Source organism: Apteryx mantelli, chromosome 21 (assembly GCF_036417845.1).
Source record: "Apteryx mantelli isolate bAptMan1 chromosome 21, bAptMan1.hap1, whole genome shotgun sequence".
NCBI classification, from domain to species: Eukaryota; Metazoa; Chordata; class Aves; order Apterygiformes; family Apterygidae; genus Apteryx; species Apteryx mantelli.
In genome coordinates, this window is record NC_089998.1 from 7,903,799 (window position 1) to 8,192,156 (window position 288,358).

Consider the following 288,358-nt stretch of genomic DNA (forward strand, 5'->3'; position numbering starts at 1 on the left):
GGGCTTGCTGCATCTCCGTGTGACACCGAGGACCGCAGCGGTCCCTCGTGGGACTTGCCCAGCGGCAAGCAGTGAGCCGGGTCCTGCCCGGTGGCACCTGCAGTCACCTTGGTGCTGGCGTTGCGCGTGGAGAACCCCTGCCTCAGCACCATCCGTTTCGCCTCCGACCAAGCGGGTGGAAAATGCTGCGCCAAGGGGCGTCCGGAGCGCGCGCCGGGAGCCGCGGGGGGGGCACGCCGGGCCTGCCGCCGCCTCGCCGCTTGGGAATGCGGCTCAAGCTTTCGTCGTGCGAGGGCTCGGGGTTGCGGTTCAATGTGGTTGCTGAGATATCTCGGTTTCAAGATGTCAGTGGGATTTAAATTTATTTATTTTAAGAAATGGAAATTAAGTTACAGATGTGAAGGCTGAGTATAAGGAACGATTGTGTTACTTTGGGATCAGTATGGGAGCAGCCAGGGCAGAGCGTGTGTGCGTGTGTGTGGTGTTTTTTTTTTTTTCTTTTTTGGATCAAGTAGTAAATTGTGGGTTTTGTACCTTGAGCTTAAAACACAGCGATGCTGCCCTCAGCAGAAAATGTCGCTCCTTGCCTTCCTCCCTGCTGCCTTGCCTCCCCCTGGGCTCTCGTGTCTGAGCCGTTCTGAAATCGCGGATGCATCGGACTCCCCTGCCTCAAGAGCTTGGGATACTTGGGCTTATCGATACCGATGCAAATCGGGATATTTTGGGGCAGACCACGGTGTATCCCAAGTCCCATTTGCTAGCTTTCCTCTGCAGGGAGCAGTGCTGGGAGGTTTTTTATGACAGCTGAGATTCTGGCACGATCACGCAACCGAGCTGCGACGTGGAAAACACCGGATGTGAGACGGCAAGAGGTGGCCGACACCGGCAGTGTCGCCGCGTCGCGTATCGGTGCGACTCGTCTGGCTGCTGCCCCAACAGCATCCAAGCACCTCGCGGTCTCCTGGCCCCGTCCGCACGGAGGATGCGGCCGCGGACCTGAAACACAGCCGGAGAGGGGTTCGCTGGATGTCGCCCGAGAAGCCGGCGCAGCGCGAGGATCTGCGCCGTGCCGCAATGCCGGCAGCCCTGCGCGCACCCCTCGGGATGCTCGGGACGGCTGCGTGGTCCCACGTGGCTGGTGGCCCCGCAAGGGTCCGGATGGGATGCGAAGGTCGGGGAGGGCGCGCGTGGCCCCGGCTGGGATGACCTTCCGGATGTCCCCCCGGTGCCGAGGGCAGCACCGAGCCCGCGCCAGCTCCGTCCGTCCTTGCTTTCGGATGCCGGTGCCAAAGGCGGCGTGGCAGCTCCGGAGGGCCACATTCCTCCCGCGGGAGCGAGCGGGAGTTCCCGGCGGGTAGCCAGTTGGTGTGATTTGACCCTGGCTATTTTGGGAAAGGCAGCCCGGGCTGGAGAGGGGGAGACCTGACTCCTCGTCCGGCTGAGCCGGGACGGAGAGGAAACCACCCGCGCAGCTAAAAGCCCACGGAGGACGGCGCCTGGCAGGCAGGGAACGGCTGCGGCGTCCCGACGGTGAGCGCCGAGGGACTCTGGCGGCCCTGCGGCACGGAGCGGGCCGTCCTGGACGAACGGTGGCCCTGAACGCGAGCCTGCCTGAGCTGGGGGAAGCGTTTCGGGAAGTTTTTGATGAGAGCCCATGGTCTATAAATACCCAAGGATAAGTCATCGCGCCGCTTCCGATGCTTGCGCTGTTAGCGCCAGCCGCCCGGCGGGAAGCGCCGCTGCGGGTCTGATGTGGTCTCTGGTGCTTCCAAGAAGCCGGGGAGGTCTCGCGAGCGGCACGATGAGTCTGCTGCCATTAGAAATAAACTCGGGCCTGTGCTGGGAGCCGAAGGCAGGGATTGCTCCTGCAGCCGTGTGGCTGGAAAGCAACGTTCTTTCTGCTTACCTTTGACAAATAAATAAATTAAAAAAAACCCTCTCTCTCTCTATATATATATATAGTATTTTTTTTTTTTTTTAGAGGAACTGAATTGCTGTGCAGCACCTCAACTGCAACAAGGACTCCGCTGAGCCTGTAAATGAGGTTGCAGCAGGGGCTGTGATCTGCTTCAGAGGTCCTGGGAGCCCGCAGGTTTTTCTTTTCCCCAGCTCGTGCTGAGCGTCCGTTGCGCTCGACAGGGCTGCCTTGTGCAGCAAGGTCCTGCTCAGCATGCGCGGGGGGCTGGGGGGGGGCAGGCTCCGGCGCTTCAACGTTAGCTGGGGATATTAATATGTTTTACTACCTAAAGGCTAGATGGAAAGCTAGCCATCTGCCCTGCCTCGGGGGGCGGTCGTGTGTCTTTGCACCGCTCCAGGAAAGCAGAACTGGTTGCATTGCGGTCTCATTAAACTGACTGAAAAAAGAGGTTTCTGGTTCACAGGAAATTATTTCTTCTTTTCTTTTAATTTGGCTTTTAGTCTGGGTCAGACTAAAATCGAATGGTAGTTCTTGCTTTGCTTTTGGGTATGCTCCCAATGAGCTCGAAGGTCCTGCACCTTGAGACTGCCTGGTAAAACTGATGCTCTTGTTGTACTTGCTGCTAATATCCCCCGTGTCGAGCTGGAGGGTTGCTGCCCGCGCTCCCTGCTGCGGGAAAATGCACCTGAACCCCTGGCAGGGTTTCTCTGGAAGGGTATTTTATTTGATTAAAGCTTGTCAATCTGGAAATGTTTTGAAGAAAGCCCTCTGGACTGGGAGTAATCAAATCTCTCATGTGTTTTGGCAGAACTTTTTTTTTAATGCAATAGGAAACTTTTAGTCGGCTCCAGTCTCGGTTCCTCTGCTGGCCTTGTCTTCTGGAGGAGGCGAGTGACTTCTCCTCCGGCAGGTCTCTTGCTTCTCCTCTTGCCTTTCCCTTCCCCTTTCCCTGCTTGTTTGCAGCTGGGGATGCTGGAGAAGTGAAACGACCTTGGTCTTCCTAGAGCGAGAGCAAAGCCCGTCCCACCACTGACGGGCTCCTGTAGCCGAGCGGCTCTGTGACAATCTCACCGTCATCAGTTGTTTTCACCACGTTTTTGAAAAGGCAGCAAAAAGCGACGGGGGCGCTTGGTTCACGCGGCTTTTCTGCATCGCGCAGAGCTGCCTGCGGAGAAGAGACCGTCCAAACACGCGGCCGTGGCGCGGCTCTGCGGGGAGGGTTGATCTCCCCAAAGCCAGGCTATTGTTCGGAGGCCGGATTCCTCTTCTGGTTGATGCTCTCCTGGATGTTCCCGTGCAAAATGCCTCCCGGCGTTCGTCACGTGAAATGCCGCAGGGCGGTGGCACGAGAGGGTCTGCCAGCCCTCGTGCTCGCGGGTGGCTCCACTGACCCCCCCCCCCTTTGGTTCTGGGTTTTTTGTGTGTGGTTCCCCCTTGCGCCAGAGAAGGGGCAGTAGGTGGATTTGGGGTCTCTGCTCTCTGTTTCGTACACATGTGGCTCCTATTTTGGAGCAGGCATAACGAGGAACCTCCCAGGAGCTGCATGAGCTTATGCTAAGTCTTGGTTTAGCCCTGTGCTTAGCGTTGGGTTTTTCTGAACACCTGCTCTATGAATTAAAATTTGCCTTGTAAATGTAAACAATTCAAAGCCTGAGCATGAAAGACGAGCGTTTGCTTTTCCCCTGGAAAAAGAGCAAAAAAAAAGCAAAACCTCCGTAAGGCTTTTCCTCTTCTCTTGACGCGGGCCAGGGTTGAAACCAGTGGGAAGTCCAAGTCGATTTTTTTACCGTTTTTAAATCACTTGCCCCTTGTCCTTATAAATATGCCAGCAGAAGCATGACAAGGCAAGCATCTCAGCTATTTATAGCTCGCGCTGCTCCGCAAGCCTGCTGGAAAATCAGCTAGTTAAATGGCACTGCAGCCTCGCAGCAGAAGCCTTAATGACACAGGCATTTTACATATGTGTGTGTGTGTGTGTACACATGTATGCATGTATTTAATTTCTTCAGCGTGCCCCGGCGCTTCGTGGCAAGCCTTCACCCCCAGCAGGTATTACCGTCTCCTCCGGGTCTCCCAGCACCGCTCCTGCCTGCGCTGCCCCGCGTGCCGCCGTCGCGCTCGTGCTGGGCTTCCCGCAGCAGAAATATTTCTCTCCAGCAGAAGAGGAGGAGCGATGGCCTCGTTTTCGGGAGGCGAGGAGGCATCAGCTCCTCTGGTGACCCTGCGTCTCGCCGGGTCCCGCTGTCTCCATCCCGCTTCTGCGGACAGACCCGGCAAAGATGGGAGGTGCTGAGCTTCCAGGCTGCCCGAAAGGGGTTGAGGTTTAATTCCCTAGTGGGAGCAAAGGGGTTGAGATTTAATCTCCAAGTAGGAGCATCCAGGCCCCCGGATGGGCTGTTTCTGCTCAGACAGGGCTGCTTCAACGCTGGCCACCAGCGGTCCCTGGAACGGACTGGTACCCGTGGAGATGCAGCTCCCATGCGGGGTCAGGCATCCCACTGCCCCTCTGCTCCTCGGGGCGGTTATTACCAGACTGGATATCCAGGTGGTCACAGTGATACTCCCCAACCTTCTCAAATCTCCTTTTTTTTTTTTTTTTTTTTTGGAGCTACATTAACTCTTCATTTCCTCTTTCTTGCCATGGCATCACCTCTGCATAATTAACAGGCTGCCTCTAACCTTTACTCGTTTAACTGGTCATGCTACTTCTCAAATGAATCTGCTTTATCCCTGGCAAATTAAACTGCAGCCGTTTTCGGGCAGCTTTACTCTCTTTTGATTGACTGGCTGCCTGTATTAACTGATAGCGCTGCTTGGGCTGCTTTGATCCGGTGTTATTTATGGAAATGATGGCATATAACTCTGCGTGGCTGATTAATGCTGCATGTATCTTTAATGTGCTGGTTCTCCTGTTTGATCTGTGCTAAATGATTATCCTCTGATGTGTTCCTGGGTTCATTCTGGTTATTTATGGAAAGCATATTGGAATGGACTGTTTGTTTGGCGGCTTTTTTCCCACCAGCGGTCTAGTCTTGCCATGTTTTTACCTTTCACAGGCCCTTTTTCCAAGTACCGCTCTACCGCTATCACATGGAGCATTTATATTTTATTGCCATTAATTTGAGCGTTTCATAGGTGGCATTACTCTAAACTTGTGGTTGCGTGCTTGCTTGAAGGTCTGGGGAGATAGAGGCTGGAAAAGTAGTTTTTCTCTCCGCTGGCTCGTTTTCAGCATAAACGCGAGGGCTGTCCCCAAAACGCTGCCCGTGTGCAACGGGCGCAGGGCACACCTAGTTTGGGCGCCCCGTGCTCGATAAATAACAGCTTTGCAAGGATGCTGGGAAGCGCTTTCATGAAAAGTGCAATAGAAATGCAAAGCGATGGCAGGAACGCCAAGTTGGAAACCTTTATATGAGGCTTTTTTATTCTTCCTCTGAACCAGGCTTGTTGTCAAGAGCAGCAAAATATATATCCTTCTGAAAAAGATCTTTTTTTTTTCCTTCCTAAATGGAATTTTCCATTGAAAGCAGTTTAAACTTGACATTTTCTTCCCACCAAATTCTTCAAAGCTTCTCATCCCATGAAAAATGTCAATAACTTGTTTTCCTCCTGCCCTTTATTTCAAAGTATATATACGTATGTATATGTATAAATACATATATATTTTTCTTTAGGCCCAGACTTCCTGTGGGATAGCAAATCCATTTTTCTCTCAGCTATAACTCTTACCTTTTGTCACCGGGAACAAAGAAAACATTATAGGCTGCTTTTTCTGGTGGTCCTCCCCTGCCCCAGAACGGAGGCTCATGGAAACCCTGCAAAGAAAGGGGGGAAGTCGGGAGGGATGCCTTGCCACGGCGTCGGAGAGGGCTTCGGGGGCAGGATTTGGGGGTATGATTCCAAAAAGAAAAAAGAAAAAAGAAAAAGAAAAAAAAAAAAAAAAAAAAAAAGACTCCCCCAAACCGATGGGTTCCCCCTTCCGAGCGCGGCTTGCCGGCACGATGCCTGCGTCACGGGGCAAAGGAACGCGAGCGTCCCTCCACGCCTCTGCGGCGCTGTTGATTTGCGGCGCCTCGGCGTACGAGGAAAGGGGCCAAAGTGCGCGGCGTAACGCCGAGCCGCCGGGAAGCCCCGGTGAGGGGCTGCGCTCCCGCGGCCCTCCCCGGATCCGCCGCCGGAGAGGCGAGGGGAGCCGGGCCGAGGCGGCGCGGGGAGCCCGGCGCGTGGAGCGATGGGCGGCGACCGCACTCCGGGTTCTTTATCGGCACAAAGGAGTTATTCAGAGCGACGGGAGCGCGCAGACCTGTTGGCTCTTGTCCGGGCCGGAGTCTTGCTCGCTTTGTTCTGACGTATTGGGTGTCTTCCCCGCGCTCGCCCTGCTACTAGCAGCAGCCCCTGCTTCCGGCGCCTTTCTCCATCATCTTCTCAGCTGGCTTTTTCCCGGCCCCCCCCTTTGTGATGCTGTTTTTTTCTCTTAATTTTTATTTTTTATTTTCTTTATTTTTATTTTTTGAGAGGAGGCCTTTCGTTTTGGGCTTTTCTGGGAGGGTTTGCCTTGTTTTTCTCGGCACGGTTGCTTGGATGAAGTTCCCGTGGTGCCAGCGCCCAGTGGCTTTGCCTTTCCCCCCCCGGGAGCCCTCTCGGTTCCCGCGGGGTGGCCTCACTCCAGCACCCTCGCGCCTCTCCTCTTCCCGCGGTGCCGTCCCCAGCAGGCGGGGTGTCCCGTCCCGCCGTGGGAGCCTGGGGGCCGGCGGGGCTGCGCCTTGCACGGTGTCGCCTCCGCGATATTTCCAGCCGGCTCCGGGGACCAGCTGGGGAGGTGGAGCTGGGTTTCTCTGACGAGTTTCAGGGCCTGATAAAGCGAAGTGACGTAGAAAACTAAATACCTGTTATCAGAGAAAAGCAAGCCAAGCACGCACCTGCCTCCAGCGTCTCCCCCCTCCTCCCTCCAAGGGCAGGCTGCGCGCCCGGAGCGCGGCTCCCTGTGAAACGCGTTTTATTACCACCGTGCTTGCTTTGGCTTGGATGCATTGCTGAGAAATCCAAGCTCGACTCCAGATAAACAGTTGTCCGGACTTAACTATCTTACTCTGAGCATTTTTCTTCCTCCTGGAAGTTTATCCGAAGTTGTCAACAATGTGCCGTGCGGCGTTCGTTATCGCCCAAGCCCTGCGGTTGCATCCTCTGCTCCTTTTCACATCTCGGTCGCTTCTTTTGGGGGATCTCTTCTGGGAGACTCTTCCGTTTAAAATGAAAAATAAACGAGTCATTGAAACGCTTCTTAAGGGCCAGTGAGATGCAGGCTCAAGTGCTGGCTTCCCTGCAGAAGGAGCCCGGCTTTGGGGTCAAACAGAGCGAATATCCCACAGTCCACAGGATTGTGGACCGGAGAATCGGTCCTTTTCTCTCTGCTTTCCTCCACCCACCGCTCCACATGGGCCCTTTTAGCCTGAAACCACTGGCCCAAAACCTCCTTCAGGGCTCCCTTGTGTGCGTACGTGAGCTAGGTGGTCCTGGCCTTAGAGCCAACAGCTCTCCCCTAAATACACGGAGCACTAGGTAATATATTAAATAATGGGTGACGTTGGCCAGATCAAGCTAGTGTCTGTGTCTGGCCAAGGTTGCATTGAGTCCCTGCAGCTCCCCTAGGTTTGGCTGGGATTTTGGATGCTCCGTCCCGCTGTGGATCAGGCTCGAGTGCTGGTTTCCGGAGAGGTTGCTGGTTCCCCAGCAGAGCCGGTGCAAGAGGAAACGTCGTGGTTGCCTCATCCGTCATTTGGAGGACGCTCCGTCCTCTTCCGGTCCCCCCCTGCAGGGCTGTTGCAATGCTAAAGTGCTCATTATAAAGCCCTCAAAAATTGGGAAATGGTCAGGATGGAAATGTAAACAAGCCTCTTAGGGCTGACCCGTTGGCTTCAAAGGAAGCTCTGTGGTTTTGAGCACCTCCTTGCTTTAGGATCCCCTGTTTATGCCAATTCAGAACTGAACTGAGCTGGCTTCCACCGAGGAGGGCGATTCTCCCCGGCAGCGCAGCCCCGTTGCTGTGCCTGGGTAGCGCGGTGCTGATTTACACCAGCCCGTGCTGAGGGTGCCACAAAGCATCTCCTTCTCACCTTGAGCTACCGAGCTTCAGCGCCCTGGCATGAGACTATCTTGGTGGCTATGGGCCGAGTTGTCCCCTTGGTGCTGAGCTTTAGCAGATTTGCGTCCGTTTGTCCCACGTCTGGATGTGGTCAGTAATGCAAGGAGGCCAGAAAATCTGGGAGGAGCGAGCACCCCTGCGTTTCATCTGTGCTTCTTGGGATGGTTCAGAAGGGACAACTGATGGCTCCTCAAGCAGAGGGGACAAACGCTCGGTGGGGGGCCTGACACCATGGGGAGGGAGGGATGGGGTGCTCGAGAGTCCGCCATCTCGGAGCATGGCATATACTGCTGTGTGATAGCTTGATCGTTTTTGTCTCAGTGCTTAGGTGGGTTTTTTGGCACTTTCTGGACAGCTCGGATGCAGCCCTGCAATGGATGGCCTGGTGTTTACTGTGCAGGTTTTGGGGACTTGGCTTGGGCTTTAAGTCACAGCATTTATTTGTGGTTGCTGAACTGGCTGTTTAATGAAAACATTTTCCTTTTGAAGGCGAACTATTGCTAGAAATAAATACAAGCAATAATTCCTGGTCGAGGCAGTAACCAGGACTGAACGTAGTTACGGCGTCCATCAGCATCAGTAGCAGCCGCAGTGACTAAGGAGAGAAATTAAAAGCCGATGAGCAGTCCTGATAGAAGTCATTAATCGGCTGCAGGGCTCCGGGGTTTGAAGCGGAGGTACGCAGGAGGCAGGGGCCCTTCGCTCCTGCTCGCCGGGCGAGAGCCGCGGGAGACACCGGGGGCGGAAACCTGCCTCTGCCCTCCCGCTTCGGGTGCACGCGGGGCATTTGTCCCGACTTTGTGCCTTCTCTGCAGTTGATGGAGAAAAGTTTGCAACATAGCCTAGGTGCTCTGAGAGACCCCCTGCAGCCGCCGCCTCTGCAAATGCAAAGGTTCATCCCCGCGTCCTTAGGCAACGGGTCTCTAGAAGAAGACAGTGGATCTGCTGCTGCGGCTCCCCATTTTCAGTGACAAGCGAAGGTCTTCTCCATCCCAGCGTGTTGCGTGGGTTGTTTTGTTTTTCCCCCCGTGGTGTACCCAGGCCCGTATTGGTTCCCTCTTTGAACCTCAACACTTCTTCCTCGGATCGGTCGGCTTTCGTCTCCCAGCAGCACGGCGGCTCAGGCCTGGCGGTGCTGGAGGAAAGCAAAGGCTTGGCAGCTCCTGGAGCAGGGAATGAAAATTGCCAAATGCGAATCGGGAGTAGCTGCCCAGCTGGGCGCCATGCGAAGCGCGGCAGGGCAGGCACAAAGCTTGCATTATAAACCAGAGGCGTGAGTTACAGAGCAGGAAACCGCCTCTATCCCGGCTCCTCAGCGTTTTCCTTGTGCTATCCCGGCAGCTCTTCGTGCTTGCAGCGCATTATAACTTGTAACTCTTTGTCTGGCAAGGGTAAGTCCAAATTAGCCTGTAGCATTATGTCATCATACCCTTGAAACCAGACCCAAATGGCAAAACCTGCCTGAAACCAGTTCTGATTACTCATGCTTCTTGCTATCCCTGTCCCCCCGGTGGAATTTCTGCTATGGTAATTCCACTTATTGAGCAATAAGACAAAACACCTTTATTGAACTTGGAAGTAAGCTTGCAAGCAATAGCAGAACAAGGACTCACTCGCTTGGGACCATCGAAATATTTTCTTTGCTCTTCAGAAGTCTCCTCTCCCTTGCTCTGCGCTGCCTTTAAAGTGAGTGAGATCCCCCTCCCTCCCTCTGCCCGGCCTTAAAGCAAACGAGAGATGAAGAAAGACACTTTGCTGTTTTGCTGTGAGGAGCAAACCCCTGCATTTAAATATGGCAAACGAACCCCGCGATGTCGTGACTTCACTTGTCTCCGAGCTTTAAAATGCAATGAGCTGAGATGGATGGGGGTCTTAAATCGGGCTCTGTAAAGCGCTTTTTTATTAACACTTTCAGTAACAGTTTATTAACACTAGGGATAAAGGAAGCCTTTGTTACAGGATCAGGCCCCTTCCTCCTCCAGCAAAGGAGCCGAAGCTTGAAAGGAAATGCCCTAGGCACCTGCTGGAGATACTGATGAAAGTTTTCATTCCAGATTTTCTCCACAGCCTTAAACATAAAATAGCCTAACCCCCCCCCCCAAAAGCAAATGGTCTGTCCTCCCCTTTTTCCTTAAGAAAGCAAAAGCAGGCACAAGCTCACTTTGTGAAAAAAGGGAGGGGAAAAAAACCCAACCCCAAAGCCCTTGCTCTGCTGCTGCAGAAGGCATCAGTTTATGCTAAAAAAGTGCCCGCTCCCAAATGCATATAAACCCTTTCAGCAATTTTCTCTCGAAAGTGCCTAAGGAAACTGCGCAGCCACTTGCTCTCGCAGTCGTTAGCCTTTGTTCATCGTAACCGCTGTCAAGCAAGCGCTGCCGAGACTTACTGGGATAAATCCCCGGGGCTTTCGTCTCCAAAGGGGAGCGCTGCGGCGGGCAGCACCAGCGCGGGGCCGGCGGCGGAAACGGGCTCACCGACGCGCGTGTGTCTGCCCGGAGGACGATGCTGGCCCGCACCCAGCGGCCTCCCTGGAAAAGGGAGAAAAATCTAGTCCAAAATCTTGGCTTTGGCCGCTCCCACGGTGACGGGAGGGAGGGTGTTTTGAAGCCGATGTGGGAGGCATGACCAAGACGGTAGCACCGTGCCGGCTCTCCTTGGGAAGACCATGGAGTTGCATTGGCTGAACTTAACCCTGGGGATTTCACAGGGGAAGGTGGTCCTCCGTGGCCCTGTGGGATAGCAGTGACTCTGAATTTCGGGGGTCTTCGGAGTCAGAACCGTGGCTGGCTGTTTGCAAGTGGTGCCCGCCCTTGCAGAGACCTAAACCGCTCGATCCATCTTCCGATTCTCAGGGATGCCCAAAAATCTTGCTTTGAACCTGCGCCTTGCCTTGAGAGTTACTAGAGCATTTCCAAATTTTGCTTGGAGAAAAACCTGGGCACGCTGTTTGCACTGCCCCGAAAGGTGAAGGCCTTTTTCCAGAGGTCTTATTCCCCCCCCGCAAAATCGGCAGCCCGGCGGTGGCAGCAGTCCTAAAGAGCGGCTGCTGCTCTCGGGGGACGCGCAGCCCTTTCCCGAGCCTCGCTGACAGCTCGCTGGGGGAAGACGTGGTTCCCAGTGTTTCCACGTTGAATTGTGCATTGATTGCAACGTCGTGCCGTTGCTTTTAGCTTCTCCATGGTTTTGTTCTGTGCTTCCTCCCGGTGCAAGAAGGACTGCTTGAAACAGGAGAGAAAGGCAAAAAGATGACTTTTTACCGTGCTGTGGCTCGTATCCACCCTGCAGTGGGCTGAGCTTTTGTGATGATACCCAATGTCAATGATAAGGGAAAGTCACTCAGGAACTGGCTGAATGGCAGAGCTCAGAGGGTTGTGATCAGCGGCGCAGAGTCTAGTTGGAGGCCTGTAGCTAGCGGTGTCCCCCAGGGGTCAGTCCTGGGTCCAGTCTTGTTCAACTTCTTCATCAATGACCTGGATGAAGGCACAGAGTGCACCCTCAGCAAGTCTGCTGCTGAAACTAAACTGGGAGGAGTGGCCGATACACCAGAGGGCTGTGCTGCCATTCAGAGAGACCTGGACAGGCTGGAGAGGTGGGCAGAGAGGAACCTCCTGAAGTTCAACAAGGGCAAGTGCAGGGTCCTGCACCTGGGGAGGAATAACCCCATGCAGCAGTACAGGTTGGGGGTTGACCTGCTGGAAAGCAGCTCTGCGGAGAAGGACCTGGGAGTGCTGGTGGACACCAAGTTAAGCATGAGGCAGCAATGTGCCCTTGTGGCCAAGAAGGCCAATGGTATCCTGGGCTGCATCAGAAAGAGTGTTGCCAGCAGGTCGAGGGAGGTGATCCTCCCCCTCTCCTCAGCCCTGGTGAGGCCACATCTGGAGTACTGCGTCCAGTTCTGGGCTCCCCAGTACAAGAGGGATGTGGCACTACTGGAGCAAGTCCAGCGAAGGGCCACAAAGATGACTAGGGGACTGGAGCATCTCTCTTATGAGGAAAGGCTGAGAGAGCTGGGCCTGTTTAGCTTGGAGAAGAGAAGGCTGAGAGGAGATCTTATCAATGTGTACAAGTATCTGAAGGGAGGGTGTCGAGAGGATGGGACCAGACTCTTTTCAGTGGTGCCCAGCGACAGGACGCGAGGCAACGGGCACAAACTGAAACACAGACAATTCCATCTGAACATGAGGAAATACTTTTTCACTGTGAGCGTGACAGAGCACTGGAACAGGTTGCCCAGAGAGGTGGTGGAGTCTCCTTCTCTGGAGATATTCAAAACGCGCCTGGACGCGATCCTGTGCAATGTGCTCTAGGTGACCGTGCTTGAGCAGGGGGGTTGGACTAGATGATCTCCAGAGGTCCCTTCCAACCTCAACCATTCTGTGATTCTGTGGAGGCATTTAAGTTGTTACGATTCCCACCTGCTCACCTCCTGTTGGTACAGGTTTAAGCCATGACAAGTGACTGTGTATAATTTATTATGATTTCTGTACTAAGAGGAAGAATTGTTTTACAGCAGCTTGAACTTGGCTGCTCTTTTCTTCTCAACACACCTGTGGACCTGGGGCAGAGACAGCCCAGGGACAGCAAAAAGGGCTTTTCTGCAGCTGCCCAGCGCTCTCGGCGTGGGTAGCTTAGTGGGCACCGAGGTGAGCTGGGTCTGACGTGGTCTGGAGGGAGCAGGCATCCCCTGGGAGTCGCCGAGGGTCTCATCCTTTCCTGCTAAAGCTGAATTTGCCTTTGCAAGCGTCAGGAGTTAATGGTAGTGACTCGGTAGAAGAGGAGCTACTGCATCTGCAGGTGATGTGAGCATTCGAGGTCCGGAGCGGGAAAGACTCCCAGAGGCTCTGTGCCTTGCAGCAGTGTATTTCAGTTTTAAGCAAACTTAATTGTAGCAGACAAATGTGCAGGCAGAGAGCAGCTCCTGTAGCAAGCCAGATTATTTCCTGGCAAGCTGGACAAAGTACCCGGTCTGTAGACTGCATGTGTTTCCGTGAGAGGGAATAAATGGGTTAACGGTGAAAATGTTGGGAAACGGGCTCCTTCCGGAGTCCAGGATTAGTGTGCGACTCTGGCAGATCACTGAAACTTTGGGTTTGATTTGTCAGAGCTGCGAGGCACAGCTGAAGTGAGTAGGGACAAGGAGAGGGCTTGGGCAAATAAAATTGGAAGCTGTGTTTGATAGCTTGTGCATTTAACCTATTAGTGCTTTTATTCCCTCATTACGAGTGGTGGGTGCTTTCCCGGCGAGCAGGGCCTTGTCAGTGAAGTTCATTGATCGCTGCCGTGCCCCAGCAGCCCAAGGTGGACGGCAGTGGTGGCAAACAGCCAATGAATATTGCATTTGTGCAAAAAAGCTCTTGGGCAAAAAGGAGGATGCAAGCCCTAGCTTCATTAGTGGAGCAAAGGAGACCCCTTTTTGCCCAGGGTTTCCCGTGGGGTTTTGGTATGAAAGAAGAAGAAAGCCACTTTGCCCTTCTTCACTCATAATTTGTAACCATCGTAGTGATGAAGGCATGGAGAACACAGGTTTTTCTGATAATGCCTTCCTTGATTACTGTGTATTTAAGGTATCTAATGGCCATGATTTGCATCTTATTGGAATTCATTGCAAGGAAGTTCTTATTTATTAATTCAAGCAAGGAGAAATCACGTATGTTTTTTAACCTCCATGCATGCAGCTCTCCCTTCAGTGGGGATGGTGTCCTAATGTGTCTTGATATTCATCAGGTGATGTTCAGAGCTGATAAAATGAAGGGAAATAACGTGATAAATGTGAGTCAGACCAGGATTTGTCCACTGACCTCAGCGGAGCAGGTATGCTCGTGCTGGGTTTTCAGGTATGCTCGTGCTGGATCTAGGAGGTGTGCAAGCAAAGGCAGAAGTGTCCAGCTAGAGTTTGCAGTGTGCCTTAAGTGTTGAGTGCAGTTTGTCCAATTGTAACACTGTGTTATTTAAAGTGGACTTATTTACAGTGATTGCTGCTTAAAAAAAAAAAAGCCTCATCTGATTATGATTTTGGGGCGGATGAGAGAACTCAAAGCTGCCCTAAACAGCATCAGGTGAGATCTGACATTGTTACAAACTTGCCTCTTCAGTTGATCTGTCCTCCACTTCCATTAACTGACGTATTTCAGCTCTATCTGTTGCTGCTTTTGGGCTCGTTCTGTCTTGGTGCCATAAACTTCTGCGAAACAAATCTAGGAGATGGATGCTTTCAGCGGGTCATTAATTTACAACTCTGATGCTGGGTGAAAAGAGGGCCTTAGGACTATTTAACTTGGAAACTTCCTCTGCCTTGCTTGTGCATGCATGTATGCATGCAGCCATGCCAACCTATAAATCTGTCGGATTTACAGCCCACATCAAATTGAGAAAAAGGCTGCCATCTTTTGACCTCAGTTGGTTGGTTTCAAAAAGAAATCCCGGGTCTCGTTGGTTAAGTTTCTTTCAGTGGCAGAAATCCTGGTGTAGAAAAGGCTGTTGTGTAGAGGGATTTGGACAAGCCACTTGTGCTAAAGTGATCCGATAAGAGATTCCATCATTTTCTTGGACAAATCTGCTGGAGAAGGAGCAAGCTGGCAGCCTGTGGACCACGGATGAACTCAGAGACCGGGAGCCAGTGGGCATGAAAGGGCTCTTCATCCTGTGGAGTGACATCATCTCCTCTTCCCTCCCCACCAAAGCAATGATCTGTGGTTGAGCTAATATTAAACTTGCCAAACGAGGGTGAGATTTGAGCAGCAACTTCCCATGAGTGGCAGAAGATGTCCCAGCTAGCGGATGAGGCTTGAAATGATGAAAGGGAGCTGAGAACAAAGACAGACAATGCAGCCTTAGTTTTTTTTTCTATTTCTACTTAAGTGGTCAGAAGTCATGTGTCCTGGTTCTTGTGTGGCCACCTGCATGAAGATTCATCTCTGAACACCTCTTGGCAGTGGGAAGGTCTTATCCTCTCCAGGAATAATCTATAGCAGGACTAGCTGTGATGGTTGCAGAAGTTACCATTGCCCATTCTCCATTTTGCTGAAGGTTCCTGTCTTTCAGCAGGAGACATGTGCCTGCATGTTGCACTTCCTTTGGAATAAGGCTGGTGGCTAAACCCACCTTCATCAGTGGGCAGCTGATATATGGTAACTTGTTAAGCTGCTTCTAACAAGCCAGAGCCCTCGGGAGGCTCAGCTGAAATCATCTCAATGTTTTGCACGAGGCTGTACCTACATAAATATTGTCTGAGTTGTTTACAACAATTTTGTGCTAGAAGAAGGCTAAAGGACAAAGCTTTATCATGTAGATAAGAATGCATCAATGGGACTTTCGGCAGTTGCAGTTGCAAACGTTTTCATGATTTTTCAGCCGTTAGCATATTTGGGCACAAAGGATAATGTGGCCTGACAAATGCTGAGCTGAACTTTCTGATTTATTTGACTGGAGAGATCAGACTGGGGCTTGCGCGTTTTCTTTTGTATTGACTGAAGATGGGTGTTACAGAGTTGGTTTCCATTTTCCTGTAATCGCAGGACTCCTGCTTGTACCACCAGCCTTCTGGCTTTTGCAGCAGTGCCATTTCCGCCCCCCGCCCCCCCGTTCCCCCTTTGCTTTCATATTTCCTTTCATTTCTGGTTAGCTTGCTCATGTTCAGCTGTTTCATCGCACACCGGTCTCCTTTCAGTGGTACTGGCTGCAATCCCAGAGAAGCTCATTGCGCCAGCTTGTTCTTGGTGACCCTCTTTGGTGGAGCTGGGAGTTTGTGCCTGCGTGCACCTGAAAGGCGGATCGCCGACCTGCACCTGGGGCAGCTAATCCTAGGGAAAGGGGATTTGGGGAGGCTTAAACCTGCTGACCTGGGAGGTTGCTGCTTCCTGACCTTGGGACTCTGCAAAAGGTGTCAGGGGGAGTGCTGATACTGTAGAGGTGTGAATTGCTCAGGAGACACATCTGCGTCGGCTTATTTTGGGGAGAGGGCTGTGCAGATTTTTTTTCTGCTATAGTGTCTGTTCTGAGCCGGGGAGCTGTGGCTGCAGGCTGAGGTTGAGGGTATTTGACAGGCGGTGCCTCTGACAGCAGCTGCTGTAAATGTGTGTTGTCAAGTGCACTTGGAATAGGAAGTTTTGCTTTACTTCTAGCACGGCAATTTCTAATAGGGGACACAACCGTTACTTGAACTACAGGCTGTGCCGTGTCCTCACCAAGATGTCACGCACAGGAGTTCGTAGCTTGTCAGCTAAGCGAGGAAGACGTACTGTTCATTTTCTTTACCTAACTTATGGTGATTCAGCGTCTTCTCCACTGGGGAAGTCATGACACGTCAGCAGATCCTGGAGCTGCAGGCAGGCGCCTCTCACGAGGTTTGGGCATGCACTGCAGAGAAACATCTAAAAACTTGTGGGTTTTGAAAACTGAGCGAGGAGCCAGGTATGTCCGGTGGACCAGGGATGAACCTACTTGTGCATGGCTCTTTCCCTATCTTGATGTCCCCTTCCCATTTTCTCTCAGCATGACCACTAACTACTGTGGGACTCGAACTGCTTTATACCATGTTGAAGGAAAAAAATTGGATTAATTCTTTTAATAAGGCCTTTTTGGGCATATAGCTTCCCATGTTAGCTTTCTGTTTAAAAATCTAATGTCATCATAGTGGCTTGGCTTCTGCATTACTGTCCTACTTGAAATGTAAACATAAGTGGGTAGATTTTTCCCCTGTCTTACGCTCCAGCCATTTCTAGGCAAAAATTAAGGCAAGAGTGATTTCTCCTTGACAGGCTAATTTATCCTTGCCAGCTCCCCTGATAGAGCAGGTTCGATAACTGGGAGGGCCTGGTTCTCGTGATTTCCCTCGTTTGTAGAAGTAGGAGCAAATCCTCTAAAGTGACTGGAATGAGAATGATGGAGGCCTGGTAGTTGCAGCAGACTCAGGGTCCAGCGTTTATCAGGCTATTAGAAGTCCACAGTACTCAATGCCCTGCAGGGACACCTGAACCACTTAGGGTTATCTTTGCCGGGAAAGCATTTGCTCTTTTGAGATCAGTATGGAGAAGATGGCAGATGAGTGGGAGTTAATAGCTCAATTCCTAGGCTGCTTTTGGGTTCCCGAGGTGGTGTGCACGTAAACGCTGAGCTCTTGGCTTCCTCTCCTTCGTCCCTCAAATCAGCTGGAGCACGGCTTGGGCTTGAGACCTGACGAATGTAGGAGACCTTTCATGCTGTGCTTCTCCGGGCTAGTTAAAAGAGGATCTGAGACTGCCCAGTGATCCAAGGAATTTGGGGAGATCTGTCCTGGCTCAAGACAAGAACCTGCTCCTTCATTGCTGACATTCGCCCATATGAAGGTTATAGCAATTGAGTTGCCTGAGAGATGCCAGCCTGACAGCTTCAGAGACCCGTGGCTTCCCTGAGCCATGGAGTGAATACAGCCTAACTTCCCTGTCTAATCCTATTAATGTACAAAAATCCTGGCCTGCAGGCACCATCCTCTGGAGATGCCTGCATTGCAGTTGTGCTTTTAGGGCTAGAAGTGGCAGTGAAGGCAAAGTAACTTGGGTTTTAGCTCAATTGCAAGCCTGCGTAGGAGCCTGGAGTTGAACTGGAAGAGCTAATTGGAGTTAAAACCCAACACGCTTCCTTTGCCAAGACAAGTCAGGTACTAGCAGTGGCTATGGTCTTATTAGCCAGCCTGGGTGAAGAGCAGGCCTTTCTTTGAAGCATCTGGAAGCTGTAAAAGGGGGTTCCCCCTATGTGCTAGCTAATCCCCTAGGCACTTGGCTGGGTTGGCAGTAGATGCGCTTGCTGTGCTTTGTATGAGGTGTTTATCTTTGCCTGGGAATTGGACCCATCATGATTATTTTGGAATATGAGACTAGAAGGGATCCCTCAAGGTCGTGTGTCCAGTTTCTGCATGTTCCCAGGTAACCACATCACATAATCCTGTTCATAAGTGTCTGTCTTCCTTTTAAAGCTGTCTGCGTGTCTTTTCTCCTGTAATCTTTTGGGAAGGCTGTTCTACCACTTCATTCTTCAGCTGGTTTAGAAATCCCTCTTCAGTTCCCAGCCTGAAGCTTTTATCCCGGGCTTACCTATTGCACATCCTCCCCTGCCCCATGGATGTCCCCCTGGCCCCTCGTTTCCCAAGGGTGGTGGGAATGGATGGCAGACAGGTTCCTGGCTGAGATGATCTTACTCCTATTTGGAGCCCCAGAAGTCATCTCTCTGCTCCCTCACAGTTACCTTAAACACATAGTGACTCCTTTCGGAGTTTATTGGGGCTAGATTGCAGCCAGGAGCCTGAAAACCAATGTTAAATTGTATTGGTGTAACTGCAGTGGCAGCGTAGAAGTGGGTCAATTTGGCCCCTAATTTCTGCCATTTGTTGACATGCAAGAAGTTCAGCTGCGCCAACTTCTGCTGCTTTTCGGCGATGGGCCTTGAGTTTGGAGGCTGCAGAGGGACCCGCACGTCAGCGGGGACCTCCTGGGCGATCTGCTGCAATCTACACTCACCCCCAGCTCCGGCTCTCCTTTAGTTTGGACCCGAATCGTCCTTTGCAGGGTTCGCCCCAGTCTCTAATTATTCCAAATATTAATCTTGAATATTCCTGAAGTGTTTTGAGCAAAGTGTTGGCATTGTCCCTAACGGGGGTATGCAGTACCAGTTAGAGAAGGCCTTGGTGGAATGCCCACAACTTCATTACATCTGTACATACCCCTTCCCGGTTGACCATTTATTTGTTGTAAGATGGAAGAAGGAGAAAGAAGGGTGTTTTGAACAATTTTCTTCTTTTTCTTTGACTCATCTCCTAACTCATGTTTTTTGCTGTCTATTTATGCAACAGAACGTTATAGCCCAAACACAAATGATTGAAAGGATCGTTCTTGCTCTAGGTTATTCTTTGTAGCTCATTTAAAGTCTCTGTATAAATTAACGCAGTCATTCATTAGCTGCAACTCCCCAAAGCACTGAGCAAAGTTTGTGATTTTAATTACTTTTTGCAGGGATCTAAGCGCGCAGAGACTTCAACAGATGATTATAGTTCATATTATTCATGTAATTTTTTGAATCCCTTTCTCTGCTAGGACGTGGTGGATAGATACTAAAATTGAAATATGCTAATAAATCCTCAGCCCCGTTCCATGCGAGGCATCTTGATCTTCTATCAGAAGAATTTTGCTGACAAAATGATTAAATTTCCTGAGAGGTGGTGGAGAAATGTTTGGAAGGAGGGTTTGAATTTCCAGGGGGCAGCAAGTTTGGGGCTGCTGCGTGCTGTTTTGGCAGGTATTTGCCAATGTTGCATTTCATCTTGTTTATCTCTAAACTTGGAGAGTTTGGTTAGCGATGTCACACGCTGGGTGGCTGAAGTACAGAGATTTTTTTTAAATAGAAACACACAGAATATTTATGTGGTTGCCGACGCTTGTGAAAATATTAGTGGGGGAAAATATAACCAACTAAAGTAAAATGCCAGCAAACTATTTCTGAATTTACAGGACTGGTTCCATTTCTGACTGTTGCTGTTTCAATCCTGGAGCGTTTGTGGTCTATTTTAAATTACTGTAGCTCCTTGCGCTGTAAACGTTTTGGGGCCACGTTCTTCTTTATACTACGGCTGCTGCGGTGCAAGAGCCCCAGCAGGTTTGTCTGCTCGGGGACGTTTCCTGTTGCGTGGGGACAACTCATCTGCTACAGCCACGCGATCCCCCCCGCACGGTCCTCTGCGTTACCGGCCGGTCCGTATTCACTACCGGACCGCTTCTGCTTTTCCAACGCTTCCGCATCCACCCGGCGGGTGTCCGCAAACATGGAGGAAACGTGGAGAAGTGACCTGCTCTTGGCCGAGCTGGAGTTTGGCTGGGACGCCGGGACTGGCAGCTTTACGCTAGTGAAAAGTGCTCCTGTGATTTCCGGTGACCTGGAGAGTTGGGCCCTTGACTCCATATTTCTCTTCAAGTGATAAAAAACAGATTTATCTGATTTAATTTTCCTGAACAAACGTGTTTAATCTTTTAACGGTATTACAAACAATGTATTAGCCCCGAGAAGTCCTTGTCTGCTCTCCCCCGTTGACCCATGCAATCCTTTTAAGGAACAACACAAGTGATTTCTGTAAAGCTCTTAACATTAATGTGAATGATGTTGTTCTCTTTACCATCAAGTGCCTGACTCGGGTGCCCTGAGTTTCACGTAGTCAATAACAAAGCAAGTGCAAAATAGCAGAAGACTCTTATTAGATACAGATTTTTTTTTTCTCCCCCCTTTGGTACTCAGAGGTCCTTTTTCTACCACTTGGGCATTGCACTGTTGGCTCAAGTGAGAGTAAATTACAGGCCTAAGCACATTAATGCGCCTTTATAATGCAAAAGATGTGACTATTATTTCGTACTGAGCGTCGGTTAGATGCATATGAATGCCAGGATTTGGCTGCACGCCTCTCCCTCTTGAAGAAGTTGCAGTGCATCAGCGAATCGCTGGTACCATCCTTGCAGAAGCTCTTAGACCCATGGCAGATATTAGGTAATATCAGTTAGCTCAGCTCCCTGGGAAAGAGAGCTAAAATAGCTTGTATCGTTTCATATTCGGTGAAAGCTAATAGCTGTGGATCAAGCTGATGCGTGGTAACTTGCTGCAGATGTTTGGGCTGAATATGGCCGGAGCGAAGGCATGTTGCCTGGAACGGCTGGAGGCAGAAGCAGCTTTATACTGGAAGGAAAAGGAATAAAAATGACTCCTAGAAATGAGCAGTCCCTGCTCTGCAGTTTGCTCTATCTGTTTGGTAGCACCCGGCTACGCTGGGTCTCAAAGCTGAATGCCGCAAGTCCAGGGTGAGACCCAAATGGAAGCGGTGGTGCCAGAGACGTGGAAGGGAACGGCGGGAGCTCAGTGAATAAATCTAGAAACGCTGGGTTAAATAGGACCTTCTCTTCCAATGGACCACGATGTTTGCATGTTCACAATGTTCACAGCTGCTCTCGTTATCTGGGATCTCATGCTGGGACGGCACCATCCTGACCCGCGTCCCCTTCCCTAGCGGGAGGTTCAGCACACCAGCAACTCATGTTAAGGGGATTAAATATCTTCTAGGAGGGTAAGAAAAAGCCTGTTCAGAGGCGAGGGGGAAGGAACGGTGCTGCAGCACAGCTGCGTCTTTGGCCGTAATAAGGAAAAATCCCCAATGGAAATAGCAGTGTTTGTTTCAAGGGGGACGTGCGTGTGCCGTGGGAAGGACTGGAGCAGAAATGCCACCGAGCTGGCGAGATGATCGACGCTGCCAGGCTGGTCGCGGCCAAGCCTCGTGTCCCCTTTCCAGGACCGGCCGGCAGAAGATGCTCAGGGACTAGCCAAGGCAGGGCAGAGGACGGCTGCTGGCCGCAGCCGCTGCAGCCGGCTGTTCGGGGACTTTGCGAGCAGGAAGTTTCAACCCGATCACTGAGTTTAATAGTTACCAACGGACCTATCCTCCGCGAGCTTATCCAGCCCTCCTTTGAACCACGTGCATTTTTGGCTTGCGGAGCATCCCCTGACGATTGAGTTCCACAATTTAATTATAAGGGGAAAGGAAACGGCCTTGGATGGGGGTTTAAACCGGCTGCCTGATCCTTTTATTTGTGTTGCCTGGAGGGGGATGAGAGAGGGGAGCAAGGGGAGAGAAGGTAGGGCTTGAACTCGATGCGCGGAGAAGGTGCAGTAAATGAACACTGAAATGGAGCCTTCCCAGGGACGGGATGCGTCGCGTGCGGCATGTGCTTGATCCTTTCCACGCAAATGAATGGCAGTTTGCGTTAGTGCTGTTTTACACTTCAACGCTGGTGTAAAGTGAGACTACGTTGGTGTAAACCCAAGCGTTCGGTCATCAAAAAGTGACTGCCCGCAGCGCTCGGGCTGCCCGCTGAGCTGTGTGCGTGCAGGGGAGGGACCGAGGCGCGTCTGGCTCTGTCTCTGCCAAGGAAAGCCAAGAAATGCCCCAATCCTGGCATCGTCACCCCTATTTTAAATCCAGCAGGATTTTTCCTTTGGCAGGTGCCTGGGCATCGGAGCGGTGAGGTTGGTGCTAGGCTCTGGGTTCAAGCAGCTCCCGCCAGACTTTTGGCTTCCCTGGTATCTCGCAGCTTGCTGCTTCACCTGCATGGTCTTTTAACAAAAAAAAGAGCATTTCAAGCTTTAGGTATCGGCTCCCAATGAGCAGACGCTTTTGTTCAGGATTTAAGCTGTTCTAGAATGTCCCCAGCAAATATGTTTTTGACATGGGCATCGTCATGGGTTTCATAGTGATTTCTTCTTTTTGCCTTTTGCAAATTTTTTCAGCCACTTTTTTATTCTTTTTATTTTATTTTTATTCTCGAATGAGCCATTTTCTAGGCACTTTGAACTGTGGGCTGTGCTATTAGCATGTTCGCAAGCCCTTGCTGGAAGCAAAACTCATCTCGGGTGTGTTTGCCTGGGCTTTCGGCTTCAGAGACGCTCCTAGGTCAACCCTGCAAGCGCCTTTGTGCGGCAGAAGAGGACTTTTTCCCTCGTCCGGTGCTAGACGTGACCCCGAGTGGGTGACGGGGCTGTGTCACGGCTCGTGGGACGTGATGGGTGCAGGTCCGTCCCGGGCAAGACACAGACAGCTGGATGCTCGGGACTGGCGGTTCCCGTGCGCGGGAGCACGGTGGGGACTGGCACGCTGACACCCGGCGCCGCGGCACGGACAGGCTCTCGCTGGGCGTCCCCGCGACACCGAAAACAGCAGCCTTGTGAATCTTCGCAGATTCTTAATTGTATTGGTGCTGCTAAGTGGAATTTTTTATAGTCTTCCAGCATTGGCATGTATCCAAAATAATAAAAAATAGGAGTTACAACCGTTCTCTGCTTTATTAATAACTTATGGCTTTTGCATAATAATTATTCAATTCAGGGTTGGTGCAAGCTGAAATTGCTCATTAAATCTGTGCCTTCCTTCCAGCGGTACCCGAAGCAGCGGCGCCCTTCCTCCAGCGCGTCGCGAACCCTTTCGGTTGCTCCACCTTCCTCTAAAGAGCCAGCAGTGAAAACCGAACCCTCTTCTTGGTTGAAGGAGTAACGCGTCGGATGGGTGAGCGCTTGTGTAGTGCCGCCTTATCCAGGGGTCTCCAGATGTCGTCGGGCTGTTAATTAATTAGAGCCTGACGACGCCTTCGTGAGCAAAGGTGGTGGTTTTTATCACTCACGGATAAGTGCTCTGAGCTGCCGTGCGATGCTTTGGGGACGGCACGCAGGGAATCTCCGTGTTTCACAGCTGGGGAAGCGGGGGCACGGGGGCGAGCTGCCTCGCCAAGGCCGGCGCGGGCGCAGCACCCGGCGGAGGTGCCGGCGGTCCGGTCCCTGCGTCCCTCTAGTTCTGAGAAGCTGATTAACGGCAACTTTTTAGGCGTGAATTTACCTGCAGAGGTGGGGGTCTCGACTGGGTGGATTTTATTCCCGTGGCCCCTCGTTCGCGCCGTGGGGTGGAGCTGAGCGGTCCCCTCCGCTCGGTGCGGCGGATGGGGAAACTGAGGCAGAGGGAGGGGAAGCAGCTATAGCAAGCCAGGGAGGAGCAGGCTGGTGCCACAGCCCCGAGGGAGCATCGCCTTGGCATGATCCCAACCCAAATACGAGACCTTGGAGCTGAGGCTTGGAGCAGAGGCTGAGCATCCCCGTGCTGGGCAGCTCCTGGGTTCCCTCTCTCCCGGCATCAGGACCGTGGCTTTGATGCCCTGGTCTCTTCCACCCTTGTTCGCTCCTTTAAGTTTACAAAACCTCCTGCTAAGGTGTTTTTGAAGGTTACCTTGAAAAGCAACACACTCGCTTGACAAAAACGGAATAAAGGCTCCGAGTACCCGGGGTCTGGCTGGAAGCCAGGATCGCGTTCCCGCAGCTTTCTCTAGTCCTCATCTTCTCGGATGTGTTCCCGGGCGCCTGAGGTGGTGCTTCCTTACGGCTTCCCTTTTCTGGCTGTGGAACGTTCTCGCCTTCTCCAGCCCAGCTCTGCCACGAGGACCACAACAGGATTTTTCAAATTCAGCCTTAGGTTTGCGCAGTCTGGTGCATCATTGCGTCAAGCCTCCGCCACCGAACCAGCCAGCGGATGCCGGCGCTGCTGTCAGCTTGCATCTCGCTTCCCAGCCCCGGGGGCTTTAGGGCGTCTTGGCGAGACGGCGGCACGAGCTGTGCCGGGGCGGCAGGCCGGGGGACGGAGCTTTTGGGAGACCTCCGTGGCAGTAGCATGGTTTGGTGGGCTTCCCGACTGCTGCTGCTCCCTGAACGGGAGCCGAAACAGGCTCTATGGCAGCTCCCGCTGCCTCTCGGCGCAGAAGCAGCCTCTGTCCTTGCTGCCGAGACAGCTGGAGCCGTGGCTCCGCCAGCCGGGCAGCAAAGCGCTCCTTTTGCCCAGGGTATTCTGGATTATTGCAGTATTTCTCGCTCTGCCTGCTCCACAGAGCTCGGGGCGCGCGTGCACAGCGTTGCGTTTGGCTGTCCCAATCCGCTTTTGAGCCGGCTTCGTGGCAAAGCCCCGCAAACGGCAAAGCCCAGGGAAGGACTGCAGCGTTGCTGAGGTCAACCCGTGGCCGGATGCTTTCGGAGAGGCGATTTAGGCCCTCCGATAGAGGGTGGAAGAAATGCAAGGCCTTTGCCAGTGCCTGCAGCCCCTCTTCTATGACTCTCTATTTTCTTCCTTGCCAGGGCTAGTTTTTTCTGAAGGTTTGGTGTTTCAGTTTTGAGACCCAAAATCCGTTGTTCTCACGCCATCAGCATAGCGTCTTTGGGGGCACCGCTCCCTCTCCCTCGTGCAAGCACGGCCCCAAGCCCAGGTTCAGCCGCCCGCCGCGGCACGGCCCCATGGCACCGAAGGGCTTTCGGGTTTGGGGGCGGACGAGGTTATTCGTTATTGCTGCTGCCGGCCGGACCTGGCCTCCAAGCACTTGAGATTGTTGGCACTGCTGTAATGCTTTTTGCTTAAGTCGAGATTTCGGGGACTAATTGCACCGAACGAGCGTAACTTGTTTTGATGCATGTTTTAAAAAGCTAAAAAGCAGGGGCTGCTTTCCCCCGGCGAGTTTGCGTTGACAGAAGCCCGAGCGCCCGGATCGATAAGGGTCCGCGAGGGTAATTGAGACGGGAGCTGGGTTTATTAAGTGAGTGGATAATTGCAAGTCTCTAGGTGTTTGTGCTATTTGCTGGGGTGAATCGAAGAACATACAGGCCCGGTTCAGGCTGCGGTTTCGCCGGTGCGTAGGAACTGGTGCTCCCCGCTCTGATTCGCGTTAGAAGAGAACAAAGGCAAAAAGCGAAAGCACCCACGACGTTTAACAGCAAGGGGTCCTTCTCGGGAGAGGTGCTGGCGAGGCAGCTCCCGCTGCATCTGCACGGTCCCTTTTGGGGAAGAGGGGGCTCCTTCGTTCCTTGTTGATATAAATTATTTTTTACCTCCATTTAATGCTTATTCAGCCACTGGGTTTTAAATGAGCTGCAATCCAGGCATCTGCTTAAGTCCGTTCTGGACCAGAAAAGCGTTGGACTGGGGCACAAGTGTGCAATAGAGATGTTAAATAATGTTAAATACTAGTGCTGAAGTGGAGCGTTAGTGTTGGGTCCTCGTGAAATGATTTGAGCTTTGTTCAGGTTTTCTGGGGTGGGGGCCCGGCCTCTTGCCCCTTCCGTGTCGTGCCCCGAATACTCCCTTTTCCCAGTGAATATTATATAACAGCAGTCGCGTACAGGCCCTGAGGATTTACGTGCTATTTCTGAAAATAACCCTTGTTTATAACTCACCCTTGGCAGAAAAATACTTTAAATTATTGAAGCACCAAGCATTCTGCAAGGAAACAAATGGAGATGAAACTCCCGTCAGATACAAATTGCTGGGCAGAGATCTCTCTTCTTCTGTACGTTTTCATTCTTTCAAGTGTTATCGGGAATAATGCACGGGGGCACTGGGAATTCGTAACTGGGGAGCTCGATCAGAAGATTCGTTCCTCTTTTAAAAAAAGAAAGAAAAAAAAAAGGGATGCTCAGCGCCTTTCAGTTTTGCCACCTGTTGCTGGTTTTATCTTAATATTACCAGTTATTATTTGTCTAGCTACATGACTCCAGGAGCTGACAACTTATGGAGTTATGCCCACAATCTTCTAGCTCAGTTTTGGAGAGAGGTTTGAGGTGCAAACTATGGGGGTGCAAACCATGGGGGGTGCAAACCCCAGGCTACTCCATTTATTTATTTATTTATTTACCAATCATTTCAATATATTAAAGCGAGCCCGCGCGGGGCGGCAGCGCTCCGGAGCGGAGCCCGGGAGCTTGACCTCGGCTTTTCCTCTTGCAGGCTCTCCGTGCAACTGCAGCGCGGCCGGCAGCGCCAGCGGCAGCGAGTGCGACGGCGCGACGGGCCGGTGCGCCTGCCGCCAGGGCTACGCGGGGCCGCGGTGCGAGAGCTGCGCCGAGGGCTACCACCCCGACGGCGAGCTGTGCCGGCCCTGCGGCTGCAGCCCCACCGGCTCCCTGGATTCCCGCTGCGACACGTGAGTACGGCGGCGCGCGGGGCCGCGCGGTTCGGGCGGGCTTTTCGGGGATGGAGGATGCGCGGCGGGCACGACTGCGTCTTGTCGTCTGGTGCTGGCATTTAAAAAGAAAGCCCAAAAAAAAAAAGCCCCCAAAAAAAAAGCAGGAAGGAAGCTGGCCTTATAAAAATTCATGAAGCATGTTCTTCCTCTCTTTCAAGAGCCGGATTATAAAAATATCCGTAGCCGTGGCAAAAGACCCAGCAGCCCACAAGGGAGTTAACTCTCGTTTCTTACTTGTACGTAAGCAGAAGCTCTCTGTTAATGCCTTGTGCCTCCATTAGTCCCTGTCGGACGCGATTTCCTTCGGGCTTTTAGCTTAGGGAGGGATGCACGGGGGTTTTTCAGAGGGTTTTTTCCAAAGGGATATTCATCGCACCAAGGACAGGCGAAGCTTCGTGGTTCGCCTTTGCCGAGTGTTGTGGAAGAAGCAGCTGCCTGACGGGAACGTCGGGCTCCTGCCTCGCCGGGTGTTTCAGGTATAGAAAAATATGTCTGGAAGCATCCGAATTTGCCACAGGGTAGGAAAATCTGCGTTTGGCCAGATCTAATCCAAAGATCTCATCTGGCATGTTGGCCAGAAAGGCAGATTGGGCGAATTTGATCTTTGAAGGCAGGGAGTGGGGAGAGGGGCTCCCGGCGTGCCCGGGTTAACAGAAGGGACATGTTCTTGGTCCAAGCCTGAGTCGTCAGAGAGAGCTGGAGAAATGGTGTCTCCCCACATCTGATTGTGTGGAACGAGCCGAGAAACGTCTTTGGAAACTTTGAGTGAGATGCTCCGAGTCGTGAAGGAGATCCAGGGGGAGTTTGCCTACTTAAATTGCACCCCGTGTGCCTGTGTGCATCTAGACCCTGAAGACGGGAAGGGACTCCTCTAGCTTTTCCTCTCCTGGCAGCACCATTTTACATCTTGGAGGAAGCGGGAAGCTATGGATCATCAGGCATTTCGAAGAGGGAGCGCAGCAAAATTGGGAGAAAGCTTTGGGCAGGAGGAGAGAAGGGGAACGGGGCTCCCAGAGCGCTGCTCTCTATTTCCACAGCCTGAAACAACCTCTAGGGATTTAAAGAGGGGGAAAAACTAGGTCAGTCGTCTGTGCTGCAGAACCGGGGGCATCGGCATTGCTCCGAGCGAGGCAGATGGGCCGCCTCGTGCCGGGCGGCGCGCGCGAGAAATGAGGTGGGAAGCGCAACCCAGCGGGGCAAACGCGCTCGTCGTTTCGCCGGCGTTGGAGCGGGGTGGCTTCGGCTCGCGGCGGGACCGCGCTGGCCCCCTCTGCCGTTACCTGCGCTGGGATGGGCGAGGAGCGGGATCCGGGACCGGCGTGCCAGGTTGGGCTGCTGCAGTCTTGGAGCTTTGGTGTTGTTCCTGCAGCAGTAGGGGCTGGTCAAAAACAGCGTTTAAAAAAAAAAAAAAGAGTGAGTTAAAAGAAAAAAAATCTCGAGTTAAATAAGAAGTAGCTAGAAGCCTGGGGCAGGGACCGGTGCCGTGAATGCGGCAGGCGCCAGAGGGAACCTCGCGGGAGCAGGGGGACGATCGATGTGATGATCTCCAGGGCGAGGAATGCATCTCGCCTGGAGCGCTCGCGGCACCCAGCACCGTGCAGTCCCCGCCGGAGATGAGGCATGCGAGCATTGCCCGACGCCAGCAAACAATTTCTATTTTGCTTACATTAAAAATACCTTAAGCTGTATTTTTTTTTTTCCTTTTCTTTTTAAAGCACCAACCAAACATTTACTTGCACAACTTAATTCCTGCGCGCTGGCTTGGGGAGAAAAGTCACTGCTATTCGGAAGAGTCTCGGAGTAAAACAGTAGCGTAATTTTTGGACTCGAACCAGCTTGGACAGCGGCTGGTTGGAGGGCCGGCCGGCCCGAGGGCTGAGCTCTCGGGCAGACAAAGCGTGCCTGCTGCGCTGCAGCCAGCTTGCACGGGCTTTTGTAAGAGCTGCTTTTTAAAGCGCCACCACGTCATGGTTATTAGTATTATTTCTAAGCAAACTCCGTATCAGTGTGCCATCTGACGAGCCAAATCCACGGATTATTAGCTAGACCTCGGATGCAGACCATCAAATAAAAACTTAAAAAAAAACAACCCAAAAACAACAAAAAAATCCCTTTCCTGAGGCGGAGAGTTGATTCTCGGAGTGAACATTGACCTGACGTGCTGTCAGCGCGAATGGGCTCCGCAGCCGCTAATCAAAGGTCTCGTTTATTTTTTATTTATTTATTTTTTCTTTGATTGTCTGGGGAGATCAGCGCAGCGTCCCCTCCGGCGCGGCAGGTGGCTTTGCTGTTTGGTGGAGCGGCTAGCTGGGGTGACCCTCGGCGGATGGCGAACCGCGCTTCGTTCGGACGCCGGCTCGCCGCTGCGCTGGGCTGCAGCCGGCTGCCGCGCGCGGCCGGGTGCAGGATCGGCCTGTGCAGGGAGCGCTGGAGAATTTTGGAGCGGGGGAGTGTGTTGTCCGGGTTGCAAGAAAGCATGGAAACCCCGGATGAAACCAAGTTTAGTGCACTGTACAGAGGTGTGCTAAAGATAGCCAGACTGGATGCGTTCATAGTCCAGAGAGGAAGGGAGGAGAAAAGTGAGGTATGAAGTGACTTGGCCAAGGTCACATGAGGGCTGTGACTCACATGCTGCGGTGCACAGGCTGCAGCTGGCAAGCTATTATTTTTCATTTTTTATCTTTTTCCTTTTTTTTCCCGCCGTTTTTGTGAGCAGGATCCTCTGCTCGAGCCCTCCCCTGGCGCGGCAGCTCCCCGGGCTCCCGGGGAGGCGCGGGACGGGAGCGAAGGGGTGCGCTGGGGCGGGTGTTAGCGATAAGCCTTCTCCTGCTGCTCCTCCAGCTCCAGCAACCTGCTGCCCAAACAAGAAGCGGGTGCGAGGAGCTCGCTGTTGAAGCGTACCTCTTATATTGAAATAATTTGCCGGTGCCCCCCGTCCTCTGGCCCATTAAAGATGGAGGATTGTGCACAGGAATAGCCAGACGGGAAAGCGGCGGTGTGCAATACGTTCCTGGTCAGGAGGAGATTTCCAGGGACCCTTCCAATGTTGCCATCCCCGCGGGAAATTTTGGTTTAGCCAACCTGGGTTCACCATCTAAACGGGGTTGGATTTCTTTTTTTTTTTTCAGTTCCCTTAAAGTAGCCCGACATTAAATACATAATATGCTTTGTCACTAACAGAAGCACACCTGGGTTAAAGCAGGGACTACAGATTAAGCAGGGTAAGTTGCTCCATCCGCCCGTGCCTCAGTTTCCCCGTAAGGAGATGGGCGGTAGGGAGCCGATGTGTGGAGGCACCGTTGGTTTTGGTTCGTGTCCTGTGGTCAAACGCCCTGTCGAAGCGGCCCGGGCAGGTCAGAGACCCGACCTGCCGTGGGCATCGGGCAGGTTGAAGCCACGTGGTGCAGAACGTGGCGGGTTGCTGCAGTCGGAAAGCGCAGTTGCATTAAGGGGAAGCTTTTCTTGGGGCTCCCCCAGCCTGGGCAGGAAGGGTCCCCCGGGCGCTCGAGGTGGCGACCGTAGATGGGACGCCCCACGTTCCTTCTGCCTCGTGGAGGTTATCTGGGGGGAGAAGTTCTCATTTTGCATCCAGCAAACCTTCGTTTTTTTGTCATTACAGACTGTCATTACGCTTTTGAAATCTCTTTTCTGGGTGGGAGCTGTGTTTCCGCCCTGCTCTGGTTTAGATCCAGCGGATCCCGTTTGGCTCCAGTAGATCGCACCGGGCCCTGCTCGCCTGAGGAGGTCAGGCCTGGGCAGCCCAGCTCCCCCCGGGCTGCTTTAAAAGCCCAAACGCTTTTCCTCCTGTCTCGGAAGGGCAGCGCTCGTTTTTGCAGGTTGGTTGAGGCAAGCGGTGGCTCGTCACCTCCAAGCAGCGCCCGGCCGGCGTCACTCTGCGGAGGACGGCATGGTTTTGTGGTGGAAGTCGTTACACGTGGACATCACAAAAGCAGTCGAACACCCTGCTGGAGCGTATTTTTCTGCCTGCCTTAACTCTGTGCAAGTCTCCTCTGTTTTATCCTCTCCTCTCCTTCGCAGCCGATTAGCTGCCCGTCGCTCTTGCCCCGCGAGCGGGTCGGGGTTGCACCTGCCTCCCTGGGGAGCCGCGGGAGCAGGCGGCCGCCTGGGCGCAGCAGCGGTCGGAGGGAGACGGCGATCGTCTCCCCGCCGATAACGGTGGCTTCACCCCCAGGGGATGCAGCTCCGGGCTGCAGCGGGGCCCCGGGGTTGGGGGGGGGATGGGGACGGGGACGGGGCCGCAGGGGCGACCGCGCTGGCCGGACACCGCGGCCCTTTGACATTTGCAGAATGGCCCTTCAGAGCCGCCGAGCGTCGCAGCTCCGTGGCGGGACGCCGTCTCCGCAGACCGCGTCCCCCGGCACACAGCGAGGAATGCGCCGCACAATGGCCCAATGTCCGCGGCGATAAAGCCGCGCTTCTTCTGCCCGCCACAGAAGCCGCTCGCGCTGGGGCGGCCTCGTGGGCGTAGCGCTTCTCCCGCCGCCCGCCCGGCCCGGCCCGGCCCGCGGGAAGGGCTGTTAAATTAGCGCCGCTTGGAAAGCGCTTTGGCTTCCAGCGGCTTTAGGGGGAGCGAGGCTGTGACACCGAACCATGTGCTGTGCACTTTTCCTGCTCGGTATTTCCCCACGTGTTAATGTTCGAATTAATGGGCATAGAAGGGGGGAAAAGAAAAAATCAAGGCATGGGTTATGATGGTTCTCGCGCGGCTCGGTTTGCTTGCGGTGAGCGTTAACGGTGCTGGTTTTCCATGAAAATGTCTTGGAGCGTTTAGTTTTCGAACGGTAACTTTTCTACGGGTGGTTTGAACTTGCCCAGAAAATGTAACAGAGACGTTTCCCCCAGCTACCGGCTCCTGTCAGACATCAGAGAAAAGCTGCACAAAAGGAGTCTTGCTCTCTAGAAAAACGAACCATTTTTAGCGACATCTCTTTAAAATCCTCCTAAGCTTTTGCAGCATCCTTTTGTCTTATTCCATCAAAGTGTGACAAAGCCTTTTCATAAGCGTTGTTTTACAGCTGTTCCTGGTTCAGTAAGGCATTTTCTCCTCATTCATGCGGAGCGCTGTCATTGCTGTTAATTGTACATGTTACAGGAACACCTCCGGGCCCTGCTCTGACGAAGGACGTGCGCGTCTTTAGTAAGAGGTTTGCAGTCACCGCTGGCGAGGCAGCGGCTGCGAGGGCAAAGGCACGCAGGCCGCTGGAGCTCGAGACGCCCACCGGCTTTAGAGAGCAGCCCTCGCTTTCCTCCTTTTGCAGCGTGGGGTCCGTGGCGCTCTCCTTGCTCACTAGTCGTGTGGAGCTGTCCTTCCAAAAGCCAAGGAGGTTTGATGAAAATCATCACCTTTGGCCAAAATGTTTTTTTTTTTTTTTCCCCAATCCCTCCTTTTCTTACTCTGTGCAAAATCTTGCCAATCTTGTACAAAAAGGGGATGGGGGAAAGCCTGGTGCTGGATCATTTTGGCCAGCTCTGGCTTGATCAGGCAGCCCCTGTCCCATCAACGGCAGCTGGGCATCCAAGTTCTTCTGGCAGCTGGGAGAACACTCAAAATGAGTTTCTTCCTTCCTTCCTCCTTGAAGGAAAAAAAAAAAAAAAGAAAAAAAAAGAAAAGAAGAAAAGAAGAAAATAAGCCATTAGAGCTTGCTAAAGGTTTTCTGTTACACCATTATACCATGCACAGCATGCCTCCAAACAGCCCTTAAGCCTATGGTCTTCCATCTTCCCATCCATCTTGTGTCTGTCATGTCCCCTCTAACTTAGGGATGTTTCTGCAGAGCCGGACTGGAGACCCATAGCATTGCTCCGGAGATACAACTGCACCTTGTGCTCTGGCTCAACCAGACAGGTATTTTAATGCTATTTTTTTTTCTTGCACCGGAGCCTCCAGTTCCTGTGCTGCTGGGTGCTGAGCGGTGCAGCTGAGGCTCCAGGCAGAGCCCATCATGTCGGTGTTTCCTTTCCTGCCCATCAGACCTGGCAGAAAATTATCCGCGTGATGCTCTGCAGCTTCAGGCCAGGGACGAGGCAGGATTGCGGAGGTGTTACCTGTTCTTCATGCTCTGCTCCTGCGAGATTTCCAAGTCGGGTTGTTAAGACCAACTGCAATCCTCCTGCTTAACGGTAGCAAGAGTAATGCACGGACGGGGGTTCTCAGTCGTCTCCCCCTAACTTTTGTAGCTGCAGTTCTGCACTCCCATGGAAAATCCGACTGCGGGGAATGTTTTGTTGCCATTCGTGACATGAATCGTTTTGAGAACCACGACATTTCCAGCATCCTATGGCTGTTTCCCCTTTGGTGGAATAAAAGGTGGCTGTAGGGGGTGGAAGTGAAATCAGGCTGGCTTTTACAGATCTGTTTGGGGGTGTAGGGTGCTCCCCCCAAGTGTTGCATTTACAAACCCCCGCAGTGCCTGTTTTCCTGGTGTTTGACTCCTTTATCCCTCCCCATCCCTTAAGGATGGTCCACTTGCCCGTTTATGTTCCTCTGCTTCTCCTGCCCTGTCTTCTCCGTGGAGGTCCCTTGCTGTCCCCCAGCACATCCCGAAAACCCCTTCCCCATGCCCAGGATTGTGTGGGATACCCTAGTGCACAGCTGACTCCGTGCCCTGGCTTTGGAGTGCTGCCTAGCGGCCGGATCCTGCCTGCTGGCAGGTGCTGCCTGTCCTGGGCTGCTGGCTGGAGGCAGCGAGAAGGCATCTCCAAGGGTATCACGTGAAGCCCAAGGGCAGAGTCCTGCCAGGCAAGCGGATCCCTGAGCTCTTTTGGGGCCTTTGGGGTCCCAAAACTGTCCTGTAGCCCTCCCTGTGGAAGGGTGTAGATGAATCGGATCTGAGCCTCGAGCATGGTCTGCCTCTATCCCAGCAGGCTGCTTAATTGCTGCCTGGTCCTTCTGCCAGCATCTCTCTTCCTGTTGGTTTTTTTAGTCATTAGGAAACGTATATAAAGTTGATGGATGACGTGATGGTGCTATTCACTACCTACATGGTCTTAAAAGTAAGTATATTCATAAAATGTAATAGAAACCAAGGCTGGCAGCAGACTTCTGTTACCAGAAGCTTGTTTTTGTCCCAACACATCCTCCGTCAGTTCTTGTGCGAGAGCTAAAAATTGGCTGGCTCCAGCGGAGTTAATAATCATCTGAAATGGAGTTGAGCAATTGATGCTGCTGCATCAAAATGTTTCCCTCCTCCCTTCCCCCCCCACCTCCCCCAAAAAAGAAATTCCTGGCTTATACTCAAAATGCAGTTCAGTTCTCGCTCTGCAAGTATTAAACTGTGGGTCTTTTCTTTCAAGTTTCTGGATTTTTATGGGCACAATCGGTCTGTTAACAGGACTTTTTTTTGTGGTTTCAATGCATTTATATCATTGACCTTTGCTTTAAAAAGTGTCTGACAGTCTTTACTGGACTGGAGCTATGAAAAGGGATGTTGTAAGGGGGCTTATTTCTATAGAAGCAGTGACCACAGGCAAAGCTTTATATTTGCTGAGTGATTTAATTCTTGCACATGCAGAACTTGGCTCTGTGCCATATGTAACATGTTGAGAAAAGGTCTGCTTGAGAGGCATTAAAACCAAACTTTCCAAAACCGTTTTTTTTTTAATAGCTTTCTTTCCTGTTATTTTTAAGCTAACAAGTAAAATCAAGAGACATTGCCCCAAAGTGCTGCCTTGAATTCTAGCAGAGTCACTGGGGAAATAAGCCTCTTTTTTTAAAACCAAAGTGGGAGTCTGGATGGAAGGATGCCAGCTGGGAAGAGCGGGAGGGTGTCATTAAAATTAAGGCTTGATCGAGAGCACAAGGGAGATTAAAAGGGGGCACCCGGACTCCGGGGAGGAAGCCTGGGAGGGTGAAGGTTGCACAGCCTTAATGCCTGCTCCTGTCAACTCCTGCTCGTGGGACATTCCCCAAAGATGTTTTCAGTCTAAATATTCGCCGCGGGCAGAATTGCATTCCTCACCTGAGGCTTTTTGTAGTGCCCCAAGTTTGCACTCTGGAAATATCCACTCTCCCTAAGAGCATCAGCTCCAAGTGTGCCGGGATTAGTTGTTTTTCCCTTCTTAGCTCTGTCCATCTCCTGCTTACCGGAATATCTGTCCCCTGCTCCATCTTTCAAATGCTGGCCAGTAGTGGTCAGGAGCAAACAAAAACCGACTTTTGTTTGCTCTAGTTTTAAACACTATGACAGCATTTTGATTACTGTTAGGTCTTGTGAAAAGCTTTTTTGAGAGTCAAGCGTATTGAGCTGCTTAACAGCATCCCTTTAAATTCTGCGTCTGCCTGCTGCAATTCCTGATAATGGTCTGGAGAGCAATGAAACATCATCTTTCTTTCTTCCTTGTAATCAGTCCTTAAAATATGTCTGAAATTCTTATTCTGAATGTATTTAATTGCATAGGCTCTTGGGCAAAGTTTTGTATTTTGGTGTGCCTTTGAGTATTTCCTCTTTCTTTGGCAAACAAGCGAACAACAGAAATACTAAATTATGCTGATTTTTAACAGAAGCAATCTCTTTCCCCAAACATTGCAAACTATTGCATTTTAATTAAAAACAACACATAAACAGCGCGTCAAGCCATTTGGAGCCTCAGCCTCTATTAGTTTTAATCAACAGATTTTTCCAGGAGCTTTCGGAAGCAAATGGTGCCTTGCACGCTCTTCGCCGGGAGGAGCGGCGCCGAACCACGGACTGTCGCCGCTGCGGGCGCGCCGAACGCTGAAATACTGAATTAAAAAAGCGCGTGAGGTTAGGCTGGGCTGGTGGGTGCTCGCCGGGGTGAGCCGGGGGGCCGTCGCCCTGCCTGTCTCGCCGCCGTCTCCCTGGCTGGTCGGTCGTCCAGGGTAGGTGGCCCGGGGGGGAAAGCGGGGTGTTTTCTAGGGAAGTGCTGGAGGGTTGATGGCAAAGAGTGTTTTATCCGTCCCCGTGATTTCTCTGAGATTTAGGCCTAAATACTGCTCGTGTTTATAGCTCCTTAGGAGAGCGATAGGCTCCTAAGCCTCTGCAGAGAGGCTGGCATGGAAAGCCAAGGGCATCCTTGGCTTCTTGCAGACTCCTGGTGTTTGATCGTGTCAGCTAACGTGAATACGCGCGGTGTGAACGTTGCCGAGCTCCACCGCGGCGCAGGCAGGCTCGGCGGCACCTGAGCCGCTGCGCCAGCTCCCGGGAGAGCCGCGGCCGGCCGGGAAAGCAGGTGGCAGGCTGGAAATCGTCCGCTCGCCCGAAAAATTGGGAGGTGCCGCTCAGCGCCGCGCCAGAGGCGAGGTGGTTCTCCACGCAGCTGCTCTTCCGTCGTTCAGGCGTCCGAGCCTCCCGCGGGGCCCTGCGACCGCCGCAGGTGCTCGCGGGACCTGGAGCTGGGCAGGGCTGTCGGGAGTAGCTGCCAAGGGCTGGAGGATGGCGGTGGCTTCAGGCCACGGCTTTCGGAAGCGCCTGGCGCTTTCTGCTGCCCAGCTGGTTTTTGAGGGACAGCGGCTCAGCCCCCCACGATTCCCCGTCGCTTTTGGGGAATCGTCGCCCGCGTGTTGCACGTCGCGCTCCCGGCAAACGGTTCCCTCCCCGGAGAGTGAGACCGAAGCAGCAACCGCAGGTTTTTACTTTGGATGCCGCAGAGCACGCTCCCGTTTCATCGTGTGTTTTTCTCTGTGCAGAGATGGGAAATGCCAGTGTAAAGTTGGTGTGACGGACCTGAAGTGCGACCGGTGCAGTGATGGATACTACAGGTTTAACGACGCCACCTGCGAGCCGTGCCAGTGCAATAACCGGTCCCAAATCTGCGATGCGGTAACAGGTAACAACCTCCCCGCTCGTGACTTTGGTGGGGGCAAACTTTGCCCGTCTCCCCCCGTCTCTGGTTTCTGCCGGTTTCCTTCAGCAGACCTCCGCTCCCGCCCTGTTTATCCACAGCTCTGTGCCTCGAGTGCTCCAAATCGTTGCCTTCGAGACGTAAGATAAAAAGCAGGGCAAGGCTGGGGCTAGTCCTCTTCTCAATCAAGTCAGCAGAGGCTTCGTTACTGAGTTTGCAGGTGGTGGCGCTGAGCCCTCGCCCTACGGCGGCTCTCGGAGATGAGTGCGCCGTTGTTCTCTGCCCTTGCCCAAACCCACAACACGGCTCTTAAGGAGCTTTTGTTTAGCTGCTGTTTACCTGGAAACATGTACCATGCTGGCGCAGCTGTAAGGTGACTGCTGTTGCCACAGACAACACGATCAGTGCTGGGGAAAACCTGCGGTCCCTCATTAACGTTCCCCAATCTCTACAAATTTGCCTCATTCGATTCGTTGAACGTTTCTTCGACTGGTTTTCGCTCGCGCAGACGTTGAGGGAGCGCAAACGTCGAAGCGCCCGTGCTTGAATAGCTCACGGGAAGGCAGGGAGAAAAGAAAATTGCTTTCCCATCTCCGCTGATGGGAGAAACCCCGGAGGAGCGATGTTAGGTGACTGCCTGGCCCATCCCCACTTAGCGACAAAACTCGCACTTTAAAATTCAAATTCTCATCAAAGCGTAGAGGGTGAAATGCAATTCTGTAATATTTTATCCAGGAGCTTAGAAAGAAGTAATAACTTCAAAAAATTTGCAGGCTATTTTCATGCCTGGAAAAGAGGCAGAGCTAATCACATATGGTGTTTCTGGGCAAGTTCTGCACTAGCGTGTGCCGCCTCGCTGCCTGTGCGTTTGCAGCAGCGGCACGGGGGGCCGCGGCGGAGATTTTGCCCAGCAAATGTCCTGGTCCTGCCCGGCAGGGCACGTTTCTGTGGACATCTGGGGAAGCAGCAGACGCCAAAACTGCACTCCTCGAGGATGAAGTATTGCATTTATTCCTGTGCTGAACTCGAAGTATGTGCTCATTTCCCACTAATATCAAAGGAGATAAGATTGTGCCTAAAGCTATGTACACAGCAACTGTTTGGTTGATTTGGAGCTGGGTGTGTGGGTTTTTGTGAAGGTGTAAGATAATCTGCTCTTCCCTTTTCTCCCTCAATCTTCCTCCCTCTCTTGAGAAAATACCAGCCAAGAGCTTGCCTCCGCGATGGGGCCCTTCAGGCAGCCCTTCTGCTGGGACTGTCCAGCGCCGGCTGTGGCATCGCGAAACAAACCCCTTTCCAGTTAATGACCTATTGTTGATTTGAGAAAAATCCTTTTTTTTTCCCCCCCTCCACCCTTTTCCTCCATCTGTTTTGTTGCTGCCAGAAAAAAACAAAAAAAAACCCCAAACCAGAGAACAGTCAATAAAAACTAGATCTGACGTCTAATAAGCAGCACAGGGCTCTCGGCCTGATCTGGAGACCGCGCTGTGTGTGACCTCTCCAGGCTCGTACCGACTGTGCCGTCTTTGTCAGATTTTCAAGGTTTCTTCTGCATCACTGCTGTACTTTGGGCTCCCTCTGGCGGCTTCGTGACCATCTCTGCCTGACCTCCCTCAGCTGTAGCTGCGTCCGGGAGGAATAGTTAAAATCACTGGGCTGGAAACTGGGCAGCCAGGAGCTTCCCAGGCAATAGCGCTCCCTTCTCCTCCCGTACCCGGCGTCGTATCCGTGCAGGAAGCACGGGCGCCTCTGCCTAGCTGGGGTACCACGAGGTTTCATCGTTCCCGAGGGCATTATTGGGATGGGAAGTGCTATTAATTATTAAGGCTTTCCACAGCGATACCTGATTCAAGCCCGGAGCATGCTGTGCACGGCCGAGCGGCTTGCTGACTCACTGGAAACGCAGCCATTTGCAGGGCTGGGGTGGACGGATGCAAGCAATTTCCGCTGATGGGAGAGACGGTGGTCCTGAAATGATCGGGACTGCACGGAAGAGCGCAGGTGTGATTCCAAATTTACATCTGCAGAGCATGATTAAGAGGCCCTTAGCGCTGAGCAGGCACGTTGGCTCTCCCCGAGCGCGTCAGTCCGGGGCCTCCCGGCGAAGTAGCTGATAGAAGATTGCAATTTGAGAAACGGAGGCTGGAAGATAATTTTTTCCCTGCAACACGGCCCTCTCTGCCCCAAAACTACCAGCTCATGTCTGACGGGCTGTTGAGGGAAGAGCAAACGGTGCGTGGGAGCTGAAGCCGTGCACGTGTCCTCGGTCACCCTCTGCACGGGGGAACCAGCAGCCTCCCAGAAGCTGCCACCGCCGCCGCCAGGGTTTTCTGTCTTCCGTTGGCGCGAGGGTCGGCGGCGAGGACGTGCCAGGCTTGTTCAGCTGCAGAGTCACCGCCGTGAAAAGACGAGTGGGAGCTCTGCAGCGTGGTGGATGCGCCTGGTGTTCAACCTGTTCCGGCATTAAGAAGGAAATCTGCTGTGTTTAGTTAACAGTCTCAGCATTAACCCGGTTCAGGATTTTATACGTGTGGTTAATGTTGAATGAGACTTTTCCACGCTCCGTAGGACTGCCAGCTTAGCTCTGCGAATCTCCTCTCTGGGCTTCTGAGTGCAGTAAATAAACTGCTCTGTGCCACCCTGGTTTGTTATAAGGTGGCTGTTGCCTTTCCAGAGTCTTGTACTTGGGATTTAATCAAATAAGCTTCCCTCAGGTCACCGCCACCTCGGCGAGAAGGCGGCTGAATTACAGGATGTTCCTCTTGATGGATGAGCTTTTGGTAGAGGCTGCGTTTCTATAACTGGGAAGATTTTTCTTTCTTTGTTCGCAGTAATATCAAAATGCAATTTAGAGGGCCATTAGGACGCAGCCTCTGCTAAGACACAGCCCGTCAGTTTTCTGATTCAGGGGCTTCCCTCGGAAGGGGATGTGGCTCACGGGAACCCCCATTTCTCCTCTGTTTCTCCGGGAAGGTCAGTAAATGCTGCTGGCCTGTGCCTGCAGCAAATGTCTCTCCTGCGATGGGTGTAGCGGAGCTGGAGCTGTGCTGTGTGGGATGGAGCCGTCTGCCCCCAGAGCAGCACGGTGACATTTATCTCCCCCTGAACACCAGATCTGTGGTGTAGGAGTAGGTTGCCCACAAAAAGGGACAGAGTATTTTTACTGCTTGCGTGCTAGTGTGGTTATAAGCTATTCCCCAAACTGTGCTGATTGCCTTTAGGAAGGAGCTCTGCTTTCTCTTTATTTTGAAAACTGCTCAGTCTTGCTCTGGCGGAGGGGTCAAGGCTGCAGCATAGCGTGGTGGGAAGCCTCCGTGGAGCGGAAGTAGCTGCTTCAGCGACACGTGCTGCACCGCTAGGACGGACGCAGGGGAGGAACTAGGACTTGCCCGTGTGCCCCTGGGGTGATCCTTGTGGGGTTCAGTCCATCGTCCTGCCTGCTCGCCATCAGTGTTTCAAAGGCGTAAATTGGAAGGAACGCTCTTTGGGTGGGGAATTTGAAGGAATCGGGATCCCCTTTCACCAGCACAAATACGAACTAGAGCTCTTTTATTTGAAGACAGTTTAATGTTGATAATATGTGTTTACCTGTGCTGCCCTTTAAAGTGATGAGCTGCGGGTAGTGCTGCTGGGGCCACCTACTTTTTCACGTTACATGTGCATGGGGAGGTGGGGAGCGACCATCAGAAGGTCATAAGAGGCCAGGACTGTGGCCAGCATTGCATCTTAGCCGGGGGCTATCCAAAATCACCAGTGAACTCTGCTAATTGAGAGCACTGCAGGTGTATTCTTGCTCCAAATGTTCTGCTCCAGTTACTGCTGCCGAATGGACTGCTTGTGCTCCGTGTCCTCTTCCCTAGGCACCTGCCTGAATTGCCAGGAAAACACCCAGGGAAAGCACTGCGAGCAGTGCAAGGAGGGCTTCTACAGCAGCGCCCGTCCTGGCCCGGCCTGCCGTCACTGCCCGTGTTCAACTGTAGCATCTACCGGCACCTGCCAAATAAGTAAGGCTTTCGTTTTGGTTTAATTCTTCACCTAATTAAAGTAGCTCTTTTCAACGCGTTTCAAAAGTAAATTCTGTTCAGAGTGGGTCATTCCAGTGAGTCAATCTGCAGTCCGTGAATCTGCCTTTCATGGGCACTGGGGTATCTCACTGGAAGCAACGCATGCCACGAGGAGCATATGCATTTGTAATTTGTAGTGTTTTACTGGTGCTTGCGTTGGTGCTAGTGAGAGGAGCCATGCAGTGGAGAGCAGTGGAAGTGCCTCGCTAAAGGCTGTGGCTGCTTGCTGAGGCAGATCTGTCACCTTTGCAAAACTTTTGCAAAGGCAGATGCTGGGCTGCAGGCAGCCTGGCTGGGCTTGGGGCAACCAGGAGATTCAGGAGATGCCCAACAGCTCCGTGTGGCCTTTCATGCCTCTGTGAGCCCTGCTCTGAACATCTGCACAGGACTCAAACAGGGATCCATCCCATCTTCCAGCTATATTTTGATATAACCAAGAGGAGAAATTGTATCTGGAATAAACATATGTAAGATTTTTTTTTGATAATCTCTTGATCAGTTTTGCAGTTGAGCCTTCTCTGGCTTCATATAATCCATAAAGTTTTTGTAGGTTGCTGACATCCCTGATACAGTTCCAGCTGTTTGCTAAAACTGGCTGTTTGAGATAGAAATGTTCCGGAATCATAATCCGTTTGCCTAGCAACGTGCTAAGCCTGCTCTGTGATGCTGGTACTGGGAATTAGAAACCTCCAAACCTTTTTTTTCCCTAGAAACGGAAAATACTGCAGTTTAAAAATCTGTACTTTCGGATTAATCTTTTAGCTTGATTAATACCCTGTGGTGGCTGATTTTGTCATACTGACTTATGGTCAGGTTCCACAGAGCAAATCCTGCGGTGGTTTTTTTTCTGCAAGGGGCTCCGGCAGGTAACCGTTGTGTTTTCCATGGTGTTTAGGACCCGGTGACGCTGCCCCGACGTGTGACAAATGCAAAGCTGGGTACACGGGCCCCAACTGCAACCAGTGCGACAACGGCTACTACAACTCGGACAGCATCTGCGTGAGATGTCAATGCAATGGGAATGTGGACCCGGCCCAGTCGCCCAGGGTGTGCGAGCCGGACAGCGGGGAGTGCATCGGCTGCCTCTACCACACTGCCGGCTTCCACTGCGAGGAGTGTCAGGAGGGCTACAGCAGGGACCCCGAGGGAACCAACTGCACCAAGAAAGGTAAAACGCTCTTCAAACCCATGTCGGAGCTTGCTGCGCGGATCAGATGGGCACAAGCTGCCTGGAGGCTGGGGAAGGAATGTGGTTAACTGTTTGAGGAGCATTTAGCAGTTGAAGGTGAAGCAGCTTTCAATTCTGCCAAGGTAAATGGAGAGACTTAGTCCTCCGAAAGGGCCAGTTCAAGATGGTGCTCAGGAAAGACTTCCCCGTAGGCAATTTCTTATACTTGTAAAGCTTTGTCTTCTCTTACCAGAAGCTGAGCGTGGCCTACATTGAAATGAGCAGCAGCGATACTTCTGACATGCTGTTTGCCCTTGGCGAATACCTCTTGACAGACAGTTTCTTATACAGGTCAAGACAGTGCACTGTGGAGAAATCTCCACTGTCTTGACATGGGAAAGTACCTGGGAAACGTCCTTTCTTTCGGAGAACTTTTCCATGTTGGCACAAACAGGTTTTGTATTCATTTGGCCTGCGGTACAGGAAGCAAAACTAGACCATAATGACATGTTGGTGCCTTCTGGCCTTGAAATCTGTGACTGAGAGATTCAGCTCAGTACCTACCCTGCTTCCCAAACTGTGGCAGGCAACTCTGGGGAATGAGCTAAAAAATAAAAAGTATTTGCTATAATTTTAAATGTAGGTTTTCAGATTTCCATTGCTTGATATATTTGTTCTCTTAGTGCCCAGTGAATTGTACTTATTGACGAGTCCATTCAATAGCACTGTTTAGCTCCCTAGAAAGGATGTTTTTAATAACGTATGTCACTTCTCATAGTGTGCAAGCAATAACCAGCTACTCGGAACAAGCTTAGGTATTCTCATTTTTGCTTTCTAAATAGGGGAGCCAAAGCTCAGAGAGGTGAGATGCAAACTCGTGCAGCAAGTCAGCACCAGAACCTGCTCTGGGGGTCACTCATCAGTCTTCAAGCCACATCTGAGACATGGCATGTAGGATTCTCAGATGCAAGCTCGCTCTGACACTTAGAGAGTCTAATGTATAGCAGGTTGACTCATAGTAAAATGGGAGAAAATAGAAAATAGGTCTTACATTGTCACTTCACTGGTTATCAGGAAGTTGTTCCACAAGGTGGATCTCCAGCTCCATGCATAGAAACATTGTGGACATTGCTATGTATTAGGTAAGAGAACACAGAGTTCAGGAAAGTACCTGGGCCCAAATTCATCCTTGTCACCAACAGAGATTTAATTCAGATCTTCCATTAGGAGCTAATGTGGTTTTCACTCCCATGCTGCTCTCTGGAGGTGTAATCAGAGTCCTTCTCTGTGCAGGGAGATGTTCAATATAAAAAAGTTGAATGCTTATTAGCTGTAACTTTACAGTTACAGGGCTGGAAATGGCATTTTTGCTTTGGCTCATCCATTACCTCCCTCTGCACAGCTCTGTCTGAGCGAAGAACTATACGACCTTGCTCCATTAAAATCCATATGCACAACTTTGCTTGTATGCTTGCAGTTTTCACCACTTGTTTTATCTTAATGACATTGTTACAGCCATTTTCTGATATGGGAAAAGACTCTCTCCTCTTTCACAGGGACTGGGACATGTGCTCCTCTAGATTTCTTGTTTCCTTGACACCTGCTTTTTCTCTTTCTTATTAAGCAATTAGAAAGACTTTCAGTTTCTTTCCAGTTTCTTACATGTGGTTGGTCTAAAAATTTAGATGCTGCTGGTACTATATATTAGCTAATTTTAGGTTAAGATTTTCATAAACCACTAGTGCATTTGAGTAGCCTAGTTCTGAGTGGCTTCTAGAGTGAGATCATTACCAGATCTGCAGATGGAAATGTTAGGGTTTAAGACTCCACTAAGTAGTAGCGGTTCATAAAAGAAAGCATGTTTTGTATAGCCCAGGCAAAGTTAAAGCCAACCTCAAGTATCCACAGGGATTGTTTAGGGTCAAAGCTGACCAAGATTTTGATGCTTTCAAAGCTGGTTGACAGAATACTGAACAGACATGCAGCATGACCCGGTTGGATGGTATTCCCACCCCAATGGTGAGGCATAACGGAGATGGACTTAGTGTTGCAGCGTGGCGCTGTGCCGCCCAGCAGAGCATTGCAGCCTTCCCCGAGTGCTGCTGTGTGGCTGCTGGAGGTAGCCTGGCTCCTACCAGTGCTCATTCGTTACATGAGATATAAGAAGTGATGCAGAGACTCAGTTTTAATCAAGCAGCTGGAGATGAGGCTCATGTCAAAGCTGCCAAAGCAAGCCATTGAAGGAACAGCTGCTGCACTCAAGGAGCTGTTCTGGGACATCTGGAGAGCTGGCAGAGCTCTGGTGAGAAGCAATAGGCATCGTTGTATCATGGCACAAAAGCGATGGTCCGCAGTCAGGATGCGGCACTGGTTCCCTATGACGCTATGCTCCGTTCCAGGAAATGTTTTCACCCTTGTTCCCCTTGCCAGAACTTTGCTGATGCTGACTCATAAATAAAGCCCAGAACAGTCCTGTTTCCTTGCTGGTGAATCAGGCATTGTCTCTGTTCTTTTTTTTTCTAATTATAGCTACTGGTAGGGTTTGCCAGGAATTCAGTACTGATGAAGGAATTTGGAAAGAATGACTGAATTCCTCATGCCCTTCTCCAAGAGTGATATCCAGGAATCTCTTGCTCCTGTCATGTTGCTTCCTACTGTTAAATTCTGCCTGTTATCACACAGAGAAACGCCTTCTGGCACTCAGCATCCTGAGTATCCTTATCAACCTAATTCAGGACATGCAGAGAAAAGAGAAGTTGCTCCAGGGAGGGACTCAGAGCAGGAGCCTTAATTAGGTGTGTGACACCTCCTCCGGAGAAGTCACTTTCTCCATTGCCTGAACTAGGAACCCAACAGCCCAAAGCTAACGTGCGTGAGTTCCCCCTGAGGGCTTGTGGCAAGAGGCAGCTGAATATTCACAGCTCCTGTTGCCATTGGAGATGCAACTGTGCAAAATGAATCCTTCAGAAGTGACTCTCTTCTTTGGTCATAATTAGCAGAAGTTTTCTCCAGGAGAGCTGGATCGATACAGCATGGCACCATCAACTGTAACTGCTACAGCTGTAGGTGGGTCTAAAATGAAGGTGCATTTCTGATAGCAGAACGAGAAATGGAAGATAGTGGGAAAGGTGGTATAGAGAGTTGTGTGGAGCAATGGGTGTCAAGTACATATTGGTCAATTGTAGATTCAACTTCTAGAGGGCTCCTGCTGCATTAAATTGCGAATCTAAAATAGATCAGGTTATTCCTGTGAAGAAAACACTGTATTATAAGTGCATATTTGAAAATATCCAGCTTTCTGAGGCCTAGAGCTCAACAGGTTTGAAGAAGGGTTAGTCATTTTGCACTCATAAAGAGTATTAAAAGTCACATAATGATGCTTTGGAAACACATGGGTTCACATGGGTTAACTAGTTGCTGACTCCTAGATCTGAGAAGGGAGTTATCCCATGTCTGCTGGAAGAGAGGGAGATTCTTGGTTATACTGTGGTGGGGAACAGGTTGCTGAAGAAAGAGCTGGTGATGCAGTCTGGCAGTTTCGATGTTCTCGTCCCTTGTGTGCAGATGTGTACCATCGGCTGAAACCAAAACAGGATCCAATCTACCTTCTGCTGTTTTCAAATGTTCCATGAGAAAGAACAACCATAGTCTTTTTTGCTGTGATGCAGCTACCTTCTGCCTCTGGTTATGCAGACTTGGGGTTTCCGTGAGTTTTGTGCATGACTTCATTCGAAAGCAGAACTGGGATTATTTTGCCCTTCTTTCTACAGCAGTGTAAATTTTGAAAGCCAGTAATAAACACTGTGATGGCAGAATGCTAATGGCTCATTGTTCATAACTTGACTTTTGATCTTATCGTACAAGTAAGGCAGAAACAATCCTGTGTTGTGACTGTAAATCCTATGTCTAACGCAGTGTGAAAGGTGTAAGCTCCTGGTGTCGCAGTACCCTCCTGGCCTGACTGTGCAGCCCATGTGGACAACAAGCGAAGCCCTGGCTTCATTAGACTCAAAGTCCAAACTCTTGCTGAGCTTGTGGAGCCCAGTTTTCATGTACTGAATAGGAGCTGGACTGGGTGACTTGCATTCATCATGAGCTCATGTATGCATCTCTGAACCTTGGCTAGTGCACCTATCCACCCATCACCAGATTTTGGATAATACACTTACCTGTCCATCACTAGGTTTTCACAGGAACTCTGCAGTCAGTGAGCACTTAGCCTGCAGAATTATCTTGAAAAAAAAAAAAAGGCTAACTATTTTTTTTAATTATTTTGAAAAAATTCCACCTTTAACAGCGTAGGCTTAATTGCCATAATAACTGAGATATAAATGCCAAATCTCATATTTCTGTGTTTGGTTCCAGCTCATTGTATTTTTTATTGATCATGATGTTTGTTTGTTTATTTTGTAGAAGTCACTCTTGGCCCAGAAACAACAGAGTTTAGAACCTCTGCTCCGAATGCCAGCAGGGCAACGTCATTTTCAACTGCAGTGATAAACAGTACGTTGTCACCAACAACTATACAGACTATATTTCCTATAAGTTCCTCTGACAATAGCACTTCTGCTTTTGCAGATGTTTCATGGACTCAGTTTAACATAATTATTTTGACAGTTATCATCATAGTCGTTGTCCTACTAATGGGCTTTGTGGGAGCTGTCTACATGTACCGTGAGTATCAAAACAGAAAACTTAACGCTCCTTTTTGGACCATTGAACTCAAAGAGGACAACATCAGTTTCAGCAGTTACCACGACAGCATACCCAACGCTGATGTTTCAGGCCTGTTGGAAGACGATGGGAACGAAGTTGCACCGAACGGACAGCTAACGCTGACAACTCCCATGCATAATTATAAAGCTTAAAAGAAGAAGCAATCCAGCTGTTCCAAAGTTGGCTTAAAAAAATTGCAGGGCTTGTTGAAGGGGTATCAGGATCCGTGCCAAGGCTCCAAGCAAAGGAATTTGCTCTTCAGATACTCTTACGCTGGGCATGCTGTAGCTTGCAGGTGAACAGAAAAAAAAAAAAGTGTAGTACATCCGAATTTCAGGTAATGTGGTGAAATGTGTTCGGTTTCTTGTTCTCCGTAAAGACCCATAGAATTCACTGTTGCTAAGGATTTAAAATTATGCTGATCTTAAAATATATTTTTTTATGACGAGGTGGTGGGGTGGAGAAAGCAATACCCCATGATTAATCAGAAGCTACTTGACTTCCAGCCAACCTAACACTTATGCCTGCATCCTTTATTTTGAGAAGTAGCTTGTGATTTCACGGTGGATTTTCAGGAAATAGACTTTTGTAAAGACTTCATATTAGTTCCTGATATGAACTTGCTTGAAAAGGGAGGGGGGAGGAAGGGAAATCATTGTTCACTGTACTACCAAGAGGCAAGTAGAGGAGTAAGTTACACACTTGAACAAAAGTCACCATTATCAGTTTCCACTGAGCTGGGAAACAGGAAAAAAATACCATGAAAATAATGGAGTTAGGGAGGCGGCTATGCTTTTCCCTTTCTGAGTACTTTTACAGGGTGATGATGCTATGAAAACGTAGGAATCCATTTTTTTCTAGTAGGGGTTGATGAACTTGTATAGTTTCTGTGCAAGGGAAGACGACAAGACATCTCAGGGTTGCCATGTAAAAATAAAAGCTAGGCTTAATATCCTACCCTGATAGAAATGGTGTGTTCTGTATATAGAATGTAATATATCTTCTTGGAATTGTATTTGTAATTATTTGTAAAAAAGACAAACAACCAAAAAAACCCAACAACAAAATCATGACCCCCTCCAACTCCTTATTCCCCAAGTCATATTTTATCATCTAGATTTTAATTGTACAGCGGTTAGTGGCATTGTTTAAAAAGAAAAAATGAGGATTGTTTAAAATACTGTAAATTAGATGGCAATATTGTTGGAGCTGGGACTCTGGCAAACACCCACTGCTTGAAGCTCTTCTTCTTGTCTCACTGAATAATTTTCTTTTTTAGAGAAAATGTGAGTGCTCCCTACTTGCATCTGTCAACTTTCCCCATTCCTTTAAATACACAGTAAATAGCCAGTCTCGCCATGATGAGGCCCTACTAGGTGTCCAACAATCGGATGTACTGTTCTGTTGTTTGCTTTTAAATCCTAAAAAAAAAATGCAGATACGCTGTCATGAATGCATTCTTATTGAGGTCCTGATCTTGATACCCGGGCTTTTCCGAAGCGGCTGCTCCTGACACGAGTGAATGTCATTGCCATCTCTTCTGCGCTTACACGGTGACGGGGAGACTTGCCGGAGGGCTGAGTGTGGCCTCGTGGCCTCCCTTGGAGGCAAAAATTTTTGCAAAGGCAAAAATCTCCTGCATTTTGGTGGAACTGGGGTTTCAGAGCACAGCTTGCAGGAGCCGATCTGCGCTTTCAGATTTCTAAGCTTAAAAGCTAAAAGTGCGTGGATGCTGTCAGGAAATTTATGCTTAAAAGTTCATGTAGCACAAGACAGTGTGGTGGGAAATCAGCTGTCAAAAAACCATACCGGGGACTATAGGTTTTACGAAATCCCCTGGCTTTTGTGGGAGGCTGGTGGACTGTTAGCAAAGGGAGAACAGCTAAAGGCAGCACAGCACAAGGGAGGGTGCTCCTGGGCCGCGGGGCGCCTTGCTGGCACCCGGCGCCTGCGTGGGGCCTCGAGGAGGGTGCCGTGTCCTCCCTGTGCTGGGGAGCTGCCAGGGCGGCACAGTCTCGGAGAGTCAGTCCCATGAAAATCATATCGTTACACTTAAGCAGGGTGTGAAACACATACTTTGCCTAACTCATGACCAACTTCTGTGTTGCTCTGTGTGTTGGTGCTTTGCAAGCGATTAATGCTGAGGATAAATGAAGTACCTGCTAAAGGTCAGCAGGAGCTGACTGATGCATCCTCAGAGCCAGGCACAAGTAAATATTTCTCAAGTGGAAGATGAGAAATGGTAGGAAGAATGTGGCGATTATTTATTTGCTTTCCAGTGCTGCGTGGAGGCATTTCTTATGATTGGAGACTTTGGGGGAAAGGGGAATAAGTGCTGTAAACACAGGCAAAAGATACCATTTCTGCCTCAAAGAAGTTGCTGCCTGATTTAAAGAGGAGGCACAGCAAGTAAGAAGGAAAATAGCCGAGGAAAGGCAAGGGAGACGGTGAGAGCAGGATGTAATATTGCATATAGGCCTGAGCCAGATGCTATTAGACCCAGTGGAAAGATTCCCATTGCTTGCTATGGGCCTGGGTTGGCCCCATGGTATGGTCCCATGGTTGTAGGTAATTAATTGGGCTGAAGTCATTCAGAGCAATGTTAGTTATAAAATGGGGGAGGAATGGAGGAGAGAATCGGGATATTGCTATTCCTTGAGTTACTCATCAAGCTTTCAAAGAGCAGACTGATGACAATATAGCAAATTTCCTAAAAATTGTAATTGTTTGGCAGTGTTCGTTTAGTGATACACGTGCACTGGGTCCCTCCATGGGGCAAGGAAGGGTAATTTAGAAACTGTTAGCTTCAGGGGATAATGCTAGTGGGAAAAGTGAAGGACAGATTGTTCACTCTGTTTCCAAAATACTTTAGTAGGGCTTTTTATCTCTGCAACAATACACTTCCTCAAATTTTGGAAAGACTGTAGGCTACTTTGTAACAGGAATAGGCTTGGATTCTCTCACTGCGGAAACGTTGACTCTCTGCAAAACTGGAGCGTGAGTTCAGATGCTGAGCCCTCCTGTTCCATGCTTAAAGCAGAAAGGGACGTTCTCGCATCTGGGCTGCTTCTGAACTATAACCTCCAAATTATTGCAAACGCTTCATGTTTGAGCCCTGGATTTGAAAAGAGGAGGAGGCCAGGATGTCTTACAGTCAGTCTGCAAGGGAGGGTGATAAGGCCATGCTGTTGTCAACTGGTTGCGCATCTGGATGGAGGAATCAATGATGGAAAGCTCAGACAGGCCCAGGTGCCCAGATTGCCCTGATCTGCACAGCAGAGGAAAGTGCAGGATGTTCTTTAGCAGGCACTGGAGCTATTGCAAAGATATTGCACTGGGACAATCCTTCTCAGCTGGCAGAATGACTCAGCCGGAAAAGCACAAGCATCTCCAGCCAACCAGGCCTTTTGCTTAAAGAACACTTGCAAAAGGAGATGAATGCCTCAGCAAAGAAAGAATAAACAGCTGTATGTTTGACCTTGTCTGGTGATCTGAGATTAAACCCTGCTTGCTCCTTCCATCATTCATGCAGCCATCCCCTGGGCATCGCAGGAAGTGAGGAAGAAGCTGAACTAGTTATATGTCCTGATCAGCTTAGGCTGGCATCGCACTTTGGGGTGTGGAGCCAGGGTACCAAAGGCTGTGGCTGTTCCGCCAGGACCGCTGACCTGCCACGTGTTATAACTTGTCGTGAAGCTTCCCAGATGCTGAGGTTTGCCCCATGCCAGGCTGGGATACGCATGGGTAAAGCGGAAGCAGGCTTGCAGAGCTCCACTGGGGCCCATCTCGGAAACTATCAAGAGAAGGGGAAGACACCTAGGTCACTCGTAGGGCTGATGTGGCAATACTGATAGCTTTCCTGAAAGGGCCACCACACATCACCTTCTGAAAGGGCATACTGCTGTCTGGCTGGAGCAATGTGGCTGTCCTGGGGTAAGGCACTCGATGGCAGGGCACCGTAGCTGTAGAGCATAGAGAAAGTACGATAAGGTAGGTTAGGGCTGGATGAGGGTGGGAAACCAGCCTGCAAGGCACGATCCTTAGGGTCGTGGGAGCTGTGCAGACCCAGCTGGTCTGGATGGGGTGAGTTAAGTTCCACAGTCAAATAACTGAAGGCAAGAGGATAATGGATAAAGGGCAAAAAGCAATGATGTGGCAAAGGCATGGGGCAGCCTGGCTGGCTCACAACTAAGGAGAGCATTTGGTAAGCACAAAGTGCAACAGACATGCAAAAATATGATTGGGTTCATGTGAATAGATGATTTTAAATCTTACGAACCACTGTAGCTAGAAATAACCGTGTGGAGCACTGGCCCTGGGGAGTTGTCGTGAGATGTCATCCATTGGAATGGTAATTCCCTTGGATCAGACTGAACAAACTTAGCACATTGGACGCTATTTATGAAATAGGAAGGGATGCGTTCAGCATCCTTCGGGCATCCTGGGCCAGTTAACCACTGATATACAGCATTTTTATCCCAAATGTTACATGCAGTGTATATGTGGCAGAAAGTTTCTGCAGTCTCCTTTAAATAAAGGATATAAAACTGAATCCTAAAAATAATTTCTCTTTAAAGTGAAGTTTTAAAATGAGCTCCCACAGGACTCTGCTATTTATGTGTCAGAGGAATAGATTAAAATAAGAAAAATGTGGGCCTTAAAATCGTACTTGCTCCCAATTGAAACCCATCAGTCTTACTACACATCCAAATAAGGCGTCTCCTAAGCATATGCTATGCTTACAAATGCATTTCTAAAAAAAAGTGTATGATTTGAATATATGTCAGAATTTATACAGAAGAATGTTATTTAAAATGAATAAAAATAAATGTATATAATTTGTATCTATGCCACATGGATTTTTGTGTTTGTTTTTTTGTTCGTTAAAGTTCAGTAGAAGTCTGTGCATTAATAGCAATCAGAGCTGGATTGAGACCTAAAGCATTGAATCTGAACTCATCCCAGTAATGACATTTGTTCCAAGAGAATTATTCCCTCATTATACCCATGTACGTGAGATGAGAACCATGGCCTAGAAATGTTTTTTAACATCAGCTATTCATTAGTACAGCTTACATTCTGTGTCAGATAATCCATCTCAAAAATGAGCCCTATGATCTCTTGTGTCTGCTTATTAACCATTCCAGCTTTCAGCTAGTTTCAGCAGTATGTTTGGTAGCTAGACAGTCAATGGGTTTTTTCCCATTATTGTGTGTAATATTCACATAGACATATTTTGTCAGAGATGTATGCAATCATTAAAAACGAAACCTACAGAGCAAAGCTCGAAAGTGGAAAGGGATATTGTATTGTATTTTTCTTCATGACCACAATTGGTCTTTCAAAGGAAATTTATGTTCATCAGATCCTCTGAAATCCATATCTGTGGCATCAGTCGTTTTGAAAGTTATGGTAACATCTACCTCTGAAAAAATTTGCATTTCTTTCTCACTTGTCAGGGTTAGGAGGTTAATTTGAATTCTTGGTGCAGAAGTAAATTCCAAATGCTAAGGTTTCTTTCCTGCTGAATGTTACGTGTAACTCTTTTGGCTCCTATAAGCAAAGCGCTTAAAGACAGGTAAGTCAGCATAAATAAAGCGGGTGCTAAAACTAAGCATTTTGTAAAAGCAAGGGCCACACTAGTGAAATTCCAGGGTTTTTTTGAGACCCGATTTGCATTAGCAGAGCAGTTTGACAGTATATCACTTCCATTAGGAGGAATTTTGCTCTGAACTGTAACAGGAGCAGGCGGTTTCTGAATCAGGCCCCAGCACAGGGACTAGAGGACAGGACAGCAAGGAGGACCCAGGCTTGGCAGATTGTGAGAACCATCCTCCTAGTGCCACCGTCACGCTTCAGCCCCAGCGGAGCAGGCAGCGGGCTTCCATCGCCCTGCCTGGCAGGTTGGGGTCAGCTCATCCATACCACCGCACACACCACGAGTATTTCTTTCCTAGGCCCCCTTTAGCATTTTGTCTCTGACGTGGTAAGGATCTCAGGCTGCCTTGTAAAGAGCCACTCCAGTATGGCTTGCTGGTACGAGGATTTAGCATAATCTCCCCGAATATATCACTAATTAAGATAAGGTTAAACAACAGTAATCTGATTATCAGAAGGCAAGTTGTTAACTGCTTCAAAACAGTATGTTTCCCTACCCTTCCCGCCCCTCACAGCTCCTTGGTGCTGCTGTAGGTTTTAACAAACTGGGCTGTGGGGTAGGACGTGGAAGTTTTCAATCGTGTGTGTATATGTATGTGTGGTTTACAGATATATGTATGTGTGGTTTACAGATGTATGTATACACACACACAAATGTGTGTGTGTGTGTATATTATATATACATATATATTTACACATATATATAAGCCTTTGGTCCAGCAGACAGCCATTTCACAAAGCGATGAACTCCACAGCGAGGGTCCGGCTGCTTTCCTTTAGGTAGCACGTTGGGACTTGCTGCCTGGCTCTGCAGAGACAGAGATGCTGTACCAGCCCATAGCCTACAGTAAATAATTTGCGCTGTACTTACGGCTGCCTGATGCTGATTTAATGGCACGCGTCAAATATGTAATACCTTACAGGAACACTAACCAATAACGAACTGGTATCCTCCTTTCACTAAGTGGACGGTCACTCTTTTTAAGAAGGTCTCCTTTGTAAACATGTGAAGTCACAAGCTTCTGTCTCAGCCTGGCTGATCAGATCCTGGCACCATATGGCAGACCTGATTTTGGAAACTTAATTTCAGCTCGGCAGAAGGTGAGGCCACTGCAAAAGGGGGCTCAGTCACACGAGGTGACAAATGTCTGTCAGAGGCCATGGGGAAGTTGAAGGGACTGAGCATCTCTTAGGCCCCAAATGCAAAGCATCAGACATGTCCAGCTAGACAGGAGAAGAGATTAAGAGCTTAGCTGTACTAAGTAGTGCCTGGTGTTTCCTTTCAATTTAGGACACTACCAGCTGCTCCATCATGCTCTTGTACACATTAAATTGAAAGACGGAAGTAGGGCTGGGAAGCCCATGGTGACCATACATATCTAGTGGTTGCAAACCACAGCCCAATGCCTGCCACCACCCATCTGTGGCATTTTATAGGCCTCCAACCTTCATCTCTTTTGAATAAAGATTAGAGCCATGTTGCAGGTACGCAGAGAGAATGGAGTTAACAGGACAATATGACAATTCGGAATAACAAAGTTGTAAAATTACCTTGGTCCATGGTCACATGCCAGCCCTTATCAGTGGCCTGTTTCTTGGCCAGGTAAGAACTCCCTTGAGATATCCCAGACAACGACTGTGAATGAAATCTGACACACACAGTCCTGAAAGGGAAACCGGATCTAACGCTCAAACACCTGGTCAATCCTGCGTGTGTGAGCCAGGCAATTGTCTCCCTCCGAAATGGAGCTTCTTTATGTTACAGGTAACACTGAGAATAAGAAACTGAAAGCATGTACTTATTATTAATGCTCAGAGCGGTGGGAGGTAGTGGTAGCAGTGTGGATTTTCCTGCTCTTTATTTGGTTGGCCCGGCAGAAGCAGAAGAATCCATGTCCTTTTTGCTGAGGATCAGCTGTGTTCTCTGCACAATGCCCTGGTGTTTGGGTTGTAAACACTGCAGAAGAGGATCTCCATCCCGCACAAAGTTTCAAATAATGAATTAAAAAGATGGGGATATGTGTCACATTTTGAAAAGCAAAGCAAACCCTGGGTCTGGTGTTCCACCTACTTGTTCTGTGCAGTTACAGCTTATACCACATTAGGGGCATGTTGCCATATGCGAGTGACTGACAGAAAGTGCTCTCCACTAAACGAAAGGTCAGAGATAGTAATATGTATTAGGGCATATGGAAAAATTGGAGAAATGATGACAGTATTTAATCTAGCATTTTTGAATGTCAGTGTTCTGAAATGTTCAAATGTCAACATGGGAAAATATTTGCAATATCTTTTGAAAAAGGCAGGAGTGTTGCAATAGTTGTGGCTATTTTTATTTTTACTAATCAAACTGCTTCAATACATGACAGATTCTGACAGCAGTTGGTTGCTGTGATTTTTACCCTTGCCAGTTAAAAATAATAGTGAATAAAATTTGAGACTAAAGCATAAGTATTTTTTTCTTAGTCTTTAATATTAATGTAATCTGGATTACTGCTTTACAACATTTATTTTACTAATCAGTAGTGCTTCTGCTAATCTCTTGGCACCTTTCTTTGTTTTTTCATACATATCTCCCAATATTTGCTTTACCCTTTTCTTTTCATTCTTTAGAAATGTGACTTCATTTAGTACTGATGAGTTCTCTGATATCTCTTATTTCTCAGTGCATTCACTTGATTGGCTTAAGCTTCTAATAAAGCCTTATCTTTTAAAAAAGTAAAAATAACCTGACTTCTTTTAACTGAGATGCTTTCTTATGTCTATATTTTCACCTTTGACAAGCACTATCTTATTCCATTTATGGCTATGTTGCAATAATAATTGGTTTTCTATTCTACTTTTGATGTATATCTTGGCTATCTTTGCCATTTCCACTGACTTGTACGCCTCTCTTGCATGAAATATTAGCTAGTGGTGTCCATTTGCCTCTCCCCACCTTATCTATCATCCCTCATTTGTTAGTGAGACCGTTGCAGGCCCGGATCAGCCTGCAGCGTGCACCGCCAGGTGTTGGATTTCCATACTTGCACCTTGAACGTGCAGCGTTAGGGCGCAGGAGCTGCATCCCCTGGCTCCACGTCCCAGAGTCCCTGCAGCGAGGGATCCCAAGCACCATCCCGTGGCGGGGGGGTCTCTCACAGACTAACGGTGGGTTTTGTTCTTCCCTCCCCAGGGGACACAACGGGGTCCGATCCTGCATCAGCGCTCTGCGCTCCGACGTGAGTGGGCTCCTGGGGGAGGGGATCTGTCCTGCCCCTGCCTTGGTGCTGGCTTGCCACCCCCCGCGCCCCTCGGACGAGCCCCAGCCCCCTTCCCTCCACCCCTGTGCTCGCCCCCCCCTTCCCTCTGCCCCTGCTTCCCAGAGGGCCTGATGTTGGCTTGACCCCAGTCGAGGACATGGAAACAATTAGCTCAAGTGGATCCGCCTGGCCTGGCAGGAGCCTGGGGCCCAGCCGAGCCCGACAAAAGCCTCTTCCCAAACTCCTGGTTTTTGGAACAGGGCCTGAAACCACCCCAGGGGAAGGTGGGGAGGCCCGTTTCCCTCACTATCACCCAGGCCATCGCCCCCATGCAGCACTGTCCCTCGTCCCCTTGAGCTACTCAGAGCCAGGGGGTGACGCGAGGGCAGCAGTGCTCGGGGGCAGGAGGCGCTTGCCCTAAGCTGGGGTCATCCGGGTGCCCTGCCACTCGCCCCATCGAGGCCTCGTGACAGCCGCGGCACGGAGGCTGGCAGCGCCGCTGACCCCGCAGCGCCGGGCAGCCGCCACCTCCTGCGCCGCCTCCTGCTGCGGAGGGACAGGAGAGCGGCAGGGGGATGCGTCAATGCTGCCCCTTTGTGCGCAGCTCCGAGAGCCTTCATAAAAACCGCAGACCCTGGCGAGGGGGTACACAACTCCGAAATTCAGGGTCTTTAGGCACCGCAAGAGCCGCTCCACGCCCGCTAGGGGCCGCTCACACGCAGCCCTCAGCGTCCTCCGCTCAGACCTAGGGGCGCGCCCAGGCTGCCCTCAGCAAAGATGGCAGCTGCTTCGTCCCCTCCCTGTCTTGCTTTGAAAAAGATGGCGGCCCTCGACAGCGCTGCTGCTTCCCTCACTCAAGATGGCGCCCGACCTTTTTTTTTCCTCCGCTTTGCCCAGCTGGCAATTGCCACGGTCCTCCGCCCCACTCTGCCCTCAGCCAACATGGCGGCTGCCAGCGCGACCTCGGCCGGTACCCGTAGTAAAGATGGCGGCGCCCCCTCAACTTCCATTGTGCCCGCGCCGTGCGCTCCGCCGCGGTAGCTTCAGCGGCTTCATCTCCGTCGACGTAAAGATGGCGGAAGCGGTTGCGGCCGTTTGAATTCCAACGGAGCCGCCAAAGCCGCGCACAAAAGAGCCGCGGCCCCCGGCGGTGGCTGTTCGCGGGGCTCGCGGCGCTGCCATGGACTCGCCGCCGGGGGAGGACCTCACGCTGCCCGTGGCGCTGGAGGGCAGGTAGGCGGGCAGGGTCCGCGAGCGCGGCGGGGGTGGCGGCTGGGGGCCGGGGGGTCGTCGCGGGCGCTGAGGTGAGGTGAGGCGAGGCGAGGCGCGGCGCCAGGCCCGCCGCTCCCCTCCGCGGGTGCGGGCCGAGCCGACGGGGATGGCGGCTGCTCTCCTCAGCCTCCCTCTCCTCAGCGATGTCTCCCCTTCCCCAGCGTCAGCATTTCCCAGCTGCCAGACGTCTCCCGAGGTGACCCCCAGCCTGGCCCGGCCGGCAGCGGAGGTAAGGCCGGAGAGCAAGCGCCTTGGCGCGGGGCCCCACGCCGAGGTAGGGGGCGGCGAGGCGCGGGCACGGGGGGCCGCGGGCCGTCAGGCTCTGTGGGCGCGGAGAGCTTGGCCAGAAACTTCATTGTAGCGCAGCCGGGCTCGTTGTGGCGCCGTCGAAGCCCAGTGAAAGGCTCCTTCCGTGTTTCTAGAAAAAATTCCCTCCCGCAACTTGCCTTTTCTGAGTTGCTCGTTGTTTCGTGAAACGCCAAATGTTGCAGCCGTGGTCTTGGGCGTGAAAAGCTCTGCAGGCAAAAAGAGTCAAATGCACTGTCCCATCTGGGAAAAATGTTATGGGTTAACAAAACATTACTGCTCTGAACAGGAGGTTCAGATCTGTAATTGTTCTAAGAAATCTTGCTTAAAAAAAGGTAGAAAGTATCTTTTAAGTGAGGCAGCTTTCTGTAAGTTGTGTCTTCTTAAGACTATAAAACGCCAGCAGCTGCTGCAATTGCTATTGTACAGTGTGTTGTCTGCGGTCATTAAGTTTGTGAATCTTGTAAGATGATCAGCAGTTTTGTGGATTATGTGCTACAATACTCAAAATATCCAGTAAGGCAATATTGTTTTTTCATATAGTGCCTAATCCTAGGGAAATTGCATGCCATGTATCATTAGGCTTTCCAGTTTCAATTCAGTTATAAGGAGTTGCTCCCTTTCTATCTAAGTGGCTAAGCTAGTACCCATTACCCTAACTTTTTGCTTATTCTTTCAATAAGAAGCCTTCCTGTCTAATTTACTGATCCCTGTTAAATGGGGACTGTAATTCAGTTTGTTTTTCTATATGATGACCATATAATTATGCTCCTCTTCAGGTTTGGAAGAAAATAACTTGGAGCAGTTATTTTAAAGTAAAATGGTTGAATGGTATTATTCTGAAAGCTACTATTAGTCTGGCTAACTGCACTGTGTTCTGTTATGTACATTTCTGAGGGGTATGTCTTTGATTTCTTTTTATTTATGCATTTATCTAGCAAATAACTCTGCAGACTTCATTGTCTAGAAGAAGTAGGTAGTACAAACTAGGGGGCCATTTGGATATGCTTCCCAGGAAGACCCACTTGTTCATGAAAGCAAGCAAATAAAAGAAACATACCAAGGCCGCAACATAGCGTGACTATATTCTGCTTGTGCTCAAGGAATGCTGTCTTGTGAGACTGATTGGAGCTTCAAGATTTAAAAACCACCTGATGGCATTCTTTGGCATATTTTAAAGACTGATTTACATTATCGCGTAACAATTTAGAAAGTACTTTAAAGGAAATATTTTCTTTAGAATGAGGGTCAGTCTGAGACCTCACCTTCTTTATATTTTGAGATGTGAATACAACGTGTTTATGCAATCTTGTTATTCTAAGTTGACTCTCACAGAAGCTTTGAATGGGAATAGTTATGTACTCCTATTAAATGTAGCTGTTACAGAACAGGTGCGTAAACAGAAGAAATTTTTAGTACATATATATTCAGAAGGGATTACATTTCATGAATATAGATACTGGTAACTTCTTCTGTCCATGGTTTCCCTGAGTCTAAGGTGGAGGCCTGTCCTGTGGCCACTAAGATACAGAGTGGTTTGAACTGCTTTCAAATAGTTTATTGAGACTTCATTCTAAAATGAGAGTCCCTTGGAGTTGCTCTGATGACTTGTCTCTAAAAACTGAACCTTGTATGGCTTAATTTCAGTGTATCCCTTGGTTTAAAAGGATGATGTTGAGATTTGAGAGTTTATTTGATAGCCAAGTTATTGTGATTACAGAGAAATCTAGACACTATGTAGTACCACTAACACACAAAGTAAACAAGGGGCAAAAAATGCCTGCCTGCCTTCCCAAAAGGTGTTGTATTTTTGTGTTTAGATTAAAGTAAGCCTTTGCTGCTTCCAAACTGAAGCCTAGCTTAGATTCCTCTGTCTGAATTCATTCTGTCTTCTCAAATGCCTAGTGTTACCAGATGTGGCAGAAGATACAGTCTCACCAACCAGAGCTCGGACCATGAAGGACTATGAAAATGTGAGTAGACTTCTAACATAAGATTCCATGATAGAATCATGGTGATGGTATGTCTAGTGTGCTGACTGAAGTGCTGACTTTCTGGGTCAGGTTCTTAGTTGTTTCAATAAGTATAGATCTGTTGAAGGTGTGATCAGCTAGCCACCTGTGTTTGAATCTCCTTTTTTCAAGTATTGCTTCCAAAAATGGAGACAAGTTTTTGTTGTTGAGACTAAACTGCTGCTCTTAAGCTGTGGAATGGAAATCGACACCCTCTATGCAAAACTGCATGTAACCACTAGAAAAACAAGAATTTGATTTGCAAGTCTGCAATTGATTCCTTTTATTTTAAGGAAATATCAAGATTATCTTCATTTAGGCTAGTGGAGGATTTGCCTTTTTAATTAATTGACTGCTCTATAATTCCTTTTATATCTGTTATTGTTTTGTATTTGTTCACAAGTGTTTGGAATGCTTTTGTTATAAAGGTCTAGTATCTTATTCATTATAACACAGTTCTGTAGATAAGATTAGGTTTGGAGCATACTAGAATATAGACAAAAACATTAGACATTTCTTAAATACCAGCTGTACTGGTTATTTCAATTGAATGAACTATTTAAGTAATAAACCAATTGTTTCTTACTGCTGAATAATGATTTGTTTGGGTTATGGCTGTGTTACAGAACAAATAGTCTGTAAAGAGTTTTAAATTGTTTAAATCAAATCCTATTGTTTGCTTTCTCCTCTAAAGTTTCCTCAGTTGAAAATCTCTTGGAGAAGGCTTCTTTACTTTAGGTAGTGGCTGTGGCTTGCTATCTGTTTAGGATATATTCAAGTGTCTGCAGGTTTTACTGTGGTTCTATAGCTGCTGTTAAATTTTGCAGGGTTATGTATGAAATAACATTCCATTCTAAATTTTTTTTCTTCCAGTTTCTTGTAGCCTTCTTATATCCCTCTGAGGAGAAAGTTATGTTCTTCATTTAGAATTTAAAGCTTGTTTTGGAAAGCTTTGGTGAAGGATGTTTTTGCGGACGCTACCTATTTCACTTTCTCTTTTGTCTTCGTGTATTGGATGGGGGTAAAATGACATGCCTTGGTATTATTATGTGCCTGAGATCTTGACTATGACATGTGCCAAAGACCTCAGTGTAGAATATGCATTCTGCAAGTGGTTTAATATCTACAGTACCTATTTTCATAGGGAAAAAGCTGTAGAAGGGAGGAGAAAATCCATTGTGGTTCATTCTTTCTGATGAAGGAGTTTGTTTTCCTTTTGGAATAAGCATAAGATTTTATGCCTTGTCTTTGACCTCTGGTCTAGAGGCTATACTGTTGAGGTATGCTGGAGATGAGTGCTAGTCAGCCTGGGCCTCTGTACTGACTTAGAGAAGAAGGAGGTCCCCCCACAGACCTCTGTTTTTTTCTGGTATGTGCAAACTCCTTCTTGCATCAAAGCTGTAGCATTTCTCATGGGCTTCTATAACTCTTCTGAGTCTTTAAGATTCAGTTTGCTGGTAGCTGGAAGGCTAAACCTGGGAAAGGGAGCATTCAGTAGTAGCTCTTTTGGATTCACATAGTAAAGCTGTTCTTATCCTATGTTAAAACAGTCTGAATAGTGCTTTAGAAGAAGGTAAAGGTTGTAGGTAATTCCTGCTTGGAGATGGCATGTTCTATACTACTGCATGAGTTTGCTGTTCTTTGTGGCTGTTATATATATGGGACATAAGAAGGAAATAATAACAAGAGTGGGCTCCTCACCTTGCAGCTCAGAAGAGTGTGATGTAATGACCCTTGAATGATATAGTGGGTAGATCCATGTAAAAAAAAGTTCCTTTTATGTTTTTATGGTGAACTTGCTGAGCTAGATAATATTAGAAGTGTAGATTTTATTATTTTTCCTGTTGCCAGAAAGCAGGATGCATTATAAATACCATGTGCAGTTAGAAATGTGATTACACGAGCAAAATGAAAGACATCTGTAACTGAGGACTTTGTCATGGTTTCTTAGATGCTTTTGAACAAAAGGACAAATGGTATCCAGTCGGGGAACCTAAGTGATACTTGTGGGTTTTCTTTTTTTCTTGTCTCCCCAAACCCACTTAATTACAGTTTTGCAATCTTTTAAAATGGCCTCTGCTGGCAAGCAAAAACTGTGTTGTACTGTGAAACCACAGCCTCTGCTGACAGATGCCATTTTGCATAAAAGTGACTATGCAGACATGGAAAGGAACTAAATTGATCTAGACAAGTGGTATTTGCTACCATGCAGTGGTGTGGAATTTTCTGTGTGGAGAGTACTTGCATTGTTCTGGTTTTTAAGAGGTCTCTGCTGTTTCTCTTCAATATTTTCTTCCCCCCTGTTTTTTAATACAGAAACCAAAATGTGAAAAGGAGTTAAGACTGAGCTTTTAAATGCAGAAGTCAAGAGGATTGTCATTAAAATTTTTCTGCAGTGTTAACTTGTTCCCTTTTTACACATTGTCTTTTATTAAGCTATAACTTTAAACTGTAGTCTGCCTGAATTAACTTTGCTCTGAGACACCGAATGTCGGAGAATACATTTGTTTCACTTCTTGGTTTAGCAGTATGTTTTGTTTGCGCTTTGAAAATAGTACCCTTAAGCTCTCTGGTTTAATTCTATTGCCACTGAAATATGTGGAAATAGAATTAAGGTAATGATGTGTTGTTATGAGACTGTTTTTCCTTTTAACTGAGAAACATATTCAAGGTGTGAAGACTGACTAGAAGTTCAGCTCGTATGACTTTGGAGTATGATTTGAAATGATCGTTGCCAGCTTAAAAGATAAGCTCTGTGGCCTGTTCTCACTAGTTGAGCGTAGTCGTGCTGAACTCAGCAGGACACAGCAGAATAAGATGTACAGGATCTAGCCCTTGGGGGTTCAATGTTGCGACCTTATCTCATTAAGAAAACTTTAATTCTTAGACTTATTCCAAATAAGGATTTGGGTTTTGAGCAACATCCTGCACTGTGCTCTGACTTGTATCAGAGTTGCATTAACTTAATGCTTGCATCCATTTGAATATTCTGCACAAGCTGTTCCAGTTTAACTAAGCTAGTGTGATACTGTGTTTTAAGCAGTTACAACTTGGACAGATCAAGTTTATATCCACTAATCTTTGATCATCCAATTGGAATTGTAGGGAAATAATGATAAAATAATGGATTAAATATATGCATTGCTACTGCTTCGAAAGACAGGCTGTGTCAAGATGTGAGAATAGGCCACAAGCTTGTGTGTACCTGAAAATATGCAGGTCTTAGGTTGATCTTTACTTGTGTGAATAATGATGAGACTGCTTGCTGAGCAAAGCTTGTTTAAACTGAGGAATCGCCTGCAGATGTGGGTTCTGAGTGCAGTTACAGAAAATAGTTTTCTGTGGTTTTCCCATGCCGAGTACTTTAAAATTTGTATTGCTAATAACTTTTGCAAGTGGTGCCATGCTGCTGTTCTGGAAAAGCTACATAAATATTTTATTAGTAGCTCTCTAACATATTAGATTTCCTTTTGCTGAAGGCGTCTGGCAGGGGACACTAGTTTTATTTGAATGAATGTTTTACACTTAGTCTCTTAAAAATTTTAGAAGGAAATTCTTTAATGAAATCATCAACTACGTTGCTGCTTCTACTTGGAAGGTTAAAAATCATATGTCTTGAAGGACAGATGTACAAGAAGCAATTTTTTTCCAGAGAATTGCACTATAAAATGTGGGATGGAGCAAAGGTTTTATTGGTGCTGAATTGGGTTCACATGCCTTACAGGCTGCCTTTTTCTGCCATGAATAATGCTACTGTCCAAAGCTTTGCCAAGAAAATGTTTGTTTCAAGGTATCTTCTTGTATTTTGTTCAAGTTGTATCTTTTAGAAGAAATAACTACTCTAGTATTGCAAACCAAGAGGTATAAAGTCTTGGATTCTTTGTGTCAAGTCAGATACCCTTAGTACTTAGAGAAGGAATATACTAAAGAGCATTGTCCATGCAAGAGCATGCTGACAAGCTATTACATATTTTTTAATATTATTGTAGTTGTTTGACTTAAGTGCTAGAGTCTCAGAGTTTGGCAGGCCTAAAAATAAACGTAATTAACCACACAATTAACATGTGCACACACTTAAATATAATTATATGCATATAATATATATTTAAAAGCATGTATGTGTATATATCTTATATAAATAAGGTGTGTGTGTGTGTCTATATCTTTTTAAAGAATATATTCAGGATGGTTAGGCTAGAATGTGATTTCTACTTCAAGAGAAGAATGGAGATGGAAAAACTGTGTTATGTCTGGGGTGCTAGAGGAAAAGTAAGTTCTGGGATGTGTACTGACATTGGAGCAGATGATATAAACCTGTTCAAGGGCTTAGTGTCCCCCAGGGAAATGTAAATATTCTGTCTTGAAGGGAAGAATGCTCCTTTTTGGCCTGAGTGTCGTAGGCTGTTATTATTAAGAGCTTCACAATTGGGATTTTTTTTTAGAGTCCAATGGCTGGTTGAATTCTAATCTTTGTGTTTGTCTTGCACTGTGAAGACCAAAAACAAATATGGCAGCAGTTTTCAGTGGTTATTCTACTTGGCTTGAAAAACAAGATGTAGTTTGCTTTTTTTCCTCTTTTTTTTTTCTTATTTTACAGCAAATCACTGATCTGAAAAAAGAGAACTTCAACCTGAAACTTCGTATATATTTTTTGGAGGAGCGAATGCAGCAGAAGTTTGATGGCCCCACTGAAGAAATCTACAAAATCGTATGCATTTAGAATAATATAATAGAAGGCTTTTTTAAGCATTTGTTCTATGTGAAAGTTACCTGTTTTACTCAACTTTTATTGGAGTATTTTTGGCATTGGAAATTTTAGTATAATTTTATTTTATTCCAACCTAATCCTTCTCAGTAATAAGGGAATTAAAATAATCTGTATGACACGTGGAAAGATCAGGTTAGAGTTCTCAGTAAAAATGCCGTGTTAGTGTCCATAGCTGTGGGACAGGTTAAGAGATGTTACGTTTCAAGTACGTGGTTATGAATCTTTTGAGCTGTGCTACTGAAATCATATATGAAATGGGGAGTAGAAGAAGCAGCATGTTCCCTTCTGAGTTGAGTACGTAGTGATTCTGCTTGCTGTTATTGGGGAGCTTGGTTTACTCCTCTATTCTTTCATGGGTTTATCAGATGTCATTAAAGCTACTTGGAGGTTGCGTGGTTAGCTGCTTGACCTCTGACTGTTCACTGAGGGGGTCCACTTCATTCTAGCTGTTCTTGAAAGGTGTTTCACCACTTTTATGGCTGCCTGTTGATTAAAGTAGTAGATCTTCCAGTCCCTGTGGAGCTGGCATTGTTTTGATTGCATATAGATAAAGCTGTATTAGGGTTGAGTCTAGCTGCCAGTTTTATTGTTCTGAATTGAAAGAATGCAGGTTCCTACAGGATTTGGGAAGTTGTTATTTTTTTTTTTTTATGTCAGGTTGTAGAACCAACTGGTGTTTTTTAAGTTGGAAGAAAGATTTGAGTCTGGTGTCCTTGTTATTTCAGGTTTATAGGTGGTGAGAAGCATTTCTTAGGCCTTTTGGTGGCCTCTGCATCCTATAAGGGAAAAGAAGTCCCTTACTAATCCAGCAGTATGTTATATTAGTAACAGATGCTGCACATGTCTCTCTTCAGTTTCCCATATTAGGATGAAAACTTAACTCTCTTGATGATTGCCACAGTAGTTAAGTATATAGATCGATGCTCAGTTAGGTCATGGTTTCAACTAAATATTGCTAGTTGGTCTTCTGTCTTGGTCCTCCATGCTGGTGTCTTCTAATTTCTAATATACTGAAAAGTTGTCTGTCAACTTGTGGACCAGGTACTACTTTGTACAATGTGTGCCAAAGTTATGAGTAGTCTTCCCAGGCTATGACAAAACCAGTTTAAAACTTAATAACCTTGGTAACTGGTTTTTGATAGTCAAGTTTAAAAAAAGAAAGAAAAACAAATCCTGTAGCTCAAAGAAAAAATCAAGCACACAAGCTCTAGAAACTCCAAATCGTTTCGTACTGCTTCCCACTATAACTAAGTGTGTGTGTGTGTTTGGGGATTTCTATTGCTTGAATACAACAGTCCTAAAAGCTCTTTGAGATTCTCGAAAGTTTTGAACCTTCCAAGATATTTCCTTTAAAAACTAAAAATCACTTTAACCCTTCCTTCCTGCACCCTGCTGTGCTCCCCCCCAAAGACCCACCCTTTTAATTTGGTTGTCCAAGCAAAAGGTAACCTATATACTGCAGTAACTTTTGAGTATGGTGACTTCTGAATTGTCTTCAGGCAATTTCATTTTTGTATTTTAGAATATTGAGCTGAAAGTTGAGATAGAAAGTCTGAAGCGTGACCTGCAGGAGAGAGAGAAACTACTCATCAAAGCATCGTAAGTACCAGTATATTTCTAAGTGTCAGTTATTGCAGTCTCTTACTTGAGACTTCCAAGATCTTTCTTCTAAATGAGTTTTTTTTTCCTGGTGCTTTAAGACTGTGAGGGTCCCAAAGTAATATTTTAGAGGATTTTATCTAAAGTTGCTTCATTCAGTTGGCGTTTAGTCTCAATACACAGTGATGTTATGTAGTTACATCAGCCAGTGTGACTTTGATATGATATCCTTCATTACATGGTATTTTTCAGGTAAATCAATGTGGCTGTCTAGTTGGGAATGGGTTAACATTCCTGTTCTTGTAGAAGTTAAGCTAAGATCTCAATTGTCTCAACAGATGGACTTTTTTACTGAATTGGAAAGATGGGACACAAAACCCTGTTAACAATAGGGGCTGTAAGAGTAGTTCAGAACTAATCTAGAATGAATCGCATAAGTGCATTCATTTTTATATAATACTAGGAACACAGTTAAAAACCCTGTTTTTCCTGTGAGAGCCTTTTTTTTCTAAACTGGTGTTACTTATTTAAAAATTGTGTAGTGCTGCATTGTCTTATGGTATGAGCAAGATGGAATATGGTCTGTGGAGGGCCTGCATGCCTGTGGGGCTGACAATTGTCCATTAATCTGTTTCCTCATAGATGTCTGCTTCAAAACGAGTCTAAGCTGGCAATGACTGATAGCCACTGACTGCTGCATGGGTCTCTGTTTCGATGGATTTTTCTTTGTGTGACCTACCTCACAAGGCACTGAGTTGTTACTAATTAGTCTTTTTCTCAGTAGTCTAGAGAAGTGTAGTTTCAAGTGGATCCTGAGGACCAAATTAACTTTTGTTTGGTCTCTCCAGGTAGCTGTCAGTGTATTGACAGGCTTTGTAGGGAACCTTCCACTGCTGAAAGTTCATAATACGAAGCAAAATTAAGGGGGAGATTACAAACAACTCTTTGCTTTGTAAGGAAATACTCTTTCTTAAAGGAATTAACAGTTACTGAACATGCAGTTGGAGAGGTCTCAGGAGCTTCATATCTTCTGTTTATTTCAGTGCTGCTGTCTGGAGAAAATACAACTTTACCAAAGGCTTGATACTGTATTTCAAAGCTTTAAAAATATGAAGGAAATACTGCAATTACTTCTTTTTCATTACATGTAAAAGGTGCTTGCTTATCCACTGCGACAAGGCTTGTGTGTGGAACTCTCATCGCTTTATATCAAGCGGAGGCTATACTCCAACAATTGCTATATAACCTGTAGATGTTTGTATTTAATCCTATAGTGACATGCGAGTACAGATAAAGCGGAAGCCATTTGCTTGTGTGTAATCTATCAGACTTTCACACTTCAAATGTTTCCTGCTCTGATATGTAAAGTGCTTTTTGGGTGAGCATAAAAAATGTTTCATCATTACCTTTTCTCCAGAGTGGGAACATATAAGAATGAACAGTAGTATTTTTCTGGTAGACATTTTTGTTTAAATGCTGGATTTCTACCTATATTATGGTCTTTCAGTAAGGCAGTTGAAAGTCTGGCCCAGGGCGGTGATGCTGAAATACAGCGTGTGAAAGAAGAGGCACAAAAGAAGGTACAAGAAGTGGAAGAAGTCCTGACTAGCAGAATAAACCTTCTGGAAGAGGCAAGTGTCTAAAACTGAAAGAGAAATTAGAAAGCATTATTTTTTGTATTGTGGCTGAGATTTGATACCATGATCTGCCTATAAGTTATTCCAGAGTTGTTTCAGCTTTCCTGGAAAAATAGTCAGTACAAAAAAAAAAAAATACATTGAAAGGGAAAATGTTAATTGCTCTAGAAATCTCGAATATGAGAGGATAGCTGGTCTTCAGCAAATTTGTACATTTTTGGTGTCTAGGTACGTGCAGCACAATTCTTTGATTCCTGAATTTTGATCAGGAGGCTATATTTCTAGAACTATAATACCTTCTATTGAGCGGGAGAGGGGCTTGATTCTGAACGTTTCCGCTGATAGTCTCAGCTTCCAAAGTAGCTGAAACCACTCTGTAAGAACTCCTGCCACTTCCTATCTTTCATAGGGGACCTCAGTATCCCAGTATAAATCTGAGATTCTGTGGCTTATGCTCATGGGCTTACTATAGGCCTGTTTCGGAGGATATTTTTTAACAATGTTTTCTTGAATTCCTTGTCTGTGGCTTAGATAGTTCTCATTTGGTTGTGGAAAGACACAATGAGGAAAAGTCTTTTCTCCATATGAATAATGTGCTTCCTCAGAAGCAAGAAGTCCAGTTTCATTTAGAGAACAAGTTTGCTATTGAACGGCCTGTGCTGGAAATACTCGTTCTGGAAATATATAAGCTAATGATTATTTTGTGTCATTGACTGTGTACATTTATCTGTAAGTAAGGGACTTAACTGTGTTTGTGGAAGAAGAGAAATAGTGCAAGGAGGTATGTTCCAATATTTGCTTTCCCACCTCTAAAGAATGAATTCATCATGGAAGATGATGGTACAAATCTCATGATGCTATTTTGTCAGGATGATTTAGTGGTATTCCTAAAGCAGTGAGCCCTCAGAGAGAGAGGGGGCAAAATCTCCATGAGCTTTTCTTCAGTTGGATAGGATTAGGATTTCTCAAGCATTCCCTGTGCTATTGGGTAGGCACAGAAGATCCTGAACTGCTTACTTGGATACCAAAACAGTGAGTTGGACTGGTGTTTCCCAGATCTGACTGGTAGAAGGGAAAATAATCTAATCTCAGGGTGGTATTGGTATTCTCTGTTTCCTGAAGATAATGTTGGCCTCAAGTGAATTTTCTTGTAAATGTAAACACTGCAAAGTAGTATTAGTTGCTTGTTTACATAGAGCCATATAAATATACAGATCCAGGGAACATAAAGATTACTTTTCTTTAGGAGCTTTTCATTCAAAGATAAATGCAGACAGAACAGCCCTTTAGGAGAGGGAGGGAGTGGTGAAATTTAGTAATAAAGGACTTTTTATCTCCCGCTGCCCCACTGAGATTTTTAAGATAGACTTGAAGGAGAGAGGGAGTTACCTGTTAGGCTAAAAGGAGGCTTTTAGGTCATAGAAGGCAAAATTCACTGAGCACAGCAAGGAAGCTTACAATATGAAAATGAAGGTCTGAAATTTTATGTAGTGTATGAGGCTTTTGGTGTTCCCTGTCTCCATGATTGAGGTCCCTTGAAGAGCTTGACCAGAATATCTGGGTGTTACCTCTGTTTCCATTGCTGTTCAGGAGGGAACGGTGGGATAGAGCCAGACACAGAGTTCAGAAGCATTTGCAAAGGGCTTGAAATACTTAAAGTTGCTAAATTAAACATACCAACCTATGTTTGGTAGAGGATTTCAATATGTGAAAAATTTTGTGACCTCTTTATTCTTATAAGCATTAGGATTATCTGTTTTGATTACAGAATCTTAAAGCTGCCCAAGAGGAGGTGGAAAAAGCCGTTGCAGTGACAACAAAGGAGCAAGTTCTGAGAATGGCGGCTGAGCAGAAACTTGCTTCGCTTACAAATACACATCCAAAGGATCTAGATGTGATTATGGGAGCTGAGAAGGACAGGTCAGAACTCTTGCTGGTGATGGTTTTTAACCAGTGGAAATTGTTTACTGTTTAAAAAAATTCTCAGAGTCAATGTTAATACTGGTTTTAAGGGTTTGATCCTATCCTCAGATACATGAGTGAATATTACTGGGTATCTGATCCAATCAACTGTTAAATAAACACAGCAATCAGCTTACAAGCTGTGTGTTAGCAGAATCATCTTTCATTGTGGTCTGAAAGCATGAAAGAATCTGTATGCACGTGACATGAGCATGTGCTGCTTTAAAACATATTTGTAGCTTCACTGACTTTTCTTCTAGCTGCTTTTTGAGCCATTGCTGAGTAGAAATTACAACTCTTACATTAGTTTTCATTTAATACTTTCATAGTGTTCACATACTATTCAGTTCCAGTGATGCATCTGTTGATAAATCTAAATGGGAAGAGAAAGAGAACGTGCAGTAGTTCAGGCTTCGTGGTTTTGATTGCCCTTTACAAAACACTGACTTTGCGTTGTTTGGCAGGTAGCTGAAAAGGGGCTTGAGTTGTTCAGTAATGTCAAGTGGGGGAAAATGCCCACAGTTAAACCTCAATTTCAGAGGGTTGACTCTTAGATATTTAGGGTAAAATGCATGTCTGGTTAGCAATCCAGTAAAGCTTAGTTATTTCAGGGGTGTTAGCCTAGAAGAGAGATGAAAAGATGCAATTAAGATTGTTATGATTCCTTAAACTTTGGGGTATTCTTTCCTGTTGTTGCGTGAATCCTACAGTTATGCAGTGTATGGTTAACTGCATAATTGGTCTATCCAGGTAAAAGAAAATTACATTGGTCTGAGGCTTTGATTTCATAGTTTTTATTTTGGGGTAGGACCAAAGATAAGTTTGCAGTGTTTTCCAGACAGTTTTTATAAAAGCATACAGATTGGTAATTGCAAATCTGAACTCCTCAGCAGCATAAAATTATGAAATTGTAACTAGTTTTGATACTGTACCTTAAGTGACACCATAGTAATTACAACCTCCTCCAAGGTCAGCTCCCTCCCTTCCACTTTACCTTTTCTATCTGTTAAACTCATGTACATGATGGCAGTTGCTCTCCTGATTGACTTGAGCTTGGGAGGAATGCATTATAAAACCTGTTCCTTTCGGAGGTACTTAAGTTCCAGCTCTGTAGTCTGTGTGAAAACAGTGCTTAAAGTGTGGAAAGAAATTGTTGGTACTGGATCACTAGAGTGAAGGCTGAGTCCAAGAACATCTCTTCTTTTTTTGGTGATCCTGTGTTGGCAGGACTTTTTGTAATTACATGCTGATAGGTCAATGTAAAGATTTTCAGGACTAGAAAACCAGAGTGCTAATGGAAGAAGAGAATACTTGACTCCTTGAAGTGAACAGAATATTAGTGCGCACTGAACACTTGAACTTGTTTGGGAATAGCACGTTTGGAATTTACATTGTCAATAAAGACACTTTCACCACCTAGGCTACAAAATACCAAGAGAATCACAGCTGGCATCTAATGCTAGAAAGTTTTCAAGTCCATTGGGTCTCTCAGGAAACTTGAGCATTGTGATTTGGGTGCCAAGATGAGTATGACCAAGCAATGACCAAGTTTCTTTGTGTGTGTGGTTTTATTTTGTATATGTGAGACACTGGAAGGCTACTTTAGCGTACAAATATAAGTGAAAGTAAGTACTTGAGGGACACTGATGGCACGTTAAGGATAGTGTTGCATGTGCTAGGAAGTGGAACATATTGATAACCGTCATTATTTTTAGTTATACTGTGCTTTCTGTAGTATGAAAAAAACCTTGAGTGTTTACTTTTGAAATGGTACTGGAGGAGAACAAAAATGAGCACCTTGCAGATAGCTCAACCTTATTTGTTGCTTGAAGTTATGGCACCTTTTTTCCTTTCTTTGGAGGGAGAAGGGGTTGTTGTTGAAAGTAATTCCCGAAATCAAACAAGTTTTGTCTGGAGTCTCTGCTTAGGAAAGTTGCCTGTAGGATTTATTGCAATGACTGGAGGGTAGTAATAGTGGTAGATGATGCAAGATTAATATTAAAAATCTTACAATTTTAGACTTATAGAGCAACTGAATCTGTCTTTGAAAAATAAAGAAGCTATAATTCAACACCTTGAAGAAGAAAAGTCTCAGAGTGGATCTTATGATGGGAACTTACCAGCAGAAAAAATCAGAGAACTTACCATTGCTTTGAGGCATGAAAAAGATAGTGAGATAGAGGTGAGATAACTGACTGAACAGTTATACATTATAAATTTCATGTGGCCTGGATTTTAAAGGTCTTGTGCACGACAGTATATAAGTGACTTAAGCCAATTTTTTAAATATCTTTCTTTATGGTTATCCTTTCTCCATTCCATTAATATGCATTGGTTATATTGTGGTTAGGCTGTTGATATTCATCCTTATTATCCATGCTTATCATTCTTTCATTGACAAGTCATGTTTTTCATTGACTTTACACCTCTTTTATTATAGATACTGTGCAGTTGTTCTAGTGATGTTTATGTAAAAAAATGCTAGATGTTAATAGAGCATTTAAAGATGACATAGCTTCTGTAGAAGAGAAGAATGTAATTTGAGAGTTTATTTTTAAAAAGTCTTCCCACTGTTATAGTCTGGAGAAAAGCTTTGGTAAGAGAAGCAGGCATAACAAATTCTCATGGAAAAGTCAAGGTATAACCTCTGTAGTCTACAGAAGGTGCTGTCTAAGAGTCAGCCTCTTATTTTAATTATTGTTTGCCCCCTTTAATGCTTAATGAGGTACCTTTGTGCTTAGAGTGAATTTACTTGGTGGTAACAACTGTTTGTGTGTGTATTTTTTCTTTTTTTTTCTTATAGGCAATCAGAATGGAGCTTAAAAATGAGCGAAATTCCTTTGAAAAAAAGATTCAGGTAAGTTCTGGTCTTGTTTTTGTTCCTCAACCACTTAGAGCATGTGTTGGGATCTCTTCTATTGTGCATTCATAGATACAGAGAGGCCTTGGCTCAAAAAGGAGCAGAGTCATCCTTCGGTAAATCCTTTGTTAGATGATGAGAAAGCTCATCTTATTTTGAAACAATTTGCACTGAAGTTGACAGGCATTGTTATCAAATATTTAAGCTGTATGGCTGATACTCATGGCCAGCCCATGAGATTAAGCTTCTTTTACTATATTCCAGGCACATCTTTAAGAAGATGATTCACATTTTGGGACTATATATTAGTAATTTGAGTAAAAAGATACAAGAACTCTGAGACAAAATGCTTATTAATGTGCAGTTACAGTATCTCTTAGTAGGAAGTTAATGCAACTTTCACGTAATCTAATTTAGTCTCTTCAAGAAGAGCTACGAGAGAGAGAAAATGAGCTTGCTGTTGAAAAGAAAAATGGCTTGAAAAGGGATAAAACCATTCAAGGGCTAACTGTTGCGTTAAAAGGAAAGGAAAAAGAGGTATGGTGACTATGAACTTGCTTTGCAGAACTATCGTGTGTGTGTGTTAGGGGCTGACTGATCCCACTGACTGTTAGGAGGCTTCTAATAGGTCCTGAATCACTGTTGTCATACAGCTGTAAGCAGATCTGTGGAAAACTGTCACATTTGTTATCTAGAGCTTTGAGTCTTGGACTGTGGGGGAAGAAAAAGATGCTGAACTGATACGTTCTCCCTTAAGAACTTGGAGAATGTCTTCGGTTGCACACTTTTTCATTGGCTCTGAACATCACTTAAAAGGTATGAGAAGTATTTCACGTCGTTGAGTAAGTGGAGCTGGCATATAAAGTAAGCTACAATAGGAGAGGTCAACTTCAAATTGAGATTTTGTGGAATAGTGGGAAATTCTTAGTCTATTGAGTGTTGTGTGATATGTGTAGGATTAACAGTTTCTTATACAAGACTTAGTATGATGTATCTAGTGTTTTTGTTCTTTAAAGTATGTTTTGTGGAGTTGGATAAAAGGATAATGAGACATGATAGCTATTACAAAATCATCATCCCTTGGAAATAACTCTTTCTACATAGGATTCATTTTACTTTATTTAAAGAATGAAGAACTTAGTTCTGAAATTGAGGATTTAAATGTTTCGTTGGCAAAGGCAAGAGAGGCAACTCACAAAGCACACATCCAAAAATTCAAGGTAAGAAATGAGCAATTAAATGTGGCTTTCTCCTTTCTCTCCCTCCCTTCTCCATAATTCCACACAGGAAGTATTGTTCTGTATCACTGAAAGTGAAGGAATGGAAATTATTTTAATATGTTGTTTAAAATAGCTAATTGTTCTTATGAAATGAGTTGCCTAGAACAATTCTGTTTAAATGATGGAGCATTAAAATGACAGATTTCTTATGTTTCTCAAATTTTTTTCTCCTGTAGCAACTGAGATTTAAGGGAGAAATGTATAAATGCAAATTAAGGAAAAAAATGTGACAAAGATACTGAAATAGTTGCTGAGTTGATATTGAGCTTACTTTGTTAGCCTGAGAACACTTTGGTTTCTCTTCTGTAAATGTGGTAACAGCACACACTCTTCTGTATTAGTGGAGTTGAATTGGATATATGAGACTTGTTTTGAATTTTTTTGTGTGTAATAAATGCGAAACATCTGTTTATAAAGTAGTGGAGCATTTGTAAAAATGTGATTTAGTAATGCTTTCATGTGTGCAGGGGAGAAAGGACTTTATGATAGTAATTTATGCATTCTAAAGGTCTTAATATGTAAGATGGGAGAAGATGAGAATTTGACTTTAAAACAGACCACATAATGGCTCTTCTAATGTTTGCAGACTTGTCTTGAACTCAGATCTAGTAAAAGTGGATTTTCAGCTTTAACTAAAATAACACTGATCAAATACACTGACTTTTCTGTTACGGTGTTTGTTCATTCACTTGGTCTCTTAGCTCAGCAGAAATGGAAGAGGCTAATATGCTTGCTTCCAAGGTACACTGGCCTAAAGCTTTGACTGCACTGTGTTTTGGATTTCAGAGTTTAATGAAATAGTAGTGTTCCATTCTTATAAATGGCAGTTGAAAAAATGGAGATGCCCTGTTTCACTTCACACCAAATTTTACTGTACTTTATTAAGAAAAGCGTACCCTATATCACACACGGGCCAAAATTACTTGAAAAAGAATCTCTTTGCAGCTTCATACCAAGGAAGTCCTGCTTATTGAAATATTACCCAATCATTATAACCCTTTCATTTTTATGCAAGTTCGATTATTTTGGAAAGTGCTATATTAAAGAGTCTGCAACTAATCCTTCCTATCCATAGAAACTGTATTGCATGTTGGATAACACAGCAAACATTTCTCCTCGTTACTCTGCTAATTAGCTTCAGCTTTGAGCTGAAGATGGTTCTCTTTATGTGAGTAGATCAGGCTGCCTAGCTCACTACTTGCATTATCTATGTTGTAAGCACCAAGGAGAAGGCCAGCCACAACACAGAGGTGAACAGAAGTAGCCCTTGCTTTTTTCTATATGAAATATGCTTATGACTTAGTAGCTACTTGACCTAGTCTGGATTCAAACTGACTCAAAAGAAAAGACCTTAATATATTAGCATTGGTTCCCATGGCTCATAAAATGGTCTCACTTTCACTGCAGGCTCCTTTGCAGACCAGCCTTTATGTAACTTAGTTACCTAAAACTCTGTTATTGTACCCAGGATGTCGCTGAAGGCTTTTGGTTACACTGGAAATTCTCTCAGCTGACTAATATAACATTTCCTGTGTCATTTGGGTAACTGTCATTTCACTGTATTTTTACACCTTAGTGCCTTAGGTACTGAAAAGGGTGAAATGGGACAGGGTGGGTGGGGAAGCAGACAGATGTAAAGACTTCCAGCCTGTATGAAGTACCTCTGTAGACCTTGGATGCTGCTTTCTGTTTTAGGGTGCTGAGGATTATCAAGCTCTCTTGATGGAAAAAGAAACCCTCCTAGCTGAGCTGCGTTCAGAAAACCTTATAAAGGATACTGAGAACCGTAAACTACAGAAGAGGATTAAAAGGACGGATCAAGAGCTAAATGACTTGAATTTAGAAAGAGAGAAGATGGAAAGGGAGCTGGATGAAGCACAATTACAGAAGAGCAGAAGTGACAAAACCATTAATGTTATTATCATTTTTTTCTTTTATTTCATAAAGTTAAAAGATAATTGATCCTATTTCTAGTATGTCCTCTTTTAACAAATTTAACTTCTTTAATTTGAATGCTTTCTGGAAAGGTAAATACATTTGCCTAGAATCAGTGTTCAAAAGAATGTGGCCAAGGAGATTGAAGAAAATTTTGACATGTGGTCTGCACACACAAATGACTTAACTAAAGGATTATCAAAATGAGATTTACTTTAATCCTAGATAAAATCATTAGTGTGTATAAGTGGTAAATGGTAAACATTGGTTTCAGTTTTCCTGATAGTAGAGCCTAACATGCATGATAATGTGTATTTTATAATTCTACTGTATCTGTCAGGTTACATGTCTGTAAGTTGTCTTAAATTGCACTATGCTAATTTAACTCTTTTTCTTTTCAGTTCTAATGCAGTACAAGAGTGAGGAGTTCATTGTTACGACCCTAAGCCAAACTTCTGCATGCTTTTTGCTATCATAACTTGGTCACTGTGAAGGCTGTGTGTTTAATAGCAATTTCTGCTTGCAAAATCTCAAAAGCACAGGATTAGTTGATCACAATTTACCAAAAATGATGTGCTGTATCTCTTCATTAATTTGTTTGCTTCATATTCCGTTTAGGGTTTTCACCTTGCTGTAGATACCTAGACAAGCACACTTGCTTCCAGCAAGCACAGCTTGTGCAACAAAGTGAAAGATCAGGTTTCCTCTTTCACTTTCTGAGACAAGGTTACAGCTCCTGCTGAGTGCTTGGCATAAAACATGCTTCTTGCTTGTATGTCTTGTCACATGTGTGTGGTTTCCGCCCCACCCCTTAAATCTTCTCAAAACCGCTTGCATTAGGGCAGATTATACATTTCCGCAAAACAGCATCTGTGGAAGGAGTGGACTCCTGTCTGCTTGCAAAGGCTGCCACCCTTAGCTAGGAACTAGCCGGGAGCTATATTAAATAATGTAAAAGATTAAATGGGCTTGTATCCCTTCAGTGAATGTTTTGCTCCAATTAAAAAGGGGCCTCAATAAAGCAGGTATGCGTGAAAATTTCTGTCACTGCAATATCAGTTAAACCCAGTAGAGGGATCTCTTTACCTACAAACAAGTTTCCCTCAACCCCTGCTCCCCCCTCCCCTTAAAAAAAATAAAAAATAGTTATTTAACTAACAGTTCTGGTTGGTTGTCAACTGTGGTTAGGCTGCTGTCACAAAATCTTTGCTCTGCTTTGAAATTTTTTCTGGGTGTTGAGGTTAAGGGGAGAAAGAACAGATAGCTCCTGTCAGTAAAACAGCTACAAAGAACGTATTTTATTGATTTAAAGTATTTTTATCTTTAACTGTCTTCTCTATTAAGAACCTTTTTTTCCCCTTTCAGGGGAGCTAGAATATACATGTGTATAGGAAAAGCAGGAAAAATAGGTTTGAGTAGGGCTTTGCCAAGGGATTCAAAGTTACTTGCATTGCAGAAGCCTATTTGACTCTATTATGTCCAAGTTTTTCATGTAAATGACTAGTTCCTCGGGGAAAAGCATTCCTGCCAAAAGATGAGCAGTCTTACAGAAATTATATCCCTAACCTATTTCCTACTCCTTGCAGAACAGCTGCTTCAATTTCAGAGTTGCAAGTACATTTCGATATAGCAACATTTGCCTGTGAAATGTTGCCCATTAAGTAGTAGATGTGTGGGAGTAAAAAATATGCTATGGTATTTTGCTCTTTGACAAATAGAAAACCTCTGCAGTGCTCTGATGCAACCTCTTTATGAGACAGCCTTCAAAATTCTGTTCTACTTATGTTTTCAGGCACCTCTTTATCAGTGTATCTATTTTGTTAGAATAAAGCTGACTAATGTACCTGATCTTTAGAAATTTCTGCCTATATCTGTAATGAACATGTCCTAGGTGTCTTCCCTCACTTAGAAGGACATTGTTAATGACATCTCATAGATAGGTATATAAAAAATTTGAGACCAAAATTACTATTTGAAAACAAACTTCGAGATCCAGAAAAAGTACAGCTGCTGTGCTGTGAACCTGTCTTGTCTGGAGCAGGACTGGGCACCACAGTCCTGGAGTGGCAGAAGGCTAAACTAAGTTACTTAAGACTGTTGCAGAGGAGCTGTTCATCCAAATCACTACCCATGCTGAAGTATTATGAATCTCCTGGAACAACAGGAATAGATGTTCTTGGTCTAGTGCCCCTGCCCAGGGATGGGTGGGTGCCCTGCCTTAAAAAGCAAAAACTCTTTCTCTCTGTCCTGTACTTTCTAGAAGCTGTTGTTAAACAGTAGTTCAGCATCATTTGGCTCTGGATGGTTTTGTACTTTGAAACAACAAACTTAGGGCATACATTCTTACATACAGCTGAGGAGGAATAAGCATCCTTAATGCTGCTTGCATCCACCATATTGCTGTGTCTATAAGAGATTTCTTAAGTGAAACTTGAGATCAAAGAATGTGTTCAAATTCAGTTGATTACATACTTTTAGTAACTCTTCTCTATCAAGGCATAAATGTAGACAATTAAAGTGTACTTACTAGGTATTCATATTTGATCAGTTGGTTGGGGAAATGCAGAAAAACTCATTAGGCAGAATTTATTACTTAGTCTTCCTACTCGTAGTTTAGCCTGAGAGGGAGGTTTTGGAACTTCATGCCTTAATTATTCACCAACCTGTTTTCCATCTGACAAGGAGGGGGAGGCATCTGCTCCAATCTTCTGCATTATAGTGCTTCACATTCATTTTTCTTAGTTCAACTATCATTAATCATAGGAAAGTCTCTTGGGAGAAAGGTTGGCAGAAAGAATTGCAAAGTTTATGCTCTGAGAACTGTAGGTACTATATTTTGCTTGCAACTCAATGTATAGAAAGCAATAGTTTTTCTCCCAGACAATTTGAATGGTCAATAAGTTCAAGCAACCTGCTACAGTGATGGATAGTTTTGTGTGTTACAGAATTCTGGCTCACACAAAGAAAATAATTATCAGTTTCAACACTAGCTTGTTTTGGCAAGGATTTGGGGAACTTTAGGGGCAGAAGTAGTAGAAGCAAAGTATCTGCAAAATGCAAGTCTCTCGCAGGCTCTCTGACATTGTCTGAATTCATATGCTTTGTCAGTCCAGTTTGTCCCCTAAACCCAACCGTAATGTTTGTGCTGCTTAAAGGCAGAAGCATAGTCTCTGTACTTGACAGGCAGTGCACACTAAGAAGTGCTATTATTTTACATCTAGACCTGTTCTGAGATTAGGTAATAGGGGGTGCAGGGCTGTTACTGCAGTGATCTCTTTTCTAGGTATATGTGCCTACATCTTTGCTTCTCAAGGCTGTTTATGGCTTTCATAAAGAGAAGCCACAGAGTATTGGTCACTTGAAATTATAGGACAGATCACAAGTGGTTCTTGAAAGTCTAGTTACCTACTAATAGGTGATGGATTCACTGAAAGCCTCTCAGAGAAGTAAAAGTATCAAAACATAATGTAAAAATAAAAAGCGTGAAAATCGTAACACTGCAGTTGGTCTTTCAGTTCCAGTTCAAGCGCTGTATGTGAATAGACTTGATGTGACCCACTAGAAGAGCTCTGTAACTTGAAGCCCAAAGCCTTTGCAGTTATCAGATCTTATGCTATCTCCTAAAGGAGTTGCTCTACACTGAAGTCTGTATTTATAGTTAGTAACTGGGTAGAAATAGAAATACATTTGAGAGTGTGTATATATGGACAAAATTTGGGTCTGATTCTGCAGTTCTTCAGTTTTCTTAGGCAAGCAAATAGTCCTACTGATTATTTAAAAAAAAAAAAAAAGACCTTTATTAGTTTGCAGAACTGAGGGTCAAAGCTTATTTGTTCTTTGAAATTGAATAACATTTGATGGTGTTTTTGGGAGCTGTCACTGTTTTCTTAGCTGAATCCTGATAACAAAGCTAAAATTAAGAAAATAAACAAGAAGGTAGTATAAACAACAATTTGTATTTAACGTGCAAAATGAACAGAAGTAAAACACTGAATAGTTAAATAGTATTAGAATTTGATGTGAACCTGCATGAAGCAAAGCAATTAAGAAAAGGACATAAAACAGTTTGTAAAGAGATTGCAATTAAAGTGTCACTAATAGTATTTCCCTGTACTTTGAATAGCAAACAACAATGGCATTTGAAATCCCAGTGGAGGTAAATGTAATAAGTGACTAACATATGCGCAAACTATTTAAAAGGCTAACAATACTTCACAAGTGGGCCCTTTTGGAAATAAAATGAAAACAAATGTATTTTAAGATGTAGGCTCTATTAAACTTCTCTTCAGACCCAAAGAATCTAAATATTACAAAGTCTTCTGTATGTTTTAATTTTAGACAACAGCTCTTCTGCTGTAGGTTTCTACTTCTCTTTTTCTGCACAATCCTTGCAGCAAATATTCCAGATCTTCTTGAAAAGTAAAATTTTATACAGTGATTTCATTTTATATGTGATCTATGCCTCCTTCACTTTGTAGTGTTGAGATTTCTAGCAAATCAGGAAAAAAAGGGCAAGTTTGTATTGACACAAAGGGGGGGGGTGGCAGAGAAGCTGGAAGGGTAGAGCTCTGACAAACCACATCTACTATTTTGAACTTTTCTACTGCTCTGTGCTTCTGTGCTTTTCTACTCTGCAACCAGAATTTGTCTATTAATAACATATGCTAACAATTTCTTGTATACTTCCATTTATTTAATAATTGTCCCAGTTAGTAGCAAAATGTAAGGAATAGGACTTATTTAATATTTGCTTGGAACCCAAGGCTTTTTCAGGTAGTCAGCCTTTCAAACCCCACAGATGGCCACATTTTCCGATGGAGGATATTCAAGTGAAATGAGACAGGATCTGTAGGAATACATAGAAGAAGAAAGATATAGTCCATGTGAGGTGCATTACTTGCAAAATAGGAAGCAACTGCTTTTTACCTTGAAGCAGTCGTAGTTGATCCTACAACCATTAGGGTCCTTTGGACTTGCTGCTTCATATGAATATTGAAAGAGATTGTTCATATCTTTTAGAAATGAAAGGGATGAGAAATGCACAATGCCCTGATGGGGAACTAAGGCGCAGACGTGATGCACCTAATCTTGGGGATGCGGGAAGTAATTAGCAGAGTCGGAAATTGAACACAAGATCTAAGTTTTGTTCACAACTTCTGATCACCAGACTGATCTTTCGCTCATGATTGGTAGTTTGAAGTTTGTGCTTTTCTCAAAATGTTTTACCATTTCTGACTTTTTTTTGGACGTAAGAGTAACTAGTAATGCAGTGTTAGTGCAAAAATTTCCATGATGTGATGAGAAAAAGCACAAATGACATACTGAATTACCCCTAACCAATTTTCTCTTATTTCTAGCAAAGGAGTAAATTGATTCAGAAGCGTGTGTTCATTCTGATGTGACAACACGTACGTGCATGGTATTCTCCGCAGCTTTGGAGTCCAGTCATTCTGTATGAAAAGCATTTAAACAATAACGGCTTAGATTTATAGAAGACAGTGCTGACACCTCATCCAAAAGTTCTCTTTCTTTATCTGTATTCATGGGATGCCAAGAGGAAGGCACTGGCTTAAATACATTCTCCAGACCATTCAGTGATATAAGTAATTTAAAACAATGGAAAGTTAAACTAATAACATGGGTTGTCACTCTTAAGTTCTTCTTTTTTTTTTTAAGTTGATTTGCTAAATAATCAATTTCATTTTTTTTAGGACCTTAGAAATCAGCTAGAGAAATTACACGGTGAAATGACTGAGAAAGAAAAAGCGGTTGAACATCATTACAATATTCTTTTGAGTGAAAGCAATCAGAAGTTGCAGAGCCAAGAACTAGTTATCAAGCAGCTAACAGACAATGTCAATCAAAAGGATCTATTGCTTCAGGTAGGTAGACTTAAGTTGAAATGAAAAATGAAAAGTTATCATTTGATTTTTGTGTGAGGAATGATTACAAAATCCCATTTATATTTGGAATTACTGTTGATTTTGATGATAATCCTTTGCATTTTATAATACTGTATTTGCAGAATAGATATATAATTATAGAGATGTGTGGCAGTCAACAGATTTCTTATTAGGGTTTTATGAAACGTGGACAGAGGGGGAAGAAAGCTTTCCTAATGCTTATTTAGAATTTTCACTGTTGTGGCAAGATACTTTAAAAGCTCTGAAGTATCTATGATTTTCAGTTTGTTCTGCAGAAACTAGATGTTGAGGAATAGGTGTAGATACTGGAATATTTTCTCATTTTTTGGAAAAAGCCCCTTCAAAGTGAGATATATGAGAAAGGAGCTGCCTGAATGCTAACAAACTCCTGCCCAAACATTCTTCTATAGAGGGAGATAAAATCCTGAAGTGTACAGAGGCATTCAACTAGCCATGCAAAAAGTAGTAGTAGTTGAGGTTGCTCTGTGTACCTGGAGACCAAGTGAGTTCCTTGATTTAATGCATAAATGCTGCTTAATTTTTCATAACCTCAGATTTAACAGTTGAAAATGTGGGCCCTTTGCTGAATGGGGTGGGTGCCCTGGTGACGAAGGATGCAGAGAAGGCAGAGTTACTGAATGCCTTCTTTGCTTCAGTCTTTACTGGTCAGGCCAGCCCTCAGGAACCCCAGACCCTGGAGGCAAGAGAGAAAGTCTGGAGAGAGGAAGACTTTCCCTTGGTGGAGGAGGAGTGGGTTAGAGATCATTTAAGCAAACTTGACACCCACAAATCTATGGGCCCTGATGGGATGCACCCACGAGTGCTGAGGGAGCTGGCGGACATTATTGCTAAGCCACTCTCCATCATCTTTGAAAGGTCATGGAGAACAGGAGAGGTGCCCGAGGACTGGAAGAAAGCCAATGTCACCCCAGTCTTCAAAAAGGGCAAGAAGGAGGACCCAGGCAACTACAGGCCAGTCAGCCTCACCTCCATCCCTGGAAAGGTGATGGAGCAGCTCATGCTGGAGGCCATCTCCACGCATGTGGAGGAAAAGAAGGTGATCAGGAGTAGTCAGCATGGCTTCATGAAGGGGAAATCATGCCTAACCAATCTGATAGCCTTCTCTGATGGAATGACTGGCTGGGTAGATGAGGGGAGAGCAGTGGATGTTGTCTACCTAGACTTCAGCAAGGCTTTTGACACTGTCTCCCATAGCATCCTCATAGACAAGCTCAGGAAGTGTGGGTTAGATGAGTGGACAGTGAGGTGGATTGAGAACTGGCTGAATGGCAGAGCTCAGAGAGTTGTGCTCAGTGGCACAGAGTCTAGTTGGAGGCCTGTAGCTAGCGGTGTCCCCCAGGGGTCAGTCCTGGGTCCAGTCTTGTTCAACTTCTTCATCAATGACCTGGATGAAGGCACAGAGTGCACCCTCAGCAAGTTTGCTGACGATACAAAACTGGGAGGAGTGGCCGATACGCCAGAGGGCTGTGCTGCCATTCAAAGAGACTTGGACAGGCTGGAGAGGTGGGCGGAGAGGAACCTCATGAAGTTCAACAAAGGGAAGTGCAGGGTCCTGCACCTGGGGAGGAATAACCCCATGCAGCAGTACAGGTTGGGGGTTGACCTGCTGGAAAGCAGCTCTGCGGAGAAGGACCTGGGAGTGCTGGTGGACACCAAGTTAAGTATGAGGCAGCAATGTGCCCTTGTGGCCAAGAAGGCCAATGGTATCCTGGGCTGCATCAGAAAGAGTGTTGCCAGCAGGTCGAGGGAGGTGATTCTCCCCCTCTACTCAGCCCTGGTGAGGCCCCATCTGGAGTACTGCGTCCAGTTCTGGGCTCCCCAGTACAAGAGGGATGTGGCACTACTGGAGCAAGTCCAGCGAAGGGCCACAAAGATGATTAGGGGACTGGAGCATCTCTCTTATGAGGAAAGGCTGAGAGAGCTGGGCCTGTTTAGCTTGGAGAAGAGAAGGCTGAGGGGGGATCTTATCAATGTGTACAAGTATCTGAAGGGAGGGTGTCGAGAGGATGGGGCCAGACTCTTTTCAGTGGTGCCGAGCGACAGGACGCGAGGCAATGGGCACAAACTGAAACACAGACACTTCCATCTTAACATGAGGAAAAACTTTTTCACTGTGAGGGTGACAGAGCACTGGAACAGGTTGCCCCGAGAGGTGGTGGAGTCTCCTTCTCTGGAGATATTCAAAATGCGCCTGGATGCAATCCTGTGCAATGTGCTCTAGGTGACCCTGCTTGAGCAGGGGGGTTGGACTAGATGATCTCCAGAGGTCCCTTCCAACCTCAGTGATTCTGTGATTCTGTGAATGTTTTTTCTTTTTTGTTTTTTTTTCTTTGTATTAGAAGTGTTGGATGGTGGCCAGATCTTATTTTGGTCTTTTTTTATTCCTATTATGTTAAGTTGGGCTCTTCTTTTGCAAAGTATATAAAGAGCATGTGCAGGGTCATCACTGGATATTCTCCGTCTTTTGTTTGTTTATTGTGCAGTATAAAACTAGGGCAAATTTTGTAAATTTGTCTCACTGTTTTCTTTTGTTAGAAACTTGATGGAGCAATTAAAGAAAAGGATGTAGAATTGCAGGATCTTCTTAATAAGTACAAGAACCTTCTAAAAGCCAATGAAGAACTTGAGTTGAAAAATGAGGGCTTAATAAAGGAAAAATATGCTGTACAGTCTCAGCAGTCAGTCATCAAGATAGTCAGAGAGTTAGAGGTGAGTTTGATATATTTGTGACTATTTGCAGAGAAATATTTTGACTTGAAATTGGTGAGAATTTTGACTTTGGCTTCAAAGATGTGAGTTCAGATTCATCATAGTTCATCCGCGTGGCAAGGGGCAGTTTTTCCTTCAGGTTAGTACCATCTCATTTGAAATAAAGCTTTTTCATGGCTTCTCTTACAATAGATATAAGCACAAAGACCTCAGTATTGCTAGCAGAAACTCTGTGTATTATGTGTTTTGAAAGTTTGCCAGAAAATGCCGGATCATGAAGGACAGAGGACTGAGGGGATAAATGTTTTCTTTCTTTAAAAGTCAGTGAAATTTTAAATGTTTCATCACTGATCTGTCTCTTCTATCCCCACCCCCAGTGGATTCGTAGCCCAAGACTTAATCTATAGTAATCTAATCTGACTGTAACTCAATTAACCAGTATAAACCAGTCTTAAAACACTGAAATTAAATCAAGTCAGGACTGTTTTCTTTCTCCTATACAAAAATATTCTGTATTATCAAAATTATAATAAATATTATTAATTTTGTCCTATATTTTTAATTGGCTTCAAATGTTTTAAAAGGGTACAAGGGTAGTATTATGTGGCATCGTGAGAGTGCATGATACTGTGCTCTGAGTTTACATGGCATCGATGCATTGTTTACTGTCAGAAAGCATGTAAAATATATTGCCTGCCTACCGTAAAGAGGTAGAGTTTGTAGTCATTATGATAGAAATATTTTCCCAAATGGGAGAGCATCTGCTTCTGAAGAGAGGTGCAGAAGAGTTTGTGTACTTCTGATAGGTAAGAGGAAAGATTGCACTGAGCTAGTGACCACAGGAGGTAAATGGAGCTTGGGAATAGAAAATATAGAGAAATGAGTATGTTTCTAGGGCAAGAACAAAACTGTACTTTAAAGCAAGAGAAGAAATAAAATACTATATAAATATAAAAAATTGTGGATACTGCATGCCCATTATTTTATTGGGTGGCACAAATTGAAAAGAACGGTTAGTATTCAAAACCTGAGGTCAAAGTATGAAGTCCTAATATATAGATTTATTTCCTTTTTTTCTACTTTTATACCAGCAAAAAAAAGGTGATGTAATGGTGAGAAGGATTTGAATCAGTTGCTGAGTCCATCAGTGTATTTTTTATTAGTGTGTACAGATTAGAGAACAAATAAGGACTTTTGAAGATATGTTACATTTCTTTTTTTTTTCCCCTGTTGTTTGCAACCTAGTATATTAAGATCTCTAAGAGTGTCAGGCAAAGTAACATGAATTAGAATAGCACTTCCTAGTGGTGAAGGGAGCTATTTCATTTGCTTAATAATATGTCAGTCATTAATGAGATTTTTCTCAAGGAAATTTAAAATGAAGTGGCAATGGCAAAGGGAATGTGAGTACTGTATCTTGTGTCACATTATGAACGCTTGTGATGAGCCGCTTAATATGTTATGGACACTATTATTACAAAAAGGTAGATGCAAGACCTCTTTGAGACACAGAGCTTGTTTGGCAAGCTCAGAACAAAGGAACTGCATCGCTGTTTGCCACGGATCTAGCGCAAAGTATATCAAAGTATATGTTAATGTACTTACAGAGAAAATAAGGTCTGCGAAAGGTTAGGTAGAAATTTTACCTCCATAAAACAAACTGCAGTGCATTCATATAACTTCTGTAAGGAAGGGAACCTGAGAGTGATGGAAAATCATATAGAATTAATGAAAATCAAACGCTAACTTTCCTCTCTTCACCCCACTTCCAATCCAGGTATATAACCAGAAAAAAGAACAGTGGCAAGCGAAGCCATGCATGGTAATGACCCAATATCCACCTTCTAATCACAATCCATTCTCTGTTGCTGGTTCACTTAGTGGTTGTGAACAATACCTAATCACAACCCATTGTCCTCCCAGCTCAACCTCTGTATAAGATCACCTCCTGTAAGAACCCACTTCAGCATATTAATCATAAGTTTTTGGACACAGATTATCCGGAGCTGTGCTCTCATTGGCTGCCTTGGACTCTTTGATGACTTTACAGTGCTGCACCAACTCTCAACAAACGCACAGCTGGGTCCTCCCCACCAGAGAGAACAGAAACCAAGCTCTTCTGGCCTCACTGATCTTTAAAGTTGAAGAAACTGAATTGAGAGATGCAGAACTTTCTCTCTTTCATGATACCTTTTTACTTTATTTTAATGTAAAGATAAATTTTAAAGCAACCAACATCCAAAGCTCTGCTGGGTGCCTTGGCCAGGCTGGGGAAGATAAATGACAGTTTCTAATTAAAGTTTGGATTCTTGAGCCACAGTCATGGGCTAGAGAGGAAAAGAGAGAGTGCAAGAGACTGATAATTAGGTTAGTCATGCAACTGCTGACTCGGGTATCTATGAAGTCTCGAATGAAATATTCTGGGCTTTACAGCCGATGAATTTAGAAGTGCAGCAGACTTCATGTAATTTTGAAAACTTTTGTTTGTTTTGCACCTAATGCCCTTCTCTCACTGCCAATACTCCTTTACCCACAAAACATTTGTTAGGCATTTGTTAGGCAAGTGTATTTCTAACACAGTTTTTTAGACCTGTGCTGTTCACTTTAATATCTAGAAAAGCAGCAATATTTGGAAAAGCAGCTCTTGCTCAATCCTTTAGTTGTGCTTCTGGGCTCTGTTATACTCTACATGTAATCTTGCGCAGAGCATATGCTGCAGTAAAGAGCCACAGTGGTGAGAGTTTTAATTCTAAATTGATTTTTGTAAGTGTAAACAAAATGATTATAATTGCTGTAATATAGCCTTTCTGTGATGTCTCTGTCTGAGCAAGTGAGCTTATATACCACTTGAGGCTGGAATAGGAAGCGTATTTAGCTGATAGACTACAAGGCAAATCTGATGCTTCTGCAGACACAAGGCACTTTGTAATTCCTGTATGATCAGCACATTATTTGACTTTGGTTATAATTACTCCAGTAGTTAGGGAGTTAATACTGTGCGATCAGGGAATTGTAGAATACTGTGTGCATACAATTGTGATTTAATTTGCTGCAGTTGGAGAATTATAGTCAATGCACCAAAGTTATTGATGTAGCCAGAGCGTTGCAGTTGATGTGGGTCCTGAGAATTGGAACTGATGCAATTGTTGCAGTACTGAAGACATGTCTTAACTGTTGGAATTGAGGTAGTGTGAACGTTGTTGCCGAGTCGTCGTTACTATGGAAAGTGATGTAGGTGACTACTTACTTTTAATACAAGTGTCCTATCTATTAAATTGTGATCAGTATATTGCAGTTGTTCCTTTCATCTCTTGAAACTGATGTTGTGAACATATAAACAGGGAGGTAGTTCAATTTCTGATTTGATGAGAGGAGTTTATAGCTGAAAATGATAATCTTTTTTTGTTGCAACCTGTGTCTTCACACACTTTAAACGTGATGCTTTTTACCTGTTACAATGAACATGGTCTGGTGATGGGAATGGATGTGGTTGGTGTATCTCACCATTTCTGTATTAGCAGAAGGGCCATAAGTTGCTCAGACCCATCAGCTTTGTGACGTTTCTGTGGTTTCTAGGTTTATAACTCGGTGATCTGTAACAATCTGAATGTTGTTAGTGAGTCTGTTTCGTTTATGAGAGAACATAGGTGTAGTTCAGTGCAGTGTTAGAAGAAACTGCCAGGTTCTGGTACTGATGGATGGGTGGCTGAATCGGTGACGAGATGTAGGTTATAGCCTTCTGTCAGTCATTCATCCACTCATCTTCAGAGATTTTGATATCACCCAGATGGTTGTTGCAAGCAGGAGAGTATTCGGTGAAACAACAGGATATTCTTGTGACTTTGCCAAAAAGTTACCTATTGTGGAGCTATAAACCTTTTATTTCCATTGCTTACAATTTGAGAAACCTTTTAATGAAAATAACTTAGGTTTCTATCACTGCTGTTTTGCAGTAGTATATTGCACTTTAATGCGTTGGATTACCTCCTGTCATGGGAATATAAATCTTTCACTGCAGTATGGTCCTGCTTGTCTTGCAGCTATCTCCTCTAACACATTTACCCTCACACCATGTGTCAAGAGGTTTAATGTTTCATTAACTCCCACAGCATTATGGTTTATGTAAGTTACAGAGCTGGCTTATGTTTTGTGTCCCTTTGGGGAGTTGGTTGGAATAATTCAGTCCTACACTTTATTTAGAAGTGACAGTAATAATGTACCAAAAAAAAAAGAGATGTTCCTCTTCTCATCCTTATTATTCGTGAAACATTCTGAAAAATCAGAACACTTCATGATTTTGCTAACCTCTACCTAGCTAGTTGAATTTAGAGGTCATAACAATTTGTCCGTAGTCCTGATTTGTGCTCCTGTCACATCTGGATTTCAGAAATAGCTCTTTTTTCTCCTAATGCAGAAAATAAAGAGTTGGGAGGATTTTGTGAGGTTACAGAGATTTTGGTGCAAATGTAAAACTAAATTAACATGTGAATTCCAAAAGAAACATAAGAAACCAGAGCATGATTCTGTGTAGCACTGCTTTGCTAATACAGCAGCCATAGACCCTGAAAAATTGGTGGCAACTGTCATCTAATTTATGTACCATACAGTCTTCAGGGTGACATTACTTTGCCGGTGGCTCAGAAAAAGCTTTTAATTAGGATACAGTTTTGTAGTGCCTTCAGTAATAATTGCAAAGCTTATATCAGACATATGGAAAAGTTCAGCAGAACTTTTAGCAGACTGTTAACCATCTAATGTAAGTCAAGATTTGCCTCTTTCTGTTGCTTTCTATGTCATTGATCAGTGTCACAGTCAGTGATCAAGCTTTTTCAAATTAAATTGCAATCTCTGTAGTTTATGTTTAGTGACTATTGAAAGGCTGAGATTCCAGTACTTTGATAAGATTCTTTAACTCAGGCTGTAATATTTGCTTTTTTACAAAGTTTTTATGAGATATTTTGTTAATGGACTCTGGATCACCTATGTAAGTCTAAGTTTGCCTTTGTGTTTCTCAGTACTCAGTCAACAGAACTCATCACTGTGAGCTCCTTCTATGCTCATCTTGATAAAAACCTTGGTATTAAGCTCAGTGTTTTGCCGTATGTAAGATAGCATTTAATATATAAATTGCACTAGAGCCTGGAAACATTTGTTAGAGTACAGCTACGATTATGGTTGGGAACATGATGAATGTGTACAAAGACAGGGTCACTTCCTCAAAGAATCTGTAGTATTAGGTGGTAGAAGCTACTCTTTCTGTAGTAAGATCTGATATACAGATTACTTTAATAGGAATAATTTGATCAAAACTTGATTGCATTTGCAAAATATTACCTAATATGTTCGCTAGCACTGTTGAAGGATGAGCATAAATAATTAAAAGTAAACAACAGTTGTCTGTGCTTTTGTAGGGCTTACTTTGCAGATTACTGAATTTTTCAAACTAATAGAGTCTTTGCATCATTAGTGTGAATTAGCAAGATTCTACCGTAGCTGAATTTTTGTTGCAATTCCTTGCTTAGGAATTGCAATTGCTGTAATAACAGCTGCTTGAAACTCCTGGGTATAGATTTCTTCCCTGTTAAAGATCTGTTTACTAATGATTCAGTATCTCTTGAGAGTTTAGTTTCCAATCTTGAAGTTGTAATATGGAGAAAATAGAATTACTTCATCTTTGTTCTCTAGAGTTATCTTGTCACACTAGATCCATACACATTCCCCCTAAGCTACGGAACTTTTTTTGTTCTTTCTTTCAGTTTTTGGTCAGAAAAGAAAACTGAGAGGAGCAGCAGGGTCTATTACTCTTCTTGAACAGAGGCAGAAGATAGTGTCTGACATTAATAAATCTAAATTTCCTATAGATATCTGGAAGATGCTCCACTTATTTTCTCTTCTGAGCAGAACATTTCTTTGATATTTCTTTGTAATGGCTGCAAGCAAATACTCATTTAAAAAGCTGCAGTTTTGCCTCCTACTGAAAAACTGGCTGACTGTTTGTTTTGGAATGAAAAAAGTCTTGGGTTCTTTCAGTGGTCACTTAGTGAGGAGTCTTGGTTTGTTATAATAATAATATACCTTTTGAGAGCAAGACTGCAGGTAAATGATTTTCTTTTCTTGGCACAAGTGACGTGACTTGTTGTGACCCAGCTGATTATTTAGAAAGCTGACTCAATGAATATGTATCTGACATGCTCATCCTTTATTTGTTGGCTCATTACAATCCTTTTTGTTCAGAAATGGGACAGAATTTGCAGAAACCGCTCCCCTAAAGAAAGTTAATTTTATCCAAAGTACGGAGGGGACTGTTAGGACAGTGTTCTAAAGCGTGTGCTTGGAGCTTGGTCTTTTCTCCTTCCTTTCTCCTTCCCTTCCTTCCTCTTCTCTGAAATACCTATTTTCCAGGTTGTTCTTGGGTCATTAATTTGTAGACTTTAAAAGTGAAAATGCTGGGGCAAAAAATTCTTTTTAGACTGTGATAAAAATAATGAACCACTGTTTAGATATGTTACTTTCTTATGGTAGGTAAATAATGGAGCACTATTAACCTCCTTTAATAACAGCTTTTTGAAGTAGCATGGATATTTTCCAGATTCATGTTGGGCTCTTGAGGTGGGCAGCAACTACTTGAGTGACTTTTGAGGTGGTTCAGCGACGTCTGAACTTCTACTTCTTTCACCTTTGCTTTAGGACACAGATGTGCATATCATTGTAGACAGCGAACTTAAAAAATTACATTGCTGGTTTAATATATATTCTTTTTAATGTAGGAAAAAAAAGAATCTGAATATGAAAAGCTGATCCTTGCTTTAAGAAAGGAGCAAAATATTTATTCTACTCTAGTAAAGACCTTCAAAGAATCAGATAGGTAAGTACTTTTTCTATTTTGCTGGATATTTTAAACACAAAGGGCTGAGTCAGAAGTTGTTAAAAAGGTGCAATTTAACTGGCGTGGTAATTATTTGATATGGGGCGATTGTTAATAAGGTGTAAACTAGCCATAGCAGTCTCCTTAAAAGAGACGAAATATTTTTGTACGTTGACAAATTATTTTCAGTGTTTTCTCTCCTCTCCTTTAGCAATTGGAAATGGAAGGAGACTATCGAGATTGGGACTTGTTCAATGGAACATAGGAAAGGGTTGAACCACAGTGAACTGTTGGGTGCTGAAACATTTTGAAAAAGTAACTCCATTTTCCGTAGTTTCTTCCTTTTAAAAATACAGATAATCCTTTTATACCTTAAGAATGGCAGTGTGAGAATGATGATGATAATATAAGCAAGTATGGTTTTGGAGAAGATTAAACAAAACAGAATAATTGAAGTTTGCATAGTGTATTTTCAATGTACAGCATTCAGAAGTGTATTAGGAGGCAGGAGCTAGTGTTTTTCAGCCTTTTTAAATCAAAGAACACACAGAAATCTGTGGCCTACTTTGTATCCTATTATTGCTTGGCAGTTGAGGGGGGAACGTTATGGTAAGATAAATAAAATTCTTAGCCTTTAGGTAGAAGAAATATAATTGTTATATAAAAATGTACTTTTACTGTTATAATTATAAATATTTTAATTAGGTATTGGGAGCATTTGGGAGGCAGCTCCTAACTCTTCCTGCCTGAAGGCAATGGTTCATACCTGCCAACTTTGTGGGAATGTGTTTGTTTTTTGCAGTCAGTGTGCAGACCATTATAGTTGGAAACCATAAAGTGAGTAGCACTAAAGTAGAAAAGAGCTGGTATTTGAATTAAGCGCATTAATAGTAATGCCATCTTGTGCTTGGCCACAGCTCAGAAGCTATTTTAGATAATAGGATCTGTTTCATTAGAAATAGCAATAGAGGTCAGAATATGGAGATTATTTCTTACCTCCAGGAAAAGAGCAATGGCTGTTTTCACTGCTTTCTGTTGAACAATCACCAAACAAAGGAAGAAGCCAGTTTTGATTTGAGATTTCATAGAAAGAGTCCTCTATCACTGAAACACATTCTGTGGGTAAGGTGATTATGTCAAGACTCTGTATAATAATGACAACAACAAAATAACTTACTACGGATATCACAGTTTTTCTCCATAGATTTTAAAATGTCTTTCAAAATATAACCAAAGTTGACTGTGCCTCCTCAGGGTAACAGGAGTTTTCCAATTAGCTTCAGTGGGAGCAGGAGCAGGGCAATTAGTTCTGTTTTCCAGATAGGGAATTATAGGATGAACTGTGAATTACACAGGGTGCAGCGACTTGCAGCGGATGCACAGTGATTCAATAATAGAGCTGGAAGTTGTAGGCAAGTCTTCGTATTTCTCCTCCGCGTAGTTTTATGGACTGAGACATGCCATTAAATCATCAGGGCAGACTTGGACCCTCAGCCTAAAGTTCTGGGGAGCTGATAAACCAAGCCTGCAGAGAAGTTCAGCTTTCTTATTTGTGTAAATGCCATCAGCAGTGAAATGCATTTTAGGCAAACATCTGTTTCCTTGTTGACATGTCTTTTTTTAGGCATTATTTATTTTAAGCAAACTGAACGGTTATTTTTCAAAATAACCTGCTTGATGTCAGGACTGAGACATTTCTTGTCTCTCCAAGCAGGGAATCAATGCTTTTTGTCATGAAAGCTTTAATTCGTGAAGAGGAGAAAATGTGCTTACTTCACTTCTAGTAATGTGTTATTTTGTTTTTCTTCTTAATTTTTGCTGAGCATTTAAGAGATCTCTCTCTCTTTGAAGATATTCTTGAGTGAGGGAGAGTTGGTTAAAGCAATAGTTTCTTGTGCAAGCAACACTGACAACAGCATACTTGTCAGAAGACAGACTGAGAATCTTTTCATACATGCTGGCTTTTAATTAATGTGTTTCTACAGCATGCTGTTATTCTTATGCAAGTATGACGTGTGCTCCCATGTAGTCTCTTGTAAGATGGGTTTGAAGTTTGTTGAAAGATTTCTGAATGCTCAGGCATTTCAGCGCAGTGGATTGGAAATTCTACAGCAGCTTAGTTTATATTAAAATACTGACGTTCTGAGTGAATTAAATGTGAAAATAAGTAATGCAATCAGTTCAGTAACACCTTGTTACTTATTTGATATCAAAACCAATTTATTTCATATTATTAAAATTTCATTTTTTTTCATATACTTAGGTCTTTTTATGGACTGCCCATAACTGTCTTGTAGATGTTGTTGAAGCTTGTGGGCAAGCCCTAGGTAGGGGACAGCTAGATGTGTTGACACTGTGAGAATTGCAGGGCAGTGTGTAATGCTCAAGTAAGCACATTCAGTGGCTACCTTGGAAAAAGAGCTGCTTACAGATTTAATTCATGTTGACAAATTGTCATGTGTAAGTTTTGGAGTTTAACACCCCATTGAGATCACTGAGACAATTTCGATCTTAAAAGATAATTTTTACAGGCTGTCTGCAAACTGAAAAATATTACACAGAGCCATGGTATTATGTGATAGTGATATTTTTTCTGGCATACTTTTGAGAAGTTAGTCATTTTGATTTTCCTTAAAGAGAGTTATACGGAAGTTGGCCAGTAGAATGTATGTATTGTGTTTAAGCTGATTTACAAGCAACACGGCTCAAAACAGCAAGGAAGGGGTATATATGTAAAGGCCATATAGGGATTTGTTTATTTTGTGCATCAAAATGATGAAACTGTGATGGAAAAGAGTGATGGCTAGTGTGAAATGGGCTCTTTATGGAAACCTGGATGTATAAAAGATGCTGAGGTGCGGAACAAAATGTTTTCAGTTGAAATCTATTTTTTTTAATTTCTGATTTTCTGCTTTTCTTTAGTATAAATAGCTTGCAAACAGAACTAAACAACATTTTCTTGTTGCGAAAACAACTAGAAGAAGATATTTTAGCTAATCGGAATCTGCAGAAGGTCTTAGAAGATCAAATTAAGGATGTTAAAAACCGACAAGGTCTGTATATATGTGTAGCTCAGCCCCTTTCTTGAACTTTTTGCACAAAAATGACTGGTTTTATTACAGTCAGTTTGCTGTGATGGAGAAGAAATGTTTGAGAGTAGATAGAGGTGTGAAAAGACTTCTTGTCTGCTTTCTGTACTGAAAATCATTGGAGGTATTTGTAACAATGTCTTTGAGCAATCAGGACGTATACAGAGGGACAGCTTTTCTCTTTCCCTGCAGCAGATGCTAGTAATTCTATGGCAATTCTACTCCAGGGGTCGTTTCGAGCTGCCTACAATTTTGTACCCATAGAATTTACCGTTTTCTGCAGAAGTCAGAAATTCCTAGTTTTGAATAAGTCTGTGGCCGTGGGATCACTTCCTGACCATGGAATTTAATTATCTTGCAATACTTTGATGAAGAGCTTGCATCTCAGGAAATGGCTAGACTCCTTCTAGCACAAGAAGTATTTTCAGAGAAGGAAAAATTAGCCAGAAGTTTTTTTTATTTTGTAATTTATTCAGAAATAATAGAGCTTTTAAATATAACTTACCTTTTAGCTTCTTTATTGTATTTCTTTGGAGGTGTTTTTAGTATATACTTAGATGTAGAAAAGCAGAATGTAAATGGACACCATTAAAGGTGGTATTCTGCATCTGTACAGATGTACCTGTTTTCTTCTCTAGGGGAGGTATAATAGCAATAAAGCCTGTTCACCTACCCCTTTCAACTTAGATTTTCAATTTTAGCATCGCTCCCTTTACAGGGATCATAAAGGACAGAAGGTAGACTTCTGCCATTTCAGAGTTTCCAACCTCAAAGGCACAGAGATGATGATCAGCCAGGGGAAGCCAAAGGGACTTGTGAATATTCCTGGGTCCAGTTCTCAAGGGCACTTGGGTTGTAGGTGAAACACCTAGGAATGGAGGCTCTGAAAATTATTCATCATTTGTGAAGCTTTGGGCCTTGCAGCTGCCATGGGATCAGTGTCAGAGCTGGGAGTAAAATTTGGATGTCTCTTCTTTGTTCTAATATGCTTTCTCCCTACCTAATGAGATATATTTATGGAACTAATTGCCATCCAAATTGTAAATGAACAGGTGCTTATTGAAACAAGTAACAAGTCATTCATATTGTTATAAAGGAAATGAATAAGTAGCTATTTTCTATTCAACAAATACCATCTTTTGACCCAGAAGCAAAATAAAGTCAGTAACTTTGTCTAACCAGGCTCTTTCCTCTGAGACTTTGAGTTCATGTTCGTGAAAATATGACTAAAACAGAATAACTATTCATGCCTTATTTCTCCTTCCTAAAAATATTTCTAATTGTAATGCTAAATATGCAAATTATAACTCAAAATTGCATTCACAATTCATGCTGATAACCACAAAAAATAAGGCATGTCTAGGTGTCAGAAATGGAAAGAAACATAAGGACAAAATTATTTCAACTAAACAGAAAGCTTATTTTGGGGAATGAAAATTTTAACTGGCTTCCCCTAGACTTACTAGTATGCACTTACTTGAAAAGTTGTATCTTTGCATTTTATGCTGTGTTTCCCTGCAAACAAACAGAGTTTCTGAAACAATTCCTATCCTTGGTTTTATTGACAGATGAAACGCTATCTTTTTGTGGAGATCAAACATCTTATATGAGTATTTGTTTAGGAGAGCAAGATCATTTAGGCCTACATATAGACCATCTGTCTCTTGAAGAACTTAAGAAAAAGGTATTCATCTGTTTTATTCTTTACTGTTTTTAATGGCCTAATTCTGCTTCATTTATAGTTTGTGTCTTATAAAATTTTGATCATTTAGGTATGGTTGGGTTATTCTGAAAGGATTGGAAATTCTCATCTCTGGTTTGTGATCCTCTTTTTATTAACTATTTTTTGTTACAATACATGAGCTTCAGAGTCAACTGAAGGAAAGCTGGGTTACTACAAAATTTTTAGGATTGTTAGACATCAGGATTCAAGTTTCAGACCCAATAACATATTTCTGTCATCATGAAGTATACCAACTCCAAATAAAAGTTTTTTCATTAAGTAACCTAAAAAGCATATTTCATGCCCCTCTATCAATCATGAAGGTGGTAGTGGTGAATATAATTTATACTTCTGTACAGCACACTACATCTCAGGATTTACAGATCTTTTGATAAATGTGTCATGTTATAAAATACCCCTGAGGTATATTAATATTGTCACCATTCTGCAGAAGGAGAATTGAAACTCACAGAGATGAAATGAGCAGACTATTGTCATACAGTGGGTCAGCACTGGAGTTCAGAAACTCTTTCTCCTGACTGCTCATCCTGTGCATTGACCTCTGATTCATTTTCATGGCCAGCTGAACTGTAGGCAGGTATTCAAACTCTTGAGATGGATAATCTTAAGGAAAGAAGATCAGTTTGCCTTACACCAAACAGGTGTTGATTTAAAAAAAAAAAAAAATCCAGATTTTTGTCTCAGTCCCATGCTTGGCCTATGCCCCTTTTATCTCTAAATATATTCCCTTTAGTGGTTTTGGGAATGCTCCTTAGCAAAAGAAGTCAATGAACCATTTCTTAACTGAAAAAGGGTTTGTATGCCTGAAAGCTGGTCTGTTTTTTCCAAATATATTAATCGGTCTAATAAAAAGATTTTACCTCCTTCTGCAAACATTGCCTTCTTGATTTACTATGTTAGTCTGTGACACTAATGACTGTTCAAGAGCCTTGCTCATGATTCTCTACTCTGGTACATATTTTATGTCTGTGAAACTCCACAGAGTGATAGCAGCTTATAAAGGGAGTTACAGATACAAGGACAGAATGTTTTTGAATGTTACTCTGTCCCTGTAATTCAAATTTCCCTTGCACCAAAATGTTTCTTCTCAAATCAGCCTGTTTGTGTGAGGTGCCCTGAAGTTTCTTCTTGCTGCTGAATTAAGAAACTTGACACCTCAACTTAATAAGAAGGCTGAAACTACAGTCATTCAAGTTCAGATTTCTTGAATGCTAACTCCCAAATATATGATCATGTTTTCATATATAGAGAGATTGTCTCATGAGCATATATGGTAACATTAAAAGAATTTTGTGAAAAGGCCAGACTTTCCAAGTTCTGCAGTTTAGATTTACCTAGAGATTTATACATCACCATTTTTTTCATACTAGGATGGATTTTACTAGTTTTCATTGTTTTTTCTTTGCTTATTTAGGTTACTGATCTTCTTTTGATGGTTAAGGATCTGCAATCAATTAATCAAGAGCTTAAGAAAAAACAACTTGGACTCTGTACAACATGTTCTCAAGGGAAGGAAGCACTAAAAATTTTAAACTGGAGCGAGGTATGTTTTCTGTGATAAAGTATTGAATCTGACTGTCATTTCTAATATGCCTTGTGGAATCACTCACGCCAATGCAGAATGTGTAAAACCCTAGGAGCTTAACTTGCTAATTCCTTATAATAACTTTAAAAATTAACTATGTAAATGACTATAAGAGGTTAGCACAGCAGAGAATCAGACTCAGTGTAAGTGTTCAGTGATGTGTTTAGTTGAATTTAAGGTAACAACATTCACATTAAAATATTAATTGGGTCTGTGATGTATTTGTTTTGTAAACTGAAATGGGAGGAAGGAGTTAATTTTATTTTACAAAGAAAGTAATATCTTCCATGACATTTTAGCTGTTACTAAATATCTACTTGTCTTCTGTTCAGGAGTCATTCTCATGCTATGTCCAATTCTGTACGAGTTTAAATCTTACCTCCTCTGCACACCTCTCCTCCTACCTCCACAAAAGAGTTAGGGCTCACAATGGCCAAACAACAAAGAATAGCACTTTGGGTCACGTTAAAGCATGTCTGTGCTTCCATGTACAGTATAGAAGTGTATGAAGGAGTAGCCAGCGTTGCGGTGGATTGCTGAGAGATGCAAGGAAGTAGTCCTGTTGCTGGGTGTTTCATTCTTTTGCCCAAAGCTAAGACTACTTAAGCTGTAAGGAAGAAGAGGTCTTTGCAAAATAGTTCTACTGAGAAGAATTTGGGGTGCTGGTTCCCTGTGTGTCTTGTTATGTGTGATTAATAATCAGCAGGCTATGGTAGACATCTAGTGAACGTTCTAGCTTGTAAGATATTACTTGAAATGTGGCTGATAGTACTTCTCTTTATATTATGTTGCAGTTTTTGCGTTCAATTACATCATTCTTGTACAGCACATATTGAATAGGAAGGTAAAAAAAATAAAAGGGATAATGGTGATGCTTTTATTTTCTATCTTGAATTAAACTGGAAAGAACAAGAAAAAAATTTTGACTAGTTTGATTCTGTTATGTGCAGGGTTTGACTAATTTTAGAACCGTGAATACTGTATTGATGTTTTTTCTTCAGGACAGGTTATTCTGCAGGCATCTGGAAAAAGGGCAATGACCTTTTTCATAAGTGCTGCAGATACCCTGGGACCAATTGTCAAAAGTCACAAAATATTCTTGCCTTTTCAGATTTAATACATACTCATGTTACCTTTAATTGAAGTATGTTGTAAATTATAGATTGACCTTTAGGGGTGGCATGGATTTTATTAAAATAATAAATTTACATGTTATTGTAATAGATTTGCATTGAAAAGCTTGCGGGCAATTTGTTTCGGAGCGCATGCCCTTTTCCATATCCTGATATTCCTAGTAATTTACCTTGTCATCCTGCAGAGGGTGCTGTACCCCCACTGATTGGCTATTTAATACCGAAGGAATTGGTGTCCTGTTCGAAGAGTATCATGACAAGATGTTGCGCCCTCCTGCATTTGTCTCAGCATGAAAAGAACATATAGGCTCTGTACTCGTAGTTGTCTACATGAGATTAGTTAGAATAATCAAGAGTGAAGCTGGTGAAATGACCCATACATTAAAAACTCAGACTTCGGGTAAAGGAAGGAGAAAAGTAAAATATGGTATTTAAGCCTGTGCCAGAATGATTATCTGGCTCAAAAATTAAATGATCTGCATTTAAATGCTTTTAGTTTAAAAGGGACCATTTTATTAGTCTGTCAATAAATGGCAATGTAGTTTCGGGGCTATGGGATTGTGAAACAGCGTATTTTGCACGCAAATAACCAACGTGAAAAAGACTAAGATCTGATTTTGTGTGTGTATTTTGGGTTAGAATTTGGCAGGTAGTGCTGAGGTGACATTAACATATGTGCTAGGAGAGGCATTTGAACAGACACAGAAGGACGTCTCCTTCTCGGGTCCTTCTTAAAATGAGCCCATCTTTCTTTTCCTTGGTGAAGCTGAAGTGCAAATCAGATAAGCGTGCGTGTTGGCTCCTCTGCGGGGCACCTCCTAAAGGTCTGACAGCCCTTAGGAGTCTATTTCTTGGCTTCAGGTTGGGAGGGAGGAAGAAGGAGGAGAGAAAAAGGTTGTTTTTGCGCTGTCCTCTGAACATCTGCTTTCTCCGAAAGAAGCAGCCTCACTGATTTCAGCCTTCGGGGCTCCAGGGATCTTTGCAAACCAAGCATATCAGTGGCTCATTTAGGAAAAACATTCTCAAGGTTTTCAGTCTCCAAGGAAGTATTTTAAACAGGCAGCTTATTCTCAGAAGACTTTTTTCTAGCCTTAAGCCCCTTATTTTCTTTTAATATTTTGTTAAACATTAGGTTGTATTCCTTGGAGCACAGAAAGTTTCCTTTCAGCCCCTCAGACATAAGACCATAAGATTCAAACTGCAGTCAGTTGCTGTAATAGTGTACTATAATCTGTCGGTCTTAAGTAATAGTTTCTTTGTAAGAAACATCAGTTATTAAGCTGAATATTGGCCTGGGAAAGGCATACATTAGAAAATGTTGAGTCATAAAAAATGGTTGCATTGAGTGGATAAGTTATAAGCACAAATAAGTTTAATTTTAATACACAAAGGTAGGGCTTGACCTGAAGCTTCATGTTGAAGATTAAACCTTAACAATTTTTTTAGAGTAGCTAATATTTTCCTTTCTTTTCTGCCTAAAAAACCTGTGAGTAAATGTGGTGCTTTTGAAGTCCAGTGGTTACAGCCAAATTGTATTCTTTTGTCATGCGTATCCTTGCTATGTACCGCAGTTCTTTCCATGTCTTCCTCCAGCTTTCAGATTATCTTTACTTTGTGTTGTCCTAGAAAACCAAGTTCTGAGTGAAAACAGAAAAATAATTCAAACATGAGTCATAAGCTAGTTTGGAATATACATTTCTAATACTAAAAGTCAAGTATATTAATATGCTGCACCAGACAGTTTCTACATTTTTAAATTCACATATAAAACCTTTGGAGTTGTTTATACTGCTAGTGATTGGAAGATGAAATGGCTTTTCTCATTTTTTCCCTATATATGTACATATATATGCATACCTACATATGCACGCACATTTTATGCATGCTCAATTAAAAAACAAGCAAACGACCAACCCACTGGTACATTCTCCCAGTGTTCTTAGGAGGTAAAAATAACACTCCCTGCAGAACTCTGTTTGCAATTGGGTTGACGTGCTGTGAGCTAAGACTTTCCAGCATGTGATACTGGGGAAGCAGGTTTCTCTTTTCATGTCATAAGTTTTAGCACTGCACTGTATATCCATCGAAGCTATAAATATCACATCAGTGACCTCCAGACACCGGTTTCTTTCCTTCCTGTGCATCGTCTAAAACTCTCTGTACCTATAATCTCGATTTACGGCTTTTTCTGTAACTATGCTCAAGATTCTGTTTTTCTTGTCTTAGGGTAATTTTTCTTTAGCCCAAGTCAGCCAAAATATTAGTGTTATACACAACAGTGCTATATTACTGCCTTAGTGCTTTAAAATTAAAAATTTTATCTAACGCAAGTTTGAACGCACTGTGCCAGTGCTGTGTCCTATCTGTGGTTTAGATATATTAGGCACGGCATCACTGATATTTAGCATCATGCTTACGCGTTTCTACTGTTAAGGAGATTCTAGCAGCAGAGATCTTTAACAACTATCTTTTTCTATTAGATTAAGAAATGTTGCTATAAAACAAGATGATATAAATGTCCAATCTGGTTGAGATTCTATTTCAGAGGTTCCTAAATTTAGTTGTTTGGATGCCATCTGTGGTGCTACAGAGGCCTGCCTGTGCTGTGGTTTTGTATGCCTTTATGCAGTCTCATGCCTTCTCCCTCTCTCTTTCCTTTTACTGCACACTGTCACACGAGAACCCCGATTCCATGCTCTGGCCTTTCCTGCCTCCCAGAAGTGTTGCACAGTGTGATTCCCTTACTCATTTCTCTCAGCTTGATAAGTAGCAACTGCCTGTACGGTTGGACTTTACGCTGTGGCTCAGGTCAGCAGCAGTTTGGGAACCTTTGTTTCAATTTACAATCAACGTGTTCCTAAAATATTATGTATTGCACAAAGACATACTACAATGCATATATGGACTCCCCCCAAAGCACCAGTCTTTCTTTGTACACTACCAGAATGTAACCAGGATGTGAGTAAACTATGTGCATGTTTCTGCATTGACTGTATACTTAGTTATATCTGAGCAAAACCAAGAAGACTAAAGCTTATTTGTGAAATGCAACTCCGAGGGCCTTGTCCACAGGGGAATAGTGGAATGTAGTAACTGCAGGTCATTTGCGATGGAAGCCAAAGTGGGATGAAAGACTTTCTTCATTCTCAAGTTGCTGTCTGAGAGGCTTTGCCAGAATGTGACTACTGGAGATAATAATAATTCTTTGTAAATAAGAGGTTTTCTTATCACTGCTATTAAGTAAGTATAGGCAAAGGTTAAATTCTGTCCTCTGTTGCCAGAAGCAAACTGGGAGAAGGAGGTAAGTCGTGTGAGCGGTACAAATATTCTCCATGACCTGTGTGTAAATGAAGCTCACGCAGCAGTGGTCTTTGCTTCAGAAACGAGCAACACGTGCATCTCATCCCTTGCTTTCAGTTCTGTCGCGGAGAGGTGACATCAAGCAAAGTGGATTCTGGTCTTGCTTTCAGTTACCCTGTTGTCAGGAACTGAACAGGTTTGCTATTAAAAAAGCTACATCTTCCTCCTTTTCTTTGCATAGGAAATATTAGTTATAGGAGATGGACTGGGTTCTGTGGCAAATAAGGAAAAAAGATGATTTGGCACCATTTCCTTTCCTATGGTAAATTTAGACAAGATAAAGCAGAGTGTAACCTTCAGTGTGACAGTAAGTCTCTTCATTGTAGAGCAGGCTAAATGTGCTTTCTTTAGAAAGTGTCTATTTCTTGGATGCTGGAGAAGAGCCTAAAATGTGTAGGATATGAAAATAAATTCTGAAAATGGGAGAATAAAGTAGGCACAATGAGACCATGTCCTGAGGATGGCAGTCCTTTACCAGAAGCGGTTAAATGATTTGTTTTGTAAAATTTGAGAAGAGAGGAGAGAGGGTTAAATAAAAATGAAGAAATGCGTAAGATACGGTTTTACTGTATTTAATATGAATCATTCCTGGTTTTATATTAATTTCCTTTGATCTTATTGAAGAAATCTAATTCAGTGTTTGTTACTTTGTATTACAGGCATTTTTTATTTTTCTTTTAAGACATGTCACTGACTTATTTATGCATGTTTCATATCACAGTATTTTTTTTGTGCTACATTTTCACATCATTCCATACTTTGTGTAGTTTCTTGAAATAACAGAAGGAACTGTGATGCAGACTGAAGATGGCGACAATGACAGGAAGATGCAGAACAGTCAATCTTCTGAGAGGGTCAGTGAGGTAGGACTGTTTCAAAATAATTATAAAATGTTTTTACCACCATGTTTCATACTCTGGGTACCTTATGTTACAGATTGATTTCTTTTCTCTGTATAGCTTTTACAAATTCTCATTTTCCTAGAACACAAAGTCTTTCACAAACAAAGCATGCTCTTCTTGCTATCTGATTTTGCTTTCAACTAACTGTTGTCATAAAGAGTTTCTGAAAGCTTTTCCCTATATTTTTCTTCTGCTAGGGTTTTTCAGTTAGGAGAGCTTCTGTCCTGTTCCTTATTTTCTCCTGCTCTAGGATTCCCAGACTTCCTTAATGGGGCTGATAGAAAGTCCCTTGAAATTGTATTTATTTACACACATGCACACGCACACACACACACACACACACACACACACGCACACACTAATCTTTGCTTCCGTGGCAGTCAGGCTATGGCACAAATTGTATAAGATTCACTTGCTGCTGTCAGTGATGAAAAATTATTGTAAATCCTTCTTTGTGGTTGAAATACTTAATGTCATGGTAGCTTGTTAAAGAAGTCTGCATACTCCTATCATTCAAAAGTAATGGAGCATAAAGCATCACAGAATCAAAATAATTCAGGTTGCCAGTGGCCTAAGAATATCATAAAACACAATTGAAGTTGGACATCTCTGATTGTTTAAAAATGGTAATGTGCTAATGGCACATTTTGCTTAGTAACATTAAAGGATAATGATCTGTTCTTTGAAATTTGTAACTTCTGTGCTTCTGTTTACAAGGTATGCCCTCAAGTATTTGTCGAGGGACTCAAAGGTTGTCCTCATGATCTGGATAAACAGGTAAATGATGCAATGTAAAGACCCTCCTAATTTTTATTCATCTTAATCTCTCATTGCTAATGTCTACTGAGTAAACTGTATCCAAATGGACCCAGTCTAAGTTCTACTGTAAATGATACAGAAGTCTTTCATTGATTCAAATGATGATTGAAATATTGGAGCTAACACATGCAGAAACTTCCTAGGGCAGCTCTCCAGTTTAACATGCAAAAAGTTGGCAGTTTTTAAATACTTTGAGGCACATCCTGTCCTCATCATCAGGCCTTGGATATGGAGATCCTGGGAAAAAATTTAGTTCTTTAAAGACAGATGATTCAAACATGAACTAATAAAAAAATTAGCTGCAACTTGCAGGCAGCATTCCAGAAGCTTCGTACCTGGGAGAGTATTCACAGATAAATATCTTCAGGGAAAAGTACTTACTACTAAGCAAGTGATCACTATGAATTAACCATATCAAATAGATGTTCATTATTTTTATATTAATAAATAGGAAGTGAAATGTCTGTATATGCTTCATGATGTAGATAAAGGGCATCAGAAATTACAAAACCTGGTTACAAAAAAATTATAGCCCTGCATATAGTAGTACCTGACTAGTAAGAAAATATTTGCAATTTTTTAACAGATAACTCCATCAGGCTGTTCAGAGAGTTTCTGCAAAGATAGACATTATAGGAATCCAAATAAGCCTCAGTTTGAACATGATGCAGCTGGCAAACACTTTGGCAGAATAGGGATGAGCGAACATGAAACAGAAGAGAAAAACTTGCTCACATCTCTTTTAAGAGAAAATAGAACATCTGTACTTGAATCCAGGTAAGCATGAGGAATATGCACTGCTTTTGACAGTATTTCTATTTGAGAAGAGAATAAAGTAATTTTGCTAAAGTGAATTTAGATAATGGCACTGTCTAATTTACCTGAGAGATTGGCAAGGCGCCTTCAGAGCCATTTTAGTCTATCATGCAATTAAGTAATTAGGAAACATACTATTAGTAGAAATCCTTATGAAAAAACCATTACAAGAAAAAACTCTCCAAAGATATTGGTATACAGATATACAGAGCTTTACTGTAGGAACTGATTGTTCTCAGCATGGGGACTAGCAATGTTAAAAGGCTAAAATGATAATACATGTTATTGAATTTTTTTTTAATATTAAAATATCTGAAAGCACAGGCCAGTAAATGGTGTATGTGTGTGGGGGACACTATTGCTGTAAAAAGGATATGTGTATGCAACTGAGGATGGAGGAAAAGGAGTTACAATGACTGTTTTACAGTGTTAATTTTGAGTGGACATCACTGGTACACTTTGTGGCCTCAGTCCTCCTATCTGACCTGCCTGGACAGAGGTGTGCTGTCAGTCAGCAATTTAGGGAGTTGGGGCCATGCACACCATTGAGCAATTGGTTATTTCAGTGTAACCCCTTGTGGGACTGTGCTAAGATGATCCATGTTGTAAGTACTCTGATCAATTTTTCTGCAGGAAAAAATATTTGTGTACAAGCCTTAGCGTAACAAACGTGTGTGTGTGTGTGTGTGTTACACTGTGGCTTAATCAATTCCCAGCTCCACTGCTCATTTTCTTAGGAACTGGGCAATGCCAAGGAAGAAAAGGCCTATAGGGACATCGCACCCTGACTACTTTTTTTCCTCCAATTTCATGCTTAAACCACCTAATCTCCTGGCTGACAGTACTGAATCACTGCTTTGCTGAAGTTCACTCTCATTTTTCCATTCCTGCTTCTCTCCGGATTGTGATGACTGCACTGGGGGACTTCTTTCAGTGCCCCTCAGTATTGTTCCTTCAGCTAGCTACAGTGGTTTCTGGAGAGCTTTGGGAATGACTTCCATATATAGTGCATGCGGCAATGCTATTAGCAGAATATCTGGTGGAGTTGCACAAGTCAAATCCTGTCTTCTGTGTTCAACATATACTGCAATTGACTTTACTCAACCAATTCTGTATTTGTATATTACTATTTAAAACTCTCCAAGAGGCATGAATGGTTTTAGTCATCAAAGCACTAGTTAGTGGTAAATGAGGAGATATTACTCTCTTAGAAAATGAATATATAATGTTGTTTTATTTGTTGACTTGACTTAAAAGTCTGTTAATGAGTGATTCCAGCACCATCAGCTTTAGCACCGTCATTCCAGCACTCATCATCTTTTCTATGTTCGAGTATAAATGACCAGATTGACTGATGATGAGCTTGTGCTGTTGGGTAACTTAATTCTCATTAACGACATTAAATGCCAGAAAAATGCATAAAAAGCCTTGTTAGCATCTACTGTTTCAAATGCTAGCTATATAAATGCATTTGTTTTAAATGCCAGTTTGTAAGTTTGGTGGCACAAACAGCTCTTGCTGGACACATGAAATCATCTGTGGAATTTGAGCACTTGCTTATGTTTTAATTTCTATTCTTTTAGCTTCTGTTTCATTTAAGACATTGATTTCCAAACTGTTGTCCGCAGACCACTGGTTATCTGTGGGGCAGTTTGGTCTGTAGTGAGCTGCTTCTGCAGGCTGCTTTCTCAGTTTCCAACTTCCACATTGTATTAGAAATACATGAAGGGACAGATTTTCAGAAGAACTCAACATCTGTTTTCCATAGAATTTTGTTTTTAAGGTAGTTAAATCAGTGAGTAAGCTTTTTTGAAAATCCATTCCTATTCCTGATATTGCTATATTATATAAGCACTTGATTTAGTTGCCAGAGATTTACTGTCTGTTCATGAATGGGAGAAGGGGCTGTAGAGTACATATGGTTATGAATAGGAAAAAAGCACTGATGAGATAATTTATGATATAACTCACGCTGTGAAAAGGTTTCCAAAACTCTGGTCTAATTGATTAGTGCGTAAAATAGAATCTCCTAGGAATTTCAAGTATGTCAAGACACTGCAAACGTGTTTCTTAGAAGGTGTTCTTGTTTGCTTAAATAAAAATCAAAATTCATGCCTTTTCTTTCTTCCTTCCTGAGTATAGCGGACAAGAACAAATGAAAATTGTAAATGAACTGTTAGATCATCTGAACACAACTGAGCAAGAATGTTCAAGTGAAGACATAGAGGAAAAGGATGAAAAAGATCTTAGGCAAATGATTATTCAACTAAGAACTGAACTCAAACATTTCAAGCAGGTCAATAAATTCTTAAAGCAGCAAGTAGAATTGAAAACAACTTTTGATGGGAAAGAGAAGCTTTATCCAGATACAACGCCACAAATTAATAAAGATATTGAGTTCTTGAAAGTGGAATTGAAAGATGCAGCTACACAAACAATGACTTTAGAGGGTAATGTCATGAGATTCAAATGTGAAGGCAAAAAAGGAGCCTCAAAAGAAACAGCAAAATATTCAAGATTAAATGCTGAAAAAGAACATCAGCAAGAAAATGTGTATAAGAAGGGCGAGCAGCATGAAAGACTTTTTTTTACAAGTAGAACAAATGAAGTAAGTTTATTTAAGATTCTCTTTTTAGTGCTTAGGGGATAGATGTACAGAAGAGAAAAATTTGTTTCATTTCTAATATTAAATCTTTGTGTAATTTTTAAAAATAGAAGAGGTTTGTGTCAAATATATTTAAGATAATTGTTCTTAGTGTTCAGAGCTTTTCATCCCATACTTCAGTATGCCTTAGAACATTAATTAATTGAGTTTCAATCCTCACTGGGACTTAGATACTGGTAAATATTATGGCTATTGGAAAGAGGGATAAATTGTAGCCTAATGGCCTGATTCTATACTGCCTTATATCTCTGCATAGATGCTTGGAAAATGTAGAATCAGAGCATTCTGAATTGATAACTTATTAAGTCTAAATGGCAAATGAGGTCTAGAAATTTGAAGACTTGCATAACGTCTCACAGCATGCTGGTGAAGAGTTAACAATAGATTTCAACAAACTTGAATTTTAATTCTTCAAAAAAAAAAAGTAGAATCACACCTGTCCTTTTGTTTTTCACCTATTTTGTTAAGGTTCAGTATACCCTTTTGATTCATTATTTTCCAGATTCCTCTCTAGTTTTACCAAATGCAACCTCAATGCAATCTCCTAGTTGCCTTCTTATTTGGAAAAATCCAGTCAATCTTTTATTTCTGAATAGCTATTATAAATAATTTTAGATAGCTAGCTGAACTGGACTTTGGGTAATCTGGACAACATGTATGTTTATACAACAGTCCTAAGAGAGCTGGAAATTGTTCAACATTATTAGTGCCTCTTAGTAACACTAGGAGGAAGTTCATCCCAACTGGATTTATTTTTCAGCCTCCAAATGGTATTGTATTCATGTATGTACAAAAGGAATTGAGTATGTCATTAGGAAAATGGAACTTGCTATTTTATTATTTTAAATTGTGTAAAGACTATAATTGCTAAGAAATGGATGTGGAAAGGTATTTCAGAATACATTGGGTGGTAAAAGAAATTACAGGACTTATGACACTGGTGGAGCAAATGAACAGCAGAGGAGCAGACGAAATCTATTTGAACACGCCATTATTGATTTTTATTATCATTACACACAATTTCATAACTCTCATCAACATATAGCATACTTTTTATGTTTTTGGAGATAGCACTATTTTATGCTGTATGGTTTAAACAAGGACACATTTATTTTATGTGAAGGCTTCAAAAGGTGAGAGGCTAAAATGTGCTGATTACCACAGAGAAATTTAACTTCTCTCCCCAACTCCAGTGATGGGCTGTCCATTACACAGGCAATTCCACCTGAGCATAAGAAAACACTTCTTCCCTGTGAGAGTGGTTGAACACTGGAACCGGTTGCCCAGAGAGGCTGTGGAGTCTCCATCCTTGGAGATGCTCAAAACCCGACTGGACGCGGCCCTGGGCAACCTGCTCCAGCTGACCCTGCTGGAGCAGGGGTTGGACCAGGCGATCTCCAGAGCTCCTTGCCCACCCCAACTGCTCTGTGCTTCTGTGATTACAGTAGGAAATAGGAACCCTGTGGAAGCAATGTATAGAGTATATGAGTGAAGAAGCTATTCTTATTCAACCTCTCTATGGTAAAAAAAAATTCCTCTGTGGTTGATGCAAAGCTGTGTTGATTTGCTCAGAGATATTAAGGAGGACAGGTAGGAAGTAAGGCCTGTCGGAAGCAAGGCAAACACATTCAGGAGTTTGTGAAGAGATAAGAGGATCCTCGTGTAATAATAATAATAATAAAAGCTACCGAGCTCTCAAACCTTTATGATATAACTCATGAGTCAGTTTGGGTAAGAAAATATTTTCCTAAGGCACACACAAATTCAGGCTGGACTGATACACCTAGTGATTAAAGCCTTTGCTATTAGGTGGTGAATTTGCTGTCTCAGTTCATGGGCTGGAAACCATACAACTGTGTGGCTGTGGATACATAAACAGCATTTATTTACTCCCAGAAAATTGAACCAGTGGGATAGCTGTTTTCCTCTCTGAATGTTTGTTTTGCATGTTGCAAGGGTATTGCAATCTAATTTTCAAAACTATGTAATATGACAGCTGACTGATTTGACTGGAAAATTTTTTATTTTTGTTTTTCCTGGGATGCTTTTTCATACTACCTTAACCTGAATGCGTACCACCTACCAGCCCCATATTTTATTCCATGCTTTTTTCAGACTGATTCTACACACCGGCCCAAGAAATCCCGTCTGCCCGTTCTGTTAAAATCATCTAGACCGTTAGGAATCGCGCCTTTGACCTCCTGTACGCAGAAGTCAGATTCGCAAATGCGGCATCGTACGGTGGCACGTTGTGAAGGTCTGAAAGCGTGTGAAGTACAAAACAAACAATTTCAGCCACAAACAAATGGAGAGTTATTAGTGAATGAGCTGGTAGCTGAAAACCTTCAAGAAGAGCCTGAACAGGAAAGCACATTGGTGAGAGGTAAATAAACAATTTCATTTAAAGAGCAGGCATAACAACTTGTAGTGCTGCTTGAAATATTAGCTCCCTTTCTTGTAGAAAGTAAAAACAGATCGCTTTTACGTAGGTACAATGCTGCTTAATCTTACGATTTTCTTGGGGAGGCAAATATATACCGAGCTTGAAAAACTTAGTGATTTTTTTCCTGTTAGCCAAATATATCTTTCCAGCTAAAATATAACACAGCTTGGTATGAATTTGAAAGTACATTGGATACATTGCATAAATTGTGTAATAAATGACAGTTTCACAGTGCACGCGTGCACACACATAAACACACACACACATATATGTGTATATATGTATATATATGTGTGTGTATCAATGTTTAGGTAAATGAAAAATTTCCTTTATAGGATTCTAAGTCTAATGGAAAACTGCCTCTAATGGAGACAGGAGAGTATTGAAATACTGTATTTGTTTATGCTGCATAAATAAGTTTTTCCAATAATCCATTGATCAGTCAAGTCATCCATGTCTGTTTGCAGTGCGACTGGGTTAATTTAAACTCAGTTGTTGTCAAAAAATATGGATCAGCAAAGTATGACAAATTGCAAGGCAGAGAACAATGTGTGTTACATAAAGATTCAGAGTGGTGAAAAAATGCGTTTAGCAGTACGATTAAAAGCTGAGTAGAGATGTAAAGAAGAGGTGGGGGAGAGAGGAGGTGTAAAGAAATAAGTTGCAGTCAAGTATCGAGTGAGCCAGTGTCAAAAGCAGCAGTTGCAGAGGTTTTGCTCTCAACAGCAACATCTTCGTGGTAAGGGGCAGATGTGGCAAGCGCTTAATTGTAAATACTAAAGTTGATAGGATTATAGCAATTAATTTTGGTAGTTGCAAAATCCATGGCGAATTCTGAGAGGGAAAGTACTTCTGACCTGGATCCTGAAATGATCCAGAAGCCCTTAGGACTGCAGCCCTGCCGTTTCCTCTCCTTACTGCTTTCTCTACCCCAAAGTTGAAAACAGCTGTACTGCACATATAATAATTTCGAGGCTTGATGCCATGGAGGATTGCAGAGGATTAGTTTATGATCATTGCTAACACTGGCGAAACTTTTTAGTCTTTACTCTTAGCTTAACACGAGGGTTTTAAAAATGCACTAAAAATTGATTAGCTGTTACATTACAAAGGGGGCTTGCGTATGTTCACCAAGTGATGCCACAACACTAAAATTTTGTGGCAAGATCTTCCTTTTGGATAGGAAGCCTTTGCCATTCTCATTCTTAGCAGTTATACTTGTAGGGAGTTCATGTATTTAAAAAATAAGTGAAAAAGCTGTTTGACACCACCAGAACTGTTTGTGTTATTTTTATGTAGTTGTTCTTCCTTAGATAATTTTCCTGTTCTGAGTTGTCACAGAATCAGGTTTTGTTTTTTTTTCTTAGTATCTCCACTTACTTTTTTCAGTCACTTACTGAACCCTTCTGTTCCCCCCTTTTTCTCCAGCTGATGCATTGATCAAACCAGATAACAGTGAGGTCCAGGTGGAGTCACAAGATGTTGCATCTGATACCGGGGGCAAAAATGAATATGCGATGGGCAAAAATCAGCAAAACTGTCAAGGTAGAGCATTTATATGGTGTAATATAAAACAGGATTTTAAAACTATGGTTTCTTCTAAGTTGTGCAAAAACATAATTTAGTGTGGGTAATTGTCTCCTTCACCATTATTTCTGGGTGTTAAATCTCATTTACTTAGCTAGTGCAGATTAATTACTCTAAGAATCCAATGTTAGTCATTTAAAGGTTTTGCTTTCAGAAGGATCAAAGGGATTTATGAGGCTTGTTTCCAGTAAAAATAATGAGTTTTGTGCCTAACCCCGATCCAGACTGCAAATGCCCTAACTTCTGAACTCTTCTCTGAATTAGATCTTTGTTACTTTATGCTTCTGCATCTAGTTATGAACTATTGGACTGAAGCAATTGAATGATGGAATTTTGCTTATCTGAATTATTTGAAGGCATTGAACTAGGTTGAAACCTAATGGAATCATTTAATGAAAATGTAAATAGGCTTAGTACTGTGTTATGTGTTTCTACATTTCTATTAGTCTTTTTTAGGATGGCTTGAATCTTGTAGTTAAGCTGATGTATATGGAGTACAAAGTAATCGGCCAATTTTGTAGTTCTTGGTCACATGAGTAATTTTACTCATGTGAGTAGTTTCATTGAAGCCAGTCACTTGGTTTACAGAGTCATGTTTTATGTGTGCACTTTGTGTGTGTGCAAACATATATTCATAGAGAGCTTATTAGTTCTTCTTTAATTAAGAGCAATGTCTCATTAAAAACTAAACCAGTATTCTAATCAGAAACATTGCTTCCCTAGTATCTGTTTTTATTTTCTGTTTGTTTTATCAGGAACATTTGCATGAAATCAGGATTCTGGAGTTTAGGAGTTCATCTAGTATCTGTTTTTTTTCTCTTTTTTTTCTTTTTTCATCTGAATCTACAACCACCTTTGACATCTGTTCTACTGCAGCAACCTGCTGCAAAGTCAAAGTATTATGCCTTTCGGATAGAGAAGAAGCAGGAGAAGATAATGAACTTAAATGTTATGTTTTCTTATTCAGTGTATCTTCTTGATTTCTGATGCAGGGGAGTTTGCTTGGAAGCATTTCTGTCCTGTGATTCTATCATAACAGAAATGACGTAATGACATGAAAAATGGTATTCAGCAATCCATATATTGCATAGAACAGCATCCTGCCTTAATTTCAAATATGTTGATATCCCAGTATCGCAACTTCGATCTTTTCTTGCTTTTAGGCTATATTTACTCAAGAGCAGAAAACCCCAAATCAGTAACAGTGACTGCCAAGCTACCTCACAATAGATGAAACTATTTTAATTTTGTTATTAGGTTTAGGTCTTTACATCGCATTGTTTGAGATTGACTTCTAAGCATGATACAAACTGTTACATATGAATAGAATTGATCTTTTCCTTTTCTTTTCAGAATTCTTTACTGTTAGAAAATTCAGGATTTAGATTTTTTTTCTTTTTTTTCCCCTGAAGCTATATTTTGGACTGTCTTGTTTTTAGGGTAATTGGGGCTAGACACGGCATTATATCTGTCAAGAATTTATTTCTTGTCACGTTATTTTTCTACAAAAGAGTTTCTTACTTCAAGCTGCTTTGAAATGAGCACTCCCATCTTAGAATAGTATATATAAATTTGTACAGCACTTCTGGGCAGACAGATACATCGTATGAAGGCATCAAAATGGCTGATCGACCCAAAATGTAAAATGCAGTATCCCAAAAGGGAGGTTCTAAGTCATAGTGATCTCTTGCAGCGTTAGGAGAAGAGGAGAATTTAATTTACTGGTAACCAGAAAATACCATTTTCTTAGATGCTTACACATACAGCTCTCAACTTACACAGAACTATAAGCGTAGAATATATGTAGGAATATATAACTTTTATTGGTCTGAGTCTGGGTTGATTGCATTACTTATGAATGGCAAAGTCAACTAGGAGCTGTCCTGTGTGTGCCAAGTGAGTGCCAGGAAAACCTTTAACACCAAACTTTTTTATGGATTTTGTTTAGGACACTTTTTAAAAAGAAGCCATTAGAGCTTCTTTTTCAAGTTTTACTCTTTTGTTGATAATCTTTTTAAACTTCTGCTGGCTTTATGTTCCAGTTGGTTTTGTATAGATTTTTGAAGTGAGGAGAAAAAGAATATTTAATTAGAATTTTTAGGAAGAGCTATTTGAAGTCATAGAGTCTACTTTTAAATCTCAATGCCTTATGTTTGAGGTTCTCATCTTTGTGGCTGGAAAGGACTGGACTTCATCAGTGTCTCTGATTCAGGACTGAATATAGCAAATGTAAGTTTAAATCTTTTAGGAAAGGAAAGGAGATATATTTTGAATATTGGTTATTTGAAAGCTGATCAGGGGGTTGGAACATTTGATGCACAAGTTGAATTAATGGGCAGATCATAGAAAGAGCTTGGAAGTCCAAAACAAGTATAGTATAGTTCATAATTATTCCAAATTTTTACTCTGTTATTATAGAAGCAAATGAGTTCATTCTAGTGCTGTTAAGAACAGAATGGCAGATAGATAAATATTAATGTTCACACACAAGCCTCCTGTTTTTCAGAAATTGAAAATCATCATAACCTAAGCAACATGAATATCCAGCATTCATTAAAAGAGATAAATGAAGAGTTTTATTCCAAGGAACATGAGGACATTGACTCAGCCACAACTTACTCAGGTTCCAAGAGCCTGCTTTCTCTCAAATTAAGTGTAACAAGTACAGATGCACTTGATGACTGTGAAGTCATAGATGATATAGAAGAACTGAAACAAAGAATTAAGAATATGAAGTCTGAGCTTGAAAAGTACAAAACGTTCGTGGTTCATTTACAGACCTCTAACCAGCTTTTGTCAAGTGATATGTCCAATATAGTTCTGAGTGACACAGCCTTGCCTGTGGAAGAACAAGTTATACAATTGCAAGATACTGCTACTGCTATGCAAGAAACTAAAACATATTCTAGTGTACATCAGCAGATGGGTTATGAGATCCACACAGAAAATAGGAATTCGCAGACCTCAGAAACACCTGATACATGGACAACACAAAATCTTAAGGATGTACTATCAGCAAATGAGGCAGAACTTGAAAAAGAGCAAATTGCAAATATGCATCTTCTTGATGAGGTGTATCGTCTTCAAAACAAACTTAGAGAAGCATCACCATCCAAGTGAGTAATGTCATTACTGTTTCAGGTTCCTTTTTGTAAACAGCAACAGCAATAATATAGGAAGGTAATGTGAAGATCATTTTATTCACATACAAGCACATTGTTACGGTAAAGGCTAAATTTCACTAACATTAACATAAAGCAACTGAAATGTTTAGTTAAAAGATGCCTTGAAATAAAAAATACTATTTTTCTTACTACAGAAGTCCTCCCCTGCTCTATAATGATTCTATGCCAGACTTATGTGTCTCTCCCCACACCCCAAACCCACAACTTTCTTTGCTGCAAGATGTGGTCTCTTGAGCTTGAGTCAGCTCTCTTCAGGTTACTGGCTGAGAAGGGATGACCTCTAAAATCGGTCCATTACAGTTTTGCATCACTCAGATTTATTTTTGCTAGTGACAAAAATAAGAAAATTCAACATCAATTCTAAACCAGAAATACTTCTGTGGACAATTGACTGACAGATTCATGCTATCCCCTCTGTTTGTGTGACCACACTTTATGTGTAAAATAAGAATTTTAGACTCTGGTTATAATTTATTTTGCATTGTGTGAAGTAGTACCTTCCTTTGAAGGATGTGAAGGTAGATATGTATTGAAATTAATGAATGAAGTTTTATAGCATAAATTCATAAGCTGGAAAATCATTCATGTGAGGCTGGAAAGTATCAGTCTTGCTTTTCATATGGAAAGACTGAGAGCAGCAATTTGGATAGCATATATATAAATCACAGACATAAAATGTGGTCGCATAGTACCAAACTTCTTTTCTGGCTCTGGTATCATTGCTTTCCTGAGGGTCTTTACAATGGAAGAGAATGGTATTCAGCCCGTTGGCTTTCTTCAGAATGCTTGAGTAGAAATATTTGGAGACATTGAGCAACCACTACCAGGGACAACAATATCTCTTTTAGTATTGCTATTGTAAAGTACACTCCTGATATGTAGTTCATATAAATTTACATACTTTGAAAATATACCTCATCTGTGTTACAAAAGAAGATCTAATTGTATAAATTAAGGAATGAGACAGTAGGGATTGCTGCAAAGTTTCTATTGCCACTGTCTGGGATAACTGCATAAGTCATAAGTGACTGACTGAAAAAGGAGTTATGTATCTCTTCCTATACAAATGAGAATAAGAATTCCATAACAACCCACACTGTGGTAGTTCTTGTTTATGCCCCATATTTTGTTTAATTCCCCCCCCCCCACACTTTTTTCAGACCCTCTGCCTTTTTCTCTCCCTCCGCTAATGTGTATGCTTCTGTAGAAAGAAGTGTATCAGTGACACTGACAGTTGCAATATAAAGAGGACCTGTATGTTCACAAGTGCAGAATGAATTCAGTTGATTTGAGTTGAAATTTATATCCTGGCTTGTGAAAGACAAGACTATACTATGTCATGGTCATGTCTCTGGTAATAAACATACAGAGAAGTCTAGAATTTGTCAGACTGGATGAACCATCAGCTCAGAAAGTCCAATAGTGGGCTCCTGGTAGCCAGTATATAAAGTTTCAGAAGAATGGACAGCTCCATCTGCTCTTCTGTAATGAATCAAAAGAACCAGTTAGGAAGAACAAGTATAATCTTAAAAATTCTTTTCATGTATTCACTTTCATTTGTTTTACTTTAGCACTTTTACATGCCATCCAGGTTATTTCCAGGCAAACAAACAAGTTCATCATTCTAGTTTCTGCCCATCTTATAAATGAAGCAGTTAGGTAAAGAATAATAACCCACAGGTTATGCCCATAAATAGAAAACTCAGCAGTTAGAGACAATACATTTGTCATTGTGGCTGTAAGAGCGTTCTGAATGAAAATTGAGTAACATAAAATTAGAGCTTAGAAATACAATTTTAATTCACTTTATATTTAAATGTTATTTATGGTCAGAAAATTGCTTTCAAAGATAATTTCTTTTTCTCAGATATGATTCGTTAGTTCATTCACAAGCTCGAGAACTCTCCTTTCAACGCCAACAAATTAAAGAGATCCGCAGCAGTTGTGTCACTTACCATCAACATCTGACCAGCCTTATTAAAGCTTTTGAGGAACTGCTTCAAGCCAGTGATGTAGATTATTATGTTGCTGAAGGCTTCCGTGAACAGCTGAATCAAAGTGTACTATTGTTTGAGAAGCTAGAAAGGAAATTCCTGTATGGTAAGTAACAGTATTTTGGGCTTCTTGTCTGAGGTATATTAACAGTCTCAAAATTTCAAGGTATTTCCACTGAAGTCTTTCCATTAGCTTAATTCACAGTTGGTATTTAACACAATCTGTGTTTAACTAAAAAGAAAAATTGCAGGTTTCTGAAGGTTTTTCCCCTGTAGTTCAGGCACTTGCAAGAAAGGTGAATATGCTGCAGAGAGCTGAGCTACGTTTTTCCAACAAAAGACGAAATTATCATATTGTAGTCCATCTAGCCAATTTTCTGTGGCCAGTGCTTTGGAAGAATCCACCAGGAATCTTACACTGGACAGTTATGGAGGATCAGTTATGAAGACAATACTGTACTGATTTCTACGTTATTTGATATTCTCATAGAAAAAACAGAAGTGAATTGTATGCAGGTAGAAAATCATCTGTCACTGCATGCACCAAGAAAAAGAGGCTTAGGCTTCATGGAGACCCCCACCCAAGTTGCTCACTCTAGAAGATCAGAGTAGGAGTGAGGAAAATCTGTTTGGTCTGGAGGCAGAGGAGAATACTTCCTTTCAGAATTTTGAACAGCTCATAAAATTAAGAAACTGTTGTACTGAAAATCAGTGTCTATCTGAGGCTTTCTGCAGGGCAAAATAATAGAATGGGAGCCTCATGAGCAGGTGTTCTAGGAGAAGCCAACACGGGAAGTGTTGTCTTGGTGGGAGAGAATTACCAGTGCTAAATGGAGTCTATACACCGGAAGGGACATATTGTAATGCGTGCCAGTAAGTAAAGCCCTTTTAGCGATCAGTGAGAATTTGCATATTGTCTGGAAAATGGGAGTTTACACACCTGAAAATGCTCTTGTCCTGTTGACTGTTTAATGCAATTTGTACCTATTGCTGGGCAAAACATTAAGTTGGAATAGCAGAGCCTTAAATATCTAAGAAGCCATCTCAGGAGCTTTATTATTCCTTACATTTTTAATTATTTTGTCTGAGACCTGGACCTTGCTGTCAAATGGCTTGTCTGGTTAAGAAAAGGGAGGTTTATATCCTTCATAATAAAGAGTTAAAATGTCACCATATGTCATAAAATAGTCATCAAAATTGACATTTCTCCCCTGAGGAAAAAGAGGGTCATGCATATTACCTTCACCCCTTATTTTGAAGAAAATTAGTGGCAAAGCGATGGAAAAGAAATGCTAACGTAAGTAAAATGCAGCAAGAAAACCCTTTTCTTATTTTCACAAGGGTGACCTTTTCTGACCCAAACTACTGGCAATACTTCCACAGATGTCAGCTGCAAAATTGACATCTTCAGTCAAACACTTAGGGACCCTGACTCCTATATCTTCCGGCAATTGGTTCTAGAAGATCACTTTGTTCAGAAACATTCAGGGCCCAGCATACAGTGGTCCGTATTCTGCCTTTCTTTAAAGAGAGTGGCAGCATGTTGCAGTTTTGATTGGCTCATATAAAGGAGCTGTATATGAGGAAAAGGTATTATGGCTAGTGTGTCATAGCAGTATAATAAAAGATTGAGTCTATTCAATGATTTCAGTGGCTGCAGAGATTCTTTGCATTACAAATAAGAAGATTGTGTAGTGAATAAACATTAAATGCCTTTAAAAAACCCCAAACCAACAGATGGTATCCTATATACTATGAAAAGTCACTGACAACTGAGACAATTCAATATATCTAACACAATGGTGTTGCATTGAATCACACATTAAAATAAAATGATGTTTGTAGGGTTATAAAGAACATTCAGCTTGCTAAGAATTGACTGTAAAGAAGAAGCATAAACAACCGTCTGTCTCTGCATTTCCATCCTGACCTTCAGTTCATTCCCCTGAAATTTCAGCTGTGCAGCTCTTACCTACCACTTTTGCTTAATTGCAGAAAAATTTTACAGTACGGGGAACGAAGGTGACACCACAAAATTCTTATTTCCTTATTCAAATTAGTGTCTGAGTTCAGGTCTCTAGCACTGAATCGTGCTTATGGTCACATGCTATGCCTCTGAGAATATTGCAGGCAAACGCCCGTGTGTGCCTGTTTATTAAGGACAGTTGGTTAGCCTGACTGCAGGTGGCCAAAATCCAAGTGAGATGGAATTGGTTTTTTTATGTATGTTTTAATGAAGAAGTAATGGTATGTACCCCTAATTCTTCTTTCATGATGCAGCACAATGTTTTACATTTGTATGTTAACTAAAACAGTAAGGCTGTAAAATCTGGCACATGTGGTACATAGTCATCCTTAATCATTTTTTTGAACTCCAGGGCAAGTTATTGCTTCATTACTGTGCTATAAATGGCTTTGCTCATGTACAGCATTTGGCATTAATACACACGCTGCGTTGAATATCTGTTGACTTCTCTAAATTCTCTTTTATTTACTACTCTATATATTTCAATAAAATTTTTAAGATGGAAGAGAAAAAATATTAATTTCAATATCTGTTTTTAATCAGATATTTCTGTTTTGCAGGAGAATCAATAGGTACTGAAGTTACTAAACTTTATGAATTATCTCAAAGGTAAGAGCACTACCGAATGTTTGTTAAATATACTATTGTTTGATAAGTTGGTAAGGATGCTCCACGTTCTGTAGCACAACTTCAACTGTATTACTTTTTGGGAGGGCTTTTTCGTATGTTGCCTGTTTCATTAATATCCGTTTTTTAATGAAATATTCATAGAAAACAAACTCAGGCTTTTTTCCCTACATCTCGGCAAACGACTGAGATACTGAAGTGAGGCATCATGCTACCAAGATTGTTCCTTTCGTTAGCGCACCTAAAGCATTCACTAGTGTGCTGTGATACACTGGTGTGTATATTTAGGCTTTATCCTAATTGCAGCTGCTAGAAGGGACAGTCAGCTACCTTTCTGTTTCCATGACCTTGGAGCTGGCTCAGGATTGCTGAAGTACAGTGCTGTCTAGCTTCCTTCTCAAAACCCCCTTATGCTGAAGGTGAAGAGAGCAGGTGTTGTTATGCTGCTCTGTGTTGGTTTTATGCCCGCCTGGGATTCTCTGGTGCTACAGAAATCCTCAGCTGCCCGTTCAAGGCAGCTTTCACTCCCCTTGACACAAAGGTGACTTAAGATAGGCTAGGGCTGGATTGTGAATGCTAGGCTTGAGGTCCGTTGATTATTCCTGCTGACTTCATTGAGGTCTGAATTTCAGTCTCGATACATACCTCTGATGCACAGAGGATTTTCATGCTCTGTCTCATAAATCTCTTGCTTTACCCGTGTCCTGTAAATTTGACACCATGCTCTTTCTGTTTATCGTACTTCCAAAGTAATGAAATCATTTTTGTGTTTAAAAATGTTTTGTTTGGCACACAGGGGTAAGGAGGAGAACACCACAGTGTACCAGCAACTTAAGGATGAATCACCTATCCCGTCTGCTTTTCATAGCTTGTCTGACTTTGATATGTCAGAAAAGTCATCTCTTGGATCACCGGAGCACAAGCATGACCTAGCAGAAGGACAGCATGGCATACTGGCACTTCTGCCAAACAAGTTCCCTCCAGGTAATTTTTTTCCCCCTGAAGACTGACTAGATATTGGGGAAATGTGATAAATAAGACACGAGGGAACTAATTAAGAAATAATGAGGAATGTTTGTCTTTTTCAGCTTTCCATTATTTTGCATAATCATTGCAATTTTCAGTAATAAGGCAGACAAAGATGACAATGATTAGAACTACCTCCTGTTTGAAACAAAATTAACTATGATATTTTGCATCTTTGTTGTTTTAGACTATCATCTTTTACAGTACTCCAGACAGTCTTTAAACAGACAAGTTATGAGGGAAAATAGACAATTGTCAAGAGATTATTACATTGAAAAAGAGAATTTTTCTAATTTTATAAAAGCCAGTGTTGTGTTTCCTTGAGAATTGTAAGTGCTGCATAATTAATAAGTGGTGTCATGTTTGACCTGGATAGTTTCGCTAAGCACAAGTGATGCTTGCGGTAGTTTGTTATAGGCAGTGATGAAAATTTAATAGCTGAGATAGCACGTACTGTTCAGGAGAAAAATATTGCAGACTAAACCAGGAGTGTATGACATGGATAAACTGACAAATAAGGTAGTGACAGTTAGAACAGATAAGTTCCTGAGTAAAGCCGAAACTTACAGCCGATGGAACAAAAATCATGGAACAGCAAAGCAAGAAGGAAAAGGTACTGTAATGAAACTTGATAGAACAGATTTATTTATTAAGGTGTGCGTTGTGTAAGTCAAAGTTAAATTTATATCTGAGTTACCCTAGTAAGCTTCCCATTGTTATAATGAAAAATGTATGCAGTTGGTGCGTTGAGTCTAAATGCGAAGCTGTATTTCAGAACTTTGAATTCACTTCCAGATACAGGGAAAATTTTAACTAAGCAAAATTATAATCTGCTACAGTTTTGTAGGAAGAAGAAATAATAAAAAAAAAAATCTTAAAACAGGACATTCATGTAAGTTAAAACATAGAACAGGAGTTTCAAGACTGTTTCATTGTATTTCACTAAAGGCATGGTTTGTGTAGTATATGAAAAAATACTGTTGTGGAGCCAGATATTTAATGTCTGCCATTTTTAACAGTTCTGTATCATTTTTTAGTCCTAATACACATCAGGTATGATGGGAGTACACAGTGGATAGGAATACAGTCATTCGCTCTACATAAAAAGTGGTCTCTTGGTTTATTTAGAGCTATTAATGGAGCATCTGCAAGAAATTCGAATCCTGAGACAACGTTTAGAAGACTCCATAAAAACTAATGAGAGACTGAGGAAGCAGCTTGAAAGACAAGTAACAGACAAAGAACTAGATCAAGGTAAGAAGTTATTTCATTGTGAAAGAAATCTACCTTTTCTGCTTGAAGTCTAAAGGATCAAAATCTGTTGGAAATCTTTGTATGCTTTTTTTGAGTAAACCCCACGCCTTTACAGTTGGAAAATGAGGTGCTTTCCTCTGAATACTGCTGTATCTTGAGTTCTGGCAGCAGGCGCAGCTTTTCCACGCTGCCTGTGGAGTGTCATAAACACAGATCTAACGTGCCCCTTCCTTGGCTCCATTGCTTGAAGTGTGTCCAGTTTTGATGCACAAATCTTCTATGGGATACAGGTACACCAGGTGCCCTCACACCTGTAGTTGCACAGGTTGCCTAGAGAGCAGGACTTGAGTGTTATCAGGTAGTTTTATGCCATTTGATGATACCACGGTTGAATTTCATCCAGAAAATTGAAAGATCCTTCTAGTCCTGTTATCAGCTAACAGCATGTATTTTTTGTCTTTTGGATTTCATTAGATCACAATAGACTTTGATTTTAGGTTTTGCGTTCTGATTTTTAGGATGTCATTTTATTTTAATTCTCTGCTATGTCCGGTCAGGGGCAGTTGCAGGTGAGGAAGCCAGTGGTATCAGGATAATTTCAGTGTGGCCTGGGCCTGGTATAAGTAGAGGAGAAGTTGCTTTGCTCTAAATTACATTGTTACTATTGAAACAAAGTTTGAATGTTGTGGAATTAGCTTTCTTACCTCTTCTGCTTTTATATCAGGCATGATCAGTACACTGCCGCTGCTAACAGGCCTGTTGGAGATTCCTCCTCTGGAATTTTCTGACTGCTTTAAAGCAAATAGGTGCTTACATGCTGGGACAAAATAGCCTTAATGGAACACAGAGTCTAGGCCATGGTATTCAGCTTGTCATTTGAATTGATTGGTGTGATAAATGTGTGCTACACAAAACAACACTGTGAGTTTTTTAATGAAAATACCTGACAGAAACTGATGAAAATTTTAACATAGATGGTTTTCATTCCAAACTCTAATATACATCAGTGGATGAAAAAGACTAAAAATAGGAATGCAAATTCAGAGTCACTGCTCTCTGTTGTTGGTATTTAACATCTTTGAAAGCCAAGCTCTGTGGTACATTTAAAACTTTTCACAAGAAGGTAGCCAGGCTCTCACTAAGGGGGCTTTCGCAGCACCTTTTCAAGCACACAGTACCAGGCCTGCTTTCCCACACTTTGCTTTGTTCTTGTTCTCCTTCCCACACTCTCCCCCATAGGACAATTGATTAATATGCAATATTACTCACAATGGAAGCAGGCAATAAAGACATACATGCTTTCCTCTTACTCAATTTCACTAATATTGACATTAGATTCATTATGTTTTACATCATCTCCACGATCCATTTCTCTTGTTGTTTAAATGGATACTACCTACAAATGGCAGCTTGCTTTCAAGAATAATTTACACTGATGGAAAGGTGTATAAAAAGCATCCATTTCATTCATGAAGTATTTACGCTGCTGGAAAGGCATGCTGTTCTCATGAAATAACCACACTGAAACAGTTCCAACTCTTTTACAGCTTCGTAAAGATTCTGGCAAGGGCATCCATTAATCCAGTGAAAGTATATTTTCTTTATAAACTGTCTTAAGCCTTCCATCTGTCTTCTTGCTGCCTTAGTACACCTACCAATGCATGGAGGAAAAATTTGGAGAAGGGAAAAAGTAGCTAAATGTTACTGACTTCCAGTGTAAAAAGAAACTCCTATGTGATACTGAAGCAGATCTTAGCCTTGAGACATAACCTTTAAAAACAATTTTTTACTTTTTACTTAATATCCTTACTTTGTTTTCCTTTAAAAAGCAAAACAGAGTTGTAACATACTTAATTGTTAATGAGAGCCTCTTAAATTCATTTTCTTTTGAGTTGTTTGTTCAACAAAATTTAATACAGAGAATTATTCCCGTCTCTCTGTTATATATTGTATGTCTACGCACACATCTGCCCACTATTTTTGCCATGCTGCTTCTAGTGTTTAGATTTTCTAAGTATTTAAATGCCTCTTGGCTTCTAGTATTCTATAAATGACAAAAGTGCTGGTAATGACTACATCATTACTATAGAGCTGAGATTTGAAGTGCAAGTAGAACTAAAATAATTGCTTCAATCATTTCAAATGTTAGACTTCAAAATAAAATCAAAGGTTTAATTTTGAGTTTCCTTGGTTTCAAATGTTATTAACAGCAGTTAACATTAAAAAGGTTTTTTGTTTGCTTTTTATAACCCATAAGTAACTAATGTATATACTCAGACTTATCTTCAGCTTTAGTACCTTTTTATTTTACTTTATCTGGGAATGAATATTTATTTCCTTCCCCTTTGCTGTGATTTTCTACAGTGTCTGTCCTTCAGTCAGTGTTTCCTTTGAAACCTTCAAGGTACACTTCCTTAGCACTCACTTTTTCAGCACGTAACATAATGGAAACTCAGGGTACTGCAATTGTAGGTCCTGATGCTCTGGTTAGTTGGACCTTTGCATCTATGGAGAGTATAATTGATGTCAGCAGGGTTCTGCACAGAAGTAGTAGTCCCAGTAGTGGGTCAGATTGCAGGATTGTGGCCTTATTACCACTGGATCTACATTATCCCTTATTATGTAAGATAACTAATAGTTATATTCTAAAGCTTTTCAGTAGGACTGTGATAGCATAACTTTTCAAATAGGATAAAGCTGGGTGATGGGCAATAAATTAAATTAGAATCAAGATGAGACCATCAAGCTTTGCCACTTCAAGTTGAATTGCTTTGTTAAAAACTGAAAGGAAAAAACCTTTTGAGTTCACGTAGCTACCTCAACTCTTTAACATATAGATAGTAAAATGCCATTAGTGCCAGACTTCTAGAGCCTTTGAGTCTTTCAGTAACGACAAGAGGTGCGTATCATGGCACACTACATCCCAGTTAGGTAGTGAGTAAAAGCCTCAATTGGGATTACAATAAAATGAGATTACTCAGAGGAAGTGCAGCACATCAAATTGAGCTGAACTGCCAGAGCTGAAAGGCATCCTCCTCATATATTCAGCTAATTTTTTGCCAACCAGTTATTTCTCTATCAACCAAATAGTTGACACACTTATAGTTATCTGAAGCTTTAAAGCATAGCAGGTACTGGGACAACCAATCAACTGAAAAATACTTTTAATAGTAATGTTAATTCCTGTGGGTCCTGAAGTGTTTTACTGACTACAAATAGGTTATAAGGGGCAATAACAATTACTGCACTTGCATTTCAGAGGCAGCTACCTTGAGAGTGGAATAAGGCAGTTTCCAGAATGCACTGTGACATTACACATTGCTGTGGGATGAACAGCGTAAATACAATACCCAGACTGGAATTTGACCAGCTGGACACTCAATTTAGCAGTTAAATTCATGTGACTAGTGCCACAAGATCCTCAGAATAGGATTTATCCGCCTTAAATTTCAAGAAGTCAGACATCTAAACCTGTGCTGGTTCCCCAGAGCTCCTCTTGGTGGCACTGGAGAGGAGCATGCCTCTTCAGAGGACAGCGCAACTCATCCGCAGAGAGGCGTGCAGAGGTTACATCAGATGGGTCACTCTCTGGACGTGCCTGTTTCTCCCATTGACTATTGATAGAAGCCCTAGTTACCTAAATTTAAGACTGATGAGCCTCCATCCCTGCGATCATAAATGTGTTCTCAGTTGGTAATCAGAGGCAACTACCGTGATTCCAGCTTTATGTTCTAGACTGGCATGGTAGCAAATGTGTTCTCAGATTTACTACCTTTAATTCCTACATTACCCACTGTGGATTAGTTTGTATCATCTAGCTATCCTCTATAATGGTAGCATTAAATACAACAGAGTATGAACAGCAGAATACTGAAATAAGAATTTTATGGAATACCGTAGGCCTTTGTACAGTTTACATCATTTTAAAAGAACAGCAGTGTTAGAAAATACTCCTGCATTTTGTCCTGTTGCATTTTTGCCTGATAGGTAAAAACTACTAGGGGTGATTTTGCAATTTTTTAATGATTGACCAGTGATGGGAGGTATTTTGATGCAGAGCTTTGAGTCACTTGGCATTAACCTGAATTGCCTCTCAGTTTGTGGTGATAACCTTCAAAATATATAGGGGATAAATATCTTCCATAGCATGTTTTTTCTTTAATTTTTTAAATTGTTCTTGTCTGGAAAGTTTAATATTTAATGACCTAGAGATGACTCATAAATCATTTTTATGTATATATTTATAGGTTCAGCAAACATTTTTATCCATGGCTCAGAGCAACATAATTCCCTGACTTCTGAAATTCATTTCCTGAGGAAGCAAAATCAAGTTCTGAATGCAATGCTAGCAAAAGGATCCAGAGGTAAAATGTAAAACTATGCTTTACAAGAGTAGACTGCAACTCATTCCAAATTAGCAAACAGTGATGTATTTAGAGTCCATTTATTAAATTGGCCTCCCTATTCTTCCCACGTCTGAAATTCCATACTCAAAGCATTCAAACGGGTTTAACAGTGAAGAAGATGGAGCAATGTTCCTTCTTTCTGTTTATTCATAGCATTTTCAATTTTATATGTGCTTTCATTTCTTCATTCTTTTTGCATTGCTTTCTCTTTATATGTTCTTTTTTTCCTTCTCTCTGTGCTTTTTAGTACTGTTTTCCTGCTTCTTTTTCCCCATGCCTCTGTCCTGAAGTCCTTTAAAAAAAAAAAAAAAAGACATGGAAAATAGACTAGAATTATTTTTGTTAATGCAACCATTCAATACAGAAGAATTGCAAAGGGAAACAAACTAATTACTCCTAGGCTCAGGAGTCTGCTGCAGAGGGTTGACTGGACAGATTAAGTATCTTCTTTTTGGAAGCACTTTACAAGAGAACAGAACTGAGGGAAACAATTCAGAAGTATTTGTAATCTCTTAGATTAACATTAAACTTTCCTTATCTTCACAACTGTGAAGAGAGATCATTACAAGTCTATCCTATTCTTTTCCCCCAAGAAAACCAGCAACTAGCAGTTCTTAAAGGCAGCTTAAGCTAAAATTAGATTATAAGTATCTATATTTTCAGGGCAATGTAGAGTCAATTTGCATAAAAGTACTTGTGCTTCTTCGAGTCATGCATTTTCTCATCTGTTTAGCACTTCTTGGTGCTTAACAGTTTGTTCAAGTTCTACTTTTTTATTAATACAAGATGTTAATGCTTTTGTTTGTTTTCATGTTTGACAATATGATATGTATGATATGATAATATCAGGGTTTCTTTGTGTAAGAACCATGATGAATAAAGCATTCTTGCCCTTGTGTTTTAAAATAATGCCAGTGTCTCTGGAGTTTGTGGGCTTCTTTTCCTTTTTTTTTTTCCTGGACCCACTGGAGAAAGAAAAGCCTCTTAAGTATCTCCTGCTTGCTTTAGTCTCAAGTGCTTTCTGTCTGGTCTTAGCTTTGACCTCTTCAGTAGTGAAAGGCTGGGGATGCACATGTTTAATAGCACATGGGAATTACCACGTTCATACACTTTTGACGAGTCTGCTGAAGATGAGTGAATTTCTAGCTGTCAGGAAATGGAACAATTCCTCTCTGTTGTTTCTTTGCCAAGGTTGCCGCCTCCTTTTCCAGTGTTAAACCTAGGGTCACAAACTTGGTTATTTGTCCCTTAAGCCTCTCTGGTAGTAGATATCTCAATATCATCAGTTGTCCCTATCAACAGTTCTTTGCCACTGAATCAGTTTGGGGGAATCTCTTTTTCTAAGGAAAGAAGGACTGGTATGACAGAGTTAGCAGGTAAGGAAGGAGAGGATGGAGGGGTTGCTATGGGACAAAGAGATGGGAAAAACCCCAGTCAGCTCTTTCCTTCCTAAAAAGAAGTCGAATTTGTTATTTGGTGAGGCTAGGCAAAATTCATGTACCTCTTTGGGAACATGCTGCCACAAGTTTTTGAATGCTGTCCTTCTGAACAATTTCAAGAGGTGTTGGGGGCATTTGCCTTATCAGGTTGTACACAGGTTTTTATTGAGCTTGTTTATTGAATCCTTTGGAAGTCCTGGGGGTTGAATGTTGTACTGTTACAGAAAATGCATCTACCAAAAATAATTAAAAAATCAAAATACTGAAATCCTGTGCTCACAAGAGCAGCTGTTACTTTGTCCATCTCTAAGAAAGCTGATTTTGTTTAAAAGCATGGCTTCAGTGTGTTGTGGGCATTGCAAATACCTTGTATTTATTCTTGTTGCAGATAAGCAAAAGGAAAATGAAAAGTTAAGAGAATCCCTTTCTAAGAAGAATGCAGTCATTGAGCATCTTCACAAGGATTATGAATGCATCAAGAAAGAAAATGAAAGACTGCAAAAACAAATTGGCAAAAAGGAGGATGAAACCAGATATCTGACGCATGAGATTTACAGCAGTCGTAATGAATTAAACAGGTATTGATTTGGTCCGCATTTAGACATTCATTTAGAGAAGAAAATTGTCAGTGTGACATGCATGTGCTTAGCCATGGCCATTAACATTAATGAGGTGCATAGCTATATTCAAAAGGCAAAGGAAAAATTATGGAAGAAAGGGGAATGGATTTTAGATTTTGAAATGAAGAATAAGAAGAATTTAACTTTTAACTTAGTGGTTCATTGGAACATTACAGGTTGCAAACAGAAGCGAATGTAAAGCAACATCAGCTCTCTGAGAATGACAAATTACTGCAGTCACTCCGAATTGAGCTCAAGGTCTATGAAAAGTTGGAAGAAGCAAGGAGAAGGAAGACAGGTATAAATGCATGATTGTTTCTATACAGTTCTTGGCCCTTGCAACCCTTCCCTCTCTGAATATGATCTTGTCAAAGGACAGTAGGCTGGGTCAGTATTTCTTTGCTTCTACCTATATCTGCTAGAGAAAGTATAAGTGACAAGTTGAGGACAGAATGCTATTTTTTACGTAAGAGTATAGCTGTGAGGTTGAGCTGTGCAATTATGTTCTGAGTAGGCACACCAACGTTTCTTTTATCTTGTTAGCTAAGCTAACTGCCAGTATTGAAGAGGCAGTGGCTCAGGTTGAATAAGCTTCATGGGGATACTGAGTATTTACTTGTCATCTAAACACATGCTGTTCCATTCCCACAGCTGGTGCTTACTCAGCTAGCTTGTGCTTTCTCTTAAGACTGAATATGGGAGTAGTGTCTTCTCTTTAGGGCTGGAGAGAAGTGCTGGCACTGCTTTCTAAATGAGACATTTAATCATTTCCCATGTGGTTTTCCTCACTAAAGGTGAGGGGTAGAAATGAGACTTATATGAGTTCTTCCTACTCTTCCTACCCCTTTAAGGAAGTTACACCACCGCATAGTTGGTGTTATGGTTAGGTAGAAGTGTCATCTTTACCAGACCAGAAAGATGGTCTTTACTGCATGCTTTCTATAGGATCCAGCAAATTTCCAATTAGGAGTTCATGTAGAAGCTAATTTTTCTTCCTACTTGTTGGCATAGGGCTTTAAGCCAAAGCTGTCTCAGGGATAGAAGCAAGTTTCCTTGTGGAACTCATAACATAATTAGAGAGTAGCAGCACCGTCCTCTGCTGTTGTGAGCCTCTTCCTGCTCTCTGGAGAACAGTTTGATTTCAGCGTGAAAGAATACATGCAATTGTTTCTGTACTGACTCCCTTCTATGAAAAGATGAACACAGCTCTTGCTTTTCTGAGCAGATTGGTTCCTCTGGTTGCCAAGTGATCACTGTTCTCTTTTTCCTTCAGTGTATAAAATTAAACTCCCAGATGTACTCAATCCCTCCTCCTCACTCCAAGATTACCTGTTCCTTTTTCTTTCCCCAGACCATGTATTAATGCACTTCAAATTTTGTAAATCCTCTTCATTCTCTTATTATTACAATTTTGCTTTTGGCATGAGACTTACTAGCTTTTATGGACAAAGTGAAAATAATTTTCAGCTTTTTAAGTCTTTTGAGGGTAGAAGCAATTAAGGCTTGCTTTTTTGTCAAACCATTATCTCAATACTGTTTGTAGTTAATTCTTAATATTGAGGATAAAACTGCCTATAATTTACTTGCTCAGCATTCCGATAATGGCTAATATTATTTTAATTGTTAAAGATGTTAAGTGTTTCTGTTAAAATTTTTTCAGATCCCAGACATGATGCATCAGAAGAATTTCGAAAAGATCAAAATAATCCACTTGACTTACATGAACTATTGACTGAAATACAGAGTTTGCGAATACAGCTTGAAAGAAGCATAGAGACAAACAAGACTTTGCATGAGAAATTAGAGGAACAGCTTTCAAAAGAAAACAGAGAGGAAGTGGGCTCAATGTCAGCTGCAAATATCAACTACCTTTTCAAACAAGAATCTCAGCATTATGCAGGAATGAATGGTACTGTGCCATACATGCTTTTATTATACTGTTGAGCCTATGCCTTGTTCTTTAAAGATGCTTCTTTTCTCTTAAAGCCTCATACAACATCAACTGCGCGATTCGGGAGCTGTCTATCAGCCTCTCAAATTGCTTTCCTGTTAGAGCTATTAGTGCATCTGGAGGTGAAATGCACACTGTGCTGTGTTATAGTCTCCAACTATCAGGTGCTTTTCATTCAAGAAAGGCATTTGCAGACAGTATCTGGGATGGAAGGATGCCTACATTAAATTGCCATAAATTTTGCTTACCTGGGGATTCTTCTTTTTAATGCACAGCTCTACAGCATTTGTTAGGGGTGACTATGTATTACTCAGGAATGATCAATAAGTGCACAAGATGGTCTCTGTATAAATCAGTTGTCCCCTCAATGCCCTTGAGGAATATTTTATCTTTATTTCAATCACTGTTAAGCGGTATCATTTTAGCAAATCGGGGAAAATGTGATGTTTACACTCAGGGTTAGACTGTGGCCCCAGTATAGATGTGTATGGGATACAAAGGGCAGAAAAATGTTCTTCCTTGCAGCTAATGTACCCTGCATAGTAACAGCTTCCTGTACTTAGAGCATAAAGCCAGCCCTCCTGCCTGCACAGGTATACGTCATGTTATGTGAAGGAATAATAGTGGAGCTTTTTGTGTCCGTACACTTTGCCCACATATGCCTATCTAAGCAAATGCACCACTCGGAGCAAGCTGCACTAATCAGAGGAGCAGTGTGAGAGCTCATGAGACACAGCAGGGTTTCTTACCACCTTACTTCTCTGGAGGGTCCACCATGCCTGATCAGAATCATACTTCAGGTGAAAAATATAATGAACCTACTCCATGCCACTCTGTACGAGTAAGGGAGATGCTGACCGTGGCAGATAAATTGTAAAGATTGCTATCATTCTCTGTGCCCTTACTACTTGAACACTAAACTACAATCATGTGCTTCATATGGAGGTGTTTCTTTAGGGCCAGTCATGATCAAGTAGATATGGAGTGACTATCAGGCAAGGAATATATACCACCAATATCCCCAAATTGCATTTGTTCCTGATAAGTTTCTAGATAGAGTCCTAGATGTTGCTCTTGACCTACATCAAGTTAAGTAGTTAAGAGCTGGAGAAGCTAGTTATTTCCTTGAGAAAATTGAGATACAGGTTTGATAGCTTGGTTTGATACGGACCAGGAAGACTCCTTGGAACACCACAGTCAAATTTGTTAGCTTTCTAGATGTACTGTGATACTTTTCCTACCCTGTGTTTTTTCTCACAGGTATTTTGGGAATTTGGAAGGTGCAGAGGATATAGATACAGTGACGAAGAGAGAGGTTATAGTTACGGTCTTACGGATGGTATAGCTGAGGAGAATGTCATACTTTTTGTCGAGACTTAATGGGAAGCTTATATTTGTTGATTATATCATCTTCATTCAGGGTGTATTTTAGATTTTCTGAGTACAATCTGATTTTGAGAGAAATCTAGGGCTTTGGATAGATGCTGAAAACATAAATGTAAGTAAATGCTGCCAGATACATGCCCTCAGTACTAGAAAACCAGCTGTGTCTCCCTGCTTCCTGACCCCAAGTGTAACATCAGCAAAAAAAAAGGAACAGAAGCAGGGCTTGGAAGATTTTTTTTTTTTTTTTTTAATTCTTTAAGTTCACTTCTGCTGATACTCTTCTCTTTCCCATTTTGATGTATAGAAAATCTTTGCAGATGCCCTGCTGCTCGCAGAAATATTGGTGGACAGTGCGTGTCACTAGCAAAAACAAGTACATCCAAAAGCCTCTTAAACATGCATATCTTCTTTATCCCAGACTTTCTGTTTGAGAGAAGTCTAGTGTTGATCTGCTCTTCATGTAAGGTTAGAAAAAGTTAAAACAACTTTTTTTCTGTCCTAGGCACACACTTAGCATCTAAAGATGACTTAGACAGCACTTCACACTGCAGTAGCACATCGTCTTCTAGTACCGCGTGTATCCCTCGTCTTGTGCCTGGACATCGTATGTGGGCAGACAAAAATGGACGCCACGTTCTTGGCTTGATTGAGGATTATAATGCTCTGCGGAAACAGATTTCAGAAGGGCAGCAGGTTTTAGCAGAAATGGAGATTTCTTTAAGAGAGGTCACTGGTATGAAACTGCAGGAGCCTGGAACAAAGGTAAACAGCGAAAGCTGTTAGAGGATGGTGAATTTTGCCTAGAGATGCAAGGTGTATAGATTACACAAAGAACCGGGCAAATGGTGCAGCAGGCTTCTCTGAATAACTGTCAGGGCACTTCAACCTTGACAGTCCAAGTCTCATCTAGATGCAGGCACCTATTTGTAGTTTTGGGCTAATGAAGCTATGGGTAGATCGGTTCATTCTGGTCCTTTAATAAGCAATCTCACTTGCAACTTAAAATAAGGTGGAACAACTTGCTTTTACTATGGAAACCGGTAGTTGTTACACTGAAAATGATTAACCCCCCACTCCCCCCAAACAGATAAACCTCTAAAATGCTTAGAAGGGGTTTAAACTGAGGGTGTGTATCAGTAACCTAAGGATAAAAATAATTAAGGCAATCTTGTTATAATGAAGGTTTTGGATAAGCCTGGGAAATACGAGACAATTAGAGGAAAGCTAATATGCAGCTGAAAATATGCAGCTGATAAGTACCCCACTTACCTATATTCTGCCCTCTAGCAACACCGTGTAATAACTGTACATTAATGATTGATGTACGTGTATGATGTAATGAGGGCTGTATCATATTTTTCTACCTCCTGGTATTGGTTGAATACTTTAGCAGTATCTTAGCTAGTCTGGCAATTTGAATACCTTATTAATGATCAAATCTTGTCTTTTAGACGTAGTGTATGCTCCTTTCTGCATCACACGTGACACAGTAATATCAAGTCATGTTGTTCCTGCTATAGTCTTAAACCTAATAATTCTTAAAGCAATTAAATGTTTGCCTCGTATTGACTAATATACGAAAGGAAGTATATAACAGATACTTATTTTTTCCTGTAAAATGAAGAGGAAAAAATAACATTCATTTATGCTATTCTTTTATTACTTATTACTGTTAATTCCCGAATACAGTAAGTGGCCTGGCAATGTATTTGGGTTGGATGGAATAAGACAAATCTAACTACAAGCTTCAGCAAAAGGGAAGGAATGATTTGTGCATGTCTATGGCAGATAATAACGAACTAAGAAACTTATATTGCAACAGGGAAGGCTGAGATCAGACATTTGAAAAATATGTCAGTGGTAAAAACAGTGAAATGCTGGAATGGGGACTGCTCAGGGACACTGTTGAATAACTACCACTGGAGACACTCTTTTAAGAAAAGGTTACATTAATGTTTTTGAAAAACTGCATATAGAGTTTTCCTGCCTTGGAGCAGGAAGGTGAACTAGGCGACTAAGGTCCCTTTCACCCTTACAATTTTATGATCATATAAATATTGTAAAAACCGTGCCCGTGAGTCTTTAAAAACCAGAAGGTGATAACTGCATGGTTAAATTTTCACTGTTTCCCTTTCATTGTTATAATTAGTAAAGCTATTGAAGATGCAGTTTACAACTATTCTGAAATTCTTTTTGTGGTATCACATGTACTCACACAGTAAAACGACGTCTGGATGACAGTTAAGACTCTCTGAAGTATCGTATTCAAATGACCTAGTTAAAATACTAATAATGCCTGAAAAAGTCATCTCCCTGTAAGATTTTAACTTTTTTTTTTGTTGGTGTAAAGATAAAAGCAGTAAGTTTTACAATTTGCGGTTTCCTACGAAGCTTTTGCATCACTGAAGTTTTAGATTACTTAGCAAATGGGATGTTTTACGTGACAGGAGGATTCTGGTTAGATAAGAATGCGAAATAAGTATTCAGATGATATGTTGGATGGGGGCAGGAAGCGTGAATGCTTTTCTTTCACTACCCTCCCCCTTCTCTATCAAAATTGCATTTGTAATTTATTTGCTCCCCTTGCATTCTTTCCCTCCTTTTTCTCTTTTATTTCACATTTATGCAATTTCTTCAATTTGGTTTTCTCATCTGTCAGCAGAGGAAAACATTTTATGTGTGTCCTGATAGTTATTTTAGCATTAAATGGAACAGTTTAAAGGGTCTGCTAAGGAAGAAACATCTATATTGCTTAAATTGATGTCTGTAGTCATTTGACTTTCAAATACCATGACACAAAATGCAAATGGAGAAAGAAGAGAGTTGCCAACTATTTCCATAGCAAATCTAGTAAATGTAACCTATTATTAATCATGGTTATTGATTAGGATAAATCTTATTCCTCCCTCAAATTTTCACATAATGTATAATTCAACAGTCTTTTTAAACTAATAAATTAGTTTTTTTGTGGCATCCACTAGCTGTGTACATCATCTTAAATATGAAATCTTACTAACTGGATTTACACTATTAATTAAGATGACAATTTCATAATATTTTAAAGGCAAAATATAACATATCTGTAATCCTACAATATAGGTTCCAGACCAGGCATCACTGCATAGCTTTTCTGCAAATGTTCACACAGTACAGCAGATTTTAGAAGAGGCTGCGCGTTTATTGAAACTTCTCTGGAGAGTTTCCCTTCCACTGAAAGCTGCACACAATACTATTCACGGCGCTCAGGTACTATTACGTTTTATTTTGTTTGGGTTTTTTGAACTGTTGTAACGTGTCGAGGAAGGTGCGTGAGTTAGGAACATGGCACTTGGGGAAATCTTTTGAAGATCGTGAACCCAGGATACCCAGATTTAGGTAGCTCTAGTCCCTGAGGACTAAGGCCAAACACATGCTGGTTTTCTGTCCTGATCATAGTGTGTGCTGGGGGGGTTATTCACAACAGACTTCATAGTAAAGATGCAGTCTGTAACGCCTGGTTTGTGATAGTCAAAAGACATAGGCAGGTGGCAACCATTCAATTTTAACAAAAAAAGGGTTGGTCTCCCTTGTTATAAAAAAACCAAACTCAATTTGATTATGTACATGCCGGTGACAACAGAAACTTCAGCAACTTTGATATAATCTGAGTTACATTTTACTTTTATGTTTTTGATGTGTAAGCTGTAAAATAGCAAGTTTTTTTAAAAGTGCGACAAAAACTCAAGACAAGTTTTATAACATTTTAACTAAAAAGGATTGCACTATGCAAATGAATGAAAGTAAACCGAATGAGGAATGAATTATCTATACTGTCATAATACTACCACTCAACAATGAAACTGTTTCAAACTCTGGCTTTAAAATAAATCTGAAATGTTTTCCCTGAGGTTTTTGTGTGTATTTCTTCAGGGAAGCAGGACATTGCTGAAAAAATAAAGGTTTAGGAAAGCAAACATTTAATATATCATTTTAATAACATTTTTTGTTAATATTTTCTAGTGGTCTTAAATGTGTAAAATCACAAAAGTAGTAAGAATAAACTGTACTGTTTAATACAGATCACTCATATTTCAATTCCATATTTCGGATGTCTTGAGAAGTGTGTACACTTCCATTTCTACCCTTATATATATAAAATTTATATAGACAGCTATATGCTGGCCTGGATTGCAGTATCTGAACATAACACGCAGATGCACAAATATGATTCAGTATATCTCTGATGCATCTAATTCTTACTGATCTAAACCTTGATCTGGATCGGTCACCCCTGAAAATCTGACCCAGTGCTGGAGATCTCAGTTTCCAAGACCAAACCTAATCAGAAGCTAATAGCATCTTTTCTAGAGTTTCTTACCCAATGTGCTGAGATCTTAAGGACATTTGATTGCTTCTGATGTCTTAAATGCAGTTTATGAAAGAATGTCTCTTGAAGTTTGATTCTAAAAGATACTGAGTATTCACTGCCGTCTGTTCAGCCCCACAGCAGTTGTGAGTAATCAGTTCTTCTGAAGAGCTAAATGCTAGGGGAGAATTCCAGAAGACATTATTATTTAACAAGTGGCACAACAGCAAGAAAAATGTACAAGTTTAAATTTGCATGAGGATCAGATCAGCAATACTGGCAGACTATGTCAGGGCTACTAGTAGTCCTTTTCCACAAGCTACTGACCATAACTTGGATGGAAGTGGTGGTGAAAACTGAACCTTAAATAATGATGCTATCAAGTAATTTTGCAATAAAACTGTTCCTGTCACTTGTAAGATGCCTTTCAGCCCTTTGATTAAGTTAGCATCCACTGTTAAAGGCGCCTTAGAGAAGGAAGCTGGAAGTTTTGAACCTGGCATACGGGATACTTGCTGGTCCCACAGCACTGGCCTTCATTATGTTTTCTAGCTGAAAGCAAAAGAAATGAAAGGAATGGAAGATTAAAAGCAAAAATAAACACTGGTGTTAAGTCTTTTCTCAGAATATCATAACAATTAATTGTGATAAAAGTCAGCTAAGAATACATCAGTTCATTCATTATAACACTTTTCTCTGTAAACGATGGTTGCCTCGTGGCAGATGGCAGGAGGAAGTGAAGCTGGAGGACAGGCAGTGAGTGATGTGGCACTCCTTTAAGGAGCTGTCCGTACCCTGTAGAAGTTTGAGGGCTCTTGTACAAAAGTATATAGCAATTAACCATGTACAATGTAGTTTTTATAATAATTCTGATATAATATTTTCTTCTTTCAATTTAGGATGAAGGAATGAAAGCAGAAATATTTAGGTTGCGTAAGAAACTGTCTGAGCAAGAGAAGAAGTTGCATAGCACAGTGAAACGTTTGCATTCCACAAACCAGCTGAAGGAAAACATGGAGAAAGTCATCATTGATCAATGTTAGTGATTGCTGCATTCCTGGTTTTTATTTTATTATTTTGTACTTCATGGCTACCTAGCTAAAATCAGAAGCAAGGAAATGACTGTAGGCTGTGACGTGATGTTTTACTCTTAACAGCCATATCTGAAAGATTATATGGAAACAGGAAAACAAGCGTGACGTGGGCTATATTCTAGTTGTGCTAGACACATGAAAATCTTGAGATAGAAGGCTTCTGCTGTAGAGTTTGATCTGTTCATCAGCAGAGATTTGAATGGAGCTACACCTTTCCTCTGCCTTCCCAATTGCTGTGGCAATATGTGTACTGCTAGAGGTGGATTTCTTTTTCTTCTTAAAAAATCTATCATTAACTTCTCTTAGAGATAGGACTGAATGACTCATTGGTCTATGCAAGCATAGCATTCATGTTCTCATGAGTAATTAATTTGGAATGTAAGGTGTTATACAACATACAAATTAAAGAAAATGGCCATAATACTATAAGTTACTCAAGTCATTTAAATGAAACATAGAGCTATTAATGTTATCTTGTTCCATAGCTTACAATTTTTATATATATGTTACATGTATCTTCTGCCTGAAGATTGTTGACTTAGTATTTATTGGCTGGTTTTGGTCACTTCTTTCAGAGGTGTTGTATCAAGTGACATAAAAGTTACTTTTATTAAATACAAAGTTATATTTTGTTCAGGTTTTAATGTTAAATAGCTCAGTTTGGAGTTATCATATCAAAATCAAAGCTATTTTAATATGTCTGCCCAAATAATATCCCTGGGATAGATTTACTGATTTAGTTTGGTTAGTTCTTATGTTCCAGTGACATCTCTTGGAGACTTGCTGGGTAATTTCCGTAAGGCTGTGCAGAGCATAAATAGGTAGAGATTTTGGCGTAATGGCCAATATCTTATCCCCACACCACTACCCCACCCTCTCTCCCCCACACTTTCAAAAACAGGACATCTCCCTCTTACTTTGCTCACTCTTTTTCAGCCCATTCAACCTCTTTGTAATTAGGTCCTAATAAAATGAAGCCTGCCTTTTCTGAAGTCTTCTTAATGCAAAGTACTACCTGGCTAGTAGCAGCTTCACTATTAGCGTCACATACTCTGAATTCTCTTCGTGTACTGAATTTGATATTTTTGATTTAGAAATATCTAGTTTGCCAGGTGAAATGAATTTACTAGCAGAGATCTTTATGAGCAGAGAGCACTCTGCTACCCAGAAAGACCTAGCTACAATTTTCTTTAAGTTTCATTGATTATGGGAATTATGGATGTCAAGTTACCTTTGCCTTAAAGACCAATTTCAGAAATGTTTCTAAATTGCATCTGTACACAAATTCCTGACCAAGTGTACAACAAAACTGGTGAATCATAGGAAGCTGCTGAATTTTATTACGATGCATACACTTCTTTTTCCTTCTTTCTTTCTCCTTTTGCTAGTAAGAAACCACAGGCATCCCAGGAGGTGACCTTGCCTGCCTTCGTTCTCCAAACCTCCTGTTAGCTGGGCAGCTCCACGGAGTACAATCAGGCTCCCACTGTTATTTACTTGAGCATTCCTAAATTTGTTTAGAGGCAGAGACTGGAACATTCTTGTGGCTCTGAGTTTTCCGTATGCTTTCTTCGGGAGAGAGAACTCATTGCTTATAAACCTCATCTGAACCTCTGAACATGTAACAATGCAGTGCCAAATTGCAGTAATCTGCCAAGGGTATAATTATCTCATGACAGCTATACCCTTGGAGTTGTTGGGTTCTTATTATTGTAATGAAAAATCTTTATTGTGGCTAAATTGTTTATTTTTGAGACTGGAATATTAAATTGGTACTTGTGAATGGTATTTTTCAGCGGTTATGGAGCTGACACAGATTAGAGAATCACATATTTAACCTGACATTTCTAAATATCAGTTTTGTTTAGAAGCATCCCTCCTCCATTCACAGGTCTCTTTCTCTCCCCACAGAGGCTAACTAGCTGCATGAATAAAGAAAACTTGGAACTCTTCAGAGCAAGCCACTCCTGCTTTCCTCTAAGCATATATAGGTTGCTTTGTCCTTGAACTGCTGGAGGAGCTGGCTGACTTGTTTTGCCATCTGTCCTCATCTTCCCATCCCATCCTTTTCCTAAATCTCTCCATCCCACCATTTCCCTCTTCCTCCCCTGCCGTCAATAATCTACCTAATACATCAAATTGTAGTTAGATCATTCGCAATCTCTCCTTAAAATGGACAGAAAGTCTCCCTTTGATAACCTTGGATCAAAGGATCCAGGTCATCAGTATCACATGGGGCTGTGCACATCTGTGATGTTAAGTGTAGAGGTGAGATATGCGTACTTTCACATATATAGTTCTTGTTATGGGAGAAACACTTTAAAAAGTGCATATGTTATTTAATATTTGGTCATAAGACTGCAATACAGAGAAGTTTATAGAAAAACTGTGCAGTATTCCGTTTAATCTGCTCTTTCTTTCCAGTGGTTTTAACTCATGATGTCTTGAAGAAGGCTAGAGGAAACCTGGAAGTAAGTAAAATTTCTGCTTGCATTTAAAGCTGGTGGCATATATTCATTAGAGTTAGTCTATTTGCTTTGGGATTGCTACTGAGGCATGATGTTATGATCAAGTCTAGGTGATAGCAGTTTAGCTTGATAAATATTCCATAATATTTGACGTTTAAATTAGAGTTTTATGACTGAACAGGTAACTAGCTAAGTAACCAAGTAACTTTTCTGATGCTTTCCTAGTTTAATATTCATATGTCTGTCGTCTTCTTCTAGTAGTTTATTTTCAGCAGGTCACGGTCCAATAAACTGTCTACTGACTAAGCTTGCGAAAAGAATCCTTATTTAAAGCTTCTGTATGTGTTAATAACCGGTGCTGCTTTTTTAAACATAGACCCAATAGGCAAAGCTTCTGTAAACAGCTATTTGCTAATGCAGTGTATTAAATTAGTTTGAGTGTTTAAGGATTCACTGTTCAGATTTGATCTCTCCCAGAGGGTTCAGACTTTACTTCCTGAAGGATGTACTAAACTTCTTGTCTCCTAAATCCCATCCTTCTCCTCGCACCATTCCACCCTGAATGATTGTACGTTTCCCGGCTCCCCCTTAAATTTTCGGTGAATCTTTCCTTCATTATCTTTGTCAGCAGTGCCTTCTCAAAACTCTTCCTTAAGCACCTGCTATACTCTTGTCTCATCCCTCCCTGAGTTATAAGTTGATGACATAAAAAGGTCTTTATGCTTACAGAAACATTATCACTTTAATTTGAAGATCTGCTGAACATAGCAGTTCATATTTGCAGATCCTTTTGCAGGATTATGGCCCAGCACTAGGAACAAATTGTGTGCATTTGAAGTACTGCAAAATAGTAATAATTATTGCTTTTCTAACCAGGTTCAACCAGCTGAGAATCAAAAAGCAGCTTCCTATACCAACAAAAAAAGGATTCTCTGAAGGAGAAAGGTCCGTTAATAAAGACTGGTCCTGTTGTTTGCTTCTTCGTGCCTTACTATTTATTGATGTAAAAACGTTCATTTAGCTCTTTTATTGGAGTCAGCCTTTGTCTAAAAAAAACAAACAAAAAACAAAAAAACCCCTTTTGGTAAATAACTTATTTAACATTTTCTGTAATGTAAAAGATGGTTTTTAATATTTATTACAGAAACAGGTACTGGAAGTATTGAAGAAAAATTGAGATTTTTTTTAGAGTTGGCTCATTTAAAATTTTATATTTGTACTTGTGTTTGTTAGAAAACCTTTTCTTGTTATAGTCAAACAGGTCATGAAAGAATCAAGAGCATGATCCACCTCTCAACTGTTTCTATATTGCTGAAATCAAAGAATGTAGTTATAAAAAATACTTAATTCTGCCAATTGTCATTGTTTTGTAGCACTGTGAGAAATGTTCAGTATTTTAAAGCATTTTAAACATAGACCTGGAAGATTTTTTCTGGAAGCAACCTGATGCTGAGCTTTCTTATTACCCTCTTAGAAGCTTAGATTTGATGCTAGGTCTGAAAATGGTACTTAGAATCAGGCAATTAATTAAAATTAAAAACAACCACAAATCTGTTTGTGTTATTTTGTTCAAAACTTCTGAAATTTGAGCACTTGCTGAACAAAGCAGCCAAGTGATTGCAATGTTCGCAACGGTTGGCGTGGATCATTTGTTTCCTGAGAGTGACTGCAGTTAGTCCGGCCCATCGCTGCAGTATCTCCAAGGTATGGTAGAAGGGCTTGTCACGACTCAGCGCAGGTGTTGGAAACTTGCTTTCCAGAAGTCACGATCCAAAGGTATTTTGCTATTGGCAAAATATTAGACCCCGCTGAGATCCGTACAGCTAGGAAGGAGATCATTTTGAGGGACACAGACAGTTCTGCAATCCATTTTTCTGCTAAAAACACGTAAAAATGTTTCTTGAATTTAAGGAAATCTTTTTATTATGGGTTTTTATGTCCCATGCTGATATACATAATAGGAATATTTTGGCCAGGCCAGAGAACATTATTATAAAAAATGCTTAGTTGTGCTCCCTGTCTGCTCCGCTCGTCCTGCCTCTGGCCTTTTCAATTTTACCTTCAATCTTGGCTGCTGGCGCAGTCAGACCTGACTGTATGCAATGGGCTGTCAGTGGCACAAAGTGAACTGGGAAAACAGGCTCATTTAACCCTAAGACTACCATAACTGAAAGCGGTTATTGGATACAAAGGTAGACTTTATGGCGCAATCATGGCACTCTTGAAATAAATGAATTTCACACAAAACATGATTTTTCAAGTTGATGATGTCCCCGTTATACAAGATAACATACACTAGTCATCCAAGAAGATTTGCACCAGGTCTGGGAAATCTCAGCCCGGGGTTGCAGTTGTATCGGCTTCTTGGCTATCGCTCTCTAGAGAATAACCAACCTGCCTTGTAGCCTCCCTCGTAGAAGAGGAATTTATGTTTCTTGAAATGTGGTTGGGGAGATAGATAGCTCGTACACCCATTGAGCTGGCTGAGAGCCACGAGTCATTCTGACAGGTCCGGTGACGCACAGTCAGCTGAATCCGTGCACACCATGCAGAGGCTAAGACAAGTCCTAGGAGCTCCCCTCTTCCCCCTGAAGCTTTGATTAGTTCAAATCAGTTCCTGGGTTTCAAAAGATAGTAAGAGCCACTATCATCTCCTCTATGCACATCTCCAAAACGGTTGTTGATATTCAAATATAGTATTCTCCGGACACTGCAAAGATGCTCTTAATCCCTTTGCTTCTCTGTTTGAAGCTGATGCTAACTGGTTGGGGCTGTTCCTTTCTCCCTGGGGGCAGATCTGCACGCCCAGCTCGGGGTGATCGCCAGCGCAATACCTAGGTGCAGCACGAGTCGCAGATAATCTGGTGTGTACTGATTAGCGGGATGGCCTGTCCTTTCCATACTCCTACAAGTTTTCCCTGCAACTGTTGTGCATGTAAATGAATTTTTATTAAAGAAAAACAACATGAAGGCAGTGTACTTTTAGGGTGCCTCTTTCCATGATCCCTTGTATGGCCAGCTTTTCAGAGGTTCACAAAAATGGGCTTTAACGGTATGAAAATGGATTTAGTCTGAGGTCCCACTGCCTTCCCACGGGTCTCGTGCTCTGATAAATGTTAGGTGCCTTGGAAACCCCAACCTCCGGTCCCCACCTGAGCTGTCCTGCGCCTCCGTCCCAGATTACGGCTGCTGAGTACTTGCAACTCTAGTCCATCAAGGGAAATGAAAGCTCAGAAATGAAATGTTGTCGTCTTTGCTGGCAGCAGGGGGAAGCAAATTCATTTGTCTAGATTAGAGGAAAGATGCTGGAAAAAATGAAAAAGTTAAAAATAAACTTTGCAAATTGAAAAGGGGGGAGGTAAGGAAAGAGCATGCAGTCAAACTTGCACTTCAGTCTCTTCACACGTTATTGTCCTCACAGCTCACTAAAGACGTCAAGTTAATTTTACTAAGTAGCTAAATTATAGACACTCAGATGTAATCAGAATCTGCTATACATTTCAACTTTCAAAATTAATCATCCTACGTTTTTGAGTTATAACACCTGAAGGAAACAGCTGTACATCTATATATAGGCACCCAAGTCTCTTGGTCTTCTTACAGCCTTTTTTTATTTCCACACCATCTGTACTTAAAAAAAAAAAAAAAAAAATTAAATATTTCCCTTTCCTGGGATGATTTGCCACTTATTTCTTAATGTTCCCTGCTGTGCCCTCTCAGAGCTCTTCTCCTGACCCCTTTTTCTTTCTGATCAGCTGTGCGAGCTGCATCCACGTTACAGTAACGTGTGCATCTCCTCCGGTGTGTGAGCGTGCACTGGGGGGGGAACAGATGAAAAAATCGTAATATATCATTACCTCTTTAAAAAGAGATGATCCTGTGAGATCAGAGTATTTCATCTTAATGAGAAGTGCCTCTTAAACACACACAATTTACTGGGCTGGTTTAAAAATAATTAACAGAAGAAGGAAAAAAAAAAAAGCTTACCAGATGGAGGGCTGCAAAAGACAAAGCTTATGGAGTGTTAAACTTTGTTGCCATTGAACAAAATTAAATTTTCCACCAGAAATAATTATGCAGGGGGAAAATAAGCCGCGTAAGCAAATGGAATTAAAGGAGGGGCTCATTTGCTCAGCGAGTTCCTGCCCGTATGTTCATTTTACGTGCAAGGTGATTCGAACCGCGGGTGCGAGCGCGGTTCGGAGGAACGAGCGCCAGAGCAAGCGCCAGGAGAGCTGCGCTCTGCCGTCTCTCCCGGCGACCTTGAACTTCCCCGCTCGCTTTTCCCAGGCCTGCAGGCACTCGGCAGCAGGCCGGGCTCCTCGGCGTCCCTCATGTAGGGTGAGGGAGGCTTGGTGTTCACTCAGTAGAAAAATCATGATTGTTGCGGTTAAAGGAAAAAAAAGAAAAAGAAAAAAAAGCCTTTTCCTTCTCTCTAGGACCTTGCAGCACGTGCAGCTACGCGTGAGCACGGAATAAAGGGAATCGGTTGCTGCCATCGGGGGCAGAGCGGCGCGTTGCACGTACAGCCCGGCCCCTTCGCTGCCCCAAGCGCTTACGGCTGCCGGCAGCCCCGAACCGTGAGGCTGCGCCGCGGCCCGCGAGTGACGGTGCAATTACGGCTGCCAAAGGGAAACAGATAAAAGTGATATTCAAAATCACAGGTGGCTGCTTGTATTAAAAAATCAATCAATGCTAATGCATGCAAGCATTTTGAAACAAAAGCGCAGGAGATGATTTGGGTGGTATTTCAGCGCAGACAGGAGGCTGCCGGCTCCGTTTTTGCGAGCGCTCCGGCGACGCTTTGCGGCAGGGTTGGGGGGGGTTTGGGGGGGGGCTTTCTCGCCCCGTGGCTCCTCGGAGCAGGGCCGTGGCTGCGGCGGGATGCGGCCGAGCACGCCGGAGCGGCTGACCGCAGCGTGGCGGAAAGCGGAGCTGCGTTTTGGGGGTCTGTTTTAAACTCCTGACCTCGAAGGAAAGCAAATCCCGCCCTCACTTTCCGAGTCAACCAGAAATGACACCGCGAAAAGAAAGACTAAAAAAAAAAAGCTGCAATGCTGTTTGCAACTCCGCTGACACCAAACGCCTGATTTAAGAGCGGCCGCGCTGCGACCGCTGCTGTTAAGGCTTGGGGCTCGCCGAGCCCCGGCGCCTGCGGACACGAGCGGCTGCTGGAAGCACCTTCACGGCGCTGCCGTGACCAAGACCACCCGACACCAAAGCAAGCCCTGGTAAAACGAGCCTGTGCTCTGCTCTCGTCGAAGCCCTGGGACGTGCACCAGCGCCGCGCAGCCGTGCTCAGCAGTTCGGTTTCAAGGCACGACGCGCTCCCCTTCCTCACCCGCAACGCTAGGAACAAGGTGCTTGAATAGCACAGACCCCCCCCCCCGCCCTTACTGACCTCCTCCTGCTCCACCTTGGCTTCCTGGGTCTATTTCTGAGCCTTTTTCGGACAGCCACTAGATGGCAAAAGCAAGTTGCGCTTGCCGGAGAGGGGGGGGAAAAAAACCCTGCGCTGCGCTCGCGAAAACCCTCGTGCCCGGACCCTCCTGCCAGCCCCGCGCCTCTCCTGCTTGCCCCAAACTACAATAAACCCCAGCAAGCCCTGCCGGATAAGGCCTGGGCTCGTTAGCGTGAATACCATTAAAAAAAAAGATGAGATTTGGAGGCAAGGCCTACTGACCTCAGTCTTCGCTTATTTACTCGAATGGAAAAAAAAAATAAATAAATAAAAAATTCACATCTTAGTGGCCCATTCCCACCTTTCCTCCCGCACATCAAATGGACATTTCGCACGGCTCACTCCGGTCGCCAGAGGAGACGCACAAAAATCTGGCTGGAAGCACCATCGCAGCCTTGCAACGGGTCTTTCCGAACCAGCAGATAAAAAGCGGTGAACACACAAAGCAAATACCCCCTTTTCCTGGCTATCGATCAATACAGGAAGTCGCTCCAGGAATAAGTTCCCACCAGGACAAAATAAAGCCCGCGGACGTGTGGGCAGGCAGCGCTGGGCGCTCCCCGGCCGCCCCCGGGGCAGAGCACCGCGAGCCCGCGACACCCCGTGCCGCGCTCCCGCTCAGCCTCTCGCTTTCGTTTTGAGTCAACCCCTCTTGCAAAAAGCTCTGCGGGCCTGTTTTCTATGTGTTTATCCTGTCATTTCTTCAAGAAAGATACTTGTTCCTATATACATATATATTTTTTTCCTCCTTCCCCCCCAACCCGTCTGATGAGGGAGCTACTTGGGTGATTTATTAAAGCGTTTGCTGGGGCATGCATCATGCATGAGATGCGATCTTTATTTTTGCACTCCGCCGCGTGCGCTCTCCGGCAGCATCGGAATCGCGCGCCTGCACGCAAAATGAGCATTAGCGACTCCAAAAAAAAAAAAAAAAAGGCAAAAAAAAAGCGCTGCCCATTTATTTAAAGGACCGAGGGAAAAAAAAACACCACCAAACTTCCACTCTTTCAAGCTGTTCTGTTTGGGATTATGCAGAGCAGCTAAACAGCAAGAGCAGTCAGGTTGCTCCCGTTTATACCGTATGGGCACGTGTGGGTATGTACATACCCATACAAATGCACGCACCCATATATTTTTGAGCCCATCCTTACTTCAGGAGATGCATAAGGCCTTTCCTGGCCGCTCCTCTCCACACGCTTTGTGCTGCAATAGCTTTCACAGCACCTCCTGGCCAGGGCACGGGTGAAAAACGGGGCAGCCCCAAAGGCCACATTTTCTATGTCTTTGAGACCTTTAGCCCGATCTACCCTTCTTAATCCTCCCTCCCAAACACCTTCACCTTCTCCTCCCAAGGGCAGGTCGCCCGGGTCCTTGGCCAACTGCAGTGGGAGCCGATGGTTTGGGACACGGTGGGGACGCGACGGGAGCTAGTGACACTGAAAGGTCGAATGAGTAAGGACATATACTGCTAAGCATTGCTTCAAAGCCTTGGGGTTAAATTCATGGGCTGGCAGCCGGGAGCAGCTGGTGGAGCGCTTTTTGGGGAGGAGAAAGTGAAGGACAAGAAACCGGGTCCGCTTATCCGAAGAAGAACAGAAGGAGCGGAAAAGAATCAGAAGGTGGCCGCTGAGGAGGAATAAGGGGGAAAAAAAAAGCCAGGGAATGAATAAGGAGAGAAAGAAAGGGAAGGACACATGGAAAGTGAAAAGGAACAGAGGATAAAATGGAGACCAAGACATAAGGCCAGTTATTTTTAATTCTTTGCCTTAAGGGCTAATTTATTATGGCAGTAAATCATACTTAAGCTAGGTAATACGGAGGCCAGAGCCTGGACATTATTTAGACAGAGTAATCATGATATTAATGCTCAGAAAAGTGGAAAATGTTAACTGCCTGCAGGCCACGTCTCCCTTCTCACTGCCCTCTGTGCAGCACAGAGGAATATTGCGTTTTCCTGGGGACGGGGGCAGCTTTCACATGAGGGTAAAAAAAGCTTCTTGGAAAGGCGTGGGATTGGCGTTGGGTTTCTAAAATGTAGAAATAAAGCTCTGCAAAAGCCTCAGCCTTGCACGTGAAGCCCTGAGGGAGGTGCTGCGAGGCCCAAAGTGCAGGAAGGCAGTTAGTACTTCAGGATAGAAGCCACCCTCTCCATGGCTCTAAATCAGCTAAATTAAACCCATTTCCCTCCATGCTTAAACCCCCATGCCTTGCCCTGTTTTGCACCAGTCTTAGGGATGCATTTGCCTTTAGAGAGCTTGTTCCTACCTGGCCCGATTTTCCACCAGAGGTGGAAGCAAATGCCAGCAAACTGCCTTCTGCTCATAAATACTTAAAAAAAAATGCTTGATTGACCTTTTTTTTGCTCCAGCTTGCCCATGTCCAGTGCCCCTTCCCCTGCCCCCGGTGCCCACGGCTCCCGTTGCACCCACGGGCCCCGCACGCAGCCCCCTGCTCCGCTCCGCGTCAGCCCTCGAGGCAGCCAGCGATGCCGGCAGCCTCCGGAGAACGACGTCAGCGAGGTGAAAACCCAACCCGCGTTGCCTCCGGTCATCGGAGCAAATTACGCATCCTACCAAAGTCGCGTAATACGAAATGAAATAACCCCGTTGTGCGCCGCTCTCGCTGGGCGTGGGAAAGGCAAGCGCTTTGCTCCCCTGAGCGTAATCTGAGCCCATTTGCTCCCGATTTCGCTCCGGTGTCCCTTGCTGTGAAATCCACATTGCGATCCCAAGGCACGATTTGACAAATACAACAGGATCCTCCTACGGCTCAGTATTAACCGCCAGGTCCCGCAGCCCTTTCGCGTCCTCCTGCCCTCGAGGCACGGAAGGGACCGCGGGAGAGGCTGCGCCCCTTGCACCCGCCTTGCCCGGGCCAGGAGCTGTCACCGACGCTCTGACCAGCCCCATCACTTCTCTGCCTGCCTAATGCCCCCGCTAGGATGTTTGCTGCGGACGGGAATATCTTTAAGAAATGGGTTTACTCATATCCTCCAAAAGCATAATAAACTTATAATCTTATAAACTGATCGCCAGGCATTGTATTACAGAAACGCTGCCGTTTCAAAAGTGACTTTGTTCTAAAACTCCTCCAGGCAGAGAGCTGATTTTAACTATTGTAAAAGATAATAAAAACCAGCAAGCCACTGGTGGTTCAGGGAAGAAAAAAAAAAAAAAAGAATCACGCAGTTATAATTTCACTCAATGGCCTATCCCTAACAGAGAAACACACAAAACGAGCGTGTGGGAATAATAGGGTAAAATATCTTGGAGAAAGCTATTAATTTAGAACAATGGCAAATAGGGGGGGCTGGGGACGGCGGAGGTGTTTGAAAACGTGCCTCGTGCTGCTGAGTCCACCAGATGTCATATTGGCACTTAAAAGCCTAAGGTGGTTTGCAACGCCATGCAGATTGTCTCGCGTTTGATCTCCCAAGCCTGTCTCCATCCGTCATCGTCAGCAACTGTCAAGATAACAGGGGACAGGTTTTGATTGGAGCCTGATTGGTTTTCGTTGGCGCCAAGGCAGAGATGTATATGGTCCCGAAACCTGACATTTCTACCTCGTCTCCTTGGAAAAATGCGAGCTCGCTTCCACCTCCAAAACATTACGTTTGATGGAATTCACCCTGCAGAAGTGGAAGGGTATTTGCAGTTGTGTCCACTTGCGCGCCGGCTTGCACGCCCATGCTCCGCGCTTGCTTTTGCTTACGTTTGAGGATAACGCGGCTGGAAAGACCAACACGACATCCGTTGGCCTGGAAACCTCCGCAAACGGCGCAGAACTCGTGCTGAGACTTGACGCAAGGGAACGAGGCGACAGCATGAAAACTTCATACACCCGGAGCAGCTTTGCAACGATCTGCTCCTCGTGAACCCTGGAGGGCTCCTGCGCGGTGCCGATTCTCCCGCCGGGCTCCGCTTTTCGGGAGCGATTCAGCGGCTCTTGCCCGGCTTTACGGGCAATGCTCCGCCTGCTGCCCGTGTCCGGGAGGCCCCTGGCAGCCGAGGGGGCTTCGGCTCGTCCCCGTCCCCGAGGGAGCCCCGCTGCGGGAATCGGTCACTTGAGAGACGGCGGCCGGAGGTGGCTCAAGAGACCAGAGTAACGTGGTGCCAATTATTGGTTTTATTAGCGTGCGCTTGCGGGGCGATTGCAGTCCTTAAAAGCGCCAGTAAAACACTTAAACCACACTGTTAACCAGCCCGGGTATGCCACATCGCTCCCTGTAAAATACTTGAGCACGCTTTAATTTTTTCCATCTCTTTTCCCTGCGCGCCTCGGCTATAAAACCAGGTTGGCCGAACAGCCGGGAGCCCGACGGAGCGGGTCCCGCCGGGAGGCGGAAACGACCTGACGAACCACGGAAACCGCACGCTTTGCGCGTTTCGCTTCCCCCGTTATTTGGCGAAAGGCCCACGCTCCCTTGCCCGGAACGGGAAGGAGCCGCACGCCCCCTCCGCGGAGCTGCCGGTTCGTGTTCGGGCCTTGAACCGCTCCAAAAGCTCGCAAAAAAGGGAAATGTTACAGGGAGGATAACAAAACCTGCCCTGTCCCACCGATTCGCCCCCGGGTTTCGGGTCGCCGAAGCCCCGGCGTCAGGACGGACGCACAGACACGTAGCACTTGTACAACGCGACCAGGCTTGTGCGGAGCATCGTTCGCCGGCGGGAGCGATCCCGGTGCCCCGCGTCCGGTTCCCCCTTCCTCCCTTCCCGCCGTCGCTGCCCGGACCAGCTGATCCTGCCTGAAGCTGAGACGTATCTTTCCCAAACAGCCGGTTTTACGACGCTTCCTTTTTCTAACCTCGGACTACTGCTCCTAGCGCGTTGCCCTATCATCTTTTCTTTTTTTCTTTTTCTTTCGGGAACGGACACGGCTGAGAGCAGAGAAACCAAGCCGCGGAGGATTGCCTCCCGCATGGACGGCCTCGGCTCCTTATTCACACAGAGGCTTAAAAAGGAATTAAAAAATCACTGGGGTCTATTTGCTCGGAAACCCGTACGTCGTTAACTGGGGCATAAGGCACAACGAGAACCGAGCCGAGGAGAGACGCGCGCCGGCGGGCAGCTAGGCAGCAGCGGCGGAGTAAATTAGCCCAAACGGTGGCAAGGCACCCGGAGGACTTTGGCTCGCCCCAAATGATCCTGATGGGAGGAAGAGCCAAGCCCTCCGCAGAGCCGGAATAAAAGCAGGTGCCCGGGAAGGTCCGGGTGAGCTCAGCAGCGGAGATAGGCAGGAGCCAAACGGCCGCGAGCGCCGCTTTGCTCCGAGCAGCTGCTCCGCTCGAAGCTGGCGAGCGACGTGCCCTGCGCCGGCGGCGCGGTGGGAAGACGCAGGTCACCCAGAGCGCCCTGATGGCACGATGCCGGGCACGGACATCTGGAGCAGAGCTGGGAAACAAGGAAACGGCAACAATCCACCCGCGCTGGTCATGAGCGCTGATGCTAGCGAAGGCTGTTGTCCTACGGATTTGTGTCCTAGGGCCAAGCGAAGCTTTTCCAGCAGCTGGAACGTCCACAAGGGCTTTCCCAGGTGGATACTTTGGGATCCAATAAACCGCTGACCTTGTGGGGCTGCTTTTCCTTCAGCTGAGGCACAAATATTGTATCTTTCTGCTTTTTTCCCGCGGGCTCTGATGGGGTGCAATGGTACACGACGCTTGCAGCCGTGCAGAGTGAAGGACTTGGGGGAGGAGGGGGGTGTAAGGGGGCAGGAGAGCAGCACGGGGCAACGCGGCCCGTGCTGGAGCCTGGTGCTAAGTCATTTCAAAATGCAGGCAAGGTGCCAGTTTGCAGAAAGGCATCATGATTTGCTGATGTGTGTTAATGAAAATGTCATGTTTGGGACATCTTCTCTGCCAAATTGGGTTGAAGTCCAGAAAAGCAATTAAGAGGGGATAGATATGTATGCACATACATGCAGAGAACGATTGCATCAACCTGTTTCCTAAAGGTATCAGGCTATAAAAGATGTTTAAAACAAATATTACTGCACAAAGCTATTGCTGAGCACACCTTCCCTATTCAAAAGTTCTCCTCGCATGCAGCACTTACAGCTTTAGCAGACCTTGCCGACGCAGAAGCGTTTTGATGGCGTTTTGCACAGGGGTGAATTTCACCAGAATAGAAAGGAGGTGAAGAAACGCTGCAAATCCCAGAAAGACTTTTGCGGCCGCAGCAGTCCTAGTGGGAATCGTGTCAGAGACTAGCCAGAAAGCAAGAGCGGCACGCGAGCCAAATGGCACAGTCTCCACTAGTCCACATAGGCAGAGGTGATTATGTGATGCAAGGCAGGGATCTTTCCAGCTGGAGGTATTTTAAACACATACAAAATAATGCCGGAATCATAGGACTGCAATCTTTAAATTATATTCAAAAAAGATGCTCAAAGCATATATCATTGAATTATGAACAGCTTTGGCAGCTTTATTGATGATGTTGAATCTGGTTGACAGATGCATTTACACTGCATAAGCATTTGAGATGCTAGAGTAATTGCTTATTAGTCTTGTTGTGAGGCAAAACACCAGATTGAAATAAATAGGAGCTCATGAACACAAAATTTTGCTGCCTCTTTGATTATTTTTTCAAGCTAACCATCTGCTAAGCATCTGGGATTCTTAGAATCCAAGATCCATACCATACACAGGTGGGAATTAAAAAATACAAATAGAAGGAGCTTAAGAACCCAAACAAACTATAATACAAAATCGTCCAAAATGACTAAGGCGTTTCATATGTAGCTTGCATGCAAACGCGGCTCAGGGAAGCGAGGTCCTGGCGGAGGAGAGCCGCTCCGCGTGGTGAGCTGACGCACAGCCGAGCAACGGCTTCAGCTTGGTCCCACCAGAGCTCTTCAGCACGTGCCAGGGCCGAAAGCGGCCTGTGAACACGCCTGAAAGGGGCGCGCGGAAGCGGGTGGAGAAGCGGCGGAGCGGGGTGCTTTCCCCTTTGCACAAACAGGATCCAATGGGACGATCCAAACTGCGCTGCAGCCACCAGCAAGGCTTCCACGACTCTCCAGGGCTTCGTTTGCAAGCATTTTTGCAGATACTGCAAGATTTTCGCTTAAGTCCTTGTTCCTCGCTAACTTTTTTTTAAACCTTTTACCAAACTGCAATCCCGTTTGGCAGAAGGAGGTAGAAACACCCGCAGGGAGGGCGAAGCCGCGCGTCTGCTCCCCCCTCCGCCCGGCTCGATCCTCTCCTGCCGCGTGCCCACGCGCAGCCCGGCGCGACGGAGACCCAGCCTTCGCACCGGCTTCCCCCCACCGCCTCCGAAGCACCAAGCGCCTGCCCGCGTCCTCGCCGGGGACCAGGCGGGCACCGCTGCGCGGCGGCAGACGAGCCCCGGCGCTCGCCCTCGGCCACCTTTTGCCCGAAGGCGCTGCGGAGGAAGCGGTGGGCAGAGGGGGGGCCGGGAGCTCAGCTGGGGCACGGTAATCGCCGAAAAAAAAAAGGAAAAATAATGCGCTGAAGTCTAAAACAGGACGGACGAATCTGGGAGTCAGAAGGAAGCTTGCCGTGCCGTTTATTGCAGCCTGGGAGATGGCAGCTTTGATAAGAACATAAAACTGATATTTGAATTTTCCCCGGCTGCCAGTGCACTTGATGCGGGGAACACGAGTTAATAAAAAACAGCCAGTTAAATAAGTGTCAAACACCAGCAAATACCCATAAAGCAAATGTTCTTTTAAAAAAGAAAGTTAGACAGGCATTTTTCTCCATAAAAAAAAGTGCAATTAGAGAAGCTTTATAACTAATATTTGGTTTTGGTTCTAAAATATCAAGCATTTTTCCTAAAGAAGGCACAGTAGAGGGTTTCAATTAATCTCCTTTGAGCACACGCATTCAGGTATTTAAAAAGGAAAAAGAAGAAAGAACGATTTCTGCATCATGATCTGTCATCTCCAAAAAGCAGTAAACAGTATCTTAGAGAGCAGAGTTTGTGTGACAAATCTGAGATTAGGTGGATTCCGATCTAAAAATTAAATTGCTTATCAGAGAAATAATATTAAAGTAAAATAAATTAGTATCTCTACTGAAGACTCTACAAGTAATTTTTAAAATTAATTAGAATCAAAAAGATGGATCTCAAAGGATAGGACAACTCTAATTTAGACAGACGGTAATTAATTCCTTATTTCAGAAATTCATTAACAGGCTGTAAGAGCAAATCATTCCTTTGCTGGAGTTAAACTCCGGAGAGAACGATTCAGCTGGCAGCGGGATGCGCGAACTCCCTGGCCGCCCGCCGGCGCGAGGGCAGGGAAACCCGCCGCGGCGAGCGGGGTCGGAGCAGTGGCTCGCAGTGATTTTTCGCCCCGCTCCCGCGGGCGAGCCCCGGTTGCACCCGCAGCCGATCACGCTCCGGCGAGCGGCCGGGCAGCTGCAAAGCGCGACGGGGAGGCCGAACCTCGGCCCCTTGCAAGGATCTGCAGGCGGGGAAAATTCACCCGCAGTTTTTAAGCCTCCGCGAAGGGCTCGCGTGCGCGATACGGCTTCGCCGAAGGGCTGGACCCGGGGCACCTTCCCGTTTCCCTTCCCTGCACGCGCCTTGGTGGGTGCATTCAACGGTGTGTGCGTGGGAGGGAAACACTGCCCTTATTTTTTTGAAAAAAGCAGTATAAAGTCCTTTCCCTTTCCCTTCTCCTGCTCCCTTTGCTGGGGCAGCAGATTTCCCCGTGTTGTTTCAGCACGGAGCCCACCGCAGGGCCTCAGGCTCTAATGTGGAGACCAAGAACCTAAAGATTTGGGGGTTTTACAGTAAAATGCTGGCGTGCAGCAACAGGGAACTGACTCCGAGGGGAACAGCCTCTTTCTCCCCTACTACCTAAAACCAACGATGAGCATTTTCTGCCTCTAAAAATAATAAACACCCCCACCTGATCCACACAGCAATAGCCACGAGAAAGAGCCTGCGCTCTGCAACTGGCTCGGTGCACAAGTTTCCACCGCCGCTGAATAAACCCACCGGCAGCCTGGTCCCCCGCCAGCCCCGGGAGCATCCCACGACGGCCGCTCCGCTCTGAAATCCTTCGGCGAGGCCAAACGGCGGTGCCAGCCCTGGCCGGATAACGCGCACCGCTAGCTGGCATCTGGATGCCTTTGATAACGGGTTGCGTTTCGCGCTTATCCGCCGCGCTGGAGGGGCTGCTAAGGGGAGGATGAGCGAGGCACGAATCCGCTCCCCGCACGGACTGGAGAGGAGCCCAGACCTAAATCCTTATCTGCGGAGACCCGGGCGCTGGCTCCGCGTCCCGGCAGCGTCCTGCCGGCCTGCCCATCTGCAGCGGAGGCAGCCCGAGCCCCGGATCCGCAGCGCGGCGGGAGGCAGCGCCGCGAGGACGGATTTAGCTCCTCAGTCCGAGCTCTTTGGGCTGAGCGCGGCCGCTCGTCGGATGCACGCGACGGGTGCCAGGCTCTGCTGGCTGCTTGGCCCTACCGCAACGGGAAGGATTAAGCGGATATTTCTGCAGGGAAGAAACGCGGTGGCCTGCGCAGTGCGTGGACAGACGGCTCCTAAGCTCCTCACGCAGACACGGGAGAAAGACAGCCGCAAGGAGATAAAAATGCGATAGGAGCAGCTTGCACCTGCTGCAAAATAGCCTCCTCTTTACCGTAACTCCCTTCTCCAGGTGGTGCCCAGGTCCTGATGGAGAAGCAGCCTGGAGAGAGGACAGCTCACCTGGCCGCTGCCTTCTGCCCCGGACCAAAAAGGAGCTCTGCAAGCGGTCACATTATGCTGAATGCTGACTACGAGACCCCACTTTTGCTCATTCTTATCTCTGCCACACAATTCACCGTGATTTTTTTCCCCCCCCTCCTCTGCGACTGATTTAAGCCCAGTTTTGTTTCGCAGGGAGGGCCTGAAGCTGTGACTACCCACGAGCTGAACCAGCCCCCCCACAGCCCTCGCGCCTGGGGGTCTTTTGTTTGCCTTTTCCCCCTAAGTCGCAAGCCAGCCTATGCCTCTTCCGCTGGGAAACGCAAGTTGCTGCCAGCTGCAAAGTGCTCGGCTCTGCTGAGCGCTAGACCCCAGGGCCGCCCGAAAATAAAGGCAGAGTTAGTGGCTACCTGTGAAAGTTTAATGTAAGTGACAGACTGTAAAGCTGCCAAACTAACAAGTATGTGAAAACCTGACTTTTTAAAAGTGATGGTAGTCTGGCTGGTTTCTTTTCCCCCCTTCACAAAAAAGTCCAAGACAGCTATTGCTACCTTGAAAGCCCTTGCTCAAAAGAGGAGATATTAGAATCACTTGGCTGAACTGCTGATTAAAAATTAAAGCAGGCGCTCCCTCCCTGCACTGTTTTTCCCTGAAGCCTCCTGGGATATTTTAGCTGGAGGCAGACACCCTGTCCATGTCGGCACAGCACGGCAGGGGTATAAGTAGATCGACACAAAGCCCTAAAAGAGGGAGTCTCTGGTAGAGCTTGGGGAGAAGTGGCACAGGCTGCTCTGCCTCGCGCCGCGCATTTGACGACAGGTTTGTGCAGTGGACAGCTTGTTTTCCTTCCCCTCGATGGCATTAGCGGATATTAAAAAAAGAGTATTAACTTCCTCACTAGCCTTGTCTCATTTCTGTCGTTAGACCACCACCGCTACGATACTTGCATTGCTATTGACGTACACGTTCATGGATAAAGTTGCTTTGAAGGGGAAACGGGAGCTGACCTGACCGTCGGCTCTGCTCGGGTCCCCCCCTCCTGGCGTGAACCAAAGCCTGCGTTGCCACTGCGACCTGGGGCCCTTCATTGCTCCGGGGATGGGAAGAGATGGACTGAGGATGCTGCGGCTGTCGGAGACAGAGGCAACGGAGACCGACTCCTGGACGGAGATTTACAAAAGCGCCAAAAGAGGAACTAGACACCCACTCCCATTAAATGCCAAAAGGACTGTTGAGCTAATAGCCTCAGTTTCTTTGAAAATCCAAACTCTTGCTCCCAGCCGGTGCCAGCAGTTCCTATTTCAGTGCAAGGCATGGGGCGGGCAGGAGAAGCACCTTTCTACTGGCTGCCCGCGCAGCCGGGAGCACAGTCCCGGCCGCGCCAAAGGAGGTCGATGGCATTTCACACCAGCTGTGCCCAGATGCAGAAGAAGGAGGTGCAGCCAAGCTGGAGGAGACCCCGCTGACTGCACATCTGGCTCAACCTGGAAGTGATGCCTACATCTGCATTTTTGGAAAAAATAAATCCGTGCTGGACCCGAGCGGGGCAGGCAGGCTTGCTCACAGGCCCCCGCCGAGGCATTTCACAGCTCCCCGTGCTTCGGACTTAACGTTTCAACGCGCTTGGCTTTTAACCTTCCTCTGACACCCACCACCCCTGCGAGCGTGCCAACACCTGGTGCACCGAGCCCTGTCAGAGGCCTGTAATCACACTCCTCCTCCCGCCAGCTGCTTCACTCAATTTTCTTCCAGACAAGTGCTCGAACAGGGTGTTGCAGGCACCTTCCTTTACAGCTCGCTGAATCAAATGTCCTGCGCTCGGCGGCATTCTCTCTTTCATTTACTGTGTGACAAATGCTGGGAAATTGTTTGGTTTTCTGTCATTATAACCCAGGGATATTAAATTTACATCAAACCAACAATGACAGCACGGCGCAGGGCGTGCTCCAGCGCGAGGAAGGGACCAGCTTCCCTCTGCAGGCCTGGCACCGAGTTGGGATTGCTGCCTTCCCTCCCGCCTCGTTTCCCATGCTGAATGCCAAAATCCCGATTTCGTCCCGGGGAAAAGACCTTGCGGGCCTGGGCAGAGCAGGAGGTGGCAACGCGGCTGACGTCAGAGATGTCTCCACATCTGCAGATGTTTGCTACCCGCCGCCTCACGGCCGCCCTCGTGTCCACATGGGGCCTTGGGAGCCGCGTTTCATCGCCTGAGCTATTGCATGGGGAATTAGCGGTGCCTCGGAAATGCGGGTGGAGGTTTAAAGAAGCGTCTTAGCCCCGGGAAGGCTCAGGCCTGCTGAAGGACCCCAGGAAGATGGTGAATCCTCCCTCTCCCACATTGCCAAGACGCTGACCAGTGCCACGTCCATGCTGCCAGAGGCCACGGCTGGTATCTGCCCTCTCCTTTGCTTTCCCACAGCCGCAGCTCCTTGGCTCAGGGTTCCCGGGTGCTCCCGTCCCCATCCCATGGGGACACCCGACTCTGTCCAAGCACAGAGAGACACGGGTGGCCAGCCGCCCCTGCCGCAGCCACGCGGGCTCGGGGCCGTCGCCAAGCCTCAAGAACCCCTCTGCTCCCTTCACAAATCCCCAGGTAGCCGCTTAACTGCTTCCTAATCATCAGGAGGCCTCTGAATCTCTATATTGATACCAAGAAGCATTTTCTCTTCACTATAAGCTTCTTATCTTACCAAAGAGCATGCTCAGTGTCTCTTATCCTGTTACCAAATATGAAGAACTCTTGTTCTTTCAACCAACCAGAAAGATATTTTTTAGTGTTTACGGCTTTGTCACCCAAATGTCTCCCTCCCACCCAGCTTTACCTGATTGTTGATAAACATGGAAATCCATCCTCCTTCTAGCATGGGGAACAGGGACTCTTTTATCCTCTCCCTGATAAACAGCAATAAGCTTCTTATCCTCTTACCAATAACCGAGAGCATTGCAAATCCTATATCAGACACACTAGGGTTAGGGTTGTTTGCATTACGTGAAGAGATTTTATAAAGTGGCAAATAAAAAGTATATCATTTTGTTCTTTTATCTGAAACTTCCTTCTAGGAGGGAAGGCAGAGTTGTTTAGAAGTAGATTTAATTGGGTATTATTCAGTATCAGGTTGAGGCAAGTTCTCCAGTCTCCCACAAAGAACTTCTGCACTAATTTGTTCGTACTCATGGATGAAAGGTCATTGTGCTGACTAGGAAGTTAAGTAAACAAAATTAGCATCTGATTTAAGAGACTTCTTATTCCCTCTGGTGTAAATTAGTGTAAAAATTAGCAAGACTCTCGGTTGCTTCTGTTTTCTGCATTTGAAATGCATCAGTTCCCTGAATTTAATGGTGTAGAGGCTTATTATTTCTTTATTTATGCAATTGCATACATATGGGTGGTGAGATAGAAGGGACTGCACATTGGCTTCTGAAGTGAAAGTCATTCAAGGTTAATAAAAGCAGGACAGAAAAGCTCACAGCAGTGCTGACACCAGGAGACTGAAGAGTTACAACTTCATGTTCATAGATGGGAAAACGTTTTAAAAATGCAACGTGGACTATAGCTGCGGAACGCAGTGCTGCGTGACAACCCAGGGCAAAACAAATTCGCCTTTATTACAAAGACTAACAGGATACTTTGCTCAAAGGCTTGGCCATTTTTTATTTCAATAAAGCACTTTGTGCTTGGGTATTCATATCACGCTCAGATCACTGATACCAGCACACTTTCCAGAGATTAAGAAAAAGCTAGCAGTACTTGGGATTAAGGTAGAAAATCCAAGCAAATACATTCCAGAAGCAGATTCCTGATAGGTTCCTCGTTAAAAGGCTTAAAAGTTCTTCTAACTCATCCCTGATTGCTTATGGCATGCTTCTAATAAATAACCCATCAATATTTAAGCCTGATGCCTCCACAGCTTTCCAGAGCTTAACTGTGTGCTACGTTCATGAAAAAATTACTCCATACAGGGACAGAGGGCTGGAAAACATGCAACTGCATTAGCATGTGCAAATAACTTTAGAAGAGGAATATGTTAGAGGTATATTCTTACATCCCGCTGGGCAGTGCATCCTTCCAAGGAGGTGACCACCCCGGGGAGGGAGGACTTGAGCGGCAGGAAAGGATCACCCACACACACAGGTCTCTCCCAGCACAGGTGTGGGACTCATTTTCTAATCACCACTTTCAGTTTAAAGGCTGTTCCCAGCACATCACACGCTGCATTTCTAGCAGCGGACAGGAGGCACCGAGTGACCTGTTGGGCTGGAAGGTTGGAAAGCCGTTTCAGGAGTGGTTTCTCGTGAATGCCTCTGGCAGGAGCCTTCAGCAACGACCCCACAGCAAAGTGAGCAGCTGTATCTTTGGCCCCCCCAAAACTATGGGACTGTCACCACACCTGCAGGACCTCTGTCCCAAAACATTCTTGCTCACCGGGAGGGAAAACAAAACAAAAAAACCCCAACACACAAACCACACAGGATGGGCTGCAGGTATTGGCAAGAGATGCTGGAGGGCTGCTATTTCTGTCCACCGGCTCAGCTCGCTCTGATCAGGGATGTTTATCTTTCCCCTAGACCTGATCCTGCGTGGTGGTTCCAGGCTGACCTATGGACCCACTACACCAATCCCATAGGAGAACTTCTCCTCCAGGGCTACCGGGGCTGCCCTGGCAGCAGCACTGCCCAGGGAACGCTCTGGCCCAGAGTGACAAGCTTCCCTGAGGACAAGCCTTACGTGATGGGGGTAAAGCAAACTCCCCTGAGGCAGCACCCCTTCCCTTGGGCAGCCTCCTTGCGGGGGGTGGCACTTGCCTCCACAATGACATCCTCCTATCGCAGTATTTTTAATCTTATATGCTACTAATTTGGATGTTGATTTTCCACTGTGCAGTTCAAACATATTTCCACTTTAATTGGTAAAACCCAATCCCCAGACCCCTAAGAGAGGTACAGCATTTTCAACCCAGCTCATCATTTTTGAGTCTGCAATTGCTTGTTAAACCAAAAAGATGCGGAACAGAGAGCAATGTGTTAAAGTTAATAACACAAATATTAATTCCCCGAAGATTTATGGACTATATCTATTCTACCAGCTAAACAAGGGTAACGTTCCTCCAGCCCCGTAAGAGAAACGCAGTCACTGAAACAATAGTTTGCATTTCTTTCTGATTCAGTTTAAAACGTGAGCAGAAACACCAGCTTTCTGGTTGAGAACAGAGCAGCTATTGCAATTGCCATGAAAGGCTCGCTGACAGAGGAGTTTGGGTCCCTGCGGGTCTAGCTGGCCAGGCCAGAGAGCACCGCTCTTCTCCAGCCTGGTAAGAGCAGAGTCAAGCGGCAGCCAGTGTTCAGGAGTGAGGGGCCTGAGTTTTGACAACTCTGTTATTGGGAACGCAACTAGAGACAAACCTTTAGGCCTGAGTGTCAGATACAGTCAGCAACTCCAGGTGGGTTTGTAAATGGTCAGCGCTCATGAAGAGCTGATGCACCAGCCAAGCAGAATTACAGGAGAGGTCTCTCTAATCAGCATTAGAAGTGCTGGAGAAATGAAGAATAAGGTACAGGGAACCTAGTGTGCACCCAAAGACAAAACCGTTTTAAACTAGCACTCTGGTGAAACCTGACCAGCTCTGCTTCTTTGCAAATAAAGTCCTGCAGTTTAAGAAGCATAAGAGCTAGTTTCTAGGCACCCAGTCTCCCGGGTGGAATCCGGATGACTGGTAGGGGAGTCAGAAGGTACACAAGAGGAGCGATTTAGTTTTCCACCCCCAGTTTTTTCTTTGCACTTTGTATGAAACAGTCAACGGATAAGGTACATGGACAGTCCTGGGAGCAGGAGTCCTGCCTTTAGCCAGGTTCTGGTTTGCAAGGCACCAGTTCCTTTGCCATCTTTGCACAGTGAATCCTCAAGTCCTCCCTTGCATTATGACACGGGTTCTCCCAAGAGAGCCACACCATAAGCTTTTTCTCTGGCTACAAAGACCACATTTTGTGGAACACCAATTCCTCATAAATTTGTTAGGCATGCTCTAAAAATGCCAGCCAGCTTGGACTCCTTAGAGACTTAGAGACGTAGTTTCTGGATTACAACTGGGTGCAAGGACTAAGGAAGCAGTTATATTTCTCTAGAGAAGGAGAGATATGGGAATGCCAAGGCCCCAGTCAAGGAGTTCAGGCACCTCTAGGCATAGGGGGCAGCTGGACAGGGTTTTCAGGCATCTGTGTGTGGAGGTGGGTATCTGAATTCCTCCCAAATCATCCCTGAAGGGCATGTCTTCCTTTCTGCAGTCCCACATCCAGAGTTTCATTATACAAACTGTTCCAGCTGCTATAGTTTGACAGGTTGAGAGCTCAACATCTCTCCAGTTCATCTACCTCTTAGCCTGTTCTCTAGTCCAGTCCTGCTAGGAGATCCAGGTTAAAAAACAACCCCAAACTCAGTCTTCACCAGTATGGGGAGCAGTAGCCTCTACATTGGCTCTAGATTAGCTAGAATATTTTCCCTGCTTGCTCAAATCTTGATCATATCTAGTGACCTCCTTTAAAAAAATCTGGCCTTGATTCCATCAGCCCTGAGTCAGGACACCCTGTAACCATTTTCCTCACTACCATATTTTTCCTTGTAATTCAGACAAAAGCAGTCTGGAGGACAAAGGCATAAAGAAGCAGAAAGGAGGACAGAAGTTCAAAGTCTGTCACAAAAGGGACCTCTTCTAAGAAGGTCAGTAGAACATGCAGAAGAAGAGATAGGCTGCAGCTGCTGTGGCCACAACCTTTTACAAAAAAAATTACAGCAAAAATTGAGCACAAGAGCCATTAAGCTTATGTTGCATACAAGCTAATAAACACAAACAACAACAATTGCTAGCAAACCACAGCAAGAACTTTCCACAAGCCGCAGGTTCTGGGCACAAATTAGCAATAATCAGGTTTGATAGGTTTGGTTTGCAGACTCACCATTTTGCAGATTTTCTTCTTTTCTGCAATATCAGCCAGTAAAACTCTTCATACTTGCAAACCTGTTGAGGTGAAAGAGTCCCAGATGTCAAAAGAGTGATATTCAATAGAAAACCCTATGGACTGGAAATTTTTGGTCCGCTCTAATGCTGAGGTCTCAGGTGCAGAATGCGGAGCACAATAACAAGGATGAAATTTGCATCCAAACCAGACGTGATAGTTAATGAAAGTGCTTAAGTCCAATGGGATTAAACTCAAACTTTCTATTCCACTTAGACAACTCTAAAAACTCTTTGCACTGGAAAAAAACAAGACAAAACAAAAAGTTCTGTACAAAGGGAAGTTTAAAAGACAGTGATGGTATTTTCCGTGTAAAATTTGAAGCTTTCATTGGGTTGTTTTTAGTAGGTTAGAAGACCATTCAGGGAAACGCACAGCAGCCTGTTAGCTCAGAGCCTAAAAGGGGGACTCAGACCAAGGCAAGCTCTAACTGGGATCCCTGGAGTAGTTGCATGCATTTGCAGCTCTTCTGCAAGATCAAGCAGAAACCAGCTGGTGCTACTCTATCCATTCCTAGAGGTAGGGAATGAAATCAGAGTCCTCAATCCACTTTCTCTGCAGATAGCAGGGCCACTTGCAGGACACAGAGGGTTACAGGTATCCCTGCAGCTGCACACACCGCTCCTAGCCACTGCTACATGTCGAGGGTGCTGCAGTTCCTGCAGCGCAGAGAACTTGGCAGGCACTGTGATGGAAACTTAAAAGACATACTGTGAGAATGAGTCAATGGCATAGAGCATTATTATTATTGTAAAGCACTTCTATAGCACCATGAGCTTAGCTGGCACTCTGCAAACAAGGATCAGGCACACAATCTGACCCAGAAAGAGTGTAGCCAACAAAGGGCAGAACATACAAACAGGTCAAAATTTTATTTTGTATTACAGCAGAAATGAGAAGGACTTGGGAGAGAAAGGAAGAGGAGGGACTGGGTATTCAGCAGAAGTTGCTTGAGTAAGAGCTCTCAAATATTTTATTTGTTTTATCAGTATTTCTTGCAGAGTTTCACCGACTGAGGGGGCATGGATACCTTCAATTTTCTGATGAGGAAGCATAGAATCATGACATGAATTACCTGTTTTCATGAGCTGAGGCCAGGTTTCAGGCAGGTCCATGCTCCAGGCCAACAGCAAAAGCTGGAGACCAGATGGAAATGCCTAGAGCAACTAAGACATCAAGAGCACCCAAACAGCCCCTCTCTCAGAGAAAAATGAGCTCTCCCCACCTCCTCCTTTAAGTAATTTGCCCTTTGCTTCCTGATTGGCTCCAAGAACTTCACTCAGCTTTATGGGAAATTAGTTACATCCTCCTGATTAGCATTTCTATCACCTGTTAAGGAGACATGTCCTGCCTTCAGTCTGTTTTCCTTCATTACAGTCTTCTGAAGACAAACTTTATACATTTATGAGAAACAGTAAATGCACAAGCATCTAACTACAATTCATAGCTGTCTTTGTTCTGTGAATTTTGTGTAATGAGGGAATGTATTGTAGCATTAAATCTGGAATGGGCTGCTTAGAGTTAGACCTCCGACCAGAGCTGTATCTCAAGCCGCTTTGGAGGATCATACCACCATTAAAAACAGTGACCAAAACTAGAAACATGGATTAATACAGCCTACCTGAGCCTGCAAACAGTGGAAGGAAATGTCCACCTCACACAATAGGGGCAAAGCTGTCCTCCAGGACTTCCAGCAGAAGCATACGGCAATCTAACTTCTAACTGCACCTCCAACAGAGAGAGTTTACTGGGCAAAAAAAAGTTGGGATTGGCATTTGGGGCAACAGGCTAGAAAACGAGAGAAAGAAAGAATAAGCCAAGGGGACTGAGCAGCACATGAAAAGATGGGACTGCAGGTGAGCACCGAAAATATTTCTTGCATTTAATGCAGAAGAAAAGTTCCAAGGTTTGAAAAAAATGACTTGACTTCTATCAAGGGTTTTGCAGTTATACTTATTATAATACTTATCAGCCTTTGTATTTAGCACATACATTCAGCATCCTGAGTCTCACTCCAGTACATAATACAGTAAATACACAAGAAGCTTATTGTAATAAATACAACACCACTGTAAATGAAATAGTAATTAGGAACATAATTCAGAGAGATTTTAGTTAATACCTATTTACTAGGACGTGCTAATCTCCCAAATAAATGTCATAAGTATACAAATAAATGTCATAAGTATATAAAACGTTCCTCCCTGCTCCCTGCTTCCCTCTATCAAAAACCATTCACCTGCTAATTGGAATTTAAAAAATTGCCCCATTTTTAGGAGTACATTGGCAACAGCTCTGCTGGCTTTTGCAAATGAAAATGCAGCTGAGGTGAACAGTTTAGCAACTCGCTTTTGGAAGCTTGTCCGGGCAAAGCCACCCATTCACCCTGCCCTCCTCCTTCGCAGGATGCCATAGCCAGGTCAGGACCCTTCGGCTGGTTTCTTCCATCTTCTGCGTCAGCAGGTGCCACCTTGGCTCATGCCACCCAGTTATGCCCACTAGCAGATGTCAATGTGACTACATGAGCCTGGTGTTTCTGCTGATTCCCCTCCTTGGCAGCTTCCCAGCCAGCGCTCACTGGTGTGGCGCTCACTTAGTGTCCTGCGAGGCCACCGGCTCAGCCGTGAGCTTTGCAAGGTGCACAGGGACCTGCAGGCTGGAGGGGACCAGGGACAGCATGAGACCGAACCTGGCTCTGCCTGTTGGGTAGATGGGCAAGGGGAGGAACAGGGGCTCCCTGTTTCAGACTCTGGCCAGCATGCTACGCTGGCGCTATGTCTCTGGAGTGGCTCAGCCTTCGTGCCCGAGCTTCCCAGACGCAGGCTGTTACTTACACATTTAGAGTAACAGGCAGTAGAGAGGAAAATTGTTATTCATACTACAGAGGAGCCCAGAGGTCCCAGTGGAGATCAGGGCTCGCCTGCTCTTTTTGTTGAACATATGCAGAGCACAAGGCAGTACCTGCTCAGCCCTGCTGCAGCTCGGTGCCGATGGCCAGGCTACAAAGAGGGAAAAGGAGGTTCATTAGCCTCCGTTCGCAGGAGGGGTACTGAGTCAAGGCTAAGAGACTTGCCTAAGATCACAGACACCCTGCGGCAGAGAGAGAAACAGCTCTTCCAGGTCCTCAGTGAGTATTTACACCCCGAAATTATTTAAAAGTCCTCAGTGAAGCACTGCTGAGCCAACACAAATTTATTAGGGCCTTTGCCCAGGACTTGACCCTAGCTCCCTAATGAATAGATTAAAAAGAATAACAAAAGTTAACTTTTATCTCTCCCTTACATATGGTAGCGGTGCTTCTAAAGACTTGCTCTAGTCTGGGATGAGAACATGGGGTACTGATGGGACCAGCAAAAGCCATGCTCTCAGAGGTGCATCCTTCCCAGCAGAGAACCAAATGGAGAACCAAAGGGAGCTGTCACTGAAGCCCTGGGTGCAGCAAACCCCCACCACCCTGCAGTTCTCTCTAGCTGGGGAAAAAGTGGTTCAGTCCCATTTCCCAGTCCCATTTCTTCTCTACCTGGAAGTCCCCTGAACCATGCTACAGCTGTGGGGGGGAAGAGCAGGATGTGCTATGGCAAAGTCTTCAGACTCCCGGACGCATGTGCACAAGCCATTGCCGCTGCAGCCTGAGCTGCACCCAGAAGCGCTTGTCAGCCCTTGCTAAAGTAAAAGCACACACTGCCATCAACCGTGCCAATCCCAGGATTGATCTGGCCCTAAGGAGACAGCAAAGGGGAAAAGTGAAGAGTGTTCTCCTACGTGGGCCATAACTCTGCAGCCCCAGGCTGTGCATTCATTGCTGTCTTTTCTGACTCCATCACTGAGGCCACGTGCAGTAAGGAATTTTATCCTGCGGGGCTGCCAGCCTTTTAATCCAAGCAGTTCATTTTCTCCTTGGAATTCATCTTCTGGACCATGCCACACTAACTGCGAGCCTGCATTTGTGATAAAGACCATAAGACATAAATATTTTACACTGGTAATGAGATATTTAGCATTGATATACAGCTCAAAGCCCAGTGCAATTCCAGCTTTGTTAATTATAATGAACTATTGTAGGACCAGACTTCATCTGCTCCTTGTAAATCTTGCAGCACTGGGGTGATGTGCTGGTGGCTTCTTTCCAGGGTGAGGCTGGAGCTGAGCCTGGCGAATGTTTAATCAGATGTCAGGCCCACTATAGGAGCAGTTTAATGGTGTGAATTGTGCATGAGTAGTGTTATGCTGCTGTCTGGCTTACTTCTGGAGATGAAGATATGGGCTCGTGTATAGGGCCAGAGTACAACTCTATTGTAAGGCTGTTTCTGTCCTCTTCACGGGTCACAAGCAGGGATTGAAGCTATTAACCATGAAGGCTGTCTTCTACTGCTTAGGTGCCAGGACACGTAGGATAGTAAACCAGTTTTGCTCATACAGCTTGAACTCTGGAAGGGAATATGGACCTTAGCCATCACTTTACAAAGTTCTTCTGGCATCTCATGTCAGATGCCTGCTCTTCATGCGGCAAAGACGTGTCTAAGAGCCTAGTCACCCCTTTCAAAGCTGGGGATGGATGGCAACCCTGTCCCCATCCCTGCATCTGACACATCCAGTTCCAATTTGGGAGAGCTTAAAACTCACATTCAAGCATAAATTTTACAGTGCAGATGCATGTATAATGGGATAAAACCCTACTTTCGAAGCAAAGTTCACCTAAGCCTGCCTGGTTTTAGGATGGTACCAGACTGCTGGGTGTTGCTGTGTGGCTATGGGGCGGCAGCATCCCCCCTAGCTGGGAAGGGGCCATCTTCCTCCTCGGACATTTTCCTTTTGTCGCCTGCTGTGGAGGAAGGGTCTGGTAAGACACAATAATTTTTAGCACTGAATAACTTCCGTGGAAATGAGGTAGCTGTTGTATCGCTCTCTCCTACCCTCCCTAAATGCCGGGGAATATCCATCTATTCCTTTGCTCCTCCTGGTGTCTTTTGAGGTAATCCGCTGTTCGTGGTCCAGTCTGATACGATACCCGTATGCTATCTGAGAGCCAGAGCTGGTCGATTCCCCCAGCCGAAATGCCGCAGAGCATTTTATTTTGAGAAATGCTGTGCCTTTACAGAGATTTCTGTGTGCTCAGCACTACTTGGGATCAGGCCCTTTGCCCCGACACTGGTGTGGGAAGTGGGAGGAGTGGAGGAAAATTTGCCCATGAGTTGATTTGACACTGAAAGTCACTTACCTCTATCCAAACCAACTAGCCAGTACGGATCAGTCTCTGAATAAATCCTGCCTGTGCTGGAGCACCTGGAAGTGGGAGATATCAGTGGCAGGAACAGCACTGAGTTAAAAATGCGATGAAGTATGAAGCTGGCATTGAGAACTGCCACGCAGGAACGGCATGGTCCCGCCTCTATTTAGAATTAGCGGATACTTGAAACAGTAGCGTAACATTTTGTCAGATGCTAAGCATAAATCTGGATAATAATTCACGCTACACTAGACTCTTTATAACAGTAGTTTGCTAAAACAAATTGAATTCAAACCTATATTCATTTACTAACTTAATGCATGGCATATCTGTGAATAATTTTTCATAGTCTGAAAAAATTCTAGACACAGGCTTAGTTGGAAGAGGGCCAGCAAATCTAAAATTAATGTACATTAAAGCATAGCTGGTACTCTAAGTGCATTTATTATATGCAACAATAACTGCTTTAAGTTTTTTTTTTTTTTTTTTGAGAGAGAGAGAGAGAGATTATCGTGCAGTAGCTGAAAGAAGTTTAGATCTGAAAATCCCTGGTTAGAATGGTAAATCAGAGCTTCTTATATTTCAAACTGAGGTTGGGCAAATTTGGGTGGGAAACACCCAAGCAATTTGGCAATTACAAGCTTCAGTGGTATAAATGGAACAACTTGAAGCAAATGTTTGCCTTTTACTTTTTGAAATGATTATGGTGAATGGAGAAAATGAAACTTCTTTGTTTTTGAAGATGAACTGAAATCTCCAATCCCTCCCCATCTCTCCCTCACAAGAAACCACAAGAATGAAAAAGAAAGTCAGAAAAACAATTCCATTTTCATTCATTTCATTCCAAAACTGAAACATTTATAAGGTTGTGTATGTGGGTTTTGTTTTTTATTTTATTTTTTTGGAGGGGGGGAATAGGGAATAAAAACAACCATTGCAGTCCTGCATAAACAAACCCAGATGAGGTTTGACTGTCATCCATTTGCTTAGCAAGCAAAAGCCTGACCCTCAGTGTGACCTGTTACGCAGACAGGACCATCTGGACAAGAGCGGTGTAATTTATCAGGGCCACCCAGAGCATGAAGGATGGAAGACACCCAGCAGTATCTTGTGTTTTATGTTACTACCTCCTACAAAGATTCATATTTCAGAAAGAAAGAACATTCATTGCACACCATCCAACGGCTGCCTTACATTTCACCTCTGTGGCATCCCCTCCAATGCACATCAATATGAATTTCTTCTTCCTCCCCCATCCCAACAATTATTTACTTTGTGAAAGGATTTACTGTGTGACACTTCCGCGGAAGGCAATGTATATAAGCCCCACTCCCGCTATACAAGAATTAATTTTTAGAATTCTTAATTTATTACCAGTTAATTTCTTCTGAATTGTAGGAGAGGCGACCTGCTGTAGATAACTGTTCCTTTCTAATGCCTTCCTAGAAAATCTCTCATTAATGAGCCCATTAATTTAATGGAGGCTGGGGCAAATCATCCAGAGAGAACCCTTCAGTTGCAATCTTGACGTCCTGCCTTATATTCTTGAAGACATGATAAGAAGAAAGCTGGTTTTGTTTGCAATAAATGCTGGTATAAAATATGCCTGTATATGTATGTATGCAAATAGCCTGATCTAGCATCATTAAACTTTTAAAGGAAATATGAAGTTTTGAAGCCATTTCCCAGTTTAGAGCTCAGGCAATGACTGGAGCATCTGCATTAAATGTTTAACGTTCAGCGGAAGTGCAAATCACCATTTAATTAACTTCTTCCATAAAATATGATAGCTTAGTGAAGTGAACACAGATGAATTATCATTATTCAGAAGGATGCTGAATGTGTTGGTAGGTCCCAGATTTTCCAAAGCTGACAACAGTAGATCAGGGGGTTTCTGGTTGCTAAAACTGAGCAGAGGGTTGTTAAGGGACCATTTATTATTCAAGAAACTCTGCATATTTCCACAGCAGCCATTGTTGTGAGACACAGGGATGTGAATGCACAATTAAAGACAAAATAACTACTGCCAACAGATGGCACAAAATAACTTCCTTAAACAGCCACTGCCTATGGCTGGGCACTCATTACCTTCCAAGATGGAGCTCTGAAAAGCCATCATTCGATGCTAAAAATGAATGTCACAGTAATTTTCTTATGAGGGGGGCGTCCCTGAGCTGCCTGTCATTTCTGAGTGCTCTTCATGGGGATCATTTGCCTCGAGGCAGAGACGTGACCGAGGTTCAACATGGGACAGGCTGTCCTCACCTTCCCTTAGGAGGGTACTGTCACATCCCCTCCAAGAAAGGGCAGGACGGACAAGGAGCGTGAGAAGCCATTTCACAGAGAGCCGGGCAAAACCCACTCTCGGTGCCTGAACACTGCATTGCTGCATCAGCCAGAGCAGATGCTGGAAACTTTGATCTTCTGTGTAAAACCCACAGGAGGAGCCCATGGCGTGGTGGTGAGCCTGGGCTCACCAGCAGAAAGCAGCAGGTCTGCTGCTGGATGCTGTGGTGTGATCTGCGTTAGCAGTCTCCAGGCAGACCTTAGCCGTTGTCCAAGGCTGTGCTGGGACTTCCATGAGAAGCAGAGGCTCCTTCTGCCCCCCGAATTGTTATGAAGCCCACATCTCCCTGCTTTGCTCTGAGGGCCACTTGTCCTCCATGAGCTGTGCAGCTAAAGGGTCTTCACCACTCTCACTGATTTCTTGCTCAAACTCTAATTTCATGGACTTTCATGGCCCCAAGCCATCTAGAAAGGATGCTGTCATTAGCCACTTTGAATGGACCCATCTCACCTCATTTTTGTGATCTACCGCTATGCCAGTGATCGAGGCTCCTCTACGGTCTGTGGAGACAGGGGCATGTCCATTTAGTGCTCCTGTCTTAGACATACCTCATGGTGAGTCACTCCCTTGAAATGCCTTTCCCTCTTTCTGTTGATTCTAACTGCTGATTTTACTTGGAACAACTAATTTTTTTTTCGTTTTGTTTTTAATACTGTATACGCTGCCAAAAAGCCAGGTCAGACAGGGCTACATCTCATTGCTGGGGAAAGGAGAATCTAGAATAATTTTCTCACAGTATGCCACAGGAGTGTTTTGCAAACAGAGGATGCAGGGTGATAAACACAGTTAAAATACAGCCTTCACATCTACAGGAAGGTTTACAAGGCAGCACAAATGTGAGTTAGTGTTGAGATTCCCATGGCAGAATAATCCTTAAAATGGGGGGGGGGGGGGAAACCTGTGTGAAGATGACCTGAGGCACTTCTGATTGTTTGGGAAATGAAGAGTAATGAAACCAAATGTTTCAAAGCTGAAGTTCTCCTATTTTATTTTTACTCTTCCACTAACAATGATCCTGCACTTCATCTCTCAGGTTCTAACAGTGCTTCTGCTTGCTGAAATCTCTTTTTTCCCTTTTGATAGATGTTTCCTTGAAACAACCATTCTCAATATAAAAACACATTCCATTTGAGCAGTCACTAAAACTGTCTTAATGTCTCCACTCTTCACTTGAAAAAACCCTGCCCCGGTGAGGTGATTCTCTGCTCACATATAGGTAAATGCATCTGTGTCAAAAACAGCTTAATTTAATGTCACTTCGGGAGTCATTTAACTCTGGTTGGCTGTCAGAAACCATCTCCTTTGCCTTGAATACTTGCCATTAACTTCCCATCGATAACTCCCTAATCTCTAACAATCTTGCAGTCCCCCCCCACCCTGGTCCTTTCATCAGCCCTCCCCAGTCCATTCTCCTACTCTGGATGACGCCCACAGTTGTGGAGTCACAGCTGATGATGGCCACAGACTGAGTAAAGGTCTTTCAAGATAATTTTATCATGTGTGTTGCTGACCTGTCCACATATGCAGACACACGTGTAACCACTGCTTCTTGTGGGATGACACATGACTGAATCTTCCTTGTCATCTTTAGTTGGCTGTGTCTTCCAAAACTTTGCTGATATATTTTTGCTAGCCATTGTATGCATCTGAAATTAGAAATGGTTCCTGCTGCAAAGAGCTCTCAGGCTAAACAGACAATTGGCATACATGGGGACACAAAAAAGTTGTTTTTTTCAGGCTGGAAACAGGGACAGATGGAAACCATGGTCTAAGTCCAGAAAAGAAGCATTGTAACAAATGTGTATTGCAGTGCTTAAATGTAAGATTCCAGGAGAATCCTGGATGAAGCATTGGTAGATACACAAGGCATGGGGACAGTTACCTGTTTACAAAAGGGATTTACAAAACCCAGCATGCTAAACAAGATTCCTACCGCCCAGACCGGCCAGCAGAAAATACCCAGATTCAACCCATGGGCTAGTTAGGGATATTATGACACAGCAAGTCTGTGCCCATCATGACCATGAGACTGAAGGATGTGGATTTTCTCTGCAGTAGAGTAGAGCAGTAGAGTTGAGCAGTGTGTTTTTCAGTAGTCACCAACTTCAGAGAGGCTCTGAAGATGCCACAAAAGCAATCATCTGAAAAGAAGAGCATGAAAGTGTTTATGCAGGTGGCAGTTTATCAATCGATCATCACTTTCATCAACAGCTTTTCATTCCTTGTTCCCATCAATAGGGACATCTCTGAAGGTTCGTTCCGATCAGGACAGACTAATTGGCACTAGAAGGTTCAGTGTTTGAAGATTGTATGATTAGGGAAATGTACAAATTCAATTTCTTTCAACCAGATTCAATTCTAATCTAATCAGAGAGATAGAAACTCCAGTGTAATAATGACAAAGAAAATGACTTTGTTTCAGGCCATTTAAATGTCCCTTACTGCAAACACTCCAGCAGAAGAGACTGCATTTAGAGTCAGAGGCAGGGTATTTGCTTTGAATTCGGCAGCAAATGGACCATTTTCTGTGTCTAAATTAACATTCTCTCTTTTTGAGAAAGAGCGAGAGACACCATCTAAGTCAAATGAGCATTTGTGACATTTAATAAAGCAATTATATCTAAAGGCTAGGGGCCTGAGATAGAATAGACTGGCTAATGTCATCTCAGAAAAGTCTCTTGATAAAGGAATGACGCCTTCTCTGCGGGCTTCCGATGACCTTGAACAGATTAAAAGTGGTAGTGGAGAGTGTCTTCCATCAGCGCTACTTAAGTCAGACCCAGATCTGAACAAGAGCAGATTATTATGTATTCCTAGGTGCATGTTTCAAAAGAGCCTAAATGATTGAGGAGCCTTGTCGGCTCCCAGGCTCTGAAGTGCTTGATAGCATGGCTCACCTTCCATCCCAGCATGTCTGCAACATCTCTTGGCTTGCTATCGGTAGCCTGTTTGGTGCTGGCAGCAGTGTGACAGAGACAACGTGAAGCTGCTGCAAGGGTGTAGGGGGCTTTTAGAGCCTGTGCTGAAAACCACGCTGCACTGGGTAGACTTCTGCGGGCACCTAACCTTGCTAGTTTAAAGAGAGCTGAGGTATATCTACATGAGCTTCACTCGTTCCTTTGAATTTCATGATAACTCAATCCTAACACTGAACTGTTCAAAAAGTTTGAAGACGGTACTCAGACGCTCAAAGCGTGCTGACCTTTTCGGAAATGTTTCTGTTGGTATTACATTAGTGCCTGGAGTTTCTGAGCAGGGATCAGGCTCTTAGAGCCACACAAGCATAAAGAGGATCTGTCTGGAGGCAAAGTTTTGTAAAAGCAACCAGTTCAGTCTAGCTGCTCTTCTGGAAATACAAAGAAATTCACACCAAATGCCGTGTCAGCAGAGCAGCATGTACGCTGAGAGCTCCAGGGGTGTCTTGCTGGGTACTTGTGTTTGACTCAACAACAATAAAAATCCAGGAGGGGCCAAATTACCGGATCATTTGTAATGATCGGAGAAACCCAGAGAAACAGAACATTTAAGTGACTCAGAGCTGGCTGATGAATCAGCGGCACAGCTGGAAATAGACTCTGGGAGTCACGGCTCCACAACCACTCTTTTCCCTTGATGTAACACCACTTACTGTTTGAGCTGTAAAATTCATTTTGTTGGCCTTGGGAAGAGCGGCTTGTTTACCCACAGCGCACGCAGCCCGAATGGGCCGGCCTCGCTTCGGAGCGGTTTCATCACAACACACCTCAGCGTCAACTGGAAATACTTCCACACTCATAACAATATGCATCGTCTTGCGCTCGTGTGCAGCCAGGGTCAGTGAAGCATTTCTCTCCCTTTATACATTTTTAAAGAGAATTTTCTGCTTGTGAGAGGTCCTGGATTGATAGCGCTGGAGACTGACGTCCTTAATTTAGCAGCAAAACAGGTGCAGAATAGTTACAGTGCAAGAGTTAGTTCCATTCCAGCGTTTTGCTGAGCTCAAATTTGGGCTGAATGGAGCAACTTTAAGGGTGGGAAAGATTTCCCTTTACCTCCTGGGCTGTCCAAGAACCAAAAAGTTGGCAAATAGGAAGCTTACTGGTTTTACTGGTGTCACAGAGGTTTGATTTTAACCCAGTTGTTATCAGCTGGTTCTTTAATGACCAAAGAGCTATTCTGGTACTTTCTTTTTGCAGCTAATAAAAACCTCTGCCAACACTAGTGACCCTGCTGTGAGAAGCTCCGTGCTTCTTCTCTGCTGCCGCCCAACGAAGTCCCGTTGTCGCCTCTCCCTGTCCAGCCTTTCCTCGTGACAGCTCCCCAAGCACCATGTCTTAAGGAGCCGTGCAGGGGAGGCTGTCTTGCTTATGCACCAGCAAGGACAAGAGGGCAAAGCCATTATACATGATGACTGTCAAGCCGAAGTGTGTAAATCTGCCAGGGAGAGGAAGAGAGAAGATCCTGGCCCTTGCACAAAAATTCTCCTACTGGCAAGAAGCAGCTGGGCTCAAGAATGAAAAATGAGTAACGCCGAACGCATCCCTTTCCCACTGAATGCAGGGAGCTCAGCCTCTGGAGACATCAACTTTTTTTCCCCCCCATGCCAGCCTTTCTGATGAAGTTAACAAATATTTCCATTTGAAGTCCTGTTTGGTCCTAAATGACAGGGCCTTCCAAACTGATGCTTTGTGCCAGTTTTCATGGGTATTATATAATGAATTTCCAAGTTGCTCTGGCAACTCTGGGTGACAGAAGCCTTGCGGTGGGCTATGGTATGCCACAGGCACTTCATGGGCACAGCAGCACCCACGGGAGTAGATATAAATCTCTGCCTTTTAGTCCACTATGCTGGATGCAGATATATGTGGTCCAGATAGACTAAGGAAAAAATGTTGTTGCTCCACCTCTTTCCTAGCTAAGGATAAGAGCAAAGCCAGGGTGGTAAGGCAGAGAGCACAGCTCTCACTGGAATCAGTGGGATCCTCCACTGGTCTTGACTCAGTACAAATGAGGCTTAAATACACTAAAATCGGGCCTAAAAGGGTGATATCACTGTGTAAAGCAAGCGGCGGGGCAGCACCCTTGATGGAGTATCGTCCCAAAGCTCCCAGAGTTTCCCTACGGCTGCTCCTGCCCGGTCTTGGTGCCTTTGTTTGCCACTGTTTGAAATATTCTTGTCTGTCATGTAAGCTCAGCCCTGGGAAAAAGTGCCAGGAGACACACAGCCAAGGTTTTGTCATTTCAATTTCACCAGCGAAAGGCCCAAAGCAGGGCCGCACCACCGTGCTTTTAAGGTTCAGAGCAGAATTGCCAGTAAATCCCCTGGGAGCAGAATTTAGACTGAATGTCAGAGACTTCAGAGAACCTACCCTGGATTTGTACTATTGCACTTCAGGGTCCACACACGCATGTGTGACTGACTATCAGTAACAATAATCATTAGACCAACACCCGGCACCCGGTGCCACTGTGCAAGGTGCTGTACAAACACTTGGAAAGTGGAGCCTGGGATCATTGGCAACTTCCATTATAATGCAAGAGCTTGGCAAAAAAAAAAAAGCTTTCCCCAGGTGACCTTGTCACTTGTTTGATGATCTGCAGTTTAATCCTACAGACCCTCACCAGCCTGCCTCGCTCTGCAAATCCGTCCTGCCTGCGGGCACCGGGCTCCCCATCAGCGATACTCTGGCACCTCAGAAGAGCCTGAATCCTGCCTAAACTGGTCTGGCAGCAAGTCTCCAGCTGCGTGAGATTTTAGGAGCTACACTTTGTGACAAAGGAGTGAGTGCAGTTTTCACTGAATCGAATGGAAATTTCTTAAAAAATATCCTGCTTCAGTGGTATGAAAAACCACCTTCCAATCAGAGGGTAATTTAATTCAATAAATGTTACCATCATTTAATGACAGGAAAAAAATCATTTCAGAAGAGAAGGTGAACCAAAACTAGCAGTCTTTTAAATTTAGTGACCTATGAATAAAATCAGATAATCTGTGCAATTGGCATAATCATCTATGTCTTATTCCGTTCAATTATTTGTTAATAAACACAGGCCCCACTATTGTAATTTAGTGCTCCCAAATTATAAATGAGGGTAGGGGCTGTCTGTCTTTTAAGTCAGTAAATTATTATTTTTGGCTATAGAGGATTTCACTACCCCAGTACTATTTTCAAAAGAGGTTTTCATAAGCTTCATTTGCATGTTGATTTTTTTATAGTAATTATCAGTAAAAGGTCAAATATTTGCTTTATCTATATAATTCAATTTTAGAAATGCCTTTGGGATTCAAATTAACTCCCTTGTAATATCTTCATTGAAAAAGAAGATTAATTATGCTTACAAGAAACCTAATTTGGCTTATCAGACCTTTAATGTTACAGGGATTGTTAATGCATTTAAATTTAGGATTAGTAGAGTGATCTGGTTCCATTATTTTGGTGACTTTAATATTTGTCATTATTTTTATGCATACAGTTTCTTTTCCCTAAAGTGAAATTATAATGTCTATTATAAAGGAAATAAACATTATATATTGACCTTAGCAATTATGCTTCTGGTATTTAAGAGTGCATAAAAAGATGTATTTGTGACTCACATATAAATTGAACATTCATACATTAAGTGGACTCCTGGTGGTAACACTGCCAAATTCATAATCAGAGGAGGACTTGGCAGTGCCAGCAGGATTTGTGGCAGTATGGACCCCCCATAAGAAAGACCTGAGCTTCCCAGACTTGGTTCGTGAATGGATTGAAAACTTGCTGAGCAGGCGATGCCAGCCCCAGCTCCTCTCCGTCCCTCCTTTTCCTCCGCTTGTTCCCTTGCGTCGTGCTGCATCCCTCTCTTCAGAGAGTAGCGTTGATGCTGTTGGGCTGCTGGCAATATCTCAAGAGTGCTCAGCTCTGGTGTGATGGCTCTCACCAGGGTCATTTAGTTGCCCTGTCGTTGACTTTGTTGGGAGCCGAATTAGAGATATAGCAAGTGCTTTTGAGAATCCCACCTGCTCTAAAACACCCAAGTTAGGAAACGGTCGCTCTAAGCTCCCTATTTAATGGAAACTCCAGAAGCTCTTGAGCCCTCCTTATTTACGTAGATAAATGTAAATAGGAGGTCTCCACCTAGGCTCAGTTTCTACTTCTTCCTCCTCTCTTCAAGATATAGTGCACATCTGGAATGACCTCCCTTTACTATTGGTTCCTAAAAGCTGCCTCATTTCCTTCACTGGTTTTCCTTCACTCCAGAAAGATGGCGTGCATGGCCTGCAGATCTGGTCTTGAGGGTGGCTGCAGGGGTTAATTTAGCTGGCATGCAGGCATAGTCATGGGGAGGAACTGAAGAGCGCTCCAAAGCTTGATATTGCTATATAAACCTCTAACTGTATTAATAAACACCTCTCACTGCTTTCCTACCTGTCTTCTCTCTGCCTTATTTATGCCGTGCTTGTTGGTATGGGATACAATTATTCATGCCATGCTGATTGCCGGGATTTTGGGTTATTTATGCCAGGCTAATTGCTGTGGTATCGCAGTGTTCATGCTAAGCTAATCACCATGGTATTGGATTATTTATACTGAGCTCACTGCCGTGGTATTGGGTTATTTATGTTGAGCTCATTGCTAGGGTATTGCGTTATTCATGCTGTGCTCGTAGCTGTGGTATCGGGTTATTTATCTCGTGCTTATCCCTGTGATATCTGATCATACTGATTAAACTAGTTGCTCCTATTGCTGCTTTTGGTAGGCTGTTTCATTGTCTGAGCTAGTATCAGAGAAACAAAACTCTCCCTGCTCTGCTCTTCAGATCAGATTCACATTAATATTTTCTTTTGGTTGACATTCTGTGAAATGCTCTGGTAGTGTAATTCCACCAAAGAAGTCTGGTTTAGAGTTTCTACGTGGTTGAATAAGCAGTGAAGACCTGTCAGTGCTGTTGAGGTCTGCCTCTCGTGTACCATCTCCATCTCGGAATTGGCCTTTCTATAGTGGAAGTTATGAGCTGGGTCTCACTGGTTCTGACCATTTTCTTCTTTTCTTCATTTCTGCATTAGATTTATCGTTATTTTGGTGTTCTTTGGCATCAGGACTCATGCTAGCTATTCTTTTGCCACTGCCTTTCCTCTTCTCAGAGATTTCTGAATATGTTATTTAAGGCCATGAACTTTTGAAATTCATTTGCTGCCAGCTCCAAATCCATCCATGGTGATCTGAATGGCATTGCTGTCTTCTGCAGAGCGCAGCTATAGTTCAGGGAGGAAACCAACCATTTCTGAACCTTGCCTGTGGATCTTTTGCCCGTTGGTACTCGTGCATACCACAGGACAAGACCTGTCACCCTCATAGGACTTGAATCTAGTGGGTTATGAGAACCATGATAATTTCAACTTGTAAAATAGTAGCACATCCACACGCAACAAAGGTATGCAATGCATTAACCCCTCCAGTGCTTGAAAAGAAAATACAGCCAGGCATTTTCACCTCTTTGTTTACCAAGTGTCTTACATCCCACAGTACCTACTTATATGGCATACTAGAGACAAGGTATTTAAATCTGAGTGAATCCAGCTGTACCACGCACATTGTCACAGGATTTTGCAATGCCTGAGTGACCTGTGCAGTTGGGGGACAGATGCTCACACCCTTTCAGGGCCAGATCTACCATAGGCTCAGCCATCAGATACTCTAGTCCTTGAGTAATGACTGCATTACAGAGCCACTTTGTAAGTGACGGTTCTTTGGAGGCCTGTGAGAGTGACCAAATCATTACACAAGGGTGTAACTAGGGACATTCGACATGGTCATTTTTCTCCTGCAGCTCTGCAAACGCAGCAGTAAGAAGGAACACAATGTCATTTGCAGTTCCAGGAACAGGGGATGCTATCTTGGCGAAAAGACTTTTATTTGCTTGCGGGACGGCAGCTGCAGTAGGGCTTGTGCCAAACAGCGGATACAGGACCCTGACTGATGCCTCTAGATGCCGAAGTAGGTAACACTGGCCCAGGAGAACTAAGGCCTAGAATCACTTCACCTAACCTTAGCCACCAAGCACCACCGAGCCTGTCCTGGGTATCTACTCAAAGTGGAAGGAACCGTTCTCTGGTGCTGTCCTCTCCCTTGGCTGTTGAGAAGCCTAGATGATTAGCCTAGACTGGATGCCTAACTTTGGGAAAAAATTAATTTCTCCCCTAAGCAATCTGTCCAAGGTCAGATAGAAGGATTCAGTCTCCTGCTTTATTCAGTCTCCCAGCAGCCCCCCAAGTTCCTGTCCACTGTTTCAGCTTGAACTGTGTCTGCTGCTCTTCTCTGCTGCTTACATGCAAATAAAAATGATCAGCTTAGTGGCTTCTGTGTTTCTTTAAACTGTTTGCAGGAATTTTTTTCATCAATGACTCAATACTATCTATGTTTCAAGACTACAAACTTTAAAGGTGCCTAATACGTTAAAGAAAGAATAAATCACTCCAAAAAAAAAAGCACTGAAGTTAGCTTAGGAGAAAATCTTTTAAAGTGTTTTTATTTTTCTAACAGAAGCTGCTATGTATTATTCATCACAGCCTCTGAGATTTAATTATTATTAGTGCTACTGATGATTGCTAGAAAAATAAACTGTAGCAGAAGGTGTCCGTCATTGTGTGAAGGGCATATATATGTTGTATAACTCAGTATACCCATTTGCATTAATCTCATTAGTTGCTCACGATGCAACTTCTGAACCACCCCGTGCTGGGGAACTCAGAGGGTACAAGAGCGAACGGACTCTTCTGCTTCGTCTGCTTGGTCAACTGTGCCCAGTCCCTGTGTGCCTTCCTGGCCTGTGTTTTGTAACACAAATGTTGAGGGTGAGTTAATTAAGTCCATATCTGGCTTTAAGAGGAAATCTTGATTTAGCAACAAGCAGTACCTTGTAGCGTGCTCTAAACAAGGCACAAAACCTCACAGGCAGGGCATTCAAAGTCTCTGCCGTTCTGTGGTTGCTCTCAACCTCAATCATTGTGATTCGTGGATGATTGGTGTTTTCCTCACCATACTTCAGTGTAATACAATCCAATGTAATTCGGTTCAACCCCGCACAGTACATTATTTGCTATCACACCAGCCATACAAACTGCTTCTTACAGCATTTCCTGGGATTAAATAATACAGGGCCATAGATGCTTGCTTTGGGAGCTGTGGTGGTGAGGAAGGGGGCGAGGGGAAGTAGCATGCAATCCTGCAGCCAGCCTTCTCATTCACACCAAGCTCTCTTTGGATCACGGAGCTCTCTGCTGGCACCTAATTTACCCTCTGACTTCAAAGTCTCATTAATTGCCTGCTAGATCTTCATGGCCTCTCTCTGAGTTATCAGAACCTCTTGTGACCTCTGAGCAAGGATTTTGGCAAAATACTGAAGATATGTTGCCCTTCCATATGTTACCCTGCTTGAGCAGGGGGGTTGGACTAGATGATCTCCAGAGGTCCCTTCCAATCTCGGTGATTCTGTGATTCCACTTAGTAGCTCTGACATCCTCGGCTCCACATTTGAGGCTCCCATCAGTGCCCTGAGAGAGTAAGAGAAGAATGGGAATCCTTTAGACTTAAACTCAAAGACAAAAACTCAAACTTATGTGCTCTGGTTAAATCACCAGATCCTTTGAGGATTCAATTTCTCCATAAGGAAAGAGAGAGGAAGTTACGTCAGGCTGAGCGTACTGAAGTTCACGAGGTGCTTGGACACAGGCAGAGTGAGGATTGAATGAGGCCTGGGACAGCATGAGCACTCTGTTCTTTGAATATCAGTAGGCACGCAGGGCAGCGCTGCGACAGGTCAAGTCCCTGGGCTTGGTGTTTCCTACTGCCCAGCACTTCTTTCTTAGTCCTCTTCTTAAGCCCTCCAATGTCTCTTGAGAGACGTGCTCTTTCTGACATTCTTATATCTCTATGAGATCCACTGTCTCCTCTTTAATGCCCAGTCCATTCCCCTTCTTTAAAGCATCCCCTCCGCATGAATGAAAAAAGAAGAGTGGAAAAATAGAGACAGGAGGCCATTGTGGGTCAGGAGGAGGCACTGAATTTCTCACTCACTTGTCTCACCCCTGGTAGGTTGTGAGACATGTCCCTCACAACAGGCATGTAGATGTTAGCTGGTCCAAGTGTGTGCAGTCTCTGCCCATGAGGCTTGTATAATTTTTGATGAAATCTAGAGGTCTACAAGGCTCCAAAGAAGGAAATAGTATTCTAGTAACATGATTTTCTACTCTAACTCCTATTATGAGATGAAAGCATTAGCTACATGAAAGCACATCAAAAGAGAAAAAGTAGGAGCTGATTCTTTCATTAAGGACAACAACAAAAGAGGTCATAGAACAGTAGGACTGAATTAAAGAGGGTATCCATCAGGGAGGCAGGATATGGAAAGAGGCTTGATGTCCTTGATTTGCAAGGGATAACTTGAACAGAAAGATACATACTGAAATCCTAGCCCGTTCAGCTTATCTCATGCAAAACAGATAAACGGAGTTTGATGATATTTACATTGTGTGATTTTAAAGATGAGGTTTTAATAGCCGTCATCCTGTCTCCTGTATGCAGACAAGGAAGATGTTGATTGTCCTACTAATGTCTTGCCCCAAATATTTGGATCCACTTTTCCCTTGTCTGTATTTTATGTCAGGTGCTGGGCTGGCTGCTGCCTTCAGCCTCTCTGGTGGCAGCATAAAATCTATAATGGATTTTACATTGTCCTTATACACGCAAAACAACTGCTGTCTTCAGCAAAGATTGAATGAAGATCTCAGGATCTAGCCCAGCAGTTTTCTAATCTGCTCCTGGGACCCTTTACAGTGAAAGGCACTGGATAAATACGAGATGGTTGGCTGAGAGGAATGTAGGCAGCAGGCGAATGGATTGCTACAGGTCATAACTCAGTGCTTCTTGATTGCAGCAAGTAGCCCATTTTGTCCTTGGAGCCACAACACCACACATTTTTATTGGGACTTGCGTGTTTAAGGGCTGGAGCTAATCTCATAAAATGGACGTGTAAAGTGCTGGACATTTACACTTGGATTGTTGAAAGCATATGGTCATGGGGCCATGGAGGGTGTTTCTCCGATTCTAACTTAGGAATATGCATTACATCTAAATTGATGCTGAAAACTGACCTGAGCCTGGTATTAGAGAAGATTAAATTAACCCCCAGCAATAGCTCCATATTACAAAAATGGTTAGATCTTAATAAATTGAAAATGATAACAGCGGCAAAAGCTGTACATTTTCCCTCATGTTCCTTTATTGCTGTAACACTTCTTTCCAGTTTGTTGCTTCCGTGGGTTTTATTAGCACATTTCAGTGGAGTAGATTTGCTCTGAAGTGATAAAAGCCGACTGTAATCAGAAAGCTTTATGTTATCTGCAGCAAACAATGGTAAATGCCACCTGAGAAGGGCTCCGTTCAATGCCTTCATTACTGTGATTAGTCTAAGACGCTAGAAGATAGCAACAAACTTCAAACTTGCTGATAACAGACTTTAAGAACACAATAAACATTGAACACCCTGTACTTCAACTAGTAAGGAGACAACTCCACTCCAAGCCTACCTACGAGTAATCAATACTGCGCACACTTGGCAGCGTGCAGCACGTAACGAGGTCTCCTCACCTGTGGTCATGGTGAATCCACCTCCGCGCAGACAGCAGTAAGAAGCTATGTACCATGCGAGCAAGAATCAATGCTCTGAGTCAGCACAGCGCTAACTTCAGTGCAACCTAAGCACGTGCAAAAAATTGAGCACACGCTCCCGTCCCTTGCTCGCCCGGGAGGAAGGGGCATGTGGTGCTGCCGAGGCTGATTCTCTGTCTCAGGAGCGATGCTGCCCTGCGGGCATTAGGACATTTGCAATGAAGCAAGATATGCAATGACTGTGTACTAATGAATGCTTCTCCTCTTGTAAAACAGCTTTTTTTAGAGTGAATTTGTCAATACTGAGGGTTTTTTTTGTTGTAGTCTCTTTTTAGCTGAAAGCCACAATTGTTCCAGGTGGAAGTGTTACTATGGTGGTTTGTAGCAAGTGTGGTTGGGCTCTAGGGGAAAATGGGAACCACCAACAGAAAGACTGTCTCTGGATGGGTGACGTGTCCTATAGAGCTGCAGAGGGTGGCAGGGTACCCTGGGGCCCATGTCGCCGTGCGGGATGGGAGCTATGGTTTGACTGGGGAGCTCCACTACCGACGGGAAAGGTAACACACCAGTTACCACGCCAGCTGAACTGTCTGTCACTCCTCTAGGCACTGTAATAACCTTGTAGAATAAAAACATTCCAGCTTCCAGCCAAAAAAATCTAACTTTGCACCTATTTTTTTAAATAAAAAAAAATAGTATTTCGATAGAACAGATAAATCTCATTGAAGTATCCCTTAGCAAAACAGCAATCAAAGCTTTTGGGTGAAAAAGCCATTCCAAAGGAAATATTCCACGCAGAGCTAGCTGCAGGCTAACTCGCAAGATTTTCCTCTTAGCCCAGGAAACAGCAGCTGGCTTTCCAGCCAGCGCCGCCTGTACAGTGGTGTTTGCACGCTCGCTGAAGGTAGCTAGAGCGTCTGTATCCACGTGTTAAGAATGGCACATTGCCCTTATTGAAATACACTTGCTTCCTAGCTCTGTTGACAAATGCAAAAGGCAGAAATCTTAAATAGATCCGGGAAGAGCAATCCCACTGCCAAAAGGTTAGTTTTGAAGTGTTTGACATTTTCTACCAGAGCTGAGCAAATCATTTATCTGATTAATTTAGTTTCCTCTCTCCGTTCGCCAGTTGTCCAGGAGCTGTTGCTGAGATTTGCTCAAATTCATTTGTTATCTGAAGTTCCTGGCTAGGTCTGCGGCTTGTTTATGGGCAGTTTGTTATAAGCAGCCACAAAATTCAGAGCTGCCCTGATTGTTCTTGATTGGTCCTATGGGGCAGGATATTGTTTTAGCGCTCTGACTGGGCGATCTAATCCTCTGAATTAGATTTCTGATGTGAATGCGTGTGCAATTTCATTTCTGCAAATAGTCTTTGCTGCCTTCCTACGGGTCACTGTGGCTGTGAACACTTCTGCCAGTTCCCAGAAGTGCTCTTAAGACTGCAAAGGGCTCTTCTGATAATCCCATCCGACCGCATAACACAGATCGTACGAATACCATCCAGCTAGCTCTGAAGCAACACCAAATCTTTAACAAGGGATTTCTTAAAAACCGCCCCCATCCTTGGATTTGAAGACCACGGACTGGTGGAGAACACAGTGTATTCTATAACCCAATTCAACAGACATAAGTGGGCCACTGGAAGAAAACACAGCTGGGGTTTTAATGAACTAAAGCAAGTGAAAAATTATTTTCCAAAAGTTGACGTATCTTTTGAGGAAGGGAGAAAGTATTTATTTAACTTGGTTTTCTGCCGCGTTTTCACAACCTGCTTATGTCCTTCTAATTGACATGTTGAGTTTCTACCAAAAAAATGCAGTTTTCCACAGTGAACTAGCAAGTAATGCCGTATGATATATGTGGTAGGAAGAGTTACACTGCAATATACTTTTATGCAGTATGACATCAAAGTGGGGATAACGAATCCAGAGTTTGCATAATTGAGATGTTATAAACTTGGGCTGGAGGACTCGTCTCATTGTTCAGCACTCAGCAAATAATTTTATAAAATTATATCCATATTTTTCTGCTTTGTAAGAATTACTTGAGCAAATTTGTTTACCCTTTCAATGGTTCTTGACATGTCTTGCTGATCTATGCATTCCTACAGACTCGGCAATCGAGCGTTTGGGTGTAGTGTAAGGTACTTTATAATAGAGACAGAAAGGAACTGGAATTTCTGGTCTGTGGAAAATTCTGACATTTTGAAATAAATAACTGTTGCAAAGCATGATGAACAGTCACACTTCTGAAGTTTTCTGCCAGCATTTTTGTCAGGAGTCTTGGTTCAATGCCATCTAGACATGTTTTTTCAATAATGTCCAATCACTTCAGTTTGGTAATACTAAAACAAAATGAACAAAGTCCAAATGAAAGTTGCAGACCTTTTAATTAAGATATGATAGATTATACAAACCTGCTACACTCACTGCATTACAATTAGCGCGAAAGTAGAAGCTAAAAGAACAGCAACAGAGAAAAAACAGAAACCTTTTTCCTTTTGGAAAAACAGGGAGAAGCTGAAGCCATGCCTTCGATTCCTGCTCCCTCCTGAGACCGGCAGCCCCAGCGCGGTGGGTGCTGCACGCGCAGCCGGGGCAGAAGCAAAGCCCGGAACGAAGTCATGCTACCAACGCGCCGCAAAGAAACCAACCCAGCACCCGGGTCTCCCCAAAACGGTGCTGGGTCTCAAAAGAGGCAGATTGCCTCTGCCTTGCACCACAGCTCTGCGCGGAGCTAAGTCTTAACCCCAAAAGACGTTGCTTATGCATTTTTGGCTTCAGTCAGAAATTATGCACCCCTGGAGTTTCACAAAGAATCGTCGTTAGAAGGTAAATTAAGTCTTTTTCTTCTTTTGCTTTCCTTTCTTTTCTTAAGATCCCATTTCCTTGCTTCACTAGCTGACATTTTTTCATTCATTCCCAAGGAAATAATACACCACAGGCATTAAAACTTGGCAGCTTCCAAAGACATTCACAGGTACCTCCCTTTTATAGTATTCAACAGGACTTTACCTAGCGACGGGGACTTTCTAATATAGCCGTTTTTCTACCCAGAGTGAAAGAGAAGGTGTTTCAGAATGCTCTGCCCGTACAGGAAAGATTTCTGTGAAAAGCCACTGCTGGGCTGACCCCATTGCAATAACAAAAAGTGCCTGTCAAACAAAAAAGTCCCGGTAAGCAAGCAATATATTACATAAACAATATCTCTCCACCCTGCTGTGCATTATGCTTTTGCTCAGTGATATTTTAATATCAAGAAATCTCATATGAAATTTTTATTGCTTGTAGAACAGCGGCGGGGGGAAAAATCCCCTGAAGATTCCATTACAGGCAGAAGCCATCGGATCAGTGTCTTCCGCAAAACCAGAATGACTATGCTTTTAAATAGAGTTTGGCATATATTTTGAATTGCATTCACAATATATTATCCAGAGAAGTGGCAATTATACTTATTAAAATTGCCTGATGCCTCCCATTATAAGAACATTGTCAATAGTCGATTACAATTTTGCCAAATTTTAAACGCTCGGGCTGAAATTTTCCTTGCTGTCAGTCTTCTCGAGAAAGGTTTGTGTCTGATTGCTTTCTGCTTTAAAATACCAACAAATGCAGTTCAGTGTGTTCCCAGAACCAGAACAAGGAAATACGGCTCTTCTTCTGCCACTGCAGCATGGAAATTTTGGCCTTTCCACGTGTGTGTGGACTTTTGTGATTGTATAGACATACACCTGGCATTCTGGTAAGTTAATCTTGGAGTAGAAATCAGGAATGTGATTTATGGTGCCGAAACCTGCTGTAATAGGCAACGTATGAACACGTACACAACGGTGTCTGCTGTAGATGAATTATAGTCTGAACAGGGCATGCAAAGTGAGGGGGATTTTTGAAAATGCTAAATTACATGACCCTATGTGCAAACAAAATCCTGCTGGTTTGACGGGGAGTGAGAGGGTGAAGGATGCAGCGCCCTTCTGCCTCTTGCACGCCTGCATCTTACTTGTCATCACACACAGGGTACGCAGAGGGCACAGAGCAAACACCGTGAGGGACCTGGGAGGCCTAAGCTCCCGGGACATTTTGGAAATCAAAATCTTCAACTTGTTCAACTGCAATTCTCCTTTAAAATGTGGCCTACGGTTAAAGAACACTGGGAATGAAGGGCTTTTAAAAAGGTTAAATAACCCAAAGCCAAAACGTTTTGTTTCAGTTCAATTTGAAAATTTTGGTTGGAAATATTTTCATCTTGTTAAAAAAAAAAAAAACCCAAAACCCTCAGTGCACTGTCTTCCTTTCTCTTTTTCTCCTTCTCCTTTTAGGCCCCCTTGTCTGTCTGACTCCTCCCGCTTGGTTCTCGAGTGGCTTCATCCATCTCTGCCTCTTTTCTTTGAAGTCCTCCTTGCCTCCTTGTTGAGCACACTTTGAACAATAGTTCTCTAATTGCTCTTCAGAGAAAACTCCTGAACAACTTGGAAGGGCCCTCTAGCTGTTTCAGGGGAAAGGGACCTTTTTCAGAAAAGGCTGTCTTTTAAAACTGAAGCTGAATTGGTGTCCTAATACTCAGAGCGTGAGCTATTTGAGTCAGTGACAGCCCTTTTATTTCGGGTACGTGCAGCTCCTAGCACGACGGACGGGGAGCCTCTCCGTGCTCACACGGCTACGCATTGCCAGCAGAAAGATGCCATGTTTTCCTTCAGCCGACCTTGGCACGGCTCAATTAGGGCACCCTGGAGAATATCTTGGGCATATTATACACTTCTTTTTTTCTTTGATCGGGACATCAAAGGACACCAAATGTCACCTAGTGCTACTCTAATATCTGATCAGGGCAATCAGTCACTCACGTACAGATTGAGAAGCGGCACTGGGTTGTTTAATCACCTCTGCCTGACCTTGAAAAGCTACTAAGTGCTGAGAGGAAATGTCACGTAGCTACTATCATTAGAGTTTCTTGGTTCGGTGACCAAACTGAAATATCATGAGGTTTTTCTACGGGTAAACCAAAATTAACCTTTTTTTTCCCTTCTCTGCAATAGAAAAGCGGGGAAAAAAAATCCATGCATTGTTTTGGATCAATTAAGCCCCCCTCAATCCAATTGATTTTGGAAAGCTTTGTTTAATACATGCATGTTTAAAATTAAATTTCCTGAGGCTAGATTTAGACTGGAAATGTTATTTCAAAAAACCCATTGTATAGTCTTTTAATATCTTTAGCCTAAGTGTATGGTAATCTGCTATAAGTTCTCTGATTCCCAAGGAATTTGATACTCCCAATAAAGCTTTAAAATAGAGCAGGTTTGGCTCCAGAGGACTGCAAGAAGCCTCTGCAATTGAAGTATTTCTTCAAATTCCACTGGAGGTCAGTGCAGCATTACAGTTTTATCTGGAACAAGATGTCCTTTTTACTCTGATCTAGTGCTACAGCTAAACACAAACCCCTGTAGAGCTGTTTTTAAACTAGATTTGTATAGTAATAAATATGGGCTTAAGAACTGCGTTTTGTGGTTATATTTGGAACATCCTAGCAGGGATGTGAGAATCTAAACTCATTTGGGTGTTATTCATTTTTTTGTTTTTTGTTGTTGTTGTTGTGGCAGTTGTTTTTCAAGAGCTTAGGGTGTTTTTTTCTCGCAAAGTAAAATTACTTGGAATACAAAAGAAGCAGATTTTGGGACATGTTTCCATAGCTCCAGAAGAAAGCATATCTTCCAGTTCCTAGACCATCAGAAGAGCGGGGAGGTAAGTGTGGTCCAGCACATGCACCGTGGACTCATGGACCCTGGATCACGCCATTTTTTTATACTGACTTAAATGTGAACTTGTGCTTGAACGCGAACTTTCTTTGGGGCTGTAGGGCATGCACGCACTACAGTCACTTCCCTGACTGTAGCTTGCATAGAAAGGGGCAGATGCACCTGAGTAAGCTTTGAATTACCCCACACTGGGTTAGGGCACTCAATACAGGCAGCAAAACAATCCAAAAAGCTGCCAACAAAGCCTGAGCTACATTGGTTTAAAGTTGGTTCTAGTAAGTTCGCGTGAGCTACTGCGACCGCAGGTGTGCCTTTAGGACTTGCTGGATTTTCAGCTTTCTGGGTTTCTTCTGGCGTGAGCACAAGGAGCCAAGCACAGCGTGCTCTCAGGCCTCTCCTCATGGCTGTAACACAACAGATCCTCATGCCTACAGCTACCTTCTCTGGCGCTTTTTTCATTTCTCCAACTAGCCCTCAAAGACAGACCCTCTAATCTGCAAGAGCAGGGGAAAGCAAAGAGAAGAAATCTGGTGCCCAGACACTGCAACAAATGCATCGTCTAATGTGGGATGCATTACAGGAGCTGGGATAGCAACACCTAGTAGACTGGACCACAGTAAAGAAACCGTAGCCAAAAACTATGGGTTTCCACCAATATGACAGAACAGATGGAGGGTTTCTCTCTATACCCACAGGGTTATATACTCAAAACCAGACTCATGGTCTAGTCCAGCCAGAAAATGTGACAATGACGCTTCAGACAAACCCAGAGGCCACCAGCCAGCTGATACAGGACCTGGTCTGCCTGAGCTCAGTATGCCAGCTTGGATCCTGTTGGGCATGCTTGAGAGGTTAATAGTCTGCCTAGAGGCTGTCCGCTGGCCAGGCGACAGGGAAGAGGGTGGCCAGAGGACCCAGAACATGCCATAGTCCCAGCTGCTCTCTGGGAGCAGCCTAGGCACAGCCTGGGGGCTTGCTGCAAAAATGACGTGCAAGAAGCAGGACATTTCTGAGCTGCCCTTGGGATTTTCAGGCAGATCCCCAAATTAAAATTTTACTGTTTCTGTTCTAGATTTAGCTAAGTGTTGGCTGGTGTTGTGGCAAAGCTGTGCACAGAGCCATGTAGAGGCTCTTTCAGGGGTCATGAAGCTCTGTATTGCAGATGTGGGGGGCAGGTACTTTGTTCCTGTTCATTGATTTCTTTTTCAGTTATGTTGGCCAGAGAACATTTCCCTCATTAGGAAAAGGGGCTGGAAACATTATTTTTTCTCCTCCCCTCCATTAAAAGAAATGCTTCAAGTCTTTGGTAACACATCCGTTCTCCCCTCCCTGGAGCAGATGAAGGTGGAAGCTATCTCTGGTGGCACTGAGCATAAAGGACTTGATGTCCCGGAGTTTTCGGCATCAGTTTAATTCAGGGTACATTTAGTTGAGTTAGTCATGCTGGCAGAGTGCTAGATTAGACAGCTTCAACCTCCTTTATACACTCAAAACTCAAACACAGATATTTTAAAACATGCTGCTTAGACCATGGAGGATTTCTTGTGTTGGTGCAATCTCACACAAGAAATGCTGACAGCTGAATCTACTGGTTAATTTAAAACCCAGCTGGAACAAGGCCTGGATGAAATATTATTGGGAAGTGACTCTCACTTGCTTTGTTCCATTAGTGAAGCAACAGGTTTCATTACAGGTTGCCCCCCTTGTGTCCTCCTGACTTAATTTCCCTCTTGGTTCCTGCAGTAATATACTTCTACTCCAGAACGTGACCCCAGTGCTCTCCCTTCTGCTCCACGCCTGCTTTCTTTGGTCCATTTTGCATATGAAGTCCCTCTAGCCTTCCTCCCGGAGGGCTGCGCGTCAGCTCAGCTAGGTTCCTGTTCCACCTCTCTTGCCAGTGATTTTGCTTCCTAAGCTCAGGATGGCTTGCAAAAAACCCACGCTCTCTCTCAGCCAGGCTTTACGAGCCTCCTGCCCAGCCTTGGCTGCTCCTCACACCGCAGAGGGTCTCCTGTCCTCCCCGGCCACCCAGCACCCCGCTCATCTCCTCCACGCTTCCCAGGCGGGCGAGTACCAGCTACCAGCTGATCGGGGCTGGCTCGCTCTGCTCTCTTTGGTAGCTGGGTTTAAGGCTCTTTAGGTAGCAATCGTGCGGGTTTCCAACCCATTCCTTCCCCCTCCATTCACTGTCTCCCTGGAAGCACCTTATCTACCAGCATCATATTTTCTAAAAATATGGAAAACCTTGGCTGGTAAAACATACCATCTCTCCTAGTCTTACAGGTTTTTGTAACAGCTGATTAACATAACATTACTTTCTGTTCTAAATCCTATCATTCCCATGTCTTTCTCATGCTTTCATTCTGCAAAAAGCTCCTTATAGGTCAGAATTAGGAAAGCTAGAAGCTTTGACTTTGTTTTCAGAATTAGCAAGTCTCTTTTTCCAAGTAATTTTGTACAATATATATTTGTTTTATATTTCTCTGCTGCTTTCCATGACTTATTTTATGCTAATAGTTCCCTAAGTATTATTAATTAGATTTTTTTTAAGTAAGAGAAAGTTCTTGAAAGTTAATTAAAAGTTGCACACAGTAATGTGTGCAAAAAGTGGCTTTTTCATTCTGAAAATTAAACCTTTATAATTAAAATCCGATATTCATTTAAAGATTTAAATGGAGTGTTTATTACTCATTTATTTTTATTTTTTTTTTGCCCCTTTGGACGTGTAATTGCTCCTGCAGAGAGAAATCAATCCATCCCCACTGCCAAGGTCCCCCCTCCCTCCTGTCCTCTCTCTGGGAAATGAGAAGTTTCCATCACCCTGCTTGGAGAAATGATTGTGTCCCAAGTGGAGGGACAGGGACACGTGCTTGCATATATCTTGATTTCCTCCTATAACAGCCTGTCACTTTGTTTCCCCAAGACGTAAAAAATTTGTTTTTTTGTTATCACAAGGATAGAATATGGATTTCAGAACCTATCAGCCTCTCCTGCTTGCCAGCAAGAGGCTACTGTACCTTCAAATAACACTGAGGTTGCAAATCAAAACAGATACAGGCTCAGCAGAGTCAAAGTTGAAGAAATGTTAAGGGAAGGATGCTGATCCTGGTGGCTCTGGTGTAAATCTTGAGCGATTCCATTCACCTAAAGGCATCTCTCAGTGGCATGTCTGAGCGGATCCGGACTGTCCCTGTGCCCTCCCCAGTCCAGACTGCTGGAGGCAAAGTTGGGCTAAAGCAGGGTGAACCTGCCTGCTGGAGCCATTGTGGGACCTGCCTGCTCCCATGTTGTTCCCAGGGCTGAAGTGGTCGAAGGGAGAGAGGAGCAGCGGGGTCAAGACTTCCAGAGGTAACTCGTTTGGTTGTCAAACTTTAGACACTGGGAAAGGGACCCAATTTTCCTTATTTTACATTTCTTGGACACCAGGCCTGCTCAAGGAAGCCCAGTGGGGTACATATAATTAGATGCATCCTTAAATTCCCTTGAAAATCCAAGTGTAAAATCCCTTTGCAAAAATCCAGAAGGCTCAAGCCAAGCCAACCTCGATTAATTAATGGGGACTAATTAACGGCTCCCTCTTTTGACCCTAGAAGTAGCCCCATCTCAACAGCAGAGTCATCCCCTCGTGTCATGTGCAGTGCATGAGCAAGCTTGCATAGGACTTTCTGGTGTGTCAGAGCTCAATGTTAAGTACATATACATAATTACCACAAAGTTACTAATCATTGCGCTGAGCTAACATCGTCCATTTCTCTTAGAATGGTTTTTGCCTCTGTAAGACGCATGGCACACCAATAAAACAAGAGAGAGCTAGCAATAACCAGCATATAATTAATAAATATCAATAACGAATGCGTAATCAACACAGAGCTTCCAAGCGATGTGTTTAGGAAATGGCTGGTCCCCTCGTGCACCTCATTTAGCCGCAATATTATTACAAGCTCTTTTACTGAACAAGTATTTTGGGGGTACATTAGAAGGAAGAAACCTTCTTTAAAAGCAAGAGGCATTACTCAAAGAAGAATTACCTAAACGTTTTAAAACTGGAAACATTTAGGTCAAAAGCAAAAGAAGAACGGATTTAACAGCGGAGAGAGTGCTGTGAGCAAACAGAACGAACTCCGGTAATACGAGTGTCACCAACAGAAATAATCAAGAATAAACAAAATCCGTGTTGAATTAGCACAGAGGGAGATCTCGTTTGTCCTTGGGCTGGATGATACGAGGGAACTTTTTAACCGATATTGTTATTACGATGCACTAGAGCAGCACACTGAGTCCCTCATCAAGATAAGGGCCTCTGCTGTGGCAGCTTTCTAGGACAGGATGTGCAAGTATTACAAGAGGGACCCGGCTTAAAGAGCTTACCGTCAAAACCGACACGGCCTCAGAGGAGGGGCCGTCACCGCCGCGCCGGGAAGCGCTCGCGCCTTGCTCAAGGTGACAGCGGCACCCTCCGCCCGACGCGGGAAAGCGGGGCGCACCTTCCGCCAGCATCGGCCGGGCCACCCTCCTCCTCCTCCTCCCCTTCCTCCTGGGGGCTCTGCCCAGCCCCGGGGGACCCCCGGCGCCGTCCCCGCGCGGCACAGGGGTCCTGGGGTCTGCTGCGGGCGCCGTGGATGCGGGGTGCCCTTGGGAACTGCTCTTCTCCCACTTGGCCTCTGGCAGGTGGTGATGGGGAATGGGCTGAAACTGGGCAAGATAAAGCAAATGCAAAGGCCTGCCCAGTGCAGGCCTGTGTTTTAGCTAAAATCAAGTTGTCTGGCTCAATCGTTGGAGCAGAAGTCCGGATATGGGTTTATTACACTTAACTTTAGCTCTGTAAATGCTGCATGTTTACTCTAAGCAGCTGTTTCCAGAGATGCCCCCAGACAGTGGCGATTCATCCCAGGAAGAGCTTGTGTGAGTACTCGAGGACTAGGCACCAACGCTTCGAATGTCAAATTCAGGTCTGTTGAATCCTGCCCTTAAAATCCTTCCCTGTGTGATTCTGGACAAGTCACTTAATGCCTCAGTTTGTCTCGCGGAGGCTGATATTTTCAACTTTTGAAAGAGAGAAGAATTATTCTTGAATATTAACCACAGAGCAGCAAGGACTCTGATAAAGACGATAACAGAAATAAACCACCAGTTGATAACCAAATGCAAAAAAAAAGGGAAATGATTATTCCCCCAGCATTATCTGTGTGCTCTGCACCAGTACATTTTAAGGCAATCTCAACTGAAAAGATAAAGACATAGCCATCCTTATAAACAAGGATATTTCATTCAATAGATAGAAAGCTCTAAAGGGTTCCAGCTTTGCTGAAGCACTGAGACACTGAGAATTGAGAGAGGTGGAGAGAATTAATTAGACTTCTGATATTATCCTGGTAAATAAAAGTAATAAGCAAAGCACTGAAAAGGAAGACCTGATTCATATTCAAACAGTTAGAGAATAAACAGCTGCTGATTCTCCTATTTAGCCCAGTCCTTATCCTTTAAGGCTGCAATAAGTGACCTCTTAATCCCAGCCAAAAGACTGCATGAGTATCTGGAATTGAAAAAGAAAGCGTATTTCCTTCGCTATTCCAATTTGCACTCAATTTCAGTATAAAGCTGTTTGTGTCTTTTTTTTTTTGATTCCCACTGCAATGTGCATTTGATGATGAGATTTTGTGCATCTGAACACTTTTGCAGCCTCCTTTTTTTTTTTTTCCTCTCTCTCTCTTTTTCTTTTCTCTAAATAAAGTGCCTGACTTCCCTCCGCCGAGCAGCAGTATTGCAGTCCTTCAGCTTGGTTATATCTCCATTGTACTGGCCAGGCTCTTAAAGCACTTATAGCAATAATTTCTTGGCATGATGGACAGACTCAGCAATAACCTGATCCTGCAATGCACTGAATAAACACTTTAGCATTTAGTACATGGACACTAGTGTGCTGGGAAGTAATTGCTTAGAGGTTCCCAGCTTCAGAATAATAATGCAGGGCTTGCATTTATACAGCACAGGAAAAAAATTGCTATTGGCCAAACTTTCTCTCTCCCATTTTGATTAGGGCAGTAGGAAAGAGATGAAGGTAAACACTGGGTGATCCGAGGTTACCAGATCCTTCGAGCCCTGGGAGTTGTATTCAAATGTCATTTACCCAGACTGTGGCTTAGATGTGGAGCAGTTCCACGGACTTCAGCTGATTTACTCTGATTTTACACCAGCGTAACTGGGGGAAGTGTCTGACCATTAATATCCTCCTTCACAAAAGCAATGCTGAAACGAGTGAAAGATTAAAAAGTCTACGCTAGCTTGGCAAAAAAAAAAAAAAAAAAGAAGGTATCTTCTAAAGTAAATACATAAACATGCAGACGGCAATTCCCTGGGTGAGCTGAGCTTAAAAAAAAGCTCAGTGGAGTTAGCAGAAGCAGAATAAACTATTTAGAAGCACCAAAATTCTGCATTTCCACTTATGCAAATAATTACTCTAGCCCTCATCAAAATTTCTCTGCTTAAATGGTGTTTATAAATTAAAGACGCCGAAACTTTAAATGGAAACTAATTTGGGTATTTTCTTTATTATGAAAAAGTTTTTCCCTGGATGCTTTGGGCTTGTGAATGGTTATGAAACAGTTTTGTTTCATACTTTCTTTTTCCCTTCCCCTTTCCCCACCTCTGCAAAAGACTTCTTAATGGGCTGCAGAGAGTCGTAACCTCCAGGATACAGAAGTGCTGTTTGCAAACATGTTCTTTTTTAAAATATTTGATTTAAGAGCTACCAAACCCCTCCCCCTCCCCCCCAAATCCCAAAACAGAGGAGCAAAATAAAATAAAAAGAACAGCTTTCCCAATGCATTATTAATACCAATAAACGGGAGCTGGCGGATTTAAAAGCCAGGACGTAATGCGTTTTGCTGGAGCAGTGAGCCTTTAAACAAGTTCCAGTTATTGAGATTGCATAGTAAAAACGGGTAAAATGAAATATCTTTTCAGATAGGATAATAAAGGCAGGCTGCATTAAGATACCCTTCCCAGGAAATGCAAGCACAGAAGAAACATGAGCCGCGATTCTTTATGGACTCGGCGGTGGGAAGGCTGGCAAGTGACCTGCACAACTTCGTTTTTAACTCCCTGTTGCAGCCTGGAAATACCCTGCTGAAAAGGCACCGCCGGGAAAGGCCACGGTCTGCGGGGAGGCGTTTTCTCAACCGCTCGCGATGCCGCTGGGTGAAACGTCGCCGCCTTCTCCGCCCGGAGCGTCGGCGCGAAGCCTCGCGTCATGCGGGTGCTTTACACCGGCGCCTTCGCGGGGCTTCGGCGTTTCGGAGCCGTTCGCCCGCTGCGCGGAAAGGCGTGGGGCGAGGAGCCTTTAGGAGCAGCGGGAAGGGGATGCCCGGGGCACGTCCTAGCCAAGGGTCCTCGCCACCTCCTCCTCCCCGAGCGACGACCGGGCTCCCGCGCTCCGCTTCGAGCCCAGCCTGCCCGGCTTCTCGCCGAGGAAACGAAGGCAAAAGGTCTCCCGAGGGTCTTTGCGATTTGTTGCTCTTAAGTTTATTTAATTCCAGCATCACTTTGGGCATCTTATCTCTGAGAACACCTGGTATTTCTAAAACTGCAGCCCCCCGCCCGTATCTTCACGACCCCGTCTGCAGTAAAGACTGACTCGGAAGCATCTGTGAGCTCCTCTGGGCTTTCCTTACTCTCCTTAATCACTCCCCTGCCCATTGCCCCTGGGAAACCGAGCGCTCCGAAGGCGCCGGGTGAATCTCCTGTTATTTATGGGTATGTCCAGCATCTTTTTCTACACATTTCTGTACAGCCTTCCCCATTTTCGTCATGTCTTTCCTCCTGCAGTCCATATTCCTGTGGGCCTTGCTAGGGCATTTAACGCAGATTTGTTGCCGCAGGAGAGAGCGATTAATATCTTCTCGCTGAGGCGTCCGTCTGATAATTCCCCTCTCTCCCCTCTGGCTGCATACGGAGCTTGGCTGACCAGGTGAAGCCAGATATCAAAATTAAGCAACTAAAGCTAGGAGAGATGCACCACACTCAGCATTACTGTGAAAGTTAGATGCCCAGCTCCTACCGAAATGTAACTACTTTAAGCACTTGTGAAAAATCCCACCTACGATTGCACGGGTAGCCTTCCCGCTGAGTCTGAGGAAATGAAATCCTTATTTTTGACTTACAAAGACTCTTTCTGATAAGCTTTCTCATCTTTTATTATTATTATTATTATTATTATTATTTTTAAGCTCCTTTATAAAAGTGGTGTCCTGCTGCTAGTTTCTGGCCCCATGTCACTTCGGTGATGGGTGAGGGCAGTGCCGCTGCGCTCAGTGGTGCCGCAGGCAGAGGGTCAGCTGTGCCCGGTGCCCGGACGGTGCCTGGCACGCAGAGGGCACCGAGGGGCCTCCCTCTGCTTTCTGCCTTGTTCAGCTGCACGCTAAGGGCACAACGGCAGTGATATGTCTGTAACTGCTGGGGAAAAGAGCATTTCAGAGGCAAAGAAAGAGATTTAAGGAAGAAAAAAAAAAAGGAGCAGAGATAAGGCTGAGACAGTGTCAAAGAGATGGAATATACGTCTCAGAGAAAATCTAAAAGCAACTCATTACCAAAAAAATACTAGCTGCAAGCAACAGCTTGCAGTGGAGAAGTAATATTTATCCACCAATGTTTTGATAGCCTATTTCTTTCTGTTTTCCTCCACTGAGAGGCAATATTATTCAGAGGCGAGAAACGGACAGTTGCAGGTGGACGTGGTGGGATCTTGGCATCTAATCCCAATTCTGCCCTTGCCAGCTGACTTGTGAATCCCTCCGTGCATCAGGGAGCCAGGCACCGTTGTGCTAGGAGCTGCACACCCTCAAAACAGAGGGAAAACTTGAGCCGAAAGGTTTGCCTACACTTGGGAATTAATTTCGATAACCTAAGACCAGATGTTGGGGGTCAGGCTCAAGGTCCCTTTTAGTGCCTTCTAGCAGCGAATGCTTTGTACAGGGTGTTACAGAGTGATCCTTCCCCTGCTACAACCCTCCTGCTCCCCCTGCTTTGCAGTGCAGGGGCCTCTTTGACCCAGAGACGGCATTTTATGTTTAAAAAATGAGATAGGCTGTGAATTTAAATTCTGTGGCGTTTTTTTCTTCTGCGGTTGGCATGCCTTATTCCTGTTTAGTTTAGTTCACTTTCGAGCAGATTAAACTAAACTGGTACACAGCACTCTTATTATAGAACGAGAGTTCACAGAGAGAGCTATTCAAGAATAATTATTCCGATTTAAACATTTCTGAAAAACTCTATGCATAGGCAAGTTCTAAACAGAGAGACAGCGGGTTGATATGGCATACAGATGGGGGAGCACAAGGTACCGTAATACAGTATATGAGGATTCATGCTGGAGTCCCTATTCTAAACGTTAACACATCCAGGCAGGAACAGAAACACGCCAGGTGATCAATACGTCCAATGAAAACTAACATGATCTTGGTGGATTTTGACCATTAAATATGCCCAGCTAACTGCCCCTGAACGAGACGCAGAGCAGAGCTTACTCCCCCAAATAATTTAGCAAATAGGTTTGAATAATGAATGCAATCCAAAAAAAAAAAAAATCACCATCTGCTTGTGGACAATTTGCAAACACAAAAAACTGGTAACATTCTTTTAATAAATGATCGGTTATGAATTATTCACCCAGCTCTAATTAACATTACGATTCCTAATTTCTCCAGGCAGCCCTAGTGTAACAATACTTTACAATTCTAGCGCGTTTCCCATCCAAGACCCTCTGAGCCCAAACATTCGAGAGGTAAACCTCGTGACCATCCTTTGAAGGAGAGAGTGTCTTCATTTGGCGGGGATGAAAGGGGGACACAGCTAACAAGGTGTGTTCTGCAACTTTCACTCATTTGTATCAAGGCAAAGTAGATGCTAACTTTTGCTGTTTTCATTTGCAGTCATTCTGGGTCTTTTTGCACCGATGCAAAAGAACTCCACAGATGAGCGAAAGTGGTGACTTTTCCCTGTGACATTGGCACGCTTGAATGTCAGAGGGATACAGGATTTGCACGTTACATCTCATTTGGTAGTTGACTGCTTTGGCTTAAACTGCATATCTGTCACTGTAATATCTAAATTTTCAAAGGTATTTTGGTACTGAAGAACACAAATAGGTGCCTAAATTCCCATGGCACTGTAAGTTGCTAATATAGTTGAAAATAAATTCAGGGGAAAATGGAATTTTTCCATTTGTTATGTACATGAAACAACTGCATTTACCTACGTCCTTTATACCACTGCTTTACTACAAACACAGAAGTTTTTGTTTGCGAGGAATAGTTTCTTTTCACAAATCCTTTCCTAAAGCAATGATACCTTTTTAACCGTAGTATTCCCAACAATGGAAGCCAGACAGTTGCAGTTTGGAATTACTCTGTATAATGAGTTATGAATCAGCATTACACATTTATTATGGCAAGGGGATGGCTCCCATATTGCTATTTGAGCAGAGAGATTTACCTCACAGCAGAAACCTAATGAGTAGAGAACGCTAAGGTTAAAGTCAACCTTAATTCTAGCTTTATGAAAACTAAATGTTAGGGGTTTTCAATACAGACAAGCTGGGCTAAAAATGAATTCTCATTAACAGAATGCTGTGATATACGGTTACATTTTTCTTGTGGGCCAGAATGTACTGTCTCTGAATTTAGCTTAACAATTTCATGTGGCATTTTCCTGCTCCCTCCTCCTCCTTCACAGTTCCAGAATAGGAATAGCTCTTAAGGCTGAAGGACAGAAGTTGTTTTTCCTTAAAGTATCATAGTTTAGAAAAAAACAGCCCAATTCATCTACTCTCTCTACATGTCATTAAGCATACTCAGCATGTGGCGTCTCAGACTCCTGGCAGGTGATGTTCTCAGACGTCTTCAGAGTCAATTTTGCTGCCTTCCTCATTTCTCAGACTCCCAAAACTTCCACGTTGTCATCTCATTTCCAAATCAGACACCTCTTTATGAACCTCTGACTTCCCTGAGTAAATCCAGGAGGAGAAATAAAACCAAAACCCTGCCATTCTTCAAGAAATATTCGCAGCTGGTAGAAATGGAAGTGCAATCTTGGTTTTGTAGCTCAAGGACAGAAGGTCAGAAAACTTTATAACCTGGGTGTGTACCAAGCCACAGTGTATCTACAGTAACAGTCTGGCATCTTGCTATGAATGTTACAGCCTTATAACACAAGGTTGCCTGACAGCGAAGTCAAGATGATAAGCTTTGTAAGATGGGACGGCGCCAGAAGGTTGTGATTTGTAACTATCAGAGACCTATTCAAGTAATACTTTATTTGGAAAAAAATATTTGTAACCTTCTGGCAAACCTGGGCTCGATTTTTCCTGGAGGCTGGAGCACAGTTGTAATATAAGCTAAATGAGCAACACTAATTAATTAACAGAAGCCCCTCCCCAAAAGAGACAACATTTAGAAAACAAAACGGTTCGGGCACAAGCCTTTTCCCCCAGGTTACCGACTCAGACGCCACCAGGAGATTGCATCCACACATACCTGGAAATTGCAACTATACCAAGCAACTCTCATTCCCTCCAGATTTACAAGAAGTAAGAGGGCAGAAAGCAGCTGTAAAAGACAGTAGCTATTTTATATTGTCATCGTCTTCACGGATATTTGGTGGCATGTATGAAACGAGAGCAAGGGACTGGCTGTGTGTCAGGTCCTGCCTTTGCATCTTGGTGAGACTTCGAGCAGGCACATGTTCAGAGCCTCCATTTCCTCATCTGCAAAACTGGAGCAATGCACGCTTAGAGATCTTCACAAGGAAGGCAGAAGGTGAATTGAGCATCTTAATTTTCCTACCTGTCGGCATTTCTAACTGGTCGTGCCTTCATAGCCTGGGCCACAAAACTTGGCTCAGATGCTCACAAGCGGCGTGGCAAACAGCAGAAGTCTTTTCGCAGCACTGGACTTATTCTCCCTGCCTTGCTTGGCTAGGATCCTCCAGGACCCGGATGCTGCAAGAAGTTGCCTTCTCTCTCTGTCATGCCAGGACATGATATTGCCTCTCACGGTGGCACTTCTGCAAGGTCATTCCAGCCCAAAGCAGCCGGGCTGTGAAGTGCTTTCTCCCATCCCATCCCCAGCACTGGCATCTGGGTATGGTTTGGATGAGCAGCCTGGCCGAAGGGGGCACTTGGGGAGGGAGGACTCCTCTGAGCAGCGTTCCTCTACTGCTGCACTCAGAGTTGAACGTGACCTTGTTTCCCCCCTGCTCCGATGCTTCACTGCGCGATACAGTCGCATGGCACCGGTGTTTCCCTGTCCTTGCGCCTGTCGCTGTGCTCTGCCTTGCAAGTGAGGAGGAGGAAATCTTCCCCGTCTCTCTCCCCAGCTCCTCTGCCTTGCACGCAGCAAGCAGGTCCCGTTGGTCCCTGAGCTGCCTGAGTCCTGCATGCTATTCACCTCCGTGCTGAACTGCCGTGGTAAATCAGGATTAAACTACAGTCTCCACTGCACCATAAAACCTTTAGCTCTTTAGCGCCAGTTGAGAGGCAACACCACTCTCAGCCTCATCAGGAATGGTTTCCTTTTACAAATGCTCACTGACCGTAACTGTCCCAGTCATCTCTGTCTTCCCTGCCCTCACCCGCTGCATCAGTACGAGGTAGCCAGCACTGTGCTTGGAGGAGAAGCGGTGCTGGAAGGAAGTTTTTTTTTTTTTTTTATTTAAGAAAACAGACAACAGTCCATAAATCTGGTTCTCCTGCTTGATCATTGCTTTCCTCCATCTCCCTCTGGCATTGTTGGAAAGTGGCTCTTGGAACAGCGTCTTAAAAATGTATCGGCAAGAAGAAAGGAAATTGTTCTCAGTGACAACAATACTGTACACATATTTGTATATTTATTCTGAAGATCAAATTGATAACAACAGGTCCCTTCATGCTTGCTGATTTATCTGTTGAGCAGGTATCTATGCCGTATGCACTGCATGGCTATAACTGTCATGGCTGATATAGGGATAAGATGAATAACCTCTACAGATTTCAGGTACAAGTAGGAAAATGTAATCATAACTCACTTTAGAACCAAGCGATACATATTTATACTTTGCCTATCACAGGCTAGCAAGCCTTTCCCTTTTATTTTGCATTCATGGACCTGTGATGTACATCAATCTTATTTTCAGTTTGTTAATATTGTTGTCACTCAGCTGAAATTTATTGTCACATGACTTATGATTGGGAGACAGTTTCATCTGAGGAACATTCTCTTAATTTACCGTATTCACATTTTCTTTCCTGGCTTGACTCTGCATCGCAAAGACCGATATTTTGCTTGGTTCAAACCTATCCTGTCTTTTTCCTCCCAAACTAAAAGCAGTAAAATGTCAAAACTATTTATAAACTAAAAAAGAGCAGAAGTCAAAGTGGCAAAATAAAATGGATATAAACTCTTAATCAGCCCCATAGGATTTAATGGACGGGCTCAAATGCACATAGCTAATTTCTCCTGGGAGATGTGTCCTTGAAGGACCATGTTTGGATCATGATTGCCTTCCCCATGGTGAAAAGAGTAGAAGTGACTAAGAGTAGCAGCCCTCTGCAAAGGCACTCACGAAAGGAGCTTTGCCTACTTTTGGCAACAGGAATCCCTCCTGCACCAGTCCCTGCTCCCGGAGCTCACGCCAGGGCAAGGGCAGACCTGGCCACGGCAGAAAAATCTCCGCCAGCAAACTTTGCTAAGGGAAGAAGGCAACTTCTCTTTCTTCCAACAGCTTTTTTTTAGAGATCATAAATATTTATGAAGAGCCTGTCAGTCATTTTTAGGGTTTCTGACTGAGTGTGTCACAAGAGAAGGGTTTTTATGAGGATTTATAGTAAATTGCAGTAAATTGTATTCCTGTCAGGGAGCAGAGAGGAGTTACACGATGTCAAGGGAAAGCAAGCAATCTCCACAGTATGGCAGAGACACTGCAGGGTGAATCTGTCCCTGTCCCAAGGGTCAGCATGAAGCCCATGCACTTCTGAGGTCTCACTTTGGTCCTCGGTCTCCAGTGAGGCCCAGTCAGGAGAAGCTGTTCTGGGACAGAAATCACAACACACCATTCTAATCCACCAGGTCAATTGCTTTACATGATTTCTTCATGCCACGATATTACTTCTGCACAAAACTACTGTGTACTCCAATGCCAAATATCCTGTCCAACTCCAACACTTCCTAAACTGTAGCCCAACTGGAATACAAGGCAACAGTCCTGATTTTGGGGCTTTAAATAAAAGTGGATCTGAGACATCAGGGCAACAGCAAGAATTAAACACATGCCTTTCCTGTAATAAAGCAAATCAAGATAATTAAAACTAGAGCAAATTACAGGAGCATCTTATTGCAGCTATCTGTGGTAAAGAGATGGCAAGATGCAGAGGCTACGATAACCCTACACTTTGCCAAACCACACGGCAACATGCCTCTCATACAAAAGTCCTTTGTCCTCACAAATCAAGGTTTTACCAGTATTTCCTCAAAAAATGCACCCAGGATGACCTTTGAAGCAAACTTATTCTTCCATCATATTATCATTCCCAGAAAACAAAAGCAAAATAACAACATAATTTTTCCCGGGTACTGTAACACAAGATCCTCTCCCCCAAGCTTCATCCTGGTTGTACTAAAACAGAGTGAACTCTGCTCTTTCTCTCTGCATCTGTGTCTCAATCCCAGCAACTTTAAAACAGATGAAAAAGTAAAGTACAGCATTATTTAAACCTGCCACAGTTTCATCTGATTTTGCTGCTCATCATTAAGACTACAAAAGATTAAGTGAAAAACTGATGGTACCCCAACACTGAAGCAAATCCTCCGTGGATCACTCTGCACATTAACCTGAAAGAGCTTGATTGCATTATCCTACCAGCTCCAGAGTTATGCTATTATTCTTTGGCTGATTCCATCACATTATATTTTACTCATTAAGGGGGGAGGGAGCGTCAAGATCACATTTCATCCAACAAGAAAGAAGTGTGAGCATGAGAACTGCAGTTGCATTAATTGAATCAAGGATGACAGTGCTAACAGCTTTGAGCCCTGTAAATCTAGACAGGCTCTTGTCAGATAAAGTATCAATGTGCTTTATCAAACTTTGTCCATAGATTTATAGAGTGCTCAGACCACAGATCTGTAGTTCCTCAATGTAATCACTTTGGCATTTTCTAGCTGTGCTACCAACCTCCATGTGAAATAATGGAATTTATTGACAGAGAAGCAGGCACTGCAATTTTGCTGTTGTTTAGAAAAATTGCCCATCAATGAGGTGTCCGGGGAGAAAGACAAAAGAGATTACAGTAAGATGACTATCTCCTGACTCCTGCTGAATTGGTAGATGAGCCATTATCTTCCATGGAGGGAAAAGAGTGGTCACTCTTCCAGAGAACTGCCCTGGTCTTTACTTACAAATTGTACTGCTGCAAGAGGAGAGAAAAAAACCACAACAAACACACCAAACCTAGGCTTGTTCCAGTCTGTTGAATTAATTCAGTCACAAGTTGCAGGTCAGAAAGTCTGGGTTTTGTCAGTGCTGTTTTGGTTAAGCTATCACAGTATTTAACCTTCTGATAAAATAGGTCTTTCTTTGCACAACTCCCATTCACACTTCACTACCTATTAAAATGTGCAAGTATCACAAATTCTATTAGGTAAATGTGTATCATTCACCCTCTCAGCATTAGGTGATACGAAGCATATGGGTTCAAGGAAACACTGTATTAAGGCTAAATCTAACTTTTGTTTTTTTCCCTATTATACATAACCCGATTTCTTCCTTGGTTTCAGAAAGGAAAGAGAAGAATGTTGCCAGGAATCATTAACAAAACAGGTTTGCATTTACTGCAGGGAGTGGTAATGCATGTTCCTGTGGGCATCAATTTATAATGCAGCGTGTGTCTTGAAGCATCCTTTTTAGAGATGGCTACATGAACTGGTGCATGGTTTAATGCTTTGTGAGCAGGACTTCTGGGTCTTGCTGTGATAAAAGGGACTGCAGAATGGGACTGTGAGCTTTTTTCCAAATGGCTTGAGATCAGCTCGATTTCAACAATTAGCATGACCTTCCTCTGTATTCACTGTCCTCTAAGAGTGCTCAAACTATTTTAAAATCTTTCCTTAAAAAACTTCTATTTTCTACCAGGCAACACCCCAAGATATTTTATTATTGAACACTGGTTAGAACCTAAACCAGATGATGAGCCCCCTTGGAACATGCCTATGCCTCTGCTGAAAAGTCCTGATCATGTCATCAACAGATAACGATGCAACTTCTCTCCCACCGGGTTCCATTAATCCTGCTTTTCCCAGCATGCTCTCATGCCTATTACTGCTCAAACTATTATTGCAGGGTGCTCAAACAGACCCATGGACTACAGGCTCTGCTGCTATATGAACACCTGGGGACTCTGGACTAGAGCCCTCCTTCTTTTCTTCCAAAAATATAGACTTCATGCACATTAACTGAAAGGCACACCTGCTAAGGAGGCACACCATGTCCCTTATTCTCCTGTTACACTGACTGCAAGACAGTGTCATCTGCTCATTAAATGGCATTTAATTCTGATGTCAAAGTGCTTGACAAAGCAACAGAGGCAGGAATGAGTTCCTTCTTCTTTGTGTTACAGTAGCTCAGGCCCCAGATGAAATCAGGGGTCTGTTGCTCTAGGCAAGATATACATGCTTAGAAATATTGCCTGGCCTCAAGCACATGCTATTCAAACAAACGAAGGAAAGGTGCAAGGGGAAGCAAAAATCTTGAGGAATGAAGTGACTTGCCTCAGGCTGCAGAGAAGGTCAGTGGCAGAGGCAGAACCCAAGGAGCTTTCTAAAGCCTGTAAATGCTATTCCTGCAAGCAGTGACCTTGACCTCAGAGATAATCAAGAGTGAGGTATAAGCAGTCCCAAGCCTGTGTCTTTGGGCTAGGACGAACTCCTTGCTTTGATGTGACATTTTAAATTGTACAAAACTTCTGGCCTTCTCACCGTGCCTTGGCGACCCTTAGGCAACAAGGGGAATGCACGGTAAAGGGCAGGCTGAGCAATGGAGACAGGCTGAGAAGTAAAATACTAGAACAAAGTATCATGGTTTCCTAGCATCAGCAAAAAAACAAATTCCAGCCCAGCAACATGCAAGACAGTGGCACCAGGGCAGCCGGATTCAGTCACAAACAATAAATAGCTACTAGATCTGTTGCATAATGCTGTCACGTAGTGGGGCCAGACATAACACAGAGGGGACTAGTTTCAGACAGAAGGCTCCTGTTGGAAGAGAAAGATTGGCTTGTAACATACTCCGGCTACATGAACATTTCCCAGTTGTGAGGCCATTTGGAAGTACGCCCTTCAAATCTCATCCTGGCATGGTAGAATACCACACTTAAAAAGACATCATGCAGGCAAGGATGGGAGGGGTGCTCAACATCTCGCAAAGATGGCCTGTTCTCACAGGATTTCCAATCAAACTGAATAAATGCAAGGTTCAGAGAACTTGCACAAAATGAAACTTCGTGTGCATAAGGACAATGCGCTTCCTACATCCCGCTTGAAGCCACTTTAGAGGTAGAGTCCTCTATTGACCCTGCTGTGCTGGGCTGCCATTCCTGAGCTCTGCCCTAAGGAGATAGACAGACCTTCAAGAGCAATCAAATGAGAGTAGTTAAAAACAGTTATGGCCCTTCTCAGGTGAGAAGTGATAACTGTCTGCACAAGCACTCTTTGCCCATGTTCCTACAAGGCGCCGGTGAAGATGACACATAGACAGCCATTACCCTTCCAGCCAAGAAGTGGCAGCTTCCAGCTATAGAGGCAGTAACGCCTTCAACACGCTACGCCTTGTGATGGTCTGACTGTACCATAATTTCCAGAGTGCTCCTTTAAACAACATTTTTGGCTCTACTTGTTATTAGTCAACTTATTCTCCTGCCTCGGTCCCCACCTGTAAAGCCAACCCTCCTTCCTGCTCAAGGACAGAAGACACATTGCAGAGTCCCCATGGGCTCTCGGCTCAGCACCGCAGGCAGTGCACAGGCCTGAGGCAGCCGTCACGGCAAGACGCCTGAGTGACAGCATGTTCAACAGCTCAGAAGCAATTTGCCATTTAGATGCACTACCTGTGCTTTCCCCCCTCCTGTTATTCCAGCTCCGTGTGCCTGACCGGGCAGCAGGGTAAGCCAAGTGTGCCGTGCTCAGGTTTGAGAGCAAGATTGGCAGAAAATGGCTGCAAGCACAGTTGAGTTATATTGTTCCTCGCTATTCCTGCTCAGCCGAAGTGTATCTGGCTGCTGGGGGAAGATACAGGTGAGCCGCTGGCGGTTGGTTCCTACAAGGAAATTCACCCACCTGTTCAGACTTTATTTGATTCAAAACGCATTTGCTTCATCTCACCACTGCCTGGGCATAGCAAACCAAAGACCTGTTTCTACTTTACATCTCCTGTGGGCTTGCTGAGTGGCACTAGGCAAATTTAGTGTAAATTTTGCCTGTTTTTCCATCTGTGAAGATAGCACAGGTGATACTGGCATCTGTAAAACCACATGGAGGGGGTCTAAAAATGAAATATAGTTATGGTGATGTTTGACAAAAGAAACAAGGAGAGAAGTCACATTCTGGAGAGAAGCACGGAGAGAAACTTCTTAGAACAAATTAACAAAGGCCTGTGGGGTCAGTACTGGGTCCAGTCTTGTTCAACTTCTTCATCAATGACCTGGATGAAGGCACAGAGTGCACACTCAGCAAGTTTGCTGACGATACAAAACTGGGAGGAGTGGCCGATACGCCAGAGGGCTGTGCTGCCATTCAAAGAGACTTGGACAGGCTGGAGAGGTGGGCAGAGAGGAACCTCATGAAATTCAACAAAGGGAAGTGCAGGGTCCTGCACCTGGGGAGGAATAACCCCATGCAGCAGTACAGGTTGGGGGTTGACCTGCTGGAAAGCAGCTCTGCTGAGAAGGACCTGGGAGTGCTGGTGGACACCAAGTTAAGCATGAGGCAGCAATGTGCCCTTGTGGCCAAGAAGGCCAATGGTATGCTGGGGTGCATCAGGAAGAGTGTTGCCAGCAGGTGGAGGGAGGTGATTCTCCCCCTCTCCTCAGCCCTGGTGAGGCCACATCTGGAGTACTGCGTCCAGTTCTGGGCTCCCCAGTACAAGAGGGATGTGGCACTACTGGAGCAAGTCCAGCGAAGGGCCACAAAGATGATGAGGGGACTGGAGCATCTCTCTTATGAGGAAAGGCTGAGAGAGCTTGGCCTGTTTAGCTTGGAGAAGAGAAGGCTGAGAGGAGATCTTATCAACGTGTACAAGTATCTGAAGGGAGGGAGTCGAGAGGATGGGGCCAGACTCTTTTCAGTGGTGCCGAGCGACAGGACGCGAGGCAACGGGCACAAACTGAAACACAGACACTTCCATCTTAACATGAGGAAAAACTTTTTCACTGTGAGGGTGACAGAGCACTGGAACAGGTTGCCCCGAGAGGTGGTGGAGTCTCCTTCTCTGGAGATATTCAAAACGCGCCTGGATGCAATCCTGTGCAATGTGCTCTAGGTGACCCTGCTTGAGCAGGGGGGTTGGACTAGATGATCTCCAGAGGTCCCTTCCAACCTCAGTGATTCTGTGATTCTGTCATAACCATGAGACGTAGAGACTTCATTACTAGAAAGGAGATTTCAGTGCAGGTCCAGACAGCAGTGAGTTAACGCTGCTCTCTTGCTGTTTCTGAGGTCCCTATTATCCTTGTTGTAGAAACCTCAGTCACAACTGCTTCCCCTGTTGAGAGCTGCAATAAGGAAACCAAGACCTAAGTAAAAGTGGAGGGAAATTCTTTCTCAAACATTGCTTGCCTAGGACAGGACAAAAGCACACAGGTGGACAAATATTTTAGGAGACATCTGTGCTGCTCTTAACTGTGCTGCATACCTTTTCTTTGATTAAAGTATCTTAAAAAAAGGGATGGCCAGCTCATGCCCTTTCATTTGCCCCAAATTCACTAAACAAAAAAACAAATGGAAGGAGGTTGTGCTATAGGAGTTAATTTCTTGATGCAACTACTGTGCATAACTGTTTCTCACACTTAGCGTGTTTAAAATGGATATCTAAAACACATATTGCAGCGATATTACAGAGTATGAGCAGTGCTTCCAGACGCATGCAATTGCTTGCTTCTGCTTTGTCAGGACCCTGAATTAACTCTTACATCAACTATTTCTCTGTAACTAGTCAGGGTCTTAAAAGATTTGTACCTAGCTGACTGGGGCTTATTAGGTGCTTCCTAACCCTTCTCTGTGCCTGAAATTACCATCTGGGTCTGTCCATCACTGTGCCCAGAGAATTATAAACATCCAGAAAGCCTCTCTCCTGGCTCTGTTTCAGCACACGCTGGGGTTAGACATGATCCAAAGAAAACAAGAACAGTGCAGAGGTCACTGGTTGTGATGGTATAGAAAGGCTTCATTTGGAAGATAGCTGATGCTGGAGCACTATCCAAAAGCTAAGGTTCCTTTCAACTTAATTTGTAGGTTTGTAACTGTAGAGATGAGTTGTTAAATCACCCTTGACAGCTTTATTCAACAATCGATGTATTGTCCTTGGAAATTAAATAATGGGGATCAGTGATGTCTCGCATTCATTTTTAAGGGTGTGAAAGGACATTACCCATCATTTAGTAGCAAAGCGGACTGATTTCTATAAATAGAGGCATGGACAGAAACAGCTTGATCCCCTAGTGGGGTAGGAAAGCCTCAGAGCTCTGTCCAGGGTAACGTGTCTCTGCTCACAAAAAAATCTAGCAGTTCTGCAGGACAGCCGTGATCAGCTTTTCTGAGCTGAACTTTGTTCAAAGGAAACTGTGCAATACTCTACTGAGATAATCAAAATTACAATATTGACACACCAGCCAGTGGAAAGGCCTGGATCTGTTCTCATGAAGGGTCTACATCAATATGGTACTGGCAGACTGGTACGTAAATTGCTGCACAAGAAAAGAACTGGGCAGAGTAGAGTTTTGGACTAGCAAGGTTGAAATTAAGAGGGATCCATACACACAGGGCTATTAAAGCTTTAAGAAGAGCATGTGTTTCCAAGTATTTCTCACTCATGAACACTGAGAGCTGATCTCTGGTCCGGAATAATCTTTCTCTCAGCCTAACACAGCTACTCTAACCCCCTTGACTCTTAGCCAAATAAACACGAGAGCCTCTTCTGGCAATATCGTTCAGCCATCCCACCCCCCTCTCCGGTATTATGCAGCTCTGGGTAGAATTCTGTCTTCTCACCAATTAGCCATTCAAATGTGGAGAATAAAAATTTAGCATTTCTTTTCTTTCCGTGAGGCTCTCTCCCTCCACTGTTTGTGCTATACATATCTCTGATGTTGCCAAGAGAAATGGCAGGCTCGTGTGATTTGTTTACTGTCTGTGACGTTATGGCATCATGGATGAAATGACCAGAGATGCCAGTAAAGGGGTCAGGAGAAAGGAGAGTGTGTGAATGGGGGAAGGAAAGTTGATATTCCTGACACGAGAGGGGGAGCTGAGGGGAAATTCAGAAAAGCAGTTTCAAATTAACTAATTTAAAAATGGGATGTTCATTAGTGAAAGTTAGACCGATCCTTTCATATTAAATCATGAGCTGTTCTTAGTGTCATCCTTCCTTGCACAATGCACTTCAGAAGGACTTGATCTCCTGATCAATAGAGACATGGATTAAAACAGAGCTATTTCCATTAAAAATCAAAAAAAAAAAAGAAAAAAGGGATACGACATTCTGGGGGATTGGATGGCTCAGGGGTCTGTTAATAGGATAGAGCGTTGTTCGCACTTCAAGGCCTCTGGTCTGATTACAGACCAGGTCAATAGGGAGAATGAAAGCCATTGTGTTTAATGGTGGTTAGTGATGGATGTGAAATGAATTGATAGTCTCAATCCAGTTTGGAGCAGACTTCACAAAGATTCCGTATCTGATCTTGCATTTTCTGATGGAGATGCAGAGATCCGAGGAAGGAGTAAACTGAGGTTAAAGTACCAGACTGGGGGGTCTCCTGTCAGTTCCTACCTCTGCTCTACAGCCTCCTCAGGTGCAAGCAAATCACCTGGTTCCTCACGGTCTCAATTCTCCCTGTGTAAAATGGAGATGACATTTGACTGCCTTTTACCGAGACACAAAGCTGAAATACCTTAACATTGAGGCCGGGAAGTAGCAGACTCTAGTACCGCTCATGTCCCAACGGGATTAACGTCCCACATACCCCTCTGCTTTCAGGGACAACCCCTTTGCCTAGAGGTCAGGCAACACAACTACATTCATAGATGCTGGTTGAGAAGGTCTCAGTCCTCAAGGCCGTCAATCAGTCACCTTTCTCAAGCTCTGAATTCACATAAGGGGGGGAAAATAAAAAGTAGAGCAAAGAAAAAACTAGATTTCATAATATGGGAAGACTGTGAGTGGGAGTCTGCCTTTGAAGTGCCTACAAGAGAATCTAATCAAGGCATTTACTATAAACAGAGAAAATCGATCCCAGAACATTTTTAACATTTAAAACATGTCTCAGTTTGGACAGCTGAGACATCCCATTACTGTGAATGACACTGCCGGATCAAGGGTCTCTACAATTTGAAAGAGCTGTAAATCATCCCCGGACCTTCGGGCACACAAACATTTACACAATTGCTTTGAATTATTTGTGAACAATGGGCCAAATTCAGCCCAGGGAACACAGTGGCCTACCTGCCGTTGACTTCAAAGGGGACTGCACTGCCTTACTCCAAGGCGGGCGGATACGTGGGGCCACGTGCTGGTGCGGCACGAGGGGAGTCTAAAGAAGGCGCCTGCCTTAGACCCTGCACATCCACCCAGCAAAGCAGGCACCAACGGACGGTGGGATTTGTAAAAACTGTGCCTCCAACAGACGCCGGAGTACATGCAGGTAGGGAGAATGAGCAGATTTTGTGCATTTTTACCCCCCCGTTAGATGCTTATCCTGTCCAAAGCTTTGATGAGCCAAATGCAAAGATAACAGCGTAGGGAATAATTTAGAGGCTGAAAAGTGAGGGCTAGTGTGTATAAAGTGAACAGTTGGATTGCACTAACTTGGGTGGCTTCTCTGTTCATCAGGTATGGACCTACAGTCATGCTGGAAGCAGCTGGTGCCTCTCATCTTCCTAGCAAGTTGTTGATAGGTTTAAAAAATAAGAGGTTAACATGGTTAAAATAAAAATAATAATAAAAACCCAGCAGGTTTTAGACAGTGCCGGTCAAGAGCTCTCACAGCACTTTCTGTGGGAGGTTAGTGTCATTAGCTGAGTTTCACAAGTGGGATATAGAAGGATGATGTGCCTTCACCAGTGCCAAGCAGGACAGCAGGAGAGAACTCAGGTCTCCCAAATACTCTGCTGACTCAGCTGCACTGCCCTGAGACTCTTCAAGAAAAAAAGCATTCCTTGGGGGCTAAATTACTTTCTTCTGCAGGCAAAAGGGATGTGGTCTCAGGAGCTACCTCCTTCCTACCACTCAGGTCATGCAGAGAAACCAGAGCCAAGGGCAATGCCCTCTCTGAGCAGGACCAGCAGTGAGGACATTGGTCTCAGATTCTCCAGAAATACTAAAAGAAAGAAAGAAAAAAAAAATAGCCTGCAGCCTGGAAAGAGCTGGGACCTGAGGCATAAACTATACTTGCTGAAGACAGAGTCTACGCAGTATCTAAACACGCTCAATGGAAGCCAGTCGTGAGACTCCAAACCCTGGCTCTTGCGTTCTCGACCATATCTTGATGTCGCAAATTAGAGCTTTTAATAACAGTATGTTATAATGTGAGCTGAGGTGGGATCAATAAGGTTACTGATATGTTAGAGCGGTATTAGGGAAGGAGCCCTCCTGCGTGGCTCATTACTGCGTGTGAAGTTGGTCTCTCTGGACTCGACGAGTCACATAAGCAGTAAGTTAATGGACTGTTGTTACCGCTGCCTCTCACGTCTGGTCTGTTAATCCGAGCAGGAGCTGCTGCTCTGTGCTAAGGAAAGCCCTATTAAAGAGGATTTTAATAAAGGGCTGATTTGTAAACACATATGACCTCGGCCTTATTTGTGACGTAAGGAATACGCGCTCTCTTGCCTCTTGCCTGTCTGCTCAACTTTAAAAAGGCCATTTGCTGTGATACATTACCTTAGAAATCTCAATGGGTTTTCCTAGAACATTTCCTTCAGACTTTCTATAGAAACTAAATGGAACTATCCATGTTGGATTACTTTATAAAAATCTCCCTAGAATTTCCTGCAGATGCTTTATAGACAGCACTTACAAGCAGAAAGGAGAATAAAAAATTCCCATTTCCCCTCTGCCTTCCTATGATTGCTGTCAAAGTTGGAGGCAGTTTCCCTCTGTGGGGAGCCCATGGAATTTCTCTGACTCAGAGACATCTCAGAACATCTGTAAAGAGCATTTATTGATTTGTGTTTGCACATTTGGAAAAGCAAACTCCAGAATGGATATTAAATAATGAAAGTTATTTTTTGTACAAATATTAAAGGGCCATATTCTACGCTGAGTGACATCCCAAGCATTCCTATTGGACCTCCAGGAGCTTGCATTGAGGAGGTATAAAGCAGCACAGAATCTGGCCCTCTGTATTTACCTTCTGGTTGAAATCAATACAAAAATATAAAATCTTTTTTGTTAAGTGCAGAGACTTAACCCAACGGAAGAAACTCGACACATGGACTTGACACTGAAAATCCAAACCTTGAGAGTTTGGTAGGTGGCCTCATTCCAGTCTCCAGAAGCCTTTCCCCGCAAAAATATATTAACCTAGCATAGTATCCTAAACTGAAAAGCCCAGGATTACACAGGCCAGAGGACAAGGCCTTAGAACCAGTCTCTCCAGTGACAGAAAATAAGCAGAGGGATCTGTCTATATCTGATCTATCTATACTGATGCTGTCTAGGATGTTCCTGTCTGGACAGCTGAAGAATTCTTCATCGCAAAACTGACTATTTGATATCCAGGACTGACTGACTTGGCAGGAGGCTGTCTGAACACTAACTGTACAATACAATACAAGGTATCTCAGCTCTTGGTCCGAAGAAATTCTCATAAGCCTTTCTGGACACTGGCAGAAAATTAGCATTATGTTCATTTGGGGTTTTATAAATAAAATGTAAAGGGTACGTCTCTTTCTACAGGTCCAAAAGAAACTACAGCACTGTTGCTGGAAGGATGAAGCTTTAGGAGGCTGGAGCACTGTTGCTTTCCTAGCAGCTACAGCAATCATTTGGGGTAAAAACATGGAAGTATGAGATAGATGTTTCTCGTGTCTGGGTGTTTTGCTGGTGGGTGCTTGGCACCACGGGTCATTTTGCTGTTGCCTGCTCCCAACGGCACACATGCGGCTTGTGGGCTGGGTGAAATGCTCTGCTGATGCAGCTTGGTAGCTTTATGGGGATTCCCCAGAGTGAAGAGAGACGTGCCTGCAAATTGCTGGATGTACATGCAAGAGCAGAATTAATATGCTCTGTGCGCTCAGTAAATCTGGAGCTTGCTAGAAGAGGTGGGCTGGCAGCGTATATGCGATTTTCAGAGTGGAAGGCCCTTTCCTGACTTGACCTGGAAGTGAGTGGCTCACCCAGCAATGAAGGCTGGGCTCCTCTGGTTTATGGTAAAGACTCATCTCAGTTATAAAGTTCCAGCTCAGAGTTCTCATTACAATCAAAGAACACTGCAGTTGTTATTTTTAATTTGTGCCTAGGGATGTATTTTGTGGGAAGGGAAGAAAAGAAAAAGGAAAATAAATATTTTTAAAATAAATCCTCCTGTTGCAGCAATGGTGAAAAACAAACTTGGCTCAGTTCTGTGCAGGGAAACTGTGGCATGTATTTTTCGCCATGGGGGATTGGGTAGTCCATGCACAGCATGGTAGGGCTGTTGGTATTAGTGCTACACGCATTTATGCTGATGGAAGATCTTACTTGCCCAGATGCAGAAATCTATGCTGCAGATGACCTTGCATTGAATTCCTGAATGCGTGGGAAACAGCAATTCCTTCAGGTTGCTGGTTTCAGCCTGGTGGACGAATAGTTGCCTGAGCTAGATTGTGAACATACGTGAGCTAGAGTAGCTCAGTTGAGTCAAAAGAGGGACGCCACTGTAAATAAGCATCTGACTTCATTTACAAGGCCTGCAAGCTGGCCTCTTCTGTTCACACGATCTGAATGGCATAGGCCTTGAGAAATGATGAGCTGTAGACATGGTCTAACTACTTTCCTTTAAGGACACCAGTACAAACCATGACGTTAGGCTCATACAGTCCTTGTGATGGACCCACGGATGTGTCATGCAGACCAGAGGAGCTAAAGGCAAGTCAGTGGGTGATCTGGGAGAGGCATAATTCGCAGCAGAGTGCCTAAACAGATGGTTGGCAATAGGTTAGAAAGTGACTTGGAGTGTTCACAAAGGGAAGTGGGATCATATGGCAAAGTGGTAACTGTTATTAATTGATCTATTACCAGATCGGAGGTACATTAGTGACCTGCAATGCTTATCCAATGCACTAAACCACACAAAGGTTCTAATAACATAATAAGGTTAAAACAATAATGAAAGGGTACAGAAACGTAAGACTATAACGCTACACTGTCAGCAGTTGTCCAACTTCTGGAAGATCACTTTAGCTGAAAAACACCGTTCCCCTGGAAGTGAATCAGGTTACATTACAGAAATGGAAAGGGGAGCGGACGCCACAAAAGCAATTGCTCACAAACATACCTAGCACTTTTCTTAGGTGGTGCTCTGGGTTATGTGAATAAGGCTGGAGCTAATCAAACTTCTCTGAATGCTCCTATTAATTTCTGTGGCTGAACTGAAGCTGCAGAACTCACAAAAGCAGAAGGTCATTAAAACAGAGAGCTAGCTGGGATAAAACGAGAGGGACTGGCCCTTCACCAAACCTTGATCGCTACACCAGAGGCTTAAGAATATTTTTTTTCCCCCTCTCTCTGTCCATTGGCATGGGTTTGCTGAAAGGGAGACGGAGAAAAGAAGCAAGAGTCTAAGCATTAATGTCAGGATACGTGGTGCACAGGTGAAGATGTGGACAGCAGCTGTGGACTGGCTATCAGCCCCACAACTGATCAACAGCTGCATTTAGATCTGGCTGCTTCCTCATTAAGATACAACTTTCCTTGAAAACACGTGGAAAGAAACTTCCAAGCAACAGCCCCAGCACTTGGCTATTAGCCTTGCCGGGCTCCTGCCCCAAGATCACAGTCATTGCCCCGGACCCTGTTTTGGGACACAGGCTACAAACAAGTAAACTCAGTCCTTCTCCAAAGAGCTGGCAGTCAGCTGAGCATCTCCTCCGAGATCTCCTTGGTGCTCTTCAGTCGCTCCCCTTGGTGCCGTCCTTACCCTGGAAGAGCAGAGCGGACCAGAAAGCCCATAGATCTGTTTGAAAACAGCAGGGCTGTAATCCCCGATACGTTAACGAACCTCACTAATGAGGTCTCCCGGTGACTGGAAGGAACAATCCCTTGCTCACAGCCTCTCTTCCTGCCGCACGCAGACGCGATGTGCGCAGTCAGGGGTGTCCAGGGGAGAAAGCGTTTCCAGAAAGATCATTTATAACCCTGGACACCTGGCACCAGCTGCACATCAAAAGGCAGTTCTGACTTAGCCAAAAACTACGATACCATTGGAGGAAAAAAGGCATTTCACTTTTTTTTTTTTTAGTCTCTTAACCTTGGCTCAAGCCAAAATGAAAAAAAAATTCAATAAATCTTAAATTGTATTCAACTGGGACAGACAGCAAAGAAATTAAATATTTTGGCATTTGCCCAAGTGCACATTTAACAAAAAAAATTGATGCAGTGAAATAACCTTTTCTCCTTTTAAAAAAAAAGCTCTCCAAGCTGATTATTATCCACAAAAAAAAAGAAAAAAAAAAAAGGAAAAGAAGAAAGAAAAGAAATCAAGCTCATAGATGCATTAACGGATCACTCTGAGTAACAACCCAACACAGTTTATGGCACAAAACACGAAGCTTATTTAGAAAGCATTTGGTTGGGGTTGATAATAGACAATATCACCGGAGACCAGTGCAGCCTGCTCTGCCGCCTGTGGCTGAACTGTCTTCCATCTAGCCCTGATTTAGTGTACAATTAAGACAATGTCTATGAGATCTAAAGCAAGTACCTACTTCCAGGGGGACACTCCTAGATCTAGTTATTATCATGCCAGCACATGAAGTATCTCTTTCCAAATAAGCACCCAAGCCCTGCTGATAGTCTCTTGACAAAAGGCACAATCCTGCAAAGTACTGAGGATGTTCAATTCCCACTGAATTCACTGGAGGATGAAGGTGCTTATTGCATTGCAGAAGGTGCTCAAAACCTAACGTTCAGAGCTCAGCATCTTTCAGGATCTGGTCCAAAGCACATTTCCATTCAAAATTAAGAGCAAGCAAGCTTTTTTTTTTTTTTTTTTTTTTAAATGGGTGAATCAAATAAATGGACTGAGAGTTATTTTTCCCCTGCATATTTTTGCGCTCCTGAAAGATGCTGGCAGACTGATTGCACTGGAACATCTATTTAATTTACTTATTTTTTTAAATTCATGCTGCATGTTCGCTCACGATTCTCTAGGTACACAAACACAGAAAAACACAAACATATATTTTTTGAAATATACCATGCAACAAGATCTAGACAAACAGATAGTAGGCAAAGGTGGAAAGTATGCTGAAAGGAAAGGCTGAGGCATAAGCACAGCAATGCTCAGATTTTTCCAGCGCTTGGCAAAAAGGGTCAACATAAATAAATCGTCATTACATATGGGGAAACGGAGGCACAGAGTGTGTCTGCAACCTGCCCAACATCTCCTAGCATTTGAATCAGCATTAAGAATAGAGTCAAGTGGTCCCCAGTCTAAAGCAACGTCCTAGTATCAAGACCTTTGTTTTCCATTCGAGACTATGATTAAACCGCCCTGAAACTTCCCTAAGGCCAGCTTAGGAATCACCTTCCTTGTCTAAGGCTCTGTTGACAAGCTGCTCTAGAAAAATCAGCCTATCTTTTAATTTTGCGCCTATAATAGAAGGTAAGTGTAAATCAAAAATAGTTACACGAATATCGGGTCTGCAAAATAATGAAGTACCTATATGTCTAAAAGCCATGCTTGTGCCAGCCATTGATTGCCGAGAGAAAAAAAAAGAAGTCAGTTTGGAAAACTAAAAAAAAAAAAGTATTCAAAACCATCTCTAGTAAATTTTGTTTTTCCAGACAAAATTAGCAACGCGCTTATTGATTTTTGCATAGTTGGAAACGTATAGGTAGAGCTAAAAGAAGGGTAAATAAAACATGATGGACTCTCAGGGTTAGATAAAAGAAAGTGCTTATAAATGCAGAAGTCCATGAGCAGAACAGAAACCATGAAGAGTTCAGGCAAGAGGCCAGGAAGCCAATTGCATACTGTAAGCTATTATTTGTGTTGAAAATCTCCAGGAATTGACTGAGTATCAGATTTTTCAAACAAGACCTTTTGCCAAGATCTATAAGGTTAAAATCATCCCGTATTATTGTATCGCAGGAATTTCCATAAGTATTGTTCTGCCTTGCCTTTTCAAACACAGAAATTGGTGCTGGTGCGCAGAGATGGTTTAAGCAAATTGGTTAACAGGGGTGACATGATGTAATGTTGTTAGTTTAAGTGATCTTTGATCAATAGTATTCATGCCAACAGCTGAGTTTGTTTGTCCTTAATGCCAGGAGGTATTTTACCACTTCAGTAGTTTTAAAACTAAGGGAGTGAGCTGAGGAAAATCAATAATGAAGCAAACTCTCTCAAGTTCATAGTGGGACGTGGAAGAGGTGGGATGCAGAATGGACAGATAGCTCAGAGAGCGACGGGCCTCCTTGGATCCATTGCTCCATCGCCTACTAATTCATCATGTGACAAGGTCACTTATCTCCTCTTAGACTCAGTTTACCCACTTAGAAAGTTGATTTAAGAGAGGAGATGGGGCCAGGAGTGAGGGTACATCAACCCGATCATATCCAGGGTGAGATTCAATATCTGAAGTAGTTAGACCCAAACCATGTAGGGATTTAAAGATCCATATCAGCAAGGTACGCCAAAAGCAAGAACTACAATATATGACAAATTAGCCCTTAAACCCACATAAATATTTCTGTATATATACATATGTGTGTATATTTAAAAATAAAAAGTGTCATCTTCAAAACTGGCATAAGGAGAGAGCTGACTTTAGCAGATAGTTCTCATGGATCAATGTTGTCTTGACCTCTGTGTATAATGTTTTTGATGCAGTTACATTTTTTCATGGAATCAGACAAGCTCATGCTTTTGCAAAGGAATTTACTGTATCTCAGTGATGCAGACTGCATAGCATTTAACCTTCCCAGCCTGAGTTTAAATGTGTGCATACATGTGTGCTTCTGCCTAGCTGGGCTATGGGTAATTTTTACTTCTCCAAATAGACTCATGAGTGCAGGGCAGATCTTGTATGGAAAGTGACGGCAGAGTCGATATATAGAGGACAACACAAGCCATAACGCATTGAAGTTTGGTAAATGAACTGTTGAAAACAAAATGTTGGATTCACATAAAATAAAATGAAACCCACTATTATTATATTAAAGAAGAACACCAAGAGACAGAGGATATGGCCTGTTGGCTTGACTGCTGTTGCAGGATATAAGAACGTACGAGCATACGCTAGCTCTCTTACACAAAGCTGAGCAAGTCTTTTCTCCTCTGCTTTCCTTTGCCTGCCTTTTCCACAATACCAGAAGCCCTCTGGGACACAGACTGTTCAGGTAGGACTATGTGAAGGACCTACCAAGAGGGATCCATTTTTGGGCCTCTAGTGGCTGAAGCCGTACAAATAATCATCATGAACAAAGCAAAGAATGAGCTGAAGTGGGAAGGGGTCCAGGAACCAGAGGTCCTGCATTTATGCCCTCACTCTGCTGCAGATCCACTGCATGATGCTGTGCACGTTGCTTCTCTGAATGCCTCAGTTTCCGAATCTGCAACGAGGTGGCAGCTATACCAACCACCATGCCTTAAATACCTTAAGATGTTAAGTATTTAGAGCTACAAGATATAAAATCTGTTCAGAAGACTGCAGTATTTTTCAACACCTAGACATAATCAGCAAGAAGGATGACTCAGATATGGCTCTCATTGCTCCCGAGCGATAAAAAATATCTTCCACAATAAATTTTAGAAATTAGTCCGTGTCATTTCAGAGTTACTGAAAAAGTAACTTTGCTTGTTCTGTTCTCATAAATAACATGCCATTAAATTATCACAAACAGCATGAAACATGATGTTCAGCAGAAACAATCCAAAAGGAGGAGTCTTTCTGTGTTCACGGACTTGGCTATGGGGTCCTCCTGCAATTCACCTGTGAATTGAGCTATCTGCAATTAACTCAGTTCTGCTAGTAACCAATAGGTATTAAATTCACCCATCAAAAGCATTTCCTTATGTAGAGCATCAAGTGTTTAATCTCAGGCATGAACAACAGCACCAGAAGGTTTTATTTATCAAATCAAGTCACACTGTGTAAGCGTCAAAAGAAAGATTTAAAAATAAGGTTTTAAGACTATCGGGAGAAATTGGAGCGTTCCAGGTACAAATAGAGAAACACAGTCTGTCTGTCACATGGCTAGCAGCAGAGAGAAATGTAATCTACAGTAACAGCGCTGCTTTCTCTTTATTTTCACTTCGCTCAAAGGGCACGTCTCAACCGCAGTTTCCAGCCTGGTGGGTGGCAGCTATACACGGACTCGGAAGGAAGTCAGACCCCCCAAATCACCCAGTGCCATCCCGATCTCACCCTGCGGGGTCTGGGCCCAGCTGAGAGGTGGCAGGTGACCCACCTGGCCCCCAAACAATTTGCATCCATGTCAGGAGGAACATAAAGAAAAAGAATAGCCTCCCAAAATGAGCTCTGTAGGTGTCTGGGCTGGGCAGCGAAGGCTTGGGCTTCCCTGTGCAAGACCTCCCTCCTGCAGACTGCTGCCGGCTCCGCGGGAGGAGCAGTCCCAGGAGTCCCGGTGGCCTGCGGCATCGCCCCAGAGGTGGCATCCTGCCTGCGGCAGCGCTAAGGCTCATCAGTTCTGGTTCTGTGCATATTTATATGTATAGACACATATATGCACCTATATTTATATGTGCTCATTTATTCCCTCTCTGTTCTATTTATTCTTTATTTCCTCTCTTCTGGTAGGAAAGAGGCCAGAGTCATGTCCATGGAGGTCATCCTAGGGTGAAGGAACTAATTTTCCTTGCCAGGCCAGATTTCAGATAAACCTTCCTAGATCACGTTGTGCTCCCATACCAATCCTTAGTCTAACAAGCGACAGGAGAGGCCATCGGCTGCCCGACAATCTCGAGCTCCACGCCAGATCTGCACATTGCTTGACCGCAGAGGCTGTTGTGGGTCAGAGCTTTTTCAGAAACCCTCCAGAGGGTGGAATGGGTGACATTTTGTCCTGAAACATAAGCGTGACTTTCAAGCTGAAGCTGCTGTTTGATTTGTAAGGGCAGAAATGGGACTGTGGATATTAACTGCTAGCAAATAATTTGTCTGATAAAATAAAGCAGAACATCACCTGCTCCCTCTGCAAACTTTTCCTTGTGCTGTTGAAAATTGTCTTTCCCCCCTTTTTTCTGACAATGCAGCAGAGAATAAAGATTTGCTCTTGCAAGGTTGATACCAGGATCCATTTTCACCTTCTGTAGGGAGTGGGGGGCTAGAGGCTGCAGATCAATTTGAATTAGCAAACCCTTTCGTTCCGAATTTCCAATTTATTTGCTGCGCAATCAGAGCAAGAACATAAGGGGAATGAAATAAAAACCGAGGTCTCCACTCAACAGTATTTGTTAGTAGATTACCTATGGTAATGGGCATAATTTTCAACTCCTTATCTGCCTTCCCCAGACAGGTGACCCAGAGTTATTAGCGCTGTTATCATTAAGCACTGGGCTGAGATTATAGTCCAAGTGACTGCACGATGCTGAATGCGAAATTCATATTTCCTGAGCACTTAAACATCACCCGCTAATCAAGTTCACTTGGGCTGATCTTCCATCTCCAGTTCTGGCTAATCTAGGATTTGATAAAAAAAAAAAAAAAAAAAAAAAAAAAAAAAAAAAAAAGCAGCAGGTAGCCTCCTCCATCTCTTTCACAGCTTAATCCATGTAAGCAAAGACCGTCAAAAGCAAGCCACAAACTGTGAGGGAATGGAAACATCACCCGAACACAGACAGAGCTGGGGGCAGGCAGGAAGGCAGCACAACCTCATTTCACCACTGCCCTTGTAAAAAGTTGTTTAGCAACATTGGACTAAGTTAGGGGAAGAAAAACATGCAAATGCACCTGACAGAGGCACCGCTGGAGGAAAAACTCTCTCTCCACGGGGAGCAGAGCACTGAGACGCATCAGCATGCCTTTTTGTGTGCCTGTTGCATCGGCCGGAGGTCGGACAAAACAGGTGAATAGCACTTATCAGCACAGATCCAGTCCTTTCTCTGCCACCGGAGGTGCTCAGGTTGGTCCCCGAGTGTTTGCAGCATGGGGCGAGGCGTGCTGCTCCCAACAGCACGCACAGGACCTGGGATCCCTGCCTCGTCCCTGCGGGAAGGGAGAGCGGAGCTGCTACCACTGCCGCGTCCCACCGGGAGCTAGGGACGTCCCTAAATATCTGCCGTATCTAAGGCCAAGAGCGATGAACGTTTTGCCTCGCGTCCAGGACTGCTAGCTCCTAGATTTGGCAGCCAAACATGACTCTTTGCTTTCTCCTTGTACCTCAGGGAATTGGGGTGCACCAACTCTGGACACTACACGCTCTGAATTGCTTCTGTCCCCTGTAAACTATGACACTGCTGGCACATAGCTATTTTAGGCACCACAAAAAGCAGTTTGAACCCGTGTCCCCGCTCGCTCAGCAGTGGAGCAGGGCACAGCATCTGCATCACCCAGGCCGCCTCAACTATAGCACAATCTTCCTTGTACAGGATAGTCCAGCTCTAACTTTGTCAGGAATAAATCTCTCAGAGAGCATCTCTCTTCTACTGCTTCCATAAATAAATTATGGATAGATTAATAAACACAATACTATAATAGTATAACAACATATAAAATATAATAACATGGCAACACTATAACATTTATTTCAGAAACAAATTTAGTCTGTATTTAATAAATAATAAAATAGCAGCTAACATTTATTAACTTTCCAGACAGCCCGGGATGTTTCAGCTCAGGCCCACCACTGGTATCCGATGGGTGAACTCTGGTGTCCTCCACCCACGCCAGGAGGTCCCTTTCTCTTTGAGAAATCTTGCTGAAACTAATGAGGCTACTCAGGATAGAAGGTGCTTCGCAAAATAACGATTCCAGAATATTAACACTGAGCCTGTTACTCGGAGCCACTGATATCAGCAGGTGTACGTAAAGGGAAGGGTTTAATCAAAGATGTAAGGAAATGAAATGAGGTGCCAGAAACTGACCCCTCAGTATAGAAAATAAGTTGATTTGAGGGCTGATAGCTCAGCAAGGAGAAGTATCCTGTGCAGGGAGCTGTCACAGAAAGCAGATTTTCCTCCCTCTTCCCTATTGCCACTGGGAGCCAGAGGAAAAATCCACTGGGCCACCTCCTCGCCACAAAGAGGGAGTAATCAGGGAACAAAAAGCGGCCAAAACCAAAGAGAGACAAGAGTGCATCAAGCCTGGACGAGAGCGGAGAGGCCTCGCGCGTGGTTTGCAAACAGAGCAGCATGAAACCACGGCCAGCTGGGGCAGCAGCCGTGGTCCCGACCCCGGGAAGGATAACGCAGCGATGCCAAGCAGAGGAATCAGTGCCCTGCTCAGCGTTGGGGCCCATCTGTCAGATGTCCAGACCTCTTTCACGGCCCTCAGGAGTCCTGCGAGGATTCATGGGGAGCCCAAGCTGTGGCTGGGGGAAGGAGCTGAGATTTCAGGCTCATTGCACGTGTTGCTGGTAGACGACCAGAAGCCACGGCTCTCACAGGTGGTTTCTTAGCAATATAGAAAGTCTTTGCCTCAATAGCGAGAGCTACTGTTATCCCAAGGATGGCTGCACTCGAGGTGCTGTGGTCTTAGCTAGTCAGAGACATCTACTGCACTGCATCCACAGACTCCTCCAAGGTGACATGGGAAAGAAAACAATAATAATAAAAATCTCCTGTGCTTTTTCCCTGGAGAAGCTGCTGCTTGAACAGTCCAACACCTCCTGCCCCAGGTCCAAACTTTGGTGAGGATGAGGAGATGTGACTGCAGCCATGTTATGGCTCAATGCTTTAAGAATTCTTTTTTCAATAAAAAGTAAAAGAAGAAAAGAAAAACGTTTGGGAACTCCTAATTTAAAGTATTCCTGAAGCTCAGTCCTGCACTCCCTCTTCTCCCATGGCCTGGATGATTACCCTCTCCAAGGCAAGCAGAAGCACCAAGGCTGTCTGGGAAACTAACACCATCACCAAGGGAAGGGGTGCCCAATTCCTAGAGAGGAGCGTGCAAAGGTGCTGGGGCACCCATGAGAGCAGGGGATGGGGCCTGCAAATGCTTGGCTCTTCTTGCCAGAGCCGAGGGGAAGTGGAGAGGAGGAGGAGGAGGCTGGCAGTGCTGCCTGCGCCTTTTGCTTTCCTTTCAACCGAGCGGGAGATCCGCTGTCAGTGATGACACGTGGGGGACCAGATCACTGCCGAATATACAGATGGACAGTGCTTGGCTGAGGATGGACACATGCAGGAGAGATGGTGGATCCCCCTCTGTTTCCTTGTTTCTAAAGTTAAATAAATAAAACCCTGTTCTTGCCCTAGGCATGTTTCTGCTGGATGCTCAGCTGAAACCTTCCCAGTGATTCACTTAACAGTTGAGTGTGGTAATAACAATAATAAAAAAACCCAACCAAACAGCACAAAAGAAAATCACAGGGTTTTGTGAAACCTCATAGCAGGTCGTTCCAAACATCTGAAATGCCATCATGCTTTTCTGTTTGGTTTTGTAGGGATGGGCGAGTTGGAAAGAACTGGCTTATTTCATTCCTATTCTACTTATTTGACAGTGTTTTGACTAGAAAAGAGAAATCATTGGCACTAGGTGTAAGAGCTTTTTTACCTCTTCAGCATCAATATTAGATGCAGAATTCTGCTTGCCTACCAGCACAAGTTACTTTAGCTCACTAAGAAAGAAAAAAGAGCAATTTTGGTAAAAACATTACCCACTTGGAAGTTATTTTTTATGGCTATTGAAAATGTCTTCATCTATGCCGCAACCCCTGACCTGTGAAGTCTTCCAGTTTAAAACAGCCAGTCTATGGGCCATGTGGTATATCTAGTATCTCCCTGAAGATTCATGATGCTCATATTTCTTAAAGAATACAACACAGCTCTAAGCATTATGGCTCCAAAAGAAGTTGCAAAACCAGGACAGCAGGCACTCCGCAGAGAGCCCTGGGACGGCAGCTGCAGCCCATTTCACTCCTTCCCAGAGATGATGCATGTTAGGGGTTCACACCAAGGCCCCTGCTGCCCCCCCCCCCAGTGCCCACAGATCTGCAACACAAGTGTTTGCAGGGCCATGTGCATCACCGAAACTTGCGGAAGGCCTGGGAAGGTGAGGAACGCTTATATTGACTTTGCAGCTGGATAAACGGCAGCGGGGAACCACCTCCTTGGTAGGGCATCAACTAAGAAAGTCCAGGACGTTGATTTAGATGTTACCTTGTCCACTCCTGTGGAGCAGGAGATGGATGTTCACGGTCTTTATCAGCTGCAGAGGTCACGCAACAACAGGACAGTAAATCCTCCCTTCCCATTCCTAATCTGCAGCAGCTACGCAGCCACAACGTACTTTGCTAGTTTAGATGCTTCAGTAATTTTTGGTGGGTTCACTTTGTGCCAGTAAGATTTATAAGGGATCAGGTTTCACTGGTCTTCCCATAGCTGATGTAAAGAGGGAATTAAAGCATAAAGCTGCTACAAAGGCCTCCAGCTGAACTCTGCCTAGTTCAAAAGCAAAGTGATCAAATGCTCAGGCCTGAGCTGGAGCAAATTTGATGTCATCGTGGATAGAGATGGTTTTAAAGATTGTGGAGTGTGGCTGGTGGACAACACATCTGTGGCATGAAAAGCCCAGGATGACTCACACATCAAATTTGATATGTTTCCATGTTATCTGAAGAGACAGCTCTTTGCGTATCCACAGCGCGCACTTGTTATTTATCTCTTCGCGCTCGGCAGACGCGCTCCCCGCGTGCGCTGCTCCTAATGGGCTGCGTGTTTCATCCGCTCAGGTGCTCGTTTGGAGCTTCCCAGGCTTGACGTTTTCATAGCTGCATTGGAAACAGCAGATCTGGCAGGATGCATTTCATTCTTCGTAAAGCGTAAATGCTGACACCTTCCCAGTCCTGTCTTGGAGCGACGCTGTTGCAGCTGGGAAGCCGAGGAGCGAAGCCCATGTATTTGCCGGGGTGCTCACTCATTTCCCCCAGTCGCCTCTTTCCCTGCCTGTCATTCTGAAAGCAAGCAGCATCGCGGCCGCTTTTGGGCTGTCAGTTTAAAACCTCACTCATGTAGGTGCTCAAACACAGGTGACAAAAGCGAGCCCCTTCCTGAGCTGACGCAGCACAGCGGTGCCTAACAGAGCCGCGCGGGTGAGCGCGCGGATCAGACGCAATCAAAGCCTCGCAGCACTTCAAAGCACACAAACGCGGCAATGGGGAAAAGTCCTAAAAATAATGGTGTGGAAAGGGCCACGTTACCTTGTTATACTGTATGCTAGGAACAGACTAGCTTTAAAAGCAATTTGCATAATTTAGCTTCTCCACTCTTAGAATAGCAAATTAACAGTTCATTTTACGACTCTACCAATCAACACCTATAGCCCATTAAATTTAACAACAAACTTGCCTTATGAAGGAGGTTGCAGCTGAGTCTTTCAATGAGCCCTCCTTATCACTTACTCTTTCTCTTGAATTGAGTATTCCCTTATTTTATAAACCAGCATTTCTATTTTCTCATTAGCAAGTGGGATGCTAAATTAATTCCAGGTGTTAGTTTGCACACTGGGTGCTAAATTCTAAACTCAGCTCTATTGGTGTCAATGGGGACTACCCCTACTGTGATTTCGGTTCTCCGGGACAAATCCAGAGCAACCTTATGCTGCTCTCAGTTACTGCAAAGGAAGTCTCAGCTAAATCTACCCTGCTCTCTGCCACTGCAGGAAAGACAGAGCAGCTCCACTAACCCCATTCTGTTCCCAGTTACTGCAGTATAAATGTAGAGTAACTTCACAGGAGAAAAAAAAATACTCAGGATGTACATTGAATGTAACTAGAGGCAAAAATTGGCACAAGAACTGAAAATCTGCAAGAGCTTATTTTAAAGGTTCATTTTCAGGACCAGCTTCTGAATAAGGGGTCGTTTCAGTAAACAGACAAACATGCTGCTAATTGAAGGGAATACCATGCCACATGGCTTCATTTGCAAAGCCATTTGGAATGATTTATCAATATTTTATAAATACGTTAAGGTGGTAATAAAAGATGCATGATGTAGTGTGTAGGTAGGAAGCCCTTCTGAAAGGAAATGAAGAAATTATAGATAACCTTGACATGTCAAAGTTATGTAGCTGGAATTGCTAAGGAGAAGGGTTTTCAGATTTTTCAGGGCAGGAAAGTAATAAGAATTCTTTAAAGGAACAATGCCCCATTGTTTAGGCTTAAAATCCGATTTGCCAGTAAGGAAACGTTTGTATCATCTCTTAGAGGGATACATTTCATCTGTGACCTCTTGATAGGCATGTTTTCACCGCAATCCCCACTTCATCCAAGCATGACTAATAACACTGTGCTTTTTGCAGAACCTACCCGAAAGTATTTGCAGAAAATTCTGTTTATCCCAAAGACCAGGTCTGAGTGACAGTAAGGGGATAAACCCAGCACACACTTGTACTGATGGGCAGTGGTGTAAACACTTGTGTTTCCATGTTCTCACCTGAAGGGAAAGAATATAATTTCTGTGGAGCAGGGCTGATTTGCACTGGATCCTACTGAACTAGAAGGAAATCTGTGCGGTTTCGGTTCTGTGGCTCTTATCTGAATTCTTGCCCCAACCTCCTTCTGCTGTGATGAGCAACATGGCAACAAAGACTACACAAAGCTGTGTTTGCCAGAAGGCCTTTGCAGCAGTAACCTCCACCTTCAGCCTCCAGAGGCTGGAAAGAAAGAGCCTGAATCACTTCCAAAAATTACAGGTCAAAAGGCCATGCTGGAGCTTGAGTTAAAAGGAGCTATAGAATAAAGACAGCAACCGCCCAGCTGTGCTCAGATGAAGGAGGGAGGAAGGGAGATGGGGATTTCAGGAGGAGGCAGAGGTCTAGCTCTCAGGTTGGAGTTTGCACGCATCTCCAGATGGTTGCAGGAGGTCTTCTGCATCTCCATGAGCAGAGAGAAATCTAAAGGCATGTTTGGCCTGTGACATGGATGCGTTTGCCAGGGTCACGCACTTGGGACCGGCTTCCTACAGTTTCTTAAGCTGAGCAGAAGTGGGCAGGCCTGATGAAAGAGAAGAATGAAGGCATCTGAACACAAACATAGCAGGACCCTGTGCTGCAGGTTTACTGAAGGTGAGAGATGTGGGAGGGCAAGGAGCCCCACCTGGCCTGTCTGAGCTCTGAGCCCTGGACAGCAGCAGGTCAGGGAGCTCTTTGGTCTGATCCAGTTTGGCCTTTCTTATGCCCTTATGCTCCCTGAGGTTAGCTTTGAACTTTAGGTCCTAAACCACATTTTTCCAATGGAGGAAACAATTAAAAACCGTGTCCTTCTGTCCAAACGATATGAAGTGTGCTATTTTCTACCTCCAGAGCAAGCATGGATTTGCTTGAATGCAAGCCTAGCTTCACAAACTTCAAATAAGCAAGAAAATCCAACATGGATGGGGATTAGAATTTGGAAGCATGCTACAGTTTCTCTGAATTTTAGGTCCTACTGCCAAAGATTTTTGTAAACAGCTTCAGCTTTTATCTGTCTGTCCCTTGAACATACATCACAGCATGTTTGACCTGTATGTTTTAGGAGAGCTGGTGCACTTTGTGAGATCCTCAGCTGGCGTGAATGTGGGTAGCCATATCTGAGCCAAACTGTGCTGAATTTCGTGGCTTGAATATTGGGATATTTGTAGTATTTGTCAGGTATTATATACCCATGCAAAGCACCTGAAGATATACTTCCTCCTTGATCTAAGTAATGATATCTCCTAGCCTAGGGGAACATGGAAAGTTGATACAGCTGCCATTTGGCTAGGCACGTGTAAAAATCAATCATGGATCCATGTCACACTGTCATGACTTGGAGAAACAAAATTCTCAAGTTCAGTGCCTGCCCTCTCCATCTTAAATGTATCATCTTTGAAGAAAATTAAATCTGGCGCAGTATCACATTTATAGCCACCCAAAACGCCAAGAACAGTCACTGCCCTACACTGAAACAGCTACTAAACGTCAGAACCAAAGTGGAGAAAGAGCAGAACAAAAATGGATTTTATTTGCATGATAAGATTTAAGTATTCTCCATTTGTTTCAAAGTTTTATGCGTTTTTCAAGTTTATATAAAAAAAACTCTGTACCAAAACATTTTTAGCATTTAACTATTAAAAAAAAAAAATGTTGACACTTCTGTTTGTTTGGGGGGAGAAAAATCCAATGAATCATTTTTAACTGCTCGAGCACAGAGAAAACTCCCATCCTCCTTATGTAAAAGCATGGGCTCTGGTTACATGAATAAAATTCTGTGCTGTTAGCATTATAGAACAGATGATGCAAACGAGCACAATTAAGTAACTCCGTATCAGCCAGCGGGGGGCCATGGTAAATACACACCAGACAATTTGCAACAGCACTCATGTTTAAACATTTTCTGGGTCTCAGATCCCCCAGTTTTAATTTAAACAAATATTCACTTCAGTGTATACAGACAAATAAAATGAGAACGATAGCTCTCAAACTGACAGGGCCCAAATGTGGGATTTTGTGTGTACTAAAGAAAATAATTATTTATGAAGGTAAACAAAATATGGTTGGATTCCTTCTCCATATGCAGATAACTATCACTTCCCCCCCCCCCCCAAAGATATTTTAGTTCTGAGGTAAACAATCCTGAAAGAAAAATAACGGGAGGGACATTGAATGTACATTGTAATTTTGTGACTAAAATGTTTGACATCTCTAAAAATGAGGGATGTATGCAAAGTATGTTCCCCGTAATTATTTTTCAGCACCCTTGAGGCAGTTTTTTCCTTTTCTAAGTATAGGAAGAAAATGCAGCACCTCTGTTGCCACCCTGCTATTATTACCGGTAAATAGTGACTTTTTAAACGATGCTGTGCATTGGGCACCCTTCCAGCATTGTGGCTGGAATCATACATTTCCCTCTTGGGGAAATATCTTTAAATCCCTAAACATGCTGCCAGAAGGTCCCCTTGGCACAATTAACTAACCTGGATCTGAGCTGCAAGAATGAAATGGCAGCATAAGAGACCCTCCTCCACGAAGCTGGAATAATGCTGACCAGGTATTAAATTCATGCAAAACACACACCGACCAAAGAGATTAGAAATTGAGTCACTGAACCAGGAAAAGTGCTGAGGAGCAGCATAGGCAGATCAGAGCCAAAAAACACTCAACCCAAAACGAGATAAAAAACCCATCCAGAACTGAGCAAAAAGAAATCCCCTAAAGTTGTCTAAAATTGGGCATCCAGCTTTTTGAATGTTTCAGAATTTGTCTGTCAATATATAAACCCATGAGATCATTCACATGTCTATACAAACTCCGCAGTACATAAGTGCTTCCTTCCCAAAGGCACGCATCAAATGAGGATCCCATCGTGCTGGATATAGCATAAACACACAATCGACACGAACCTTTCCCCCAAAAGCTCATTTAATTCCAGGGCCAAGTTTTCCCTTTGTGTAGTGCTTTAAGCAAAGGATTGGGCTTATTTTGTGTTGGTTGACTGAATTTGTTCAGGATCCTTGATTTCCCACAATTTAGTGCAACACGCGTTATTCACAGCAGGGATGCTGGGGCAGAACACACATGCAAACTCACTTCGCCTTGGCAATTTTGGAAGTTTTAGGAATGGTCAGACAGACAATGATAAAATTGGTGAGAAGTTTTTAGGGGCTTTGTAGGCTTTTCTTTTTGAAGGAGAAGCTTGGGCAAATCTTTCCCTTTCTCTTTTCATATATCCCCATGGGGCTTGGTTCACCTCAGGGCATGTTTGAGGAACTGGAATACCCTAAAGTCACCCTTTCCTGGGAATTTGAATCCCAGGAGAAGGCGAAAGCGCTAGAAGAGTAATCCTCAGAAAGAAACAGCGAGAGCTGAAATTTCTCAGGATATTGTTCCCAGCCCAATTTTGCTGACTGAACACATTTGGAGGTATGTTAGAAGATTTGGGGACAAGGAGTAAGAAAGGTAGGAGCCATATCAGAACTTGAATTCTTTGGGGTTTACTCCATCTGCGGCAAAGAAGGGCCAAAGAGTAGAGTCTATTTCTTAAAATGCTATTGAGGAACTCAATTTTCCAGAAAAAGAGAAGACAACTTTCAGCCCCTTTTTGGCATACCTTTCCTTCTGCAGTGGACTTTTCCTAGAGTCCAGATCCTACTGCAGCTAAAATCCCCAATTATAGTAAGAGGTACTTGCAATACAGGTTATTTTGATGGACGTAATACCCGAAACTAAGCTTTTTACCATCTGTTCGTCCCTAAAATTTGAAAGCAAAGAGAACATATTTCACCACTACGTCAGTGAAAAGTAAGATAAATGCTATTTAAATGCATGTACAGCATATGTTCTTTCTTCTATGCCACATTCATCTGTAATACTTTACTCATTTCTCTGGAGACACAAATCAGTGGGAAAAAGTAAAAAACACCCTCCCCTGCAAGACAACCCCCTCCACAAAATCTAGTTTTCTGAACACAGGTAGTTTCATGGGAGTCTGGAAGGATATTGAAACTGCAAATAAGACTGGACTATACAAATTCCATTAATCTATTTATTCCCCTCCCCAACCCCCCCCCAACCCCCCCCCGGTAGCGCTCTCAATAAGAAATGGCTCCAGTGACACAGGCTAGGTGGAGCTGGGCAGCTTGAGAATCATGACAGGACCTGTTTAATCAGATTTATCCTGAGATGAAAGGTGTTACCCACCCAAAAGGGCAACTGGAAATTGTGTTCCCAGCAAATCCTCCAGCAGTGTCCACCAGTTTATGGTTAGAATGTAGAAGGGAAACAAGCATCACAAATGTCACTGCAGAGCTATTGAGTTTTTCACAACTGGTGTTTTTCTGATGTCCTACAGCAGCACAATCTCATGACACCAGTTATGGAAGAAGACTATGCAACATTAACTGATTCCTGACACACAAGACGGCAACTCTTGCCTAGACAAAGCAGTAGGCATTAGAAACCCAAAACATATTTGAGGCTCTGGGTTCTACATCTGCCTGGTGCACCTTTACCTCTCCTGGTACGCAGCAGAGACGGCGTGCTAGTTCTCTATCTGTTTCTGATGGAGTCTGTTACATAAGAGAGGTGGATGCTCAGAGATGGTTGCTCTTCCCCATTTCCAAGGTCTTTGCAGACCTTCCCTTTATTCACACAGTGGATGTATGACTACATGTGTGCTTTCAATGAGTACACGGCTCACGTGATAGGTACGCACTTGCATATCAAATCGAGATAGCAGAGTAGCAACAGTACAACACCAAAGCTAGAAGTGACCCATGAGCGACACTCTTGACTATTAAACCCCATTTTTCCAGTTTCACGTTCTTTATCACGTATGCGCCTAATGCAGCTGGTTGGCCTGATCTCAGATCCTCAAGGGGCTCTGGAGGAGGCACAAGTGCTGCATTAGCTGGGGAGCCTGAGACGAGAGAGTCCTGCGAAACACATTAAATTGGTTTGTCTGAGAAACTGATCTCTTTAGGCTATATCACTATGGGTTTCTTGAAGCATTAGCATCCCAAATCACTTGTCAGTTTTGAACGTGCAGGTTGATAGGATGAAGGAATTTGGTTATTGCCTCTGTAGGGAAGCAAAAGTATTTGAGTCCTGCCCATTATTTCCTAAAATCTGCAGGCTCATAATCTGTATGCAATAGCTCTGCCAGGAGTTTTAAAAGCAAGCTGCCTCCTGGCTACACATGCACAGAGAGATCTGTGCATGCTGTTTGGAGATGCTTCAGCAGTCTCTTTGCTTTATTTGAGGAATGCTCTGCTTTTAGTTTGTGGTGTTCTCCCACTTCCCAGGCTGCTCCTCTCGTCTCGACCACATTCAGAGGCTGGTTACTCCCGAGCCAGCCCCATCAGTTCCACTTAGGAAAGGACCCAGGAAAGAACCTGAAGAGATGTTCCTACTCTCATCTCAGCAAAATCTCCAGCTGAACTACAGCATTCATTCAGGCAGGTCTTTTTCTTCAGTTGTTGGCTTGTATTAACATTAAAAAAAAAAATGCAAAAGATCAGAATTCTTCCATTATATCTAAAAGAATGTCAGAAAGTGAATACAGGGCAGATAGGCGCTCACAAGAAAGAACTGTTTTTTGTTTTGTTTTAAGAGTTTTTCTTAGAAGTAATGTAACATGATTATGTATTTCTAGCTCCACTTCCCATCTGTTCACCTCCCAAAGTGACATTTAAGAGAGCTGAATTTTACTGTGCTAGAGGCATCAGCAGCACTGGATTGAGTGGATCAGAATCCAGACTGACTCTAAAGCTACTCAAACCTTGCCTAAAGCTCAGCTCTTGTTTTTGTGTAACAGAGGTCTTGATCTCCAGAAATGCTGGCATCTGCCCTTTTCTTGTTTGCATCCCTTTCTCCCTTCATTTTTGAGAAGGGCTTTTTTTCCTCCCTTCTACGACTTAGTAGAAAAGCTTAAGTCTGTACTTAACCCCTCTTTATGTACCTGAAAGCACCTAGGGTGAGGTGGAGGGTACCTCTGACACCTGTAATACTAAGCTTAATTTCAGAGGCATTGGTGTGCACGGTGATGCAGAGCCCTGGGACTGCTCAAGAGTGGAGTGACTCCCAGCATGATGCTTAAGTGACTAAAAGGCTAGTTAATGACTGAAAACAGGCAGACATGGAGCCATGCCTGTGCTCCTGCACCCCCCAAAACATCGGGGTCTGATGCAAAACAGGACACAAGCGCATTCATCTGCTCTGCAGTCCAAGCGGGAAGGGCTGAGCTGAGGTTCATACGATCAAGACTTAGCTTTTTCAAAGCCTAGAAAAAAGTGGAAGTGTTGATATCAGCGTCTTTTGCAAGACAGAAATGTCCACCTTGTATTTAAGCTAGGGGCCACTAAGAATGAGTGTCAGAGGGAGGCAGAAAGACACTCACGGGCAATGTAAAAAGATGATGACAGAAGACACGCCTGGATATGCCAATGCTCAGCACAGGGAAAGGAGGAGAGGAAAAACAGCCAGGAAAGGACATAGGCAGAAAAGTAGAGAGATCTTCGCACTTCGCAAGCACAAGGACTGAGGAATAAAAAAAACTCTTTCTCAGAGTAACCCAGCCTAGCGTAAATGGGGGGAAACCAAAGGAAAGCAGCATGATTTAGTGAATAGGTACTTGGCTGGGAAACTGGAGATTCGGTGCCAGTGCTACCTTTGCCACGTCTGTTTTCCTCTTCAGTAAAGCGGCAGACAAATTCTGTGCCTTCTTCGGAAAGCTTCTGTGACTAGAGTTCACTGCGGAAACCCGACTTCTGAGTTTTGCTGCATGCATGTATCTGAATCCTACAACTGCCTCTACAAAGGTTTGGTTTTATTGACTAATGACACAATTAGGAAAAGAGGAGAGGAAAAAAAAGGAAGCAGCCACCCACGCTGCTTCTGTCTCTCTGTTCTTCTGTCTCCCACAGTGGCAGGGCTCTGGCAACATTTTACAGGCCTGTAATTTCCAGGAAGTTTATATAGCATGAAAGTAGAAGAAGTGATAAAATATGCAGTTTAATTGCAAAAAAACCATGTACTAATCTCTCTAATGTGCTAGATTAAAACTGTAAATGTGTGAGGCTCCAAGGTGGTTACCCAGATTTAAAGCAAATTTTCCTTTCAAGTGTCTCTAACCAAACTCATATTTTATGCTATCCTGGACCTTACAGTTGACTTCTATTTGTTTTATTTTTATGAATGATATTCTAAGTATAATATTGTCACAAGGGATTCTCTCTTACTCGGTGGATCCTTTTCATCAGGCAGGATTTCTGTTAGCTTCTCTCAGAATTTTTGTCACACTAGGCTGCTTCAGTGGCTGCAAGCACTGTCGTGTCACACTGGGTTGTGTTAATAGCTCAAGCTGGAATTTACCCTTTGTGCAGAGGGCCAGTAGAAGGACTTAATAGGTTGAAAATCTGCTAAAATACCCTGTATTGAGAACTCTGTACCAGTTGGGAGACTTCTGCATTGCTCCTGTGAGATGCTGGTGACCCAGATCACCTCCATCCCCCTACAGGCACTTGTGGGTTTTTTCCATGAAAGCACTTTGGGACAGGACAATTCTGCTCATCTGTTTGACAGATCCTGACACAGGTGGCCTGTAGACCCTATTTTAATACAGATTGTTAACAAGTAATCCATGAGCAGGTAGTAGATAATGGGGCTCTAATTGCCCCTAACAGAAATGGCCAGACAAGTCAACTTCAGTCCCAGAAAGTATTTGACAGACCAGTTCAGTACTGGGAACTCAGAGCTAGGATTTTAACAGACTGGTTATACCAAACTGCAGTTTTGCTAGAATATTGGTTAACTAGTTACCCTGGAGTAGAAAGGGCTTTCTTTGAACAGTAGCTGTACTATAGACCTGCTGTTTAGCTTCTTTAGACAAGTGCTGGCTGATCCTTCTGTTCACAGCAACCTTTTGGCAACTCCAATGCAAATATTTAACGGAGTTTGGGGTGGACAGAAGACTTACCTATTAATCTTCAGTAACATCTCAGAATAAGTCACTGATTAAGCTAGCTAAGGCCCTTTGATCAGCCACCGGCTCAAAGAGCAGGGCCAGGGAGCAGGCGAGGGTGCCCCGTCGCTGCTGGCTCAGGTCAAGCCTTTGCGTGAGCAGCACGCAGCCTGGCCCAGCTCCTGGGGAAAGCTTGGGGTCCTGCGGGCAACAGGAAAGGGAGAGAGCTGGAAGAAAGCCTGGCAAGGGAAACGTGCAACAGCTAGAAGGAAGCACTGTCGCCCCCGAGCTCATCACAGTGCCATGGCTGGCACTGGAGGACATCACTTCCTATGTTGTTCCAGGAGCAAGGACCATTTCTTCTCAGAAAGAAGTCTTTCCTATGTTGACTTTTAGTCCCTAAAAACCCAGCCCTATGAAGCCCCAAACTCTGGCAAAGCTTTCAGACCCTACGGGCCCCTCTGTATGTAACATACTTTGTGCATCCACAACTAGGACATGCTGCACGGTTACGAGAATTGACTTAGGGACCTGAGAGTCCTCCACACATCTCAGGTCCACTATGTACTCCTATTTTAATGCTAGGGAAGAGGGGAGGAAAAAAATAAAATCTAAACATCATTTTGCAAATGCTAAGCTATTAAACTAGCAAATGATTTGAGACAAACGTAAGTATACAGGGGTCAGCTTCTCTTTCAAACACTTCTAGGGTACATTATGTGTAGCATGCTTCATGCAAATACCATGGCCTTGAGGTTTTTCCTTGTGGCTTTGTTCATTCTCTCATTTCTGCAAGGAGGCAGGAGGAATAAATAGATGTGTTTATCACCACTTTTTTGCTTTCAGAAAGTTCACATATTGCATTTTTGACATTATGTAAATTAAAAATCACCATGGCATTACCTGAAATAAACTATTATATCACTCCTTTCACGCTGCTCTAGTTAAGATACTGTCAGCACTTCCATTACTAGCCCTTATTTCAAGGAGTTTCAAACTTGATGGTGGAAAGGTGGGGGAAAATACCTTTTGATGGAAACTTATAACAAGTTGCCAGCCTGGGGAAGAATTTTATCTTCTTCAGATTTAAGAAAAAACCTCCAAAACCAAAAAAACTAATGTCTGTTTTATTGTTCAAATGCAATGAGACAATTAACCTTTAAAAAGCTTGGACATTAGCAGAAGCCTTACCCAAGACATTTTTTGAATGCTGAAGACTCAGCTGGGAAATTTCACAGAAGTTTGCAGGAACATTTAGATCTAGAAATGGGGCACACCGTGTGGAAGAAAGATCCACTTATAGCAATATATATATATTTTTTTACAGAATTAGCCCATTAGTTCAAGCGAAGTTGTCTGAAGCTCTGATCAGCAGTATAGACCACTTGTGTTAGGAGTTGAGCTACCCCAGAAATTTGACCCTGTGTCATTGCTCTGACTGATCACATCCTGCAGATGCTCACTACACAGCTGTGTTTGGATCAGCAATTGCCTGTGTGTGTGCTGATAAACTCTAAGATTTGGGACAGGCTTATCACCCTCACTACCCCTTATTCTGTTTAAGCACAGAATTTGCATAGTACCTCTTCTAAATAGCAGGACCCTGAGGTTTCCATTACTCTGGCATTTGTGCATATCTATGTATATATATTTGCAGATAACAGAGGTGTTAGTGTTAACATTTACTATGCCTTCAATAATATAATGAAAGCACATGATATTGCATACTTCAAACTACAAATTCCATTTTGCTTTGTGTGGTCCTTATTCATGTGTGTGCATGTGACATTTGTTGTGTTTGTGGGCAATGCCTCATAGTACCTGTAAATTTGGCACCTCCATTGGGAGTGAAAGATTCCCAATGTGAAATGTGCTGATGAATTAGGTGTTCCCAAAGGTCACCCTGTAAAACCCACCCATGTTGTCTGCAACGGGACTTGTGTACTGCATAACAGCTGATTTTTTTTTCCTCCCGTAGCCCATGTTGATGCCCCAATCCTCTGGGCAATTCGGTTTCAAATTCTGTTTTCTATTGGGTCATTCAGCCTCACCAAACTAGTGCCAAATTCAGCATGGCTCTGATGCTGGGTTACAAATACTAACCTGAGGGACAAGGACTGCTCTGACTAACATCTAAGTATGTGACCAGTGCGGTTCAGAGCGAGTGCTTGCAGCCCTGCTTTGCAGACTCCAAGCTGCACTCTAGATGCACCCTTCGCAAGACATTCATTTTCAGAAATAGTTCTGCAAAGAAGAGAGTAAGTTTGTTCTGTGTCAGGTAGAACAAGGAGTAGTGGACTGACATCACAGCCAGGGAGATTCAGCCTAGACACTAAGACAAACTTTCTAATGGCAAGGGTAGTTAAGCAACAGAAAAGGCAGCCCAGCCCAGGGAGGGCCTGGAGAATCCCCACTCGGGGAGGCTTCGAGCACAATTTGGACAAACACCTCACAGGAGCGACAGCTTTAACGCTCCTTTGGGGCAGGGGATTATATCTTGATTTCCCATGGAGACCCATTTCCTGCAGTGCTTTGGAAATCCTTTAAAAACAGGTAGAATACCTATTTCGACAGCTTCTGCATTCCTCCATGCAGTCGTTTGGTCTGGGATGCTGCACTCCGGCTGACTCCTCCGAATCCACGTGTAAATGCCATTAATGCTTCAAACCTGCCATTGCCCTCCAGGCTGCTCTGCAAACCCTCCTTGGGCAAGCATTGCATGGGGGCAGGCTTTAAAGGGTTACTCTCAACAGCCTCTATCCAAGGATACAACAGGCTTCACAATGAGGGAGCACCATGAGCCATAGCTAACTATTTTTTTAAAATTAATAAAGCCTTTAGCAGGTGAAAGGGAGCCCCTCGCCGCTAGCCGCATTGGAGATTTCTGCCAAGTCACTGCTAATGCATCTGCATTCCCCGGCGGCGAGGGGGTGAGAGCCCAATTTGTGAGCCGCAGGAAATTTCGCAGGCAAAACTAAAACAGCCAATTTCGGGCTTTGTTTAGAAATATTTGCTGTGCTTCCTGCTGCTGCAAGGAACTAAGGGGAGGGGAAAAACCCCAAACAAAAAAAATCACTCAGCTGCTTCTGAGGCACTCATTCTTCTATCCCTGGTATATGTAAAAAAACCAAACCAAAAAACCTTCAAGCTCCAATACTGCTGTGAACCGCAAAGGGGAAATGCCCCTGTGAATTGCAACTGGAGGGAGCCAAAAGGTACAGAGGAAAAGCCGAGGCCTTCCCTGGCTGCTGCTTTGCTCTGCAACCCACTCCTCTTCCTCACTCAAAACTCTTCACACCCTTCTTGCCTGGCCAATCTCATCCTAAGCCCTAACCCAGCCCCTGTGCTCCTGCCTTTCCTCACTTGACTTCTCCCTTGAGACTGAGCAGACTTTTCTTGATTTTAAACTCTGTAGGACCAGAAACTGCCTCGTGCGACTGGCAGAGATATTGTTTGTAAGCGTGCTCTGAGATGGAAGGGGCTAACTGAATGCAAAATTAAATAGGGTAGGTGGGATGCAGCTCTCATTTGAAGTGGAGAAGCTGGACAGCCAAGGTGTCTTGTGTCACACAGCTGGAGCGCACATGTGATATCTGGCATTGCTTATCGATAGCAAACATGAAGAGCTGTACCTTTTAAATCGATTTCAGCTGGGATGATTCTTTGGCTCTGTGCATCTCAAGGCCTTTGATTCTGTGAATAATCCTTAAAACCCAATGAAAAAGCAAACAGCAGTTTCTTCTCCCAGCATCAGACACCTGCCTTCACGTGCACTGCCCCTTACAAGGGGGGAACCCACCATTCAGAGCCACAGCTACAACTCAGTCCCTACTCCTTTGAGCATTTTACAGATTTCTTGTTCAGATTATGGACTGTATTTTTCATCACCATCTTTCCTCCTTTCTATCATCTGCAGGCATAATGCTGGCAAGTCCAGGGGCAGACAAAAGGGACTCAGACTTTTAAAAATATATGTATATAGGCACATATTTTTCTTTTTTGGATGTTTCCCTTAATCATATCTTGAATTAATGCAGGGCTTGTTCATTCGGAGCTCTCATTACCCTCTTAATTAACTGTGCACAGATGGAAAAAGTCGGAATTGCTTCACTCGAGTTGTTCTGCTAGTTTTAAAATGAGATGGCAGATGGAGGACAAGGCAGAAAGGGCTCAGCTCAGAGGTAGGAGACAAGTTTTCAAGCTGTCACAGAAACGTCAACAAACGCTCCATCTGTTTATGAGGAATACCAGGCAGAGGCAGTTTTAAGTGCCATCCATAGACGTGAGTTCAAAGAATTCCAAACAATTAGCAGAAAAATGAAAGTTGCATTTTCAGTTTGAGATTCGCCAGGACACTGTCGACTTGTATTGCTGACATTGGATTCAATAGCAAGCCAGCACGCAGCTCGTGGCAATATTCTCAGCATGGCTGCAGCCAGGATGAGCTAAGGATCCTCAGGGAGTGTGTTAGTTTGCCAGGGAAGACATCCCTAAAGCTCTGGATAGGAACCTCAGAAAAGAGAGATGCTCCCAGAGGCCCTGAAGCAAGTGAATCTCCTGAGATTGATATATTACCCCCAAGGAAACTGCTAGGAGCACAATCCCCAGGAACATGAGGTCATGGAAAGGGGGGTCCTCAGCTGAGGAGCCTCAGATGAAGGCCCATGTGTGGGTGTACCTCTGCACGTCCTCCGGGCTCAGGTTTCCAAAAGTTTTCTATACATGAACACAGGATTCCAGGGACAAACTAATGATAGAGTTTGGAAAGTATGAGCAAGCAAGTGCAACTGAAACCACATATACAAGACAATGCAAATAAGAATGAACAAGTTTCAGCCTTTTGCTTTCACAAAAATGCCCTAAACTGCTCCAACAGGTTGTTAAATTGTTGTCCTGTCAAAAGTAACATGCACATGCTGTTCTTGAAGTGGAAGAGCACTGCATTTTAGAGAAGCTATAGTGTTACCTAGAATAACCGTGTCAGGGGTATATGTAATATAGGGGTGTTGGGTATTTAAGTAACTTTGGAAGCAAAGGAACACATCTTTCCTCATACAGAAGCCAACTTCTGTTAACAGTGTACATCTGCATTCAGGCCTCACTGGTTTGTATATGGTTAGCAGGCATAGTTATTTGAAGCTGAATAGTACCCATGGGGTTTCCACAGAGTCTTAGAGATGCTAGAAGTAATACATGCAAAAAAAAGCAGTTCTGCACAGCTTTTTAGGAGACACCTGCTAATTCTTTTTCTCAAGAACTCAAGTTCTTCTTGGACAACACTGTTAGTGACAGGAAGACATCCAGGCCTCCTGGCTACAGACCCTCATTTCTAAACCAAAACTACAGACTTGAAGTTTACTCCACTTCAGAGAAGTCTGGATCTGTCTCAGGTCCAACACCTTGTGCTGTGCTCTCCTCCTCCCCCCACCCCCAATTTTTCTTTTAAATATAATGAACAGTTTCCAGACACAAAACAAAGATGAGCCTCTGGCAAACACTTATAAAGAGTATTCCTGGTAAAACCCTCAATGGCAGGTTTTCTATTTCCTCTTGATATGGTATATACAGATGAAACCCCTGCTCCTTTTCCACAGCTCATCTCTAGCCCATCACAGGTCCACATATTAAAGTTAATTTTGTTTAGACCCAGCTGGACTTTTAGACATTTTAGACCAAGCCAGAAGGGGGTATACGTAACTATGAAGTACATTTATGAATGCATTAAGCATTATCTACTGGTTGAAAGAGAAGACTACGTAATCAGGCTGCCTGGTCCTGTTCATGGCTCTGTCAGTTTGCTCTGTGACTTTGGGCAATTATATATTGCCTCTGTGTGTGCCTACACCAGCGCTTTGTTTCAGACAAAAAGTGTTTTTTGAATCTCAAGTGTCCCTATTCACTGCACTCTGGTTTACACTGTGCGGCAGCCTTGGTGTGCATGAACTGAGTTACTTTCGAATGAGGCATGCTCCTAACGGACTTTGAACACTAATGAACACTCAGCTGTGTGCCCAGACTAGGGACAATCTGAAGTAATTCCCCTCAAACGCTTATAGCCTGGACACCACATCCTTAGCACCAACTGTTTTGTTCTACATATCTGTTTCTATAGGACCACACTGCTTGCTAGTACAGACACTGCTTCTGCTCAGCTTTATTCAGCCCTTCCTTGTGCAACTGGCAGGATATTGTTTGTAAGCATGCTTTCAGATGGAAGGGGCTATGTAAAGTGAAAAATTAAATAGTATGGGTGGGATGCAGCTCTCATTTGATGTGGAGAAGCTGGACAGCTAAGGAGGCATCTTGTGTCACATGGCTGGAGTGCACATGTCCTATCTGGCAATACTTATAGATGGAGAGGGCAGAATTAAACCTATTCCTGTACTAAACTATTCAAGGACTTTCCGTGTGTGAAGATACACATGCCCAAGGGCAAACCTGCATCTCAGCTTTGCCCTCAGTACTATTTTTACTCAGTGTGTCCAAGCCCCTAAATACCATCAGCCCATCAAGTGATGCTCAAGCTGTAGAGCTAAGGGCTACTGGGAATAAGAGCATACCGAACTATGAAGTTTTGTCAAGAGCAGACTACCACAGGTGACACTAGGACACTACAGCTGCCTGCAGTTCATCAGAGAGGAACCCAGAGGTGTCCAAGACCCTGGCAGAAAAAGGACATGAAAGTGATTTTTTTTTTTCAGACTGCTGCCCAGTAAGCTTAATAGGCACAAACCTCAAAGATTTTTCTGTAGGGAAAAAAAAAGGAAGAAATAAAGGAAAAAACCAAGATGAGTAGCAGAAGCTAATCCCTGTTCATGTTCTCAGCCTGACAGGAAAGCATCATTCCCATGGGCTTCTTATCAGAGCCTCAGTTCTCTCAAGGTCACAGATCAGGGTAATTACACTGATAGGCACAGTTCTTGCTCATTTGCAGTTAGATATTGTGGCTCCTCATTTTCTGCTTTGAATTTTGGAACAGCATCATCACCCCACAGCACCTGCACCTTGCATTTCAAAGGCACAGCATGCAGTTCTGGCTTACCCACATGAAGTGTCTTATGACTCTTTAGGTCCTAAATAAAGGCATGAGATACCAGTGTCTAGGAGTCTTTGATACCATCAATGCTTTCCCGTGCAGTCATTAGTTAAAACCCTATGATCCAAACTACACAAAAATGAGTATCTGCTGTAACAGCCCTTTCTGGTCTTGTCAAGAAAATCCTGAAGCACTCTGTGGAAACAGCAGTGGTTGGATGGGAAAGGGACACATTCACCTCTTGGGAATCCTGCAGTGAGGTGGGAGATGAATTAGTCCAGGATACTTGATCTTAGGTTGCTTTTGTTTTTAGCAGCTTCCCATGCAGCTCGTGAATTGCTCCACAAACAGAAGTGGCCTACATCATGCAATATCATATACTATAACCTCTGTGTGTACCCCACAGACGTACAACACTCCTACAGATATCCTGTACCAGACAGCTCTCCCTGCCTCTTGGAGCACTTACACTCAGAGGTTGAGGCAAAGGACAAATCTCTTCCTCAGCCTTTACTAGCCCTCAAATTTAGTAAACATCCCCAAGGATGCTCCCTGCAAAAGTCCTCTAAGAAACTGATCCAAGCAAGCCTGCTGTCAGACAGACTGCCCCCAGAGTCCTTCTGCAACCTGGCTGGGCCAGAGGTTACTGCCAGCAGGACTCCCTGAAGCATTGCTGGGTTATAAGTTTTCTTTATGAGCAAGCAGGGAACAGTTTCAGTTTTAGAATGTTTTTCCCCCCCCCTTTTTACTCTCATTTTTTTCTATTTTCTAAAACAGGTACTTAAATCATCCCAATTAATAATAAGAATGCTCGCCAACCCAATTTAAGGCAATTTCCATTTCAGTCCCAATATCATCCTCAAACATACTTTTCCCTTTATCTGCGGAATGGCCTGTTCTGCACAGCACCTTAAATAGAAAGTGCTATGCTAGCTAAATGCTGCCTTTCAACTATTACAATAAATATCTGACAGTGAAGAAAATAAGAAAAGAGGCAGGCGGGGACTGATCTGCCTTGTCATATGGTAGCAACTTGGCACTGAAAGCTTTGTCAGTCCATTAGCTGCTGTTAATTTCCTTGTTCTTCATGGCAAAGGTGGCCATAATTGGTGGAGCTGCTGGAAATATCACATAAATGGGGTGATTCACACTCAGAACTGTCACTGTAATAAAATCCCATTTAGAAAATGTCCCCTTCACCCAAGGAAAAAAGCAAGCCTCAGAGCCTGCCCTCCTATTTTCTCTTATAGGAATGCATGACCTGTCAGCATCAAATAGGAACATAGATCTGTCCATCTCTGAAGAGTGGTCATAATTTGAAAGGGACATCAAGTCTGATGACCCATAATCAGCTCAGGCACAATATTTTATTTATTTTTTTTGCAGGACTCTGCACACTTGACAAAAGCCAAGGAAACAGACAGATAATATAAAATGAGCATAAAATTCTGGCCATTACTGATATTGTTTTAGCATGTGTGTGCAGGCATGTGTGTGGTTGAGGAAATAGATGTGAAAAGATATACAGAGTTGATTTGGGGAGAAATAGCACAGGGTCAGGTTGTTTGGCTCCCCAGTGCTCACCATTGCCAGAGCTCCACAGAGCTGGACTGTAAAACCCAAGCTTCACAGGGGCATGGGGAGAGGTGAGGGAACACCATAGCTGGAGGGTGGGATCGCACTTTTAAATGGATTGAAACTACGCACAGCTGGAACAAAGGGTCTGAATAGGAGTGTTTTATTTTTCAATGCAGTTCAAGATTCATATGGAAAAAAAAGACCTGGTTATTTACTTTTGGACAAATCTTAGATCTGTTTGGGTAAGATCACAGATGTTAACAGGTTTTGTTGGGGCTCCCAGAGTTTTTAAAGCAGAGCTGGATTTCCTTCAGGAATTTTTTAAAACAAGATCTTTGCCATATTTGAATCAGATTGAGAAAGCAGGGGAGAAACACAGGGACAGGATTTCCCCTGGGCTGTCAGGCATTGATCTACTCATATCAACGGACCTATACTCATTTCTCAAAGCTTAGAAACTGCCTGCTGTGCACTAGGGTTGCCTACTCTGAATTTCTGCCCAGAATTTTTACCCCAAATTGCTTGTAGAGTCTCTATTAGCTTTTCCATTGAGACAGTCCATGCTAAATGAATTAGGAGTATTTGATTCAAGTATGAAGCTTAAACTCAGTTAGGTACTTGACAACTGAGGCATAAGCAACCTGGGACTCTTCCATGCTCACAGCCTAGATTCTTAATAAGCCAAGAAAGTAACTGGGATATCCATGCCCTCAGGTGTGCCATGAACACCATGGCTGCTGAGCAGAAATATAGGTAGCTGGCTGGTAGGTAGTTGCTCATTTAATGCATCTTTGATCAATTCTCAAGATGAACAGCTCAGTAATACATTTCCAATAATCAGAAAGCACAAGTACAGCTATATCCAAATATTTTCTATGGATCAAATAGGAGATTTCAACACACCAGAAGGACTCATCCCCTGCTGACACCAAGTGTCTAGGTGGAAGCCTGAGTACATGCCCAACTTTCCACCTCACTTCTGCCCAAGTTTAAAATTTCATTAACAGAAACACAGCTAAAAAAATGCAAATCAAGGCATCCTGCAAGATCTGAGTGTAACTCCAGTTCTTCCTAAAAGGATAACTAGTGTGATTTGGGGTGGGGAAGGGGATGGCTTTTCCCCTTCCAACTCTGGTCTGATTAGTTGAGGCCTGTCATTGAAAGCACTGGATTTTGAGCGTTCTGCACCTGTGCTTCCTAAAATATTTACTCAGTGTCCACTGGAGCAGTTTGCAAAGCCATCAGCAATCGCTCTAATCTTCTTGAACAGCCTGAGTGAGCAGTGAAATGAAAGACTTCAGTAAAGTCTTCAAATAGCTGGAGAGATTAATCTCGTCAAGTGTAAACATTTCTTGACTCAGCAGTGAGTTGGGGTGGGAAATATGAAGCTGGTCTCATTTATTTATTAAAAAAAATACCCACAACTGTTAGTTTTCCCTAGTTAATTTTCACAGAAGAAAAGAAAGACACACTGTTGGGATGATATGGTAGAAAAACCTAATGTCAGTGAAGAAGCTAACCTGCAGACCTGTGATGTTAAGAGAAGGGCAGTGCATTTGTTAGCTCTCGACTCAAGGACACATTTACTGAAGTAATGAAAAGCTTTCCTAGAAAACTGAGCATGCAGGGCAAGGTCTCTCAGTGAACTCCAGAAGGCTTTTACCCTCCCTCTCAGCTAGGTGGTTTTGTGGACAATATATATGGACAGACTTCTTTTCTTGGCTACAGTAGAAAAGAATTGATGAGGAATGTGCTACCCTTTGCCTACATGAGTCCAGCCAACAACAATCCAGTAAACCTCCAGAAGTTTGCTCTAATTTAACCCTTTGAGAAATGTTGGCTCATTTCAGTCTTGACATCTCTCAAGAGCCTAGAGCTTCTCACCAAGCCAGAAGTGATACTAATCACTGCAGCACAGGTCCAGGCAGATGAATAACTTCAAAACTCAAGACAAGCACTCCAGTTCAGCAGAACACTTCAACATATAGAAATATCAACTTCAGTAGATCCGAAGCGTGCATTACACATTAACTGTGCTCAAGTGCTTTGCCACACAGTAGTATTACAATTTAGGGGATATTGCATGACCAAAGCAACTCTATAAACCTGAAGGTTGGACTCTCTCTCCTCCCCTTGCAGCTCAGTAAGGCACAATAAATTAAGACAGCAGTGACACTGAGGAGTGCAAAGCACTCCAGAGAATTTGAGCAGCCCATACCTCTCAGCATTGCCTACACAAAACAAACATGCATCTCAAGTGCTCTGGTAAGCAATACCCTGAATTGGGGCCTCCAGCATGGCCCTAACAGGTAGGCTCAGCCATTGCAATAGCTGGATGGAGCCAAGGAAAGCAGGAATCTAGCTGGAAACCAAGCACAGGTTCTGAAGATTAACATATCTTTTAGCTAATGATGAGGTGTAGCAGATACCAGAACAAAGGAAGAGGAAAAAAGGCCAGGTGAACAGGATAAGAGTCTTAACAGGAATTGTTGACAGGGGCAAGCTATCACAGAATTATTGTGCTCCTGTTGCAAGGAGCCACAGCAAAACCGGACAGTGAAGGAAAAGCTGCCTTTCGTAGAGTTGTTGACCTCTCTTGCACAAAACATCCTCCTTTCTGCCAAGGTGCCTGTAACACTGTAGTGCATTTGTGTGTCCTTCACAAATCATTACATCTTTATGATGACCTGAGTCAAATATGAAGTGTCACACCAAGAATAACCCCATTTCTCGTCAGGGTGAGATGACATAATGAAACATAATCAGGCGCCACATTTCTGTGTCAGTAGTGTTGTAATTTTGTTTTTTAGGATTGTTCTAGAATATTTATCACTTTATTATACCCTCCTCCTTCAGAAGAAGTATTTGTCATCACAAGCAATCTCAGTGCAATGTCACTGATAGTCTGTGCCACTTTTGACTCTTCTGAGCAGTATACACAAAACCAATTCCCCAAACATTTAGTAATTGAACCATCCTTATCCAGTAGTGTTTTCTCCTTTTGACAATCTGCAAGGATAAGATATAGCCTCTGAGTTTAATTCATCTTTTCCCCCCCCATTTTAAAAGTGAATTGCAATTCAGGTCTACTGAAGAGTGCCAGATTAAGAGTAGAGTGATGGATGATACACTATAAAACAGGTAACAGCATAAAACCTTCTCTCCCCTCCCACCACGCAGGCAGCATAGCATACAAGAATCCACAGGCACTCTTTAAATAGTTTGACTTTTCTATTGGTTCTGCCTTTTACAGTATTCCTTTAACATAAGCCAAGCATAGCTTCAGGATACAGGTAAGTAGAAGGAACATAAAATCATAAAATAATTTGGGTTGGAAGGGACCTCTTCAGGTCATGCATCCAACCCCTGGCTCAAAGCAAGGACGACTTCAAAGTTACATTAGGTAAGCTGACAACAGTGATTATTTAAGACCCCTGTGGTCTGCCTGCATAAAGACAGCTCAGGCTGACTTGCTTTATCCTGCCCTCAGTCTTGCTCAAGTCAGACCAACTCTTTATCCCAGGGGACTACAACTTCTCTCTGGCCTAAAGACACTCACTCAAATCCAAAAGAGCACTATTTACTGCATTTCCCAAAGGGCTTTTCAAGTTCAGACAACTTTGCCAGAGGGGAGGACAACAGAGGAAGGAAGAATCTCTCATCCAAAGCCAGCAGGCAAAGCTAGACTACAACCAAGACCTCATACAGCACCTCCCAGTCTGCCACCAGCTGAGTGCGTATCCTTATCTCCTAGCAATTCCCAGCTCCATAAAACACCTGTATTCCATAAGAGAGAGTCTTTCCTCTGACTAACAAGCTTTCCAGTTAAAAATTAACAGAAACAATCATTGTGCTTTACCTGGTCATAAGCATTGGTCACCACCAGCTCAGAGCAGACTGCAACCAGGCTCTCCCAGGTGAAAAGCTCTGCAGCCAACTACAAAGCTTCTCTTTAGAGCTGCCAAGGCTTGGTGCCTCCCCCTTTATAGGGAAGAGGCTAATCTAATTAGCACCTGAAAACAGCAGAAATGAGGTCACTTGCTTCCTGTGTAAAGCTTAATTTTGTATAATTTATTTTTACATTTTCTAATTGAATGAATATTAATTAACTGGAGTTTAATGCAAAAGATGAAGACATTAAACTCTCATTAACAAACACTGAATCCTATTCATCCCCAAACACTTCACATCTGCAGCGTTAAGTTATCAAAGAAAAAAAACTGCTGTGATTTATGTCGTTTTCCGGTGGAAAAGGGGAGGCAATGAATCTGCTTTATCAGCTAATTATCTGCAGCATGACACATGGCTTCCTCAAGCACCCGGAGATGGGACATGGGTTCCCATGAGGCACCAGGATGCAAAAGCCGCTTTATTTCCTTGCATGCAGTGCCAGCAGGAAAGAACCGAACAACCTAGAGCACGGGGATAGAAAGCAAACTTGGGTGATGTACGGTGCTGTGCGAAACCCACTGAACGGGGCAGCAGAGAGGTGAATACAGCAGTGTTTCAGAACTGGTACAAGTGTGGAGTATCAAAGGCAACGGATCTCGCTGGTGGACCTGAGAAGAGAGTCAATCATTGTGGGCTTAGCCTGTGTTGTCTGAACCCAAAGCTTTATTTATTATGGCCACCACCACGAGCAGAGGTTAATGTCGTGGCACTGCAAGCCCCTTGGCGGCTCACCCATTTATTAGTCACAAGGGTTATTTCTCCTCCAGCGTGACATGGATGACGAAGGGCAATAACTCTCTTCCCGCGTGCCCAAGGTTCCCCCACCTGCTAAATCAGCGGCAGCTCGTAGAGGGATTATGGCTAGTCCGAGCAGAGCTGCCGAACGGAGAGAGCTCTTAATGAACTGAGGAACGAGCCCAGGCTGTTAGCAGGGACTCCCACGGCTCCTTCGGCAATCACCCCGGTTTCCTGTGAAGGGAGACGTGTCAGCTTCTGCACCGGTTCAATTTGCTTTAAATATAAACACGGGGAGATGTCACTCTGCTTCAGAAAATGGAGCATAGCTACAATGTACTAAAAGTATCCCCCAAAGTTATCTAGTGATTTTTAAGTGTTTCTTTCTTGTCATGGCATTTATAATTTAATTAGTGGCAGGTTGTCAAGCAATAACTATAATCTGTAGATTTATGCGCTGGAGAAAAATAGCTACCTCATTCTTAAAGCTACAGAGCAGTTTCCCCTTGGTCCCCCCGAGCTTGTGGCCGATGGAGTTGCTGTCTGCTGATAGTTCCCTGGAGTGTCACCTGTTCCTTTAAACATGTTTATATAAATTAAATAGCATATCTTCAACACTTTTTTTTTTTTATTTACAGCAAATTTTACATTTCAATAGCTTTTTCATTTTCCTAATAGAAATCTTTTCTGAATATGAAACGAGTTTGTATCTGAAAATAAACAGTACATTAACAGGGGCAAGAATAATCAACTATAAATTGTGAAAATAGCCTAGAGAAGTAAATCTGAGAACCAAAACCAGAGGTGACAGGGGAAACACTGAAAAGCTTAGGGAGAACAACAACTAAGATGGTGAAATCTGTTTCATATCAACAGGAATTCAATAAGCTGGAGCAGACGCAAAGAAAGGAAATCTAGAAATCTGGTAAAAACCAAGCAAAGTAAGTCCAGCCACAACACCCTGAAAACATACATCAATTGAAGCAGAAAATTGAGCTGTTGATGACAAATAGGAAACCAGCACCCAAACAATAACGGGCTGTGACATCTGGGAACCTGAAAATGCAGAATTTCTCTATTGTGCTCTTTGGGACAGGACGAAGTGTATCGGCAGTTTAACCAGACTCCAGACTTACTGACATAACTAGCTGCTGTCAGACTCAAACAGCAGGGCATCAGTTGAGAAATACAACTAGAAAAAAATTCATGGTGAGAGCAGGGACATGGGGCTGACAGCAGCGATGGGACCAAAGCTGGACATATCCTAGGGTGGACTGAACCACACCTTTTCCTTAATGTGAACACACCAAGGAAGTCAAAGGGGCTTTTAAACACCAAAGCTACATTATATTTGAACCCAACCCAGAATTTTTGAAACGGAGAAGCTCTGAGTGATTACAGCTTAAAATATGTTGGAAATGGGTTTCCTTTGGGTGAACTCTCACTGTTAGGAGCTTCTTCAGTCACGGCTAATTGCACTTGCACGTCTTTACTCTTGCAAAAGAGCCCCGGCAGCACTCAGCCCCTCTCATGCGATGCAAGCTCAGGTGCCCCTAGGAGGGTGCAGCTTTCTCCCCACCCAACACGTGATGCCACAGTGAGCTGCAGCAGGAGCTGCCCAGCCATTCCCTTCTCACAAAGCAAAACATATAGCATACAGAAAACAGAAAAAACCCAGCAACCGTCTGGTATGCGTGGGCAGCATCACACCTAGGAAATCCAATAGTTACCAATTTTTGTAGCTAGCCAAGTGTGAGCGGTATAAAGCATGCAGTGAAAGAAGACAGATGGTTGGTACCCAAGACCTCAGCATGGATCACGGGAAATCTGCTTTCACTTTGCAGTTCTGCAGCGGATATTTCTGGTAGTTTAGGGGATGGGCTGGCAATTCCCAGGGAGAGTCACTTTATCTGAAGGCTCGTGCTGACTCACTGCTGCTGTTGGTGGGGCACGCACGGGGATGGATCCGGGGTTAGGCTACCGCTCACTGCACATGGGAACACCGCTGGTGTAAACTCACACCTCTCTCGTATGGCTGCAGTCGAGTCAGATGCTGCGAAATGGAAAACTGAAGCAAAACAAACTCTGAGTCTCAGTTCTCCCTCCACAAGGTGGAAGTGAGACAGCCTCCTTTCTCCTACCCTTTTCCTGCCTTTCAAAATTGCTCGGAGGCCGGAACAGCTATTAGAGGTGGTCAGACATTTTACATCATTGCCTTTTTGATGAAAATGGCATTTGTCAAAGTTTCAAGAAATGTTCCTATTCCAATGAAATTCAGAAAAACACATATCTAGACTGGAGCATTTTGATATATTGAAAGACTTTTTGATCTTTCTCAGAATAAAAGTTGCAGTATTTCACTTTGAGGTGGAATTTCTGAATGCAAAAGATTTAACGTTAAATCATAAACAGAAATAAGATTTAAAACTAACTCAGAAGAAGTTATTCCTCCTTGTTCAAAATAAAACATTCTGACCAATTGGAAAGATCTTGACTGTAATATTTCACTGAAGGAGAACTGAAAAATGAAACCAGAAGACCTCATCTACTTCTAAATTTATTTACTTTCTTTTAAAGGGAGTTTCCCATGAAACAGAAAACTCAGTGCCTGCCAGGCTCTCCTATCTCCTCGGTAGTTAATTCTGTGCCATGACACAAAACAGTGGTTCTCCCTTCCTTCTCACAGTAATGCAATCATCTGCTTGATTTTAATGAAATATAGAGCCTAAAAAGAGCATGTTAGCACTGGCAATATAATCCCCTCTCCTAAAAATCACATCAAAGTGACTGTGCACTTGGACTTACCATCTCCTGTCTACATGCAAACACAGGCCATTGCTTCTGTGTTTCCGGACTTTACAAGACCCCTCGAGGATGTTGCTAGGGAAGGCAGTGAAGAAAATAAAATAAAGATGTTCTGTGCTGTAGTTTCACAAAAGGCAATTGTACCATTCAAGAACTCACTAAAGATCAGCTTGAATACTACCTGCTAGAAAAGCCGACTAAAATCGCATAGTTAAAGGGACAATTTGCCACCTACAAAGCTACTAGCTTGCCGAGGACTTCTGCTGGTAAATGTGCAGACTTGCAACAAGGGGTACATATTTGTGGTCTTCACGAAGTAGCAGTTCCTCCAAGACCCAGTATCAGGTAAACTCCCATATCTGTAAATGACCGAAGACTGATGTAGAGCTCAGCCACCAAAGGAGTCACCAGATTTCTCAGGACTGGCGAGCAGAATGGAAAGATGCAAGAATAAGTTTGCTGTGTGCCACCGAAGGACATGCAGCTATGATCAGGCGAGGGGTAGAGAGTCGTACATCTCCACTTGGTCAAGGCAGGCTTGGGCTGTGCTATGGGTGGGAGAAGGGCTGGAGAGGAAATAAGCAGGCGACCTAAACAGCAAAATGAGACTGTTACCATAAAGCACCATGGCTTAGTCCTCCTGTGTCCTCTACAGCAATTTGTGTCACTGCAAATGAGTGCAGGGTTGGGGTAGGACATTCCTATTCCGATTCGGTAGTTTTGTATCCTGCTGATGTAAATGATTGTGCAATGTGCTGGGCAATAGAGGATCTGAACTGCTGTATCTGTGGTCTTCGCAGGTAAATCAGAAGAAATTCTCAGAAATGGCTGATGGAAACCAAACTCCAGCTCTGGCTGAGAGGTTAACAAGCAATCACCCCAGCTAGCTCACAGCAGGGTTGATCTCAATCTTCAGAACACATTTTAGAGGAGGAGAAAGAGCAGGAAGCATCCCCAGAGTGGGGGAGAAATAACAAGTGTTGAAGAGAGTTTAACAAAGCAGCTGAAGGGAGAATTGAGAGGACACAGTGTCGCACAGCCTGAGCAGAATCCTGGTCTTTCTCTATGGGATTAGGGAGGAAAATTGCAACAAAAGGGGATTTTGCAGGGCACAAATCCCCGTGGAGCCTGTTTCTCCTACAGCTCATCCATCTTTACCGAAGGCAGCCCAGAGTAGGTTAGATGAAATGGCTGGGGTGGAGCGGCATTAAGGAAAATGGTGGCTGGTATTTCTGTGGGAAGAAGGCATTTCTGCCCCTTGGAAGGTGGAAAGCTGCTTTGTGGCAGGTAAAAGCGCGCTTGAGAGAAGCCCAGTTGCTATGTGAGAACTGGTCTTTTAGGGCAAAAGTGATCAAGTGCGTTCAATAGCCAGCTGCACAGAGCGGTTCGCTGGGGTGAGTGTGGTGGTGATCACCCACCATGAGGCTGTAAAGAGCCAAAATAAAGCACAGGTGAATGAGTCTAGAAGTGACCAGAGGATGGACACAAGGCAATGATACCATACAAGGTGAAGGATGTGAAAGTGTGACATGGTACCTGGCTGTGAATGCTGCACCAAATATGGTGTTATTGTAGCAGAAGGAAGGAGACTTTTTTATGGGAAAAGATAATTCTGGGTGAATTTGTCTAGGCCCCTTTTTTAAAAGACAAACCTAATGTGACTTTTTGAAAATATGGCTTAATTAAACTTTTCTACAGTTGAGTTTTCAAAAGCTGAAAAGCTCTTCTGAAACTCAGTTTTCAAAAGAGAGGGAGAAGCAGTTTCACGTTTTCACAGTGAACTTTTTATAGCAGGAGGAGGAAAAGTTTTGAAAAAATTTCACCCGTCTCTGCCAATAAAATCAAGTATTTAAAAAAAACCCTTAACAACACATCTGTTAATCAAGACGCCCTGAATGTTTTCTTATCTCATTTTGTTTTCATGTTACATCTCTTTTCCTCTAAATTTCATCTGCTTTTTCCGCTTAGGTTGTAAACTCTTCACAGCAGGACTGTTTTCCTATAATGCATTTGTCCAGCACCTCACATGTTGTGAACAGTAATGCGATGTGAATACTATATAATACTCCTCTCTCAAGCACAAGATAAAACTCAGAAGCAAAAGCAGATGATGATGGCTTTGTGACAGTGATACACAAATTCAAGACAAACCTCACTGCAGCATGAGGTCTCCATTGTGGCTCATGAAAGTGAACGCCAAATGGTCTTACTGTAACATAGAAGATCTCTAAATCATTTCAGGCTATGCAATTGCCACACATAATGCTCCTAACCTTCCCCCCCCCCCGCCCCCGAAAACCCTCATTTCCATGTAAAAGTGTAGTGCAAAGTTTTATTTGAGTTAGCTCCTGCCAAGAATAGCACAGAGCAGCCTGGATGCAACATCTGCTCACACAGACTGAAAGAAAAACATCTGGCAACAGTAGCTCTCGCCCCACCTGTCTTACCTATCCTAATTCTCTAAAAAGGTGGAAATAGCATGGCACTTACAGTAATGCCTTGTGCTTGGAAATATAGGGCAGGAAAGTATATAATACCATGTCTATCCCAGTGCTTTGTTGGGATGCTCCCAAAGAAAATGATGGCTTTCAAGAAAAACTTCTTCTTTGGGTTTTCCTCTGTTACTATCTCACAGCAGGCACCCAGCTCTTTATCTTGGCATCATACCCTTCCGCATCCACCCTGGGCCTTTTCCACTGGGCTTCATGGTTGCTCTTGTATCAAGGTTTTTCCACCATCAGCAACACATCTAGACCCTCCCAAACACCATCAGCATGTAGGAAGGCAAAATGCCTTAACATGTCAGAAGAGATACTCCTGCATCTTCCTCCGAGTGAAAAACAGTCTCGCCTTCTGTTTCCAGTAAATTCACATCTTCCTTTAAGGCTTATGACTTCCATGTTTAAAGAGGGATACAGGTGAAACAGACTCAAAACTGTTGTAGATGTTGTTGCAAAAGGCTGTAACAGTTATAGAGATAATGGGATTTTAGCAAAGAATAGAGGAGGAAACAGATCTTCTAATGCACCATCCAGAGCTATCATTTAACAAGGATAAATCAGTCCAAAATACCTTAGATTTGTCCTATTGTCTAATTCTGGAAGAAAACAGATGACAACCACCCTAGAATCTGTGTTTGGAAATATACAACAAAAGGAAAAAGCTTTATTAACACTGGAAATGTACTCTTAACTTGGATTTCCTTTTCAACACCCAGCTTGTTCATCTCACAGCTCAATGAACTGTTAACATCACATATTTCTTCTGTTCCAGCAGCAAGTCCAGACACTTCGGTTTCCGCTAACTGCAGACAGATGAGATTCAGCCTTCCCAGGGAGATGGAGAGAGGGGGAGAGAGTGGGAGAGCGGGAGGGAGGGAAGGGAGAGGCTAGGTCTCAACAGATAGCTAGCAACATTGACAAGTTGCCGGCTGGACTTACTGAGATACTACTGTGCTGAATGCTACAACTTTTCTATTCTTTCTGCATAACGTGAATCCGACTTTCTGCATTAATGTGCTTTTTAAAATGAGGCAATCCCTTAGCATTCAGTAAGGCTGGAGAGCTCTGTATATCTAGCTTAATAGTGGAATACTGTTATATAGTTCATATTCTGAACCAAGCACATTTCCCTGTCTTATAACAACCCTATCCAGTCTATCCTTCCCGGCAAAGACCAATAAATGTCCTTGTCCAGTTGTGCATAAGAAATATAATGAGCGACTACCTTCCATACTAAAAATGCCAGACTCCCCAAGCAAAAATGAAGAAAATATTCTGCAATATCAAGAATCTTCAGCCAACATCAGGGCTCCTGTGGGATAGCAATAAGTTGTAGCTATAAGTTACAGCTATATGTAAACAGTTCATAGTTTAAGTAGAGGAAAAGATGCAAGGACAGAAACTGGCATTGTCTGTATTTCCATATAATTTTATTTTGCTTTTATCCTCTCTCCTTTGCCAAGATGTCCTTTGTTATACGTATACTTGGACAATAAGGGCATGGAGAAATTAGACAACTCATCCATGCAGTCAGTCAGGGTAAGAATAGGAAGCCAAGTCTCCTGAAGGATAGCCTTGTCCTTCTTCTATATCCATCCTCCACTGGGATTGTTCTGACAGAACCAGGCTTGGTGGAAATCGATTTAGCTCCAGTGAGGGCAGGTAAGGATTCATCCTCCAGCCTGATTCCTTAGGCAGAATGGGACTGAAGAGCAGAGGAAGAGAGAAGTGAGCAAGAGCTGGGGCCCCCCCTTCCTCTAGCAACAATGTAGATTTTCAGTGCAAACCTTAAATCAGTTTAAATCAGATCAGTTTAAAAAGAAATGCTTGCTGGACATGAAGATGTGTTAAAAACACAAGACTTAGCTTGACTTGCCAGGATGTCTAAAGATTGAAACAGTTCCACCTTTGCATTGACCTTGCAGGGGTTTTGCAGGTGAAGTAAGCCTCTGGCTCTAATCCCTTCTTCTATTTCCTGTCAAAATGTCTGTCTTTCTGTCCCTAACCTAGTAGTGTAATCTATGTGAAAATATGAAATGAGCTTTTGTTTGCAAACGACAGCTTCAGTCATGACCGGCTGAACTTTCTTCTCATTGCCATTCTGTGTGCCTTTCTCTTTCCCAGGCCAGTCCCATGGTTTTTACATCAGGAACCTGGGAAAGAGGCTGCTAATCCTCTGTCTTTGACCAGTGTATTGAAAGGAGATGCTGCTAACACCCCACCGCTCTGTTACAGTGACATTTGACTGCTGTTTGATGCAGATCATTCAGGATCACGTGGGAATTGCAAAATATAATATTATTTTTCTAAACATTAGTTCCTCACACATTTCCCCCAGGAAGAGAGAGAAAAAGAAAGAGACACTTAGTATTCAGAAGTGAAAAAAGCTGAAATCTAATGAATTCTTTTTCCTCTCAGGGATTAGAGAGCAGTTCAACATTTCTGATTAAGGACAAGAGGAAGACGGTCATGTGCGATGCTATAGCTGCCTGTGCTGTCCTGCTAGAACCGAAGTGTTCTACATGCCAGAGGATAATCAAGAGAATAACAACACTACCAGCAGGCAAGAGTTTTGGACCTGTCATCTTACTTGGCTCCATGCAGTTAGGTCTCAGTAAAGATGACTTGCTGAAAATCTAAATAACGTATCAAGGCTCATTGGTTTTTGCTAAGCTCCTACCTCTGTAATCACCATTTACCAAATTAGAACGGGGGAAAATGAGCCAATTCATCTCAGTGTCATATAATGAACTTTTTTGTGTGTGTACTAGAGAGGGCGATTGCCGCTAGGTGTAATTATTATTATAAAGATCAGTAAAAACTCAAGCTAAAAGGGAATTGTAGTTATTGAGCCCACCAGTGCCACTCAAAAGGAAGCAGTCCACCTATCTTGCACAGACAATTCCACCCGCTGATTTCAGCCCCTGTGATCAGCCCATAAAAACCAAAGCAATGATCCTGCCCAGTGTTTGCTCATCTGTCTAACATGATTCAGATTATTGATTCTATCTGATGTGAAATCCACTGATTTCACTCAGTGTAATCAAATCAATTAATCCCATCAACTGCAGTCCGATCCATGAGTATAATCTAGTACATCTGACAGTGATCAGCCAGCAGACATAGAACAAGGCAGGCATAAAGATGAATAATAAAAATCAATAATTTTATAAATTATGTCTACAGTGTACTAGGCATTTTGCAAACAACTGTAAAAAGCAAGGAGGCTGATATTCAGCTCATACAAATTTTGCAGATGCACCGAAGCCAATAAGTTAGACTGATTTGTGCCATGTCCATGCTGGCTGGGAGTGTTTATTCCAAAGTCTTTAGGATCTGTCTGGCTGTGTTCCCTCTGAACAGCCTGTGGGCCAAATCTTGAATACTTTATTTACATTGAAAAAAGAAAGAATCTAGCATGGTATGGTTTGGAGGATGTGATGGAGAAATGGGGTTCAGTTTGGGGGATCTTGCCAATAAAATGGAAAGGAACATGTCTTCTGGCTGGAATACGTCTTCAGGATACTGTCTGAGACAGATGGAGCAGATACAAAGAATCCTTGTCAAATATATCCTAAAATTATGTTTTAAGCTTTACTCATTCTTTTTAACATTTATCTCAGCTTTACAATGGGAAACATGCCTTTCTGGTTAAAATAATAAACTCTGACTTTCTTAATCTTTAAATGTGCATAGTGCTAGTTTCCATAGGAAACTAACAAATTTGGGGTAGCATCGTCCTTTGAGGACAACACTCCAAATGCAACAACGTTCAGGCAACCCCATGCTTAGAACATGATAAAAAGAAAGTAGGTCTCTGCAAGAAGCTCTCCCTGTTTCCTGCTGTTAGGGAACCATCTTTCAGGTCACTATGGATGTATTGCACCATTCTCTTGGAGGATCAAAAAGGGGCAAGTGCGTCCTGGTAATTGTGGATTTTGGTGAGCAGTAGCTGGGACTGTTTGCCTTGTCAATGTGGAAGCATCAAAACAGTTTCTGAGGATCTATATTTCCAGACATACTGTATTTGGCAGTTCAGGGTTCCCCTCCAAAAGATGCTGTCAGACAAAGAGTCAGATTTTATGGCTGCCCCATAGAAAAATTACATGGAGTGAAATAGCTGAAATCTACCCTATCCCACTCAGCAATGAAAACAGTGAGGCTGTGCAGCTCTGCGGAAACCCTAAAGCTATGCAGCAAGCTATGATACATGAAGAAATATTGTCACCAGGCTTAGCACACACTGGCACACCAAAATGGGGTGCCACTTTGATGTACTGGTGAGAAGGGCACAGGAGTGAGATTTCTGGACTGAGTGGGCACATCCTCAAGCTTAGGAGACCTGGACTCTTTATTCTCAGCTCTGCCACTGGCCTTGACCTTCAACTCACCTTCCATTTTTGTACAACACAGAAAATGATACTTATATGGTCTATAAAGGACTTTGAGATGTATGTATGAAAAGCACTGTGTACACTTGGTATTATCAAAGACCTCTGGTCCTTTAATAATGATGAACATTTTCCTCCTCAGCCTGATAGGAAATTTTCTGCAAATGCTTCTATCTGAGAATGGTATATGTCACAAATGAAGAAAAAATATTACTTTTAACAGAGTACAGCAGTTCTTCAGGTTTTTTTTTCTTTTTTGTAATGGGAGAGAGGAAGGCAACCACAGTTAAACAGGAGATCTACAGCTGGTCTATCCACTGTTCCCTGGACAGACAAAACTCTGAAATGCAAGCACCATGAACAGTGAAAAAAATTATAGGAGAGACTTTTTAAACCAGTAAGGGAGCTGGTGTCCTCTTATTGCAAACTGATCTGGCCTAAATCCCTAGCTCCACATACTTCTTAAAAAAATTCCTCCTATATAAAACAAATGTTCCAGATAAGAAAAACAAGACACAGAAAAGAACAGAAAGGCAACTGCATACAACAGTCACAATTCCATTAGAGGTCTGTTCTCCTCTTGCCCCTTTCGGAGTGTCTTTCCTTTAACTCTGTAATTAATGACATTATGTGCTAATAAAAGATCAAGAGGGTGGCAGCTGTATTCCAGCCTCTAATCCACTCATAAGTTATTGATGCTGCTGCTCCTGGTGTTCCATCTGCTTCTCTAATGTTTGTTCCATGCTGCATTGCTGGAGATATTTGAGGCTAACATCTAAGATAACCTACACAAGTAAAGGAAAAAGGAAAAAAAAAACAAACCCCCAACCTTGGCCTTGTTCAGTGCAGGCAGAATAGTCTGCCTATGTGATTCTTGTCTCATTTGGACACTAGAACTTGGATTCTCCACAGGTAAGGTCCGGATGAGAGACTCCTGACTGACAGAAAATATGGCATGGGCTGAGTGGTTGCAATTTTCTGTCACTGCCTTGTGACCGCTGTGTTGAGTAACCCTGGGCTTGATGGACCTACTGTTGGATTCTTTTAGAGCCAGGGCTCCCAAAAAACTTTTTCTGTAAATGTTTCAGTTTTCTGTTTGCCCATGTGGGGAAGCAGCCTTTTCTTTCATGTTTTTTTAATTATGTTTTATAATAAGGTCAAGGGAAATAATGCATTCTGGCCTTGATGGGAAGAGTGGCTCAGCCTCATTGTTGTAAATTGTTGTGAATTAGAGTGATACCAATACTAATTGTCTTTTCCTTGCTTCACTGACTCTTTAAATAATTGCCCTCCTTTTTGGTCAGTTTTTTTCCTTGCACTTCTGAGAAATTCACACCTCAACTCTTATCAGCCTCCTTCCATCCAACCAATGTAAAGTACATTGCGGCCACTAAATCCAATTAATCCTCCCATCACTCCCCAGTGAATGAAATTAGTTGCATTTTACAGATGGGCAGTCAGAGGTGCAGGCAGCTTTCCCAGCAATGTCTGCATTATCTCTCCTCTTCTGAAAACCTGACGTGCCTCATGAACAGTTGGGTCTTCAAAGGTTCTGAGCATCTACAACTGCAGAGAAAGTCAAGGTGAGGAATAAATTCTGAGCACCATGGAGAAACCAGGCAGAAATTTCCTGATGCTTATGCTGGTGTCTGCATGTTTGCATGATATCTACATTGTGGCTCCCCCCAAAAGGAATCCAACATGTGAGTAAAAACAATGTGGCAGGGTCATCCTCCATATGGGTTGGAATCAAGTCTGATATCTCTTGATATCTGACCACCAACCAAGAGTGGCTCTGTTAGACCCGATGCTGATCTGGGTTTGAGCGAGTAGCTCTGTCTAGTCTTCTGTGAGGGGTGTTAGGATACAACCATATCTCCTCTTCAAACACACACACAAAACATGCGAGCCCTGCAAGAGCCAGATCTAAAAAATATTTACATAAGATACAATTTATCTGTCACTCCATTCTGATAATATTTTGACTCTATCAGTTTCTGTAAAATTGCACATCCTTTGCAAGGTGTGAGTGGAGAATGAGATGCTGAGCTTTCATTCAAACAATAGGCTTTGCTAGTGTCAGATCCTCACTATCTGATGCAATAGTTATTTGCAAATGAGCTGAAGAGGTTTTTATTTTTTTTCCCATAAAAAAATAAGTTAGTCCCTGTGAACTGAAGACAGCTTTCTCAGCTTCCGTGTCTTGAGTATATTTAAGTCTGATTTTTAAAAGTTCTCCCAAGCGATTAGAAGCCATTGAGGGCTAATCAACCAAGAAATTTAAACATAAAGTTTGCTGAAATCTCTCCTTAAAGTATAGCTAAAGTGTATTTCACTTTTATTGCTCTGAGATATTTACGCTTATTTTAAATACAAAGAGCCAGATCCTCTGCTGGCACAAATCAGTACAGTGTTACTGGCTTTATGATACACAACTTGAGGGCTTGGCCCTCTATTTTATGATCTATCTTCTTTTATAATGATGTTCTCTATTCTGCACAAATCTTCCAGTGGATGAAAGGCATGGTAGATGGCTTAATACATCCCATGAACTACCCAGTGAGGTTTTCAGATCCCCTGGGTATGTTATTATGTTATGATTACTTTTATGTTTGGAAAGGTAAGTGAACTAAGCACATGAACTCCAGAAAGAGGGAGCCTTGGCTTTTGAGATATTTAACCTACTGCAACTCATTCTAGTCTTAACTGAATCAAATATGACTTTATAACAGATAAGTGTTTGTAGTGTACGTAACAGCTTCTATTGTACAGCATGCAAAAAAAGGAAAAGGTGCTTTTGATATATTTGTGACAGCTTTACTTCAAACAAGGAATACTCTGTATCATCCAGTACAATTTCTATTTCAATTATACACTGAACCATGCTGATAAAATAACTATTTTAGGGGTATTTATGTGTGGAAATAAGGCCACTCAACAAAACTGGCAAAAGGGTTTGGCTGGGTGTTTGTGAAAGGTGGGAAAATGTTGCTATAATTATTCCATTTCCCATCTCGTGTGCTTTATTGGCCTTGGTCAGAAGCAAGGGAAAAATGAAAAAAAGTAGAAGGGAATGGAATGGGCTAGAGACTCCTCTTTTAGATTGCGCATCTTCCCATGTATGAGTTCAGGAAACTGCCACATCCCTACAAAATGGTTTTGCTGTAGGTGGAAGTACTTGCAATATTGCTCAGGGTCATTAGGAGTACCAGGGCATATAGCGAATTGTCAGGCTTTAAACAGGTTGTTGTTAAGTTGGTCACTCATTGCAAGATGCTCTGTTAACCTACCAAGGTTTTATAGTACTTCAGGCCCTGGATAATTTTTTGTAGCCAAAAAACAAAGAGAACAGTGAGAGGATTGGTGTTAGGTCTTATATGGAATTAGCATGGATTTGTTCAGTTGTTATTGAAATGTTGCATAAATTCTTGATCCTGGGAGATGCTTGGCTAGACACTTGGCTTCAGGCATACAGGAACACAGGACCCCACACGTTACAATCCACAAAATGCTTCCAAGTATTTGGAAGCGAAATCCTTTGGTGCAAAAGGCCAAGAGCCACAAAACCTTCAATGTGCCAGAGGAAGACAAGCCGGCGAGACTGAGGGAATTGCCAGGCTCTTTGATTTCTGCCACAAAAAGAGGTATTGAGTTATTTCTGCAGTTTCAAAAGGGATAATTCTCATGTTTTAAGTTAAACCTGAAATTAAATATTTTGCTGGCCTGACCTTTGCTTTCCCTCACTCCAAATGGACAGTTCCTCACTGCTCTGTTATTAGGAACACCATACAATTTAAAGAGCAAACAGGACACGCAAAATAGAGCAGGGAACTCATAGGAGAGTGGTTACATGCACCACCACCTTTGGCATGCAACGTGAACTTAAGTGCAAGAACTGTCTTTTGCTGGGGCGCCAAGCACAGAGCGTTGGCTGCCTTAACTTCAGTTTCTGCTGATGCAGGTTCCCCAATGCAACAAGGAGCGGAGCTCATGGAGAAATGACAGCGAGACGACTGGGGGTGGATTACAACTGCGAACAGCAAGGGCTTTTCATTCTTTTCATCTCGCCAGACATGCTGTCCCTATTAAAAGCTAATGTCTGAAAATCATCTGTTTCTCTTAACCTCTATTTGTATTCTGCGAAGGGAACAGTAAATGTAACTATTCCAGTGGCTGTGAGGGATGAACTCCTACTGGCTTGGTCAGTATGAAGGCAGTGTGCTAATCGCTTACAAGCCACTCGCAATCCAATGCATTCATTTAAATGGGATTCGTTGTCCTCTCTGTTCAAGTGCTCTGAATCTCAGGCTATCTCCTTGATAATCCTTTTTAGATTAGTGTCAGAGACCCAGATGAAATCCTTGCTCATTCTCTTGCCATGTTTACCAGGCTGATTTCCAACACTGTTTCATATGGATTAGGCAGAGCAACTTAGTGCTCATATGTTTTTCAGTGCATTTCAGTACCTCATGAAATTACATTATAGATTCATTGTATAAATAGAAGACTGAACACAATTACAGTCCAAAAGCCCCAAAACGAGGGACTAGAATCTGAAAGTAGATGTGACCAAATCTCACTGTGTGCAAATATCTCATAATAAATTGGTCACACATTTGTTTATTTAATCTTTGTTTTCCAAATTTCCTTTCTTTTTTCTTTTTTTTCCCCACAGAAAATAACCTTTCTTCACACTTCGGCAGAGTGACACAGGGAGGCAGGTGCATATTGCCAGAATTACCAGGTCAAATCAAGGATATCAGCAGTTCAACTCAACTAGGAAAAACAAACTGCATAAAGATGGATTAAAAAGAACATTCCGCTGATTTTCAAGGTCGTGGCATTTTAACTGTAGCTATTATCACCACTTCCCTCATAGAATCATACAATAATTTGGATTGAAAGGGACCTCTGGAGGTTGTCTGGTCCAACCCCCAGCTCAGAGCAGGGCTGGTTTTGAAGTTAGAGCCATGCACAGGAGGATTAAACTGGCTAAGGTGCTGGATCACACTGAGAGAATCATCACCAAAGAGGGTCACTGAGCTCTTTATGGTTGATAAATAAAATGGTTTGTGATGCAGATGAATACTGGAGTCTGTGCTACTGAGGACATGGGAGGTCATGCTACCGATGGGAAAATGGGTTTTATGTAAATGCTGGACAGACCCATACTTTTAAATTACTAATTGATATTTGAAATTTCATTGCTGAAGATCACTGGCTTTCCAGTTGCTGCTAGAAACACAGGCCTTTCCTGTTGATGAATATAGCTCCCTGAGTGGAGATTAGCAGAGACAGCTATCATTGGGCCTGTAGGTGAATGGATTACCCTTGATTTAATAAGAAGTAACAGGCCATTATTTCTAAAGCTACAGGATGGAAAATGACATCTGGATTCTCGATGTAAACATTATTCATCATGTCGGATGCTTCACTATTCTTGCCAGTACACTATGCTCTGACGAGAATGTATTTCTAGAGCAAACGAATGGTGAGTACAGTATGGGTTTATTCAGGCTATCTATTGCATCTAAGCTCTTGTGTTCCTGGATACAGCTACGCAGGCCAGCCCTATCCCCATTTACTAGTTCTCTGGCTAAAGATGATGGGCCAGATCCTCAGCTGGTGTCAGCTGGCCACAGTCCATTAATTGCAATGGAGCTGTGCAGATCTGCAGGCTTTCACATCATATACTTGCTTTTTGCAAAGAGTTTGGAGGGGCAGTCACTACAAATCCCCATCAAGATGTATGGGGATCAACAGCAAAACAAGATGAGAAGAGAGAAGCTGCCAAGCTAGACTTCAGTGTCACAGGTGTGATGAGCAAGGACTAAGTGACTTTTGATAATGCATACTGGGGGGTTTCAAAGTCACAAAATCCACCCCTGCTCTTTGGAAGGAAGAAGAGATGGGAGGTACGTTCATAAATCACGCCAGTGTTTCTTTATACTGAACGCCCTGTGAACCTATTGTGCTGAATGTTTTGAGTTATTTCCATATTGCTTGACAACTAGAAGGCCTCAAGATGGTAGATCACAATACATGTCACTTTTTGGCATGTATTTCTGACCTCATGCAATGGTAATTTAAATCAATGTAAACCCATTGACTTCTACAGGAGGTGAAAGTCTTCAGGCTCTTTCCAAACCTGGACTTCCCCAGAAATCGCAAATGAGTAATAGAGCTGACTGATTTCTCTTTTTGTCAAAAAACCTAAAAATGTATTAAAACTGAAATGTTACCACAAAGAATTCTATTTTTCCTTTTCTCAAGAACATACAAAAAAGTAAATGAAAATTTGACCTGTTAATATAATTATTTCTCCTCTTTTCCTTCTCTTCTGAGTGGCAAATTAGGAAGGAAGAAGACAGGGAAAAGCGGAAAAAGGAAAGAAAAACATAGAGCAGTTCCCAATCAGGAAGTAAAAGTATATTGCAGGAATTTTCCAATAATAATTAAAAGGTTTTGCAAAAGAAATTAATACTCTTCAGTTGCAATTTTTCAACAGCACAGTTTCTGAAACTGGACCTGACATGAAATGAAATGCTAAGAAAAGATCCTGAAAGTTACATTCTGCAGGGAGAAGGATATGCCAAGGTTTTCTGGGGAAAATCCTGAATCCAGTAGGTTTAGGGCACAGATTATCCAAATTCAGCTGCAGAACCCTATGAGGATCTATTGCCATGGCTGATATTGCACATAATATCCCCAAAACACGTACATACCCACAGCTCTTATGTATCACTTGCTACTATGACTGACCCTACCAAAACCAGTTAAAATAGGCACCTCAGCAAAATCTGGCTTGTGCTAAGCAAACTTGTGTGCGTATTGAAAGCTTGTGTTTTCAGGCCTTACGGCTGCTGAGAATGGAGATGTTTGTATGCTACAAGAGATCTCTAGTCCTGCCTCCCTTGTTGTCTCAGGGGATACGAAACATTAAGTGACTGCTTTCCCCGATGCAATTTCCCACGGGCTCTGCCGATAAGGGTAGACCAGAAATTACAGGTGGTTCAGGAGCCTTTTGTAGCGCTGTTTGCAGAAGGTGTGCTCCGCATATTAGCCCACTGTGATTGCAGAGAAAGGCCACAAATGCTTCCATTACACACAAACACCTCCTTGAGCACTGAAAGGCCACTAGACTGCAATCATTTAGAACAGCACAAGCTTGTTTTTTTTCCCCCCAACTATTGCTGTCAGTGTGTGGTAATGAATTCATTGATTTTACCATTTTTTATCAAAACAGTTATTTCAGAGATAAATGTCCCTCATTTGCAGTTATTAAATCTGCCACATCTAGGACAGCTGTTCGAATAATTGTCCAGTGCGGATAGAAAAAGAAAATATCCATGTCATTCTCTTATCTAGGATTGTTAATAGGAGGCTGGGTGGTCTGAAGGGAGAATGACTCACTGAGTCATTTTGGAGTTGTGGACCATGCTGCGTCCCTTTCTCCTACTTCTGGATGTGAGCAAATGTGGAAACTGCTGCATTTCCAAGCAGGGAGCAAAGCCAGCCTCTTCCCCCTTGGCTGCTTTTGGCTTTTCCCTGTTTAATTAGCTGGGTAGCAAGTTCTTCCTAGTCAAGGAGAACAGTGTGATGGTGGGGGGCAGTTGAATTAGGCATGGTAGGTGTGTAGATGATCATATGGGCACAGCTGATGCATCATGACGATGTGGCAATGTTGCTTCATGACCTACTCGGGGGCTGATGCATTCTTTAGCTTTTGCTCTTTCCCTGCCCGGAGCGCCCATCCCTCCCCGCATTCCTGTGCTCCAGGGCTGCCTGTTAGTGACAAAGACCCTGGAAGCATTTGTCTGGAAAACCAGAAGTGCTGGCTCCCTGCAAAACCACAGAAGAGCTGTTTCTCAGAAGAATTTGCCCGTCCCTTTAATGAAGGAGTCAGCCAAAGGCCAACACTTTTCTGATCCTAATTCTTTTCTTCTCAACCTGTTGCTCAAGCTGTTACTCACGCTTCTCCCTTAACCTAATGCCTGTCCACTACAAAACCCTCCAGTTTGCATGTGGAGGTTTTCTTTAAGCTTCAGTGAGATGGCCTGCCAGCAGGTAATGAGCTGAAGCTGGAGCTCTGCGGATGCCTGCTTTCACGGCACAGTGGGGAGGCAGCAGACGGAGTTGCGATGCCAGTGCCCGGCACTAATTCAAATCACCTGGGCCCAGGCTCAGCCTGCCTTGCTTAGGGCGTTTAACTCCAGCACCTGAGTTAGGACTACTAGAGGGCCTGGTTTTTCTCTGCTGGCTCTGGAGGGAGCCTCAGAGAAGGTGCTTCTTTCCAAACCACCATCCAGAAACATTTCTCTTTCCATGGGTTGCTATATAGGGAACTGAGGGCACCTGGGTCCCTCATTCAGGCATCTTATTTAGGTGGGTTCAACCTGGACTCTGCTAGACAAGCAAAGCCATGTTGTTCACTATTTTTGCTCATCCCAGTTCATCTCTTGCAAGAGCTGAGGTTACCAGCTGGACAAATCCAGGTGCTAACCTCAAACTGACAGTGAGGTCTCACCCAGCTGTAAGAGTGATTCCTCATGATTACAGGAGTAGCTACCTAGTCTGTAGCTGCTCTGCTATGTGAGATGGGCTGGAGGCTTAACTTTAATGAAAACATTTACCACCCTGAAGCTCAATTCATGCTTTATAAAGTCCCTGGAGAGGCAGCATTAGAGCAGTGCAAGATATCTAGTACAAAAGGTGAAGGTGAAATAAAGGGGTGGGATGCGTGTTGGGATTGCTTGTTGTTCAGAAATATCATGATAGAAATATCATGATATCATGAGCAGTGATGTAGTTTGGTGGGAGAATCTACTCCCCTGGTTGTTTTAACATCCAGGGTTGTCCTTTTAGTGGCAGAATCTTAAAGGTAAGATCTTAAAAATCACCTAAAGTAAGATAATCTGGTGTAATCAATATCAATCTCATGAGACCAGGAAGAAATTCTGGAACCTGCTACAGAGTGAGAATGTTTTGGTCACAAGGCTAGGTGAGAGAGTGATAAAAGGCTGCTACTGATCTTGGGTTCAAATCCAATTCACTCTGACATGGCCTTAAAAATTGCAAACAGGTGGGAGTCCATGGCATTGCCAAGGTGCAGGAGTCTGGCCTGACACTCACTTCAGTTGGGGAAGTGGGAGCAGGAGAAAAGAGCTGACTGAGGACCAGCATGTGCAGAATGACTGAGCAAAGTGTCTCTTCTGAGCGAGACCCGGTTCCACGTTGTTAACCTCTTGCTATTGTTGAACAGTTGGAAGCTGAATGTTGCAAATTAAAATTACTTCCTTGACTAGCCAGAACAATCCTTCATCTCTTCGAGGCTCTGATCCTTTTCACTGGAAAGGCAGTGAACTCTTTTTAACAAGGCTGGGATGGTGACACAATATGGTCCCCGTGCTAAGCAAATTGCTGTGGATACTCTGAAGGCCTCTTTTCTAATACAAATGCTCTTGCAATAATACCATCTTTCCACAAGGTTCAGTTTTGCAGTCACTCACCCAGTGCATTTATTCTGGTAGGTTGAAAGGACGGAATCACTCAAAGGCTGAGAGAGGCTCTGATATGGTGCCTTGTGCTGGCCTCAGCAGAGGGGTGACTATATCCCAGAGAACGCACCCATTAGGCTGCTCATTGCTAGGCTTTCTCTACCTTTCAAGGCCATCAAGGCATTTGTGTCTCCCTTCCTCACAAGCACAGCTCACAAGCTGGAAGGCTTCTGTTCAATTTGGACCTCATCTAGAGCTGGACTGCATCCATCACAGACCTGCAGCGAGGCAGTGGTACAGACTGTTCTCACTGCAAATGGAAACGGCTGCAAATACAGCTGCCAAGCCAGCCACTGAAATGAAAAGACTGTTGAAAACAGAATAGCAGTCTTGTACCAGAAGTGCTGTGTGTGTGCACACAAGATGAGTCTGAGCCTGGACCTGTCTGTCAATGAGGAAGAGGAGGGGTATAACGTAGGAGCAGAAGACCCTAACTAGCATCCACCACTGCTTTTTTTTTGTCAGAAACGAATAGACATCCTCAATACACCTGGCCACAGACTTGTCAGGGTCAGAGGGATCTTTCCAAGAGCAGGATGCAGACCAAATGTTACACAAGGAAGGATGGATGGTAGTCCAGCAGAACAAGCAGAGTGAAAATGTGGATTGAGCTTAATTTCTCCGTGGTTCCCCTCATGCTAGCTGCCCTGTACAGTTTCTTCCTGTTGCACCTCAGAAATGTACTGCACACATCAGATCTAGGAAAGAACTGCCAAGGATATGATCCTGCTCCACCGACGGGGGAAAGATACTGTTTCCAGGGAGATGAATGAAATGACAGCCCTGGAAGGATCTGGGAATGAGAGACTTCAGGTCTTTAGTCAGCTTTGGTCTTTTGCGTGTTCTTAGCCAAATCTCATCTCTGTGGTGCCATTTTTTGCTCCTACCTTTCATCTGCCCTGTCTCATTTGCTCATCGGGTCCAGACTGTCTCTTGCTCTGTGCCTTGCATTGCTTTGGAGGATCTCAGCTTAGGCCGAGGCCTGGATGTCCTCCGGTATTTGGCTTGGAGAGCTGCACTTTGCCAACAGAACCTCCTTCCATTCAGTGCATAAGGACATGGCTTTGGGACTTTGTCAAAGTGAAATTAATCCTGTTTTCACAGCACACTGGTAGCCACAGATGTAGCATCGTATTCTCACTATGCCTGCTTTCTTCTGGTGTTGTCTGAGTGTCTCAGACAAAAGTGGCATTCTGGTTTTTGTCCATAGACTTTGGCGACTTTGGCACGTATTCTCTGCTGTGTAACCCCTGTGACTTTAGCTGTGGTCTCACACGCCATAGTACAGGCTGATGTGCAGGCATTACAGATGTGCCTTGGGCCAGTCCTTGCAGTACCTTGCTAGTCTGTGTCTTGGATGGGAGGCTGATCTGGGGGTGACAAGAACTCTGGCGTGCAATGATCATCTCACTCCTTCCTCGAAGGTGGACCAGTACGGGGAGAGAGCTTTCCAGCTAAACACCTGGGCACCCTCCTGGAAATTGTACTCTGGACCATTTATTTTTTGTTACTCTAGCAAGTAAAGGAGCAGGAATGAGTAATGAGCCTGGGTTGCACTGCAGGAGCTAATAATCAGCAAAACTGTCAGGAGGTAGGGACTTCAGTGCTGGTGGACCAACATTTCATGTTGGCTGCAGGCAGTGTTGTCTGCAGGCCAGTGGTCACATCAAGAACAGCTTTGTATGGCAATAACCACAGGCCCCTGGCCTCTTTCAAGTCATCTTCATCCCCTGTTCCTCTTGTTGTAGCAAAGAAATCGGGATATTACAACACGGGAAAACAACCCCCTGACGATGCTTAAAGCTGATACCAAAGTATGCAGAGATTGTAGTGCACATCTACACAAGCAACAAATAAATAAATAAGTGCATACTGATGCCTGAGCAAGTAAAATTCTGCATATTCATTCCCCTGTTTCCTTTATCACTTATTCTGTAACAGCTGTTTAATTAATTGCTTGAGCGATTTCCTAATACATCTTATTTACATACAAAATTACAGAATAATGGTTTGCCTTTGAGTCGAGTGAGAATTTAATGTCTGCTCGCCATGCCTCATGGAATATGGTTACTCAACAAGAAATAAAAGTTCTGGTTGGTTTTGGCTGTTTCTGTTTTTTTTTAAAAAAATATTATTACTTTTTCCTCCACAGGCTTTGTTGCTGTTGTTTTTACAGGCGTTACCAGATGACGCTAGAATGATAACAGCAAGGAGGGGGAGGATTTCTTTTGAAGGTGGCTCAAATCCTTGGGGAAAGAAAATAATAAAAAAATAGTGTTACTCAATAGGATGGCTTCTACTAAAAAAGAAGAAGTCATCTAGCAGCAGTGGAAACAATACAACTTTATCTCTGCTGTTCAGGTTTATTCCCTGGCTGGCAGAGCTTGTCCTGGAAGAACGAAGCTGTTTAACCAGTAAGTGTCCCGCTTTGGTGGGCTTTTCACTAAAGGACGCCCCTTTTGCCTTCTGACACAGAAACCTTTTCATTGGATCGCAAGAGCACCAGGCAACCGTGTCGCTGCTGCTGATAAGCCTGTATCAACTGATGCTTTTCTTTTATGAATCCAGTTGCATTCAGTCAGCAGCTGTGCCCATGGACACAGACCCGTGAGCTGAAAATTCACTCCTACAGAAACACTGGACAAGCACATCCTCCCAAGTTAGTGTAAGCTGACTCTGTTCTGGGTTTGCTCTACTTCCCAAAGCTTACCGTTCATCTTAGTTAATGTCAGTGTACCCAGTGCTCTATGCTATAAATGTGAACATACACACACACGTCCCTAATCAAGAGACCAGATATCTTGACCAGATATCCTGCCCTACTCATGTCCTGCTGAACGTATCAGGGTTCAGCAGAAGCTGAGTGCCGGTCCTTGGTCATTGGTGAGATTGGAAATACAGTATTTTATATAACACTTCCCATAGGGTTGCTGCTGGAACCGGTCCATGGTGCCAAGGCAATGGGTCAGGTTTCTGCTGAACCCAGCTTGGGGGCTCAAGACGACAGGGAAAGGCCAGGGGTAGAGTGGGATCTTTTGGTCAGGGGCTGTGACTGGAAGTCAGTCGTGTTAGGTTCAAGTACATACTTAAGCACTTTCCTGGATCGGGCCCTTAAATACTTGAAATCAATGGCTCTTACAAGGACACTGCCATTAAGCGCAACATTACATATTTTCCTAAGAGGGCAGCGTTTTTGGATTCTAGAAGAAATGCCTTCTATTCACGGCTAGGTCTCACAGAAGAGATCTGATTACTGGCCACTCAAAGAGCCTCCCAATCTCTTTTTGGTTGCTAGTGGTTCAATACTAGTATTTAAAAAGTTCTTGCATTCACCATGACTGTGAGATTCTTTTTCTCACCACTCTTGGAGAAGCTGCTATTAAATCCATATCAAGAACTATTGCATTTTTCACTAAGTGTAAAAGGGGAAAAATATAACCGTTCATTTTTGTTACTCTTTCTTTCTAACTATATTCACTTAATAAGGTATTTGCTTGCAGCACAGCCTGTTATATATTCTGTGTTTTATAAAATATCTCCTGGGAAAAATAACCAAGGAAACACAATTTTTCGGCACCATCTCCTTTTATTAAGAATAATGAAAAGGAAACAAGAGTCATTCCAGCAGTCAAACATCCTTCTACTCTTTCTTATTGGTCTTTTTATGATAACTGAGTCTCTCAGCTCATAATCTGAGCTGCCTGAATTTGTTTGTGTATTTACATTTGTCCTGTTACTTAGTGTGTATGTAGCAAGGTAGAGCTGATATACAATGGACGTACAGTGCTTCTAACACCTGTATCTACACACAGAGAATAGAGATCTATCAAAAATACTGGACAGGACAATCTCAGTAATGAGGCCTAGATTCATCCCCAAATTTCACAGCTAGAAAGGAGAGTTCGATTATTTTGCTAGCTCTGTATATCAATCCCCTCTGGATTCACAATATTACAAGAGCTACTGCAGCCAGCTCTCTCTGTGGGCTGCAGCAGTCACTGCTTGAACTATTGGAATTAATTGCACACACGTAGGAATATGTCCCAAAGGCCCACTCCTGCACCCTCTTTCAATGGATTTTGTATCTTCATTATTTTAGTTACAGCACCTCCTAGGACTACTAATGACTGGAATAAGCAAGACAGCCTGTCCCTGAATTGCGTGAGATATGCTCCCAAGCTGGAGTAATACTTGTTCCTCTCTGTCTATCTCAACATGACGAAAGAATGTGTTAGCACTCATGAAACACGCCAAATGGCTGGCGTCTGCCACCAGCAGATCTTGTTTCAGGCCATTGGGTACCTATCTTATATTAAAGTTGTAATTTATACACTTGGCTGCTGCTCAGGCTTGTTTTTAAAACATCAGTCATTCCTGAGCAGTCATAGACGATCCAGACTTACTTTACGGGTTCTTCTGCCAGTTATTGATCCTGAAGATATTAATTATCAATTACAAAAGGTTTATTTCTTGCAACATTCACCACTAAAAGATCTGCATATTTATTTTGCCTAGTGATTTATTGACACATCATTTTCCATTTTATGAAAAACTGCATTGTATAGATAGGGGTGCAGAGAAAAGCCTCCGAAAACTCCACAGGTCCAATTAGAAGAGAGCACTCAAAGAACAATGGCACAATCTTTCTTTGGTTTACCTCAAATATGAAGACTGAAAATATCATCCATGGCTACTGGGGAATTGCCTGGCAGGTAGAATGTGCAGCTGCATGCTGCTTACCAAACCTACAGTCTTTCAGGTGCTCCCTACCACTTGGCTCACTGAAAACCCAGTCTGCATGAATTAAAGGATGAGAGGTGAGGCCTGCCATACTCTGGGCAGTCATATGCTAAGGAATGGTTTGGATGTTGCTGTGTCTTCCACAAGAAGATAGTCTCATCAAACAGATCATGTCATCAAATGACTTCCTTTTCTTCCTCTTCTTCCTCTTCTTCCATGAAAAGATTCATTCCTAATACTCCTAATATCCTGTAAAAACTATCACACTAATGATGTATAAAAATGAAGAGCAATAACAGCTTTAAGGTGAAAAGATGGTTGTTCCAGTGGGTCTAAGTAGGTTGAAGCCTTGGTAGCAAAGGCCTGAAACCTGTCTTCTTGTTTAATACAATACAGCGACAGGGTAAAGGTTAATGTCTTTCATTGCCCATAAACACCTCTTGCATAAACAGCTAATGCATCATGACTTCTAACACAAAGCTCTCTCCACTGGACCATATCATGTCCACTGACTGTGCTCCTGTGGACTGACTAATGTTAAATGTTGTTCTAAACATTTGCTGTAATAGGCCTTCAAATTGTGTAAGAACAAAGAGGACAGAATTATTAAAATCCAAATAACTGTAATACAGTAGGTACAACAATCCCTCAGTGTCCACTCCTCTTATTTGCGTTGTTAATTGTTGTCTGATTAAAAATCAGTGAGAAGCTGGAAACAAGATAAAACAGAAAAACAAAACCTGGCATGGTAGGAGGGATAGGATTTTATAAATCACAGTGAAAGCTTAACCAGACTCCAATCTACAAACCAGAAATCATTGCTCTTAATAAATTGAGAGGAATGAGGATGCCTAAACACAGACCTTGCATAGTACAAAAGGTTAAAATAAAGAGATCGATAGAATCCTGTAAACTTAGCAAGGCTAGGACTGGAAACTCCTTGTATACTGAACTGGCATGGAAGTCTGATACTCGGAGATATATTTCACCGTGCCCCTGGAGAACCTAATGAAACAATCAATTACCTGGAGCGAAGAGCATCTTGTTCAGTGGAAACCTAGCTACCAGTCCTGCTGTTGCTCCTGCCGGAGTGTAAGCTGGTGGCTGTTTTCAGCATGCAGGTTTGTTTCAAAATGGGACCTTAAAATGGAAGTCCTCAGTTGTCTTGTCCCACTCCGTTAGGTGAGAGAGCACAGACCGGGTGACGGGAGACTACTGATCTCGGTATGCTTAGGCTTTTCTGCCGCATCTCAGCAGCCATTTCTTTCGCTGCCTCCCTCTGCAATGACTCAGGGTCACCTTATATCTTTTCCTGAGGCAACACAGTGGTCCCCAGATCCTCCTCGCTGTTCTCTGGGGGGGACTGAGCCCACTGCCTCCAGAGGACCACCAAGCCCCTGGGGCCAAGGCCTCCCTGTCGTGGGCATTAGCACACAAGCTCTTCCTCCTTGTGCAACACACATTGCTTGATTAGTCGTGCACTGAGCGATGCTGACTGATAAAAGAATAATCACAACAAAAATGTTTTTATAACCCTCTGGATAGAATGTAAATATAATTTTAACGGACAGTATGTAAGTGTAAATAGAAGTGCGAAGCCATCAAAAGGTTAATAATCCCAGAACAAGAATTCTTAGACAAACTCTCCTGCAGTTGAGCTGTTAGCAAAGCTATTAAATTTAATTGCAGTATAATTACATAGCCATATACCTAGCTGATACCCAGCTATCAAGCACACACCGCGCAGGTTTAACCGCACACGCACAATACATGGGGTTTGCCTCAGGTGCTACAAGCATCCTGCAGCCAGATGTGCTTCTGCCTTCCCAGCCAGGCTTTACTTCAGTTATGAACATGCTCAGTAATAGACATGGAGGAAGGAGTGCAGGAAGCATTAATGTGAAGAGGGTCAAGCTGCTTTGCAGATTGGGAATGAGGAAAAACATTTAAACTACGTGCTGAGGACCGCTTTATAACAACTGCAGTGGAATTAATTGGAATGTGTAAATTAGCACACCTCTCTGGCTTTGCAGAATCAGGGCCAAAGCAAATACCTCATCTTCACCTTCTTGGCCTCGTGCGATATGTCTAGATTTTCCTGCTAGGGTTGCTTCTGTCTCCTGAATCACTGTCCAAAGGCAATGAGCCCAGAAATACGGTGCAGCCCAGTGAAGTCTCCCAAATATGAAGTCTCTACGGCAAAAGCTCCAGGTGGCTTCGTAGATGATGAGGTGCTTTGTGGTGGAGCTGCCCAGGATGTGGAGGGATGTGGGGGAGTACTGGGCTGGGATTTCCTGTAGGAGCCGCAGTGGAGGTTGGCGGGAGGTGATTCACTTTCCCCGCATGCCTGAGAGCCTGAAGAGCCGGGTCACTGCTGCAGGGTGGGATACAGACAGGTCTGAGATGGCCAGCTGTGACACTGAGCAGATGTGATGTTTTGGTGGGTAACACTGCTTCATCTAACACGTCAAATCCAAAACAGGCTCCTGAGAAGGGAAAAGGAAACTCCTTCCTTCCTTTTACACACTACTCTCATCCGACTTTGTATTTCTTAGCTCCAGCTGAAAGCCAAGGGAATGAAATATCTCTGACTGAAGATATTTTGATGCTATTTCCAGCCCAGGCAGAAGTGCCAGCAGGAAGTAATAGAAAGCTTGTGCGGAAACATATTTCCTTACAAGCCTCATCTTAAATTTGCAGATGCTGGAAGCTTGGGGAGTGCAAATACCAAGACTTTTGGGTGTTCATTACAAAGGGAGGGTCACTACCTAGACTGTCCTTCGCTTTCTGGCCTTTGTCACCTGACAACGGGTCAGGATTAAACACCAAAGCTCAGGTGAGCTCAGTGCCTTGCTTGAGACAACTCAGGGAGAGGGTCCATGTAAGAGCAGGGACCATCCCCAGGTGTCCTCACCTGTGCTCTAACCACGATGCCACATTACCCCTTAGCAATATTGTTTGATGTCTGTGCATTATTAATAACTGCTGTTCACAAGATGAACATACTTCACTCCTTCACTCAGAACACCATTAAAGCAGGCACGGACGTAGGCTCTTGGTTTACAAATTGTAGTTGCTGTAAGATTTGTGCCCAGAAGATTTTTCTTCTGAGCTCCAGACCAAGCATTCCCCTCTCCAGTGGCAAAAGTCCTGCAATTTGTTTCCATTTTTTGTTTCCTGGGTGAAAATACAAATGCATATTTAATATGAGGAAGCCAGGATCAGACCAAGGAGTTGAGCCTTTGAAAACGGATCCAGAATGAAGGAACAAGAGCTTGTTGGAGAGATTTTTTTTTTCCCCCTTCCAGTCACTCTCTCTTTTGAGCTTTTTGATGTTTGTTTGACAGTTTAAGCAGTGAATCAGAAAGTGGCTGGAAGGGGGATACTGTTAGGGGTGAGCCAAAGAGCTTCCAACAAATGATCTGGATGACTCTGTGATGCATCCGACTGCTTTGCTTGTCGGAGATATTTCTCTGGGATCACAGTAAGCTGGGCTTGCTACGTGATGACTAGAGAGGTGAATATATAGTGTGCATCTATCTTATTAAATAGAACAAGATTGCTTACATTGGGCATTATATGATCCGATTTGCCAAGAGGCCATGGAGCATCCTTTAGTTCAAGCGAAGGGCTTCAGTTCTGGGCTTAACAGCAACTTTTGGAAAGCGTCAGTGTTGCAGAGCGGTGAAATCCCTGCTGCGGCTCTGGATCTCTTACTGTGGGCGCAGTAGGTCAAACTCTCTGGCTCCCTCCGGGCTTTCATTTTACGGTTTTAAACAAACAATTATGTTTAAATAAAGGAAATGGCTGGAAGCAGTTACTACACCAGGAACTCACTGAGCTCATTAATTATTGAATATGAATATGTGTGGAAATTGTGATGAACTCCACTTTCCTTGGGGGGGCCTGCCAGGAGAGCTTGGGCTTTGGCATTGAGTGGGAGCACAGGATTTGCCGTATCTCCGGAAATCACCCATCCATTTTGCGTTGTTTCCTGCCTTTGGCAGTGGTCAGTCTGTGACAATCCAGAGGAAAATGACCTCCACCTCCAAGCCATTTTTCACTAGACTAATTTTGCATTGCATGGAAAGAAATTACTTCCTGACCCCTATGGGAATCCACTAATGCCTTGTAATTCTGATGACTTTTGCCTTGGCATGCGCAATGCTAACCATACAGCAAACCCAACCAGCAGCTCTGAACACCCTTCGGTTTTCTGCATTTTTGCATCTCAATCGTTTTGCCACCAGGACCCACTGCTTAGCTACACATGTTGTTATTATCCATCAAATCCTTCCACACCCTTTCAGTCCCCCAGTTACTGCGTCTGATCTTTAGGTGAAAGGATAAAACACTGTTGAGTATTATAAACACCCCTGGGAACTCAATCGCCCCTTGGTCAATCTGACAAAAGTCAAACAAATGAAAACTTAAAAAAAGAGAGTGAAAAGGAGAATTCAGCCCATGAGCGTGCCCACAATGGCAAGCGCAAAACAACATGCACAACAAAATGAAATAAGAGGGGGATAGGGTTTCTTCATTTGTTTGAATAACCCTCTATTATAATAATACTGTAGAGGGTGATGCTTTATTGAAAAAAGCATTTGTGAGAGCACCGACAAGGTAATATCAGGACTTTTCAGAGAAAAGGTGGGGTCCCACCCACTGCTTACTGCAAGGTGGTGTCCTTGAAAAAGAGATTTGGGATGAAAAAGGGTTGGGGGAGAAGATTCCTAGTACCTGTGCAGGGCACGCAACCCAGAGGCAGTAACTGCAGGGTGAAACTCAAGGTGTCCGCACGCTGTCTGCTCTTTCTCTGCATGCAGGCAAGGAGACTAACTACTGGAAGTTAGGGGTTTCTCCACTTTGGACCCTGAAATCATCTAACCTGCTATTTCACCTTTTCTGTCTTACAAGCTGATTTTGTGATCATAGAGGTTTCCCTTTCCCTTGCCCCACCTCTCCTTTGAGCTTAATAAAAATGACAGCTGAAGCAGCTTTTCTATCAAATGCCTGGCTGTTCAATCTGAAAGGCTCCTTCTGTGGCCTAAAACCCCATTCCCAGCCCCTTAGATATAGCATGTGGAAGTATTTAGCTTCTTTGTGACTCAGAGATTGAAAGTGCCTTAAACTGACCATTTGCTGCTGATTATTCTTGAAATAACTAGCTGGCTATCCATTGCGAGATTCTAGGTCTGGAAATGAATCTTTTTCTTTTTTTTTCTGCCAGTACTCTGAAGATTTGTACGTTAGCTATAGATTTGCTAGATTTTAAGCATCTTGCAAAGCCCTGTCTTCAATTTGGTCAGCAATATCAGCTCTGCTGCCTGAGAGCTCTTAATGCAGCCTTGCTTTCCACAAAGGGGATCAGGAGAGTTATGGACAGAAAAAGCTAGTGTGATCTGGATATTTTATATAGGTGTTGAGTCTGTAGACACCTGGATTCATGAAAGCGATTAGAAGCCTACGTGTCATGGACTTCGTTATATACATAAGCTTGTTTCTGCTGTAACTATACAGGAAAATGTTCCATTTGTGCGTATCCATTTGAGAGGGAAAGTATGGGTTTGCAGCTTGTGTTTTTTTATGGATGGATTTTATGTGCATTTATCCTGGATTTTTATGTCAAGATGTATAGCCTGAAAAGGCAGGTGTATGCACATGTTTTGTCTGAACTACCAGCATGCGTGTGAATATCAGGCTGGTAGATGCGCATGTATTGCAGGCCATGTGTCTGTGTGTGCCACGTAAATCTGTCTCACGAGTTGGCATGACCGCAGAGAGTGCAAACATGTATGTAGCCACATACTGGCCTGGCTACATGCAGCCTGAATGAGAAGCCTACGAAATCCTTCAACCCTTTGCCTTGTGCAGGGCTGGGATGGAGATCTGCTGTGCTGAATGCCAGTAGCTGTAAGTGTGGCTCTGCGCTGCACAATTTTTTGACAGGGAGGCGTAAAGACCTGAATGCCAATATGCACGTGTGTTGTGTGGTGCGTGTTTGTATACAAACACAACTTGTTTCTTCATGGAAACTGTACCTTAGTCTTGCAAAATAGGAAACAAGACAACTGTGGAGACAGCATGTACAGAAATTAGCCAAAAAAATTGATCCTATCCTAAACTTACAAAAAAATGTTCTGCTCAGCCCCTGCCCTCCACAGCTGGGTGTGCGAAGCCCTGGCATAATACCAGGGGCCAGATTTTTAACATCCAAAACTCCTCTTTTTGTTTTTTTAAGTGTTACAGCACTGAGGTGTGAATCTGCCCCTGGAAGCCTTGTGATTTAATAGTGCACGTGAATACTACACATATAAACACAGATTATCCCAACTCTTTGAAGCATATTGGGGAATTTAAGACACAGGATCTTTGGCAATCCAGAGACATATGAGACATTAATGATGATCTTCTATTGTGAACCTGCACCTTTTGGGCATTGTTGTGTTATTGTACAGGATTCGCTTTGTGATACATACTGAAAAGTCAAAAATCTGTTTAGGATGCAGATGTATACTAGATGTACTGGGAATATATGTCACTGCATTCGTATGTGGATATTTCTGTGTATTGGGTTGATCGGGCACGTAGGAGCCTGTGAGCAGATGCAGAGAACACAGTCTTCTCTCTTTCAATCCAGACTGGCAACGCTATGAAAATGCTGAAGAATCCAGGGTCCACATTGCACCTATGGCTGTAGCTGACAGGAGCAGAAATCACCAAGAGGACTTCTTTGTCACAAACGTTTCTTAGGTCCTGTGTAAATGATTGGTCAGAGAAGGCACTTCGACTAATTGCTCTCAGTATGCTGGCATGCTTTCAGCTGAGCCAGGTACTTTAGCCAAGCGGGATTTATCAGGTATGAACACTTTGTACTATATTACAACACTGAGTCATTTGTGCTTGGATTTGGAAGTAATCTAAGACCCAAGTAATAGCCTTTGTTGATGGCAAATGCAATGAACAATAAAGGGTAGAAATCATCTTCCCGTTGCAATTCACAACATCGCCCTTCAGCTGTCTCCTCCCTCTCCCAAGCTCCTTCTCTCTCTCCCTTTCACTCCCCCTCCATCTCTCCGTTGCTGGATTAGGGGCACAATGAATCATGTGGAACAACGAGCAGAACAAACAAGGATTTGTAATGGAGCAGTGCTGCTTTACATTACCAGAGGACTTAGGTGAATGCGGTCCAGATTTACTCGCAGGCTACGCGGCTTTGAGATTGCTGTTGCGGGAGCGAGCGTACCCAGGAACGCTGACTGACTGGGGGACAGTGTTGTCTTTACAAAAAGCGAGCAAACAGTTTTAGCAGAAGCACTGATAAGTGTGTCCCCAGTGATGCTGCCGGAGGGCTGGTCTGATTGCGTCTCTCCAGAGGTGACAAGACAGACACCCTGACCAGCAGAGGCGAGGAGCGGGGGTAAATAACCAAGATAGCCTGAAGATGGGAACAGCAGCAGTTCTATTTACTGTCAGAGAAACAGAGCACGCGAGGGAAAGTGGTTCCTCCCTGTCCTATCGCTCTCTTCCACTTCAAACTCCACCATCTACAGAGGAAGAATCAGTCGCTCCACATATTTCTGTTGGAGCTACAGTTTTATGAGATAGAAGTGTTGCCTGAGTATTAAAAATGGCTACAGTAGTGAAGAAATGAAACCCAGAAATGAAGAAATATCTCCCTCTCATGCTGATTGTAACCATTGGTATTGACTGGATATTAAACCTGGGGAAAATGTCTGGGAACCTGAGAAATATTCATACAGTGCCCACTCATCAAGAATCTTCCAGGCCACAGGTTTCCCCTCTTTGATTCACACTCTCTGTTTTGTGGTAGCCTTGGCTGAACAGGGAATCACCAGCTAACTGGCTCCAAATCCACAGAGTCCAACCTGAGCCACCTAAATCTTGGCTATTTGAAAGATCACTTTGTACCCACATAGTGGTCTTTGTCCTTGGTTCATGTCAAGCCACTCCAGGAGTGGTTCAGTGGGAAGCATCTGACACTCACATCTGCATGGGCCCATCCTTGTACCGCATGCTCAGACAGCGGACGCAACACTTTCCCAGCATCTCTCCTGCACAAGGTCTCCCCGGGACTCAGTCTGATATAACTTTAAGGGACTAGTTCAGCTGACTCCACAAAGGGGAAGAAATTGGAAGGATGCACACAAATATGAGGGCTTGAGGGGGCCTTAAACTCGCAGGTGGACTATTCCTTCCCTGTCACTATGAAGGATAGACAAGGGCATTTTCAAGACAGCCAGGCTTGTCCACAGGCTCGGAGGCACTGATGGACTTTGGCTAAGGCGCAAACTGGTCATATTTTTATTCTTGTTTTCCTTTATTTTATTAACTGTCTTGTCTTTTATCATTCCCAGCTCAATAATTATCTGTGGCTCAGCGAGTGAGAAAACTGAGAGGACAAAAATATGTACCTAGGTGTATGCAGGAGAGTGTTGGGGTTTGCCAGGGAAAGGGATACTTCACTAGCAAAAATTACTCTGCTCGCTACAAGGGACAAAGTTATAAATAGGGTGCATTTCCAGGCAATCACAAAGTGCTCTCCCAGAGCCTGGGTCCTCCTGGGATAGACACAGTCAGGAGACTTCTAGAGCGGCGTAATGAAACCATCCGCTGAGCTGTATTAAAGAGAGTGTGAAAATACATTTCAGACAGTGCTCAGCCAGCACATCTCTGCCTAGACAATTGCCTACACAGGGGTATTTGGTGGTTGTCTGGGGAAATCAAAGTGCTCACACGTACCACACCTTGCTGCTTTTGCACTCCGTCATCGTGTATAGCTGCCTGTTTTACCCCAGGCACGATCATCTCCCAGCGGTGGGCGAAATGATCTCACCGTGAGCTGCAGCTGCCTTTCAGGGCTGGACACAGGTATATGTATTTATACGATATGGGTTTATACTACATGTATTTAAGGAGGATGTCTGTGAAGTGCTTCCAGATGACTGCGGGCCTCCCTTGCCGGGTACCTGTGCACCGCACTCGCCTCGCCCCATTGCACCTGCTCTGGATGATGCAGAAGAGCAGTCCCGGAGCACACTGCTAAACTTGCACTTTTCCTCTGGAATTAATAGCCCTGCTTTATTGATGAAGATCCGGGCATACCTTTCAAAGTTGGGGGCTTTCTTTTTCTTTTTCTTGTTCTTGTTCTTTTTTTCTTTTCCTTCTTTTTCTTTTTCTTTTTCTCCCCCTTCCTCCCCCTGGGTCTCCATGGCTACAGGCAATTCAATTACAGGAGTTCAGTCACAGGGCATGGATGTGCAATAAATAAAATAAATAAATAAACAGTGGTCTATGAGTGGAGCTGAAGGAAGAATAGAGATGAACTCGACCCTATTATTTGCTTCCCTTTGTGCTTTTTCCCTCTGGATAGAGAGGAATGGGTGCCAGCAAAGCTGTCAGGGAAGTGAACAAGTGGGTTTTCAACAAGCCACTTTTCCAACACTGCTCTGAAAATTACCCCCTCCAGGAGCAGGGCAAGAAAGGGATAGAGGTGATGGAAAATGGGGAGGGAGAAAAGCAGCAGCAGAGTGGTCTTGACCAGGGTCTCCTCCAGTGGCTGCTTTTCCATCACCTGCCTCTGCCGCATGCCTGGCGTCGCCGCTTTTTCTATAATGATGGAAAAGCAGCCATGGAGGAGACTCTAGTCAAGGCCACTCTGTGCTGTGCTCTGGCCTCCTCTTTCCTCGTTCCCTGAGGATTGCCTTTGTTACGGGAGAATAAAATTTCTTTTTTCTTCTTCTCCAAATGAGACAATAATGAAATTCATTTGTGCCTAGGGTTGCTTAAGCTACCTAATATTCCTAGGAATCCAGAGACAGGCCCACAATGCTCAGCCCTCCCCGTGAAAGCCAGATTTTCAAAGACCTTAGTTTTTACTGGGATTGAGTATCTTCTAGCAGAAGGTGTAGTGTAACCACATTAGTTAATCCATGTTAATTAAATTGTAACCAACTAACTTAGAATTTTCTGTCAAGGTGGCTTGGGTCTATATTTTTACTTTTTTTTTTTTTTTGTGTAGAAAAATGCAGCTTCTGCAAAATAAGAATTTTCCAAGAGAAAATGCTAACCATCGTTTTTGTAATAAGGAGACGAGAACTGTAACAGCTTGATTTGCTATTTTGAAATTAGGGTATTTCAGTTGGCTCAACCTGAATAATGTTTTTTAATGTTTTATTTATTATTTCTCTGGATCTAGTTCAACATTAAGCTGTATTTTCCTACAAAAGCTGTCACATGGAAATTGTGCCTTAGACATCTCATTTGCTGGGCAGCACTGGCCGTGCTGGCTGGAGCAGCTGCCCCCGAGCAGGGCGGTTGCGTCTCGGCTGGAGCTGGGTGATGCCTCCTTGGCACCACGCGCCTGCGAACGCGTCCTGTGCTCTTTGCAGCCTGTCAAAACATTGCCACGTCTCTTGTCTGGGCTCTGTTCAATATCACGTTCACGCTTGCTGCCTTGAAAAGCTCTAAATTACCTGAAGCTTTAAGTACTCTGCAAAAGCCCCAAATGTAGCTGAAAGGTTAAAGTTAGGCCATTGCACCCAGATAGGAAACTTTCCCTTATTATAAACTAAGCTATATCTAACTGAACTGCAAACCAGAAGGAATATCTATGGTTGCTATTGTCTTTAAGACCTAGACCTGCAATCCTTGAAGTGTCCAGCCTTTTCTTTTTAATCTATATGTGAGCACAAGATCACCTATTAGGCTGAAGATTTTCAAAGCACGGATCCAGACCTCAACTAGCCCAATTTACCCTGCTGAAATTTCATTCTATCCCCCAGAATTATCCCCAATTACACTGGTGCAACTACAAAAGGTTTCTCACAGCATTTTCAAAGATGTTGAATGACAGACCAGCATGCAGGACCTCTGTCCTCTACAGGATGAACATCAGATGGCAAAATTATGTGCCGTGACTGCTACACTGCCCACAGGAAGACGTTATGCTTTTTTGCTAAGGCCAGTGGTAATTTCAGGACCCAAAGTTAGTTTTGCTGGCATCACCACTTGCTTCTTCATATGCGGGATCTCATCAACAAGAAGTCACAGGAGCTGTAGTCGGGCTGTCATGCTGTCCCTCCTGATTGTCCTACCGGCTGGTCCACTGAAGTGCCTGGCCACCAGGAAGCGCGAGGGGTGGATGACTGTGGTGTAAAGTAGGCCACCTAGGCCACAAAGTGATCCCGGATGTGCTATAAAACAAGCGTGTTACTACTGCGCATAAATGAATAGGAAGTGAGTGGCTTTGGAAAATTTATTTTCTGTGGCTTAGACTTTCAATCGACCCATCATTCACTTGACAGCTGGCAGAAGAGGAAAAAAATCCACTCTTTCATGACAGATTGGGGACTTTATGACAAAAAGGAGGCCAAATTCTGCTCTGTGTTACACCAAGACAAATAGTGTACAATGAACTCTCATGTCAAGCTGGTCACCTGGATCTCATACCCACGTAAATGGGAACAAAACATGTGGCTGCTGAACTCCCTAATCCCATCTCTGTTAGTTTTATATCACCAGTCAGATCTCCCTGTTTTGCCATTCCGTCCCCAATTTTTTTTCTCAGCAGAATGGTTAGCTGCCTCTTGAACTAATTCACTTTATTTGCTTCAGTGATTGTACCTGGCATCCTCTCCCATACCTTCGCTCGGGCTTTCCTTTAATTCTCTCTTCTCTCTGACTTTCTCAGAATGTGTTCTCCATGGTATTAAGGATGGATTTACTTTTGAGCAGGGAAAACTACAAAGTCATGAAAATCCTTTATGATTCTAATTAGACCTGAGTAATGCATGGAGACAAAGCCAGCCTTACCTATACCAGTAAAAGGAGGATCTGGGAATCTGACTGCCTTTTATTTTACTGCTCAGTAGAGAATTACAAAACTATTCTTTTTATCTATGACGAGGGACAACATAAGTAAAGAGCAACCTGCACGGCACAGTGCTGTGGGCTAGTTGGGCTTAAACAGAGGATTTGGGGATCAGTGGCTGCTCATGGCTTATTATGACTCAGAGTTTTTTTTTTTGACTTCAGACAAGTCACTTACCTTTCTCTCTGTTTCTTTGCACACACAAGGCAAGAAAAATACATAGCTGCATTGTGTGGTAAATGTGTATGAAGCGTCTTAAAACTTGCCACTGTTTATTAGCTCGTCATTGATACCTAGATACAAGGATGAAGGATGTAAGAAAAATAGGAGGAGGCAATGGAGACCTCTCAGACAGTCTCAGATCAGATACTTCTTGTCTTTCTCAAAAAAAATTCCTGTGAAGGTTTGTGCAAGACAACTAACGCTGTGCCTTAGTTTCTCATCTCTCAAACAGAGACAACAGGCCATACTGCCTTTGCATCGCGCCTCTTTTTCATTTGGGTTACTATGGCTGTCTTTCCTTTTTGGTGTATATAGACCAAGACCAATGCCTTGATTGGACCTTGAAGTTTTGAAAATTAAATGTCCTGCCATGCAGTAAGTTATTTTCTTGACCAATAAATTGCTTTATCTGTCAATGGCAGAAAGTAGACAAGAACGTCTCTGAGGGGAAGGTTGCTAATAGCTTAAAATGAATCCTCCCTGCTTTCCAGGAGTGAATGTACGTTTATCTGAAAATATTGGTTGGAGTTGGTTATGTAAATGAATTGTTAATATCTACACACACTTTATTCTGTTACAATGGAGTCACAAATCAAATTAGGGCAAAGATTTCTCTTTAATTTCTGTGATTTTCTTCTCCTTTTTTCACTTACTGCACTTTATATAATTTTTTCGTCCAGACCTGACAGTTTATTAACAGGATTGAAACCCACAGACTAGTACTTTTTAAGCCCCCAATGAGAAGAAATGCAAACAGTCCATCGATATATATATATATTTCCCCCTATTTCTATGTTCTAGTGACAGATTTTTAAGCTTTTGCCTCAAGTCAAATTTGGGCAAATCCATCTCCCGTCTTTACAAAGTTGAGTGCTAATAAAGTCACACACAGGGGGCAAACTCATTACCATGGTTGGATTCTATCGGCTTAAAGCAGATACAGATATTTAAATAGACAGTGGAGAGAACTATTGAGCACGGCTCCTGTGGACACCTTCCAACCCAGCACGGGAAACGAATATTCCCTTTTCCTGACATGCCTGGATACAAAAAGTTAAAGAAAATGGTGAGGAAAAAAAGCCTGCGTTTGCAGCAGATATCACCCTTGCTTTCCAAAGACCAAAGCAGTCCAAGAGAGTTCAAATGGGGAGCTGTTGGGAGAGTGACTTCAATGTACCCTATGGAATGGATAACAACTCAAAGAATAATTTAGTTGTAGAAGGCACGCTGAGAAATACAATTTCCATTGCAGCAAATCTGGGGGGAAAGAAATCAGTGAGATGCTGTTTGTTCCCTAACTGCAGAATGACTTTCACAGGGGATAGCATCAATTGCCTGTGCAGTGATCTTGTACACTTTTGAAACAAGAACCTGCTCTCTTTCTAGAAGGGAATGTTGCAGCCTGGCAAAGGACCTCAGCAGATTAGATCGGACTTCTTCCTCACTCTAAGTCTCTTTTATTTCCTTGCTGATAAATTCTTCTTCCAACATAGCAGACCTCACTCTTTTTCCTGTCCTTTTACTATCCACGCTGGCATTTTTATTTGTATTTCTGTGAAATACTGTATTTCTTAGAAATACAGTTGATTCATTAGTCAGGCAAAATCAAGTATGCAAGAGAACCTGAGAAATAAGGGGAATAAAAAAACTCCAGGTAGATTTTTTGTGACCATTTCATAATATTTGCCTGTTTTTCTAACTGCTTTGAAATCTCTGAAAAGCAAGGTGCTCTCTCCATTGAAAAGATGTTCTAAAATTGTTTCCTTGTTTTAATCAAATTTTTGTTCTCTAAAGTGAGAAAGTGGTAACGGTGTGGACACCAGGTCTGTGGTGTGGGCATTTTGCTCCAATTCAGACAGCCGAAGCTCCTGCCAAGACCCTGTGCCTCGCGTTTGCCTACGGGCTGGCTTGCAGCCCGCACAGTGTGCAGCCGGGGCAAAGCCACCAGCGTCCTCTGCGTGCGGTCTTGGATCTGCCCGGGGGGTGGGACAGGGACTGAATACCCTCCATATCCCGGGAGATATAGGGAAAGTCTGAGAAAGGACACCAGTTCCTGTGCTTTGCAGGTTAAGCTGCTTCAAAGTTGGGAAGAGAATCTCCTGAAAAGCAGATTCTCCCTCATTTATCTGCTCTAAATATTCTCGCATTTTTTCTCTGAAGCACGTGGGGGCAGCTTCTGACAGAGGCAAAATACCAGACTGAACAGGCCAGAATCCAGCTATTCTCGTGCTTTTCTGCACCAGCAGTTTCTTTCGGTGACTCAGGCTTCCCATAAAACAAGCATTCAGTTCAGGAACCCCCCCGAGGCTTTGAAATGAGAGTGAGTGAGACGCGGGTAGTTAAAGGATTCACCCGAGAGATGGGAGACTGCAGCTGACTCCCTGTTAGCTCCAGGATGCTCTCTGGCCCAGTTTATATATAATTACATATATAAATTGGAAAGGCTGCAAGAGGCAGGACTGCCTTGTCCAGAGGTTGGGGCACTCACTTCTGACCCATGCTTAAATCCTTTTGGATCTGTCTCCTTTGGGAAAAGGATGGGAGATTCCTGTTCTTCCCCACCTCCAGGGACCTTCCTAGCTGTCAGATTTGGGCCAGTCTCCAGTAACTCTGTATGTCCTTTGCCTGAGAGAGCTGAATGGATGTTCACATATTTCCGTGGGAAATCAGCATTTTGTGGCATAAAAAGTATTTCACTGAGAATTATCTGAGTAGAAAATCTATTAGTAATCATCTCTCAAATGTCACGCCAGGAGAGACCCACCCAGGCGTAGTCTCTGATTTCACTTCTTGCATGCTTCTTTGGAGGGAATAAAGGAAATAGATCCCCTGTCCCTTCAGTTGTCGCCATGGGAGCACTGGATCTTATTAGTTATGCAAAACTATGAACACTTGACCAGGCCTCCAGTGAGGAATTCTCATCACTGCCGAGTCCCTGTGTGTGTGCGCGGTTGGAAGGTCAGTGACTGTGGACAAGGGACACGGTACAAATCTTGTCATGCTTCCTTGTTGGCTTTTTTGTGTGCCCCTTGAGCAAGAGCTTTGGGATATGTTTAATGCTTGACTCTTTAAGAAAAAAAACACAGGGGAAAAAAATGGCATGTACTTCTTTCAAGAGTGAATTTTTTACTTCGCTTTCTGATTTGCTCCCTTGAAATTTGAACTTATGTCCACTTCTTGAGCAAAAGAACACAAGTCTTGGCCCACAACTGCCTTCGCATGCTATTCACTTTGCACAGACTGGATTTTTTAGGAGTACAGAGCCAGTTTTGTACCCTGTGCCCAGTTCAGAGAAGCAACAGAGAATTTGACTTGTGGCAAGAGAAATCTTTGGTGAGCAGAAGTCCCGTGTTTGGCTCACCTTGTTGTTTTGCACTGCTGCAAGACCTGAGAACAACCGGCACAATTAGACATTCAGTTCTATTTGAGCAGCAATACCTAGTCACAATGGAGCAATTAAGACAATTACTGTACATTTTATATTACAGGACAAATGGATATCACTCTTAAAGTCTTTGAAAATCTCCTATAAAAGCTGTAATAATGCATTAATATATTAATCCTCCTAAGCCTGTCAAACTACCCAAGTATTTCTGTGAAGGGGTTGACAGGAGATCTCAATACTAAGAGGAGCAGCAGCAGCCACTTGCTAGAGTTGCCTTTTAACCATTTACTTACGTCAGGTGTTGCAATTCGCTTTGGTTTAGTGGAGAATGGGTGAGATATGGGAATGGAGAAATTTTGGAAAGCTTTTTTTGGCCTCTGAAGTTTTCTGCACATTTTATTTTTCCTTCTCTTAAGCACTTGGAAAAGGCTCCCTGGCTTGTGCAAACTGCCATTCCTATTGAATTCAGCAAAAAACCAACAGTTTACTTCTGATGACTGTCGGTTCTTATTAGTTTTTGTGGCTCGGAAAAAACTAGAGGGATTTGGCATTACAGAATTCCCCAAGCCAAGGAGCAGACCCAGTTAATGTCTCTTCCCTGTAGCCCCCTGCATTACCACCTCCTGCGCCAGCCCCTTCCTCTTATCACAGATGCAACCTGCTGCATCTGCAGTCTGGATAGTTTGGAGACCTGAACTGAGGCTGTACTCTGAGACATGGGCCCAATATATATAAAAAAAGAAAAAAGTAAATATAAATAGAAAAAATTATTTTGCAAAATAAAGACATAGGTAGCATGGTTACACTACTGTGGAGAAAGGAGGAGAGAAATAAAAGAAATCTATGTTTCTATTTACCTGTGCTTAGATCAGATCCAGGAGGCTTCTCTGATTCTCCATTATCCAGCTGGCAAGCCATTTGCAATACCTACTTAATCATGTGCCTATGTCTCCTGTTCTTAGGCAAAGCCCATATTCTTAGATCTCTGTCAGGGGAGAGGATGTTGATTTGGATATGTAAGTTTTAAAAAAAAAGTCCTGCCTGATATCCCATCCCAACTGCAGTCTCTCCCCACATGGATCTCTTTGATCCCTAATGACTTCAAATCAGTTTTAACCCTCCACCCACCTGACTACCAACTGCCTCAATGCTTAACTAACCCTTCAACAAGTTGTTAACATATTGTAAGACAACATACTCTTTTCTGCCTGGCGTGGCAATGCTGAAATCTCAGTGTGAAGCCTTTTTCACATAGCCAACCTTGCATTTCATAGCAACAAAAATCTTGACAATCACACTTCTACAGTAATATACATTGGACTAATACAAGTAGCTCATTAATACCTCTTAATTGTGACTAGACACAATGGCTAAGTAGCCACTTTGAGGAGATAATGGGTGTGAGGTGAATGACCCCAGCTCGGTATTTCAGGGATTTCTTAGTGCCTGGATTTTCAGAACAGCCTAGGGAAATTAGATACACAATAGCTATCATATTTCACTGAGATTGTGATACCTATTTGGGCTTAAAAAAATAAAATTCTTAGCTTTAATCTTCCTGTAGTTAGGTCCTGATCTGAAAGCCAAGGCTAATGTTTCTTTTCCTAATTTAGAGGTTCATGGATCCATTAGTGTCTATGAATGATGTGGATGGTAGTTTAGTTAGAGCTAGTTAAGCACTGTCTGAAAGCCTGAGACGTGGTAAAAGCAAAGACTGTACTTTCTATATTTTCTTGAAAGTACAGGGCAAAAGAAAAACTTTGGACTCCAGACCCCTCTTTACAGCTGAGACTGTATTTAAACATAGTGCCCCTCTATTTTAGATGGTGTCTTTGTGGAAAATGCTATCTTGATCCTCACCTGTACTGATCTGTGCTGATTTGCGCCAGATGAGGATCTGCCTCTCTACGCCTAAATATTTTAGAGAGCTGTGTAAAGCAGTCACTCCAATAACTGATGCCAGAGAAGGAGAAAAGAAGGGAGAGGCTATGCCCTTTTCCTTGCAAGCTTCCCACGAAAATTTTTGAAGGGAAGTTTTCTCTCCAACACCAGAGTTTATGT

General features: G+C 43.8%; 2 protein-coding genes across 3 annotated transcripts; both read left to right on the forward strand.

The window, feature by feature from the left end:
* Positions 1-19,848: 19,848 nt before the first annotated feature.
* On the forward strand, positions 19,849-51,218 carry MEGF9 (multiple EGF like domains 9). The gene is made up of 6 exons (XM_067309370.1): positions 19,849-19,954; positions 26,368-26,563; positions 36,273-36,412; positions 40,288-40,431; positions 41,387-41,659; positions 46,073-51,218. Exons 1-6 carry the CDS (start codon positions 19,849-19,851, stop codon positions 46,525-46,527), a joined length of 1,314 nt encoding a protein of 437 aa, XP_067165471.1. The 3' UTR covers positions 46,528-51,218.
* Positions 51,219-56,365: 5,147 nt separating this feature from the next.
* On the forward strand, positions 56,366-139,616 carry CDK5RAP2 (CDK5 regulatory subunit associated protein 2). Of its 2 annotated transcripts, XM_067309300.1 has the most exons (38): positions 56,366-56,508; positions 56,709-56,776; positions 58,759-58,826; positions 63,463-63,573; positions 65,156-65,232; positions 66,740-66,863; positions 68,638-68,789; positions 70,851-71,013; positions 71,635-71,688; positions 72,109-72,228; positions 72,819-72,911; positions 74,667-74,885; positions 80,618-80,788; positions 83,387-83,560; positions 90,328-90,425; positions 93,348-93,478; positions 95,083-95,198; positions 96,673-96,801; positions 102,104-102,199; positions 102,956-103,015; positions 103,644-103,834; positions 106,016-106,481; positions 108,654-108,921; positions 110,410-110,526; positions 113,075-113,684; positions 115,621-115,853; positions 118,334-118,382; positions 119,197-119,384; positions 120,555-120,680; positions 124,928-125,044; positions 126,914-127,103; positions 127,322-127,443; positions 128,806-129,054; positions 130,985-131,244; positions 133,582-133,728; positions 135,727-135,865; positions 138,346-138,392; positions 139,266-139,616. In XM_067309300.1, exons 1-38 carry the CDS (start codon positions 56,456-56,458, stop codon positions 139,323-139,325), a joined length of 5,856 nt encoding a protein of 1,951 aa, XP_067165401.1. In that variant the 5' UTR covers positions 56,366-56,455; the 3' UTR covers positions 139,326-139,616. The 2 variants fall into 2 exon arrangements, with proteins under 2 accessions (XP_067165401.1, XP_067165402.1); XM_067309301.1 differs by lacking the exons at positions 130,985-131,244; positions 135,727-135,865; positions 138,346-138,392; positions 139,266-139,616 and having other exon boundaries at positions 133,582-133,687.
* The last annotated feature ends 148,742 nt before the right edge of the window (positions 139,617-288,358 follow it).

What these genes read in the sequence shown, in the direction of transcription:
- MEGF9 (XM_067309370.1), top strand. Translation starts at nt 19,849, where the DNA reads ATGGAGGAAACGTGGAGAAGTGACCTGCTCTTGGCCGAGCTGGAGTTT. An exon ending in AATCTGCGATGCGGTAACAG is followed by an intron (nt 36,413 to 40,287) that starts GTAACAACCTCC and finishes CCTCTTCCCTAG; the next exon opens with GCACCTGCCTGAATTGCCAG. An exon ending in AACCAACTGCACCAAGAAAG is followed by an intron (nt 41,660 to 46,072) that starts GTAAAACGCTCT and finishes TTTATTTTGTAG; the next exon opens with AAGTCACTCTTGGCCCAGAA.
- CDK5RAP2 (XM_067309300.1), top strand. Translation starts at nt 56,456, where the DNA reads ATGGACTCGCCGCCGGGGGAGGACCTCACGCTGCCCGTGGCGCTGGAG. An exon ending in CTTCTGAGAGGGTCAGTGAG is followed by an intron (nt 102,200 to 102,955) that starts GTAGGACTGTTT and finishes TCTGTTTACAAG; the next exon opens with GTATGCCCTCAAGTATTTGT. An exon ending in GAAAGTCATCATTGATCAAT is followed by an intron (nt 135,866 to 138,345) that starts GTTAGTGATTGC and finishes CTTTCTTTCCAG; the next exon opens with TGGTTTTAACTCATGATGTC.